This window comes from Vanellus vanellus (genome assembly GCF_965231255.1).
Source record: "Vanellus vanellus genome assembly, chromosome: 10".
In the NCBI taxonomy this organism is placed as follows: domain Eukaryota; kingdom Metazoa; phylum Chordata; class Aves; order Charadriiformes; family Charadriidae; genus Vanellus; species Vanellus vanellus.
In genome coordinates, this window is record NC_138915.1 from 9124116 (window position 1) to 9412473 (window position 288358).

At 44.9% G+C, this 288358-nt stretch overlaps 3 protein-coding genes across 5 annotated transcripts; 1 reads left to right on the top strand and 2 right to left on the bottom strand.

The window, feature by feature from the left end:
• Positions 1–20490: 20490 nt before the first annotated feature.
• CD99L2 (CD99 molecule like 2) lies at positions 20491–50655 on the top strand. The gene is made up of 11 exons (XM_082488120.1): positions 20491–20567; positions 38301–38366; positions 40677–40715; positions 42176–42271; positions 43120–43200; positions 44046–44138; positions 45366–45428; positions 46416–46451; positions 46711–46824; positions 49414–49479; positions 49936–50655. Exons 1-11 carry the CDS (start codon positions 20510–20512, stop codon positions 49998–50000), a joined length of 777 nt encoding a protein of 258 aa, XP_082344246.1. The 5' UTR covers positions 20491–20509; the 3' UTR covers positions 50001–50655.
• Positions 50656–56383: 5728 nt separating this feature from the next.
• On the bottom strand, positions 56384–95084 carry MTMR1 (myotubularin related protein 1). Its single transcript, XM_082488121.1, has 16 exons — positions 94956–95084; positions 91980–92085; positions 89288–89311; positions 85578–85653; positions 84597–84691; positions 84274–84381; positions 83753–83854; positions 82964–83047; positions 82165–82314; positions 81225–81413; positions 80548–80733; positions 77223–77429; positions 76326–76418; positions 71267–71380; positions 69706–69882; positions 56384–57646 (listed from the first exon to the last, which is right to left on the bottom strand). The coding sequence occupies exons 1-16, from the start codon at positions 95078–95080 to the stop codon at positions 57482–57484; spliced, it is 2001 nt and encodes a 666-aa protein (XP_082344247.1). The 5' UTR covers positions 95081–95084; the 3' UTR covers positions 56384–57481.
• A 1337-nt stretch (positions 95085–96421) lies between these two features.
• Positions 96422–142274, bottom strand: MTM1 (myotubularin 1). Of its 3 annotated transcripts, none has more exons than XM_082488304.1 (16): positions 142210–142274; positions 139894–140046; positions 129921–129992; positions 128870–128942; positions 125931–126025; positions 124791–124901; positions 122680–122781; positions 114648–114731; positions 113243–113392; positions 111228–111416; positions 107370–107555; positions 106130–106336; positions 102685–102777; positions 101617–101730; positions 101096–101272; positions 96422–98691 (listed from the first exon to the last, which is right to left on the bottom strand). In XM_082488304.1, exons 3-16 carry the CDS (start codon positions 129981–129983, stop codon positions 98527–98529), a joined length of 1809 nt encoding a protein of 602 aa, XP_082344430.1. In that variant the 5' UTR covers positions 129984–129992; positions 139894–140046; positions 142210–142274; the 3' UTR covers positions 96422–98526. The 3 variants fall into 3 exon arrangements, with proteins under 3 accessions (XP_082344430.1, XP_082344429.1, XP_082344431.1); XM_082488303.1 differs by having other exon boundaries at positions 96422–98694; XM_082488305.1 differs by lacking the exon at positions 96422–98691 and having other exon boundaries at positions 101147–101272; positions 101640–101730.
• Between the last annotated feature and the right edge of the window lie 146084 nt (positions 142275–288358).

Genomic DNA, 288358 nt, shown 5'->3' on the forward strand with positions numbered 1-288358 from the left:
GCACAAGGTGTTAATTGTTCCAAGTGCTGCTTGTGGTCAGGGATAAAAGCTAGGATGGGAGAGATCATGAGAAACATCTGGGAAGATAAAGTCAGCTGGTCTCCGCTTGGAGAAAGCCGAGACAACAGCAAGCAGGGAGACAAGGCGAGGAGAAGTAACGCTGCCACCGCAGAAGCGGAATGAGCTGAATCGTGGCCATGTGTGAAAGCGTCCCTGAGCGAAGCCTCCAAGAGCAAAATGCGCTTCTGGGAGCCCGACAGGTTTTTCCCAGGAGCGCTCAGAGTTCAGCACCTCCACCACCAGATGCAGCAGCTTCTCCTGCCACTGCTCATTCCCTCCTCCTGACCAGACCCGTCTCTGTTTCCCCTTCTGCTCCTTGTCCTGGGGTTTCCCTCTGCTGTGCTCCAGGAGGCTCCTTCCCATGCGCTATTCGGCATGAATTAAAGAGGGCTGTCCCGCAGAAGGTGCCACCATCCCTCTGCAGAGCATTTCCTCCAGCCGGGCAGGCCAGGACAGAACACCCTGCCTGTCACATACCTACCTGTGTCGCAACACAACTTCATTCCCCTGCCCAGCAGCTCTTGCTTGCAGGCTTCTTGCGCCGCACGGCACACCACATCTCCCCGCCTGCTCCTGCTGCGACCCAGCCGCGCCGGCTGCTGAGAAGCGGGAGCAGTTGAGTGCCCGGAGGGTGAGACTGAACTCCACAAAGCATCTGTGTTTCTGCCCCAACCTCCTACGAGGCAGAGCCCCGCGACTCCGGCAGGCTGCACGCCGGGGCTGGGAAAGCAGCACCAGAAGGGCTCCTTCTGCGAGAGGCCTCCAAGGGAGAAAAACTGCACGAGGGCTCCTCTCCCGCGTCTCTCCTCTCTCTAAGATGAGAGCAAGCTGGCGAGACAGCAGCCTCACGCTCTGCAGCATCTGCCACCTCTCCCTTCCCTCCTCCCCCCCCGCCCCGGCCCCGGCAAGCTGGAGAGCAGACGGGAACGCTGCTAGATCTGGAGGAAAGTTTTCTACTTTAGCCCTTTTCAGCCATTTACCTGCTCTGGATGCTCACTGAACCTGCCAGTCTATGCATTCCCTTAGGAAATAAAGGCAAGGAGCAGGGAAAAAGCAGCATGTTTATAAGCTAAGCCCCTCCCAGGGGCAGGGCTATGCGGATCCGGGAGCCTCTGTCCCAGCACGGGCCATGGATTACATATTCAGACAGTAACATATGGAGAGGAGGGTTGAGGTTCAGCCCTCCCCGGCGTGCGTGGCCGGAGGGTTTCGTGCCACGCGTTAGCCCACAGGCACCCAAGGACAGAGGAGCACGGCCAAGCTCCTGCTTTGACCCGAAGAGGAAAAGGATGGGACAGCGGGATCAGTGCCCCCTTGGACTCCAGTTTCCCCATCTGTATTCCTGATGTCCTGTTAACTTCTGGGGGGAGGTTTTCCCCCCCTGTTGTTTTTATTTACTAACCCTTGGTGTTTATACTTGGTAATAAAGCGATCTATTGCAGTGAGCCACAGCACAAAGCCCTGTATGCAATCTAATGACTCTTCAGCACACAGATGATGAAGACTACATCTAGCTACACAGCCTTCATATAAAATTAGCGGTTTATTTTCTTTCTCTTGCTCCCCCTGCTACAGTTGCCTGTGATAATGCAGCCATCTCCATCTCAGCACAGCCTAACGTAGACCTCTGCCACTGACCGGGACTGGGATTTCTGCCATGCAGCCTTTACACTAAGAAAACACAGTTTGAGCGAATAAAGCTGAGAAACCGTGAATTTTTTCCAAGTGGAGAGCGCCTGGGCAGCACTTCACATAGCAGAGCTGCGTTTAAACTGGGGTCTGTGGGTAAGACTGAAAAATAAAGATGAATGAGTTCGGTTGGGTAATTACATAATAAAATTGAAGGCTCTGGAGTTTAGCCCAGGAATATAATCCAGTATATGCGGCTGGTGAACCTGCTGCCTCTCCTGCTGCTAGCAGCACCGTCTTGACCTAGCAAGGAGCTCTGCCCAAAGACAGAGATGTTTTTGGGTCGCACAGCCCATGTACCGGCGCAGGATGAGTGCTGCCCCCCGTCGGCCCCCCAGCAGCTGGTTTCGTTCCCCCCGCGCGAGGCAGCGCTGCAGAGAGGTGCTGCAGGACTGGAGGTGGCCTTGCCTGTACCCATAACTCTGCAGAGGGGAACAAACCCCATCCCAGGGAGGGTTTGCAGGAGGCTCCGTGTTTGGGAGGAGCACAGGGCAGATGTTTAGGGGCCGGCAACCTGGCTGATAGCTTGGGGGCTTCACACAACTCGTCTGGGCACAGTGGAAGCCATCCCATGGGGGGGTGTGAGGGACACCTCTGCTCAGGACCCACCAGGGCAAAGCTGGCTCAGGCTCGGGGATATGTTTGGACAGAGCCGGAGCTAACTCTCACGCATACCCCACCGTGCCAGCAAACGCTAACGTGGCTATGTAGAGGGTGGCGTCTAAGGTGGGGAAAGGGCATCACAGCCCACCTGAAAGGAAAACTGAGGTTGGTTTTGCTCTCCGGAGCAACCGCTTTCCTACATTCAGCTTTCAAATTGCTGCAGAGCTGCAAAGCAAAGCAGAGGCAAGTTCTCTTTGACTTGGGAAATCCTTCAGAAATAAAGCAAACCCGTTTTGAAAGGCAGACTTTGTCAGCTGCCCTATTTTTAGGATTGACTCCTACAGGTCCTTCCTTCAGTGATAGCAGTTTTGCCTGAGCAATGGCTAGGGACTGCAGGATTTAGGCTTTTAATAAAGCAATTGTGTAATTAAAAATAAATGGGTCTCTAGTGTCACTATTTAAAAAAAAAGAAAACTTAGATCAAATAAGGAATTTCTTTCTTTTTGGTTTAGCCTGCTTGGATCATGCAGAGCTTTAATGACGCAGTCACAAATGTTGTATTTAAAAGGCCTCTTAGTTGCTGAGAGGAGCCCCAGGAGAGGGCTATTAACTGGCCAAATTAGGCTATTTATTTTTGTGAGTTTTGCAAGTTTGAAAAAGAGAGGCACATTTTCACTTAGGAGAGTGATATTTCAAATAGGTCACAGGAAACTCTGGCAGGCGGGGAGCAAAGCAGAGCGTCTGTAGGAAAACATTAACCAGAGACATTTTGCAAGTGCAGGTCGACATTTGGGTTCCTAATGGCTTCTGAAGTCCATTCAAAAATCTTTCAGTGGATGTAAAATAGGGGCAAGGCACGGCAGCTGTGCAGGAGCCCCGGCCTAATCCTGAAAGCCCTTAAAACGGCGGAGCCGTGCCTGCGGGTGCTGCTGCGGGAGAAGCCGGTGCTGTCAGCACAGCCGACAAGCTCGGCAGTGAGTGTTTGAAGGAGACGGACTCTGCCTGTCGGTTAGGAGGTAGCTGGTGCTTGCACAGATGGCCGGCCAGTCCCGAAACGTCGCCGCACCTTGCTCTCCTCCGGCTTTGATCTTGATTCTTCAGACACAAGAGTCCTTTTCCTCTCACATAATCACAGCCCAGAGCAAATCAGGAGTGGCGGCACCAGAGCCCTCAAAGCAAGCTGCGCGCACACCTTAAGAATCAGTCCTGATGCTTTTTACATGCATGGGCCTGGTTGGAAAAGGGCCCTCCACTCGACCTCGATGGGGATGGCCTGCGCTCGCCAACAGCACATCATTTCCTCCTTCCCGTATTTGCAAACAGAATCAATTCACTTAAAGTCCGCTCAGGAATGATTCACGTGAAGTTCCTTTGAAGGACTGGCCAATCTCCCGGTGACTTCAGCAGCTCAGGATGAAGCTGCTCAGAAGCTGACGAAGCCTCTGGGGCAACGCTGGGCTCTGCTGGGTCCTGTCCCTGCTCCAGCCGGGCCGGGGCCCTTGGAGCTGCCCCCACACAAGTGACAAGAGCACCGCTGCATCTACACCTGATGGAAAGGCTCTGCGGGATCAGGATGAGAAAATATATGATATAATAAGATAATAAAAAGCAGTGTTCCTAGAGAGTGATGTCTAATGGGTTCCTCAGGATGGATTGTAAATCCACCAGTCATGCAAGTCCTAAAACAAAACCAAAGTTAAAGGAAAAGTAACCACACACCTACTAGAGCAAGCTTTCTCTTCCTCACTTCCTCAAGTTTTTTTCCTGTATAAACCAGTTAACTGAGGACTCGGAGGACTGGTATGTGTGAGGCTGTGACTGTCACATCAGTGCTTTGGTCAGTGAATAACAAACCTCTACCAAACCACCTTTCCATGGCTGTGGCAGGCCGGGCTGTCCGTCCCGCGTTCTCCTCCTCGGGCTGGGTAACCGCGAGGAGCTGCAGGCGCTTTGTGCCCAGCAGTCCCACAGGACTGCAGGTTTTTATGGCACAGACAAACCAGGATGGGAACGAGGGAGCTGGCACTGGGGCGAAGGGAGCTGGAAGGGAAATACAGAGCATGGAAGATTCACTGAAAATCTCGTCAGTCGATACACAAAACGTCAAACGGACCTGACCCCTGGATTTATTCTCCCATAACTGTTGTATTCTGTCCTACTAACATAAAACAACCCATCCTACCCGGCACAAAATCCAGCCAAAACCAACAGGGATTTCTGGCATGGTGAGGCCGTGGGCCGGACTGTGACCACCACTGTACGCTCGGCAAGAGAAAACCACGGGAAGAGAGAGTCTCTCCAGCCCTGCCAGAGAAGAAACCGACCTGTGTCCCCGGTAGCGTGTGACAGAGCAGGCGTTAAAGTCCACACTTTCGCAGAGGTGAAGAGGGAATTGATAGGGACAGGGAACGGACAAACACATCATTTGATTCGGCATGAAAGGAGCTATAAATATTGTGATAATTGTCTCCAGGATCCCAGGACAACCTCTGCCCTGACTCGCAACCACACACTGTCCCTTTGGACTTTACTGAAGCTATTCAGGTTGCGAGCCACCGGCTCAGCTGACTCACTTGTCTGTTATTCCCATTAAGAATACCCCAGCGAAACCAGCCCTTTCCGAGGAGATACGGCGGCTGGTTCTCTGTCTCAGACAAACCTGCTGAAGCTCCAGTTTCGTTCATCGCCCAGTTGAACAGTGCTGTTCTCCAGCTGGACCTTCTGTCTGCTCCAGTGCGGTAATGCCTCCAGATCTACTCTGCATATTAACTTAGCCCGGCAATATTTATTTAGCAGATAAAACTTTGATGCTGCTCCTGTAGAAAGAGTTTGCAATATATTAACAAGGCCATAATATTAGTCAAAAGCATTTCTTGTGTGCCCTCGAATACCTGGCATAAAAGAGGCAGCAGATACCAAAGGTCACAGAGCAAATTGAGTCCTTATGAGAATTTAACCATTAGATAAAGAAAAAGGATGAGGACGATCTGGGGGTACCGTAAACCACTCTTTCCTCCAGGACCTTGCAGCTCACAGCGTGCCGTGTATAATATGTGCAAGGTTACCACTTAAAACAACTAAATGTGGGTCCAAGTCCATCCAGACCCACAGTCATGATTCATCCTTTTCCCATGGATGGGCACAAAGCAAACCACACCATCGTGCTATCCCGAGACAAATAAGTGTTTCTTGATTGATGCTCCTGCAAACACACCCCATGGCCCGCCTGGCCGAGATGGAGCTTTCAGGAAGACCTGCAGGGATTTGGGTCACTCTTGCTTTCCCTAAACCACCAGCTCCCTGCCAAGGCAGCGGGTCACCTCGTCCCACCGCTCCCCTCCCGCGCACGGCCATGGGCGGCAGCCCCCGGCCAACACCAGGCACAACGGCACCTCCCGGCTCTGCCGTTGTGCCGGGGGGGGAGAGGGGAGACCCCACCAGTGGCCGGGCTGCCTTCCCCAGCGAAGGGCAGAGATGTTCCTCACGGCGGCGGGGGGCTGGCAATGCCCACCGCAGAAACCTCTCCTTGGCCTGTTTTCTTTTTGTCTCTGTTTCCCCATTCAGGAAAAAGCTTCTGTCACAACAGCTGCTGATTCATTTTCTGACTTGGTGCCGAGCGTGCCAGACATAACATTCGTTTGCTGCCAAAGTGGTAAAAACAATGACTTACCAGCTCATTTTTCTTCAGTTGATTATGTTGGGGGGTGGGGGGGGTGGGGGGGAGGGGGGAGGAGAAAGGAGCTTTAATTAAAATAAGATAAGGAGGAGAATAAATCTACTGAGATGCAAAGAGCAACGCTCTGATGCTCTGCAAGGCAGGAAAGGGGAGAGCATCCGAGGCGGTGTGGGAATGCCCACCACCGAGCAAAGAAAGATAAACAAAGGGGTCCATGGGCAATGGTGAGAGACTCTGTGGTCACTTGCTGCCCTTCACCAACTTCTCCTACTCTCTACGCTTTCCACCTTTCAGATGTCAACAGCTTCCCAGACCAGGAACTCTCAGATCCGACACAATGCCTTCCGGACTGAGAGGAGAGAAGCCGCCCGATGATGGCTCTGATGAGGGTAGAGAACTACACTGGTCTTTGATCCTTCCCATCTTTCTTTCCTGACTTCTTCCTGGGATGAAGGAGTCCCACCGTCAACATTTGTTTGCTTCTTAAAACACTGACCAACGATTTGCCCAGGAGACAGAATCCATGTCCAACACATCTTCTGGAGGTGCTGAGGACAGCGGGAATTGGACTGAGATTTTGGTTTGTCTGTTAGACGTTAGAGACAAAAGAGCCGAGTCTGGACCTGATGAGTGAAGTCTGACCTGTTAGACTCTCCGATATTTTTCTTAGTATTTGACAGGGTGCTTTGGACACATGGGAATTAAGCTGATCCATATTCCCTGACCTCAATCATATGCCACAGGTCATATTTGGAAATAGCTCACCAGGTCACTAACTCCCATGGCTAGCATCCAAGTGAAGCTTAGATGCCAAGAAAACAATGGCACACACAGCCTCACCACAGTATTGTCCTACTGATGTTTAGCAACAAATTCATTTCCTAACAGACTGGCCCATCTGCAACCAACACAGAGGAAACAGTGCCCTGGCCCAGTTCTGCTGCCCAAAATGGATGGAGAACCATATTAACTCACATATTTAAGTTCTCTAATCTTTCTATTAGGAGTTAGCGTAGAACGTAGCACAGTGAAGTGCTGATCCCCTACCTGTAGGCGTTGGCTCCGCTGTCTTCAAATAACAGCCAAATCAAGCTGCTGCCCTCCTCCAAGTGATTCATTCCCATGGGGGTTGTTTCAGTTCTTATTTGGAAAGGAATGGGAGTCAATCAGTGCCAGGAAATGCAGAAGAGTCATGGTAACCAGCACCAGGGTAAGGACCAGCTACGGAAGAACCACGGTTGTTATTCTGACACTACCGTTATCAGCGAGTCCGACGATAAAGAAGAGGCCGAGTCGTTCAGAGCACCAGAGGCTACAGGAGAGATTTTTAAGGCAGCTGAAGAACAGTCATTCCACAGGTCTCTGGCTAACTCTGTGGTGAGATAATATGATTGAAACCAAGGACTCATCAAGGACTACTTATGTAATGCCCAGTAACCACTTCAAACATATGAGGAAGAAAAGCCTTACCTTTATACTTAGGAAGCTCTTGCGTTCTTTGCTTTAAATGGTTGTTTGTTCGCTTTACTTGAGGGGAATACGAAGAATGGCTATTGGGAATGCAAAACCCAAGATCAAGAAGTCATTCTTGTTCACCAGAGAAAATTAAATAGACACTAGGGAACCTCTTAAGCAGGGATGAAGGATTTTCAAGAATACCAAATGTGGCACCTAGTTACCACCAACAAGCCACCGAAAAAGCTGTCCACCTTCTTGGAATATTTTTGGAAATCCACCTCATTATGTCAACTTCTATTCAGAACCTGAAGGGAATATTTTCACCACCATCCTCGCACAGAACAGGGAAGAAGCGATTTCAGAGATCTCTTACGTTCTCCGCTCTTCTCTCTGCTACACAACGAAACTCCCTTGTGCTTGACTCGATCACCTGCATCATTTCACGAGGGCTTGTACACGCTGTCCCTTGGATGACATTGCTAAATTACTTCGCTATAGCAAAATACAAGTATTTAAGAAAATCTCCAGCTCAATCGAGCGTGCTGTGAGAACACCCACCCAGAAAGATTTCTCCCTCCCGTTACCTTTTGCTGATTCAGATCCTACAGAGCAATGCTCACGCTCTGGATCAACATATCTGACCGTCCGGAGACGCCCTGCTCTTCTTGGCTTCAGTTGGACCTGTAGTTCCTCAGCACCTTTGCAAATTAAGCCTAGAAACTAACACATTAAATTGTATTGCTGCATAAGGACCTTCATTTCCAGGCTTTTATCTGCAGGAATGATATTGCCATTCTACACACTAGACCTGTTTTTGTAATACTATGGTTCATCAGAAGTTTTTATGTTAATACCGAATCAGAAATAATACACATGTGATTCATAATAATCTAACTGAATGGCTGCACCGAATGCATTGTAAGAAATTCTGGTTAGGAAAGAAACTCATTAAAGAAATAGTGACTACTATTATCCCACTGCATATATTGTTCTACTGGAAAGTTTCCTTGAGTAGTTTCTTTAATTAGCAATTTGATATTTTGAAATAGTGTGATCTCCACCACACACAATTTGTAGAACAGACTTGGCTGGCAATACAGAGGAAAACAAGCAGTCTTTTCAGAGTTTGCATCTCTAGGGCATATCTTGTCGTTTGCTAGCTATTCAGCTGCTGTATATATGTGTATAACACGGTGACACAGTTCTTGTGGGATTTGGATTCTTAAAAGTTACATAGATAAAGAGCTTTTTTATTGGAACAGAATATATTGTCTTTTTTTTTTTTTTGAGAAAAACCACATAAAAATATTTGCATAACTTTGGGCTATTCAAATAGAAGGCATTGACCCCAGCTGTGTTCTAGTGAATGAATCATTTATGTACGTGCTCATTGCACAGAACGTATGGTATTTTATCTTTGCTGGTTTTCTGCCAAATACAGTCTGCAACAATTTTTCCCCTTTGCCACATTTGCCGCTTGATATCCTTTAAAGTATACCAGCTCCAAGTGTGAGAAAGCAAAACAGATTCTGGGCTCGCTCTGGCTGAGACCTCTTTGTCCGGAGCCTCCTGTGCTGGCACCAAGGCGCCCTTGCTTCTGGAGAACATCCCTTCCAGAGCTGGGACCTCCTTGCACTGAACGCTTTGAATCAACGTTGACTTAAAGTGCATTTAAATCTGCCGGCAACCGCAAAAGCCCAGGAGCGAGCGCAGAAGCAGGAATCCTCTTCATTTCCAAAATAGGAGCTGCCCCGAAGCAGAAGGACAAACTTCCACCACCTCGAACATCCTACGCTCTGCACCTGCAGGGAAAGCCTGGAGGAAGCGAGAACGCTTCTGCCATAGCTCTACTCCACCACGACTATCCTTCAGGTATCACCTAAGTGGCATTTTGGCAAGACATATTTCTACCCGCAAGGGCAGGGAACAAGATTATTTCGTTAAGTGACTGAGGCACTGCGTGGCCAAAGCCCTATTACAGCAGGTCTGATTTGAAACGGGAAGCGAGAGCTCAAACTCTCTCAACACTGATCTCCCGGGGGAAAAGAGATAAGGTGGAGCGCGAAGATTTCCACGCTCCCACATGAGCAGATAAGGTCTGAATGAGCAGCCTCATCCGTAGGCTGCTTCCCAAAGTGTTTTTTTATAGCTTAGCCTGGGAACCCTCATCCCTCTCTACACTGAATCACATAATTATGGTTTCCACAAGAAATTCAAAGCAGGATCTCCTCCCACAAAATTTCCTCTCACCTGCACTCCTTTCATCACGGAAGATGACTGTTTGTCAGCACTACCTCTACTGCTGAGAGAGTTCGCATGCAGCTCAATTTAGCAGCTGACGGAGGCGAGAATATTCCCCCACGTGCAAGCTTCTAAAATGTTCGCCCGTGATTGTGTGTGACACGAACATCTCCACGAGGAGCCGTTCGTTCAGGACACACTTGGAGTCTTGGTGTGTTCTCCCTGCTAAGCAAGGAACCGCTTTTACAACAGACAACCTCCGTCATCGGCAGGTTACCTCCCAGTTTCCCGGGAAAGCCTTGCTCAGATGGAGATATTGCAGACGGGATGCTGCCCCATTAATCTCCGCCACCCCAGCTTCCTCATGCCTGAGCTCTTCTCCGTCACAGGAGGCTCCCTCTTCATTACGTCCTTCCTCCCACGTGCAACGGAAACGTAATAGCCCAGCTAAACCTCACCCTGGGTAAACACCGCACACAGGCAAGACACCGCTCTCAAAGTCACCAGTTAATTCATCTTTCTGGAGCAGATCATTTCTGATGTGAAACGTTTGCTCCCATCCCCTCACATCAGCAAGTCGGGGTTTATACACAGCTCTGCAAAAAGGCTCTTCCCGCGAGAGCCACCCAAGAACTTACACTGACACATGTGCCGATGTTATAGGCAGAGTTGAAAGCACCACGGTAATTACAGTTGACTATTGTATAACTCCAGTTTGGGTTGCTCATAACTCCATCTATAATTAATTGTTTGGGCTGAAAATTTCTCCAGCTGGGTCTGGCCTCAGGCTAAACTTTTTCATTTCAGTTGAAACAGCTCAAGTCTTTTCCAAGAATATGTTTAAGGAAAAAGATTCTCTTTCGCCCCTGTTAAAAGGATCTTTTTGTCATTTACTGAAATGCTCTCACACCTCCATGCTTCTGAAAGCGGTACCTTGAAATAATGGCGACTTGACTGCTGTGAAATACATGTCTTTTCATATACTTGGGGGGGGGAAGGATCATTATTTGGCTGTTTTCAGCCTCAGACTTCATATATATATATATATTTACTGTTTACACATGTGCAGCAGAGATCCAGCAGCCACTTTGACTACCCTCAGCGCTGAGCAAGCTCAGCACCCCGCTGTGCCAGACACACACAGCATCCCACCGTGAGCACGGATGCTTCTGCGGCTGCAGGGTTCGGTAGGGCTTTCATTGCAAATGTGCCCTTTGGTTGCGGGGCCTCTGTGGTCCCAGGCCAGAAGAGAGCTGGGAGCCAGTTCAGGCTGAGCGAGGATACGGACACTACATCTCGGTCAACACCAGTAGCTACTGGCAAGAGCCTGTGATCAGCCTACCTCCAGAGCAAGGTCTGACCTGCGGACAACGAAGACGAACCTGAGTGCACATGGAAGACGAGGCAAAATGCTCAAGAGGTGTTTGGCAACGAGCTGCTCTCTGTTCTGGTTACCCAAAGAGACGGGGGTGGAAAAAATGAGTACTTGATCGCTCATTAAAAAGAGCACAGCCCAACTCAACGGGCCTGAACGCGATCTGCATGAACAACCTCAACCTAACGTTTCCTTCTTCCAGAATAGCTGAACGTGAAACCTGACGACAGACGAAAGGTGTTGTACCCACTTTCAGCGGGGGCACACACCCAGTGACTTCTGGTCATGCAGAAAACAGGCAGAGAGCGCATCTCACCACAGAGAACAAACCCCAGAAACACGGGAAGGGAAGTCTTGAAAAATCTGAACGGAAAAATGCAAACTACTTCATTACAATCTATACCAACCCGATAGAGTTCGGAGATGTCATTCAGAAAAAAGAAAACCCGGCTCTCGGCTGCCTAGGAGCTAACTGGCAAAGCAAAATGGGCCCACTCTGACGCAGAAATTAAAACACTTAGAGACGGTTCTTACTACTCTGCGAACATGAGTCAGTACAAGTGAAAATGGTGCACAGATGGGCCAGCACAGAAGCAACAGAAGTGCCGTGATATTTACAAGGGGAAAAAAAAAAATAATCTTCCCTTACAAGTGTAAATATACCAGAGAAATCATCCGCTCGCAGCGCAAACCAGGGCTTTGATGTAGCAAACACTCCCACCAGGGACAGCGCTGGCTCCGCCGGGAGGAGTAGGGATGGTAGACGTTGCATCTGGAAAACAGTAGGCTCCCAGCACTGAGCCTTCCCAAGGAGGCACAACACGCAGAAACACGCCAGATGACACGGACCATTTTATAGTCTTTATGCAACCAGCAGCGGGGGGGGGGGGGAAGTGCCGTCCCAGGCCACGGAGGGACGCCAAGGAGGGAAGAACGGTGGTGAGCGTTGGCTCTGACACCCGGCAGCGGCAGGGTGAGAGCCCCACCAGCCTGGGCTCCAGATGCACACCGCCTGCGCGCCGCGGCTCGGGGCACGCCACAGCTGCCCGTGCCACCACCGCCGCCACGGCTTAAAGACACTCCAGTCAAAGCCGGTGGTGTTCCATACGGAGCTAAGCAGGTGGTATTTTGGGCTCTCCCGGCCTCTCCCGGAGCAGCGATAACACATGGGGTCTCTTTCTCCAGGTCGCCCCACCAGGGCAAGCTGCTCAGTGCGCAGCGCGGCCACGGGGCTGAGCTCTCTGGGAAAAATCACATTTCTCCCCACTCGTCTTCCCCTCACCTGTGAAACAGCAGCAACATTCTTACACTTCTGCAGTTGGCTCAAAACGGGGGAACGAAAACTTAATTATAATCAGCTCTATTCGCCGAGGAACAGCTCATGGCCTGACCGTGGCAGGAACGGCAACGGAGTCCCAAAAGCAGGCTGAGCTCCCAGAGCAGAGCTGCAGGAGATAGCACAAACCTCACCCCAGCGGTAAAAAGTTCCGACAGCCGCGAATGGGCAAGAAACAGCTTCACTGTCACTTAAAATCTTGCTCCGGTGAATTATCACAGAATTTCATAAGGGGTTTCCGAGCGGGTCAACCAAACTCCCTCCCGTTCAGCTGCTCTGACCGCTGACGCTGCAGTGGCACACGCGCTTGTGTTCTACAGGAAAACCGCTTTTCAACAATAAAACCAACTTTCAGAACCTCTCGCCTCCCCCGGGTCCCTCTAACAACTTTTGTGGGCTCACACCACGTTGTCTCACTCTCAAAGACTTTTTTCCCCACTGTGTTGTGTGAAAAACCAGAGCACAGGAGGAGAAATTAATTAACTGAGCAGACAGCAATTCTGCCATCAAATGAACAAAATGAAAGAGTAACAGAGACTTACACTTACAGTCACCCCTAAGTGTTTCACATGACAACAGCAGGGAAAACACAGTCCAGACTGTTGTTTTAATGTTGATAATATTCCAAAATCTGCAGCGCTTACTAATTTCTCCGTGGAAATAAAACCTTTGACATCAGTGGGAATTCTGTCTGGGCATGGAAGCTGGTTGTTACATTACGGTCTAGCAAGAAGAAGTCTAGTTTGACGGTAAGATCTTGAGCGCAGAGACAGTTCCTCGCTCCGCCTGCCCAGAGCACCTGGACTGACGAGCTGAGGACAAAACTTCCGTCGAGTCACGTTAGACCTGAATACATCCACGCGCACACGCGCTTTCTGCCGACGCCTGTGCTGGCGGAGAGTCTCTTCCGCTCCTCGCTACGGGCAGGGTTTATACTTTGCCATCGCCCGCCGGCAGCCGGAGGTCTGCCCGCTCCGCTGGACAGTGTTCGCTCTTTTACGTCTCAGCGGGTCTGTTATTGCCGCAGGCATCCCGCTGGGACGCAGAGCGGGACGGGACGGGACGAGGCTCTTCAATTCCCCCCAAATCAAGAGGATGTTAAAGAATGCGGGGCGGGGGGGGGGGGGGGGGGGAGAGGGGAAGGAAAGCGTTACGATCACAGCGATAGGAAGAGGGAAAGGAAGAGAGTTAAAATTAAGACGGGAAAAAAAAATTCAAAGCCGTACGAGCGTAAAACGGAATCACTTCAGGCATATGTCAAAATAGTGTCAGATCTTTTTCTGTAAATTAGCTCAGCAGTTAAACACCCACCAGCTCCGCTTTTTGCTAGCCCTGGGGTTTTACTGTACCTGGAGATCCACTGTATGGCATCAGCGGTAGAAACAATTGGGTTTGCAGGCAAATAAGAGCACGTGGAGTGAACCCGTCCACACTGACTCGTGTTACCAGTAGGGGTCAGGTCCCATACTCCGCACGGCGGAGCCCGGGCCAAGAGCTGGGATCAGAGCACAACAGAAACAATGGAAAAACGCCCTGAATTTTATAGATTTTTTTTTCCTATTTTTAAGTCACACATAATAGCACTTAATACGTGTCCCCAGGGCTTGATAAAAGGAAAATTACCCCGTAATACTAAGTTAAAAACATCAAATTCATACCTATCCAGTTAACGCGGCAGAGACTACCAGCCTGTAGCACGCCTGAACAGTCCCAACGAGGGAAAAACTATGTGCTGGTCCGAGAAGAACCTGTCCATCTCCAACACTTGGGCTTTTTCACTCTCTCTCACACTGACGGAAGTCACACAGAAAGTACCAGACGCGTGAGCACTTTTCGACAGGGCTTTGAACCTGTAACAAAATTTAATATAAAATCGCTGCCCAATTACAAAATTTTACAGTAGGGTTAAAAAAAGCCTAACTCACAATAACTTGAGAACAACCCCAAACTTTTTGGATTTTATAAGCTTTAGTTTCCTTTTTCGTACATCTATTATGTATATATGATCCAAGTGGTTCCTATAAAAAAAAAAATGTCCTGTTTGGACGTAACTTCTGTTACACTTGAGGAAACTCAACTCATCGTTACAGGTAGAATGAGGAGTTAACAAGCAAACCCTTACTTACAAAAGAGGGATAACATCATACAAGACAGAGTGCATATTAGATTGAGACCACGGTAATTTCCTAGGAGTGTATCTAGATGAAAGGGTCTGGGTTTTTTAGTGGTTTTGGCCTCAAAACCCTTCCCAAGGGACACGTACAATTTAGCTGTGCTAAAAGTCTCCTTTAGGTTCAGGAGCCAAGAAGATAGAGTCTTCTCTCTTCTCCAAGGGTCAGCATCCAGGATTTGGCAACAAAACCACTTTTCAACAAAACCAGTATCAGCCCTGAGCCACACCTGCTCTTTGCCCGTGCCCACCCCACCGCTATACTAACCCGGCCACGTAGATCACGCCTGGCCAGTGCAAGGGAAAAAAACCCAAATCTTCATTGCCTGACACTACCCGTTCTGCACTCAAATTTCCACACTTCTCAGTCTGAATAAGGTTGCTTTATGCACCGTGTTATTACTGCAGGTAACACTGCACGCTCTCAGCAACGGGAATAAAGATTTTGGTGAAAGCAAGTTTGTTTGTTTGAGGGTTTGGGGTATTTTTCCTCTTAAAAAAAAAAAAAAAGAAAAAAAATATCTCCGTTCGTAACGATGAACATTCCTCGCCAGTCGTCACTCAGCCAAAAAACACATGAGGTCTTTCTGAAAAACTAAGTTCTGCGCAACAAAGTTATTAACTGCTGGGAAAGGCAGGAAAGCTCTTTTACAGCTGTTCATTGATCCACTGAACGTCACCTTACACTCTGTAGCCCCTTTTGGATTCTGCAGACTTCTGGAGCAGGCAGAGAAAAAAAAAAAAAAAATACTTGGCCAGAACAGTTATGCTGCTTCTTGAGACATGTTTTCTTTGGGTTCAGGCCTCAGATTCTCAGCCAGCGATTTCTGTCCCTAGTGGAAAAAATGGAAAAAAAAAGAAAAAAAAAAAAAAAAAAAAGAAAACACCAAGTTTTCCTGCTTTTCAGGAATCTAGAGAACAAACATGAGTTTCTAATGCATTTGCAAAAGATGTGAAGTGACCCCTATGGCTCAGTGTCCTTCCATTTGAGGTCACAGCTACTCTGAGAAAATAAAGTCCCAAATGTCTCTGCCCACAAGTACTGCCCTCAGAAGAGCTCTCACTCCAGTGTGGCCAGTGCTGCACCAGCACGCCCGGCGACACGATGCTGGGAAGAGGGATAGGAGGCAGCCCTGCGGCGCCAGCTCCCATTCAGCACTGGGGACATCCCGACACCCTGCAAGGGACATCCCCGTGCACGCTCGGGTCGTGCTCCCACGGAAGGGGAGAACCTGGCCCACCCAATCCCGAAGTCCCCATCGCCGACACTTGACCATGTCCACACGACGGCTTTAACGACTCTCAGAAACCTTTTCGTAGGCACTGTGGCTTGTGTCGGTTACTCCGGTTTCAAACAGGTGCATGTAAGCCTTGTTTTAAGCAATTGGCTATCGTCCCGGAGTAGACGAGGCCAGAATTAATTTTCTCTATTTAATTTACGATTCAACAATTTTATTCTAAAACTGCACACTGATGCTCGGGGACTGGCAGGTGCATTTAATCAGTACATAAACCATACCCAAGCGGTCCCGTTTCTTCTCATTCCTGCGCGCTCTCGCACGAGCACACCATTCCTCACACCCAATCTGCCGCTTGGCGTTCTGTCCCCTTTCCCTTTTAAACGGCACAGAGAGCTGATGAAGAGCCAGGCACTCACCTTGACCCAGACTCGAAGCTCCATCAGACTTTCTCAGCAGGAACAGCCAGCCTTGAAATGAGAGGTGATGCTTGGCAGGCGCTCCCGGGGGGCTGGCCAAAAATAAATGCACTCTCCTGTTAATTTCCATCCGAGTGCTACTAACATTTCTCCTTTAAGAGCACAGCTAAAGCTTTTGATTTACGCAAGGCGAGGAGGTCCTGTGTTTGTCTGCAGTAGCAGTGGCGGACCCAGCACACAACTGGGAATATTGAGACCCATTCCAAGCACCGACGTAAGGCGCCCGTGCTCCCCATACAGACGAGGGATCTTCTGGGTGTGATTCCGAGCACTGTAATTAGGAACCTGCCTCTCACCTTTGATTATAGCTGGAGTCTAGACATCTAATTTAGGCAGAGAAATGACATATTTAAAATTAGCTTGTACAAATACCCCCCGATGCATCAGTTCTGCAAGGGACCAGACTGGAGGCTCTCTGGGAAGATGGTTACGGAGTGCAGCACTCGGCACTTGGCAGGCGGTGAGAAGCGGAGTAAGTGTGTTTATGGGGAGCTCTACTCAGCCGTGACTCCCACCAGGCGAGCCACCGCAGCCAGCCACAGCACACCGCAGGCCGGGGGGGAACCGAGCCCTGGAGACCCCCAGCCGCATCCCTCAGCTCAGCTGCTGGCGTTGAAGGAGGAGAAAGTCTTTTGGATCTCAGCTCTGGCGCAGGACCAGAGCCGACAGCACGGCGACCCGCCAGCCCATTGCCCAGGGAAACCTACGCCGTCCTCCTCCACGGTGATGCAGCTGTGGCGGAAGAGACCGGGAATATCCCCGAGTCCTTTAACCTCAGGGCTGCTGGGGCGGTGCGGGCTAAGGGCTCTTTGTAGCCTTGCCATCTCATACTACTGCTTGCTTTGCTTTTTTTTTCCTCTTTTTTTTTTTTTTTTTAAAGGAACCACTTGGATCATAATTTTAATCAAAACTTTAGAAAACGAGGCATTTAGAAAATTTGACCAGATGCGTTCCAGCTTCATAAGGGAATTTAAAAGACCCCCAAATTAGCAAATTTTTTACTTAAAAAAGAATTGTTGTATTTGGAAACAGGGCCATAAAACAACAATACCTCAGGCAGGAGACGGGCACAGGTGGAAATGTAATTCAGCCTCTGAAATTGCTCATTTTAAATTGTGTATAGTATTTTCATTTTCCATCACAGATAACTGTGTGGCAAGGCTATGCATTGCTACATGACAGCTCATTCTGCTTTTAAAACAGCAGCACTTCAGCAGCAGCTAAATTGATGCTTTTTATGTGTCCATCACGTATCAAGGGTAATTGATTAGTGCCTGCGAGGGGCTCTGAGATCTAACAGATTACGTGTTCTGAGCCTGCTAAATTATTTGAATAGATTTAGGAAGAAAAAGATTCTAAATCAGATTTTTGTCTGACCCAGCATTACCTTTCCTGACCAGCGTCTCCCCTTCCCTTGAAACATCTTACTGCTCCGAGAGACAAGAGCACGCTAAGCCCAGCGAGCGGATTTTCCAAGGCAGCAAGAAGAGTTCAGCGTGATACCTGCCAAAACATAATGGGAAGCAAGTATATTTTCCCACTGAAAGTTCCTCCGATGGCTGTTCAGTCCGCTATTTAAAGATTACACCTTTAATCTAGCTCCAGAGAAGAAAATGAAAAGGTCGTAGCCCCTTCAAGCTTGGAGGAAAGCGGTCCGCCGGGAAGACGGCGCTGCGCTCCTGCACGACACAACGCGTGTGAGGCTCCAGTCTCGGCACTGGCACATCCTCTGCCGAGCAACTGGAATAGCATCCGAGCCTGGGCTGCCTGCCTTAAACACACCCCGAACCAAGAATAGCCTGGGCACGGGTCAGGCGGCGCTGAGTCACTCGCTGGCCGGTCCCCAGGCTCTCCAGCTGCCTCGGGCTCGGCCTCCCTTAAAGACACGACTTGTGCCCGCGTCGCACGGCCCCGGCGCTGGCTGGGCACCGCGGCCCTGGCACGGCTCCCTCGCCTGTCGGCGGGTTTCGCCGGATGCGTGGTCCCCATTCTCGCTTCGTACCGCCCCGCTTGCCTCCAGCTTCGGAGCGCAGCACCGCTGCTGCCTTCCTGCCAATTAAATGCTACATTCATACATTTCTTTGTAATTATGAATCAACTCACAAGCATTGGTGCGCACCCCAGGCTCACACACAACGGCAAACAATATACTGTCACGGGTTGCATCAGCTGCTGCGATGCTCTCTCATGCCTTCAGGCTCGCTAAAGCTGATCTAACTCTGATATAATAGCCTTTCCGCCCGCCTCCTCCCCCAGCAATTACCAGAGGCTTGGAAAGCCATTGAAATGCAAATAGCTGATGGAGAGGTTATTGGGGAACCAGGCCGGGAAGGTACAAATGTTGTCCTGCTAGTTTCCTTTAGTTTGACTCGAACGGGACCGTAATCCTGATTTTCTCTTTGTATAAATAGGACGAGGGGCAATATTGTGAATGCACATTGCACAGCAGCTGAACCGCATCTTCTCCAGCTTCGCTTCTCCAGAACCTGGGCCCCCTGTCACTCCCGTTAGTTGCTGCAGCAGCAGAGAGAATTGCACAGTACAGAAGCATCTGCAGCTCCGATGGCGTGACACAAGCGCGCTGAACTACGCTAACTTACTGAAACCCGCTCTGGTGCGCCTTTTGGAGACCTTCCCCCCAGCAGGTTTGTGGAAGGCAAGGCACTGGGACCCGCAGAGCCTGCAATCTTCTGCGTGGCCATAGGTGAAATTCAGCAATGGAGCATCCCTGCTATCCCACGGCATCCTTCAACCCGGGCACTTCTAAAGAGGACTGTAACTCCTCCACGGTCTGTTTGCTCAGTATCTTTTCAAGTGATGTTCTCACCAAGTACAAAACGCACCATCTGGACCCGAGGCTGTCCTGACACTCTGCTGGAGCAGCAGTATCCCCCAACTGCTGTAAGGTGGGGTGCAACTAGGACTACCCAGACACTTCTTCAGGCTTTCAGTCCCCACAAAGGCTTTAGGAATTCTTCCTAAATGTAGGCTGCTTCCTCACCCCTTTTTCTGTAGCGAAAGAACCTATAAATATCAACAAAGATGACTGTATTACTAACAATTCTCTCCCCCCATTTAAAAGAGATGTAGAGAAGAGGGTCCAGCACCAGGTGCAGACGAACGACAAGGGGCAACTTGTTCGCTTTGGCAAGGAGGTGGCTGACGGCAGAGCTAATCGCAGCTTACAGGTACTTAAGAGCAGTTATTAAGATGATGGAGCCAAACTCCTCTTGGCAGTGGCAGGCAACACAACAGGGGGTGGTGGCCAAAGAAGCAGTCGGGGTCAGTGAGAGGGTCAGACTGGACTCAGGAGAATCTCCTTCAATGGACAGTAGGGCAGCACTGCCCCGGGTCACCCAGCGGGGAGCATCCAGCCCTGGAAGTTTTCAACTCCCCACCAGTCAAAGCCACGGCTGATGGGACCTGCTGCCCGTGGGTCCCACTCCGAGGGGGCGTTTGGGCTAGAGACCTCCAGAGGTCGCTTCCAGCCAACATTTCCATGGCTCCGTAACCTCCCCATTAAAAACTTGGCGTGAAAGGGTGAAATTGCAGCAGCTCCCGCCCCTGCACTTCTGCGGAGCCCCTGCCCACGAGTGGGGCACAACACCCGCGCCCGCCTCCATCGCCCCATCCCGGCACCCCTGCTGCCCCCCCGCCGCCACAGCCGGCTCCCACAGCCCCCGGGGGTCCTGCCCACCTCCCCACAAGGCTCCCACAGCCCCCGGGCGTCCTGCCCGCCGCCCCACAAGGCTCCCACAGCCCCCGGGGGTGCTGCCCGCCGGTCCCTCCCCACCTCACCCCCCCTCCCCCCGCGGCTACAGCAGCATCGCATCCAGGCAGCGGCAATCCCCGCATTTGCAGCGCAGATCATCCCCAATTCGGCGAGGAAATACGGGGCTGGCCGAGCCCAGCGCACACGCCCGGCGGGAGGATGAGCGCCGGGGCCGGGCGGGGGCTCGCCGATCCCCCGGGGACCGCAGCTCCCGCCGGGCGGGGGCTCCGCCGCTTGCCGGGCTCGTCCCCACCCCGCCGGGGAGGGGGTGGACGGGGCGGGGAGCGCAGCCCGGAGGTGCGGGAGCGGGGGGCGGCGGCGGCGGCACCGTGCGCCCGCCCCGTCCCGCCCCGTCCCGCCCCGTCGGAGGCAGGCGGCCGTGCCCACGGCAGACGCGCAGCCCCGCCGCGACATGGCCGGCCGCCGCCTCCTGGGGCTCCTCCTCGCCGTGGCCGCGCTGCTGGGCGCAGGTAGGGCGGCCCGGCCGCCGGCACCGCGGGAGGGGGCGGCCCGGGGAAGGGGGGTGGGTGGGTGGGGGGTGTCGGTCCCCGCGGGGCGCGGCGGGGGGGCGCGGCGCGGTTTGCGCATGATCGCGGCGCCGGGCCCGGCCCAGGCACGGCGGAACCCCCCCGCCCCCCCTTTCCCTCCCTTCCCTGGGGGTCACCTCGCAGCGTGCACCCCCGAGGGGAAGCTCCGGGTTGCAGTCCCCCCCATCTCCATCCGCCGTGGGGGCTCCCCGGGTTGGATGCATCCCCCCCGCCCCGCCGGTAGCATGCAGCCTTCCCCGGGGGGGTCTCACGGTGAGATGCATCCCCGAGAGGGTCCCTCGCAGGGGCTCCCAGGAGGATGCACCGCCCGGGGGATCGCCCTTGGAGGGGGGTGACGGAGGGGGGTGGGGGCTGCACCCCCCCCCGGGGCCCCACCCTGCGCAGAGCACCCCGACACCGCAGCAGATGGCGGGGCGCCAGCCTGTGCGCCAGGGCCAGCCCCGGCCAAAGCCATCCCCTTGTCACCCCCCGACACCCCCACCCCCCCCGGGCTCTCACCGACCCCCCGACGGCGCCTGTCCCTTCTCCCCCCGCTCGGCGGCGGGGGATGCTCCCGCGCAGGTACCTGACAGATATGACGGCTCCGAACCCGTCATTAGATGACAATAGTGGTGATTAGAGCATCTCGGAGCGCAGCGCGTGCCTCGCTGGGGAGAAAGTGTCACAGCGATGTTTAAACAAAATGCGGGGGGCTGCGGGTACGGGGCGCGGTGGGAGCCCTGGGGGGGGGGGAGGGGGGAGGGATAATCCCGAACAGAGGGGCTCATGGAGTCGTCGTGAGAGGAGTTTGGTTTTGTCTCTCCGCTTACTGAGCTGTTGGATTAGCAGATTCTCTGGGTGACCCAAATTTCTCAGGCTGCTGGTTGTATTCTCACTCTTTTGGAGTCCCGCTGCTATTTCTGCAGATCAGAATGGTCTGACCCAGAAATCAGTCCCAGCTGGACCGTAGCAGGGAAGATAGGGAAAAAAACCCATGCTTTTTCTTTTTCATTTTCTTTTTTTTTTTTCGGGGGGGGGGGGGGGGGCAGGGGGGCGGGGAGGGGATTAAAATCAATGCAAACCCTACCACAACTCTGTTTGTTTCTTTTAAAAGAAGAAAAAAAAGCAACTCTTACAAAGCTGTTTGTTTGTTTGAATAGGAAAAAAAACGTCCTCTTAAAGGTTGCACAGAGGGAATAGACAGCAATTATGTAAAAGGCCTTGGGAAAGTTTTCCTAAAAAAAATCTGCTGTTAGCTAGGAGGCACCGGGCAAGCGCAGGTTGGGTAGGGGATATTCGCAGCAAAACGAAGACTGAACTGGGCTGCCGGCAGCTTTTGCTGTTGGAAGAGATTAGGTTTGCCGTGAGTCAGCCTGGAATGAGTCCCGTTTGCGTTAGGTCCTTACGCGCTCGTGCAGGTGGGAGGGTAACAGCACGCTGCAGAGTTGCTTATGCTCACCAGTTTAGCGACCGCATTTTTAATTGGTGGGCATCAGTTTGACAGGCTGAGTTAAGAGACTGTGCATAAAGTCCTGATTTTAGATTAAAATAATAATTATAAAAAAAAACTGATTACTCAGCAGTAAAGCTATTTGCATTCTGTCTTGTTTGCAACGTGGGCAGAGAAAAATGCTGTTCTGTTGTTTCTTTTTGGAGCGCTGGGCTGCGGGGTCCAGCTCTTAAATATCCTTGGCTGTGTTTGTATCAAAATGAATTTCGCTGAAACCTTCATAAATCATTCCTGCCAGTGCCCGGGCTTCACAGGTAATTGAACAACATTAAGTTCAGCTCCTGTCTGAACTGCTCTAAATTGCCTCTCCGTGGAAATAACTGTTATAAAGGTAAGCGGGCTCTGCACTGGCAACGTCTCCTGGGCAGAGCCCTGCCCGCAGCGGACGCGTACGGACGAGGGACTGGTGTGCGGCTTCAGCCTTTCCACGTGCCCTCTGGTTCCTCACCCGGCGTTTGTTTCGGTAGTGGCTCTCCCGACCCGGGGGGGGGGTGCCTGCTCCTCCCTCTGTCTCCCTCCCAAACGTTTCGGAGGGGCTTTGCAGCGCCCTGACGGAGGCTCTGAGAGCCCTTCCCCACCTGAGCACCAAACTGGCTTTTCGGGTACCCTGGCGGCCTCCCCGCCATCATCCCGTGCCCACAGGGAAATACCAGGTGGTGGTAAGGACGTGGGTTTCCCAGGCAGGGCTTTCTGCCCCGGCTCCTCAATACAGCAGCAACAGAAATCAAATTTCTTCATTGCCTCTATTCGCTTTTTTTTTTTTTTTTTTTCTTTTGGCTCCTTCTTCTGAAAGAGTCTTTCCAGCGCTGCGGACGGTGGGGGCAGACAGCCCGGTCTCTTGCAAGCTCAGATGTTTACAAATCACCAAGAACCAAGGAAAGTGAACTAGACAACAAAATCGGTCCTTAGCGTGATTCCTGCAGCTGAGCTCCGGCTCCACCGCTGACACAAGAGCGATGTGTGTCTTGGCTGAGGCTGTCCGGGAAAGTAGGAACAAACCCCCACTTTTTAATTGAAAAAATATGGTGGGTTTTGGGTTTCTCCTTGGTCAAATTCCACTGCGTTTCCCTTCGTATGTGACTGTGCGCTTCAGCGCCTGGCGGGCTGTCGGACACAGCCGTGCCGCGGCCATCCAGGCATCCGGAGCTGCCGCGCTCCCTCCGCCCCCACCACCCATCCGGCTGCGGGTGCAGTGCTGGAAACAGGAATTCCTCGCAGGGCAGCACGCCGTTTTCCAGCGCTCCTAAACTCCGGCATGTTCCCACAGTGCAGTGGGGGGGGCAGAAGCATTATGGTATTTTGAGGCGGTGGAAGATACCAAATGCCCTGGAAAGCCTTCCCGCTGCCGCCCGAGCAGCGGCCAGGGGCAAGCGTTCCCTGTGCTTGCGCGTCGCATGAGGTTTTAAATGCGCGGATCCGTGGCTTTTCCAGAAAGTAGTTATGCCGGAGTCATTCAGGGTTAGGCACACGTTTGTGCAAAACGATAAGTGAAAGAGTCAAACAAGGAGCTTTCCACAGCTGGTTTTTTTTTTTTCCCCCCTCTTCTGTCCCCGCTCCCGTGGTAAGCCAGCACAGCAACGCACTGATGTGTTTTCATGGAAAGATGGCAAATTTGACGCTGAGGCCACTGTTCTCGCCGGGAGGGAAGGTTACCTCTTGCAGGCCAGGCAGAAGGGGCATGTCCAGACTTTATGCTTTACATCGTGTAAGAAAAGCTTGAAGAAAAACTTTGCGACGACAAACCGTCAATGAGACGAGTTGGGCACGTCCTCAGGAGCCGCGGTATCAGCAGCGACGGGCGACTCTTCGTGCTGTCGTCCCGTGTCTTAACAGACAGCGTCTCACAGATCACCTCTCCTCTCAAGTGTGACTACAATATCCCACCAGCAATTACAATAATTACTTAAATGTGAAAGTAATATTAGACAGTATAATTAGCTATTTATAACTGTTGCACAGATGGCTGCAGTCACTGCAGGCGGCCCCTCTGCACAGTCTCTGCACAACGGTGCCCGACCGAGAGCGCAGAGAAAGCAGAAAGGAGACGGCTCTTTTCCAGATGTTTTTCCAGGTGTCCGGGCCCCGCTTTGCCACGGGCAGCGCTGGACGCAGCTGGCAGAAAAGGGGGATGCCGGTGCCGGGTGACCCACCGGCTCGGCGCCCGCGGCTTGCCGGGGTCCGCTCGCCGCGGTTGTGGCGGGAGAGTCGCAGGGAGGAATTATTTGGAGTAGAAGCGAACGCCTTGGTTTGGCATTGCTGTCGAAGCTGAAGGAGGCAGCGGCGTTGCGTAAAGCGCTAAAAATCTTTGTTATAATACATTATTATGTTATTATATTTATAATTACTAGGTATCAGCAGCGAGTCAAAGTAATACATTTAAAGAATAATTTTTACTTTGATAGTGTCTTTAGCGCCTATGACAAAGTGGGAGAAGCTAAATTGGTTTTCTTACAAATTATCTCTGATCTTTGAACAAATATGCATTAATTAAATGTGCCATGCCCAGATATTTATGTACAGAGCTTTGGAAATAATTAATTTCCATACTTCTGCTTGTATTTCGGAACTTTTTCTTCTACCAGCTCACTGATATTTATGCTTGGAAACGGCCATTTGACTCTCGGGCTTTTTTTCCTCTCTACAAAAATGTAATTTTTTTCCTTACATCTGTTGCAACCGTTTCAGCCCTTAAAGCACATAAACCAGAAGAGTTTATTGATCTCCAGTGTTGACTAGAATAAACTTTTAGGACTGCTCAGTTTAAAAACAAATTTGTTTCTCCCTGGAAAAAATATCTCCTGGAGGTTTAAGGCATTGACTTTACAATTAACTAAAGGAAAAAACAGGGTTTTATTAGACAGTGCTTCTGAAGCCACTCTGATAACAAAACATATGTTTAATAAACTACATAGCACTGATGGCGAAGAGAAAACCTTTGCAATAATTCCTTTGTAATCTGATTGACTGATACAATTCATGACTGCTGGAAGAACTTGAACAGAGGGAAATGGGAGAAGATGAGCGTGGCACATCAAAACGCAGCACATGAAAGGACTTTTTTTTTTTTGAAAAGGAAACTTCAAAGTTGGGGACGCAGATGCTGGAGTCGCGAGCTGTGATTTGGGATGCGAGCACAAGAACGCGTTTGCCGAGTGAACGACGCTTTTGAGAAGAAAACAGAGAGCCCCAATACCAACCCATTAGGCGCCGCCGAGCGAGAGGCGACTGCTTTCTCTACACTTGCGGGGATTCCAGTGGAGCTGCAGAGTCAGGTTGGGTTTTGATCTTCTGAAAGCTCAGCCTACCGGTGCGATGTGGATAAAGTTAATGCTACTACATATTTATGAAACTCTCTTGTAGTCACTCCAAAAGCCTTTTCCATTGCTTTCCAACCTTGTCTGGGGGAAGCACAGAAAATTATTGCGGTAGGAGTACCGAGGCCGCAGGCGGAAAGCTGATGCTGAGTGGAAGCTCCTCATCCCCGAGATACCCAACCACGTGAGCAGTGTCTTCAGGGAAGGAGCAGGGCAGATCTGCTGTAGGGATTCGGTGCTGGCATGGCATGGATGTGCAGAAAAGCCAAAGAAAACCAAACCAGAGGCATTGGCAAGATTTCGGAGGTGGCGGCTCAGAGAGGGAGGAGGGATGCTCTGAACAGCTTGGTTGTGCTGTGGGCAGGCTCCGCAGGCGAGGGGCGGTGCGGCTGCCACGGGGCCGTCTCCGGCAAACAAGGTGCTGGGGAAAGGGAATCGCTCAGCGTTTTGTTGCCCCTTGAAACGCGCCCTTTGCCCGTGCACAAAGACATCTGGGTAGAAAGAACTTGTGAAAGTTGGAAGACTCTTACTGAAATCGCGCTGCAGAAGGACGAGCTCCTGGTGGGGTGTTTAGGGGTAACTGCAGTGCGGGCTCCGGGAGGGCAGGAGGCGAAAGCTGAATAAGCAGAAGAGGTTTCCAGCCCCAGCTGGGGGGGACAAAGGAGGTGCTTATGCTGCAGAGGGACATCAGAGATGCGATAAGATTGTGAACAGGACATGGATCTGTGACCATGAAGCGTTGTCTGCTGACAAATGTGTGCTTTTAGGGGTAGGAGCGTAGGAAGAAGTCTCTATATCAGATCTCTGGATGACCTATACGAGATGAAAGCAAGCAGCTTGGTGGAGCATGCGTCTTCATGATGAGCGGCCACCTCCATTCAGGCGTCCCGCCTACTGCAGGACTCGGGTCATCCTTCCAGACAACAGTATCTGAGCGAAGCTAATGCCAGACCCCCTCTACCTCGTTGGGGTTAAAACCTCCCTGGATCCCCTCCTGCCATCCGGTATGTAGCGTTCCTCTTGGAAATTTGCACAATTTCCACTACAGAGCCTGAGCGTACCCCAGGGTACACTCTCATGCGGTGAAGAGGTAGAAAGACCAAGAATTGGCGAAACTTGCCCCACGCCCAGCACCCTTTCCCACCCTGGAAGTTCTTCTGGCCAGAGAAACCCCCATGCAACTCGACCTGGCCCCAGCACAGAGCTGGGCTGAGTGAGGGGGCAGCAGCCCCCAAAAGCTGAAGCATCCGGGGCGATGCTTCCAGCTGGTGCAAGCCTGCCCTGAGCATCTGCCTCACCCCCAGCCAAACTCCCGCTTTCTGAGCCAGAAACAGGCTGGTTTCTCGCCCGGGTGCTTCGGCTGGGGTGGGCGTTCAGCCCGGCCCCGCTCGCCGGGCGTCAGCCACCGCTGCTGGTGACAGACTGTCTCACGCACTGTCAAGAGCCACTGAGCGGGTGCCATGCAGTTTGCGTTGTAAAACTATTTGCCAGGAAAACGGAATTTGTTGTTTCCAAAAATCCACAGGACGGCACTAAGCTTTGAGGCGGTGTGTGTGTTTAAAAAAAAAAAAAAAAAGGCACACGGATCCCAATCCATGTCTTTGGCCTCATGCAGAAAATAGGGCATTTCATTTTAAAGTCAGGTTAAACACATTTGAAAAAAAGGTATATTTCTTCGTTCTCGTTTGTAATGATGGTCTTAACCGAGTGAATGGTTTAGATACTTTTGCAGAGGAAATCTCAGAGCCGTAACACTTGAATTAAAGTAACAGTTTACCAACAGTTGGTTTTGTAAACGTTGGTGCTGTTTCCTCCATAAGTAGGGCCAGAGGGAGCGAGAGACCTGTTGGTGGATTTCTCTTTGAGCTCAGTGAGCTCCTGTTTTTATGTTTAAGTTATTCCATGCCACATCAACAGCAAATGGTGCTCTGGATATAAGGCAACTGTTCCCCTGGTGATGGGTGGCAAAAGCAGGTGGCTATGCACCTCCATCTAGAAAAGTGTTTTATCTCAGGATTAAACAGCTATCTTTCATGACTTAAAAAATGACATTTAATATAATAGCCATTAAATATTTTTTTTTAAAAAATCTATGAAATTCTGTAACAAAAACTTTCAGAATTTGTCCTAATAAGTTGTCATTGACTTAACAGAAACACTTTTTTGCCCTGGCAGAAGTATTTCAAGAGATCTTTCCAACCTGCGTAACAGAGGACTTTGCTTTTGCCTCCCAGTAGCGCATTTGGGAGGCGATGGGGACGCGGCAGGCTCAGGGTGAAGCGGGCTCTACCTCCCCAGTAGCAGACACAGCCCATGCTGGGCGCGGGGCGCAGCAGAGGCTGCATGCACACCCCAAACTCTGCTTCCCAGGGACTCCTCCCAACTCCTCTGTGAAAGCAAAGAGCCAAACCCACCTTAGTGAAAATGAGCCGGTGCAAAAGGGACGAAGGATGCGGCACAGCTTCCCACTGCAGGCTCCACCGGCAGCTCCCCGCTGGCCCGAGAGGGGTTGGTCTCAGAGCCGCCGGGCTGGCCGGGGATGGCCTGACCCAGCTGGCCATGCTTAAAAATCACCACCAGTTCCTGCACCACCTGCTCAAAATTACCTCCAGCAGATCTCTGCTCCCGCTTCCCCCGTGGGAGGGGTGCGGCCCCCCCCCCACCCTGTTGTCTCTCCGTGCTGGAAGCCCCTTCCCACGGTGGGACAGCGGTCCCTCGGCAGCAGCGCCCGGGTCGGCGATGCTCCGGGGAGCAGCGGAGCCACCTCACCCAAAGCATGGGGGCGCGGGAGCGGGGCCGGGCCAGCCCTGCGCACCCCAGCACGCCTGACGCCCGGAGGGGGCAGCCAGCGAGCAGCAGAGCCCAAATCCTAAACAACTCCCCACCCCGATCCGGATACCCGGCATTTGCGCGGTGAGGTGCCGCGGACAAGCCAGCAGGCGGTCGCGGTCGCGGGCGCTGCGCCGCAGCAGCCGGGCAGGAGCCCCGCATTGCAGGCTGCGGTGACAGGGACAGACAAATGCCTTCAGCCAGCGGAGAGGGCTGTGACCCCCCACGCTCGCCCAGGGCCCCGCTCCATCTGTCAGCATCGCCCAAGTCTCCACCGCTCCGCTTCTGGTTTTAAATAGCGCAGTACGACAGGAGCCGCACATCCCAAGTGATGAACCAGCATTTTTACCGTGTAATTCCCTATTTACCTACTTTTAACTACAGCATCTTCTCTTGATCTTTATCTGATGAGAGCGATCTCTTTCCATCGGGAATCAGGTGATAAGCATTTAATCTCCCGCTTCGGTTTTCTTTGGGCTCCTGCGTCGCTGGCTTTGTCATCACTTGTTCCGCGCTGGGTTATGAACAAAATGCTTTCGTGCCGCAATTTGTTGTCTGGTTGATGAAGAGGCGTCTTTGGCCCCAGGCAAACTCGTAGGCATTACGGGATGTGGAAGCAGAAATCAAGCGGCTAACGCGAACGTACCTCGTAACGTTCCTGGGTGGACAGCATGCGGGAAAACACGAAAGCACCCCAATTTTCAGCCCCGCAGCCACAGTCACAGGAGGAAAAGGAACTTGCTGTGATTTTCTGACCTTCGCTGGGGATCGCGAGCCAAGTGAGTTGGGGTCCGCGTTTCCCACCCTGCGCCTGGCGAGGCCGGGCTGGGCGAAGGCTGGGGCAGCGCACGGGGACGCGGGTGGTGCCAAGGCTGCCTCCAGAGGGCTTGGATCCAGCTCAGATCCAGCCTCCTGCTCCCGCCTGCCTTTCCCTGGCAGGGCTGGCTCTGGGCATCACCGCACCGGGCCGTGGCCGTCTGCCCTCCGCGGCGGGGAGACCTGTTCGGGAGCGGGGTCACAGCACCCCCACTCTCCCCTTCCCTGGCCGCGGGAGCTGGAATCCACTTCTCCGGCGGAGCCCTGCACACTGCATCTGGAGGGGGACAAACCCGAGTCCCGGATGACAGTGTTGGTTCTGCAGTGACCTGAGAAGATCACCTTTAACCATTTCCTAATGTGTGCAGCAGGGTCAGTGCTAATCTCCCCTCTGCAAAGAGGTTGGGGTCTGGGAATAAAAAAATTATGCCATCCACACCCTTTCCCCCTTTAGGAATAATAAATTGTTCTTCCTTAAAAAAAAAACCCAAACCAAACAAGCAGCAAAAGAGTGAAAAGAGCTGTTTCTTAACAGCTCCCTTTCCCATCAGATGCACCTTTGAATTATCGAGGGTTGCCGGGGGCATTTTCCCAGAGTCCCAGAGAGGGTCAGAGATTTGCTTTCTAGGCTCAGTGGCAGAGCCGAGGAGGGCTGGGGCTGGCTCAGCTCCCCCTGCCCTCGGTAGCCCTTGGCCACAATGTCCCTGTACCCAACCCAGGCACGGAAAGCTGGGCATCATCCCATCCTCATCGTGGGTACGGGGAGGAACCTTAAATACTTGTGCTCAAAACCTTCCAGCCTTTTGCTCCCAACGCAATTCATTTGGGACTAATTGAAAGCAGGTTTTGGCAACGCTGCGGCAGAGACCTCTTTGACACAAACCTCAAAGGACGACTGTCTTATTAAAGTCGCTTAGAAAACGGCACCCACTCTATGCGCAGAGATGTCAGCATTGGAAACCTTGAAAGCTCTGAGTGCTGATACTGAAGAAAACCGTTTCGATTGGCATCTTTATTGCCTGAACGGGGCGACCCACTTTCCAGCCACACTGGGGTGGAAGACCACCCGGTGAAATGTTTGTTTCGCGTGGGGTCAGAGAGAGGATGATGCTGTGGAGCCGGAGCTGGGGGGCGCCGGGCAGCGGCCCCTGGTCCAGTGCATCCTATGGGAAACCCTGGTGCAAAGCCTTCCCTAGCGCCGGTAGCGCTGCCCTTGGCGGGGCTTTGCTTTGCACCCCGAGCTGTTGAGGGCTGCTGCCAGCACCCGGAGGTGCTCGTCTCTCCGTGGTGGGGGGTACTGCTCTGGCCGGTGCTTTTGGGGAGCCTGGGGTGCACGCGCCTGTTGGGGAGCTGCTGGTCTCCTGTGGAGCCGCGGGCTCAGCCTGGGGCTTTGCGGCTTCCCAGGGACCAGACACATCCATTCAGCAGATCCAGCCCTCGGTGGTCCCTCTGCAGAGCTTGCTGCTGGGGGGGATGGAGGTCATGGTGCAATGCGGCCACACTCCTTGGGGCTGTGCCCAAAGAGTGGGGTGGGAGTCGCGTGAAAGGACACGCAAGGGCACTCGGCTGTGCCGCGAGCACCGGGGCGGTGGCGGGCGCTCCGCCAGCCTGCAGGGACAGGGTGGTCCCCTGGGCTCCGGGGCTCCTCCACGGCCTCACTGCTGACTTCTGTCACATCGCGTGGCAGCGGCTGATGCGACGTGGCGCGAGCCCCTCGCTCCCCCCTCCCGCACCTTGCACGCGTCCCTGGCCTGGGCACCCCCAAAAGAGATGCTGTGTGGCTGCCCACGGCCGCTCGGTACGTCACCCCCGGGATTAGACCGTCTCCGGCAGAGCCGCGGTGTCTCGTGGCCAGCTGGCACAGCAGCCCCCTCCCGCTCACGGCTTTAACACGGTGACGGGCTGACACCAACACCGGCAGAGCAGGCAAACACGCCGAAACGCTTTGTTTCCCTCCGACGGCAAATTGGCTCCCTCGCGTCTCAATCCCCAAGCGAGCGGAGAGAGACCGCTTTGCCACGCTCCTGCAGCCTCCAAGCTGGCAGCCCTGCACTGGTTCGAAAAGCAAAATCAACTGGCAGGGACCAAACCGCTCCGCTAATAGCCTTTCTCATCTCAGTTTTTAAATAAAACGTAGAAATACAGTAATCGCCACTGGTTTGAGTCGGTGAGACTGAGAGCAGGTGAAAGAGAAACGCTGGGAAGGAGGAGAAAGTTAGGATGAGAGGTCAGCATGAAGAAATGCCTCTGGATTTGAGGGTGCTTTCTGCCCCTTCGGAAGTTGGCTGGGTGGTCATGGAGGCTGCTGGGTTTGGCGATCGAGGCTGGTAGATTTGGTGATGGAGGCTGGTAGATTTGGCGATGGAGGCTGGTAGATTTGGTGATGGAGGCTGCTGGGTTTGGCAATAGAGACTGGTAGATTTGGTGATGGAGGCTGGTGGGTTTGGTGATGGAGGCTGGTGGGTTTGATGGTGGAGGCTGGTGGGTTTGATGGTGAGAGCTGCCATAGCTCCAAGAAGGGCAGCGCTTGGGGAAGAGCAACCTGGTGGTAAAGCTCATCCTCCTGCAGACAGGTCTGGAGCTCTTCTCACATGCCAAAATTCAGGAGAAAGAGGCCACCACCTGTCCTCCACCCTCAGCTTACAGGGTTTCCTTGCAGCCTCCGTGCAGGCACACCTGGTGAACACCGCAGACTCTGTGAGCCACTTACCACATGCGGCTGTTGGGAAAGAGGAGAGGAGGGCGCTTCCCTCTGGCATTTGAAATACTGCTGTGGAGGAGTGAGAAGGCTGCGTGAGATGGCAGCGGATGAGAAACTCCTCCCCACCATGTTTTTTGTCTGGTCTCTGCAGAGTGACCTCCCGGCAGGTCCCGGTGTGGCTGTGGTGGCAGAGGCTGAGCCTCCGGCTGCTCCCGGGGGCTGTGGGACACTGTGGGGTGTGCGATGCAACACTGCTTCTTCAGGCGCTTTGGGAGCAACTTGGAGGTCTGTCCTTCCACCTGAAGTGGGGACAAGCTGCGTTGGGACCTTCAGGCAGCCCTCAGCTTGCCACAGGGCAGATGGACACCGGCGTCCCTCGGGTGTGCAGTGCCTGGCCGGGGAGCTCCCAGTGAGGGCTCCTTCTCCTGCCTGCTGGAATGGTGACCTTTCTGGCCCGGCCCCTCATCGTGGTGCTGATGGTGTCTGCTGAGAAGGATCCTGGAGCCCACCAGATGCAGGCTGGTTTTGCTGGTCGCATTTTCCTCGCCACCTCCATCCCTCTTGCTGGGTGCCGAGCGTACCGGGTGCTGCCACCCACCCCAGGTGTGTCACCCGGAGCTGCCCACAGCAGTGCTGCCCCGGGGACCACGCTGCCCGTCCTGCCCCGGGGGCCACGCTGCCCATCCTGCCCCAGCCGCGGAGAGGGCAGAACCGGGGTTGTTGTGGAGCGGAGGTTCCCAGCAGGACCCGGCGGTGCGGGGGGACAGCAGGGGTGACGGAGCCTACGGGGGTCACGGTGGCTCGGCAGCAACGCGCTGACTTTTGTGGAAGCTTTTAGGCATTTCCGTTAATAGGTTTCAAACATAACCACCATTAGTCCCTCCACAAAGAGAAGGTCTTCATTATGCAAATTCTCATCTTACAGCTTTATTCATGTGCTTCCTGGCAGGCTTTCCTTTAATCTCAAGAGCAAGATTGCTTGGAATTACCATATACCCTTGTTAATTGCATAAAAAAAAAATATATAAATTCAGCAGAGGTTGTTTTTGCCATAATCAAGAGTGATTTTGATTAGTACTTGTGGAAATCAAAACGTTTCTCTGGGAATGGAGAATGAGGACGGCAGCGTTGCCTCGTCCCCGGCGAGGAGCAGGGGCTGTCCCAGCCGGGGAGCTGTGTCCCACCGCTCTCGCCTGGCCGTGCCCCGGGCCGGGGTGATGTACCTCCGGCGTTGGCCATCAGTCCCACCGCCATGGTGGGTGCAGGGGGCTGAGTTTGTCATTTGTCCCCCATGTCACTTTCTGGCTGAGCCCTGCTTCTCCTGGCCCCGGCGGGCTGCCGGCAGGGATGTTTGAGCAGGAGCACGTCCCCGGGCGGTGTGTCTTCCCTGGCAGCGGCTGAGGAGCTGGAGGAAGGTCAGGGTCTGCTTTTCAGAGCAGGGCTAACTCCAGGAGGAGGTCTGTTCAGGAGACAGCCTGGGCACGTCTCCGGAGAGAAGGGCAGCTGCTCCCAGGCTGTCCGTGCCCCGCCAGTGCTGCTCCCAGAGACCATCCGTGACGCCCCAGCTCCAGGGAGCTCCGCTCTCCCTACGTGCGTAGGACTGCGCTTTGGTCTTAGTAGTCAGCCAGAGCTCGAGGGTTGCAGGCAGCTTGGCACTTGGAGGCGAACTTGCCGCGTGTCTGGCAGGCGGTGGGGGCCGGCGCCCAGGCAGTGGTGGCGGAGAGCATCCGCGAGTCTGGAGCTCGGGGCTGCGCTGCCCGGGGTCGCTGCTCTGGCCGGCGGTGTGGTGCCGTCCCCCGCTCCAGGAGAGGTCCCCGGAGACCCCCGGGTGCTGCTGGAGGCACCCCAGCTGCTGCGGAGCAGACCTGCACCCGCCGAGGAGCGGCCCTTCGCTCCCTGCAGACCTTTGGGGCTGTGTCTTTGCCGAGACGTCGGGAGATGCCGCTGCGAGGATGCAGTCCAGCACCGGCAGCCCAACACGCCTCCATCCCCGGCGCCCTGCAGAGGTGCCAGCGCGGCTGTGGGTGCTCTGCAGAGGGAACCGCCTGCGCGTCCCGACACCGTAACTCACAGCCAAAACGACGAGGTCAGTCGCTGGGGAGACCCCGGTGCCTTCGGTTACCTCGGCGCGCTTTCCTCCTGCCCTCCCACCCGCTGCCCGCCGCGTCACTCCTAAGGTAGGTGCATAAAAGTCAGGCGGTTTGAATTACTTTCCGCTGCCCTTGTACCTGTTTTGCATTCTCCCGTACTCTCCCGGGCTGTCAATCTCGTACCGTGGCGGGCGCTCAATTCCCAGGGAAGCTAAACACATATATATTGCACAAAGAGATCCGTGGGCTGGCACTAAAAATGGAACACACCGCGCTCGGAGTGCTGCAGACGGCCCAGCAATATACTGGGTGTGAATTATGATACTGTAATTCAAGCTTTGTCAAACAGTGGGGCTTAATTAGAATATATATATAATTGTAAAAACTAAAAAGCTGACGAATACAATTGCGCGTTCGAGCTGCCTGCTACAGAAAATAATGAGGAGAGAATACATTAAGGCACAAAACCCTTCTACCTTCAAAGAGCAGCTAGCTCTGATTAAAAATACCCCCGGCAAGGCGAGGGGACTCGGCGAGAGGCGGGAGAGCCTGCGGCACCGGCTCGGCCGTAACTCTCACCTCTGTTTTACAGCCTCCGCCCGGCACAGCTGCAGCCTTGGGGTCCCCCCACCTCCCCACTCTGGCACTGGGGGGGTCATATTAGGCACCACGAGATGTCCTGTCTCGGTTTCTTTTGATTGTTGTATTAAAGAAAAATACGGAGAACACATCTCGTTTGCCCATTTCCCCCACCCCCCCCGCCGTAGACCTGCAGTCCTGCGGGTGCCCCGGTGCTCTTGGCCAGCTGGCACACAGGGCTCCAGTCGCCTCCCAGCCTCCCCTGGGGATGCGCGTTTGCTCCCAGCAGCCAGAGACGAGAGTTCTGCCAAGGACCCAGAGCAAGGGTGGGCAAAAAAAAACCCCAAACTAGTCTAGTCATCAACCCCAGTGAAGATCCCATACTGCTCCCCGGCACCGAGCAACCAGCGGAGGGTGACTTTGCGTGTCGGTGGTTCTGTAGCCCTGTACCAGGTCGCAGGCAGCGTGGGTGCGTCCTACAGGGGAGGTGAAGCGTCGGGGTGTGCGGGACCCCGACCGCTGAGCCCGAGCTGCACACGAACACCTCGGCAGCTGCCCAGCGGGCTGCTTGAGAGCTCTGGTACGTAGCAACGTGCCCCAGCTTCTCCTGGAGAATACAAACCCTTAATATAAGGACACTCTGTGCTGTGCTTGGGCTCCCATCAGAGGATGGGCTTTGGGAGCCCGGCAGCCCCACTTCGGTGATGGCAGAGCGGGACCGGCGTCCCAGGAGCAATGGGATTTGCAGGAGACGGTGCAGGGAGCAGCAGCGCTGCCTCCCGAAAAACTGCATTTGCAAGGTAAACGTGCGTACGGAGCGCTGGGTGGGGTCTGCGCGTCTGGCTGTGACGTGCCGGGTTTGTTACCGCTTAAAAACTGAATAAAAGAATAAGGAGGAGAGCGCTCAGCGCTTATGTGTCGGAGCGAGCAGGCAAGTCTGCGTGCCTTTGACGGCAGCGCTCGGTTATTGATCCGTAAAAGGTGTAATACGTCCCTGTAACACCCTTTGCACGGAATAAAGATGCTGTCAACTGCAATTAACCGGCAATCTATTATTAATCCTTGCCAACGCCTGGGGGACTCCTGGATTTCAATTGCCCTGGAAAAGGACCTCGGTTTGCTGTGGGCAGCGGCGGGGGAGCGCCGGCGGAAGGGCTGTGCCAAGCGCCGCAGCTCCCAGGGAAGGTTGTGGCGGGCGATTCGGTGCCTCGACGCTTCTCGCAGCCACGCCGCCGGCTGCGTGCGCGCCTCCCCCGCTGCGGGCCGTTCCCCTGCACGCAGCTGCAGCCCAGGATGGGTTAGCGGTTGCCCTTTGGCATCCGCCCCGCGAGGATGGAGGGCCCTGAGCCACTTTCAGTGCCCCCGGACGCGCTGGTGTGCCAGCTGGCTCTCTGGAGGGGGATTTTTGGAAGGGGAGAGGTGCCGATGGGAGCCGTCACCGAACCCCCGGAGGTGTAAGTGCTGCTCAGCCGGCGGGTCCGGTGAGCCCCCCCCCAAAGCCAGCCAGGGGGGAGCCTGTTTTTTGGGGCACTCACATTCCCTACAGGGCCCATCGCCCCGCCGGGGGCGTCTCTGTGCAGCCCCACGACCCCCGTAGCCCTTCAGCCGAAGATGGGGTGAGCTGCACACCCTCCCTGGGACCACCCGCTCCCCCTCACTTGGTATTTGGGCTCGTACACCGCAGGTGAAGCACAGGGAGGATGCGCTAACAGCAGGGCTCGGCGTGCTGCAAATCAGCGCCCTTAACATTTACTTAATCACAGGGAGCAGAGGGAGCGGGGAGAGGGAAGGGATGGCTCCCAGCATACCAATGCGAGTCCCGGTGCCGCCACCGTATCCCTCCTGCCAGCTCGCCCTGCCCACCGCAGAGATGGGGAACCGAAATGAAACACAGCGACGGCGCTTTTTCCCCTGATCAGGTTTGTAGCGCTTCTCATCCCGCCAGAGACGCGCCGCGGTTTTCCCCTTCCACCTTTTTTTAAACACAGTTTAAAATAGAAAGAGAAGAATGACGGAGCCCTGCCGGTTCCTCAGAACCCAGTAGAGGCTGGGGAAAAAGCCTTGCTGGGAAAAGGACCCTGCATAAACCTGCTGGAGTAGCGAGCTGGGGACGGTCAGCCACTGCAGTAATGAGCTTGCGGGGTCTCAGCGGGACGTGCTGGTGGTGCGGCAGCACCCCGTGCTAGTGCTGTAGCTGGGCGGGTGTTTTCCCAGCATCGCAGACGATCCTGCATGTTCCTTCCTTTGCTCCTTCCCCGCGACAGACCACTTAATAACCCTGTGGCTTCGTCCAGGCTGTCGGAGCGGGAGAACGTCGCCTGTCTGACGGTGCCAATATCCCACCGGCAGTAAGGCCCAGGAGGCAAATATTTTGGCGAGGGAGCCGCGGGGCGAGCGGGGGGAGGCTGAGGGTGCCCGGCACAGCCCTGCCGTGCTGAGCCAGGGGTTCGCCCGCACGCCTCGCTCGGCGGCTTTCGCACGGCGGGATCGGGGCTTCGCCCGCTGCCGGCCGTCCCTGCGGGCGCACGGGGGAGGCGTTGGCATCCCTCATCCCCATGAGGAACACAGCCGTGGGGATGGGACATCTATTACTTACACCCACCCCCCCTCTGCCCCCCCCGTCCCCGGCAGCAGCTTAACGCCGAGCGCTCGGCCAGGGGAGAGAAGCCCCTAGCAAGTTCCCAGCCACAGACCCTGCATTTTAATCACCCTCAGGTTTGCTGAGTGTACATTTAAATAGATGGCAAATGAAACGAGATGTGATGCGCGAGTAAGTGAAACCGGAGCTGGAGGTGTTGCAGTACTTAGTGACCACTCTCGGTAGAAGTTTTTCACCGAAACGCTGATACCTGCTTTCTGATGGACTGGTACCTTCCCGTTGTTATTGTCCTTGTCAGTAAAGCTTTAAATTTATTCATGAAGCACGCTGGAGCTCAGGTGGCAATAGCTAAATCCATTTAGCAGTAGGAATAAGAGGAAAGCCATTTTAATGTTCTCTTGCAGCGCTGCACTACTTAGCAAACCCAAAGGATATTAATTACTCAGCATGCTCCGAGATGTAAAAGCATGAATTTATCAAGACAAATACATCCAGAACTAGGGTAAGTCAACAGTAATTAACGCGATGCAAAAAAAAAAAGACAGAGAAAGGAAGGATTAGCTGGCCCTATCGCAGTAGAACACCGTGTAGCACGGAGTTATCCCCAGGATACTATAAAGTGACCGGGGTTGTGGGGAGGCGTCTCTAACAAAAAAATCCGCGTGTGCCCGTCAGGTGTATCCCTGGGCTGGGGGTTTGGTCCTGGTTCGCATTCCCAAGGCGGAATGATGCAGGAGGTCTCTGAAATGCTAAGTTGTGCTTGGCAGCCGGCGGCAGCAACGTTTTCGTACGGAGCCTTTGATGTTGGAAGGCACTTGCGAAGAAGAGGTGCACAGGGCTTTTTTTGTTTTTCACTGAATTCGTCTGCGCTGTCCCAATGTTTTCACGGTGTTTAGCAAATGTATAATGGTGAGCACAGCCACAGATGAGTGGCAGCTCGAGAGATGAATTGGTGGGCGCTCCTTGACAAATTTAAGCATAGTGTGTGTTTTTATCCCACATCCATTAGGGCAGACAAATGGAAAATCCAGAGATGACTGCTCTGCAATTTAGCAGTCACAGCATTTGGAGAAGGCTGATGTCTTCCTCATCACCGATGATGGGTCAGGCTTGGAAAAAAAACAGAAAGCTCTTTAAAAACTGAAGCAATTTGAGCAAATGAGTCTAGCCACACCGTATTTAAAGGCGGTTTACTTTGTGTGGAGCAAGAACAACCAGCGCTGATTCTTTGTCTCCAGGTCATGGGGACGACCCAGGTGACTTCAGCCTAGAAGATGCCCTGTATGACCTCACCACCAAGCGGCGTAAGTCACATTTATTTATTCTTTTAAAGAGGAGAAAACAAGTAGTCATTAATGGAGGCAATTCGTTCTTTGGGGCCTGATGCTGGTGGGCGGGTGGTGGAGGATACGGGCTACCTCCTCGTCCCTGCCCGGGGAGATGCGCTGTCCGGGCTTGCCAACAGGTGGGACTGGGGTAGTCCTGGAGAAACTGGTTGCTGACCGTGTGCTTTCTGATTCCCGTGAGCAAACCGCAGGGGCACACCGGTGCTTTGACGTAGCAGTGGCACTGAGCGTGTCCTTTTGGGCTTCCTCGCGCTCGTTGGTAACACCTACCGTGGAACATGCTCCTGTTTGCCTGGAAGCCAACGCGTTAACTGCTCTCCTTCTCCAGCCGGTGAGGGCAACCCCCGGAGCCCGGCCGGGCAGGGGCAGCGCCGCGTCCTTCCCTCGTCCCGCTGCGAGGCGGCGCCGGGGGGAAAGCAAACGGCGCGTTGGGTGGCTGCTCTGCTTCACTTAATTTCAGTCGCCACCCATCAGTTAAGGGAAGCTCATTTCTGAAGGCGGTGCCTTGCTGCTGCCGTGCTGATATTTAATATTTGGCTTTGAAATAGGTAATTTTTATGTACGTTGAGGCCGGGCCGTGTCGCTGAGGGGACAGCGGTGCCTGGCAGAAACAGCGGGGAGGGCAGGAGGCCGGCGGGGGGGGGGTCGCACCCCACCGGCAGCGGGAGATCCAGCGGAACAGCTCTCATTTTACACCCAAAAGAGAGAAGCTGACGGCCAGCACGGCAGCTCCTCTGCCCCCAGGGGCACGTCGCACACCTCCCCCCCAGCGCCGAGGGCTGAGCCCAAGAGCGGTCCGCACCCAGAGACGTCCCCGGCTCCCCTTTGCTGCCCGGCCACGGAGACGCCATGGCAGAGCTGCAAACGCCGGTAGCCAGGACCCCTCGCTGCCCATCCCTCCCCGTGCGGTTCCTGGTGGCCGTCCCCAAGGCCAGCGCCCGGCCGGAGGGTAGCGGGGAGCACTCTGCGAGCGACGCCGGCCTCTGTGATCACACAAAATACACCTACAGGTATTGAAGTGAAAGCTACGGCAGGGTTTGAAACCTCTTACTTTATAGTCTAACACCACACAGACACTTGTGCTGTGTTACGTTGGAGATTACGTGTAGTAAAGAGTCAGGATGCTCCGTGCATCCCTCCCGCGGCACGCCGGGTTCAGCAGGAGGGGGAGAGGGTCGACCACGGGGTATCAACCTCAGTCACGGGTCTGAGGGATCTCATCTAGGATTCTGCAAGTCCTTTAATACAGTATGCGGGGAGACCTGGTTAGAAACGCCTAACGGCCCCCCCGGTGCAGAGGGAAAGCAGCGTTTCCCCAGGCTGGAGTGCCAGCCGAGAGCAGGGGGGAAGAGGCAGCGCTGTCCCCGCAGCCTGCCCGGCTGCTGCGTCCCGCTCTGGACTTCATCGCATCAGCCCCGGAATAAAAGCAAACAAAGAGTCTGGGGTCGGGTCACAGCAAACCGCACTGGCACAGGGGAAATGAAGCTCAGCAGAAGCACTCCGGTATTCAGAGGCGCAAGTGGAAATTAATGGGAATAGAGCAGCCACAACTCTCGCTCATAATTTATTCATTTACTTGGTAATGCTAGCCCCTATTAATAGATAGTGGTTTGCAGGAGGTGAAAAAAATAAATAATCAAAGCCCCCAAAGGCTGACTGGAGCTTGTTTTACCCCAGAAGCAGCCAGGGGAGCTGGTATCCGAGCATCAGAGCATCACCAAAATTCCTCCAGCCGACGGGGAACGTCCCACACACAACAGAGCACTGGAAATTATCTGTCGTTTAACTAACCGACTGGGCAGGGGATGGCAAAACACTGGCAGCTCGCTCTTGTTTTGCCGGCTGTTCTGTGCGGTATCTGTCCTTGCTCTGTTTGCTGCTGTCTCCAGGAGTCTCGATTGGGCGCAGTTGGTGAGGGGGCTCTGTGGTGCAGCGTGGCAGGATGCTGCCCTGCGCGGTGGGATGCTGCCCTGCACGGTGGGATGCTGCTCTGCACGACGGGATGCTGCCCTGCGCAGCGGGATGCTGCCCTGCACGGTGGGATGCTGCTCTGCACGGCGGGATGCTGCCCTGCATGGCGGGAGTGTGCGGCCCCGGAGCCAGCGGTGCCCGGCAGAGCTCTGGGCCCCATCCTGCGCGGGGCGGCAGCGCAGACAGTCAGCTGGAAAGCCCGTGGTGAAATCTCTGCCATTTATTCTCAAAGCAGGAGTGACACGTGTTCGGTGATGCCCACGACTGACACTTTCCTCCCTGTCTGTTTTGTCACAGCCACTCCCAAGGGCCCCAGAAAGCCGGCCGGTGGGACAGGTGAGACCTTCTTGCGTGCATATAAGTTTGCGTATCATTTGGGTTCGCTTCCCACGGGGGTTTGAAGCGTGCGAGCCCCCCCGTGGGCTCGGCTGGCTGCTGCTGCCTTGGCAGAGGCTTTGGCGTGGAGACTTTTGCTCGCCCGTAAGCAAGCTGGGGCCAGTGTGCGTGTGTGCACTCCTCCCGTACGGCCAAAGGAAACGCAATATTGATATTTCCGTCCATGCTGAAGGCGAGTGGCATTGGAGCATTTACAGCCAGGGCTGAATTTCGCACACTTTGCAGTATCCGAATGGAAAAGACACAAATCACCGCTCAGCTGCGCGAGGGCTTTTGTTTCTGGCTGTGTGGCACCTGCGAGCTTTGCCTCCAGAAGGGAGCCCAGAGGATATTTTCCTTCCTTTTTTTTTTTTTTTTTTTTTTCTCCAAGATATCCCCAACCTCCACAGAAAGGCCCCAATCTGGTGACATTTCCCCATCCAGGGAAAAAATGTTTGTGCCCATCAGATGTCCTGGCTTGGCCGGCTCCACAGCATCTGCCCCGGTTGAGGAAGGTCCCTTAAATTCCCCCGAGTTTCATGGCTGGCAGCTCCTCTGGCCAAACATACCTACTTAAATATAGCGTGGTCACAAGAGCCGCGGGTTGCTCAACCCCGCCAGGGGAGCCTGAAATAAACTGCAGCGGGGCAGCGCTCAGAAGCGAACCCGCTCGCCCCTGCCTGAGGACCTTGGCACAAATTTAAGCAAATCCGACGGTCCAGCTCCTTGGCCGCCGTGGTCTTCGCTAGGGACAAGAAAAGCCAAATGCCAGAAGCACACGCGGGGCGCCATCGTTTGGATCGCAGCCCGACCGAGAGCTTGTTTGATCCAATAAACCCTCCCCGGGAAATGGATGCATGCCGAGGCCGAGGCTGCGTCTCGGCGAGTTTCTTCTTCCCCGAGGACTACTTTTTGGATGAGTGGTGGCACTGAAGGTCTCCTGCAGCAGGTCCCCGTGCCCCGGCCCCGTCTCCTGTGCACGCTCCGCTCTGCCCAAGGTCACTCGTGGGCGGCTGTGCCGGGAGCAGAGCGGGTCCCGGCCGCCGGCTCGATCCCCATAGCACCTTCTCGCCCGCAGCTTCCGCCTCTCGGGAGATGCTGCAGGACACCGGCAGGTCTCCCCCGTAAACGCATTATTTTGGGGTCGCTCAGGCTGGGGGTGGGCAGCAGCCACAGCTCGGGCGGGGAGAGTTAAACGATGGCCAGGCTGACCTGAAGGCTCTGCGGCAGGGTTGCGATGGAGCAGCTGGACACCCTTTTCAGCCCCAGGCTGACGCGGGCGCTGGTGGCCTCCGGCAGTGGTGAAACATCACTCGCACAGCACCCGCAGAGCTGCCGCCCGGGGGCTGCGTGCCGAAAGCCTCGCACCGTCCCCACAAAGGATTGGGGGGGGTTTAACGATCCCTTCTCTCCTGCACCAGGCTTTGATTTGGCTGATTACTTTGACCCCCCTCTGGAGCCTACCACCAAACCAGCCAAGCCGACACCGAAGCCCTTCCCCAGGCCGGGCAAGCCAGGTACTGCGCAGCTCCCTGTGCTCTCCTTCGGGGCTCCAGGCGGGGGGAAACGCTCCCCGAGGTAACCGGGAGCCATCCCGGCAGCGGGATGCTGGGATTGGGGGCTGACAGAGGAGCTCCGACAAGTTTTGGTGACCACCTCCTCCTGCTCCTCTACCACCGTGGTAGCGGAGCCGGCAGAGGAGACGCTCCGGGCTCTCGCTGACATGCCAGGAGGGTCGGCACCAGCATTTAGCCATCTTCCCTCCCTCCCTCCCTCGCTGCCCAGGTGCCCCCTTCATGAGCCATAGCGGGGGGCTTCGCCGAGCAGCATTTCTAAAAGGTTTTAACCCGAACGGAGCCGTTTGCTGCTATTAGGTGGGAGATTCCATCACCAAATCAGCACATCCTTAAGTATCATTTCAGCGGCGCCCGGTCCTGCTGCTGCGTGCCGCGGGTGACCGGCGGGGGTGGCCCGGGGCTGCTCGTGGTGGCACAGCACCCATCAGCGGGCGGCGGCGGGCGTCCCCCCGGCAGCGTGTTTGGGGGGGATTTTCCCGGCCGTCCTGCTTGCCCCTTTCTCAAATTCAAGCCCCACTGACGTGTGCCCCGGCACAGGGGATCCCTACGAAGTTGCCTACCACCCACACCGAGGGTTCGAACACCCCCGGGGCACCGACGGGCCGGGGGTGCCCCCGGTGTGAGGGGCAGCTGAGGCTGTGGAGAGACCACAGCACCGAACTGCCCCAGCGGGTGTCCCTGTGGGGAGGGGGTTCGCCTCCCAGCGCTCCTCCAAATGGGGGGTGTCCCCCCATTGAGAGGGTGACAGCATTTTGGTGTCTTTTTTTTTTTTTTTTTTTTCCCTTCAGACAACAGCTTTTGGGATGTCATCCGCACCACCACGACCAAGCAGCCAAAAACTACAAGGGCCCCCCCCAGGCATAACCCAGGTGAGGGTGAGCTCCCCAGACCCCGCGCCGGCGCCCTGGCTCCGCTGCCGGCGCAGGCAGAGGCCTGGGGACGCGCGGTGGTGGCGGCACTGCCCCTCGCCCCGGTACGTCCAGCCTCCGGTTTGTTTGTTCACGTGAGACATCTAGGAAAAAAAAAAAATTAAATAGAAAACTAGAGGGCAGACAGGGTATCTCGGCACCCTGTCAGCCGGGCACTTTGCTGCCGGTTCGGATGGAGTTTTGGCAAAAGGCGCTCACAGGCTTCAAAAATAAATGATCAGTTTTGGGATCGGAATAAACTCGGGTGCGAGCTGGCGGGAGGGCTGAGGAGCTCAGGTTGGCTCCGTGCCGCGGTTTTCGCTGCCGTTTAGCGAAGGCAATAGCTGCTCTGTCAGAGCCGGGCTGCCCGGGGCACCGGCGGGGCGGTTCGCGGAGGAAAATAACACCGAGCAGCCGGCACGGCACGGCATCCTCCATCCCCTCCCGGGCATCCACCCCCGGCACTGCCGCTGGCCGGGCCCTCGGCAGCGCCCCTTCGGCTCCGACCTTTTCTATCTGGCTTGATTTATCCGACCGCCTGGCGCTCGAGCCGCGGCGCGAGACCCTCTCTGCGGGAAGAACGCGACAGTTCTCAGCACAGCGGCGCGGGGGCAGGAAACGGGATGGGTTGGGAAGATCTGCCACGACGCTGCCTAGCAAAACCGGGAGATGCTTGTGGTGGGAGCTTCATCTCTTTCACCAATACTTTCCCTAGCAAAGCTGAGCATTTCCTTGATTAATTAATTAATTGCAGAGTTCCCCATCCTGTGGCCAGCGCTGCTAACCCCCGTGCTGTTTTTTTTTAGCAAAGGATCCTATGGATTTTGACTTGGCTGATGCCCTTGATGATAAGAACGATGGGAAAGGTGCTGGGAGGCCGGACATAAGGCCGGGTGAAGGTACGTTGACTTCCCCTCTCTGTCCTGCTTGCCACCAGCCGGGTACCGGCTCTCGCTGCCGGACACCATCCCCGCTAAGCGACGGGGTGTGGAGAAACAACGGCACTGCCTTGTCGAGAGGCCCCTGCCTGCAGCCAGCGCCCCGCTGCCCCTGCCGAGGACGCGGATGCCCCTGGCGAGGAGGGGGACGCTCCTTCCTCTGGGACTGCGGGGATGGAGGGAGCCCCCGCCTCGGCGGCCCTTGGCAGAGAGCAGCTCTGCCTAACGACCTGTTGCCTGTCTGCAGGGTTCTTTCCCGGGGTCTCTCCTGACCCATTAGATTGCGGCGATTGTGTTAAGTTCCCCCTCGTCCCCGAACCTGACAGCTATTTAACCGAGGGCATGTGCTGTTGGGGTTCGCGCTCGTTGCCAAGACGTAAATCTGGAGCAGGCTTAAGTCCTGGCATAACATACGCTATGGGCTGGGAGATTATTTTTTTTTTTTTTCCATCTCTAAAATACTCCGGTGAATGAATCATTTGTCTACGAGGATTGTTCCCTTGAGCACTTGAGCTAGAAAACAGACTTTGCACGGCTAGTTTATTGATGTCGAGATGGCCGTATACCCTGCTCGCACGTGTAATTAATAGTCAGATATTTTATTAGATTGTATTAACTAGGTGACTTGTCTGCACTTTGATATTCTGGGCTTGTTGAGGTTTCAGACCCCTGCAGGAAAGGTCGGGGCGTTGAACCCCTGGAACGTGGCACCGGTCACAAACCAGCGCAGGCGTTCCCCCGGCATCGCCGCACCCCTGCCTGCCTGGGACCGCTCCAGGCTCCGGCGTAGGCACGGCTTTTTTCTCTTTTTACACTCATTACGAAGACCACAAACCTGTTTTTTGGGGTAGGGTGGTGAATCAGGCAGTGTCTTCCAGGCTGTTGAGGTGAAGGTAGCCCTTCCCAAGGCGCAGCATCAAGAGAAGGAGCCTTTTGCGGGCTCGGCGTTGGGTCCCTTCTGCCATCGCACGCCTTGCTGTGCCCCGAGGCTCCCGCTGGCACCGGGGGTTCAACACCTCCGCTCACGCATCTGCTGATGCCCAGACCATGTTTCTCTGTGCTCATCCTACACAAATTAAACATTCCCACTACAAACGCATCCAAGATAACTTTTTCACCTGTACCGAGATGTGCTGGTCACGTCTCCTTTCGTGTGTCAACCACCATTTGTTCCTGTTATTTTTTAAGCATTTTCAGATGACGACCTGGCCGGCATTGTGGATGGTGGCTACAGCCCGGACGAGAAGAAGGGTAAGCGGTGATCTACATATGTTCATTTGCTGTCGCGGTCGCAGCTCAGGCAATAAGCACGGTACCAGCCAACCTTGCCTTCTGACGGGGGCACACGCGCGGGGAAGGGGCTGTCAGCCGTGGGGATAGGGGAATACACAGTTTTTGGCCACCGTGGTCACACCTTGTGCCAGTGGTTGGAGGGTCGCAGCTCCAGCCACCACCAGGGCAGATGGGACCCACATCTCCCCATCCACCTCGAAAGCAGACGCCCACCCCTGTGCCGCCAGAGGGTTTTCCTTCCACCACGCGACCGCCGATGGTTGAAACGAGGAGGAAAACCAGCAACAATCGGATAAGCCTGCGCGTTCGCGTGGATCCACAGCATTAAATATTAAAAGCAGTCGAGTAAAGAGATGAACACCGCAAGCCCAATCAACATTTAATGAATCCCCATGCCAAGGACAAACCGCAACAGAGGCATTAATACACCGCTGACCTGCTTCCATAAATTCAGGATGTAAGTGACTCGGTAAGGACTGCAGCTTCCAGCGGGAGCGGCTTCTCCTCCCAACCCAGCGTCTCCAGGGAAGGCGATTTTACACTAGACTTCAAGCCAAGTGAGGATTCCCTGACATTACAGAGTTTGGCCGGTCACCTCCCTGCGGCAGCCCAAGTGCACGGCGTAACTACCTGACGAAGTGTCATTTATCCGCTCGTTACGCGGAGGTGACGTTAACCGTGGTGCAGGCGGGGGTGTCCCCCGCGGAGGCTCCCCCCAAGCACACGCGGTGGGAGAGCAGAGCGGCTTCAGAACCCTCGGAGAAACGGCGACGAGCCGCCCCGGGCGGAGGTGTGGGGCCGCAGGGACTCGGTGCCCCATGGGGCACAGACTCACCCCCAGCCCAGGGCTGCCCCTGGGGCCACGCTGCCACCCCTCCCCCGCGTGCCCGCTCCCTCCCGGAACAGAGGGGCACGGGGCCGCTGACGGGCTTGTGTCTCTTGCAGGTGCCGGCGGCAACACCGATAACAACTACAGCGGAGGTGGGTACCACCGCGGGTGCAGGCGCAGTGGCAGGGATGGGATGGGATGGGGTGGGATGGGGTGGGATGGGGTGGGATGGGGTAGGATGGGATGGGATGGGATGGGATGGGATGGGGTGGGATGGGATGGGATGGGGTGGGATGGGATGGGGTGGGGTGGGATGGGATGGGATGGGATGGGGTGGGATGGGGTGGGGTGGGATGGGAGGTGCGTGTGCCCCCGCCGCACAGCACCCTGCTCTCTCTCTGTGCCCTGCAGTGGCGGAGACGGGGACGATCGCCGGCATCGCCAGCGCCCTGGCCATGGCACTCATCGGGGCCGTCTCCAGCTACATCTCCTACCAGCAGAAGAAGTTCTGCTTCAGCATCCAGCGTAAGTCTAACCCTAAAAACCTTGGGGGGCACAGAACAAGCACCCACCTATTTACCCCCTGAACCATACTGCCCTTTTCCAGCCCAGAGGCAGGAGGGGGTGTCAGGCATCCAGTGGCCCGGAGCTGGCACAGCAGAGCCCCAACGGCGGGTTATTGAGCCCCAACGGCGGGTTATTGAGCCCCCAGGTCCCCTCCGGCACCCAGCAGCGGCGATGGCCCCAGGACCCGCTGCCAGCCCGGAGGCTGCGCGCAGCCCCTCGCACGCACCCACTGACAGTCACAGCCAAAGACCAAACCACCCCCACCAAACAGGGTAAATACAGAAAAAAAAAAAACAACACCCACAAACCAAAAAAAACCACCCCAAAATCTCAGCAAGAGGTAAGAACTCACCAGGCAGCAGCAGCGGAGGGAGCACAACGAGCGTCTGCAACGAGGGCAGCGGTGGGGGGTAGGACCCACCCCACCCTCCTGCAGGTGTGCAGCAATCACTGTGATTAAGTGCAAATTAAGCAGCAAAGCTTCCTCTTCCCAGAAAGTGCCTTTTTCATGAGCTGCCCCGTAAAGTTGCTCTGTGTAAGCGTCGTGGGAGGTGTCGCGACAGCCTCACCCACGGCACCACCCAGGACATGGAGGGCTCCTGAGCCCCTCCGGGGGGGGGGGGGGGGGGTTGCAAACAGCTGGAAAAAGCTCTTCTTAAATTAATCAAATGAAATCTCCTGCGAGTCTCCTTTGCTCTGGGGGAAGGGTGTTTGGGGTTGGAAACTTCTGCTGGAATTGTGCTATTTTCCCAGTTGTGCCTGAAACAAACAGGAGCATTTTGGTAAATTAGATCAGCAGGAAAAGTCAAATGAATGTGATGGAATGAAACACCCTTGCATATTCCCCCCACTTAAATGATATTTTGGCAAGAATAAATAATTAAAAAAAAAAAGAGTAAAGGCTTTGATGAGGGGGAAGCTGAGAGACACAAAGCCCCAGAAAGGCGGCAGGAAATTAAAGTTAATTATAAAGGAGGATTAATTTAAGCCATCAGACATGGCATGCTGGGCTAATGTCAGGCCTTAGACGCGTTGCAATGCATGACAGAAATCTAAGGGCCGTCAGCCACTGCAAAAGTGCCTTTTTGTTGAAAAACATAAATTGCGTTTGGTGTTATCCCAGCAAAACACACGTCCTGGGGGGAGGCGGCGGTGGTGTGTGATGACCACTCGCTCGAAGCACAGAGGAGCGGGCCCGGCTCCCTCCTTTCCTTGCCCGGCCCTCCTCCTGCGGCGGCGAGGCTGCGGCTCCGTTTCTCCTGTTTGAGTCTCATCTGACGAGGACGTGTACAGCGCTGCCTAATATCCCACTTCTTTCCTGGCAGCGCGTCTCCCGCCGGCCGGCCGTGCCCTGGGCTGGGGCTCAGCCTCTCCGTGTCCCTCTGTCCCCACAGCGCCCGCTGTGCCCGGGCGGGACGGGGGCTGTCGGTGCTGCTCCGGCACCTCCTCGCCCGCCTCCGCCGCTTGGCCGGCCGCAGACTGCGCTCTCTCTGCTGGCATGGGGTTTTATGGTGGGTTTGGGATTTTTTTTTTAGCCAGTTGCAGAAACTTTTCCCAATGGCTGCCCCATTGCTGCGGCAGCGCTGCCATCGTGCTGCTTTGCCCGGGCCCCGGCACCCTTCCCGGCCTCCCTCCTTCCCCGAGCGGTAGGAGCGAGCCCCGTGAGAGCCCGGCGGTGAGGCACGGCGGGTCCCTGCCACGCCGCGCGCGGCGTTTAGAGGTGTAGTGAGTTTAGATGCCGAAAACGCGCGCGGTGCATGGCCGTGGCGTGGGCTGCCCCAGCCTTGCTCCCCAAACCAGCACCGCCGTCTCCCCTCCCCGGTCCCTCCCTAACGGGGTGAAACAGTTAGCACAGCGCTCCCACCTCTGCCTCTCTCCAAAGAGGTCCTTTAGAGGAGCTGGAGAGGATGGGGGAGGTCCATGGCACCCCCCAGACAGTCTTAACTCCATCTTCTGCAGCTCTGAGCCGGACCAGGGCGAGCGGTGGCCCCCCCTCCCCCGTGCGCACCCCCTCGCAGCGCCCAGCCTTGGCCCTGGCCGCTTGCTGCAAACATCGGAAACTTCTTTTTGCGTTTAAATCAGGGACGTGTTTGGGATCTGACACCCCACCAGGATCCCCCCTCATCACCACAGCCCCGCTCTGAACTGCCTCTCGCAGCTCCGCAAAAGTCGGTGTCTCGCGGGGCCGATACCATCTCTCCGCGCTGCTGCGCCGCCGTCCCCTCCGTCCGCGAGACCGAGCGGAGTAATTAGCCCCGCTGCCTCGCCTGACAGAGGTGAAGCAAGAGATTTGGATAAAAAGGGGCGCTGCGAGCAGCTGTGCCTTCTAGACAAGCCTCTGCGGTCACTTCAAAATCCAGCAGCGCGTTCTCGGCACTGCCTGTGGTTCACTGGTGCTTCCGTGGGGCCGGTGGCGCAGGGGGGGCTGCACAGGGGCACCTTCGCTGTTGCAGCACAAAGGCCCATTAGCAGAGTTTTTAGGGCATCAAAGCAGATCATTTTTACTTTCTACCCCCCCGTCTCACTCTCTTTATTCTTACTTCTCAGAGGGACTTAACGCGGAATACGTGAAAGGAGAAAACATGGAGGCTGTCGTAAGCGAGGAGCCCCAAGGTGAGACCCGTCGCTCCTCGCCCCGTCTGCGTCGGGCCACAAAAGCGGCTTTACGGAGGGACTTTCCTCAACCCCCCCCCCCGCCACCGCGCCGTACGGGGCTGCCCTGGCTCTTTGGTGAAGACACCGCTTCGGCGATGCTGCAGCTTCTTGTGAGACACCCCCCGGGTGTTTTTCCCCCTTTATTGCACACAGAGGAAAGCCAGGCGCAGAGACCCGGCAGCTCACGCTGCAAACGGGGGCGGTTAATATTTAGCTTTCGTGTTTTCAGCCCTCGAGAGCGTCTTAGGCAAGAAAAGCATGAAAGCATGGTCCTTCCTTCGGTGACAGACAACCGAGGCTGCTGCAAAGGCTCTTCCAACGTCGCGTACAACCATCCAGCACCGGGCAGCCATTGCGTGCGCTCTGCTTCCATCGTGTGCTGTTGTACTCACGATTTTTTCTCTTTCTCCCCAGTTAAATATTCGGTACTGGAAACGCAGTCAGCAGAACCACCAAAACAAGACAGCGCGAAGATGTAAAGCATGACCCGGGGCTCCAAAAGGATCAGTCCGCTGCAAACAGAGATCTTACATGCTTGTAATTTAGCTTTTTATTTAATTTGACTCCGAAGCTATTTAATGTATACTTAGGCTTGAACTGGCTTCTCGTGGCTCTCGGCTTTCGGGTTAGAGTGGTTCTATGTGTTTATTTTTTGTAAAGAGGTATATGTTTACACTGAAGTAACACTGTAGGTTTGATGTCCAGCTGTACGCGAACCAACCGAAGGTGTGTCAGCAGTGGTCGATTTGCAATTACGGGACGAGATGTTTTTTCAAGGAGCGGAAGAGCTCACGGGTGCGAGGACAGCGAAGTGCCTGTAAATAGCCATCCAAAGCAAACCATCCAAAGCACCTCCAGCCAAACTTCTGCCGGCGGCTGTGGGCACGTCGCTTCCGACGGTGGCGATGCGAACTGCGCGTTTCCCGAGGGCAGGTGGCGGTCCTTGGCGTAGCTACACCTAAATGTGAAGTGCCTATGGGTACGGCCTCAGGAGGGGCCCCGGGCTGAGGCAGGTGACTCCCTGCTCCGGCGCCAGGAGTTGAGGATGCTTCGCCGCCGCGCAGCGCTGGGCTTCTAACCGCGTTAAAGGACCTGATTTTCACGCCAGGTCATAAATACCGGTAAGAGCGGGGTGCGCAGCGTTCCCTTCTAGCAATACCATTTGAACGCCTGGCTGGGCTGGAGATGGGAGCGGAGCTGGAGGTGCCGAGCGATACAGTTTGTGTGACGTGAGATTGTCACCGAAATGAGAACTGTGTGTGTTTGGGTGCTCTCAAGGACAGGTTCAGATCTCATTCACAGTAGAACAAATTTGACCCAAAAGAAAACAAAGCAGGTACGTATCCGTTAAGACCTGTCCCGCTCCCTGCCACAAGAGAGGTCGGGCTTAGCAAGAGGCAGCGTCGTCCCCCTTCTCCTTTTATCATTAACGCAACTATTGCGAGCGCTCCCCGGCCCCCGAGGCAGAAAAAGGATATAAAGCTTCGTCCTTTGCGTCACCGACTAACCTTGAAACAAGACAGAACCTCCCGAGAGGATGGGTCCTCCATCGCTGTCTGTGGGGTTCCTGCGGCTCTCTGGGTGGCACGGGGCCACCAGCGGTGCTCAGCAGGACGCGGGGATGGGGGGGGGCGGCCGCCACCACGGCACCGCCGCCCCACAGCGGGCTCAGGCAGCCCTCTTCAACCGCCCGGTACCTTTGCTGCCTTGCAAGAGTTTGTGTTTCTATTTCCAATCCCTCCCCAACCCTTGTTGATCGCTGCTAAGATGTGGGGGCTGCCGCTTTCTGATATATTTATCCAAATCAACGAGCGCTTAAAAAGCGCGCTTGCAAGTGAAGGAAAATGCACGCGGTGTAAGAGGTACTCGCTATTTATACGTAAACCTCAAACGTGTGCATTGTGTACTGTTCCGCAAGGCCCGTATTTTGTGAATGCATGTAGAAACCCAGCCCGTCAGCCTGGGGTACAAATCCGCAGCTTTCAGGTAGACGGGAGTTGGCGAAGGCGTTGGCAGGAGGTGAAGGAGCGCCGGAGCGTTGCTGCCCGCCGGCTCCCCGTGAAAGGAAATGGCCGAGTAACACGGCCGAGTGTTTTGCAGTAGCTGCACCATCCCTTATGCTCTTTTTAACGCTTGCGTTTTTGAAGCCTTACACGAGCCGGAGCAGAACAGCCGCGGTGCTTTATAAGGGAGACGAGTTCTAGGGGTATATGGCGCCTCGCGCGCATTGGGAATACTCGGGCTACAACAATACTGCTACCAACTACTGCCGCTTTGTTCTATGAATGTGTTCGGATGAAGAAACAAAATATTTAATTACCGGCTGCTCAGAGACTGGGAGCGGAGGAACCAGAGGCGGGATGCACGCTGCCTGCTTGCTCCCCGAGAAGGCTACTGAGGGAGGAGACGTGCCGCGCGGGCTGCGCGTCATCGCGTGCAGCAGCCCGGACGCCGACAAGCCCCACGGCCGAGTGCGCGCGTCTCCGTTCCCAAACACCAGCGCCTCTTTTTCTTTCTTAGCCCAACACGCGGGAAAGCTGTAGCAGGAAAAACGTTTTCAGAAAGTGATTGTAGATGAGGTGTTCCCGCACGGCACTGGCGAACACGAGGAGCCGCTTCCCCAGCTTACATCAATTCCCTAATTCCATGTCTCCTCCTGCGGATGATGGGGGTTTCCGTAGGTGCGGATCCCCGGGATTATTGCGCTTCTGTTACCGTGCCCGCCCCGTTTGTCCAGCGGACAGTGCAATGGAGCGTCCAGCATCGCTTAAAGAATATGGCACCAACCCCTCCTTTGGGGAACTCTCACACTAGAACTTACGAGAAACACGCGTTTCATCCACAAATACCACAGGTTAAAAAAGGCCAAAAAAAAAAAAAAAGCCAAAAAACCCCACCACTGTTTCACTGAAAAAAAAACCACCCAGTTTTTGGAACTCAGAAGTTGCTCCATTCCCCAAGGCCTTTCCTATGCCTTTGGTGAATACTTATCCCGTAGCGTAACTCCAAGGTACGTAGAAAACCATAAATGCACAGCAGTGAAAGGGAGCGCTTTTTCACAGATTTACAGTAACAGAATTGAAGATCTCTTTCTCCAGGAGTTCAAATAGGAAAACATCGACAAGTAAATTTTGACAAGTAGATTGACACAGTAAAGAAACTAAACTTGGTTTTCTCTTCAAAACCGGACACGAGTCAAAGTCTCAATGTGCTAAATGTCAGTAAAGGCTCAAATTGCTGTTTATTGCAGTCTGTCTCCTTCTCCACCTGAACTCTCAGACCCCTCTCTGAGAAAGAGGGAGTTTATACATCATCTATATTTTAGGCATTATAGCAACTGAGAGGATTCCTGTGTATTTTCCTAGTAGCGATCCAAGTTCTGAAACAACTGACCCGGCACTGACCTTCTAACTGCTTTCATTTAATTAGTATCTATTCTCTTTAAATCTGGACATGGAATTTTAAAAAAATCCTGCACTTTAGGCTTTGTATACATGGTGTGAACTTTCTCATCCTTTATAAAAAAAGGCCATTAAAAATGGGATTTTTTTTCACATAGTCCAAAACCTATATAGACAGCTGCCCTGAGAGTTTACGCTACCTGTGCTGTGAGCCCTTTTTCTTACCACGCTTCACTTCTTCAGCTTAACTAAAGCTATTTTTAATAAAATGATTCAGAAAAGGTTTCTCAATTACAGAGAAAACAGAGAACTGAAAGAATTTAACTAGCTCTTTTCCTGTTGTTTATCAATTACTTGCATTTTCCTTTGGCAATGCTGTAGTAGTTTCTTCAGTTTAGATTCTTCAGTTGAGTATACTCTGACCTGAATTTCAGATATTTTGGTACTCTAAATTCCATCATTTTCATGCAACCCCCCTAAGGAACCCTTACAAGTGCTATATTGTCATTCTTAACTACTCATTTGTTGTGATAAAAATGGAATTAGTCCGTAACACCATTTCAAATTCTGAGAAAGATGAGTCAACAAGCTAAGGCTTTACAAATTTGCTTCTGCAACAAAGGAGGTTCAGGAACAAATGAAGTTCAGAAACAATAGTACTGTGAAATTAGAGAATCCTTTCTTTTGAGTGAAGGTCTTACTTAAAAGCACCGTTTGCTGATGCAGAAGCGGTCTATACCAAATGAGGGTTGAATGTTATGCTATGAAAAGAGAAGACTCATTTTGCTAATGTGCATGTAAACATCATGGGGGTAAAAATCAGAATTTGACTGCCATCGGGAAACACCAAATAAAACCAGTTGTCTAGTAAGACATTTTAGACTTGGTTTTTTGTGTTTTTTGTTCCATGTTAGAATTAAAGTGAAAACGGTGGGCTATAGCCTTATTGCACATCACCTCTTCTATAACTACACTAAAAATTTCATTTAAAAAATCAAACCAAACTGGAGTTTGTGAAAAAACAAGTATCATTATGAAAACTTTAATTTAATGGTAAAAGTGAAGTATGTGTACGCGCACACATGCTCTCCTCGGGTCACCCAGCACCTAAACTGGAGGTAGCGCGCTGTGTCCCTGCCTGCGCTCAGCACGGCTGGGTTTCGGTCCTTTTGGCTGCCCTACGTTTCCTGCAGTTTTCTTTGGAATTTCACATCCCGTAGATGAATCTCCCGTGCAGCGCGAACTAAGCTTGTGACCTTTGTATAACGATGCAGTGCTTAGTCTCACAGTCAAGAAAGGTGGTTTGTATTTCAAACTAGCTGCTTCTGACTCATACTTCTTGTAGAAATAAAATTCTTTCTTGCCAACTGCACGAGATCTGGCAGTCAAAAGATCTCTAATAGGATACCCACTTAGTTCAGCAGATGTGATCTCCCAGCAAACAGACGTTCCTTTTTGCTTTTTGACATAAGTGCTTTACGTGGGGAATACTCTAAATTGTCCGTTTTACTTTGTCCTCTGCTGTGGGGCTCAGTGAATAGGGGCTGTTGATCCCAACAACCGTTCTGTGTTACAGAACCAGCCATTCTTGGGGTTACTACATACAGCATATGAATTAGTGCAGCTTTGCTTGGAAAAGAAGAGAAAAATCAAATGCTTCCTGTTTAAAGCTTTAACTCCTTGAGAGCAAGGCTGCCTGTGCAGGGGACAAAACCGGGCAGATAGGACTGTTTACCAGCTTTAAAAGCCACCTACCATTTTAATGAAACAACACAACAAAAAAATTACTTTTATCTACAAAGGAGGAAAAAGTATAATTCAGCTCTGAAACAGGACTAAAATGGCAAAGTGTCTGATGCCGATGATTCACTTAACTTACGTTACAAACAAAAACGTTTCAGTTGGTTACCAAGGCGTCAGCCCGTTCTGGGACACCAAATTCTGTTTGTCCCACTTCTCACATGTCACTGACAATAGGAAAATCCTACAGGTCGAATTTAACTGCTTGCTGTCTTTGCATGTCCTCTTTATACTCAGCAGAGTCAAACCCCCAAACCAAAGCCACAGATCTAGCTTTTGAATAAGTTAATAGTTCTGTCCAAGGTGCATCAGACAGGAAACAGGGTTCTGCTCTTTCCTCAACCAGTTCAATACTGCTTTATTAAAAAATAAAACATAATGACAGAATTAGTTGTTAAATCAATAGGAAAAAATCTGATAATCGAGAGTCAGACTGAGTACAAAGACAGTCACCTCTTAAATATAAAACTATGCTTTAACGAGCACATATGAGCTATATAATACCTTTGAAACTTTCCATGCTAAGTACGTACAAGGACATCCGTTGTGCCTACACGTATTGCAGCAGGACCCCTCCCCCTTCAGATCAGAGACGACTCCCTGAGCTATGTTGGAACTTGTGGATAAACAGCCAGTCGGCTGAAATAACTGGTATTCTTCTCTGCAAAACCGAATTCTCAGATTTTAGCTCTAGGAATCTAAGCTTTAAAAATCTCAGAATGCCCAAGCTAATCCAGTCATCACTTTTACAATAATTACAGGGAAAATATTGTGATTATTAGCAGCAATGAAGAGGAAAACTTCAAAAGATTTTCTTTAGCACTGCATTTTAGAGATAACGTGCTTTGCTTTAATATACAGTTAAAATGTCAAGGAAATCCGAAGTATGGAAGAGTTTAATTCAATACCAGCTCAACATATTTTGGCAATGTAAAATTCACTGCTGGCATACTGTTCAGCAGAACCATTTTTACAAGAAAACATCTTTCATCTATTCATAAAAAGCCCGAGGTTGATTAAGAGAGGCAACATTGCAGGCCTTCCTAAACTTTGTTCTTGAAGGTGAGTACCTATTATAAAAAGCATTCACTATAATAAAAAGGACATGTTGAAACAGCCTGCACTGCACAGCAAATTTGTAAGACTGGGCACAGCGCATCTGCCTTTCCAGTTGAAGTTGCAAAAGTGCTCAGCGGCTCACCTTGTGCATGAACTATACGTTCCATATACGAATGCAGAGAAACAGGAAAGCGCCCTCGCATATTAAGAACAAATGCGCAGTAATAAATGAATACTCACAGGCAATAAAAACCACAATCAGCATATAGAATCAATTGGCTCTTAAGAACGAGGCTTAATTTGCACTAGCAGAACTTGGACAATACAAGCACGAGTCAAAAAGCAGAGCTGCAGTATTTAAGTGCCCTAAGGAGAAGAACCAGATTCTCATGAAACACAGCAAAGAAAACAATCCAGGGAAAATTTTCAGCATGCACCATTTCTGGGCCGTCCAAGAAAGCCACATTTTTTAAAGGGTTGAATGTTATAGTAATCAAATCTCTGATATGAATATTTTAGGGGGAAGACGAAAGACAGTTGGAAACGTATATTTTATATGAAAACACCACTAAATTATTTACTTTACAGAAAAAACTGCTAGCAGCAATTTAAAAAACAAAAAGCCAAGAGGCTTTATTTCAAGAAAACCAATTAAGATCATATTATTTAAAAACTTTGTCAAACAAAGTCGTTACAAGTTAAGGTCTTCAAAGAGTCTGGACAGGCAGGATCCATTTTCTGAACTTACAGCTTAAAACCACGGGAGTATGCATGTGTTTAACATCACATACACATGTGTATAAATGGACACAGCTTTGCATTTTGTGTGTACACTTTAAAACAAAACACGCTTAACAAAATGTGGAGCTATACAGACTATACAATTTACACAGCTGGGTGTCATTCCAACCCCAAATATTACCATTTGCTAGAAAACAAACTTTTACTTTGTACAAGACTTTGACATGTATAAGTTTACCCCTTGCTCAGGAGGCTGAAGCTGAACAATAAGCTAAACAGTCAAAAGACTTTATTTCAACTTGTACAAAAGGCATTAAAAAAACTAAAATACATGCTTTAACAAATATATTACATCATACAAGTCAGTGTGGTGTACTTGATAAATCCAGCTTAACTTCATCCACTTTTAATGGCATATTTAGTCAAAATGTAAAACTGACTACACTGGAAAACATTTATTTTAAAATCAATTTCCAAGTGCATTAATTATCTAAAAAAAAATAAAATGCTCTAGCAAAAAAAAAAAATATTACTGAGTGAAATAAGGAGCTCCCATTCAGAAAAACGTTCTGTGTTCTGTGTAAGCATCATGTGGCATTTAATCTGATTCTCTCAACCAGGCATGGTACCCTAGGCAGCGTGAGAGGCATTTTTCTGTCTGCTTGGCAGATGGATTCCTTTTTAGGATGGTTAAATTGTTAGTTGCTCAAAACAAAGTTTAATTTCACAATTGGTGATTTAGCTAGAGATGTCAAAACACATGTGGGTACTGCCAACAAGAAAATACATCACATCTATTGAAGCTCTTTTTGGCCCCATCATGATAATATCAGACACAGAGTAAGGCATGTAGATCATAGCAATTACAAGTCACTCACAACCCTTTTGTGATGGGAAAAGCACTTCACCCTCCTCTCTGTATTACCTGACAAATTTTCCCACATGGCTTTTGTTACACATCACACAGAGGTGTGCACTGGTGTGGCTGAATGGGAAGGAGATGAACCTCTATCAGAGGAGGAAGAAATGGATCGTGTAGCAGCTTCCCGCTGCAAATCTTCAACCTTCTTCTGAAGCTCTGTCCGGATGGCGAGGAGCTCTTTAAGATTTTGATGGATTGGAACCTGACGGGTGAAGAAACAAAAGGCTTATTTTGAATCTCATAGGGAGTTATCTTCTCAAGCAATGCTTCCACTGTTTCCTTCAGTAACACAATGAATCCAACACCTATGAATTTCAGTATATCAATATTTAGGGAAAGCGCTTCTTTAGTCATTTGAAATGAAACATTTCAGCAAACTGTCCCTTTCTAACACCACGGGTGACAGGAATCCTATTCAAAAGACTGTTTGCAAATGGTCTTGATGGGCTACCAAACCTATTCCAATAAACGTACCCCTATCCTTTATCAATACCGCTTTCAGTTGAACTTAAAATGCCTTTCCCGGGAACTAGTTCCCCTGCCTGTTGGGACAGAAATTATTTTGTAAAGAGAGTAGAGTTCACAGAGCTGGCTCCATACAGAGCATCTTGTTACTCTTCTAACCAGGCATCTTTCCAAAAGTCTGGCCCCTTCCAGCTTGTCAGGGAGGAAAGCGCAGCAGCCAAGTGAATTGTGCTTGTAGTGGACCTCCCAGAGTCACGCTCAGATAAACCTTTTGTATAAGTGGATCAGGTTTCTGCCTCTACTTCTGACAGTGCCCGAAAAACACCAGAGATGCACCTCTCTGCATCAGACTTTTCACGCTCGCCTGGAACGTTCATCTATACAATGGCCGATGGAAGATGCAAGCCACACTGATTTTTGCAGCTGGATCTGTTATCTCAGACAAGCACAAAGAGACCTCCCCTCCTTCCAAATGCTACAGAAATGCCAAAAAAGTTTGACTCTAAATTGCTTTTAATTTGTTTTATCCTGTATAAACTCTAATTGTTTACAGCTTTTGGAAAGAGCAAGATGGGAAAATAATTTAATTGGGCTTGCGAGACAATCATAGGGAAATGCAGCAATGGGAAACCTTTGGATTGCTAGACATTGTAAGTAATTTATACCCTGGGATTCTGGAATGCCAGGCTCCAGGGAACTGCATTCACCCATGATCACTTCCTACTGCCTAAAAGTGATTACAGGGCTAGGATGCACACCTGAGTGTGAAATTCTCACACAGTGCTATGTGAAGAAGATATAAAAAACCAGAAAGGGTTTCTCTCCTTGCCATCAACACACAACTCAGTCACAATTTATGTTTTTGTGAATTCAGGCTTTTGAAAGAAGGTTCATCAAAAATGCACGCATTTGATTTTGACATTTTCAAAATCTAACACTCATGTTTGCGAAACAGGAAAATAACATTTCATTTCTAACTCTATTCTAACTTGAAAGAATAAAATAGCACCAAACAGTCTGGCTTAGGTCAACATCTTTTTGGCGATATGCTTTTTTCTTGTTTGTGACTTAGCCTATAAACAGAAACTTGTATTCACAAAGTGCTTCTCCGCGGGAGTCATCAATTCATCCAACATGCCATCTACAGCAATTTTAAAAGCATAGCTTTTTGAGCCTTCAGCAGAACAATTGCTGCACACCATCAAGCTCCCAGTGGTGCGGAGTCCTGCCTTCACTGTGCAATGAATTCCTTCTCTTCTTGCAATCTTCTCCTGCACCCACCATACAAACTCTTTAGCAAGCGAGGCCACAAGTCTACAGACAACAGCCTCCTTCGCTAATCAAACATGAAGCAGAAAGCCAATCGCATTTTTCTGAGGCGGTCTACAGAAAATGTATACACCTAAAATCGTGGCAAACTGAGTCCGGTGATAAAGTTTGTGCAGAATGCTGTACTACACACTATGGAAAATTCAAATTTCACTGAAGACCAAGACTTTCCAGGACTAGCATTCCCTTTCTATTTTTTTTTTCTTTCCTCAAGTAAAAGATCCCTTCCTCATACACTCCCACTTCAGAGTTCTTCTTTATGAAGATGTTTTCCTGAAAGACTTAGGTCTGTAACAGAGTGATTTACCGTTGGTATCATTAGTCACGCAAGCCCTGGGTCACAGGAGATTTGTACACCTGATTTCTGCACAGCTTTATCATTATTCAGTGTAACAGGCCAATTTCTCCTAGACACCTTTCACACGGGCATTAGCCGGTGTGTTCCACTGCACAATGCTCAAACGCTCATAAAAAGCAGTTCCACAGAACTGACTTTTGGGGGATACACTACACAAAAGCTGCTGCAGAATTTGGCACACTGAGTAAAGTGATTCGAAGAGGAAAAGCGTGGCTGCACATCTCAGTCCTTCTTCTGCATTCCCCCAGAACCTAATTCAACAAGACACATGCTCAAACTTTGACAGAAGTGCTGTTCTCCCCACGCATCCATCTCAAAGAACAGGACTGTCTTTAAAAAAATTAGCTAAATAACAATAATGACATTTAAAAAGTCTGTTTATATTCAAGTCACACAAAAAACTCTTCAACATTAAGGTTGCAAAATTACGCCCTCAAGAAATTAGGAGGTGTCAGAATGCAGATTACTCCTCTAAACTCAATTCAGCCTTCCTGTACATCTGTATAAAATAATTGGTTAAATAAACATTAAAATACTACCTTTCCCCTTGTATTCTTCATTTATTCAGTGAACAGTTTGATTCTGTGAGCAGTTATTCAATATTTAGTTTTCTTTGCAGTGTCTGACCCCATCCTTTATTCATTCTTCTGAACTTAAAAAGTGCTTAAATTTCCTTTTCTGTACTTTCATCTCATGTGAAGAAACAAATTTATTTCTGCAGCACCCTAATGAGGTATGGGAGTACTAACATTCCACTTTTACAGACAAGGATCTGAAGCAAGCACCTCCTAATTTTGCATACCCTCAATCTCAAATTGCTTTAACAGAGAACTTAGGAATTCTGCAATTCAGCCTTCTGGGTATCAAGCAGGACACCCAGTAAATAAGGAGCACACACGTGGTGACCATTCTGCTCCAGGTACTTCCCTTACAACAGAGGAATCCTGTGGCAAAGGCAGGGAGAAACTTCATTTCTCCGGAGCAGCATCCTGCTCCCTCACCCATGGGACAATTTTTCTTTTAGTCTGCAGCTGTGCCCCCTCCAGCCTACTTTTGCAGATTGTATTCCATGGATTGAACAGAAAGCAAAGACCTCCAGCACTTGCAGCATTATTCACTCCTAGTTCCTATTCCCAGTTCGTCACAACTCTCCTATAGAGTCTGTATCAAATCCATCTGTCAGTCCTCTTACTCTCATTTTGTCTCGGTCCTTGAGAATTCACTGAGATTGTTCCAGCCTCAGACCTCCAAATTGGATGAATTTCCTCCCAAATATGAGCAGGCACATTTCTGAAACATAATCTCTAACTAAAATCTCACGTTTGCCCTAGGGATGGAATATTTACAGAAAACCAGCCCCTTGCCCTGACAAAAGAAGTCTACAATACCAATATTTTCATATGGGAAAACATTTTTCTTAGTCACATTCTCATAAGCAACTGAGCCTTCTTGGATGGAGTTTTACAAACAATTCAGTCAGACACACATAATTTGGTGACTCAATCATTAGACTCCAGCAAAGCTGTAAGCAAGGCAGCGTAGGGTCTTACAATGGGGGAAAAAAAAGGGTCACCTTTAAAATGTTAGCCATCTTTTAATAAGTGCATCTTAGATGTAAACACCGCAAGATAGTTCTGCATAAATATCATCGTGCCATTTCATATGGTAGTGTAAACATGAATGGTTTTCTAATGTCAAGTCTTTCCCAGGAAAAGATTCTCGTTACTTGCCATTTAACGCAGCATCATGTAGATGCACATTGATGTGATAATACAATTCCAAAAATAGATTTCACACGTTAAACTTCTGGTACATTCTTTAATTTCATGAAATAACATGTCAAATTCAGTCTAGGGAAATCTTTAGCACTTTCAGAGAATTTTCAAGCAGCTGACAATAACTGATTTATTAGTTATATCTTCATATTATATCTTCATATTAGAATAACATACTCATGGGCTAAGAAAAAGGTGGTATAGGCAGCTGAGAGATATAAAAAAATATTATATAAGTTCTTACAAAAACACCCGAAAAGCAGCCTGGCACAAGGAGCAGTGTTTTCCCCCAGATGTCTTCAATTCTGCTACTGTAACTTCCCTTTTTTGAAAAAAGCAGCAAATTCAAATGTGCTAGAGGGAAAAAGGGGGGAAATGCCCAAAACAAAGCCTCAACCTCAAGTCGTGTATTTATGTTTAATGAAACCATTCAGAGAACCAAATAGAACTGGGATTATGCAGCTTTCTGGAAGCCTCTTTCCATCTTGGAAGGAAGAGTAAGAGGGTGAAGCATCTTCCCAAAAAACATTACGTTAATAATAATAAAAAGAAGTTTAGTTCATTTCCACATTTCCTAAAGACTTACTCCCAGGCAGACCTGTTGCTGCCAGTGTTCCCTCATACCACCCTGTGCAAATTCTTACAGATAACTACCTCCATTTTTGTCACTTCACACCATTATATTTCAGCGTGTGATTCCTCTCTCAAATAAAGCCTTCTTCAGAAAGGAATGGGTCCAACAGCCTTCACAATAACACCTGTAATGGCTTGCTGTGACCGAGGTTCTCCTTTCCTTTGCCACTGTTTAGAATAAAAGGAAGTGGAAGAGTGACAGATTCTGTAAGGAACAAGAAGTTTGGAGAAGATCCTTTATTAAAAGATCTTGTTACCACCTTAACCCTTGAAGTGTATATTTGCACAGCACAAGTAGTGTCTCCATGGCAAGCTTTTATTACGGTCTTGTTAAGAAATCGTATAATTGATTTGACTGAGATGAATTTGTTGGGAGTCTGACAGCAGTTATACGGCATTCCACTTTCTCATCCTGCCTCTCAAATTAGGAGTGGAAGCTCAAAAAGATGACTCTGGACCCACCACCCAGCTGCATTCAAGTTATTTTTTGCTGCTTTACTCCACTGTGTCGATACCAGATTTTCAGGAAAGTGTGCATCCTTTCCTTTGTAACACCATCTTCCCAGAGTGTTGCTGCAGTAATGCTGCTAGGCAACACCCGGCCACGACAGCCAGGTCCCCATCATCTCTGCCCATACTCTGGGGAAAGCAAAGACCTACTTCTGCTGCACAAGAGGAGCCTACACAGATGAAACCTAACCCACCAGTGCATCTGCAGTTTTGTTGGGCCGGAAAATTGGCTAGGCCATTGCTTATTAGGTATTCAGGATGTTTTTCGCATGTTACTTAAACTATTAGCTCAGTGTGCTGTAAACCAATACATTTCATTTCAGTTATTTAACAAAATATTCCATTAAAAAATAAAGTAGAAGCATAAAGGTGAATGTACCACATTTTAACAGATTTTGGTGGGTTTTGGTGGGTAGCCAATTCTGCCATTTGGCTATTTATAAGAAATAAAATTAGATTTCTCTAATTACATAAAATTTACTAAAAGCAGAATAGAAGTTCATCAATCCAAAAACAAAATTGGCATTTACAACTACTATAGCTAGCAATACAATCCAAGCAGGGACTTGGTAAATATTTGATAATCCAAGTAAGGAATGTGTCAGCAGCACTAAGTGGTGGGGATAAATCCGTGCCCGAATCCTTGGGAAGTCTGACCTTGCTCCAGGCATTGACCAAAAGCTGGCCCTGTAAAAGCTGGAGAAGAATTTACCTGCAACATCTCAAGCAGATTTTTCACTGTTGTTTTTTTTTCTTTTAATTGCTACTGTAATATTGACTCAGAAACTAAGAAGAATAACAATTCACATTTTTGCCCATTTCAATATTATTTTAAGTTTCCAGCCCAACTTGTCTGCATCAAGCCACGATTAAACTTAGGATCTCATCCCCCTCCTCATACAATCTATTTACCTATTTCTACCTTCCCTTGCACTTCTTCCCTGCTCCTTGCTTCCTCTCCCTTCCCTTCCTTACCTATGATATTGCCCGTTGCCCTGTCTCTCCAGAGAGTTTCCTCTCTCTGGTACGAGCAGCCTCTTTTCCCTGTAAGACTTGATACGATTCCCCCACTGCTAGTGATACTTGCAATATTTGAAAGCCTGCCCCCAACCAGTAAAATACAGCAAACTAATCAGTTAAAATGGATGGCGTTTTATTTTCCCTATTAGGTAGCTTTGCTGCCTATTTGATTCAAAAGCAGATACTTTTCCTACACTTTAAAGATAAGGTACCTGCTCCCTATAATGAGCTGAAAAATACTTAGAACACTGCTAAAGAATCATTCTTTATTGCTTAAAATACCATTGATATGAAACCATTTTTTAAACTGAATTATCCATATGTACATCAAAAGCAGAACCTGGTGTACTGTAACTCTCAGAACACGCCACTTCACAGCTATAATAAATTATTCCTGCTGGGTGAGGACTTGAGGAAAGATAAGGTTTTTTAATTATATCCACACAGAAACTACAATTATGCTATACAATATACATACTACAACACATAAAAACATCTAGACATAAGACAGCTTCATTTCCTAAAAAATTCAAACCTTCCTCTTCACAGAATTAGTACAGTTCACTTTCAGTATTGATTTTCAGGTTTTCATTCCCAAGTAATCCTTCAGAATTCTGGAGTGCTTTTGGATAGCAAAATTTGTCAACACAAGGATAGGTATAAAAGAAATTATAATAGCTACTCACTTATAGTACCGCCAAGTCTTAATTGGATGGATATCTACGGTGTATTACTGTACTAGCTCAAGGACAGTCATTCACATGAAAATCGTTCAACAGTGAATGCATTTTGTCTTGTTCAGCGAGTATACTTTATCTATTTTAGCAACAGGGAAGAAAGGCTGCAGAGGAAAAGGGTTATTTTAAATTCATTGCTTGACTTAAGACACTAGGTTTTTCAAAAACCTACTCTGGGCATTGAAAAGACAACAATATCTTTCACTTGAGCTTTTTGTTCCTCCTCATGAAGAGCTGGAACTCACAGACTTGCTTTTAAAACCTAGTTAACGGTATACTCGGAGAAAAAGGAAATCTCAAATGATGAAAACACCAGTTTTCAATAATAATCAATACTTCCACACTTATTGTAGTGGTATGCCCCTGGGAAACCAAGTAGAAGCCCCTGGCCTTCTGGAAAAGCAATGACTAGCAAACAGAAATTACGAATTACTATGATGGTGGAACTGGAACAGAGATTTTTGCAAACAACTGCACAGATTTCCAGACTCGGGAGACTCTACACTCTACAAGCTGATGCCATTGCTTTGTAAAACCTACAGCCCGTTTACATTTAGACATCTGATAGAGCAATGCTTTGAGTGCTTGCTCTTCAAAATATGTTGGCAACTCCAAAAATGAAGATTATTTGTACATTACTAGTTTCTCCCTTTATGTGCATGTTCTGATGCTATGCTCATTACAGTATAACAGTCTTGGTTTTTTCTTAAATAAATACAGATTCTTTCAGCACACAGGATAAGCAGTTAGTCTTTATTTTCTTCTGTATCAATTGAATGCTGAGTTTTATCTGCAGATAAAAGTTACCAGCAGTAAATCGGACTGGAAATCTTGACTCAGACACCCAGACAGAGAGAAACTATCAGGTACTGTAAGAAACTTGCCTTGTCTCACAAGAAACTCTGAGGTAAACGCAGGGATGAAATCTCCTTAGCTATGGCAACACTCAGCTACCTAACCCACAAGGCGATTTGTTCTCCTGACATCTCCTGACATCTCATTCTTTCATGCAAAAGGATGGACCCAAGACCATGGATCGTGGACCAGCGATGCCAGGCATTTCCATAGCTGTATGATGGCTTTGTCCTGCCACAAAATGGTCTTAAATCATCTGTATGAACTTTGAAAATAGTACAACCAATGCCAACGTGCTCAGAGAGGAAAATGCCAGGCAACTTGACTGAAGTATAAATCATACGAACACCCCATGTGCCAGACGGTAAGGCCTATCCTACTATGTGCAGGATAAAGCATCTCAGAAACGTTTTCCAGTTTATTCTCAACAATTTTTCCAGTGATGCTTAGCGTCTTATTTGTTCTTTAAATATGCAATATTTTGCATTTATTGACACTGAAGTTCAGCTGACATCTAATCACTCAACTGTTCAACACATCAAATCCTTCTACAATTCTATATTCAGCATATAAAAAGCAGCAATCATTGTAACCTATTTATATGCTTTCCAGATCATTTCTGTATCTACTGAACAAGCAGTTATTTATTCCTACCTTTTCCTTTCTTTTTTTTTTTTTAAGACAGCTGTTAACCTATGAACAGACTTTCCCTGGCTTTTCATGGAAGCCCAGAAGACTGCCTTTAACAGATGATCCCATTCCAGTAGCTGAGTTGAATTTCTAGGTTATAGATGGTGCCAGCCTTATATTCTGGATGAAAGTCCGTACACGCAAAGAAAAGAATGGATTTGAAAAACTTATGGGGATTCCTATGATATTATCTCTAGCACAGCGGCCACATTTCCAGAACACAGCTTGAAGAAAAATTTAAAAAAACACAATAAAAATAAAACCAGTTTAAGCCCTATACTCCAAGGGTTAAAATGTTGTTACCCAGAAGGCACAAAACCAACTAAACATATCATAATGGACTATGTAAATGTTATGACTAAAATACATTCTTTTCCTTGCCTCTCACATAGGAAGGCACAGCTTGAATTGAAAGACCAGAACTTTTACTCATGCTCCACACATATGAATGATAAGAGTATATATTTCAAAAATACTGCAGAAGTCGTATTCAGGAAAATCATTTGTTATGTTCTCCCCACCTTCCAAAGTTGCCCAAGCAGATAACTAACTAACAGCCAGATAACTAACAGCCAGAACTCCTCAAGCCAGTGTAAAGAAGAGGTCTGAATGACTACACAGGAAAGCAAAGAGAAATATATGACATTAAATGAAAAAATTCAAAGGCATCATACAATCTTATCTATTCCAGACTAGCAGGGTCTAGTCCAGCGGTAGGTACTCAAAGTGCACACACCTCTGTATGAGAGAATGAAAAGAGCTTATCTTCCACATGCCACATACAAATACACATTTCTCAACCCAAGGAAAGGGCAAATCTGAAAAAACCCTCGTCTCAGTCAATGAACTCAAATAAGATAGGACTAAAATCTATCTAATTTTCTTGGGACAAGAAGTCAATAATGATGTAACACCTCCAAACTGAAACTGAGGAACGTTTTATTTCACTTAAGAATTAGAATGACATTGCTGAAGCACAGTTTAGCAAAAAGAGAATCTACAAGAGATGTCCATGTTTAACCTAGAATTTTCCACAATGTTCACTTCTCGGACACTCGAGCTTTGAACCCTGTGAAGGAGACTGTGTGTCACCTAATTGCACAGAATCCATTGCAATACAGCTGTAACCCTAAATCAAGGCTCTTGATGCAAATAAACACCATCAAAACCACCAATTCAGCCATCCACAAAACTTAGGTAGAACTTAAGATGTATAATTGTAAGCAATCTTCTCTTTACAGAACATAAGAATAACTCTGAACTCTGTATTTCCTAGTGCCATGACGAATATGATCAGACCTTACTGTATTGTTAGAGGTCTGATGAGACAGACATTTGAAGACAGAGCACAACAAAGCAAAAATAAATGCTTATATCCAGGTAGCATTCAGTAATTTTCAAATTAAAAAAAATTAAAGGTGATGTATGCACGTTCCCAAAAGAAAAGTCAATGAAGTGCAATGACTAACTCCTCAGTCCATTTAAAAATTCAACCCTCACTCACTAATAAAGGTGAAATTAGAAAACCTAAAATATTGCCTCAAACCAAAAATTACGCTTTCATTCCTCTCCCATAATATAAAGATGGTTGATAAAGGGTATCAAACATCCATTCTGATTATATTAAAGGACTATTCTTCATCTTCCCTTAAACTCATGCAATCAGGCTTTTCTCCTTTTTGCTGAGCTCCTAGAAAACAATAAACATTTTCTAGTTTCCTAAAGAAGTTTTTGAAGCTGATAAAACAGTAGGTGAGGCTCCCTTGAATTGCTGTTCATCAGAAAGCCCTTCATTAACATTAAATATTTAACTTTCTCTTATTCCAGTTGAAAAACAAAAGAACCACATTAAAAGTTATTAAACAAAACCACCTTTTCTCAGTAGGCGGAGATGCCCATTCTTTTAATAAATCCACTGATTGTTTAAGAAATCTTTTCACTAAAGATAAGTGAAGACCTGCTGGGCGTAGCAATGGTGATTGTTTTTTTTGCTGTTACTGAAAGAGTCTGAATGTTAGTGAATTGGCTAACGGGGTGTGAAACTAGACAATACAAATACAGAAGAGAGCAAACTCAGTATATTGTGATTACAAGGACTGTTATTTACTTGTTTGCATGAGTTTGTGCTTTCATAATTAGATTGGAGAACACAATTCTGCAACAAAAAACTGTAATTTCTGCAGCAAATTTATCCAAGTAGATGTGAAACACTTCTGAATATTTCTCACAAATACCACGCAGATTCAGGACAGAGACCAGAAGAAAGGCATGATATATCTTCGCAAGACAAAGCTAATGTGGTAGTTCTAAAAAGTCAAAACAGTTGCATTGGTTCTTCAAGAAAAAAAGGTGGTAGTAAAGTTAAAGCAGTTACCAGGATCATCAAATTTTGTTACCTTCAAGCTGCTGATTTGAGGGACCTGTTCTGAAAGACCAGTGAAGATCAATGATCCACACGGGCCAGAGGCCTGAGTGCTCTCCAACAGAGAGGCAGGGAGCAGAGCTTCCCACTAAGTATACGGCAGTTCTGGTATTTTCTCATTATGTCATCTCTTCCTCACCCTCACCTCTTTTGGACCAGGACTAGCTTCCATGTGTATTCACAAAGCCTGCTTGCTTTCAGGGCCTATAGATCTCAAAACTGACACTGCAGCAGGTCGATTATACTAGAATGTGCATAAAGCACACGAGTGTTTTTTGGCAAACAGGCTAGGGGAAAGATGATATTTTGGTAAAAAGCAGTTGACAATTTTACTTTAAAACCATAAAGATTAAAATACACCACCTTTCAAGTTTTAACACATGGCTAACACCTAACAGGTACCTAACAGTCACTGAACTACCTCAACCAAAACAGAAGTAGCAAGGGAAACAAAGCGGCTCAGAGGAAGCCCCTCAGTGAGAAAGCAAGCAATCCAGACTACCAGGACCTTAAAAGGTATTTCTCAGATGCCTGGACTTCTACCAGTGCACTGTCCTTGAAACTTGCCTTGGAACACCGTCTTTTACAACAGCCTCTGACTTGTGGGTGTCTAATAAATTTGAAACTCATGTCTCATTCTAACTGCTAGAAGATGAAAGCAGCTTTCGAGCACTCACTTAATACAGGTAATTTATCATAATATGCTTGGGGGTACCTTGGAAAGTTACCTTAATAGAGAGATGGTTTAGCACCCTCAGATATATTATAGTTGTGACACAAACTGAATGTTCTTTCTTCAGACTTCTAAGCACGAGAGCATATGGAGTATTTGTCTGACGAATTTAGAGATTTATCTGAATAGCAGACATTACTTATAAGAACAAATACTGGATGAATCAAGTAGCATGTATAGGGAGCTTTTAATCTTTAACATGCCAGCTTGAAACCGTAAAGGTCAATTGAAAACAAGCATCTATGTGATGCTAAGTTTAGAGCGCCTACAAAATGAGTCAGCACGTAGTCCGATTCTTTCAAAAAAATGCTGCTATATTTTATATCATTGTTGGTAAAGGGCAAAACACAATTAAAAACAAAGGTATCCTAAACTCTACAAGAACGGTAAGACAACAAAAGTATTAAAAAGTATTACAGAGTATTCTAGAAGTGTTATAAAAATAATCTTCTGACAACAAAGCCTACTAATCTGTTCCCCTATACAAGCCAATAAAGCGACACTGTAACTCCCTATTCTACTGGTGACTTTAATGAAAACATCATTTTACCAAGTTTGAACACATCCCGCATCTTCGTCAAGAAAATCACCTTTTCCCCATTCAGCTGAAATACATGCAAATGACGAGTACTTTTGAAATTAAATGCTGCATTTGACACTATAAAAAAAAACAACATTTTTTTTAAATCTCTGTGCTCTTCATTAAAACAAAAAAGTCTTGTGAAAGCTCATACCTGTGGCCGCATCCTTGGGTTCCACCTGACGTAGTAGTTCACCCATAGTTCCAAATGGTTCAGACTGGCGACAGGATACAGGACATGGTTTTCGTAGTTTACATAGAAAGGATTTGTGAACTCATCTAACTGGCTGTTTATGTAGGACCACAGCGATATAGTCTTTGTGCTTACCTCCTGATTGAAAAAAAAAAAAAAAATTAGTTGTATGGACTGCAAAACCTTAAAACATAAGGTTAATATCTACATACCAGTAATTTTCTCTGTGAAATTTACCTTATTTACTACAAAATTGCAAGCACTCTGAGAACACTGCCAGTAGCTGATCATTAAACAGCCTTAAAACTTTACCAAGACATTTGAATGCTTGTTCTGGTCCAAGGCTGAGAAAGGACATTCAGGCATATTATTTTCAGAGACACTAAGGTCTAGTTGAGTAAAAGCAAGCTGTACTGCTCGTCATTTACAGCAACGTTAACAGCTACTTAAATACATGGTTACACACTGACCAACCAAAAAAAAATAAAATAAAATTAGCTTTGACAAGAAAAACAGTGAAGAGATACGTAGTTTGGAAGATCCAAAAAAGCATCTGTGAAAAATAATTATTCAATTCTTCCACTCACACTATTTGTTCCTATCAATTGATACTATGATTTAAAATGCCTATTTTATCTTTATTTGCACTTCTGAAAGTTGTATTATTCTAAATGTAATCAGCATAATCATGGTTAGATCAAAGATTGGAAATCTGAACTTACATCAGATTCATCTTGCAATTTTACACTCCCTCAGTGTTGTAAAGCATGTGTTTCTACTACCGCTGTGTCTTAAATTGCATTTCTTTATTGAGAATCGGCTCTGACTATTCATTTATGAAAGCAAGCTGTCTGGAAACCCTGCATTTGCTGAGAACATGTTATTCAGCTCCATCTTGTGGTATTTACATGCAAGTTTTTCCCTACAGAAGCAGAAGAGACAAACCAAAAAAATAGCAAAGCTAAATATAGCAAGGAATTGTTACTTGATTTAAAAAATATGAAGTATTAAAACCAACAAAGCCAAAAGTAAGCAAAAGTGCACTTGGAATATTAACAAACTTTAATTTTTTTTTCCAAACTCAAAGTATTTCATTGAGTCCTAGCTTCATTCATTTAGATATTTTAAATTTCCATATGTTTCAACCATAAGTTCCATCTAATTATGTCCTCAAGTGACCTGCAAAGCTATTCATAGGAGTTCCTCTGGAAACAGAGCAAGAAATGCCAATATAATTTGATAATGATTATTCAAAATTGTCTATGCTGGCTAGAAATATCTGAAAGAGGACTTTCTAAAACCCTCAAATCCCTGAACAGATAATAATTAAAGAAAAATCAGTGCCACCTCATTTAATAGCAGGGCATTCCATACATATTTCTCATACCATGAAATTTCATGTCCACATTGTCTTTTAAGACTATGTGACAAATATATCCAAAACCACAACTTAGATGTTCTTAGGTCTTGTATTCTAAGCCTTTTCAACAAATTAAGTATGTGTATTACACTTACTATTTACCTCTTTTAATCTCTCTTTTTCACAGTTGCATAAGAAAGTTCCAAAGAGACAACTATAAAGGTGATCCAGAATAGTGATCAAGAATAACTCATTGAATTCAAAGGCGGCGGGAAACTGAAATAAAAAATTGATAAAATTACTTTAAAATTTATTTTAAGGAAGAAACTCAGACATAAGAAATAACCAAAAGATTCAGGTAAGATTTTTTTTCTCATTTAGTGATTATTTTCAGCAAAACTCAGCAATTTCAGTAACTCCCACTGCAATAATACATTTCACCTACAGACTTCTTTATAAATACTCTTCAGAGACAACCCTTACATCCATTATGCAAGTATATTACAATACAAACATAGAAACGTTCGCTCATGACAAATTGGTGACACAAAGCAAGCCATTTTAAGGACGTCTAACAGTATTGTGTTCTAACCCACCCCAAACCACCTTCAACATATGCTTTATTTCTCTTGTTACAGGACAATAAATCATTTGGGGGGAAAGGAAGATTCTGACATTTAAGAGTTTTATTTCCTATTTTAACATGTAATAAATTGGATAATAAAGACTAGTGCACGTAAATGTGCTTAACATATATTTAAAATGTTTCTTTGACCTTCTATCCAAGTAAGTTACTTTTCTCCATTTCACCCCTTGAGTTTACCACCAGCCTTTAATCCCTCTTCTTTTATATTGGAAAGTAAATACTGTACACTGAAATGAAAGAACCGTTATTCCACTGAGCACCACTAGGTATTTTATTCACAAGTAGAGGTTACCTGATACATTCTGGGAAAAAGAGTTAGAAATTTGAAAACACTCAAAATGTTTAAGATATATCTTAATCTGTAGTGCTCTAAAACCATAAAGGAAGAAATTAATGCAAACCGCATGGGCTGCTACCTATTCAGATGGAAAAGGTCCTTCTTCAATCAAATTTTATGATAGGACTAGACATGGCAACTGCTTGATGTGTCAAAATAACTTTGCATTCAGTATGACAAGGGTCTCAAACACAGATACAGAATGGTAAACATTTAGGAGAAAAAAAAAAATTAGAAGACTGAAGGAAAATTTAAGAAGTAGCATTTATCTCATTACCATGAAAGAGATGTTATAAGAGACTAATTTTCAGGACAAATGAAACAAATTTTGTTCATTCCCACTAAAGGAGTAAATCTTTACAGAAAGCCAAAATGCAAAGTTACAGATCTATAAGGAAGAATTTCCTGGTGTGTGGAGAAATCTCAAGCAAAGATTTCAGATCTGAAGAAAGCAGCAGACTGGTTTCTGTTATGTGCCACTGAAGAATAGTGAACACCTTGGCACAAGTGATTCAAGAGCTACTTTAAATAAATAAAAAAAAAGACGACAAGCATAGCTAGGAGGAATAACACAGCAGTTGGGACTGCGGATGAACTAGCTGATCCAGAAATTCCTCTTCAGTGTCATCTGTGATTTACGAAGGGCAAATGTTTATTCATGTTGAAAGTAAAGAGTTGAGTAACACACAATGGGTGTGCTGATATTAAATCCAGAAAGATCTAAGTTTTAATGTTCTTTTAAAAGAAAATTGATTTAAGTCAAACACTGCAAACACATCCTCTTTCCAGACTTCTCAAGCTAAGATATTCCAACTTTCGACTGAAAATTTTGAGTAAGAAAATTATCAATATCGTGGCTCACAGACTGAAAAGGAGCCTTTCTTCTTCTGACTCTGCTATGGATTACGCACTGTTCACCAGCACGGTGTGCTCACACCAGAACTGCTCTCTCAAATCCCTGGTTTGTTTTCAATCACCTAGCCATTTGTTTTCATAAAACATATAGGAACTTAAGATTATCAAATTCTCTTTTTCAGTCATGTTCAAAAGTTATCACTTACAGCACTTCCTTCTCTCTAGGAAATCATGACAAAACTCAATTACAATACAATGCTGTTAACAACACAGCTATGATTTTACAAAAGTACGAATGGAACTCGAGAAGCAGGTGTGCTAAACCAAGTCAGGAGAAAATTCAGTGGGTCCCAGACCTCAATCTCCTGCATCTAGCCCAAAGCAGCAATCAGATACAGAGAGCAAAAATAATTTACAAAGGATAAAAATGATATTTGGAAATAACTTTGAAGACAAAGCCTCTCCTAAAGGGACTCTCTTTAACTGAAAGCACTTAATGGGCCTTGTCACATTAGGGTTCTGTGTTGTGACGGGTCCATACTAATCAGATGGATGCTGACATGGCCCCTATTCCAATCCAGTGAAGCATATTCAAAATTCCATACATCAGTGGTTGCACTCCAACTAATTTATTAATAAGTGATAGCACTTTATTGAAACCCTGTCTTTGGATACAAGAGTTGTACTGTTGGAGCTGATGTATCAAGACTGTAAAGCTTCTATTACTGCTGCTGAAAAAGCACTGACCTAAAAATGCTTTCCTCTGTAGTTCCAAGCCCATTAGCGTCTGTTTGAAGATTCAGGTGGAAAAATTCCCCAAATGAAAATTTACTTCTTGTCAAACCCACTAATTGTGAGAGGACACATGGGTCATTAAAATCTCCTACTTGATGCTGCTGGAGTTGTTGGGGATTTTTGTAAAGGAGGTATTTAAAAGAATTCTCTTGTTTAAAAGTGACGATGCCAAGTGGCATCTGATTCAGATGCAAAATAAACTTGCTGTTTAATCAAGGAACTTGTTCTGTACTACAGTAACATTTAAAGCTGAAACATTTTGTGTAACAGCTTTACGATTGTGGAAATGGACTGAATCAGGGTGACTGAACACGAGATATCATAACAGAGTACACTACTGAAACTATTGAAAAACGCCTCTGGCAACAGATGAGATTGCAAAGATGCAACTTTCTACCAACTTTAAACATACCTTCCTCTTCTGTGGGTACTGTGCATGAAAGGCAGAAAGCTACTATTTGAGCTGCAATGCTGCATGCAAATTTTAGTTTTGTTTCATTTTTAACAGGGCATCAGTATTTCATCAGATCACGTGTGGCCTTTCCAATTTTACATCTGCTATTCAAAATCACCAGAATTTACCAACAGAGGAGGGAAATCACTTCACCATACGTTTTTTATTAAAATCTGATATCAATGTACTTCTCTCAAGTTCTCTTTTACTGAATTTTTGTGTCATGAAGACCATAAAAAAACAAGGGAAAATACAAGGCTGTCAAGGGTTAAGTTTCATTGTCTGATGCTATCTGGAAATTTGTATCTTAGTGGGAAGTTAGAGATTCTCTCACGGTATTAAGCTGACTGTTTTAAGAATGTAATTCTCAGAACCCAAAAGAGAAAATTGGCTTGCTTTGAGCCCATGCCCAAACGCGAGCCCTGACACCCTTCCACAGTCATTAACACTTATTTGAGCTTTGGAACATTTCACATAAGTTTACCATGGATTCTAAAACATGAAACTAGCACCGTTTTATGAGCAAGTGATCTATAGAAGGATAAAACAGACTCCTGATTTTCATATAGCCATGTCAAGCAATTTTCTTCAAACCTATTTTCTAGGTGTTGAAGTCAACTAAAAAATAAAAATAAGAGGGCAAGAACCCTCCAAGAATGACGCTTTCAACTTTTTTCCTGATGAAACATTAATGATTTTTCAATGTCACTGCTGTTCGTGAATTTCAGAACAGTTTCTGGATCCAGGTTTTGAACAGATGTGGTATTGGCAAAATGTTTCACAGTTTCCCCCCAGCCCCTCGTCCCTTTTTTTTTTTTTAAACTAGAGGGAACTAAACTGTTTATAGCAAGAAATAGGAGGCAGCAAGGGAGATCACAAAAATAGAAGAGGCTGCTCTCAATTAAGGATCTCCCCAGAGGACTTTTGTTCCTACCAGGTGTTTAGAACTGCTTCTCTTTGCTATTGTTATTAGCTTTCCTCTGAGAAAGGGGCAGAATTTTTCATTTATTTTCTCCAGCCATACTAAACAGCACATTAATGCTGAAATGTAGATACACGGAAAGAGAAAGTCTTCAAAGGACTCTGGAGAAGGGCCCAGTATTACAGCAGGGAACTTTCATAAAGCACCAACGACAACTGTTTTGAATACAAGTTTTGGAAACTATGACGTAAGTTTTTAAGAACCACGTTCAGAACAAGAAGACTAAGGTAAGAGATCTGGGAGTGCTAGCCTCATGTGGAACCAGACTGTTACCCTCCTCTCTTCAAAACAAATCACATACTATACAGACTTCAGTACAATAGCTTTTACTGTAAAAGCACAAATCTATGTTAGGCTTCAAGGAGGCAAAAATAAGAGAGAAAAAAAAAATAAAGAAGGAGCCAAGCACTTCTAATTTACTTGGAAATAAAGCCTTCATGTGGACCACCTATTTCAGTAACCCCACTGAAGAACAGCAATATAAAAGCTCAGAAAAATCTTAAGTTTACGTTCGTGGAGGGACAAATAAGGAAAATGAAGGTTAAAGCCATCCTATAATTTAACGTATTAAGAGGAAAAAAAAGATAATTTTAGTATTTTGATAGATTAAATATCACTGGTTTCAAAGATCTCCCCTGATCCAGAGGTAAAAGCAGTGCTGGAAGTAAGAAAATTTATCTGAGAATAGGCTTTTATGTTAGAAATGCTGTCCTGTATGCATAATGATGTCAACAGTAACTTGCATTTCACATTTGAGACACATATAGAAGAACCCTCTCCTCCCCTCTGTTCACAATCAGCCTGGATTTTTGCCATTTCTTAAGGACAATATAAATCCATATGGACATTTACTCCACCAGTGAATATGCAATGCAAATAATGTATCTCATCAATAACCCTCATTTATGTAATCAGAGAATCCTTTGAAAAGCTTGTTTTAAAAAAAAAAAAATTTGGTTTCAAGTCAATACTTCTACTCTAGCTCCCTGTTCCTCACTTTGAGCAAAAAGTTTCCCTGTGTATGCACGGTGCAGCCATAGCCCGACCAACCTCAGGAAAACATGCTCTGCAAAGGAATGTGTTCTCCTATATGAATTACGTTTCCAAGATAAAGACTGAGACCTCATAGAAATATACTCATAAGCGTCTTACCTGCTTTGTCATTTGCCAAACACAGTCGATGAACTGAAGGAAAATGGGAGATCTGTCTGCATCAGCGTGATCATCATCTCCGTGTCCTACTCGCTGAAAGTCAAAACAAACTTTTAATTTCGGTCTAGTGTATTTACAGTACCATCTCAACACTTTAAACCTGAGTAACTCTTAAATATGTTCCAGTGGTGGACAAGACAAGCAAATCTTTCATAACGCTAACCTGCATTTTTCAACTACTAAAAATGCATCCCGATATTCACTTACGGACATGCCTTTGCTGGAAAGACACTTGGTCACCAAAGCTGTGCCAGTTGTTTCCCCATCTTTCAGTGCACAGCCATTTATTTCTACCAGTGGGTCAAACCGGTATGTATTTACTAAGACTGTACTGAAACACCGATTATTCCATATGCACCTGCCGTAATTATATGTCATTTCTCCTAAACCATCTTGAGTCAGAGCCCACAAAATGTCGTAATAATTTATGTCCTAATTCCCCACTAGCCCATGTGTTAAATAAACACTTCAACCTTAAATCAGAGTAATGGTTCCAGCAATTTTACCTTCTAGACACCTTAATTGTTTTCCTTGTTTTTCCATTCATAAGATTGTTAAAGATGAAGCAATATGTTACAATCCCTCTTCCTCATAAAAAAGTCATGTGATTTTTTTTGACCATTATGTTCAAGCCACTTAATTCTTATTTATTTTATATTATACCTCACACACATATTTCCTGTTAAAAATGAACAGGTCACAATTCTCTGACACACACTGTTAAAAGAAGGACACCCGAGAAAATAACTAAAACGCAGCAGAGTACTGTGAGAAAAAATGCTATTTAAAATAAAAGTCTTGAAGGTGAAAAACTGTACACTAAATCTTTCAGCTTACCATTGCAAATCGGTGTCCAAAACTTATCCATTCTTTCTCTATAAGAACTTCAAACCCCTTGATAGTTCTGTAATAGCTGTCCAGCATAAGCATAGCTAACGCAGTGAGCTGTGCAGTTCGATCCCAACCATCGCTGCAATGTACCACCACAGATGTTTTACCAGATTCAATTTTATCAGCAATTCTTACTGCTCCAGCAAGAAGCATCTTAAATAAACAAAAATAAATAAACAAGCATATTAAATACTACCCAAAACTCTACCAAAAAAAAAGTTATAATTTTATACTCTTAAGGTTTTTAAACTTTACATTCTAAAATTTCAGATTAATTACATAATCATCTCGACAGCATTGCTTTAAATTAGAGCCTTCCAAATGGTGGTATGCATACTCCTAGGGGTACAAAAACCGCGTGCACTCTGTTATCCAGGAGAGAGTTCTTACCAGTTCTCTATTATTAGTAGCAAGTAGCAAAAGAACCTGGGAATCCCTCCTCTAAATTAAATCAGAAATTCTGTATCATGATGAAAAGACACAAATACTGTAACCTATTCCAAAGGCTGAAGGTTCTATGTTTTCAAAGTTCATTTTAACAGTAATCAATCACTCTCTGTTCCTCAGCTTTCAGTTCTCAACTACTAAGTTTAGAGAAAGGGACAAACTATCCAGCTAATCTAAATCAAAACACAACCCCCCAAAACCCAGAAAGCCCTGGTTGAGAGTCTGTGCTGATTTGTTGGTGCATGACGTATACATTGTATTCAACCCATAAGCAGACCTTTAATAGAGTGGATTCAGAAGCATGCTGGAGAGCAAAGGATAGAAATGGTACAGGACTAAGATCACCTGTGTGAACTTGTTACTCTTCTCCCCCACAAGAAAACCCTCTCTTGTTCTCTTACGCCGCTCTGTAGTTTTTTAAAAACTTGAATAATCTCTCTCCTGTGAAGATTTGTCTCTCTAACATGACCTATCATGGCACTGAAAAATATGTGAAAAAAACCAACCACTAGAATAGAACCACAGATGAAATTCCTATTCTGCATTCCAACATCAGAAAATGGAATCTTGCAAAATACTTGCATTTTTCCCTTCCCAGGCATGTAAAAACATCTTCTGGGAAGTAGGAAAGCCAGCATCCACTGGAGAAGCTGTGCACAAGACCAGTCTTCAAAGCTATTTCAAGAATCACGCATTAGAGACAATTTTCATTGATTATATCTTTCACTGATCATATCTTTTATGGTAAAACTGAAGGATGACAGGATGCAAATATCAGGAAACAACACAAAAGCTTCTATGGGAGAATAGAGCTTCTGGTCTCAACTAGTTAATTGCTAATTACTTCAGTTACAAAGCTCTACTGCACTAAGAAAGTGCAAATATTAAAACAGTTTGGTCTTCAATAAGAAGAGAAACTAACCTATATAACGTACAGGTATGCAATAGCTTGCTCTAAACTGTCCTAAAGAGAACACAGGTGACAGAGGAGTACAGCTGAAATTAAAAGGACAGAACAGATACAGGCAATAAGCAGAGAACGGGAGACAGAAAATAGAGCTACTACTAATTCAGTAAGTATCTGTGAAGTAGGTGAAGCATTTTATTCTACTTCAGACAAAAGCCTTTAGAAAACAGCTTCCTCCACAAACTATTATTATTGTTTATAGAAGTTTCAAAACGTAGCAACTATCACAGTATTTCAGTTGGGGTTCCTCATGCATAACTGGCTTTGGATTGGTTTAGAAAATGAGAATTGGTTTAAAAATAATTAATAGCACAAGTTCTACCCTGAAAGACAGAAAATATCCCAGAGGGGATGAGGAAACGTCCTGGCTGTGCAAAAAGCAACGAATGACTCTACTCCTGTTGTTACTACTGTCTTCACACAGACAGAACGCTACTGGTGCCTCCCCAGACGCTCCTGGACCATCTTCAAAGTGTTGTGGGTGCCCAGTGCTAGGAAGGTGAACTTCCAGTAATGCATCGCATTAAACTGGGACATAATCATGCTGGTCTGAACCCAGAAAACATAAGATGTATTAGCGTAAAGCTGTGGATTTGTTAATTGCTATTACAAGCCAAATCAAACAGGCAAGGAAGGCAAGCAATTCTTGGATAAAAGCACAGGGAGAACTACCAACACTTAACACAGTAATAGCAGCTTTTAAGAAATCAGGCCGCAGCTTGTGCTGTCAATACCATAATGTGAAGTATCACGTAAGGAGGGACAGATTCGTGAAGAAAGTTACATGTGTATCAACTCTTTAAAATAATTTACATGAAATTTCAAATTGCTGTGCTATTGTCATCTGTGCAACAGTGGTATCAAGGTCCACTTCTGACACTGTCTGAGCCCAGGAACCCCACTTAAGTCAATCTCCATCAAAGGTGACAGCTGGTCTAAACACTTTTTAAAGGTCCACTTTTAAACACAGACTATTTTTATTAAGGCCAGGCTAATAAGAAAAGGTTTCCAGATACTCAAATTCCAAAAGCTGTTTGAAATAGTCCAACTTCAAGAGAACAAGAAAATTACACTGTTCCCAAAAGATCATTAAATTTGTTTAATTCTTAATTTAAGTGTTTGCTCCCTCTACTGGTTCTCCTGCAGCATTTAGCAAACACTAGTTAATAGAAGAGTAAAACTAATGAACAATCCCAAACGTGTTTTGCATGAGTGACATTTGAGCCAGTTGCTAATAAAACAAATTCCACTCCATCCATATTCATCATAAACAGGGGAGTGAATGTGGTAATGAAATAATCTATTCAAAAAGCATTTCAGAGGTTAGTGAAACAGACTGTAAAACTGAGTATGGTAGTGATTTATTTTAATATTATGTTAAATAATGGAGCAGATTATAACCCAGTAGAGCACTGACTATAAACAGCCCATGAAAATGTAGGTGCCCGACACATGATCACTGACATTGCACTAAAGGAGGGAAGGATGAGAAAGACTGCAGAATTTACAGTCAAGTCCTTTTGGCAGTTGTTCAAATATAATCTGAAGTTCCCAGGGCATTCTTCCAAAAAGCAGGGATAACCCTGGACTGCTCACAAACATTCCCTCTCAAGAAAGCAAAACAATGTCCAACGCTCACTACGATACTGTGCTATCAGGAATTAACTCATTACCTACCAATACATAAAACTGGAAATACAAAGTTATTATGGAATGCTTAAAAAGCTTTTTTACAAGATTATCCTGATCAAAACAACATGCTTAAATCTAGACATTATTTTAATAATATTTTCAGACATGCAAGTTAAAAACATGGCTTAAAAAAACAATCGATTATTCTAATCAAAAGTATTTTACCCTTATATATTCCAGCCAATGTGTGGAGTCCACATTTGATAACCACCGAGTCTCATCAATCGTAGGATAAACTATTTCTTTAAGTTTACGCAGGGATTCTCTCATTACGTGTATATTATGAATTTCCAGAAAGACCAGCTCTGCATTTGGGTAGGCACTTTCACTTTCATATCCTCCACCTTTTGCCTGTCAATCAAAAAGTAAAAACAGACGAAGAAAGAACATGTACAGGACTTCAGTATAAGGTCAAGAGAGTTATTTTGGTCAGGTTTCAGGATTTTCAGAGAGAAAAGGGTTATTTTAGCACTAATAAAAACACATTTTTGACTTTTACTTTTCTAAGAAGCACTAGGGTATTTTTTTTACATGAAAGAAATTCTAATTGTAATAGGCTATGTTTGATAATGCATCCATATACCTTCCCCTTTTTACTACTGAAACCTTTAATCTTCTGTGGGCTTTACTGCATCATTTCTCACCTATGTCTTCATGCTGCCTTCAATTCCTGTTGGCCTTTCCATAATGATAGAAGCAACTTACCTTCCTTACCATGCCCTCGTTAGCGAACCTTTCTTATCTATTTTTAACATCAAATTCTCCTCATCCTCATCTCTTACTCAATCTTCAGCCTGGTAATAAAGATAGAACTACTAACGCTAGTTATGATACCAACCTACCTTGTTTGTATCTGCAACACTATTCTGTCTGGCATCAAAGATGATAAGTTTATGTGACTGAGCATTGGCATCCATTATTGTCTGCAAATATTTTTCATCTTCTTTGCAACGCTTATCATTTGGGCCTACCGATGGCTGACTGCATCGTGTTATTGTTGCTTGGCTCTCAGGATGAATCCAGGACAACACCTGGAATAAAAGAAAATTATTTCAGTTTATTACACTACTATAAAAGCAGCAGGCCAGAGTGCAATTAGGTAAACACACTGCCCACATGACATTACTTCCTGGCAAATCAACAAATGCAAATTTAAGTACAAGCTGATGCAAAACCATATCAACAGCACACTAGCACTGCTCATCCCAAATCTGAGCTTGAAACACAGAGTGATTCTAAACATCTTAGCTTTTATTTCTAATAAAAATTATGCCTGCTACTGCATCATACTAATTAGAAAACAAAAAGAACAATGGAGGAAGAAAAACTGCTTCCATATGGAAGTCTATAGACCTGTACACTACCTTGCTAAGCGGATCAAAAGCATGAAAACTGTCATCATATTTAAAGGGATTCTTATACTACCTGAAAAATCTGTCTGTTCTCAAGAAAATCACTATGGCTGTAACACATTCCACATCAAATCAGAACATAAGCTAATATGTAAATTAGCATCAGATGAAGTATTAACTCTGAACAAAAATGTACTACATGGCACAATAACCAAGCAAATAGACTCGCAGTTGTGTTGCTCTCCTCAGTTCTAAACCCATCAAGCCTATGTCTTCTTTTTTTGCTCCGACACCCGCCCCCCCCCCCGCTTTCAGGAAGGAAGCCAGCCCACTGTTATTTTAAAAAAAAAAGCCGAAAAAGAACTCTGATAATTGCTTATAAGCTGCAGATTTGAAGAGCGCTTATATCTCCTTGTAAACTTTCACTTACTGGAACTCTGCCTTTTGCTCTAAATGCTGCCACTTTTGAGAGGTCATCATCCTTTACACTGGTTGGCACAACAAGAATAGCAGGATATGTATCACAAAGCTCATAGGTGCTGTTAATTTTGGATATTTTCCAACTCTCATTGGGCAAGCCCTGTATGAAAGCAAAACATTTTTATATTTTTCAGGTTAGAGCTTTACGTATCTGAGTTTGGGGTGACAAAAATTTTTATATGCTACGTACTTTTTTGAGAAAAGTGTGCCCACATTTTTCTTTTAAATAAGCTATAAACTTTAGGTCTTCGTATTGAACCATAAACCAAACCACTGAAAGTCTTTCCTATTTATTACCTTTAAAAATGATGTGCAAAATAACTATCTGAATAGGTTGCACACTCAGGTAAAAAGTGATCATACAGTGAAATAAAAATACTTTTGCAACTAGGAAACTGTATATTTACACTAACAAACCATAGTTACTCTTCTGTTTAATGCTGTTTATTCAAATCCAAATTTTTATAAAGCCTATATTTCCTAGAAACAGCACTTGGAAAAGTGGATTTAAGAATGCATGTTAAGACAGACCAATCTGGTCAAGTACTCAGCACCTGTTATCTCAACTTTAGCAAGCACTCAACACTCTCAAAGACAGGCATTTTATTACCTAAACACGAGATCTAGACAGTGTCTGTATGTAGCTAGAGATGAAAATTTTGAGTTTTCTTTAATATTTTTTTTCTTGTTTAAATGGCTGTGGGGGAGATGGAGAAAAAAATAATACACCAAGTACTTATATAACTTACCTGCCTCTTATATTCTGCCATTGGATCATACACTTTCCAGCCATTAACAGCAAACTTTTCTTTATAACTGAATGCAAAAAGAGGCTAAAGAAAACAAAGCGAAGGCATAAATTACCATCTGATGGTTTATATGCACAATAAGCTCCAAAACAGTGAGCCTTGTAATACTTCAAATGTAGCATTTCTAAAACTCTTTAACAGCAGCCATAAAACCTTCAGTCAAGACTGGACAATGCTGTGCTAGAAAGAAAATGCAAGACAGTTTCCTCCTTCGAGTATAATTAACAAAACAAGATAGGAAACAGCCAGAGAGAGTTAAGTTACTTGCTTGTGATCATAGAACACATCCATGGCAAAGTGAGGACAGAACAGTGGTGTCCTACCTCCCAACCAGTTCCTTACCCGTACAAGCAAATCAAATAGCATTCTGCACCTAACTAGTAATAAGACTAATTGTACCTATTTGTTATTTTAGACAGCACTTCTAGACTGAATTACCTACTGCAGAAAATAAGAGTCAATACATACATATTTTTAATCAGTAACATTAGGCAAATCCAGATCTCAAGGGTTATGTACAAATTGACTAACTTCACTGATAGCAGGACAGAGCATAATGTTTTATAAATTAATGCAAAAAGGTAACAGGGTCAGAGTAGTTTGCGTGCTCTGTAACAGATTCTATGAATCTACATTACAATGTTTGTTATACAGCCCTTGTACTTCCCCGACTATACTTTCCAAAAAGAGAAGAGCTGGTGACAGCCTTCTCTACATCTTATGACTTACCAGCCCGTTAGAAACAGGAAATGCGCGTGTTACAAGGTTTTCAAAAATCTCCAATCTGTTTTGCTCTTCCTGTTTATAGGCCAGCCGCAAGTTTCTCATATCCTGTCAGAAATAAGTCACACTATTTTACTCTATGATAAATTAAAAAAAAAAAAAGCAATTATAAGAAATTTGATTGAAGGAAGGCATATATGTAACACTAAGTCACTGACATAATCTAACCCACATTAGAACAGAGTTCTGTAAGTGTTCATATCAGATGACTAGGATCTTCATCAGAGTTGCTAGACATCATAAAAATAGCTAATTTTCCTTTGAATTTACTCTTGGGACAAAAGGCAGAAGTTTTTAAGACTGCAAGTATTGTAAGAGGAATTGAAATACATTATCTAAATGAAGCAGGGTTCAAATACGGGGAACTGATGAGACAGAAAACCAGCACATTTGCAGCATGCAGATTCCTCTTCCAGGAAAATAAAATGAAAATACTTTACTATGAATAAATCTCTACCATGCCATACCTTGCAAACTATTTCTATACCACATGAGTTGTCTCCGTGGCTCTGTACTCCAATTTTTTCAACTCTACTTATGACTCCAAGGGGAACATCAACAACAAAAGGTGGATCCTGAAATTTGTATATAAAACAAATGAACTTCGTTACATTAGGAGGAACACAAACTAATATTATTCATGTATGTTTCACTAAAGTCAGCTATAATTCCTGTTTAAGAGATTGCTGTGGAACATGACACTTCACTTACACCAAATTTGTCACTTTCTGAAATCTACTTCAGCAACATTCCTACCTGAAACAGTATGCAGATAAATGGGAAGTCTTACCCTCTCAACACTTTTGATATACATTCTGAAGTCCGTCACTGTTAGCGTACCACTGACTGCTCCCATAAATGGACAGATATACATAACATCTTTAGCTGGAAAACAGACCAATTAAAGCTTTGGTTTACTATTATAGACATTTGTTCCATAAAAATCTATTTCTATTTTAAAATAGCAAGATTTTTGCAGTTCCATAAGATTTGGATGCTTGACCTCTATAGGAAAGCCTACTCTTCAAATGCTGTCAGGACTGAGAGAGCTGTCTTTATGTCAACAATGAAACCAACCACATTTCTCAGTCCCACTGCTGCTCAGCAACTACTGAGCAACCGGGGCTGGGCTCAGCTAGCATGTGCTGCAGTAAGGGCCGGCAGGTAATCAAGCTCCCTGCTGGTACTCTCAGCTGCAGGCGGCTCCGGTCCCTGCCCTGAGGTGTAACGCACCCACACTCACCTCAGGGAGAGAGCATCCAAGTGGGCAATTACTGACGTGTACGCAACTGACCTCCAACTGATTCAGTTACACGCCCACATCTTCGTTTTCACTTTTCTTTGAAAGAGCTAGTATTCTTTCCTAGCCAAGTACTGTACTGCTCACGCAGAGCTTGTCGTCACAGGCCAAAGTGAAATAAATCTCATTAAGCACTGTTCCATAACTTCATCTTCTTTGCTATCACAATTTTTAAGCTTTTGAGTCTACAAAGTATCCTTAGCATCTCCAAGCAGAAATACAACCCACGCACCTATATAGAACAAACTAGTCTTTGAAAAAAAAAGATTTATCTATATGGAGCAAGTCATCCTCTGGAACTGATTTCTCCTTCCTACATTTGGATTTAAAAGACAAAAGAAATCCACATCAAATCAGCTAATCTAAAGTGGCATTGAATTAAAATAATGAAAGTCAAAAGGGAATAATATTCTGTTTTTAAATAGATAAACTAGTGATTTAATAGTATTCAGTACTCAATAGTATGCTTACCAATAACTTTGATTGATTCCCCAGGAAAAAGTGGAGCCTCTTCCATCTGTGCTAGTTTGTTTCCATCCCGCAGTGCCTGGCAGAAATCCAAAACCATGAGTAAATCTCACTTTCCATCTGTACTACATCGATACATTTTGATGCAAAGTGCTTTTACTACCAGACTACTGGAACACAAGAAGTGTATCTTTTTTTACAAGGCACAACTGTATTCAACAGTACCATATTAAAAAAACAAACACACACAAAACTCAGTATTATAAATATTACACAGACATACATGTTAGTAACATATCAGTAATAAAGCATTTATGCAACAATTAGTTTCACATGCTAGCTACACACAGCATACAAAAATATGAACAATAAGATCAGCCAAAATTTGTAATTAATAATTTGTTAGTCTTTTGCTAAATGCAGGTGTTATTTTGGGTATTTTATCTACTTGAGAACATTTTAGAGCTCTTATTATTTTTTTTCTATTCTTAATGTTGTTTATTTAATATCTGAGTATTTTAATCTGAGAGAATTATATGGCAGATGCTTTATTTATTTAACATTTTAACTTTGTATTTTTGATAGCAAGAAGCCAGAAGCACCCCACGATGCTCTATTTCAATCAATACCCTACTGAGAGCGCCCACAGGTTATGGAAGAGGTCCATTACAGGAATTTCGGATCCAGGTCAGATTAAGAATGAAGTAATAATGAAACACAGAAGAACAAAAAGCAATTTAAAAATAAGGGCTAGTTCCATAAATTTGCATTTAGGTAAACGGCTTCATTCCTGAATGATACAAGGTTGATCCTTTGGGTCCTTCCTTGGCGGCTAAGATTTACAATGTATGAAAGATTTTAATGAAGAATAAAAGGGTTCATGGGACTTTTAAGGACCATGTGAGAAAGTGATCTCTCTCAGATAAACATGATGGGATATTAAGGTTTTAATTTTTTACATCCTGAAGTGAGAATAAATATAATGAGCTATGTTACAGTAAACAAATAACTCTTCCCTTGTATTACAGCTCTGATCCGCATACAAATAATTGGTAGGATCCGTCTGCCTCCAAACAAATTACCCTAAGCCCTCATTAATAAATAACTTCTAAAGATATTTAAATTAATCTCTGGCTTTAGATTTTCTTGGAAACTAACATAACATAATAATATTCAGCACCAAATTGCAAAAGAAGATGATGTGTCAAGAATTAGCCAATACTTACAAACTTGAAAGGATGGATGGATGCGCTCTGTCAGATAGGGGCTTATGCGCAGTATTACATTCTAGACTACATGACATTACATGAAAACCCTACCTAGCACATAACCAGTTACCACACTAAATGCTTTCTATGGATTCTCTTGCATGAGAAATATAAGATTTCTATGTACTGTACAAGTACAGTACCTTGCTACACAGTTAAATGAATGAAAGATGCGTAAAACTTGCCACCTGATCAGGTTCTGCTTCAGAATGATAGCCATTGTGTCCATCCTGAATCTCCTGCATTGCATGAGGCAGCAGTAGGGCAAGAGAGAAGTAACAGGAAAAAACATGCAGACAACAGGTGAAAGGACAGAATCTTTTCTTTTCTGTTTGCCTTTTTCTTTCTTTCCTTAAAAAGACAGCATATACTTTAACTCCAGTTTAGCTATTCAAAATCTCCCACTCCTTGCACAAACTACTTCCCACAGAAAGGAATCCAAGGCATTAGCACTATCCTTTTAATGTTCTTTGGCACAACACTAAATGAAAAATTTACTCCCTTTTTCACAAAAGAGTCAGTGCTGGTAGATAAGAACATAAAAGTATGCACTGTCTTTTTAAGACAAACAATCTTATAGTGAAGAAAATTAATTCCAAGTACGCCACATGCTTATCAATAGAAGAAACTGAGTACAGCTTGCAATGGTAGCATTAGGGGAAAACTCATGCAGTCTTTCAAGGAAATAATAGGTTGACATCAAATAGAAGTATCTAGACAATTTAAAAAATGCTTTACTGTGTAAATCACGTATTAATTGAACTTTCAGTTTTATGGTTTCACATATTTTTCCAGCAACTTCTGTGTTGTTGCTGGAAACCTAGTCAGTAACTTTACAGAACCTAAACTACTCCTCGTAGCATAATATGCAAACAAATCACATTTTTATGTTAATTTATTTTTGCATCATATTGGCAGCAAATCCTGAATATTAATTAAATCTCTTTAATAAGCATAAGGTCCCTCTGCACTCCAGAGAGAAGCACAAATGTCATAGGATCATATGAAGTAATAATTTTAATACGTTCAGCCAAATTTGTTCTTCCATCTTCTTTCTTTATTAACTGGAGAGAAGTTCTGTTCATGATAGTCTATTATTCCCACTTCACACGCAAAGAACTTCTCACTTGACAGACTGTAAAACTAGTCTCAGTCTAAATTTACAAATGTTTGCTAAAGTCAATTTTTCTTTTTACAGTATTTCTACAGAACTCTCAAAAAAGAAAAACTTAGAAGAAGGACTTCAGATATCTTCAGATAACTTGAGCTCGACAAAGAGTTTAAGAAGTTATAATTAATTAAAAAACCCTTTCAAATTATAAAGGACTCTTAACATTTATGTATGGGTGGAATTCTTTTAAATAGAAATTACTTAAATTTCAGACCATAAAAATGTTGTTTCTGAAATTAAAGCAAAATAAATATTGTGATATCTAGAAGAAAACAAGAAGGACAACGAGCAAATACACCAAAAGATTTTAAGTAACTGAAAGAGAGAGAAGCACAGCAGATCATTCAAAGATCAAAGACTTTACAAAGAACTATGAAAAACTGAAAAAAAACAGTCAATTTTCGTTATTCAACCCAGACCAACTATTTGAAGAGCTATCTATTTTAAAAAAAAAAAGATCAACTTGTGGATTTGTATGGTTGGACTAAACACATCGTTTTCAAATATGTAAACAAGGGATAAGAAAAAGAAATCATTCAGACTTCATCTCTTGGTTTGAGACTAACAAGAACTCTTTGTTTGAATAAAAGCATTGGACACATTTCATGAACAATGTCAACACACTATCCAGATCATTTCTCACTCCATAAATGTTACTAAGAGAGAGGGACAAGAAAACAAGGCATGCTCTTTTTATATCTCCAATGAACAATTGGCAAGACCTAGTCTCAAAATTATCATTAAAAAGATGCAGGTCATTGCACTAGTGTCTAACTTCAAACCAAACTCTCAGTCCTACTACAGGGCGGTAACAATTAAGGTAAAACATGTACAAAGGCAAGCATGAATCGGTACCTTATTTAAACAGCATAGACAAAGACATAACGCTTTTACCGCTAATATTCTTTAGCATAGATAACACATTAGAGCTGCTAATACGGTAGTCTGTAGTCCGAAGCATGTAAGCCTCAGTTGCAAGCATCCATTTTGTCAAAATTAATGTAATAAAACTGAAGTTAGTATTGCACATTCATAACATAATTTAAAAATACTGCTCTCTTACACATTGACTTTTATTGCTCATGAAAACATCGTAATGTATATAAAGCATTTCTATGGCAAAAAAGCTGTTGCGCTGCATAGCAAAATGGTCTGACTGGTCCATAAAAACCATTAATGAAGTAAAGAAGAACGCTTGACACACCAAGATCTCACACAGCACAAAAGACAAACAGGTAGGAGGCCGTTTTACTGCTAGCCAAAGGTAATCTTACCCGTATAACAGGCCTCCTGTACACCTGTTAGTTAAAATATAAAATGTTATCCAACAAAACACAGAGATTTGATTTCTTAAAGATATTATATCTTACTTCATCAGATTTTCAGAAAACTTTACTTCCAAACATTTTAATTATAGCTAGATTTTCAAAGAATAAAACAAAACTATGCAGACCTAGCAGCTCTCATTTGCAAAATTGTTTTTGGTCTAAAAACAATCTAGCCACTTCATTTTAGCGATGAAACAAATGCCAAGCTCTTTTGAAACATTCATTCCTAATCACCCTTTTATCCAGTTACAATGTGCTATTGTCAAAAGAGAAGAAAGAGCCTGGTAATCCTTCTAGGTGGAAGACAATAAGCCTGCAATAACAGCCACAAAGTATAACCACCATATCTTTTAGATTCAAATGGCAAAACAAGAATAGTGACAACTCAACTTATTTCCGAAGGTGTCTCTATTCAGCTACTATAATCTAAGCAGTTTACATTTATATGAACCCCTCATTCAAGAATACTCTCCAGGCACAGAGTATGTCATACACAGCAGAGTTCAAACCCAGAGTGAGATCATGTTGCTGCAGGGTTTAGCGAGCAAGAGCTCACTCAGTGCTCCCCAGTTTTGATGATGTCACTTGCAGCTCCTTTGCTTCCCTTTGATTCCCCCCTCCCCTAAATTATATTCTGGTAAAGTAAATTACACAGAGTAACAGGAGTAATACCATTAGATACAAGAATCGATACATTTACCTGGTTTTGCAAACATACTGATTGAAACATTACAGAAAGAATGAAAGAAAGAATAAAGCAGCAAATTCCTGGTAAATCCAGCAGAAACCAACAGAACTGCCTCATCTGTTCTAGCAGCAAACTCACACATTTGGCCCTGCCTGAAGTTTCTGAGTTGTTGTAAGATAGTCTCTAAATACAGCAATTTGAGGTAACCAAAGGTAACGAAGAACCAGAAAACCGATCAGTGTACATCAAAAGGTAAAGATGTCTCAAAGGAAAACTGAATTATAAATGGACATTATCTTTTTACATGTGAATTCCATGGTAATAATGAAAAAACCCAGCCTGGTACCGACTACGCAACTAACTGAACTTCTGCAGCAGCTCAGTGGAAGGAAAACCCTCTCCTACAGCACAGACACCAATTCCCAAGATACTGGTCCTGAATGTAACTAAAGATATTCTAGGACAAAAAATTCCATGATGTTATACAAAAATATGGGATTTCAAATCACAGCAATGCAATGATGCCAAACACAGTTTATACACAAAAATTCTGAATACCACCAGGCTTAAATTCTTTCCTTTCATTTCTAAAAAACAGAGAAAGAAGGCCTTAAAAGACTTATCCCTGTTAAATAATATCCAAGACAAGTTTGGTATGGAGAAAGAGGTTATTTAGAATTAAAAAGTGCTCTTCATTCCAGAAAAATGCATTCCAACTCAGAGACAAACTGAACACCAAGCCTACACACTTGGATTTTACTAAAATGAAGTCCTTGACCTACAGGGCAAATACAACATCGACAGCTGTACTGCAAGCTTTCCCTCAATGTTTTATCAAAGATGTTAGCCTTGACCTGAAGTAAGCATTTGGAATTCAGCTGCCATAGTACAGAAGAGCTACACTTTTTTATGAGTACAAGCTGCTGACTGTGCCAATAGTGTGAAACTCTGTGAGGTGAATTTTTAAGTAGATTACAGTCAAAAACATTTTGTGTATTCATCTTCAGGCTTGGGCTGAATCTGACCTGCTGCCACGGAATCTAAAATATGCTGGTTCTGGACAACAAACTTTTTAATCACAGAGCATATTAGAAAATCATTTAAAATCTAGTTAAAAACAAAAAAAAAGATAAAATCTTCATTTGGCCATGTTGCATGGAGACTGTGAAACCGTTCCAAATCTAGGAAAAAAAATGGATCTAGACAGCAGCAGCCTTGGTTTCTTAAAGGGACCTGAAGCACAGGTGACTTTTGTCAATTTGTAAGAGAAGGAAAACTGCATATGCTCCACTCTTGACAGTTCAGTTGGCTGGATGCATATAGGAAACAGCAAATGAGCATGAAAGAATAGGGGTAAAAAAGTATAATGGACAAGTAAACAAATCTGTGCAATCATTACCTTAGTGAAAAAAACGTTGCCAGGAGGGAACGAAAAAGGTGATTTTTTTGTTTGTTTGTTTGATGTTAAATTCTCTGTCTCTGGTGAAACCCCATGAAAAACGATAGTCATTTATGTTCTTTGCACAGTAACAAAAACATAGGCATTTATTTTTTGTGAAATCTGGAGAGCTCAATTCTCTGCATGACACACACTAGAAAGAATTTCAACCTGGAACTATTAATCTACTTTACCAAAATTTTTTATGTAGTAATCAAAAGAAAATACAACTCACTTTTGGCATTTTGGCATTTTATTCAAAACATTTGACTTAATTTTCCTTTCACCTCTCTCTTAATTTTTATTCTCTAGACTTCAATGCCACTATTCGAGATATGGAGGAAAACACAAAGCAGACTCAGGAGACTCCTGCGCGTAATGAGATGTTTCTGGTTCTGAAACATTCAGCGGTTACTTAAGTACTTACCACCTGATAGTCAAGGTAGTAAGGACTTTCCTGACTATTCCCTCTTTTACCTTAAATAAATCAATACATTCCTCAAGTCACTTACCCTGTAGTCTCTGGACACACCTTCCGATGGGACAGACCCTGAAATCTGACTAGAAATGGTTGCAGCTATCAGCTGTTTACACCATTCCACATGGGATCCAGTTGGACTACAAAAACAGAATATTTCAAATTATTGAACAGCAATTCAAAATGTATACTGAGAAGAGCATAGCAACTGAGCACATCCAGAAAACAAAACCATAAATGATCACTAACACCATAAAAATTAGCTTGCTTTGTGGGCAAAATGGAATTATTTTGCTGATCAAATTCAGGGAAAGAATTTTACTAGATATTATCAGAGATGCAGAGCTGTCAGCAGGTCAGTAGTAGTTAGGGTCCTAGGAACTTACAAAAATGTTGGTTTCCTTATCCAATGTAATTTTTTTCACTATTCACACTTTTTTTTTTTTGTTATTAAAGCCATCCATGGAATGAATTTGGTCAAGTAACAGGAAACTCCTTACACTTTCCATATTATTATTTCCTGATTATTCAGTAAATCCTCAAAATTTAATTACTTTATGTTAGTAAACCTAACCATGAGACTAGTATTTAAAAATTTAAACTACACCAGTGTTGTATTCTATATTTATATTAAATATAAAAAAATACATGTTTTCTAAAGGGTAAGTTCTAGTTTGCCATATTTTTTTCTATTCATAAAATAATCTCTGAATAATCTTGAGGATGGGCCTTCCCATGCCACAACAAGGAATCCTGCACTGTGGGGTGTTTATAAGATCCCTAAAGACAAAGCATCTGAACAGCAGAATCGCACTAAATCCCAGACGATGTGTTTTGAGAACAGTCACCTGAAATAGAGCTGCTTACAAATAATGCAGAATTGAGAGCGAGAAGCAACTACACCACTTTTTGCCAGCCACTCTGAAGTGCGGTAGGGCTGCTTCAAAACATGCCAGTATCTGATGAGAAACTGGGAATGCCAGAGGGAACTGTTCCCGGAGTGCCACAGCAGCCTCAGCTGATGCCTTAGATAACTGCCATTTCTTCAAACAGTTTAGTTGGGCTCTTCTACAGATCTAATGCTTATTCGGAAGTCAAATACTGAAAGAAAAATTTAATTCATTTTTAGAATTCATTCATAAACAATCTTTGGATTCTACGAGGATTCTGTGACATTGAAGCGAGTAACATACCCAGCACCTGATAGGTGCACCACAACTTGGACATTAAGAGGGTGGGATAATGGCTTACGATGACCAATTACTACTTAACTAAAGGTCTTTTCTTATGTTAACTCTGCTAGGATAGGTAGATAGGAGGTGAAGATGCATGCAACAACTTCATCCCTGAAACTAAAGCTCTTTAAGAACTTCTAGTAGCTTTCTCCCCACCTGCAAAATTCTACACAGGACTAGATCACAAAATTTTTTACAACTAAAACTCATCTATTATATTCCTGCTTAAATAATGAAGATACTCTCTCAAGTTAGGGCTGAACTTGAGCCCAGATTCACTCAGAGTAACTTTTCACCTAAGTTTTGCAGAAGAGTGCATGAGCTGAAATCCACAGTAATCCTTTTCTGATCTCGTTTATTTCTCCTTCCCTCGCACGTCTTAATTCCAAGTGTATCTCTTCAGGGTTAGCCTAAGTTTGCTTCCAAATAAGCATTTATTTGTTAATTAAGAAAATGAATTATTTTTCTATGGCTTATCTTCACCAGGAATCACTACATCAACAAAGTTAACACCAGTAGGGAAACAAATGTGAATGCAGGCCCTATGACCCATGTCTCAGGATGTATCAGTGTACCACAGGATGCTGATCATACTGATGTGACTTATTGCCAACTGTCAAGTGGGACACATACCAGTACACGTCTCTTCACTCTGTCTCATCTGAGGTCACGCACACTAGTGTAGCCTGGCACAAATGTACTGGCAAATAAATAATGTATACGACAAATGGACATTGTGACTTTTCCAGGGTAGAATAAGATTAGAAGAAAGAAATATGAAAATTAAGGTAAGAAAGTACATTAATAAGGAATACGAAGTTGTAAGTTTTGGTGACAGAAAATGGACATTTGATTTCCTCCTTCGCTAGAATGATGCAAAACTCCAGCAGGTTGCTCCTAACAGAAAAGAGAGAGAATATAGAGACTGGAACCTGTCACTGATTCTTAAGTACAGTCTTTTTTCTGTATTTTTCATCTGGGTGAAATTTCAGTCAGCTTCTACTCCTTGTTTAAGAGTTTTTAAATTCAGCTCTGAAGCCTGCCTCCAGCTGGAGGCTTCTGAAGGATGGAACGGCACTGCCAGCGATGGCTGAACCAGGCGCCGTGAGGGCCGGCGTGAGGCTGCCGCGCACCCAGCCCGGCCTGGGGACACCCGCTGACCCACGGCCGGCCGGACGCCTCGCCACCGCACCCACAGACCCACGGAGGGGCCGGGGGACACCACCTGTGCCGCCCTGGGGCAGGGACACCTCTGCAGGTGAAACACACTTGCGTGGAAAAAAAAAATAACAAAACAAAAAACCCAAACCAAAACCGGGAACGAATACTTAAAATCTAAGAACGGTCTCACTTGAGTTGGCGAAGATGAGGAGCTACGCACTACCCCCAAAAAAAAAACCCGGGCCAAAATCCTGCAGGCAGCCTCAGCCTTGGCGAAGCGGTGACGTTAACGACGAAAAACACACAACCGCAAGCAGGAAACTTTGACAACAGCCGGCTCTTCCCTCCCCGAGGGAAATCTGCCTCTGCCCTGCGCAGATACGCAGAAATAAACCCCCAGATTTCACTCCTCACCGGGCGGCCTCCGGGGCTGCCGGGCCTCGCCGGCGGCACCGCCTCCCTTTCCCCGCCGCAGTCGGGGCGCGGGGCGGCGGCGGGAAGGCCGCCCCAAGGCCGGGGGTTCGCGCCCGCCGCCGCCTCCCGCCGCCCGGCCCCGCCAGGACGGCAAGGCCGCGCCCCCCCCCCCCCCCCCCCTTCCCGCCGACTCCGCTCACCTGTCCAGCGTCTCCGTGCTGGCCTGCCGCGACCCTGCCCCCGCCGCCGCGCCGCCCGCCGCCCTCACGGCTCGCCGGCTCACGCCGCCGCCCTCCACCGCCGGCCCAGCCGCCGCCCGCTCCATGTTTCCGGCCGCCGGCGGGACTCGCTGCCCCGCCGGGATGGCGGACTCGCGCCCCTCCGCGGCGCGCCCCCCCCCACCCCCTCCCCCGGCCCTGCCGCCTCAGCCCGGCCCGCTGGGGCCCCACCGGCGGCCGAGAGCTGTCACCTGGCGGCGGGGCTTACCCACAGGCCTCCGCGCCGCCGGGAGCGCGGGCAGCGGCCCCGCGCGGCGGGGGAAGGCCTGGCTGCCGGCGGGCCGGGGGCTGATGGCGGCGCGGCCTGCAGGGCCCGCAGGCACCCCCTCACGGCCGGCCCCCCTCTCCGAGGGACGGCCTCAGCAGACATGGAAATACGCATTAAAACGTCTGGCAGAGGCAAAGGGTTTAAAACCGACATCTTTATTTTTTTCTTCCCTCCTTCCCCCCCCCCTTCACACACATACTCGGCGGGCGGATGGTAAGCGCTGCCCACCCACCCCACCCCACCCCCCGCCCCCGCCAAGTACCACCCGGCTCCTGAGCAGCCCTGCGGCAGCCAACGCTGTTATTTAAGGAGCAGCAAGGAGTACATGAGGAGAGTGGCGGTCAGTTATAAAAACCTGTTTTCTCAAGTGTGACACAAAACGCTCACTGCGAGACCAAAAAAAACCCAACAACTGAACTCAAGGCAGAGTTCAAAAATACATCAAAAGGAGGTAGTATGCAAATCACACCTAGGGTATACCCATGACAGTGCTGGGGTGGGTAAGGCATAAGCAAATAAAGAAGGCATTCAACAAATAAACTTTCTAAATATGTGACTGAAGCCCAGCACGGAAACTGGGTTATCTTCTGGGGTCTGTGGAGGTAAGAATACAGAAAGGAAAAAAACTAAAATAGCGTTCCAAGAGGGCCATTTCGTACTGGATATTGTGCATTTATAGCTGTTGATGTTCGCGTCGCAGCCCTGCTCCTTCACCCCTCCTGGAGAAGGCACTCAGGGCCTGGAACCCCCTCCTTCGCCACCTCAAAAGCTTCCCCCGGTTGGCAGCTCCAGCAGGGACGGGGCTGCACAGGGGACGGGGGTGCCCCGCAGCCAGCGCCTGTGCGCCCAGTGTGCTGCAGAGGACAGCCCAGATCACCCATTTAACTAGAGAGGACAGAAGTTTTCTGTTAACGTTGATCAGTTTGTACGCCTACCTTCACAACAACTTTAAAGAAGCATTTTGCAGAAAGTAGTGGATTAAAAACACCCCTAAGTTTGCCCAATACTGCCATGTATAGATAGAATTAAAACAAGTATCTTATCTGTTGACCTGAAAAAAATCCAAGCCCGCACAGAGCTATGTTAGAGAGCTTCAAAGACTGCAATTCAACTGAACCAGTAATATGAAGAATGGCATTTATGTAATGAAGTAAGTGCAAAAAGATCTTTTCCATTATATTACACTTTCCCAAATGCAATAGGTTATCATGTAGTGTTTACACAGTAAAAACTATTAGATTTTCTGAACTTCTCCACACTGCTTAGAGATATCACCAATACGTTCAACTCAAACACAGAAACCTTAAATATTCTAATAAAAATAGCTTTTTTATAAACCACAAGTAAGTAGAAGGCAAATATACCAGAGTATGCATAGCTGTCAAAGTGTAAAGTATATCATGAGCAATTGAGTATCCTTCTTCATTTATCCAATGCAATGCAACTTATTTACCATAACAAGTCAAGATTTTGGGACAAAGTTGTTATTTTGGAAACACATACTGAAGAATGTTGATGGGAGAATGACATTTAGAGGACAAAAATAAGTCATATAAATCACGTGTATTTAGAACACACAAGCCGTATGCTCTGAGCTTCCCTGAAAAAAAATAGTGCAATTCAGTGTATATACTGAATTAAACCACGATGCGGTATACTTTTATTCTTTTGAAAAAATACTGTTCTAAAAATATTCAGATGTCCTCTAAGCTTTGACTTACTTTATGGAAGTATAGCTTTAAATTTAGTTTTCATATGCAAAATATTTACACTTTATAAACTTGCAGAATTTCTAATAAACTATATTATATATATATACTTACACAAAACTCAATTTATATATAATCCTATTATATCTTGCAGATCAAAACTCACCACATGTACAATAATTTACAGTGACAGAAGCCTCAAGCATCAAAACATCTTCTTTAAAATAACAATATTACATAGAGTCCTCTACAGATTCTGAATTGCGATATTTCCTGGATTGCCTGAACATCATTAAACTTCTGAGAATATGCAAAACTTTAATTAAATATCAAATAGCAAGGTTTGTGCTGTCATTAAGAAATGCTTGCAACTATTTAAAAAAATACCTGACGGAACAAATTAAAGGTTTACAAGAAGCCTTGAAACTAGAATTCACTGGAAGGTTCGATATAAGTGCACACACTATATGCGTATACTTGTACACTAATGTCCCTTAAATACTAAAGAATAAATTTGATGAACAAAAGTTAAATTAAACAGTAAGCTATAAATGTACAAGTTTTTAAGCAGTATTTGTAACTGAAAAAGTTTGCCTACTTTGGTATAAAAGCTCCTTTAAACAGGCACATTTACTTTCAGAAGACAAACACAAGCTTTAATACTATGGCTACTGCTGGATATTTAAGCAATGCCTCTGTGGGTCTATTTTTAATTATATAAACCTTCTTTAGAACCATTTTATTCTGTATTAATCCAAAGAACCAATATTGCCAACAGTTATAATCTGTAATATACTTCAGTGCTGAACAGTTAGCCAAAACACGACTTTTCAGAATCCAGTACAATTGTCATTTGTTAAAAAAAAAAAAAAAAAAGAAAAATATCAATTTACAATTAAAAAAATAGATTTTTCTTTTATTTTGATACCTACTGAGCTATTAGAACTTTCAAGTTAGAAGCATATTGTTTACTTTGAAAAAGCAAAATTTGGAATTCTCAGGTAACCATAAAATTTCAACACTTCTCTCTGAAATCTTACAATAGAATTTATTTTTATCTCATGAACTCCACAAATGTATTCCTAACAGGAATACACACATACCTAATTTTACACAATGTGAATATTCCTATTGCCATTAATGTGTGTATTCATGACAATGTGAGACTGAGCATGAATTTCCTTACAGGAACACGACCTATAATGTAATAAATTAAAGCATTCTTATGAAAACAATAAATCAATTTAATTTCAATTGTACCAGACTTTCCAAAATAACTCTTAAAGCCCTCCATAACTAGAAGTTGATTAATAATGTTCCTAGTCCACAGGTTCTGAAAGGCACATAATTGAAGAGTTGGTTTTGTTTGTTTTGAAGTCCTCCTCAAATGAAGACAGTCTAAAATAATTTGTGTTAGGACAGTCTAATGTAAGGCATTAAAATATTCTTCTTTACGCTATAGATCTATGTTAAGCACCACTTGCTATTACAGTATAAAAAGAAGCCAACATTTTCTTCAAAAATGTGTTTGTACTTGGGACATCATTTGTGAGGGAGATGCTGATGAGGCTGATGAATTGGATATCTTAGAATTATTTGTGATCTGTAGTTCTTCAAGTCTCCTCATATAATCATCACGTAATGCAAGGAGCTCCATGTAACGCTGCTCCACTGGATTTGGCTGCTAGAAAGAGATCCATGTTAGTCTTATCACTTCAGTCCAACTACTTCTACACCATCAGGCTGCTGTAGTATGTGTGTTTTCCTGGCATTACTCAGTATTTGTGGTTTCCAACATACATAACAAGTTGTAGCTAAACAGAAATATTTATTTCTATAATGCAAGAGCCCTCTGGCTTCCAATTGTTCTCATCCAAAGAAAAACCTTTACACAAAACAGTTCTTCCTACCTCAATAAAATCAGCCAGCACTCCCTGGAGCATATGGATTTTATTTTCTTATTATCTACTATTGTGTGGAAGATAGGTGCAAATACCTTGTCTGAAGCTTTTCTCCTCTTGACTTATTAAAAGGTTTTAGATTCCAGGTCAGTAGTCTCATCATCTTCCCTAAAAACAGCGTTTAGCCAGACTGACTATTTTAGCTACACTGATCAGATTAAGATGAAATCCATGTCTTCAGATTAAATAACTTCCCTTACTTCAGTTTTTAACAGTAGATTTGCAACTTTGTGTAACTAAACAAGTGAAATAAACGCAAAACTTTATTAGTGAATTCTGTAAGTTAACTTGAATGTGTTTAAAATCAACTGCCCTAGCTTTCAGGAGATTACTCACAGAAAGAGCATCTTAACTGTTTCCATTTTAAGCTTAGCTTCCTTTTTCAGAGAGAGTAATGAAACAAGTGGAGAAGAAGTATTACAAATATCCAAGGCAGATACAAAGCCTAAAATTACCTTCAGCTGCATATACCTGTCAAGAAGTTGCTGCTGTTTCACAGTTAACTGCCGGTAATTAAAAGCTATTAGCAGCAGTAGAGTTTCAGGAGCAAAATGTAAATGCCTCACCAGTTCAAAACCAGCTGAACCAGCACTCTTATGCGCACCACTCACTATGCACCCCAGATGAGGACAGCGATGAATGTTGAGGCAGCTGTGGAAGTTGGATCAATGACTGAATGTAGTTACTAAGATGATTAGAGACATAGGGTTAATGATGTTGCTAGTGACAGACCAGACTCATTAGACTGAAGTCTGCTGCGGAACGTGCTTCTAAGCAATGACACCAAGAGAGGTCATCAAAAAACTGGTTCAGGCCACGTGTCCATTATTCAGTTGCTTAAGTGAAGATGAAGCATAAATTTTGTGCGCAGCAAAAAAAAAAGTTGCATTTTCTATATAAAAACGGTGAAAATGAGGGACAAGTAGCAGCAGTGTAGAAATGCAAACCCAGGTGATAATCTTCTAATAAGAAACTCCTGCCCAAAACCTTTCCTGAATAATGGTAAAGCGCATTTTTAAGTACATTTACAGCTAATATGCATGCCCTATAATCCTTCACTTTCTAAAATAAATCTTTAGATTCACCTTTTGCAAAATGCCCTCATCTTTCACAGCAAGCAACAAAAGCTTTAAAACTAGAACTTCAAATTAAAACTAGCAACATACTTGTAAGAAAATATAGCAAACCATCTGGCTTTCTTGCAGCCTCTAAAGTGGTGTAAATAAAACAGGAGATCAGCTGCGGAAAAGGAAGTGCATTGCTTGAAAGCTCCTGATTCATTCCAGGGAATGGATTGTGAAGACTGCTTCTGTCAAAGAAATTGCTCCTCTACCTTCTCCTACTCAAAACTTCACAACTTGTTAAGAACAAAAAATAAATCACTGTACACTACCTTTACATGCTACATTGCTGAGATTTCTAGCAAGACTGTAACAAACATAGTGTCCATATATAAAAAACATTAAAAGCACAGAATTGAACTATGTGTAATTTGATAAAAAAACTTTTCTGGGCTTCCAATCTGATCCATTTGTATAGTTTTCAATAACTTTCATCAAACAGTTTCAGGGTGTAAACACTGTTGGGTCAAAGTTACATAAAAATAAAATCTTACCACAATCCAGCAATACGTATAGCAGTTTTGAAAAAGAAAGGACTGAATAGGTTATCTTAGTTTGTAAGACGACTTCATACACTCTCTCAGAAAAAGGAGAAAGACTAAGCATATGCAGCTAAACGTGTTTGTGATGCTAATGCCCTAACTCTTCAGGGATCACTAAGCCCTATTTCTAAGGGTTGCCATTCATCCTTTAGTAGCATCAAATGCCCTTAAAAAAATGTTCCCCCAGTGCCGTCCCCAAGAAAAGGGACTAGAAAGAGCTTGAGGATGACTTGATACTAAGCAGTGAAATAAGCTCAGTGTTCTGAGAAGAGCTGAGTAGGTAAAAAAAAAAAAACAAAACACAACAAAACCACCTGAATAATATTTTTCACCTTTTTTCTTCATCTTTACAAATACAATATTCAAAACTTGAACAGACACTATTCTACAAGTCAGTTATGACACAAAATCCTGTTTTTGAAGCCTAAAAGCATTTTGTACATTGTAGAGAATTTACTTACTTGTTGCCGAATTCTTGGGTTCCATCTAATGTAGTAATTGACCCAGAGCTCTAAATGACGCATACTGGCTACCGGATAGAGTGCTCGATTTAGTTCTTTAGTATAAAAAGGATTGGTGTATTTAGATTTTTCACTGTTTACCAAAGACCATAATGATAATGTTTTCTCAGTCACTTTCTGAAATCAAATTGAAATAAGAACAGTAAGTATCTGCACAAAATCAGAAAATCCATCACAGAAGCCATGGTTACATTCTAGAATTAATATACTTCTGATTTACTTAGAAACATAATAAGTTACTGTATTATAAATATTCCAAAACCAGTACTTGACAATTATGTTAGTGACTGCATAGTCTTTAAGCTACCAAACCCAAGGAATTTACCATGCAACTATTCTACAAACACAAAGCCAGTTCAAAACCACTATCATACAAGGCATATAACCAAATACAATATAACCAAAACTTTTTGTAGTGATCAAGACAGCAATACAATTAAACAATCAGCAGTTTGACTAACCTCCTTTTCTCTAAGAGACTCACTGTTGTATAAGAAAGTACCAAACCGGCAACTGTACAAGTGATCCAGGATTGTAATCAAGAACTGCTCGTTGAATTCAAAGGCTGTGGGAAACTAACAACAGAAAATAGAAATTAGTTTTAAACGTCATCAAAAAAGCAGGGAGATGCATGTGCCCTGGCTAAGAGGTTAAAGGCAGCACTTAAAAGCCTGAATACATCTACAAATAATTTTTAAGATAATAATTTCATATACTTTAGAGCAGAGTAAGTGTTCAGATGACACGAGGTGTTCAACTTTCTCAAACTAGTCACTGAAATGAACTCTCCTCCAAATGTTTAAATTGCCTTTAATTTCTAAAAAGAAGAATAGAACACCAAATAGTTACAGTTACATTTTTACTAGCAAGACAGAATGAGATATATATCCATAGTGCACTCTTTATAGCACAGCACCATACAAGAAAATAAGGGTTTAGCTCCTAATCCTTGACCTTAAATGTACTGTTTGCTGCTTTGTTTCATTACTTATTGAAAACACAACATTTAAATCACAGCACTCAACAGCTCCCAAGCTTCCTTTTCAAGCTTGGACAAAACACCATTTGTCCCCGTAGTTCAAGGGACAGCTTCACAAAAATGGTAAAATGAAACAACAGACCCTATTAAGCCCGTTGGACACAATTCCTGTAAAAGTGTTCTTCTGGGTAACATCTCTCAATATGTTTCTGAGAAGCCTATATATAAGACGCACCAGCCTTGCACGCATAGCCAATGCCATATTAACCAACATAACTGCAGTTGGAATACCACTTTTTGAAATAGGGTAGAGAGATGGTATGGTTTAAAACTAAATACACTCTTTGAATAGACCATCAGAGCAGAGGGATATGCTGTCCTCTCAAATGCCTTTTTTTTTTTTTTAATAAAGATCTAGATTCAGTAATAAAGATCTAGATATTTAAAGACTTTAAATAAAGATCTAGATATTCAGTAATATCTTAACAACAATATCTTAAGATCATTGTTAAGATATTATTGTTACCTTCTGAACAATGATATAACATACCTGTTTAGACATCTGCCATACGCAATCAATAAACTGGAGGAAGATAGGCGATCTGTCTGCATCAGCATGATTTTTATCACCATGGCCTATTCTCTGAAATGAAGCAATACAGCCTCCTGTTAACCAAAACAGTCTATTTTATGGCCAATAGACATTGTTTCTTACTTTGCACTAGAATATTAATGCTTCTGTAACAGAGCAACCTGTTCTTATGATTTCAAAATTAGTTACTGCACCAAGGAGGAGAGATGCAGATCTACAGAAATACTGCAAAAGTGTTTCCAAAGATGTCTGAGAAAAATTCCAGAGATAATTAGTCCTGTTATAAAAACCTGCTAGTTACTGGAAAAGCAGAATTGTTAAAGCATCCATTAATTTGCAAATAAGCAAGACATATCTTCAACTATGTTTACATAATAAGTTTGTCAAAAGCCAAGTTATATACTTTGTCTTCTTTTGTAATTTAAGCCACGGGAGAACCTGGATCAAACTATCCACACGGGTTCTCCTCTTCCCCCTCCACACTTCAACCTGAAGGTTGACCCTGAGGTAGACAGTGAACATGAATGAGCTCAAAGAAACGTTCGTGTTCTTGACAGAAAATTACTGCACATTTTTAAAATTTGGGTGAGCTGCTTATTCTGAGGAGTCCAAAGTAACAATCAACGGAATTCTCCCCACAAGCCTACAAAGGTAGGCTTGATAAAAGCTGTCTCCTTCCTTTTCATATTTGATAGTTGAGAACAGATAAGATATTCAGGGAAAAGAGATTCTATTAACTTTGTAATTCTGCTTGAATATACTTCCTGAAGACAAAAGAACAGCATGTATGTTGAACTAAGATGTTGTCTATCTGCCTGTAAAGTAACAGGCTTAATGTCTTAAGGACATGAAAAAAAATCATTAAACCAGTACACTACTCTGTACAATGATATGCAAGATAGTTTAAAGTAAGAGAACTGAGTAGCAGGAAACAGAGGGAGATGAGGGATTGCAGCTGAACTCCATAAACAGTAGCAAATGACGAGAAAAGCATTACAGGGAAGACAAATTGGGCTCCTTGTTTTCCAGTCTTCATGTTTTAAAATATGTGGTATCCTTTAACAGAGTCATACCTGTATTCAGTAAGGAGTGAAAGTCCTTCCACTTTCACTATGGTTAGCAGTTTTAGGATGTCTGAGTATCTTCCATCTATAGTTATGTTTATGTCTCATATTTCTTATATTAGAATGCAATATTAGAACGACATTCCACATAGCAAGCTATTTCATCATCTGGATTGTGCACTAAGTTCACTGTACATGGAAAAGTTGGGGTAGGGAATTCATTTTCAACAAGGAAACTTATGTGCTTCATTAGATAGAAAATATAGAGAGGAACTATTAAGTAGTCTACTATTTAGTTATTTGTTATTAAAACATCCAAATTGCAACCCTGGTAACATGAAAACGTGAAGCTTGCTCTAAGGCAGACAATATAAGAAACACCCTACTCTTCTCCAATTCCCCACTTGGGGGAAGGCATAACAACAATAGTTTCAGAGATGAGGTTCAGGAAATGCTAACTGCACTGAAGTGTCTAGATCCCGCTATTAAAACTCACAGTTCTATCAAATAACTACCACACTAAAACAAAGCGATCAAAATATTTTCGGCTTCTGTTATCAGTTTTTATTCTATAGAACATTCCAGAAAAGGACCATCCTAATTAAAAGGTAAACAACCCATCAAATCAAAATATACGGTACTCTCAGAAAACAGCAGATGGCTAAAGGAGAGTGGCTTCAACCATTTCCAAAGATTATTACTTGAGTGAGCAAGTTAGGAAAATCAAATAGCGGTTTAAGCAAGAGCAGACTATTTAAAACACTGTTATTGCTGCTACATCGTCGGAGACGAGCCAGTGGACTGAGCTAGTCATCTGGAAGGGGTGTAAAAGTCCTACCTCCCTAACAGGAGAAAAACATTATCTGTTGAGAGAAAACAAACTCCTTTGATTACTCCAAAATTGATGTTTTAATAAAAAGAATCATAGATTATTCAAATTTATTCATAATGGTAAAGGGCACACAGATCTCTAAGCTTTGTGTTAAACCATAACATATGTGCTAGCCTACACGTCTCCTAGTGACATAATCTAATTTTATCTGCATCACGACTATAATGTTCTTTTAAAAACACAACAAGAATAAAAAGGCAAGCCAATGTTTTCCTGTGGCTGTACCGAGACAGAATACTTCAAAGGTTTAGAAAACACATCACTACTAGAAGACTATAGGTAAGTACACAAAAACCTGGACTACAGCAGACATCATTACACCAATCAAAATGCAAATCTCCTAAGCCTCAAAGCACCTTTAGAATATCAGATCAAAGACCACCGCAGCTCACAAGCCTACTTAAATGGTGAAGTGATTCATGCTGAGTAGCTATACATGAATTTCCAAATGACTGAGGCACTCTTGCAAACGAAAATGGGTATGAAATACACACATAGGTATATTTTTCCATTTCTTGATTTTTCCAGATTACCTATTTCCCCAATTTTAGCAATATTAAGTAATATCTTTAGAATATTCCACTACAGATGAATTGTCTGTGCAAATAACTTTTACTGAAGATGTGGAAGCTTCTTACTGTGAATTAGAAGGTTCAGAATCAACAAGTAACACTGCTGCACAGCTCCCAGTTTACATTTTATAATTACATATCCCAACACACTCTCCTTGGCAACCTATTCTGCTTCTCAAGGTTCTTCATACAGATTTCCTGGTTAAATGATTAGCTGCCAAATTTAAGAGAAGTTCCACTAAAACTCCGAAGTTTCCTAACACAAACACCCTTGACTTTGCATTACACGCAGCCAGGATATTAAGGACTTGCTATAGACAATTTCTACTTAACCTTCTAGGCATCCAGAAGACAACTGAACAGAACTAGAGCCAGCACTACCAGTGACAACCTCCTGAGAGCTATTATGACAAGTTTAGATCATTTGGGAAGATGCAATCAAAACATCAATTAAAAGACATTGGCCAGACTTGTATACCAGCCTCTTATGACATTCAAAATAGTCCAAAGGGAGGGTGAGGGAGAAGCCTTACGTACCAACCTTATTTGATCATAATCTGAAAGGTTTGGGAGGACATCATTTTTCTGCCTTCTCACTTTCTTTGCTCAGTAACCACAGTAACCCTAGCAATTCCACATTTTTAAAAGGGTGTAAAGGACAAAAAATGAGTTCTCAGAGAAGAATAGCAAAAAAATATTAACCAAACGGATCCAAAACCAAAAGCTCTGCTCAGATTTACCTGGAAGTGTTTTAAATCAGAATTCTAAAATAATGAAAAGAATTATCAAACCTTGACACAAAGAGTAGTTTAACATTAAAACCTCCTTAGAATGTTAATGTTGCGCGGTCCTCGCAGTTATCTTCTAATTCTTACCGAGGCAAATTTGTGTCCAAAGCTTATCCACTCTTTTTGCACCAGAACTTCAAAGCCTTCAATCGTTCTGTAGTAGCTGTCTAGCATCAACATGGCCAGCGACGTCAGCTGTGCTGTCCGGTCCCAGCCATCGCTGCAGTGAACCAACACAGAGCTCCTTCCTGAGGATACCTTGTCTGCCACTTGAATAGCTCCTGTCAAGACAAGCTAGCAAAGAGGAACAGACACCAAACAACACAGAAGATTAGTGTTATCATTCTAACAAAAATAAATTGATTTCTTTCTATCTACACAATATCTAAATTGATACTGTTTCCATTAGAAGACCTAAAGAGCATGGTGTAGTTAACTGGAAAAGAATTTGCTAGGAGATCAAGTAAATTTCATGTATAAAAATAGAGAAACAGATTGGTTCCCTAATCTCTTAGTAAGATCTAATTCATCTCACAGCAAATTCTTAAAAAATGGGGCAGAAAACAGTAACCTTGACAAACCGAAGAAGATAAGCAGCTTTTTTAAAGGAAGAGAGGATTTACCATAGGAAATACTCTCTAAAAATTCTGTATTTTATTTGGCTCTTTTCTTTGAACTAAATTACTGAAATATCTCAGTTGTTGGGAAAAGGAACTTGTACCCTTCTAATATGCTTATTTTCCAAATAGTAACTTAAAATGAAAATTTTATTAAGTAGGATTTATTACATAATACTCTAAATACTCTTGCACAGCTGTACTTAAGACAAAAGGTTCAAAGGTCAACTAGTAAGAACACTGGTGAATTACCAGTTTTTTTATTTGTGCTACAAAATGAAAATTACAAAATTTACAAGTAAATTTACAAGATTTATTTACAAAACCATAATTCATAGACAACTGATGTAATAACTGTCCTTGTGAAAGATTAGTAATCTGTAGTCCTGTATTGCTAGAAACCAAAATAAATCAGTTCTCATACATGTAAAGACAATCAGACTAACAATGCACTCCTCTATTAAAGACTGACATTTGACTTGAGGCAGACAATAAACATTGAATTTCACCTACTGCTGCTTAGTAATGATGTATCTTATGAGATACTCTACAACTAATTGGCAAAAAGCCAACATTCAGTGATGCTGGTTTTGTAGCCCAAGTAGTTTGATGTGTTCCATATCACGACTACATCAAAATCTAGCAGAGAAAGCAAGTCTGATACAACAGATTTGGACAAACGTAATTTCAAACAAACAGCAAAAAGTTACCTTTATATGTTCTAACCAATGGGTTGATTCCAGACTTGACAACCAGTGAGATTCTTCCACATTAGGATAAACAATGTCCTTCAACTTCTTCAAAGATTCCCGCATGACATGAATGTTATGAATGTCCAAGAAGAAAAGTTCTGCATTAGGATACGCATCTTCACCTTCATATCCTCCCCCAGTTGCCTACAAACAGGAGATCTAAAATTAACTTCATAGTCATACACACACTATTGTAGAAGCTTTTCGAGAGCGCAAGAAGGACTGAATTTTATTTATACTTTTTTTTGTAGTTGGGCAATATATAATTTCAGTTGCTTGTTTAAAACATCAGTCTCAGATACAAGCTTTCGAGGGGCGAATGCTGGAGAATAATACTCAAGGAGACTTTCCTTTGTCTAAAAGGACAAAGTATATTAAGTACAGCATATGGCCAGAAAGACATTCACGTGGCTCCAGCTAGCCTAGTTCCTTTCAAAACCTCAAGAGAGCAAACCTAAAAGGGAAAATGTGTTATTTTACATTAAACACTGAAAGCTTGTTTATACTGTTGGGCCTGGAGTCCTTCAAATAGGATTGAACGAGCCAGGTAAGAGACAGCGGGCCAGCATCACATCAGTCAGGACTCAGACTGCTTTGAGAATAAAACATCATTTGTACTTTCCCCATTACTTTTGAGATTCATGATGGAAATAGCTTTTCCTTGACCAACTGACATTACAATGTCAATATTTTTTCTTCATTTATGTTCACTTTTCCCACCAAGGATTAAACAAACTCATGATTCCAAATACAAGAGAAATCAACTTACTTCCCAGACAGATTATAAAGGTTAAATTAAAATGTAAAGTACATCACACAAGACAGCAGTTACTCATAACATACTAGATCAACTCTTCCAGAGAATAAAATTGCTCATTTCTTTGTTTCTGTATCAAGTAGGAAGAAATTCAGTCAAAAGGATTGGTCTGTTTCTTTATACCACTAATTCAAAAGAGAGCAAGTATTTTTACCAGTGCAAATCTGCTACCAAAACAAACACCACCAAACCCCACTTTCCTGTGTTTGAACTGCCTAATTATTTACTGCTAATATTGAACTGATATTTAAGCAGATAAATTTAATTTTACTTAACCAAACATTTTATCATTTTTAAGAGTTCAGTTAAGAATAACCTACATTTCATTTAAGAATTAAGTTCAAGAATCTTAGATTCTGCCTCTAAGAAGTAAATTACTAATAACATTAAAATTTACTTCAAAGTAACTCTTCTAACATTAAATTTTATTGCTGAAGACTAAACGTATATTTAGATCATTAAGAAATTAGAGATCCACAAAAGTAGAAAGTCTATCGTACTGCTGCTCTCTCAAAACATTTAATCACCACCACAGCAGAGGATGTCCCTGGTCACAAAAGGAAGTGGAAAAACCACACGTATTTTAGGACACGGTACCACTGATGAGGTTTTCCGAAGATAGCTGCAAAATCACAGCATTTCCTGCAGACAGCAAAAACATGCTATGCCATGAATTGAGATAAATAAATTTTGCCTTTAGAAGCCATTACAGCCACCAACTACACATCAGACAACAACCTAAAGTACGGTATAGCCTTTCCCTACTAGTACCACCTACATTTCTGTATAGTAGCGCATTATCTCTATTCTATGCTCTCTATCTTCTTCCTCAGATGTGGGGGTATTCCCAGAGCTGCCAGGCTCTGTGTTAAATGAAGTAATGATTGTATTTTTCTCTTTCCTTTGAGTATTATGAAGTCCTGGTGAGGAACGATTGTAATTTTAGCATCAGGGCTGCTGCAACTCCTACTGACTGTGTGGTCTTGACCTATGTACAAAGAACACAGGAATGCATGAGTAGCATAGCCCAAGATTTTGCTTATACTAATCTTCACAGCTGTTCAAGAAAATTTTTTTCAGTGCTGATCCACACTGGCTTGTGCTCTTTATGTTACTGTCCCTCAGACCCAGAAATGCACCCTACTCCTTTTACTACTATGACTGTCCATTAACCTTGTCCATTAAGACACATGGGTGACATACACTGGCCATTTAAAAAAGCTGAAAACTGTGCTTCATACTTCAATAAGTTTGTGTGTATGAAGTTTGGCCACAATACATCTTTGAAACAAACAGAGTAAAAAATTTGAGTTTGTCCAAGAACTGGGGACAAATTTCAGTTAATGTAAGAATTTACATCCCTCCACAAAGCAAACAGAAGGATTACATGTTTTGTTCACCCATAAACATTCAGCACGCAGACGATAATGCAATTTGTAGAGTAAAATGCAAGCAATTGAGGCAGACCTTCAAAATACAAAACATCAGATTAAAACCTAGCCAAACAGCCCCTAGGATAGCGTCTGAAAGAATGTGTGTTATACACAGAAAAGCACCTTGTTACCTTGTTTCTCGCTTAATAAATTACATTCTCTGTTACAGAGAAGAGGGCTGTAAAGGTACAGATGTGCATGTTTAAATTGCACACAGCAAAACACTAACATTATTGTCCTTCTTGAATGATGAAGCAACTTAATATTTGTTACATATAAACCTCCTAGAGGCAAACAAGTTTTACCATTTCATATTCCTTTCAGCACAAATATCAAAGAGGATTCATCCCGCTAGATTAGTGTTCATTTTGTGCCAAAAATACTATTCAGAAGCTAGAATTCCTTCTCTCCCAGGCAAGCATGCTCGTCATTTCACTACGATCTCAAACCCTCTTGAACTCGTATCTCTCATGCTCTTTGCTGTGCAGACACACAACTTCACTATGAAGGACTGAAGAGCACGTCCACTTCATTTGTGCTTGAAACTCAGTGAGTAAGGGACTATCCTAGACATGGAGGGAGTGAAGTTGCTACATTCTCATACGAAGAAAGCATTAAACTTGTGTCCTTCACCGCCTCTCCCTAACTAGGCTTTTCATATAAACATGGAGCACATCCTGTCTGCTATGCTCTATGCCAAACGCAATGCTGACACACTGTGACTGGCATCATCTGAGTATGCCTGAACAATCTGGTCCTCACCAGGTTGAGGGAGGATAGAGGGGAAAATCAAGGGACAGGGATACCATTTCATCTTGAAAAGCTGGACCAGATGATCTTTCAAGGTCCCGTCCAGTCTAGGCTGTTCTATGATTCTGATCCCATTTAGGCTTTGATCACAGAAGAAATGGTCACTTTGTCAGATGGAAACACTACGTCTTGTTACTGCATTTAACCAACTACAGGCAACTAGGGAAGAATAGGTATGTAGGTATCCAAGATCCTACTCATGCTGCTGTTCAGAGTGGAAAGCCCCAAATTAACTTATTCATCACTTTCTCCGTATTTACTGGATGCCTGGATAGGTCTGAAGTAGTTAATGTAATGGTTTGGAAGAACCAAAAGATGCCTGTCAGTGGGCTTGGCTTTCTGTGCACAGCCTTTCCTGGACAGAATTTTCACAGAGGATATGAAGCAGAGCTGTGGCTTGCACAGAGGTGGCATGTCATTCCAACAGAGGACACGCTCTACAGCTCAGCCTACACCTACCTCACAGTGCAGAGTGTAGTCATATCTGATTTCAGTCCCATGCTAAGATCTGTGCTTGACTGATAACAGACAGGGTAAAACGTGTCTGGAAATCCACATATGGTCCTGAAACCCTGCTTATTACCTACTTTAGGCACTCATGTCCTTTCATGGCCTTGAGCCTCAGTATTTGATTATGTAAATATATATATTATGTGAATTTATCTATATTAAGGTTAACTACTGTTCCCAAAAACATCCTCACAGAAAACTTCAAGCTAAGCCTCCTCCCCATCCCTGTATTAGGCATCTGTTTACCTTGTTTGCAACTGCATTGACATTGGGCCTAGCATCATAGATGGTCAGTTTTGAGATTTGCCCGTTAGCCTCCCTGATGATGTCAAGATATCTTTCATCATCTTTATTCCTCTTGCCACTCATTCCAACAAGGGGTTGACTGCAGCGCATAATAACAGCTTGAGTCTCTGGATGAATCCATGACAGAACCTAATCACATGTCAAAAACACATTAGAAGAAATACCTTTTATTAAAAAGACAGAACTTAAAGTTGCATTCTTTAAAATAGACAATATGAATATTAACACTTTTTATTTTATTTCTTCAAACGACTATCACCAGACATATCAATTGCTTCACTTTAGTCTCATAAAATTTAATAATAATAATCTTTAAGAGTTCATTCTCTTACATACTTAACTCTTACTGAAATGATACTTACATAATCCAGTGTATTTTAATATTTTCCTACAAGTCTTAGGTTGCACAAATAATTCTGAAAAGCAAACTGGAAACAAACAAAGCAATGCCTGCTGAAACTAAGAAACAATTCAGAAGAATGAACTCATTGTAGAAATGGTGACTAAGATGCTCCAATTCTACAAGAACAGCTTTTCCCTTCTTTCGGATAAAGAAGGAAAGTTGAACCTTTCTGCAGTATCCTGAATGTTTCCCCTTCTCTTTAAAGTACATTTTGTTTCTCAGCCCTCTTTACAAAGAGGCAGCACTGGAGCAGACTGCATGCTGCCTTTGTTGTTGTTCTGAGCCAGAGGGGACTTATCACAAACAAGAGACAGTGAGCTGCCTAGGGAACAGACTGCAGTGCAAGAGATTAAAGATAAGCACCCCGAGAAGCAGGTAAAAACTCCAGCTTCATCACTGAAGAATATTAGGAAACAGTATTCTCACCCAGTCTGAAAGTTGTGGGTTACAGAATAAAAAAAACATTAGAGTTAAAAAAAAAAAAATCCTCAGAAAGTATTCACTCCTGAAATACAACCCTTAGTTTTATATGTAGAAACAAGACCTGTCAGTGTGTGTGTGGGTGAGTATGATTGGTTATTTCCTGACAAGAATAAAGTTACTATTACCAAGGAAATAACTCTTACTGTACAGGCATACAAAAGCCCTGTCACGAATTTTGAGATGACAGAGAAGATACAGCTAGGTTATAAGAACTATATGCACACGCTACATATTTAACATCTATATTTTATATGCGTTATATATAATACATATACAATATGTGTATATATAGTAAATTTATGATAGGCCTAGCCTGACAGTAAATACCATATCTAATAAATATTTATCATATTGAGCTTTGCATCTGTTTGAAATTAACTGAGATACAAAGCTGCTTTCTGATGCTAAGAATCTAACACCTCTTCCGAGTTTGCCAAATTATTAGTTAAAACAGATTGTATTGTGATATAAATTAGTATTTTTTATAGTGATGTGAAGAGCTGATACATAAAAATTCTCTTACCTCAAAGAATTTTAGTTACAGAAATAGAGTCAAAAAGTCAAATGGGTTTATCTTAAATTCCACAGCCCAATTTAAAGGGCTAAAAAGCCCAAGAATTCACTACAGAAACTATGCACGAGGTCTTATTTTAGGACTGACCATTGGAACTATGTTTAAATGCCCTGCAGTTTGCTTATAGGAGGATGACATTTGCTATCACTTTTTATGTGCATCCAAAAGTAGTCACAAACTAGTACAGATGGCAGTCCAAGGCTCGTACTTCATTAAGAAAAGGGAATCTGCAATGCTAGCAGTTGTTGCTAGAAAAATCAAGTCCAAACCAAGAAAGCTGGAATGGGTGATTGTTGGGGGGGGGGGGGGGGGGAGGAAATGTGGCTTGGCGAAGACACTAGTTTCAAGCAGTAAAAACCACCAGCCAATCAAATCTATTTTGCTGTAACCATTTCCAAAAAAAGCATCTTCTGTGTTGTGTTCAGCAAAAAGTTGTTTGGATGCATACTTAAAACTAGCTACACTATAAGGTAACTTTCATCACACAATACTCACCGGGATTCTGTTTCTGGACCTAAAGGCAGCAACTCTCTTGAGGTCATCATCTGTTGCATTATATGGCACTACTAAGAGCGATGGATATGTGTCACACAGTCCGTAATGTTCATTAATAAAAGTTACTCGCCACCGTTCATTAGGCAGTCCCTAAAATGTAACACAAAGATTTTCAATGTATTTCTGGCCATACAAATAGTAATTCTGCTCTTGAATTTTACATGACATTATGGCCACATGGTGGCAACAACCTACCAATTTAACCTAACTATAATACTGTTTCAAAACAATAGAAGAAAAAAGATTACAAAACCACACAAAACAACCCATTGCTGGCAGATTCACAGCCTTAAACAACTGCACAGCTATCTCATACTCTTACATACACAATTCTATTCTCCTAACAACTTTCAAAACAATGATTAAAACTAGTAGATGTATTTCTTTAACTGTGGGATTAAGGAAAAAAAAAATTGTCTTCTCCTTCAAAGCTCCGCCTTGCCACTTTGCCTGCTGAAGAGAGACTATGGTCCTGAGAAGACAGGGAGAAGTCTCATCTTAACCTTTCTTCCTTGTAGCCTGATACTACCTTCTGGTTAAAAATAAGATTCAGGGTAGCTTTCTTACTGAGAAACAACAACTTTTAGTTGCAGTCTGCTCAGTAAGGCATTTCACAAAGAGCAGCCAGGAAATTGAGAAAGACTGATAAGCCCTCCGCACATGCACAGTAGGGTTCGTGTGGGTGTTTGTATTTTACCTTTTTTGGGTCTTGGGCCTCTAAACCTTGAACCAAAAAATATGGAGGGTAAAAAAAAAAAAAAAAAACAACTAAGGAAGTCCTTATTGTTTGGTTTTTTTTATTTTTTTAAGTCATATTTAAAGCAAAAATAAATCGTCTGAAAGACATTTAAAAATCAAAATATATCATCCTCTTTCATTGTCATTTTCCCAAAATCACCTAAAAAGAAAGCAGAATACTGATAGACATATAAATAAATCCTGTAAAGCAATGCTGCTTCTAAAATAAGATGCTTTTTCTTTTCCCCCTTCAATTCAGGAAGGATACCAAATCAAAGACCAAATCAAGTCTATATTTAGGACACTATAGTTACATATTTGGCATGTTCTCACCACCCCCTGCTCACTTAACAGTGGCACATTGTAAGAAGTATCAATCACTTCCCTCAAAGAGCAAAGACTACCTTCCTGCGACATTCTAAATTGTTTTAAAGGTTCCAGTGTTTTATTTCTTTCCTTCACTTTTTTCAAGTTTTATTTCCATCTTCCCTCATTCTCCCCCCCCCCCCCCCCAAAAGAGCTGATAAGAGAAATGTACAAACAATAATTCCTCTACGTAAGTTGTCAGATACAAAAGTATCAGGCAACTGCAACTTTAATTACTCACTTGTCTCCTGTATTCAGACATCGGATTGTACACCATCCATCCATTTTCAGAAAACTTTTCTTCATTTGCAAATGCAAAAAAAAGCTGTAGGATGTAGAAGCATCTTATTACTCCAAACTCACTGAAAGTGGCGAATATGAGAGCTCATCATCAGTTACACCCCTAATGCCCACCACAAAACAGGACTGACTTTTCCATGCCAATCCCCTTCTCTCCATTTAAATCTGATACTTGTAAGACCATAAAGCAAAGAGCAATAAGTAATAAAAAATACAGATCTGCTAATGAAATAAATGAAAATGTGACAATAGTTAAAACGAGAAGTGACAAAGTAATAAAAATTACAAAGCTTAAACTGTTGGATTTTTTTTTTTTTACTGTCAGGCGGTTGAAATGTTTTAAAATAGTTTATATTGGTTTATTTCCTATATTTCATATTGTCACCAAATAATCCACCATCTTCTTACCAAAATTTCTCCAAAAGGTACAGCTGCAATCACTACATAAAATAGTACACATAAAATGGAAAGCATAAAAAGGTTTTCAAGGCTATTCATTACCATTAGGAACCAGTCTTCTTTCTGCATCCCCTCCCCTTTACTAACAGAAATCAGGTTTTCTGTAAAACTCTGAAAATTAAAAGTTGCCATTAAAAATGAAACAAAAATTGTTGTTAGCAGGTAACACTACCTACTTTTCTATTGCTTTGTTGCTCCTCTCAAGACTCATTTATACAACACAGCATCCTCACCCAGGATTCTGACAACTTCCTCATACCTTTTAAGCTTCCTTTTCCTTTCAACCAATTCCAAGTGGGCTGTATTACCTAACTAACCCCTTTTTTCCTTGGGTTGTTTTTACAGTTTACGATGAAAGCAAAAGTAATGTTTATTTTAGGAATCTCCTTCATTGAGAAAATTGATTTTGGTGGCTTACGAATTCTTTGGATGCCAACTGGAGCATGAAACTGAGCTGTTTCAAAAAAAAAAAAAAAAAAAAAACAAAAAAACACCCAACCAAACTAAAAACCAAAAACCACACCAGAGAAGAGAATGCGTTGTCTTGAGCTAACTGAGCAACAGCAGCCAGAGCAGAAAGCATTCAAGAGCCACAGCTCATTTGTAACAAAAAAGCTGAAAGTCTCCTAGCTATTCAAAGACATTAAAAGAACAAATTGAATGCCAAACTGAGCTTCACAAATCTACATCATTTTCACAGACGTAGACCCGAACTAAGCAGAAATGCAGAGAACCCGGCAAGCAAGAAAACAACAATAATCATGGTTCTAAGGTGCCATGATTATGCCTACGGAGGTAAGGCAATGCTTCATAAGTGTACTAGAGGCCCAGATGGAGGTTTCCTTACATCTTATGAAGGCAGACTCTAATGGCTCAAGGCAATTCTGTTTAGCCTAACATGTTATAATGGTTTAAACAGTAAACAGCTCTAATCAAAACACAAAATTGAATCCCTCCAAAAGGAGGTTTTTTTCCCTCATGCATTTCAAATCAACAAGTATTTTAAAAGGACGTTACTGCTCACACAAGACACTTTTCCCACCAGTTTTAGACACTGAAATTTTAAATTAAAATCATTATTTTAGAGCAAGCACATTCATTAGCAGTTTTGCAGAAGTAAACAATGCATTCCCAAGTTGTGTGTTCTGAATGTCTTCACCATTTTTAAAAGGGTAGGCCTTCAGTGTAAGTAAACATTACAGATTCTTTTGACTAAGTAAGAGGCTATCGAGTGGGATGGAGAGAGAGATGAAGAAGGAAAGAGGTGGATGTCAACTGCATCAGAAAAAATTATTCTATCAGAAGCTAAGCAGAAAGACTGAAAAAGGTTGGTTATTTAACTGAAACAAATTATTATTATATTTTAGTGAAAGAGAAATATCACTATCTAAAGCAGTAGATGCAACTGATTTGCTGAAATATTAATAAACAGCTACACACAAGAACCCACCCCTCCTCCCCAAAGGAATTTGCCATATCCTGAAGAGCAACTATGCTAAGAATTCACCAAGGAACCAAAGAGACAAAGGAGAATCTTATAACAGGAGGAAACAGAAAGACTGGAATCCTAACAGATCACCTAAAAGATGTCTCAAAGGCAGGAATACATTATTTAAGTTGCTACTTACTGCAAGTTTCCTGGTGAGAACTTAAAAATTACTCAACTTAAGTTTAAGTGAAATACATAAGTTTATTACACTGCACTGTCATAGCTGTTATTATAGTGTATTTTATTTTCACATTTAAAGAAAAAAAAAACAGGGTTAAATTTACTGTGCATGAGGAGGGGATGGACAGAATGCTTTCCAAAAGAACAGTGTCCTACTGTGTACAGCGCGTTCCATTTAAAATGCTTAGCTACGGCAGCTTTACCACATCTGCTACAAAAGCTTTCAAGTCACACAACCCACAACTATTAAAGATGACAATTCAGCTTTATCAGTTCTGTTGACATTGCAGGTAGTACAAATTCTTCCTACATCACTGAAGAATCATTAATAGCATGGATTAACCAGCAAAAATCTGAAGACTAGCAAATAACAGAACACTACAATGAATGTGCAAGCGTACGGAGCAAAGTTTGGGTTTAGATCTTTACATGAACTATTCAGATAAAACTCCGACAAGAACAGTATTTAAAGTTGAACGGTATCTAAAAAACTGAAGACAAACATTATTTTTCTTCTGCAAACGTTAACTAAATTATAACAAAAACTTATACACACATATTTATATGTGCACATGGCGTACAGACTGTATACTTAATCTGATCACTACTGAAAGTCTTACTCATTGTACAAAAGAGATTAAAGATCCGAATCCTGCCCCCACCACCTCCAACAGCTTTTCACTCAAGAGCTAAAATATCAAGTCCTGAAATATTCTGCGAAGACGGTGTGAACTTTAGTTCAGGCTAAATGCTAATCTGAAATACAGCAACATCCCCAACCTACCTTAGGCCCGTCTCACCACAAAATATATAGAGCAATATACAAAGCAGGTTCAAAGAGCATAAAATGCTTTCTTTTCCACTCTGACAATTGTAGTAGCATGGTTCCATTTAACAATATACAGTTAAAATCTTAAATTGAGAAATTACTTTAAATACATTCACTTCCCCTTAAGCAGCTCATTAGACGAAAGAAAAATTTGTATCCCTCTTTGAATTCCAACATGACACAGCAGAAAAGTCAGAGTAGGAGAACATCCATTTATACCCATTTCATACAGTTCTATTTAATTTCAATCTACAGTTTAACTTTAGTGTAACAAGCAACCCACATTTATAATCATTTTAATACTGAGAACCATATACGTAAGCAAACATAAGAGATGCTTGGATACAATTGTATTTTCTTGCTTGTGTCAGTACAAGCTACATTTGGCACACATTTGTACATCGCCCATTATCACATTTTGTTACTAATAAATAGAAGTAATGTGAAGTAATTTCTATTGAATAACATATTTGTTGTTGAATTGGACCTTTTACTATTCTGATGCACCAAATTGATAAACCCCATTATAGTGAACAAATCAATGTGATAAATACGTATTTAGATCCCAGAAGAGTTTGTTACAGTTCAGGTAAGCTTCAAATCTGCACTACTGACCCGTGTATTTCCACTTTTGTCCTAAATAACCCAAGCTTACAAATTAAAAGCAGTGTGTTTGTATCTGTGTGTCTTAATTAACTTAACACTGCCAAAGCTTTCACGTCACAGTGCACATAATCTGAATGCAATTCTACAGTGCAGCAGGCAAATGGGACAGAAGAAATTATGCCATTTACAGTACATTCTGCATAGGTTTTCATATCACTCAAAGTAAGATTTAAGAGGTGCTTTCTTAGTAAAAATACATGACTTGGCTTTTTGTGGGTACAGGTTCCTTCATATGAGTGCCCCTCACATACACACACCTCTGGTGGCAGGATGAAAACAGGGAAGTCACTTCACTGCCCATAAGCATTTAGTACTGTCCAGCTAGGTGTACTAGGTGTTCATATCCTTCAGAGCACAGAGGGCAGAAGAAGGTTGGAGAAGCAAACTGCATACCCAGCTATGGGAATTGCATGACTCCACAAAACAGAAAAGCCCTGCCAACCTCACTCAGTGCATCATTACGCACAAAGGCAAGCCTTTCAAATACCAGAATATAATAAAAAGTTGGCCAGTTCTGTTCCATGCCTTCTTCACACATCTTTCCTTCCCTCCACATCTATCATACATTTAAATTATACTGATTACTGGGTTTATCTCACATCTTGGATTCAAAGCGGGATAGTTTGCAATCAATGTACTGACCGTATCTCTCCTACGTTTGATGGAGATAAGCGCTCCATGTCTGATGGAAGCCCATCAATTTCTGTTAGTCTATCAACTAATTAAAAATCAGTTTCAAGTACTTTTCAGCTGCCATAGGAAACAGAAAGAAGAAATCAAGGAAAATATTAAAGAGGTAAGAAATAAAAAAATTATAGTAAATCACCACTCAAATCTTATGGGATGCAAGGCTTGTGACTTATCAATACCTGTAGCTGGTAAAAACAAGACTTATAACACATTAGTTAAGATTTTTGCAGAAGCAAATTAAAGCCTCTTTGCATTGAACGGAAGTAGGGATTTCACTGCAGATCCATAGTCTAAAAGCAGAAGACTACTGCTCCACTTGAAGCAGAAAGCTACTACGTCACTTTAAAAAAGGCTCTCAAGTTTTGTAACATTTTTGGTAAGCTACTTTTTATGTTTCACTATGCAAATAATTCTGTTTACTTCCTTGCAGGTGCTAAGCCACAATTTCAACACAGTCTGTTTCAGTACTCCTACAGACTAAATACTTGCCTTCAATATTCAATTTATCATTACTATTTTGAACACAAAAATAACATGCGATTCACTGGTTGCTCACAACAAAATGTAGTTCTGCAAGATAAAGGAGAGAGCAGCTGCAATCTGACAATACAGTTTGGCAAGCAGTCTATTTATAAATAGTTATATATTTGCTCTATTTACCAAATCACAGTACATAAATATATACTCGTGTACAAGTAGAATATGTAACGTACACACAAGTTATTAAATATTTGACCAATCTTTATGCATTACAAAAGAAGAAAGCAGAAAAACTAGAACAAGGTGTTACACACATGCAAAGAAAGTAAATTGTTTTTTCTATTTCTAACTTACCGGTTTATGCTTTTCATATATTATAAATCACTAAGCTTCTACTCAGTGAAAAGGCTGTCAGCTTCTCAGTGTGTTTAAAAATAAAGATATAATTACCCTTGCCTTTAATATGCCATTACTACAATTCAGACATTTGTCTCACCTGTTCATCTACAAACTAAGATCAGACACTGTAGTATTTACATAATTAACTTCTAATCATTTGCAAATATGGTAACCTGACACCATTACTGCACTGAGACTGACATAAGTCATTCAGAACGAAGCCTCAAGTCAAGATGTTTTTTGCAAAATGAAGAGCTCCATCAGACAGGCACCTATGCCAGGCCTCACTGCCACGTAAATCCCCTTTGTAGATCCAATAGCAACACTGGCATGATCTGGCTCTCAGACATTTTAAATGACCAGGATAACTGGCCACATTGGGAGTGGAAGAGGTCAAAGTCAGACAGCATGACTACCAGCGTCTCCCGTCAAAACTGGCATTCCCACAGAGCTATCATAGTTAGAAATAAATACATATCATGCAGGTATTATGGTGGTGAATAATCTTATAAAAATGATGATGTATAGTTTCAAGATAAGATCAGGAAGTAAAGCAGCTGCTGTGCAGAAACTAAACAACAGAGACTAAATATATCTCATCTTTTGTGGGGTACTACACACATCTAATCTTGGGGGTTTGGTTTTTTGGTTGATTGTTTGTTTTTTGTTTGTTTGGTTGTTTTTTTGACTTTTTTAAAAACACTGTCAGCAACAATTTTCTTTCAATTAGCACAAGTTTGCAAATTCAACAGAGGATTATGGATAGCAGCTGTATATTCCATATTAACTAAGCTATCAATCAGATGAGCTATCAGATTTTACATTATGTTATTTATTCAAGGAGATCTGAACCCAACCTATGCTCAAACTGGAGAGAGACAAGAATTAGCTTCTGGAAGTAAGCACAAGAACAATATTGAGACACTGACAGACAGTTGCAAACAGACCTGTGATTTATTATAGGCTCTCAAAACTGCTGTTGGAATGGTGATCGAGAGAAGTCTTGAAAACAATAAGTACACTCCACTCAGTAGTAATGTTTTGGGCTGTATTTACCATCCATTTGTTGAGAATAGTATAGCACGAAGAAAATGGAAGCAAGGCATCTCTAAAAGTTTTTATTTAGGATCAGCTCTAAGGATATGGTTCCACTACGGATAAAAATCTGACATAAAATATAAAAAAATAGATAAAAATCAGTAAAGGTCTAAACCTTTACTGTCCCAACGTTGCCTGCTTTCCACTGCAGAGCTGCACAAGCATCAATGTTGCTGAAGCAGCTGAAGATCAAGCATGCATTTCCACAAGGTGGTCTTAGCAAAATTACCAGTTTAACACTGCTAAAAATAGGATATCACTTTCTTTTCTGCAGTCCTGCCTGCTCCCTGTTCCACTCACATGCCCTCTCTTGCCCTGGTTCTGGTGCATACTGATTTCAAACCAGGTCTCCTCAAATTATTAAAAGCGGCACAAGACTAACTCAGAAAACAGAATATTTTGTGTTGGATAAATGAGCTACATTGGCTTACTTGGTGATTATACAACTGTCAGTTTGATACAAGAGGAATAATAAACCACATGGTTGGAAGGTAGAGACAAGGAGACCAGAGAAAAGCAAGACCTCAGCATTTTAGTAGAAGAGAGCTGCCATCTTCACAGCTGTCATATGAAGCCACAGCACATTTATAAAAGATCTCCCTGATCGAGCTGGCTGCATAATCAGAGTATTAGCATACTCTCAAAGGAGAAGGCAGGCATGTACAGCCCAGACATACTGTCATATTCAGACAGTGAAACCTTGTTCGAAACCAGCCACTTGAAGAGGCAGTCCCTTCATTCTTCTTCATTCACATCCACCCATAGATGTCCTGACCCACCCTCACACTGGGCTAACAAGATTGAGGAAATACTCAGGGTAAAGCTTTTATTTTTTTCTCCTTGTTTAGCTTTAGTCCCTTTCGGTTCACTATCTGGTTCATCATGCAGCCTCAAACTCATGCAGGGAAAACCAAGGCAGAAATGAACAACCAGGCAGAAAGGCCCACCTTTGGCAGGATCAATTTAAACTGCTTGCTGAAATATGGTGAAAGCACACTAAAAATATCACATACTTGCTTAGTTCATTTTAAAGTTAAGGGCTCATCCACATCGTGACATTAGAAAATAAGGACAGGTGCAACTATATAACATATATACAACAGTACACAGATTTCAGCAAATAAATGGAAGAGAATGAATAGTAAACATCAATGTCACTCAATTCCTTCCATAAGATGTTTTTTACCTGAAATAAATCTGTGTAAATTCATTACCGTATTAGCTGCCTGTTATACTTTTCATCAGTTTCATCAATAAAACAAGTGTCTTACCATGACATCTTTTCCTCAAGTAAAACTTTTGGTGATTCATATTTATCATTGCCTTGGAGACTGCCCAACAGTTTAACATTTTCAAGAAATCAAGTAAGGCATGTACTACTATCTCTCCTAATTAGGGAGGATAACTTGCAGTCTCTAAGCAATGAAATCTGTATGGAACAGAGACACTTAGTAGTTTACCTGAAGTATAGCATATAGCATACATAATTTTACAAATACATAGATGTAAGTGTTGTAAATGTACAAAATAAAAACATTAATTCTCTCTAGTTTATGCTGACATCAGATTCTGTGGCTATTCTTTTTAAGCAGCCATGATGTCCATTAGTAGGTCAGACAGTTAAAGCTAATTGGCAAGCACTCTGCATTAAGATGACTCAATAGTATATATGATGTAACTTACCAAGTTATGTGACTGAGGAAAAGCGTATTTTGTGAGGACTTCAAATATATCCCTTCTACTGTGCCCTTCTTGTTTTAAGGCAAACCGTAAATTTCTCATATCCTAAAACAAAGGCATTATCTTTTAAGTGAACCAAAGCAGTGAGATACTTTTATCTGATGTACAAATGCTATATTATACACTCAATATGATTTAGAATCTGCTTGCAACATGCCTCAAACCATTGTGAATGTTCAGTTTTATTTCTTATCCCATAAAATAGAACAGAGCATAAGAATTCTACAAATAAAGCATTCTGTGTGATGCAAACACTGCTTTGGCATAAAGCAATCAGAAATGACTATCTGATTCACTAAAAAGTCTGATGGGTTATTGAATGCTTGCGGGATGGGAGTTACTCTATGTTTTCAAAATTAAAATTTGCCAATAATCTGTCTAGACTACATTGTCCCTAGCTATTTTCTCATCACTAACATCAAAAATAAGCAGTCTGCACATTAGCTACTAAGAATCAAACGTGTATACATACTCCATTAATGAGTCAAGGAAAGGATCCTGAACTATCCAGTGAAAACTCCCCTATGACTGTATTTTTTCATTGCAACATAATTTTTTTGTGAGATGAAGGAAATAAGTGATAGCTGTTACATAAGCTTTTCACTGCTTTTACAGCTTACAAAGCCCCCGTTTGAGGTCTGCTTCAAAAATTTTAGGATTATAGAAAAATTACTTTCAGAACAAATGAAATAATGAAGCAATGCAGGAATAACGCCCTAAAAAAAAAAAAAAAAAAAAAGACTACTGTGCAAAGCTCTTGTCAATTAGTGGTTCGGAAAGAAAAACCTTTCCCCATCCTCACTTGCAGAGAGGATAGTTAAATAGCCCTTGTATTGGGTTTGTGTGGCAAGGTTTTGGTAGCAGGGAGGGGCTGCAGGGGTGGCTTCAGTGAGAAGCTGCTAAAAGCGTCCCCTGTGACCGACAGAGCCAATACCACCCATCTCCAAGACAGACCCACTGCTGGCTAAAGCTGAGCACCATGGTATCACCTCTGGAATAACATATTCAAGAAGGGGAAAAAGTTACTGTCCAACAGCAGCTGGGAGAAAGGAGTGAGAATACGTGAGAGGAACAGCTCTGCAGCCACCCAGGTCAGTGAAGAAGGAGGGGGAGGAGGTGCTCCAGGTGCCAGAGCAGAGATTCCCCTGCAGCCCGTGGTGAAGACCATGGTGAGGCAGGCTGTCTCCCTGCAGCCCATGGAGGTCCATGGTGGAACAGATATCCACCTGCAGCCCGTGAAGGACCTCACACCAGAGCAGCTGGATGCCCAAAGGAAGCTGTGACCCTGTGGGAGACCCGTGTCGGAGCAGGCTCCTGGCAGGACTTGTGACCCCATGCGGGACCCACACTGGAGCCGTCTGTTCCTGAAGGACAGAAGCCCATGGAAAGGCCCCACGGTAGAGCAGTTCGTGAAGAGCAGCCCATGGGAAGGACTCACATTGGACAAGTTTGTGGAGGACTGCCTCCTGCAGGAGGGACCCCACGCTGAAGCAGGGAAAGAGTGTGAGGAGTCCTCCCACTGAGGACGAAGGAGCAGCATAAACAAGTGATGAACTGACCACACCCCCACTCCCTGAACCCCTGCACCACCCGGGGTAGAAGGTAGAGAATTGGGAGTGAAGTTGAGACTGAGAAGAAGAGAGGAGTGGGGGGAAGGTATTTTAAGGTTTGGTTTTATTTCTCATTACCCTACTCTGACTGGATTGGTAATAAATTAAACTAATTTCACCAAGTCGAGTCTGTTTTGCCTGTGATGGTAATTGGTGGGTGATCCCTCCCTGTCTTTATCTTGACCAACGAGCCTTTCATTATACTTTCTCTCCCCTGTCCAGCTGAGGAAGGGAACGATAGAGCAGCTTGGTGGGTACCTGGCATCAGCCAGGGTCAACCCACCACAGGCTTTTATACAAAAGGCATTTCCTTGTCCAGTTCCAAAAAGCTCTTTTTAAATTCATTTGTGAGGAACACGTGTTTTTTCATTCCTATAAATAGGTAAGCGGCGAGAAAAGGAACCTCTAGATTTTATTTCTTACTGAATTATTGGAAAGTCTTACTTTACAGGTTATATCTAATCCATAAGAGTTCTCTCCTCTGCTTGAAGCTCCTCCCATTTTTTCAATCCTTGAAATTACGCCCAGTGGAACATTTAATATCACAACTGGATCCTGCAAGGGAAGTTTAAAGAAAAGATTAAACTGAGAAGACTCAAGCAAAATGTTCTTATGCGTTCTAGAATAGAAAGCAGACATGAAATACATACAGGAAGCAAAAGTGTGTTTCTGAATTTGATTGAGTCTCCCCTCCCAACATGTTCTGAAGTCTGTACAGTCACTCTACAGCCTTGAACTCCAATTTAACATGCAGCAAAAGTACTTCATGCCTAATACAGTATGCAGGGAAAAAAGGTGGCAACGCCCTAAAAGATATCTTCTGCTACATAGCAAGCAGAGACAATCAGAAATAAGACTGCTTTATTGCTATACAGAATAAAGTAGAACAAAATGAAAAAGATATTACTAGCAGAGTTAGCTGCAACCAGGAAGACCTCCATTCAATAGTCCTAAAACCTTATTTTTTAAAAAAAAATATTATGAAACATATAACAAGCACATTTTATTCTATTTCATGTTGTTGCTTATCGAACACACTACTACTCCCTCCACCTACGCGAGGTTCTATTGATCAAAGTATTTTTCTTTTCCTACAGCGAGGACAATCAGAATCTTGGTTTACCGAGAGCCATTTTAAGAACTATTGCACATCATTAGTTGCTGCCCTTGATCTATTACAGAACAAGTATAAAGGGAACAACTATCTATAAAGCTCCAACAGGCAAAAGGTAAAGGTATCAGTTCAGTGTAAGTAAACTGTAATTTTACCAGGAAAAAAAAATAAAACAAACAAACAAAATCATACTTTTACAACACATTTAACTTTAAAGAACTTCAATTTTTATACAGACTTCTCAGAGGCACAAAGGCAATTACTATTCAGTCATTACACAATTAAGATACAGTTATTACAAACATCAGACCATTTCAAGTAAAAAGCCTCCCATGCAATTCCACAAGCAAATGTGTGCCAAAACTAAACCAAATGAACTGGCCACAAAATAAATCAAAGGCAGTGGGGGTGAAGGGAAGGGGGTTTAAAGCCAACTCATCCCACAGAAGTAATCGTGGCATATTACTCACATTCTCCACACTTCTTAGGTACAGCCTGTAGTTTGTGATGTACACTCTTCCTTTAACAGGGCCGTTAAATGGACATATATAAATAACATCCTTGTCTGTAAGAAATGCAGCATTTCTTAAAGATTGTGAAAAGAAAAAAATCAGAGCTAAAGACAGCATTGGTTAAGTAGCAGTAAAATAAAGACAGCTGCACTCAGAGCATTCAGAGATGAATGAATTTTAAAAGTCTGAATTTTGTCCACTTGAATCATTCAGAAAGTGTGAAAGTTTGCCAAATTTGCCCAAATGAAATCAGATTATTTCAGTAGCCTTCCCTAGTTATATTTGTGTTCTCTTTCTCAGCACTACATGGGAGAGGGCAGGACATAGAACAGCAAGTAGATTTAAGTCTTCTCTGTGATTACTGAACCAGTGTATTCACTATCCTAGAACAAATACTGTTGATACTATTACATCTTTCAGTGCTCTGCAACCAATTCTGCATTCAAGTACATAGTTCAAGTTGTAAAGTGTTTAGGGAACTCACCTGAAGAGAAACATTACATTTCAATTTAAGGCAATCACATACAGCATGGCTATCAGCAATGTTTCAGCAAGGACAGTAACAAAATGAGTATTAACACATACTACTCAAAAAAGAAAGACTTCATTGAAGCAATGCCAATAAAGACTTAAACGAAGCACTACAAGCCACCTATTTCTCCCTGTCCACTCATTTCTTTATCCCATCCTATTCATCTGCCTTCCACAGCAAGCACCCTCCTTCCAGTGTGCTGCCCCAAAGCACAGACAATTTTCATAAGAATCATATCAAACATTCATCTTAGTCCCACACCCTCTCCCTCATGCCTTCCCCACAACTTTCCTCATTGAAAACATAACTACTTCCTCTGAATCACCACTTCAGTTCCGTCTCAGCCAATCTTGTTTACAAACCCACCTAACAAATCTTAGTTAGAGGTTAGTCTAACCTCTGTCCCTGGGAAGGTATTGGAGCGACTCATTCTGGATGTCATCTCCAAACACGTTGAGGAACAGGAAGTTATTGGAAGTGGTCAACATGGATTTACCAAGGGTAAATCGTGCTTGACCAATCTGATAGCATTCTATGATGTTATAACTGGTTGGCTGGATGAGGGGAAAGTCGTGGATGTCATCTACCTTGACTTTAGCAAGACTTTTGACACTGTCTCCCATGACATCCTCATTAGGAAGCTGAGGAAGTATGGGCTAGATGAGGTGACAGTGAGGTGGATTGAGAGTTGGCTGCGGGACAGAACTCAGAGGGTTGTGATCAGCAGCACAGAGTCTAGTTGGAGGCCTGTAACCAGTGGGGTCCCCCAGGGCTCAATACTTGGTCCTATTTTGTTTAATATATTCATTAATGACCTGGATGAGGGGACAGAGTGTATCCTCAGCAAGTTTGCTGATGATACCAAACTGGGTGGGGTGGCTGACACCCCAGAGGGCCGTGCTGCCATCCAGCGTGACCTGGACAGGCTGGAGAGCTGGGCAGAGAAGAACCTAATGAGGTTCAACAAAACCAAGTGCAAGGTCCTGCACCTGGGGAGGAAGAATGCTAGGCACCAGTACAGGTTAGGGGCTGACCTGCTGGGAAGTAGCTTGGAGGAGAAGGATCTGGGGGTCGTGGTAGACAGTAAATTATCCATGGCCCAGCAATGTGCCCTTGTCGCCAAAAAGGCCAATGGAATCCTGGGCTGCATAGAGAAGAGTGTGGCCAGTAGGTCGAGGGAGGTCATTCTCCCCCTCTACTCGGCACTGGTGAGGCCACAACTGGAATACTGTGTCCAGTTTTGGGCTCCCCAGTTCAAGAGGGACAGGGAACTGCTGGAGCGAGATTAAGGGCTTGGAGCATCTCCCTTATGAGGAAAGGCTGAGAGAGCTGGGACTCTTTAGCCTGGAGAAGAGAAGGCTGAGGGGAGACCTTATTATGGCATACAAGTATCTAAAGGGTGGGCTGAAGGAGGATGGAGCCAGGCTCTTTTCATTGGTTCCAAGTGACAGGACGAGGGGCAATGGGCACAAGTTAGAACACAGGAAGTTCCGTTCAAATACACGGAAACAGTTCTTTACGGTTCGGGTGACAGAGCACTGGCACAGGCTGCCCAGGGAGGTTGTGGAGTCCCCTTCCCTGGAGATTTTCAAAACCCGCCTGGATGCAGTCCTGAGTAATGTGCTCTAGGCAATCCTGCTTTAGCAGGAGAGTTGGACTAGATGATTTCTAGAGGTCCCTTCCAACTCTGATAATTCTGTGATTCTGTGAAATCCTTGGGCAGGGGGGAAGAAGAGTCTTCACAAATACAAGACAGACCACTTTCAGTTCCATTCTGATACCTCAACACAAACTTCCATGAGTGGAAGGGTCCATCCATTCCAGGAAGATCCTTCATCAAGTAAGAAACCACTGTACACAATACATTAATCTTCCTTATGCTACAACATCACTGCATGTAAAGTCTAATAAGCACATAGTAGCTATGTGCATGCCATGTTGTGTCAAGGAAGCATAAGATTGCACTTAGGGTAGTCACAGTTTGGGCTAAGATTCCACACTACTGTACAAGATATCAATACTTGGTGGGTGGCATGTAGAACTCTCTTGACTTTGGAAAGCCTGGAGGAGCTCTCATCACTAGACACGTGCTACTTAGTCTGTAGATACAATTATGACACATCTTGACTTGCATCGGAGAATCAGCCATATGTGAAAATCAAGATTTTTAAAGACTTAAAAAGTTATCTGTGGTAAGTGATAAAGTTTCTATCACAACTACTTTAAAAAATTAATGACATCTTAGCATGACCTACCCCTGCCCCCAGCCCAAACCAGTCCAAATTATGAAACAATGCAGTAAGATAACATGTATATGCCAGACTCCTAAACACACACAGCATTAGGCAGCTATATACCTTCATACCTGTAACTCTAGTCTCTCCTGGCAGACGAGGTATTTCTTCATTTTGTTCCCAGTTAGTTCCATCTTTTAGAGTCTAAAAAAAGACATGCACATTGTATTTTCTTTATAATTCCTTCAAGTTCCAGATTCAAAAAAAAAATTGCAAAGGTAATTTCTGCATGGGAAAGAACAAGTTTTCCCACAGTAGAAATTGACAGACTGAACCAAAACAGGAATATACACCACTATCCTAAACTGCAACTATTAAACATTTAAAGGTTGAACAGATCTGAAACAAAAGCATGTTTAATCTTTCTCCTTCTAAAATAATAGTTAACTATATTTGCATTAAATTGGAATTAAATTTCTATACTGTAAGTTCTCTGAAAGTTTTGTGCATTTAATTTTCTAAGTATGCTGGGCTTGGAAGAACAAATCATCTGAAATCACTTAGGCAACGTACAAGTACTACACATAATCTACTAATTTGTGACTTTCCAATGTTCAGTAGTTTTTAAGAATGATTAATAGAAAAATAATCTTTGTTTTTGAAGAAATATTTAAAAAGCTAACTAAAACCTTAGTTTCTGTTTTCTTGCACACAGGTTATGTTTTCTTCAGCCCCACAGCTTCAAAAAGAAGAGGGGAATGCTATTTAGATTATTTTAATGTATTTCCGACAACAGATTAATATTTTTAAAACTGAGCCAGCAAAACATAACTAGGTACAGCTTATCAACTGCAGTACAGAATCTTTCTACAGCATCAAAGTGCCAAAAGTTTTCAGGAATGTCACAGTAGAATGCCACAGTTTCAATGCAGAAAGCAAGAATAAGAGTAATATTTAGATTTGATTTTAAGGAGGCTCTCATAACTTGTGATACAGAGAATATTTCACCCATCTGAAAGACATTTAAATCACTTCAGTTAACTGCCTTAGAATTTTAGCAATAAAAATAAGTATATACATTCAAGAAAAGAGTCATTCAAATACTCATTTATCTACCCAAATATGGAGGATAATAATCTCTGGGACATCCGATGTAAAAAACGTGAAAAAAGTTACACTTACCCTTTTACTTGAGGAACTCTCCAAGGAGTTTGAATTATATTTAGGTGTTGACGACGAGGCCATACCGGCTATCTGATGAGAAAGCACAAATTGGAGATTTAAACTTCCTCCTAGACTACATACTATTTACAGGAGAGATTTTAGAATTTGGAGGTCCACAGGTAGATATTAAGAGCTTCCAAGAATGTTTTGCAAGTTACTATTAATTTAAAAAAATTACACAGCGCCTTATAATTGAAGGTCACTAAAAGCATCTGAATCTAACAAGAAATTCATTACTAGCTCTGGGATTGGTTCTTATTATAAGGAATATTCTGACTCAAGCTGTATTTTGGAATTCAGTTGTTTGAATACTATTATTAGCTCAGTCAACAGACATTGGAGTGCTTGTTTTAAGCAACAGGATACACACGCTGTGAAATGCAAACTATTTGGAGCATTAGTATTAAGACTTTTCATTTAGGAAAACAGGAACAAACTACGAAATTGTTACACAGCTCTTGAAATCACAAGCATGTAAGTGTTTCAAGTTTAAAAAAGAGAAGGAAAAAGCAGGAGTTTCACAGTACTTCTACATTTAAAAAAAATCCCCCATTTCCTAAACTGAAACTTCAGTTAGCACACCAGAAGGGGGAGTGTCCAGCCTTCTGGTCTGAATACCCTTGATATGTTTAAAGGAAAAGGACTTTTTTTTTTTTTTAATGGCATTGATTAAAGACAGAATCGCATGATACAGGATGCATCTTCTTAATCATTTCCTGACATTGCACAGGGGATCTCTAGAACAGACACTGCGAAAACGCTCATACTTGAAGTTACTCCAAACAGTAACTTCATACCAAATTATACTTCCCTTTCACTAGTCCCACACCCTTTATCAAGCTGATGTGACACTGTACAGCAATCCTGAAGAGGTTTCTTTTGTTTGTGATTACAAACCACACAATCTTTGTTTCTATTCCATAAATTAAACATTGTAGCCTTAAATAAGCACTTTCTCTCCCCCCTCAACACTGAAAAAAGTTTGCACAGACCTCTCTGCACCATGACATGTCAGCCCATGCTCCTGCATGACTGCGGGCTCACAGTGACACTGCAACAGTCCTACACGAGCCATAGTGACACATTAAACTGCAAAATCCTAAATGCTTTGAAGTTACTATAACAATACAGGAATGTGTCTGTGCAGGAAGAAGGTGGAAAACCACGACTCAAAGTTCTACAGGTTACCTCCTTACAGTGCACAAGTCTTCCATAACAAAGAAAACATAGGAAACCTGACATTGTGTTTAAAACAGTAATATTCAGTGATACAGCTTATCAGCATAAAAATCACACCCCTCCATAAAAAAAAAAAAAGCCCACATTAATCCAACCCTGACCATTCTGTGATTAAGTTGCAAAATGACAAAAAATGCTTTTGAATGCCGCAGAGCCTGTGTGACCCTGTCACAGGGAGGTATTGCTTCCCTTCTGGGTCTCCGGCAGTCTCGGCTTTCTTCAAACACTGAAACAGAGGGGTCTTGAACTATTTTTAGTGCACCACTAACAATTTAAATGAAAATAAATTAGCAATCAACAGTTTTTCCTTCCTTGCCATATCTTACATACTATAAAACTTAAGGTAGAGTTAACTTTTTCTAGATTGCTATGTTAACTTGTGAACATCCAATATTTGTTCAGATGACTTTCCTTAATTTATAGAATCTTAAGTTTTCTGATAACCACATAGTTATAACAGTAAACGGTATATTTACTCAGAAGCTGGTTTTAAAATGTTTTCCATATGAAGTAGGTTTTGTTCATATTTTAAGTGAGAAATACCAGGCGAGACAAAGAGACAAAAGCACAGTTTTTCTATGTCAGCATAGAAAGTGGTTTTAACTAGAGCTCACGTAAATTTAAATTAAGGATGCACCAACCATGTGAGACAAGTGAGCATAAACAAGCCCCAGAAAAGTGACTTTTAAAAGATGTGGCAACCCTGAATAGATCTGCACTGCAAAATGGAAATTTTGACTGCAGCAGGTACAGGCACACCCAAGCTAGCTGTTGATCTTGCATCCGCAGCTACTCCACCAGCGAAGCCACAGAAAGACGAGCTTCACCCGAGCCCACCCAGGATCCTGGACACTCACCTCAGTGCCAACCCACTGCCTAAGCGCGTTAGAACAAAAGCTCCTTTGGACATTCCTTATGCATTTCAATACTACCTCCAATCATAGCTGCTCACACAGTGAACAGTACGAAGTGTTTTAAAAGCCTTCTGTTTCCTCCTTTACTTTCTATATTATTTCCTCCCTGACTGCACATTCACTAAGTTTTGGCTGAACTGTAGCATTACATGAGGTGAGTCACCATTCCAAAATTAATCATCTCGCTCCAGAACACTGACTATAACTTTTCCAAACCTCAGTGTAAATTTGAAGGAATAAGCAAAGATCCTTGCAGATTCTCAGAAAAATTTCTCTTTGCAGAATCTGACGATACAACAGGACAGAGCTCGCCTCCCCTCCACGCTGCCACCCCACTAAGCCACTCCAGGTGTCTGTGCAGCTCACCTCTGTACGCAAGTTCACTCCATGTAAAATTCCACCAACTCTCCAGGAAACCGGTTTCTTTAAACATAATTTACAGTGAGAATAAATTCACTCACTGACTTCGATTTCTATAGAATATCTCATTATAGAATTACAACCAACTACTCTGTTTCATTTCCAATACTTCAATTATGCAAATTAGAATTATTCAGAGCTAATTAAGTTGAATAAATATGTATTAAAGGTAAGGTGTTATCTGTCAGATTATTTTTTTTTTTAAATCCACGAAACATTTCACTAACGTTAACGCAAGTTACTTCATCAGTATATAAGTGGAAGAATTCTTTTAAAGCTACCTAAATTTTGCTTTGAAATCCAATCACATTTGAAAAAGCCAAGTACTAACAGGCACATTTATAACCACCCACATTTCCCTGATTTCTATAAGTAAACTATGGTCAAGTAATTAAACTTCATGTTATAGAACACCCATTAGACAGCATTTGGAACAGTGTTCACTTTTGGACCTCAGTACAAGACAGGCATTGATAAACTGCAGTGAGTTCAGCAGAGGGTCACCAGGAGGACCAGGACCTGAAGTGCCTGCCGTATAATGAGAGGCTGAGGGACCTGGGAATCCTTCAGCCTGAAGAAGAGACAGCTTCAATGGGACCTCACAGCTCCCCATCAGTACTTTTGATGTGGTTACTGAGAAGACAGAGCCAGGGTCCTCAAAGCGGTGAGCGATGAGAGGACAAGACACAACGGAAACCAAAGCAAACCAGGTTCCAGCTTGAGTTAAGGAAAAACAACCCTAACAACCTACTTTTGCACTGTAAGGGCAGTCAAGCAGTGAAAAGAGGGCCCAGGGAGGTTGCAGTCTCCATCCCCAGAGGTTTTAAAGACCCAACTGAACAAAGCTTTGAGCAACTGGATTTGATCCTGCTTTGAGCAAGGAGTTGAACTACAGACCTCCTGAAGTCCCTTCCAACCTGAATTACCCTATGCTTCTGTGATGTTCAGGCAACAGACAAGGTTGAGTTCTCATCCCACAAACAAGGACACACCCTTAAAGAAGTGGACTCCACTATATCAAAAGAGCAAACAAGTTTTCAAACACATTTAAAATTAACATGAAATATTTCCTTTTATAATATTATTTCTTTTTCTCTCAAATTGTAGAAGCAGCTTCTGGCATCTTCCCCAAGTATTATTGCCATGAACAATTCAAAAACACTCTCCATCACAGTCCTAAAATAGCTACAACTTTCTCATTATCACAGAGCAGCAGTAGTCCTTCCACACAGGGAAAAATCTTGCAAGTAGTTTTCCACTGCAAACACATTTTATTCCCCAGTATCACCCATATGTACTTCCATACAAACTTCACGCTTGTCAGCAGCTGAACACAAGTACAATTACTCTGCAAATTTAAAACAAATCAAGACAACTTTGTTTATGATATTCTGCAGTTACAAACAGTTGAACATTCTTCCCTGAATCAAGAATAGCAAGCAGACAAAGCAATTTTACTGGATTTAACTTGAACTAATAAACAAAGCTTTGTTAAAGTTACCAGAACTTAATATAGTAACACTACCAAGAAATGTAGGCTCCAATGATCTTACAATAACAATTAAACTACTTGGAATCTGTATTTTCATTAAAGATGGTATTTATACTTGTGCTTCCTAGGATTCATAGGAACGGAGGCACAACAACATTTGAAAGGGTAGGCACTAAGGCCCAGATTTTAAGAAATCAATTCGAGGATCCTATCTGGTCTTTATGAATAAATGCTGACGGACATGAGCACGAGCCCACACAGAAAATCTAAAACTTTAAAACATGTAAATAAGCTTTTGAGGGCTAAGAAACCTGAAATGACCAGCTATTCTTTCCTCAAGGTTAGAGGATGTGTACAGTGCAGCTTGGAAAGACCACCAAGACTCTTATAAGCCATGTTTAGATTGACAACAGCCTGGTGAAAGTAGTCCTGATCTTTTATGATCCAGGAATCAATTAAAGCTCATTTGACATTTTGCTGGTTCTTTTAAAGCTTCATCTTCACATCAGAATCACACTAAATAATTTGTAACTATTCTATAACTAAGCCATGCTTGGGCCAACGTAAAATCTTTACAAGTATAAACTAGTTCTTTATGCCCAAACACAACATAATCTGCATCTGCCAAAGGATTACTACCACAAGCATCTGAGATCAAGTAAACTTCATCAAGTAACTTGTGAGCACCACTTTCCAGATATTAAATATTTTTTACTCTCCATCACTGGACTAAAACCTTTTGAAAAAAAAAAAAAAAAAAAACCACTTTCAAATTTGTACCTATATCAGTCATTTGGAGCAACAACAATTTTGACAACACTCAATGTAAAATGAAGTTTTTAATTTTGTATAGTCTACAATGTTCAATATGCTAATCTGGAAAAACTGAGGAAATTAAAATGCTCAATCACCATACACAGACATTTACAGAATATACTGAGTAAAAGGTAAACGTGATGAAAAGACATTAGTGGCACATATTACTACCGTTGAAACGGTTATATTGTGTGTGTGTATATATTTTTATACATACATAAAAGAATGTAAGGGCAACTGGACAAGCACAAGAATTGCTTTTACTAGATCTACCAATGCGTGAAAATGAACAACAAAAAGTTCAACAACATTTTCTAGAAGCGTTCCCATTTCTGTCACATTACAATAATCACGACACAGGATAACACCAAAGTTCTCATAATCCTGCTCCAGATAACAATTTGTGTAAGAATGAAAAATGTCTGTGCATCTCCAAGGCCTCTTCAAAAACTTTAGTTACAAAATTTACTAAGCCACTTCACTTGCTGTCATAGTAAATCAGAAAGCAATTAGAACACTTCTAAAAAGAGTTACAATTGGACAATTATATGACACTTGAAAGCGATCAGTACACTGGGTTCATCATTTAAGATCTGCAAGGCATTTGCCAGTCTAGATTAAAATTAGTTACATAGTTAGACCTGATACCATATAAGGCATTATTTCAAAGAGAAGAAAAAATAGTATTATATTAGTGAACAATTTTTTACTGTGTTTGAGAGGTAAGCGCACGTTAGTTCAGGTATACAGAAAAAGCTGCTTGCACCCTCATTTAAACAGAAGATGCAAAAAATGAAAAAGCAGGTTTATAATGACAATGTATACTGGTGCTACACAAAGACTGGAGAGTTTTATTTGGTACAGTAACAACCTACAGAGCCAGTGTAACTATACTGCCTTGTGTTTCCCATAGTAAAATTAGAAACATAAAATGCAAAGTCCTAAAAACAAAACTACATCTGTCATCACCACAACTGTACAGAAGAGATAACACATAATACATAGATTTTCAGAAATAACACATAGAACAGAGCAGAACTCTAGGAATTTCTAAGACAGTAGCAATATTAAGCTAAGACTACCATGAAGGCAGGGGAAAGAAAAAAAAAAAAAAAAAAAGTACTTCATTCTAAGTATTAAGAAGAAATGAACATAAATCCGAAAAAAAAAAAAAAAAAAAAATATGGCAAAGCAACAGTCCTGAAGGGTCAGGCCAACAACAGCATCTAAGTTACCATATCAGAGTATCACTGAAATAAGTATCAGCATCTTTAACACTAGTAAACAAGCATCTACTATAATTAATGCAAGAGTAGTCATTCATCTCATTAAAAGTGAAAAAAAATTAGAATTAGATATAAGGATACAAAGGCATACAAAACAAGTCACAAGAAAGATCTACAGCAATGAAGGCAGTTTTCCAGGCATCATCTGTCCCTACCCAAATAACAACAATCAACCAAAAAGAACCACTGTGGGACCAAAGTGCCACAACCAACTAAGCAAGCCCATAGAAATAAATACCTCTCTTTCAAACTCATTTAAACAGTAATATTTTGGCACAAAGGAACTATACTCAATAATGGAAACAAAAATAAGGTAGCAGAAGTCTCCAAAGTTTAACAAAGCTACAAAAAAGAAATAGCATAAGGCAGAGCATTCCAGTTACAGATAAAATTAAAAAAACAACAAACAACAAAACACCACACCAAAAAATTTACAGAAAATCCACATGATAGAAATATTTTTTATTTCCTTTGGAAATAAATAAATAACATACCACAAAACCTTCCTGCAACCCTGAAAGATACCAATGCAGGAGGTTTTTAGAAGCAAATTTTTTTTTTTTTAAATGATGTCGCTCATGCTCTCTGACCTGATACATTTAGACTACTTAACTAAAAACCAGATTTTAACATTTTAAAGTCATACTGTACTGACACCAAAAACATGCCTAGAGCAATGCCAATTCAGACACCATAGTTACACATATTTAATTGTGGCAAATAGCAATTACCTGTCACTTGTTATGCAACTGATGGCACACCGAAGGAAAGGAAAACTGACTTATCTGTGAGATGTAAGTATCATTTAAACAGGAAAAGGTAGAGGCTCTATTAAACCACTTAAGAGAGCATTTATGATGTCTTACCATCAGAGTTCAAGGGCAAATAATACCTATGAGGTACACCAACACATCACCTTTGCATATCAAGTCATAAACTTCCATCTGCATTTACTCCAGAGCTGATCTTTGGAGTCAACATGTATTGCTAGATCACGGAATCTCCTATTTCTTCTTTACCATCACAGCTACAGGGTGTATAATCCTTTCAAGTGTAACCTCTTAGCAATGGACCCTGCAGCCCTTACCTTCCTTCAAGTGGATCATCATGACCTGAGAGTGGATTATGCCACCAGTGGGTCTTCTCCCTTAATGTCTAAATGGTATCCCCCACTCGCATGTAATTACTAAATCTACATTTTTCCAGTGAAATCATATGAGCTTTCGAGCCTCTTTGAAAACCTTCGCAATTCAAGTCATAACTACAACACGAAACACACGCCAGCAGTACAAGCCTCAACGGGATACTGTGCATGTAGAATGCATTCTAGCATTAGAAACTTTACTGCAGAAGGGCAAAGACAGTTAATCAAATTCATCAGTAATGCATTATGAAAAATTTCCTGTCTCCTCCAAGAAAAAGTATCATTTAGAAAAAAACCTTGCAATCTGGAGCTACCTGTTTGCTAAGTGTCAATTCTCCATCTCTCTAAGAAAAACGCACTCCAGAATCCCTCACGTTGCCAAATCTGTGCTAGACTGAATGGCAAGCTGTACAACTCCACACGGACTGCTGAAGTTGTTTGTGAAGAATCAGAAATGGTCCCTCCCCCAGAAAAAGCATTCTCTTGTTCCCTAATGTGCCCTGTATTTGAAAGGGCAAGTCATTGTCCCCAAAGGACTCAATATGAACAAGTGCAAATGACAAAAGTTCACAACAGTCAAGTGACTGCTAATTCAGCAAACAAATTACAAGTGCGCCAGCTGCCTGCCCACTCCTGTTTTATAGGCTCACTATACCAGGTAGTTTTGAAGATATTAGAAGGGAGACCTTGCACCACCAAAAAAAAAAAAAAAAATCCCAACAATGAAGTGCTACAAACGGCAGCAAGTAGCAACAGCTTGGCTGAAAGTCTGGCAAATATTTTCTCAGCACCACCAGATCCTATGCACTTTTGTGTACATGCTTCTTTAAAAAAAGAAATTGTGTATGTTGGACATGGAAGCCAGGTATTGAATAAACAATAGCTGGAGGGAGTAAAAAAAAAAAATAATCTTCGCTTCTGTCTTGATTGATGTGTCTACTGTCTTCATTTGAAGGTTTTCTTTTATTGTCTTAACTTCTCGTGGAATTTGACTCCCACCCTATTTTCAAAGTAAATCACAACTTCCAACAAGACCTAACAAAAATTTCACAGAATCACAGAATTTTCAGAGTTGGAAGGGAATTTGTAACATTACTTTTTCTAATTATCAACCTCATTGCTTCCTCCTTTCAAATTGTATTGAAAAATGTAGCTTAGGGTGATATCCCTGGCTTTTACCCTGGCTAGCTTTCTTGCAAGAGATTTATAAGCTCTCTCACAAAGAGAGATGATACAGTAGGACGTGTGCCATCATGGATGCTAAGTAACTTATTTGCTGATGGACTCTGATCTGTTAGTTAGGTATTTCTCATGCTTTATATCACAGTAACAAGGAAAAGCAGTACCTACCTCAGTAGTAATAAATGTAATTATTTGCTAAGGCCTGTTTTCCAGCAATTGTCAGAGGTCTATTCCTTGAAGTTTATGGTAACAATTATTTCTGTCCACTTGTACTTGCTTATTGCTTCTCCTATATTTATTCTATGCATAGTATCTTTCTCTTGCCACTATTATCTTTTTTCCTGACTGTTTCTTAATATTTGCTCAGGTAACTGACTTCTAAAGTAGAAGTTCAGTCATGTGAGTGGATCAAATAAAGTAGTAGTTTTCCCTCTATGCATGTAGCCCTGTACAGCAAGTAGCAGTTAAATCTAGCTAGATTAGGTGGCACGACAGAAGTGAGTTTAGGAACCATTTGTCACCTTACCTCTAGAATCAGCACTACATCTGTAGGAAACCCATGCCTGCAGGCTGATACGTGGCTTTCTAAACCCACCCAGTCTATTTTCTCTACTCTGCATCCCCTGCAGGGAACGTGTACCTCCCACATTGTCAAAAGCTGATGTGGTTGACAGGAAAGCCTATGGGATAGCAAATACAGCTTCAAAGTTTTCTATTAAGAAAGCCTTCAGTTGCTCTCTGCTCATTCTTCTTGAAAGATATCCCCTTAGGCCACTGTAGTTCTATTGCTAAAGATTTAACTGATGATTCCACAAGAGAAATGGAAATTTTATCTATTATACAATGATATACTGTATAAAAAAATGACACTGTAACGGTTAAAATGACATCCCCTGCTCAGGCTTTCCTCCAGCTTTCCTTTGAGAACATGTACAACCGATGCATTAGATGACAACTCTCATCTACTGTGTTTAGTTCCTTCTTCCACGACATGAATTGCTTCTCTGAATACACATAACACCATGGAGAAAGTACCATTCTGAGTTTGTCTCTGTTTAGAAAGAAATAGGCTAAGGACCATGATGAAGTCATCCACAAACCATTCTTTGCTTCAGTCCCTAAGAAAGAGGAGATTGGGACTATCCTGCCTAACTCATTCATGGAGCAGCACCATACCTCTGGCTGTTCTCTCCTTCAAGTAACAGGCAGGTACTTTGCCAAGCACAGAAAGTTTGATACTTCTGTATTCCACATCTGCCTATGTATGTTACGCATTAATGGGTCCAGTCACATCACAGTGTCTCAGGCACACAGCTTTTCCATTCGTTATACACAACAACCCAGCAAAGACGTTGCACGCCAATTACTTAGATTTTGTTGAAAAACACACATCCCATTTTACACAAAACTGTACCCCAGTCTACTCAAAAACACTTACTTTTGTTTTCTCTTGTTCAGAAGCCTCCAGGTTTAATATGTCATTTCAGTTGTAGACAATATAGAGACGCCCACTTCAGCGTGAGATGAGAGGACAACAGTGTATTCATTCCTTCAACTTTCAAACATTTGACTTTTGTGCTGTAGCTGGCCCCTGACAGGAATGGAACAGGTAGGAAGACATTGTTAGCACTGCTAGCATATTTCAGTTGACATTACTTTTTAGGAAACTTCAGAAAGGAAACAAAACCCCAGAATAGTTGCTACTAAAAACATTCTGGAGAAAGGAAACAAACAGTACTTGTTCTTTTTATGCTTTATCTTGTGTCAGGAGGTTTGGCATCAAGTAGTTGGAACTGAGAACTTTTCCTTTTAAAACTTTAAGATACAGTTCTGAAATGTTTCCAACGTGTAAAACTTACGCAGACTTTTAACAATGTTTTTGTTCCCCATACATATTTGGGCATCTTACTGCACACAGTTCAGCACTTCCTCTCTCACCCCTTCCCAAAGAATACTGCCATGTATTTGTTTCTTCTCCAAAATACATCCAGGAGCGACTTTCATACGAAAGCTGCTATGTAACTTCATGAAGTCAGAAGGAACAGAGCATGAAAAAAAACTTATTTCACCTGATTCAGGTTCTTAGAAAAATTAGTACGTTGTCCCCTTTAAAACAACACACACAATATTAAAGACTTACCATTACTTCTCATGAAATTAGTCTTGCATTCTAAATTAACTATTGTTAGTTAACGCTGTAACTCTACCTATCAGGGATACATTAACACTAGAGTTTGCTCAACCTTAACGATGCTAACAGCTCGACTCTTTGGCAAGTGCATCTTTTGGAAGTTTCCTTCTGACCAAGCACAGAACAATAAACAGAGCAAAAAGGGAAAAATTTTCACTTTATTTAAAAAACTTCTATACCTCATCTCTTGTGACGTTGGCCACATAACAAAGCTACATATAGCCCCAAAAGTTTTGTGTATTAAGGCTCGTTGCACTTACCAGCTTTGTTAGTAACTGTACAGCCTACCTTTTTTAATCACTTAAACCACAAAGTAATATTAAAAAGAAAACTACAGTATAGTGCTAATCCTGTACCATGAGATATCTGCCCTTCAAATCTGGTTAATGACGAACAAATATATGACTACTAGCAACCAATGGGCACAATACTGCCCCAAAACAGGTATTATGCAGTAAAGCTAAGGTACTTTTTAAACATATATAGTTTTGATTAGTACCTGTCATGGCAAGTCAGTCTACAGACCAACTGAAAAACACTTAACACATCTATACAATTTTAAAACCACATTTGCCTATGTTGCTTTCTATAGCACCAAGAAAAATGGGCCTTTCTGTGAAAAGAAAAAAGCTAATACCCTTCCTATGCTCTTAATTACATGTACATCTGAAAAAAACAAACCAACCAACCAACCAAAACCCACCAATAGTAGCAATTATGCTTTTTGACTACCACAGCACAAAGACCACCAAGGAGAAGCAGACTCTCATCTTCAAGAGTTATTTCTTGCTCTAAATATACTAAAAACATTTGCTCGAAACAGAAGGTTTCAGCTTTTCAGCCGTGAACACTGAAAGAAGTCACATGCTTCAGAGCAAAATTTAAGCCAGTCAGAAATGAATACTACAGTGGCTTAAAAGTCTGAAAGCAAATAAAGAGCACTCCGAACATTTTCATATCGCAGGAGAGAATTTCTTTTCACAGGAAAGGTAAAAATTACAGTTCAAAGGTGTCTTTGCTAAGCCATGACGCTGGGCTATGCACTTCAGCAATGTCTCGCCTCCAAATTGATTCAGCACATCAGGGCGTGAGTCAGGAGAAGCCGGAGCCCAACAACAACACAGAGCCTCCGCAGCCCAGCCCAGCCCAGCCCGGTCCCCGCCGGCCGCAGGGCCCCGCCGGCCGCTCGGCGACGGCGGCCGCCACAGGTGACTGCCGGAGATGGGGCGCGGCGGCCCGCCGGAGATGCGGGGCTCCCAGAGCGCTCGGGGCGGCAAGGAGAAGCCCCTCACAAAAGCCTCCAGCAACCCCCAGACCACCCCGGGGGGCGAAGAGGCAAGCGACGGGGGAGGCGAGGTGCGCCGTGCCCTGAGGGAGAGGGGCTGGGCCGGAGGGAAGGCCCGGGCCGGCAGCAGCCCCACGCCGGGGCATACGGGGGGGGGGGGGGGAGGTGGTCGGGAGGAGCGGATCCCCCGGGGCGGGGTGGGGCCGGGGGTGCGGAGACAGGAGCGGAGCCCGCCGGGGCAGTCCCCGCTACCCAGCCCGGGCCCCGCGGACACTCACCGCGGCGCGGCCGCCGTCACCGTCGCGGGCCCGAGTGCGGCGCCCTGCGCTCCCCGCCCCGCGCGGGCCCACCTCGCCCGCTCACGTGACGGGCCGGCGCCCGCTCCACCCCTTGGGGCGGTGCCCCGGTGGCTGCCGGGAGGTGTAGTCCGCGGGGCCTGACGGGAGCTGTAGTCCTGGGGGCGGTGCGGGCGGGAAAGGGCCGACCGAGGCGGTGAGGGGAGGCGGGCCGCCCCGTCGGTCGCCTCCCCCGCCGTTACCGGCAGCGTCCCCTGCCAAGCAGAGCACTCCTAAACGAAACAGCCGGGAAAAAGGGAAGGGAAGAGAAGGAATTGCACGGGATGCGTGTCCAGCATAAAGCAGATCGAGTTGATCGGTCGATGGCCGTTAGCGACCAGAGGCACTGCAGTGGCTCAGGCCTTTGGGATGCTCCCTGACTACAAGTAAAAACTGATACGAAATAAAAGAATTGGTGATGCAGACGCCAGGAGGATTATTTATGTAAGATTTTACAAAAAAAAAAAAAACAAAAACCAACAAACTTATAAAATGGCCCTTCGCTGTTGCGCAAGGAGCAGCTGTGTACATCCAGAGGGCAAGGTGTCCATTTGCTGTCCAATGCTGTGTGCTCTCAGGAAAAGGGGATTTGTGATATTATAAAACATTTTTCATGTTAGAAAACATATTTTTAAGTTACAAAACAACTGTGTCCAGCTTTTCCGGTGGTGTGCTCAGCCATAACTTGTTCCCCTGCTGACGGAGGGCCAATGCCTCTCCCTGCTCTCAGGACTGGATACCACACAAGACCTGATCAAAGGAAAAAATAAAACAAACCAAAAGTAACCTTGGGCTTCTTCATGATCCCAAGCCATTGGGAGCTTCGTACTTGGTTTAACCCAGGTCTCTCAGCTCCAGCCATGCTGCCTCACACCAGCACGGTGCTGGAGCTCACTCCTTCGGGAGGAAGAGCATCACTTGCCAGTTTGCAAGCATCATACCAACAACCATCGCCTCTGCTTCCCAAAAATCACTTTCTCCAATTTAATTTTGCCAGCATTCGCTGTCTATGAACAAAGAGTTATACCATCTGAAGAGCCAACTCTGAGCTAAAGGCACTTTGAGGTGAACTATGCATTTGTACCAGACAAGATGTACTTTCAGAAGGAGCCACAAGACAATCATTTTAAAATTCATTACTCTTAGGTGTCTCCTTTGCTATCAACAATTTGCATATGGAATTCCAAAAACTTTAGAAAATCAAAACAAAAATAAAAAATAAGGGAATTGGGCTGGTGTCTCTTACGACAGAAAAAAATGTTTATGGAGTAAAAAATATTTTTCTGCAATAAGCACGGAACTGTGTGTTTTGCATTAATCACAGCAGAAGCAAGCAGTGAGGAAAAGGAGATGAATGTTAGTTCACCATCCTCACACAGGCAAACTTGTCTGTGGTCTTCTGGTGTGATATGCCTTTGCTCCTGACATCATCCTTTCGCTAAAGACTAGCTAGAAAAGTCACTGATGCAATTTTGAAGTCTTGCTTTGATTGATTTCAGTGTGGTATTTCCAGCTGAAACTCATAAATCAATATATTGGTTCACATCCATACTTCTATATGTATAGGTATACATTTATTGGTCTAAATATATGTGTGTGTGTATATATACACATAGAGGATCCTTCTTATTTGATCATTCATTTAAGGTTTTATTCAGATCACATATTAAAGCTTTTCTCTGACATCATGAACACTAGAAGGATTTTTTTTTCCTTACTCATTTCTGACGCTTTGTGTCTCAGATCACTAAAAGTGCTCTCTGCAAATTCTCTCATAAATTTCTTTCCATCACTTTTGTTCTGGATCTGTTCCAGCCTGGCTTATGCCCCTTGCATTTCTTTAGAATCTCAAACAGCCTCTTGCTCATATGACCTTTAATGCTTGCAACTATTATTCCACCCTAATCTGTCAAGCGAAATATTCTCCGCCCTTGTTCAGTGACTCTGTCCTCTCCTTTTTTTCCCTCCTACATTCCTAACCCACCTACTGGCACATTTTTGAGAGGTTTTTTCTTACATGCCTTCCAGCATCCGGTAGATATTAACCAGGCCTTTCCCCTTGGGTCGCTTCTCTAGTCACTCTGTGGTTTATCCCTGGATAATGTGTACTGAAATCACAGTTCAAACAACAGTTTCCACTCATATTTTTCACAGCTATGCCTCTTCGCTGCAGATTGGCAGGCTTTCCTAGCTAAACTCTTGGCTTGCCTCTCTGTTACCTTCTTATGGCTTCTCAGTGGGACTTCACCTTCTGCTGCACGCGGTCACAGACGCCCCGTGAGTCCCACACCTGCATGGTCAGACGCCCGAAGATGATGTGAACTGGAAGAAATGTGCTTTGAGTCACCTGACTGATGATTCACCTGATGGCTATTTGGATCTGCAAGAGCATACATTATTAAAGTTTTGTGTATGAGTGGTTCTGAGATGTTTAGGCTGTCCCTGTATTTCTGAGCCTGGTCTTCATTCTTTTGTATTGCAGCATATGGTGCCTGGGTCGTAATCAGCCCAGACGGCACACAAATACTCCAGCCTCCAATCTCTGGACCATCTGGATAAAAACTGGTTAATTGACAACCCTAATGTCATTTTAAGCTCAGTGTAGTTAAAAAAGTGTCGAGTCTTCTCCCACAAGTACTCTCAGCTTTATCTGCCTGTATGTAATCATCTTTGACTCAGACCTTTGCTTGGTCCTTTATGTTCAGACTATATCTAATTCTGTCCATACAGCTAAAACTCCCATCTTCTCAAATCTCAATTACTGCAACATCCTTTCCTTTGGCCTTGGAAAATATAACCTTGTCTTGCTCATAGTTATTGAGAATGCTGCTACAAAGGCCATTTTTCTTAGTCTGTCATTTTCACCATGCTATTCCTCTCTTTTCATCCCTGTGCTGGCTCAGCCTACTCTATCGTGTTGATCCTGACCTACATGTCTTTATTTTGGAAGGCCTCAGTAGCCTGTCTTCACCTTACTTGCTATTTCCATTCGCTGTTGGGATCTAACTGCAGCTCCAGTCAGCTCACAGAGACAGTTTTCACACCCCAGTTGTAATACATTTAAACAGCTGCTTTTGTTCATTCTTTTGGCTGCCTTTTATTTCCAAGGGTCCTATAAAGACCCCAAAAGTCACTGATAATTTCTCTTCAAAACTATCCTTAAAACTTTTCTTTCCTGTAATGTCTACAACACAGCGTCACGCTTTATGTTATGCTGCCTCTCCTGCCTGTATTCCTCAGTTCTCCCATTTCATACTCGTAAAACTCTCAGGGCAGGACCAACCTTTGTGTTGTAGCACTACGGTAATGCCAATAATAAATACACGTGTGGAACTGAGGAATAAATACACTGTGGAACTGAGATGCCAGGGAAAACCTAGGTATTATGAGATTGAAGAAAACAAAGTGCAATTTGGAAGCATAACCATACCTGATAATAATATTAACTTCTTTTTCTACTATTCTGGAGAGTAGATGGGCAAACCTAAGTGGAGGTGGCAAGTCTGCAAATCAAGGCCATGGATCAAGTTAAAGATGATTTATATCCAGCTACCTCACAAATATTTTCACTTGGTTAAAGTTGCTGTTGTGACAGATAAAATGGAAAAGACATTGTAGTGTTAAACGTATATATCATACATATATAGGTATGTCTGCATATTCACATGTGTACATATTTTTTTCTTTTTATGAGTTAGATATTAGAAAAGATATGGTACATCAGCGATTCTTTTACTTTTCTAGTACTGTGCCACTCACACCCTTTGTTTCCTGTTATTGTCCTTTGTTTGCTAACTTGATGTTTATTTTTGTCTCGGCTAAATAAAGGCTGCCAGATTTAATTATTTTAAGCTGTACTTTAAGACCTCTTTAACCTATTTCTATCTAGCTTTTCCCTCAATTAGCCTAATCATTTCTTTATCAAGTAACTTGTTACCAAATAAAACACCTATAGCACCCTAAAAAAATATAATCTGCCCCTTGTTGCTTGACTCACAATAGCAATAAGGTGAGTTATATAAGAGGCTAGTTGTATTTCTGGATCCTGCAACTCCCAAGGGCTGGAAATAGCGATTGTATTTTGGGAACCATTTTCAGAAACACCGACTGAATGTACATACTTGTTACTGTGCACTCCGGCAGATGCCAGCTTCCAGATACTTAGGTTTTGCATGCACATTACTGCTGTCACCAGGACCTGGCACATGGCAGCTGAAGCAAACATATACATACCTATGTTTATATATACATATGTGACTAGTAGACAGAGAGCTCCTATTAGATGCTGATTCTTTGTCTTCAAAGGCAGAGAAAATTAATATCAGGTACTTGTTTCTGTATTTAGGTAGGAAAAAAAACCCAAACATTATTTTCTCCATGCAAGTATTAGAAGGAGTCAGTATGTTTTATTTGAGAAATAGCTGCGTTCCACAGGAAGGCAAGCTCATGCTCACATGTATCATACCTAATTTGCATAGTAAGTAAAAGGTTTTAAGAGAACTGGAATGAATTTGGATGAAAAGAACCAAACAAATGGAAGTTAGTAAAATCTACTGAATCACCAGAACTCTTAGTGGAATTAATTTTTGTACCATCAGAACAATGCCCCAAATTAAGAGAAATAGAATAAAACCCTCTTAAATTAAATAGCACACAAAGGAATATGCTTCCAGTGCACTTAAATGTAAATTGCAACAGAAAGTGACCTGTTAAATGTGTAAAATCCTAAAAGAACTCTAGTGACACAGGGCAGCTGAGACTGCAGCAGTGAAGTGGGTGAAGTTAAAATACCCTGTAAAAGCATAGCAACTTGGCATCAAACAGTTTTATTACCGTAAAAAAAAAGGCGTAAGATGGACCTCTCCAACACTCTCCTTCTATTGTCAGGGTCCACACATGTACAACTTAAACTACACTAGTGTCTGAATCACTTAAAATGCAGCATGTAAGAGTTATTTTAAGCGCTGTAAGTATCCCAATGAGCACAACAGAGATGGGCTGACAGAACAGAGTTAATATGTGCTCTGTTGAGAAGTACTCTTTGGTTTATAAGTACAAGAGTCACTGCAGCTGATAGGGCAGGAAGGGAAACATTTTCACCAGCATTTCCTACTCATAGTGGAATATTTGTGTGCTTTGAAAACACAGCACAGCCCCTCTCAGCTCTGATCCCTCAACGAAGATGAGTTACCTTTAAAATTCAGACAAGCTCCAGGCAGCAGACTGCAGTTGCTGAACACCGAAGAATCCCAAGGTCACAGGACCAGCCAGAGATCCTGCAGAAAGATCATCACAGGGAAAGCCTTTCCTCTTTCAAAACATACATCTGTTTAGATCACAACATATTTTTGCTTGATTTCCGTGATAGTATTTGGTGTCATATTGTCAACAGAAGTGAATGCTTATGCAGGATAGACAATCAATGAGTTGGCAAGCTGTTTCAGGCACCACCACCCACCGGAGCTTTACTGATTTCTCTCTCTAGAGCCCAGCTGATCCATTAATTTGGAAGAGATTCTGCATTCTCAGGTGTTGGTGATGAACTTCAGGTTGGATTTAAGCCTGTGTCAGCAGAGGTTGCCAGTGCATAGTTAGAGGAACTGAGAACGTGGTTTCTTTCGGGTTCTGCAAAACTCATGCTTTATTAATTTTGGTTTAATTCAAATTTCCCCTGACTAGGTTTGGTAGGGAAAACAGATAGTCAGCTTGCCTAAATATGTCGTAGTGGGGAGAAGAGAAACTGGGTTTCAGATGCAATTTTATTTCCCATTGTTAAAGAAAATTGGCAGGATTAAAAACAACTGGAACTCGTGGTGTTAGCAGGAATCTCCATTCCAGCAGTCAATGAAGGTTTTTTCTCTTAACTCCCGTGGGACCAAGGATCATTCCCATGGGACTGAAAGAGCCGTGCTGCTGTGAATCAGCTACCCTGGCTCATCTTTGCACTCTGGTGAGCAGGTGAAAATCATTTTATTATGAAGCAGAAATTCCTTAGTTGATCTAATGAGTGAAACAAAACCCTCTTAGCTCTGCAAAATCGCCGAGACAAGTGGGGTCTTCGGAAGCCCTGAATATCACGTCAGATGCTGATGTAGGTTTCTTCAGACAATTAGCAAAGCTTCAAGCAGCCACCTGAAAGAAATAATGGCTTTTATTGGAGCTAATGCAGTCATTTCTTCCATGAAGCTTCTTGTGAATAATTCTTGCTGGAAAAATTGTACATGATTTCTTTTCATTTATATTTTAATGCAATTTATTATACAACAGCGACCTCCATTCAGGGTTCAGAAGATCAGAGTACTTACAGTAATCTTCACAGCACTTTGTATCTCCAGCTACAGCTTACATTCACAGCATGAAAAGAATAAGAAGTTAATGTACCAAATCAGAAAGTCTCTGTGTGGCAGTGTTAATCTCTGTGTTGAGTTATTATTTATTAGCAGTATTATGGTAGCGTCTAGAGACCAGGGCCTCGTTGTGTTGGGCACTGCATAAAATACGCAAAGAATATATTTGCTCACTAGAATAGCTCAGTTTAAGTTTGAGGATGGTTTGAGGATGTGGACAAGAGGTACTGCAGCTATCATTACTGCCACAGCCAGAGGCAAAACTCTTTTCATGCTTATTGTGGGTGCTGGCACCAGGAATAAAATTACCTGCTGACAGACAATTAAAATGCAAAGATTATTCTGGGATTGGATCTCAAGGTACAAGACGACGAAAAGAGCCTCCCCGTCTGATTTCATGCCAGGCCGAGCACGGTTGCAGGTGGTGTCTTGCTACACTCTTGGGTAGGTTAGCCATCCATAAGAAGCTCAAGAGGTGTCAGGCGTTTGAGTTGCTAAACCAGTCGATCACGGAGATGTCTGCAAGATGAAACAGTGGGTAAAATGGTGAAGCGGTTACCCAGCCCCATGAGTTACAGAGTGCTGGAAAAGCGTGCGCCTGGGATGGTAGAGCTGGACATGGCTTAGCATGTTAGCTTTTGGCATGGCAGCTGGAAATGTGGGCATGTTTTCTGGCTTACACACTGGTAACCTTTCCAGGAGGCAATCACCTTTTTTTGCTACCTCTAGTAAATAACACTTGGCTCCTCTCTGTTGAATGCTTTATTCATATCACAACTCACTTCTAGTCAGTTTCCTTCAAGAATGAGTCTGATGCAATCGTTTCTCTGTGTGCCTGGGCACCCCCTACTAGATGATTTTGAACTGTTGCTTAATTGTACCAAATTCGGAATACACTAGGGGTCTCAAGATAATTAAGTTTCACAGAGTAGACAGCCAGGGAAAAGGGGGTCACTTCCCAAATACTCCCCAATTCACCTCTTAGAGTCTTCAATTCCCGTCAGCCATTCTTTGCAGCCGGACCTGAGTCCACAGGTTATCGTCATGTGTGTGAAGGACTACGTGAAGAAAAAAAAGGAAACATACAGGTGTGTGAGGAGATATAAAAAAAAAACACGCACACACACCCCAAAGCCCCCAAAAAACTCCAAAGAAGCATACCTTAGTTGAAAAGTCAGAACAGCTAAAAATACCAGATCTGTAAGAAACTACTTTCACTGTTTGGGGAAAAAACTGGTCAAGTAACACATTAAAGCAGAATTGCGAATCCAAGAGCAGATACCCTCTTGGAGCACTCATGTAGCTGAGCAGCATGAACTCAGCCTCGGAGCGGCTGCAAATACCTACAAATGCACAATTGCCCGCACAAACTGTGAGACACCAACAAAACACTAATTTTCCTGGTAGATTCAGAGCGTGGCCTGAGATTCACTGGTGTAAAAACTCATTTCCCTTTTCAACGAGGGATTGGGTTCTCAGTCACTCAAGCAGCAAAACTCAGCCTCTTGCAGCCAAGCATTTACAAGTATTTAGTTTAAATTTTCCTTTGGATGCTCGGTCACCCGCCGCAGGCACCGGGAACTGCTGCTTTTGCCCCGCGAAGGCCGGCTGGAGGCTAATCTGCTTTGCGTGGCCTGTGCCGTGCGGGGAGCGGGCGCTGCAGGAGGCTGCTGCGGTACCAGGAGGCTCTTTGATCTGGTTGACACAGTAAAGCAAAGATATGGGACTAATAATAATACTTGGCACTTTTACAGTGCTAGCTGCTCAAAGCACTTTATCAGTGTTAACCAATTACCCCTCAAACTATCTCTGTGGAAGAGGGACTATCTCAATTTTATGGGTAGGTAAACTGAGGTGCGGAGCTTGGCTGGGACACTAGCAGCCTCTGATTCACGGTTACGAGCACACCACTGGGCTAGAAAGCCTCCCCGAATGAAGGAAAGGGCTCTGCGGAGCAGCAACGGAGTATCCCATGGCAATCAGCTTGCAAACCCACCCAGCCACACTCCCAGCTCTCCGCTGACAAAGAGACACCATTACATTTCTGCTCTCGTGAGACCCCACCTGGAGTCCTGCATCCAGCTCTGGGGTCCCCAACAGAAGAAGGACGTGGACCTGTTGGAGGAGGTCCAGAGGAGGTCCAGAAAGGTGATCAGAGGGCTGGAGCACCTCTGCTATGAGGACAGGCTGAGAGAGTTGGGGTTTTTCAGCCTGAAGAAGAGAAAGCTCTGGGAAGACCTTATAGCCCCTTCCAGCACTTAAAGGGGGCCTACAGGAAAGCTGGGGAGGGACTCCTTGTCAGGCAGTGTAGCGACAGGATGAGGGGTAACGGTTTTAAACTGAAAGAGGGTAGATATAGATTAGATATTTGGAAGAAATCCTTTACTGTGAGGGTGGTGAGACCTGGAACAGGTTGCCCAGAGAAGCTGTGGATGCCCCATCCCTGGAGGTGTTCAAGTCCGGGTTGGATGGGGCTTTTAGCAGCCTGGTCTGGTGGGAGGTGTCCCTGCCTATGGCAGGGGGGTGGAACTAGATGTGATCTTCAATGTCCCTTCCAACCTAAACCATTCTATGATTCTATGCGACAGGATTTGGGGAAAGGTCATCCCTGTGCAGAGGGGTCGCTTGAGGCTGTAAGTGAAGTCCCAGGCATGAAATCTGTCTCCCTCCGTCCTTCATTTCACGTTCGCCTCAGGCGATGTTACATCCACAGCAGTTCCACTTTGACAGCGCGGCCCCAGCCAGCCCGGCGTTGGAGTGGTACCACTGCTCCCTGATACCCAGGGCAGCCGTGGTCCCCAGCCCGGGCAGGAGGAGCTGGGCTGCACTGGGGTGAAAGGCGGGTTGCTCCCCATCTCAATGTGTGCCCATTGTCCCTGCTGTGAGCGGGAACATCCTGCTTCCTCTGGAGATGGATCAGAAGTCAGATCTGTCCCTTTTCTCCTGCTGTCTCCCCACAGATCTTCTTTCTGGGCACTTGCTGCATTAGCATTAGTAATACACTGCTACATTATTTCGACCACAGGTCATAAGCCAAAAACCTGAGCAAAGATCTGCAGTTTTGAAGCAGAAGCAGGACTCCAACTGCTCTTCAAGATGCATAGGTGGCACTTTCAAAGAGTTTGTTGGCAAGAATATGGGCCAAGAAGAGTGAGCCCCTCACGTTTTCCCATTGAGCCCGAGCCCTCTGGCAGGGTGAGGTGTGCCACATCCCGGAGGTGGGAACACGGCGCTGAGGGGAGCGGAGAGCTTGCACAGAAGATAGGTGAAATGGATGGCTCATCCTCCGCTGCCTACCTGCCGGGCTGCATGCTCTCTCCGGCCGGGATGAGCCAGAGCTGGCTCTTGAGGTTGGAAAATTAAGACAGCAAGGGGCCTGACTCACCGTCCCGTTTTGCCCACATCAGGCCATACAGAACATCCAACTTATCCTCCCAGCTCTGTAGAACAAAGGCCAAACTTGTGCACAGCAACCGACGGTAATACACAACCCACTGGCCGCGAGACGCGGCTGCCGGTCCTGCTTAACTACACTTAAAAAAATCCGACTGGTGTCTGCCTGCCTCATTAGGCACTTAAATATCTTTGGGATTCGAGTCCCGAGCCTGTTGCGCCTCACGGTTCCCCCGCTGCTAATGGACATCATCAACCATCCTGAAAGGCCGCGGGAAAAAATATATATATTTATTAAAGATTGTGTGGCTCAAACAGGGGGTTAATGGGAACTGCTTAGGCAAATAGTGTTGCCAGCTAATAGGTGAAAGAGAATAATAATTTATGGGCTGAGAAGAGGAAAGGAGCGCAGGGCCCGGCCCGCCAGGTAATTCTGTTTCCCGTACAAAGCCGGCAGGGCTGACAAGGGGCAGTCTGTAAACTTGAAACAAAGCATGTTTCTGCAGCTGGATGGAGTCAAGCACAGCTCTATATTAGCAAGTTAAAAAAGAGATTTCACAGCTTTATAGCTTCAGGCCGGTTTCCCCTCGGGCAGCGAGAATAGGCCGGTCTCGCCACCTCCTGCCACTGCCCCGGGTCTCGTCTGTCCCAGCCGCTCATCAAACACGGCACCGCCCCGGGACGTGAAACCAAGCAGGGTCAACACGCGGGTCCTTTCGCTCCTTGAAAAGGCATTAAGACAACATCAGAACAATTAAAATGCCCCCTTTTCGATACAAATCCGACTTTGAGCTTAAAATGGCATTTATTTTTTCTTCTCCAACCGAATTGGTCAAATCTCAGACATCAAATTGCAGCATCGTAAACCTTAATAAGGACAAAACCAACATGAAGCACAAAAGCCGGGAGCTTCTCACTGGTTTCTGGCTGTGACACAGGAGAGACCGGCAGCAGGGTTCAGCCGTGCAGCGAAGGGCCCTTTGGGCCGTGGGGACAAATCTTTGCTGTAGCTGCGGGTTGTTTCCATTGATGCATAGCCGTGATGCAGCCCAGATCTCTGCCGTGCCAACCTCCAGAAAAAGACAAAAAATCCAACAGCCTCTACTGCCTGAGCTCAGGAGAGAAAAGACATTGGGCTCTGCATCCCCACCACCTCCATGGTCACGCGTGCTTGGCTGCACAGAGGGCACACAGCCCAGCGCAGGCAGCCCGACACACACAGCCCAACACCGGCACACACAGCCCAACGCCAACACACAGCCCAACGCCAACACACAGCCCAACACGGGCACACACAGCCCAACACCGGCACACACAGCCCACCGCAGACAGCGTTGCCCTTGTTAGGCAAATGGCTGCCTCGGGCAGAGCGCGGGTGAAAGCCAAGTCCCAGACCTGCCGCGTAATGGGAAATGGATCAAGACGTCTGTAAAGCAGCATATTTGTTCTGCGCAGTGCTACGAACCCATCGAGTGAGCGGGGAGGGAGCACAGAAAATGGCTGTGATTAACTACAGCTCTACTGGTTTCAGCCTGGCTGCTTTAATAAGGCGCCTTTCCCCGGTTTTATGCAGGATTGTACACAGGAGGCCTCTTGACCAGCCGGAGTCTTAAGTTCTCAGTAACTCCTGCAGCTGCCAACCAGTACTTGTGTTTTAGCTTGCCCAGGAGAGACCCTTATTGGTATTTAAAACACTTCACTCTCTTCCAGACTCTTTTCTTTTTTTTTTTTTTTTTTTAATTTGCTATATATACAGCGGGGAGTAGAAGGTGAAACAGGCATTCATTTGGCATTAGGCACCAAAACCTGAGCTCAGCCGGCGAAGATGGCTGGGCAGGTGTGCCAGGGCCAAGTTTCCCCCCGGGAGCGTGTGCCACCTGCCCTTCAGTGCAGAAACGCGGCAGGAGAGGCGGCAGAGCTGGCGCAGCGGCCGGCCGCTCGTCCTTATGCCTTGTGTCGTCCTTGCCTGCCCTGCAGCCAGGTGCCGGGGTCCTCTCCCGGGGCCACCTTGCACATCTGCGGCGCCGCTCCCGCAGCACGGGGCCATCAGGGCAGGACCACAAGGCAAGTGCCAGCCCCTCGCCAGGTGCTCGCTCCGGCTCCCAGGCTGGTGTAAATCAGGGGTTACCCTGCTGCAGGCAGTGGTATAGCTCCTGATTTACAACATCCTACACAAGAGGACAACTTGACCTTACACTTCAACATCAGTGCAGCTGCCTTTGTTGAAAGCTTCTTAAGAAAGACATGTAATCAATCCTGGAGAGCCACCGAGCAGCAGAGCTCAGGTTCTGCATAAGTCAGGGCTAGGCTTCCCGGGGAAATTGCCTGGTCCAGGCTCCCATGACATCTATTCCTAGGCGCTCCCTGTGTGCTTTTTGGTAGGAAAGAGTGTGTTTTTCTGTTTTGCCTTCGTAAAAAATGGGCTGCTTTAGTTTAATACAGTCCACAAAGAGAATTTTTCCGTAATAAGGCCGACTTACCTATGCTGCTAACCTTTCAGACAGACAGGCTTTTAGTGAGCTCAGGTCTTTGGAAATTCTGGCCTTTATAAGCATTTGATGTTATTTTAGAATCCAAGAGGAAAAAGCTTACTGCCTTGCCTCTGTTTTCATGGCCATAATTATGAGGGCAGTCTGGTGACGTAACTTGTTTGGGAAATAAATGATAGCTTTCAACAGCGAGTGCTGTCAGACACCTCATTCCTTGTAACTATTTTAGAAATCCAAATTCATTTTGCACTTCCATAGCACCAGATGCTGCTCTTATTTATGCTTGTGTAAGTCCCGTGCCACACCACAGCCTTCAGGAGACCTATTCCGTGTTCACACTGCCCGCAAGGCAGCAGAATTTGGCTCATGGCATCAGTCTGCGTATGCCCTGTGGTGTGATCTGCTCCTCCAGTAAACGCAATGGGAGAACTGTGCAGACGTATTTAGTCTTACTGCCTCACTCGCTGTGACTATTCACCTTGGGGATATGGACCATGAGAGCAAAGGCAGGATCATGCTTTGGGCATTTTCACACTTTAAACAGAGAGGAGAAAAGGGGAAGGTGAAGCGTAGACAAAGGTATTGTTTGCAGAACAAACCAGACGACTTATTGTGATCGAGGCGTTACCTGTTACAGCCTGGCACCAACCAGGACTGCAGGGCTGGTGCTCCAGTTGCTCAAACGTCACCCTGTGGTCATCGCGCCTTCACCCTGCACACGGTCATCGCGCCTTCACCCTGCACGGCCCCGCGCTCTGTGCTCCAGCCCGAGCTGCCCGCTGACCGCCGGGAGAGGCAGCAGCCCAGCTCGCGGGCTGCAGCCCACGCGGAGCACTGGCCATGCGTGCCAGATATGTGCCACCCCCCGCAAAAGATATGCTTAAGTATCAGCAGTTACAAGTACAACCGGAGACAGCAAGATAATAATACCGCTTAGCCCTGTTCTTCTTCCAATCTTGATACAGTCCTGACTCCTCACAGCACCTCTGTGGCATGGAAGGATCTTCATTCCCTCTTGAGACGTGAGGAACTGGGATACGGAGGGGTGAAAAGCTCTACCAGCTCAAAAGCTAGCAAAAAAACCAGAGTGAGAACAAGTGGGTACACAACTCAGGTACGAGATAAACTGTTTTCCATAAATTCTGTAGGAAACAGTCGGCTTTTGAAGACGTGTCACACCCCCCACCCCCCACCCTGAGTGTTTGTAACCCAAATCCTGCAGAACTCAAAAGCTGAAAGGTGCATTGATGCAAACAAAATGAAGAATGAAAAGAGGGCATTTTTAAATGTTTATTAATATCCTAAAGAAAAGCATGTGGGCAATAGCCTTCTCTGCCATCTGTGACTGCCGTGCTGCTAGCCCGGAGGGGGTCCGGCATTGCTGGCTCCCGGAGCTGTGGTCAGAGCTGCCGCTCCACGGAGCAGCGAAGGGCCGGCCGCAGCCAGCCCCGCTCCCCGGCAGGACACAGCTCGCGACAGAAAAGCTGCTGAAACGGTGCCAGTTTTCAGAGCCAAACAAACTCACCTTTGTCCTCGCCACAGACGCACTCACAGGCATTTCTCCCCCTCTCCGCGTCTGGAGGCGAGGCGGCGTTTCTGTCTCATTCAGCCACTTGCCGAGTTTTACAGCCCGTTTTGGGCAATTGTTTGGTGGGGCTGATTTCCTTTGCTGGGAAAAGTGGCTGCTTTCCTCCTCGCCCTGGTTTCACGCAAGTACGTGGCATCCTCGAGGTGGAGCCGGTTGGGGGTCATTCCCCTCGGAGCCTCCTGCACCGCGAGGACCTGCCTTTGCCATCACGAAGCCACACGGATCTGTGACAAGCCCTGGGGTGGCTGCGCTTGGCAGAGGTCTCCTGCCCACCTGAGCACCGGCAGCAGAGCTCGTACCCAACTGCTTTACACCCTGACGGTTCCTTCACATTTTTGACTTCAGGAGATGTTTTCTGCCATCTGGCTCTGGAGAAAAGGCTTCTAGAAGGACCTGCTCCAGCGTGGGGACAACCTTGCCAAACCCTCCCCCCAGCATGGACCACTTTGAGGGATACCTCTCCCCAGGAGATTTCCTCAGGCTGTCCCCACAGCGTGCCCAGGACAAAAGCCAGCACCCACGCGTCTTCTCCACCCCCGCTAGGAAGTGGGGGCGGCGTTTGGCCCTATTTAAACAAGGCAATTTTAGCTACAGATTCTATTTGTGCATTTATCTGAGATTGCTAAAATTCTCCCCTTTCTTTGTACCCCTGCTGCCAGCCTGGGCAGGCACCAGCTCTCTGTGACACGCCGGACCCACCATCACCCACGCAGGCGCTGCTGACCGAGCAAGGTGGGACTGCGCCGCAGACCCCCACCCCTCCTCACCACTTTATTTTCTGATGGGCCAACCGATAACGGGCATTTAGAAACAAGAACCGTCACTTAAATAAACATGGTGCTATGTGAAAAAAAAACACAAACCAACAAAACAACAGAGATTAATTTCATGTTCACCTATAATTACACTGGAAAAGGAGAGCGGACCTAAGAACTCCCATCTTAAAATAAAATTAAAGCCTGCTTCAATTCTTCGTCTAGCCCATTTCTTCTACTAACGGCACACGCACATTTGTACATGTTATTATATTGACGTTGTACCATCTTGGACAAATCAAATTAATTCAAATATCTGCAGGTACAAAATGGTGTAGCTGAGAAATGAGCACATAAAGTATACGCAATTTTCCCCTGGCAGTTTATTATGGTATGAAGAAAAAAACATTCTGTGCTTGAAGCTGACGTTATATTACAAATGTATTGCGAAGTATGACGTGACTATTAAAATATGATTACACAAAGTATGAACATTTTAAGAAGTTTACAGTACAGTGAATCTTTTATAAACAGACTCTTAAATATACATAGGACAACAGTAGCTGACAGAAAAACATCAAAAATTAACTATTCATGTTTATAGACTTTTCCCCTGAAAAAAGTCTCACATTAAAACAGAAATTATGAAAAGCCTTAAAACCAGGAACAAATCACCTGTACACTACAAACATACATGGCAGAGGTGCGCAAACCAGAGCTGCCTTTTCGGGGCCGGGCTGGGCAGCGCCTCCGGGCCAGCGTGACCCGCGGCGGGCGGCAGTGCCTCGCCTGCCTGCGCTGCCCGCGCACGCGCGCCGCGCCGCAGCCGCAACAGCACGAGCACGCGCTCACTGCGGCACAACGGACGACGCCTTGTCCCTGTCGAATCGACCGACCGACCGACGGGAGCGTATCAAGCTGAGAACTTGCCCGGGATGTTGCAAAATGGATCTCTGTGGGCAGATCCCTGAATGCCCCGGGAGCCCGGGTGGGACCCCCGTACCGGAATCGGGCTGCAAGACTGAGCTACGAGGGAATCGGCAGCTCCTTTTATGGACGTCATTTTTCTTTCGAACGCAACTTTTCCATCTTTCCTCTTGATATGAGAGAACAGATGCCACATCTGATTTCTGCGTAGTCTGGTTGCAACGACACCCCTAGTTCATGTGTTAAGTTATGTCAAAAACATAAGTATTTTATGCTGTAATACACAGTATTACTGAGACTAACAATATTATTTGCATATTTATAACAAGGTATAATGAAATCCCTATAATAAAACCAAAAGTTATGCTATAGATTTATTTACAAACAGTCCAGCAAAGAAGTATAAATACTTCTACATTTAAGGTTTAGGAAAACATAATTTACAAAATATTCAAATATATACAGTCATCTGAAAAACTGCCAATATTAAACTTTGATGCAGGCAAAGAATTGGCTGAGTCTATTCATTCCGTATTGAAAGAGGCAGCGGCTTTCACGGCCTGTCTGTTATTTTCAAAAGTCGTACGTATGTTATTTACAACGAGACTGCTTCTCTCCGAGCTAAACGTGTCCGGAGCTTTGAGCGTGCTGTCCCAAAATGTCGTCTATCATTGTCAGATTGTTCAACCACTCCTCGTCGTTGCTGCCGCTGTTCTTCATGAGGGAGTCGAGGAAGTCCGTGTCGCTGCAGTTGGCGGGCATGATCGCGTTGCCGTGCTGGGACACAAAGTCGTACTGCGGCAGCTCGGCGGCGGCGCTCATCCTGCCGAAGGCGTCGGGCGGCTGGCCCGCGGAGGGGTAGCTCGGCGGGCCGAGGCCGGAGGCAGGATTGAGCTGGTTGAAACTGGACACTCCTTGCGGCACGGATTTCATAACATTCATAGCTGGCAACGGTCCTCTGGTTAAACTGTGTCTCAAGTTCTGATTACTCATTGAGCTCAAGCCCTGGCCGGACTGCCCCATGCTCAGTTTTTGCATCTGTCTGACCTGGACGCCGGGAGCGATCTGGTTAGGCGGCACTACGGCCGGCTGGGAGAACTGCTGGCCCGGCGCGCTCGGTCTCGCGTTCTGTTTGGAGAAGAGAGCGTTACCGGAGAACTGCTGCATGCTGGTATCCATTTGGCCTTGACTGGGCATTCTTGGCACAGCAGTCGGCGTCCACATCTGGGCAGATGAGTTGGGGTAGACGTTAGGGATTCTTGGCATACTCGGCTGCCTCAAGTGTTGCTGAGTCGCAGAGTGGTTTGCTAAGGAACCAGAAGTGAAGCCCGCCATCGGCATTCCCGGCCGCACAGCCGAGTGGCTGTGTACTGTTTGGCACCCCGAGTTCATGCCCAGCGAGTTCTGGCTCGGCCGCAGCGGGATGTTAAAGTCAGAATTAGGTGGAAAAATCCCCTGCTGCTTGCCGGGGTTGTGTGGAATCATCACCATCGTCCCGCTGCTCTGGCTGGCGGTGGCTGGGGCCATGCCAGAGCCCAGGCTGCTCTGGAGCATGGCTGGGTTAGACGGCAGCATGCGGTGGTTGGGCGGAGGAGCCGGCATCACCTGGCTGCAGTCAGCGGGAACGGGCTGCTGCACGCCTGCGTACAGAGAGGAGCGTTAGCCGGTGAGCGCACATTCACCCGGGAATCGTGGCAGAGCCTTGAAAGGCTGCCGCTCCGTCTTTTCCTTTCACGACACGGGGCTCTCCTCTGTGTTCTTTGTAACAGAGTTATTACTGGAGCAATAAGGAAATGGGCGAATCCCATGATATGGGATGAAATGTGAAATGCTTTTATTCCAGGGCAGAGAATCATTAAGCGCCCCGTGTTTAATCAGACCCCGGGCCCTGGCTCCTCGAGGCTTTTCACAACACGCCCCTTCTCTCCTTACCTTGAAACTGATTAATTTGCTGAGTCGCAAACAAACTCCTCTGCTCAGATGTTACTCCCAGCATGTTTTGCCTCTGCTTTTCCTGGAAAACAAGGGATATAATAGTCAAGTTGCAGTCTCTTGACAAACAAGAATAGCAGCAGATGCCTGAAGTGTGGCCACTGTCATCATTAACGACCCCTCCCATACACCCCCCCCCCCCCCCGATGAGACTCAGCCCCGACAGTTCATTGCAGACCGGATCTTAATTGCTCCCATGCCCCTTCCTGCAAAGGTGTCCTGACAACAGCTCAGCATTGGGAAGCGCAGCCTTCGGCAGGCACTGTGCAGGTGGCCCAAGGGGACCTGGATGAACACGGAGACCCTCGTGTTCACCAGCTTGAGTGCAGTGCAGCACGGCCAGAGGCTGCAGAAATCCTGGTGTCTCCCCAGCGCCTCTCATGCTGACAATTTGGACGCGTTCTCTGAAGTACCAGATCCGGGGACTAAAAGTGGCCAAAAGTCTATTAGAGAACAGAATCTGCGGCAGGATTGCTGGGACACACTGACAAACGGGAGACTGCTGGTGGCCATCACCCTGTTTGGAGGATGGCTCGGCTCGTGTGTACCATCACCTTTTGGGCTGGTTGCCACTTTTAACCAGAACATAGCAATGAACCACAGAAGCCCGGGATCCCTGGCAGGTGCTCTCTGAGCAAGACATTGCTGGCTTCTTCCAAGTGACCTGATTTGTGTCTCCTACCATTTCACCCCCAAACCCACCACCACACTCGTATCCCTGCCGTGGACAGCAGCGGTGACCTGGGGAACTCTCCGTGGACAGGGGAAGCTGAGGCCTGGCTGAACTCCCACTGTCTTAGAGCAGCACAGATAAGCTTGAAGCTAACTGATGACAAGGAGGCAGATCTGGTTTTGAAAGGCAGTTTGATCAAGGAGCAGGACAGTACTCAGCTGAGGATTTTACCGAGCTGCTTCTCATCTCATTTCCCATCGAAAGAAATGAGCCTCCTTGACCCAAATCCAGCAGTGTGCTCAGAAAGTCAGAGGCACATGTTCAGTGCTGCCTCACCCAACTTCTCTGTGGGATTCCCCCATCCCTGCTCCTTCACACAGCATGTTACAGCCAAGTCCAGGACAAACTGGAGTCTAACATCTGCTCTGCTAAATCCCCAGGGAGCCAGAGAGAAAGGCAAGCACGGAGGACATCTCTCCTGGGGCTGACTCACTCTCCAAGCCTCCCTTCTCTGTATCTTCCCTCCCAGCTTCGTGGCTGACCAAGGATGACGGCAATGATACAGAGGTGACTGAATCCTTCCCGTGCATACGAGTGGGCAGATCTGCACTCAGACTTGCTGAGCTGCCCTTGGCCCTGGCCTCTCTTGGGCATGATATCCTGGACTCGCCACAGCCCTAGTGTGACTCAACCGAGCAATTCCAGGGTCACTCCTTAGTGCTTGCTGACTGGTGATTTCCTCATTCCGGTTAGTCCTGTCCTTCCCAGTGAGGTGGACAGCACAGGAACCCACAGAGGCACTCGGCATCGTACCTGCATCAACTGTCGTTTCATTATTTGCTGCTTCAGTAAATGGTTCCTCATCGTGTACCCATTCACCGTGGCTGGTGCCGGCACAGAGCCTCCGCTTGGGATGGAGCCCGGCTCCTGAAGTCTGGCAACAATTCCAGCATTTTGATCCTGCCAAGAAAGATGAAAAAAGAAAATTAATCTCATCAGGGAGATAACAACAGAAGCCTTTATCCTCTCTGCTGATGCCCTCTCCCCTGTCTTTGGCTGTCCCAAGGCCAAACACCTTGTGGATTCGTGTGGACCCACGTGTCACGGTGAGGACAGCGAGGGGCAGGGGACGGCTCTGATTTCTGAGGATCAGCACAAGGAGAAGTGAGAAAAGCAAAAGGTTAATCCAAAATTCTTTGTGACTAGCCCAAGGCTACCGGACTGATTCACTACTGTTACTGGAGTCACATGGCTGCCCGGCTGGCAGAAGGGATGTGAGTAAAGCGTCACATTTCCCACCAGTTCCCCAACTGTTACACTGAAAGACACATGGAAAGGAAAGTTGCATCAGGGTAGGATTTGGCAATTGGATATAAAGGAGAAGCCTACAGTAAAAGAAAACAGAAAACTAAAGGCAGAAGAGGGGAAAAGGTGCCATCAGACCAGGGACCTGGGAAGATGGGGAAGATGTAGGCCTGGGATTGAAGCGGTTCTTGTGGATTCCATGATTGGACAAACAAGGACAGCTAATTGTGAAAGGAGAGGAGAACATGCAAAAAGGCAGGGTCAGTTCATGGCCAGGCACAAATCCGTAATGCAGTGGGTCTGATTCCTCACTGGTGCAAACTGTCCTGGCTTTATGTCCTCAACGAAAGATCTGAGTTGACTTGCACCAGCTGAGGACTTGCCTCCAAAGAAAGAGCACTGGGGGGAGAAGAGAAAAAAAAATCCACAAGAACATGATGAAGACACAACCCAAAAGGGAAAAAGAATTAAAAAAATACTGACGTCTACAGCTTAGGAGCTGGCAGGTAGTCAGGGAAATACAAGAGAAAAACGAGGGAGGAAGTCGAGGCCTCAATGAGGACAGGATTCTGTAAGTGCCGTACCCAGGCGCAGCAGTACCAGTGTATTCCCCTTTCTCCATTTTCACATCTAGCTTCTACATTATTTATGATGTTTTGTTATTATTGGCAGGAGAAGTATGTATATTATATCCAGCATCCTTAGCTGGGCCATGCTTCCTTTGTTTTCAGAATGGAAGCCCACATCCTTTGTTTGAGAATCAATGTTATCAGGAGATAAGCAAGAAGAAAATGGTTGTTGCCTTTTGACATCTGACAATTAGCAGCATGCTCAGACGGAGAAAACAGGATACGAGCCATGTTTCAGCATGGCCAGAAGAAAGCCTTGGAAGGCATTTGTCACCAAGGAAGCTCCTGGGGCCTGGGGCGCCTTTCCACAGCAGCTTCACCATGAGGAATCACCCAAGTCCTTCCAAGATATTCTCTGTAAGAGCGATTACCAAGAAGGTCACTGAAATTACTCATTTTTATGGTGCCTCCTTTTGTTGTAGCACTTCGGTCTATTATGCAAAAGCACAATTGATGAAATGTAAATGCCTGCTAGATAATTTACTAAAAGACACAAACCTGCAGCTCATCACTGCTCTCATTATCATTCCTATTCATGGGCAGTCTCATAAGACTAGGCTTTATTACTGGTCCTTTGCTTACAATTCTGCTGGACGTCTCTCCTCCTCCCCCTTCCCTCCCACCCATTTTACTCCCTCTCACCCCCAGAAAAAGAGGGAGGGGAGGAAAAAAGTAAATATGATTTACTACAGATGTAAATATGAAAGTTCGTGTAAAGCTAGCACTCTGCTTTCATGTCAGACAGGATTCTGCAGCCGTGGTTAAGCTTTGAATAATGCAGATTGCCTCTAGGGGAATATTTGAAAGTGCAGGGATTCAGTTTGTGTACTCTGCACATGAAAGACACTGAAATGTTCATGCCACCAAAATCCCTGCCATCTACCCAATTTCCTCCAAACTTGTCTTGTTGCGTGCAGAGGGTCTGTGCTTACTGAAGCAAATGAGTTTAGTGCGAGGACAATCATTCTGATGTCTTGCTCAAGGCTATTGCATTAACAAGTCATAACATTAAAGTCTCTTTTCCTAATCATGTCCACCTCATTCTAATTTCTCCTAAGCATCATCAAGAAAATAATGTTGATTTTTTTCCATATTATTAATGGTAAAGAAGTGTAAATCACATTTCTAATTGTGGCTCTTGTGCTGTGGCAGTACAACAGCTTAATTATATGGGACTTTCTGCAGGCACCCTATAGCAATAATGAGAATCAGCAAAGTTCATTTGCAAATACATAGAATGGGTTGCTGAGTTTTTCAGAGCAAAGTTGTATAACACTTAATTAGCCGGTAAAGAAACAATCTATAGATATAAATTTTGCTTTTGGGGAAATTAGGACAAAATAGCATAGATGGGAAGACAAGGAATGAATTCAAAATCTCGCTGTCTACAGTTCACATTTAGGTTAAGGCAAAAAAGAAAAAAAAAAAAAAGAAAAGAGAAAGGGAAAAGTTCTCTCTTTTCACCACTAGTGGGAACTACTGTATTCCCTTACAATAAAAAACAACCACCTAAACGTCGTGACTAAGAATAGCTCTGGTGTAGTCTAAAGGACACTGCAATCTGTACCAAAGGTTAATGAACTTTAAACATTTTTCCTTTTCATCACTCCCCAAGAAAAATCATTTTCCTTCCCATAGTAAGGCCAAGCCAAACAAGCCATAATCTTAACTTGTCTATAGTTTGCACTATCCCATCTTAAAATCCAGAAAGACGGCAAAGAGAGGATTCTAGCGTCGAAGCTGGGAACGCTGGAAGCGGGTGCTGACACCCGAAGGGTGGTGCGGCTGCGCCAGCTGTAAGCTACACTGGAGGATACAGATGGCTACAGGGGATTCCTGTTCTTCAACTTTCACGAAAATGTGTCGGCATGGAGGTATCGGGGGGTTTGCCATTTTCCCCTGCAGAAACTCGTATTAAACCATCAAATGGGCAGAATCCCTAAGCCAACGGCACGCCAGGCGGAGCTGGGATTGGAGAGCATGTGTTTGAGAGCGCGTTTCTGTCGCTAGGCGAACTGCGGCACAGCGGGTCCGGAGCTCCTGCGGCCCTCCCTGCGCTGCCCAGCGTGGCACTTTCCGTGCAGAAAGGCACTGGGACCAGCTTCACGGTTTAGACTTAGTCTCTCACACACTCGTTTCGAGAGAGAGGAGGAAAGAATCAGGTTCCAGGTTTACAGGAATGTTTACTGTCTGTGTCAGGACTCAGCCGCTGACGGTAACTGTAAAAGGCGTTGCACAGCCCAGTGAAACCAGTCCCTCCCAGCCTGTGCACAAGGGCTGGCTGTTCAGGCTGGGCAAACGCATCTGCAGGTTACCGCGTCCGCCTGTCGTGAGCGTGGGTCTGGTCCAACAAAACATCGGGGCACACGCTTAACGCAAAGTGTGCAAACAGTCCCACTGAGACCTACCACAATTGTATAGTTATGATTCTGCATCCTTCTCAAAATCCACCGACGAGCTCGGCCTGCCCGGCCCCATCATCTGACTACGTACGAGATGCACAACTGCAGTAAATAAGCGCAGAGATGAATTGTTCTGTGTGAATGCCGTCGATAAACTCCAGTCCTCAGCACTCAGTTATATATCCAGTAATCACTTTGTGGCTTCACTTAAGTGAGAATGAAGAAATTTATGGCCCCTAATTCCTCTGAATCCTCATTAACAAACAGTCCAAAAAGAATTTAAAAGCAAGACTTTCTGAGGATCTGAGCTAGAGCTTTAATCGCTCTCTGGCAAATATGTAAAAATCCCTCTAATCTTTAATAAAGAGCATTCATTGTTTTTTAGGACTATGTGAAAACACTAAACTCGTTTATCATTATTAAACTTTCCCATCTGCTCTTACGGTGTAACTCCAAAGAATATAACAAAGAAACGTACGTGTTAAATTTTATTGACTTAGGCCCAGAGCTATTGGAGATGTACAATTTATTTCAGGGAGGGCACGAAGGGGACTGCAGGCTGCTAGACAGAGTCATTTGTCCAGTGCTGAAAAGACAGTTATCTGCACCAAAATGGCTCTCGGAAAGGCACATTTGCTTTATAAGAAATAAGCTGCCAGGTGAGACCGTTCAGCATTATGTTACAGACCCAGACAATAAAACTAAGCCATGAATTTCAATAGTTAACAGATGGACTAATTAGAGACCGAATTCTTTGTGGTTCTAACAGATAACCAGGTCACGGCAAGGTTACTGAGAGAGAGACCGGCAGCTTTGCAAATTTCGGTAGATATTTGCAGAGCCGGTGAAGAACTGCACTTCCTAACTGAAAGCATCAGCAGCAGTGGAAGAACAGAAGACGTGTCTAATGAAAAATGCACGCAGTACCCGCATTTTAAAAGTTTCTTCCATTTCAAAAGACACCGCTGATTTGAAAAATACTCCCTCCACTTCCAATGGGGCATCCAGCTGAATCCAGCAATTGCAGAGCTTAAAACAGAAGGGTTGTTGAGCTGAGCCACAGCACCCCAAGAAGAAAAGGAAAAGACCAAAGGAAACGGGTCGCTCAGAGAAGATCTTTGATGTATGTACAAGAAAGGGACAAACTGCTTTTTCCACCAGTATTGTTTTTTAATTTTGTAACCAAAGATAACTTAGCTGGACCTATTTACCAAGACATTGCACAGTAAAAAAAAAAAAAAAAGAAACAAAACCCAGAGAGGAAAGACACGGCTATGGGACTCACCAAGAGCCTGTGCTACTGGTCCGCTCCGAGGCCCCGGCTGCCCGGCGGGGACTGTAGGTGGATCCGTATTCACAGCAGGGACAGCTATTCTCTAGGGGTGGGGTGAAGTTTCATTAACCGAGTTTTGTTCTGTATTTTAAGAACATCGGTTACGTATGGGGAGTTCTGTACTCTGCTGAGGAAATGCAAATTCTAGTTTCAAACTAATGCCTCTGCGTTTCCCTGTGCTCCCGCCTGCCTGCCGGCGCATCCTCTCCCGCCGTCTAGGTGTGCTCCAGCTCCTTGGTGGGGCTTTCATGCTGGGACAGCACTTTGCTCTGAAGTCCGGGACTAAGACTCCTAGGCAACGACGACTCTACAAATACTACTAACTAAGCACTTAAAACACTAATACTACTGAAGTTGGCTCGCCCATAAAATCGCATGGTTGTAAGAATTCTGTGTTTAGATCTACAGAAAAGCCACACGTAGACTCCTTGTGCAGCCCCATAGAAAACCTCGATGCCACTTTGAAAAAGGAGGATCGTGGCCTCCACAGCTGTTAATCCAAGTAGATATTAAGATAGTCAATCTGTTTGGCCAATGCATACAAATGATGCAAACAAAATCTAGGGTCACGGTTTGGCAGAAGGATCATGTCGGCCCACTGCAGAGTGTGATGTCTTTGAAATGCCATCATCATTTGCTTCACGCAGAAGCCAGGGATTACGTATGCTTCTTGCCTCTGCTTCTCGCCTTTAACAAAACTCTCCATTTGCTCTTTGGAACTTCTCTTTTTTCTCTCCTCTATTCTGCTCCCAATTCAGAGATGCTCTTCAAGATAAAACAGCCTTTCAGCTCAGAAACGCTCCAAAGCTTTTTGTTTGTTTGCTTGTTTGTTTTAACACAATGTATGAACATTGATAAAACAAACTGTGCAGCTCAGTGGATCTTTTTTTTTACCCATCTTTCACCCGTTTACTTGATATAGAAGCATGTGAAATACTACGAGACTCAAGTTTCTAAGCTTATCTTGGGGGCTGTCAGTCAGAAAAAGGCTTTGTTTGAAGACTGTAAGTGATCCGTGGGTATACGGTTTTGTTTAAAAAAAAAAAGTTCTTTTAAGTTTTTCTTTCTTTTCATAAGGCACGAGCATGCACAGCTTCCTTCAAAGGTAGTCCTCCTTCTTTGCTAGGAGCAATGACAAGATCACCACACCTGGCTAGCAATTTTATCAGGATGTCCCAGCTTCAAGCAAAGCAGATGAAACACTGATTTCCCTATAGCTGCTCTTACACCGCATGCTGCTCAAAACAAAACAAAATCCCATCAAAGTATCCAAAGTGCTTTTAAAAATGCACCCAGAATTTTAATAAGATGGAAACGGAGTCCACTTCCCCTCTTAAAAAAAAAATTAATCGAATTAGTTAAAGCTTTTGTGCAAAGACTCTACCAATATTTTCAGAGCTGATTTTATCCATCAAAACATGCCGTCGAAGAGCAGCAGCAATCAGACCAAAAGAAAGACCGAAAATCCAGAGTGAATTATTGCAACAGTGATTTTTCTCTTAGATGAAAATGCATCCTTTAGCAGGCAAGTCGAAATCAAGCTGTGATGCTGTTACCAGCACCATGTTGTTAGAAAGAGCATGGGAAACGGCTTTGGGAGCAGCCAAGAGCCTGAGGCACAACACGGATGGGAGAGTTGGTCTATCACAGACGCACACAACCTCCCAGGGACTGCGGTGCCTGTAAGGAGGCCCGATCAAGACTCCAGCAACAGCAGCTCCCCTGCAAATAGGTCCTTTGGCCCACACGAACTGCCACCCTTCACGGGTGAAGGCAGCCCAGAGAACAGCTTTGCTCCACCATCCCCAGTGAAAAGCAAACCCTTCAGCAGGACGAGACCCACGGAGGCTCTGCCAGAGCCCTGATGGCAGCAGGGCCTTGGCACCAGCAGCATTAACACACCTCTCTTCAACCTGAGAGCAATGCTCTAGGGCTGGACTCATCCCCACCAGCCTTTGTACCACGGCACTTTAGCATAAGCTGTACCTGTTACTGTTTTTACGTGTATACACCCAGGGATGCAGAGATGGGTGTTTTGTACCTGTCTATATAACATATAGTCAAGATCCAAAATTGAATTCTCTGCAAAGAACAAAATATTTATATTTGGTTTGTACAGCTATCATGATTCTCCAACCCTTGACACCCCGCTCTTGTTCCCGTGGAGGGCAGCTTGCCTATAAATTCAATGAGATAATCTAAAACTGTATTTATCTCACCCAATTTCAGCTGGTAGTCCTTCTGCCTGTCTCTACAAGGTTGCGCGAGCCGTGATGACAAACTACAACATCTCATATCTATAAAGCGGTTTGACTCAAGTAATCCTTGTGTTATGTCAAGGCACGCTCTCGGAGGTGTCGATGAGATTCAAAAGGAGCCGGGTTAGCTCAGCACCCGGCGGAAGCTGCTACAGAGAAACACAATGACTAGTTCGTGAATTTATGTATTAAGGACAGCAGAAAATATCTGATAAAAAAAAATAAATATGAAGATTTCACTCTAACAAAGCAAAAGTCGGGAAATCTTGAGCTAATGAGAGAAATCAGTTCTCTACCTGCCCAGTTCTGAAAAGCTCTGTGAACTGCAGTGAGGTGGTCTGGATCACAGAGATTTGTGAATCCCTTGATTTCTCTAAGTTAATATTTCCATGAATTTCTTTTTCCTTTTCATGCAAAGGTTCGATCTGCAGGGGCAGATGCCCAAGTCTTGTTAACTTTCAACAGCAGTTGGCTGCCTAACCGCTTCTGAGAAGCCCTTTGCATGAAAACCTGCCCACATGCAAAACCCAACAGTAGACACTCCTGATTTCTCATGTAAGTGCACAAACAAAGCACGCTCTGGCACAAAGTATCACATCACTTTTTCAGTATTAAACCTCTCACAAGCTTACTCCTTCCTGACAGATGAAACTATTCAAACACCCAAAATGGTTGTATCAGATAGTCCACCCAATCAGGTGCCCAAAATCACCTCCACAACTTACAAAACAAAATCCAGTGATAAATAATATGCTAAAATAATGGATCAAATTTTTAAAACCAAGATACTGACATGTTAAAAAAGAAGAATTTATTAGGGTGACCTTGAGTATGGGGAACAAGGAGCTACTCCATTATTTTTTTTAAATGGAAATTATTATTAAAACACCCGAAGCTGAACTGCTGTAACCAAGTCAACTCAATCTCCCCTTAAAAATTCCTTTTCTCCCCTTCCATTCAGATTGTATTTACAAACTGTAGATGTCTCATTTTTTTCTTGTGTCATTTCATTATTACAGAGTTGAGATCACTAGCCATCTGCAGCTTCATTTCATCAAGCTCTGATTTGTCCTTGGAGCAAGGTCATCCGGGACAAGAACATAAAATGCTGCTTTCCTCAACTGACAGTTCTTTATGCCTTCCTGTAAATATTCCCCACTAATTTTAAATAATTTTACCACTTCATACTCCCCCTCACACACACTGAAAAGGCTGATATACACGCATATTAATAAGGATCTTGTCATTTAACCACTGCATGACATATTAGAAGCAATTAATGGTGTTTATTTGCTGATAACATAGGCATTTCCAGCGCCAGCTCAAGAATCCTTGGTAGCTTCATGTGACTTGTAGGATATTAGCTATGGGTCAGAAGTTGGGACCCCCCCATTCAGCATTAGCATACGCTTGGAGCGACTTTGTTTTCCATTAAGCAGAAAAAAAATGCAGTCAATGCACAAAAATTACCAGCTGCTATATACCCTATGGTGGGTGACTGATAATAAAACATCACTAGGTGTATGTGGGTTCATTCATCGAAATCAATAGACCGGTAAGCAAAGATTTTCAGGCGCATCACGCGATGTTCCAAGATAAAAACAAAGAAAACTGAACACGGATTTTCTACTTGGATCAGATTTGACTTGCCATACATTCTGGAGCATCTTCTCCAATGCAGACATTGCTGCTCTGGGTTACGGTGAAACCAAACCAAACCAAACAAAACAACCAAACCCCCCCACCCCAAAACCAGGGTAAATTTATTTGAGAGTCTTTATTAGCACAATCATAAAGCAACAGGGAATAACTGAGTGATTGAGAATAATCAGGAGTAGCTCTGGGCATCAGTCTCTCCCTGGGCTCAGGCTGCAGATGCTGGCAATGGCAGACTGAAGGTCCCTGTTCCAATCTCCAACTCAAGGTGCATATCTTTTGGCACCTGGAAAATTCACTACTGGGCTGATGTAGCGGATCCTGAGATACGCTCTGCTGTACGCAGCCACCTGGCTCACAAATAACCCTGTGAGTTTTCACCTGTGTGCTTTTAATAGCTCCAATCGTCCTAGACATGAAGACGTGGACATAGAATCATAGAATCATAGAATCATAGAATCAGTGAGGTTGGAAGGGACCTTTAAGATCATCAAGTCCAACCATTAACCTACCCTGATAAAAACTCCACCACTCCTAAACCATGTCCCTAAGCACCTCATCTACCCTTTTCTTAAACACCTCCAGGGATGGTGAATCCACCACCTCTCTGGGCAGCTTATTCCAATGTTTAATAACCCTTTCAGTGAAAAAATGCTTCCTAACATCTAATCTAAACCTGCCCTGACATAACTTGAACCCATTTCCTCTTGTCCTATCACTTGTCGCCAGACATCATAGAGGTCTGTTTGCAAACACACCGAGATACGTGCAGCGCAGACAGGCGCCTCCGACGGGTTCACCTGCACAAGCAAGTGTCCCTTTAGACACACACTGGAGGGTTAGCTCATGAGACTGTGAGCATGCAATCTATCAGAAGGAGCCACAGAAAATGGGATCATTAAAGGTGAACTCCCAAGCCACCCCTAAAGGAGGCGATCTTGAAAGGTGAGTTTGCTTCACGACCGAGTCACAGGATAAAAGCCAGTCACGTGGACTCAGGCTCACATGGAAAGGTTCGCCATCCAGTTCCATCACATATAGTTTCTTCAGGTGACTACGGACAAGTCGCTTCATTTCTCTCTCTGTCTTAGTTTCCCCCAAAAAGGAATTAAAGCTTCTTGCTGAATAGGAGGATGAGGGTCAATTCCTGGGGCACCGTGGGGATTATGTCTTCACGCTCCTGAAACGGTGCTTCTCCCATGCCCTCGGGTTACGACCCCAAAGACCTGCAGCAGAACTGTGCTCTACACCGCTCACCGGTGAGAGGTGGAAAGGCTTTTTCCGGTTCACTCCGCATACGAGATTTCGCCCTGTCCTCCTCTCTGCATCTCTCCTCTGGGTCCGGCCACAGCTGGTTGCATCTCACAACACCACTAAACTACACCGACTCATAATGGTCCCCTGGGGCCTCTAACCTGGCTGCGCAGACCAGTGGAGCGCAGCATGTCCCGGCCACACGCCCCGTGATCCCATGACTCGCCCCTTACGTGCCAGCAAAAGCAGCCGCTGCGACAACTACGGCCACCGCCGCGCCTGGACAATCCCTCGGTGCCCAGCTGGGAGCTGTGTAACGAGGGCTGCGCGCTCGGAGAAGTCAGCCCTGTGTTTTGCCTTGTACGAAAAGAAGAGGCTGGCTGGGTGAGAATCCTAGGATTTTCCTGCCAGTCCTGCTTGATGCTTTCTTGTGCGAGTTTTTACTGCGGTGAGAACAGTCCTGCTTCGCTCCCCATCCTCTCCCGCATCCCCGGCTCCTGCCCCCTTCCATCCCCGCTGTATGCCCTTCTCTGTCCTCTACACGGCAGGAGGAGATACTTTTCATTCAAAATCTATCCACGATGAAAAAAACCATCCAAGCGCCTCTGAATACCATCTTCTCAAGTCAGCCAACATTTCCCTGAAATTCTGTGGGATTTTGGTGCCTCTGTCACTTAAGATAATAGGAGCCTAGGAAACACGTGCCTTTGAACATTTGGCCAGCCACACTTTTGCCGTAAGGGAAGAGGGAGGCGTACGAAAGAAGCAGGGATGCTGGAGCGAGTCCACGTTCCCTGCGAGGGAGGCAGAGATGTTGCAGAGGACTCGCAAGCGCGTCTTCCGCGGAGACACCGCATGTCAACAGTTAACTTCCCTTTGTTCCCATCCAAATGATTAAGGTTAGAAGCTTGCCTGGTGACATCACCAGAGTTTAAACATGCTGGATATGGTCCAGGGAGCCAAAGTTATTGCTGACCCCATGGTTACTGATCCGCTCCGCAAGTAGCTGATGTCTGCTCTCACTTTATGAATTATTTAATGGGTTAAAGATTGGTCAGATCTTCTTTATGCAATGTACAGCTATACAGTGGGCAGGAGGACATAAACATGCATTAACAAGGTTAAAGTCATATACTGTAACTACACTGTCTGTTTTCAGCTTGCAGCTTTATTGACTTAATCATGCCGGCACCGCAGCCAACAAATCATTAAATCCATTCCATTCTTTTGCTGGTTACCAACCACAAAAACAGAGGCAGGCAAACACGGAGCAAATCTCGGAGGGGGTGGGGAGCGGCGGCGGGGTGCGGGGCAGAGGGAGAACAGTGGGATCACTATGGAACGCCGCGCTGGCCTGTCACTGCCAGCACAAAGACGCCAAATCTGTCTTTACGGACTAAGTGGTTTCATGGTTTAAAGTGACACACTCATTTGTTCCTGTTTTGCAATGATTATAGAAAAGAAGAAGGCGGGGGGAGGAATAAAAAGCAAACTGAGCTTCTTCATACCGTAACAGCATGTGTGTGCGTGTGTGCGTGCGTGTGTGTGTGTGCATCCTCGCAGAGCCACACAGCTCCTCGGTGAGCACCCCGGGGCCGGGCATCAGATCTGGGCACTGGCTGCACGCCGGGGGTCTCGGGCTGCGCGCCGCACTCCCTGCTCACCGGCAGTGCAACGCAGGCATAATTAAGAGTTTGGCATAAAAGAAAAAAGACATGAAGCATAAAATCAGTGCTCCCAAGGCCCTCCAGGAGCAGCTCTGACCACAGCGAGCAATGGGAGAAGTCCCCGTTTTCAGACTGAAGTAACAACTTCACTTTCAGACAAAGGCTTTAATTTTTGACCTGGCGCTTACTGTAACTTTTCATACCCATGTCCGGCCCCCCTCCCCCCAGAAACACCCCGATTGTCAGCAGTGCAGAGAACGCCGGTGCCCACTGCAGTCAGCAGATTGCCAAAATACTGTTTCTAGGTGGTTAGTTCAAGACATCCAGGTTTGAAAACGGAGCTGTCAGCTTATCGGTTTTGAACCCGTAAGATCTTTATTTGTCACTGCTGTCATCCCCACTCGTTTCTTGATGGAAATCATCTTCTCTATCACCATAAAATACAAGGGGCTTGTTCCACGCTAGGGGAGCATCACGTCAGGACGCGGCCCCTCTGTGTTACAAAGCAGGCTATGGAGGAAGAATTCAGCGTGAACTCTTGGAAACCTTCAGACATCAGGGTGTTTTGCTCCTTTTAGAGCTGCTAGACACAGCCTATGTGCAAGCTTTCCTCCACTGAGAGAACGTGAAATAAGCTCCCCCTTCCTGGGGAAGACTCAGCTACACCAGGAGAGATTCCTGGCCCATTTCTAACTATCACGAAAAGAAGGAGCGGCCAACAAGCTCCCTTTTCTTCACCTGCTGGGTACAGGCTGCTCAGAGTTCCCTGTAAGAATAACCCGGATTTTGGAATCCTACCAGTGCAAGGGCTCGGCAGATACATTTGCACCTCATCCCGAGACAGACCACTGCAGACCTTTTTGAACACCCTCATTATTTGGTTTTATGGTTGTTTTCTTTAGACCCAAACAAGCCTTCTTACAGTTTGAGTTCCAACCTTGCCTTCTTTTGTTTACTAGTCTCCAGATCCCTATCATCCCAGAGACGTCTCCTGGCTCCATATATTGCAAATAAACACATCATTACTTGGTGCAGGAGTCAGCCAGAATTCCTCTCAGAAAGAGCCGCCGGAGAAGAGCCTGTCCCCCAGCCGCTCACCCGCAGTACCATCAAAGGTACTTCTTTCCAGCCACCACACTGGAAAAACACAGAAACAAAAATGCCTTCTGAGGCAGAAGTCATCTATTTAAGGTGCCTATATGACTTCCAACTTCACAGACTTGTATATTGGATCACCACAGCTGCTGCTGCTTCCAAAGACGGAGGATAAAGGTACCTCCGGCAGACAAGGGCCAAGCCTAAGCGTGTTGTCCAGGCTTTCCTCACCACAGACCATCATCACCCCTTGGAGGTGCACATTAGGGTGAGGTGAAATTACCCTCTGAATATCTTTTCCTCCACTGGCCACAGGAGGAGCGTAAATGATGGGCGCAGGAAGATGAATCCCAACCAGCCACAGAAGGAGGCTGACATCGGAGAGCGCCAAACCCACATCTCACAAGTCCCAAACCCATGCTCGGCCACGCAACTATTTTGCCTTTAGTCTGGGGTTCAGCAGCCCCAGCCCCACGGCTTGTGCTCAGCAGAGCGAGCTCCGCTTTGCCCTGCGAACGCTCTCTCCCACCCCCAAATCCCGGCCCCGCGGCGCTCCCCGCCAGCGTCCACCCACCTTCCCCTTGGTGGCTGCTCGCACAGCCAGGGCTCGTGTGACAGGCACGTCAGCCTGGAGAGCATCTTATCATCGACCTGTGCTTATCAAGAGAACATGGAAAGGCAGAGGAGGCTCCACTGCCGCCGTCATTAGCCGACAAGCTGCTTCAAAGGGACGTGACAGTTGTGGTGATGTTGTAGGACCGACACACCCAGCCAGGAGTAACACACCAGTCGGGCTATTTATAAACCCTGATTCTAGAGTCTTAAAATAGCACTGCTTTTATTTTTACATTTTTAGACACGCTTGTATATTTAAGCAACTCCAGTTGCAGGCTCTACATCAAACACATCACAGCCAGTCTCCGAAATGAGAGACAACGCTCCGTGCCTCCCCAGTGAAAGCAGAGGCGAATTCCCCTCTCCCCTTGCCCCTATCTCCATGGCCAATGCGATTAGATTCCCCCGGCCCATTTCCACGTATTTTTACATATAGACTGGCTCTTCCAAATGCATAAAGCAAAGGATGTGCAAACATCCCGATGCAGCAGAGCAGCAGAGGTGTTTCGCAGGCTGCGGCACACGGCCACACGCGTGCGACGCTTATCGCCAGACACCGCAGAGTCTCAGAAGGAGTTAATGGGTTCCTACAATAAAGCAATCCTGATTGTTTGTGTTTTTCTTAAAAAAACAAAGGTCAATATACAGAAGTCGTCAAACAAACCATGGATGCACATCAGAAAGGAGAGCCCTCTACGGCCTCGGCACAGGCGTAGCTATTTGTTCTCCGCTCCCTGGTGCCACAATGTACCTTGGTTGGCATTTCTTAATGACTGGAGCATCCATGTGCTCTTTGTAAAACAATTATAAAATATTCAGGGCAGGAGAAAAAATTCCTTGCACAGCCAAGGCTCCGGCAGACTGCATAGGTGTCAAATGGTAAATCATGAGGCATTTTGGTTTAATTGCAGAGTTATTTATACCCTGGAACTGGTTATTAACATAGGAAAAAACAGAACCTATTGTTACCCGTAATTAAAGGGACTATTATGGGAGTGCAAAAGCACGGATGGCCCCAGCCAGACCACCCCTCCTTTGGCAGCGGCGACTGGCATGGGGAGGAACATTAAATAGAGGCCCCGTCTTCAGATGCTTCAGCCGAGAGCTTCAGAGGGGGCGGTCCCAACATGCGAACCCCAGTTCCTCAGCCCCCGGCACCCCTCCTCCTGCCCCCGGCCACCGACGTGGCACACAGCAGGGCGCTGCGGGGAGAGGGTACCGCGGGGCCGCCCTCCCACCCCTCCCATCAGCACGGCCCTCCTGACCCAGGGGCACACGGGGAGGACACATCCGGGATTTGGCCTGGAGTTGCATAACCATCCTTGTTAAAATTCAGGATTAACAGGTTATATTTTCATTTGCGAGATTGTTATCTGCCCCGAGAAAGGTTTCCGATTTCACCAGCACTAATCAGGACGCCACAATGGGTTTCCGGTCCCGGCAATGAGGCTCGAGAGCCTTTGTAGCTTGTGGAGCCGGTTTTAATGCAAATCTAACTGGCAGAGCTATTGTAGGCTGCAAAAAAAAGTCACTTACATGCTACCGTACTTTATTTCTAAATTCATTTCTTACACACGCAAATCCCTCTGTCCCCCAAAGCACCTGGTGGCTGCGCTACCCTTCCCAGCACGACACCCGCACTGGTGCCCACCTCAGGTTCTGGTTTATGTTGTTAAGGATATCATACAAAGCCAGCAGCAAGTATGTCCCGTAGGAAGCGATGAGCGTGCCCCGACAGCCCGTGCTCCCCCGCAACGTGGGGCTCCCACCCCGCGTCGCGCTCTCGGCTCACCGGGCAGAGGAGACGCAGTCGGCCTCGGAGGACAGTCAAGTACAAAACTACTGACGCCGTAATTGTAACCGGGAGGCCAAACAGGCTCCTGAGAGGGGACTGTCTTTGCGGACAGAGAGGGGAAAGGCTCACTGACGCCTGGCTCTACCAGATGAGTAAATCAGACCCGGGTTACAGCCTTCTTGTTCTCCCCCTGCCTCCGCCCCCGAGGGCCGCGTGAGTCAGTGGAACTGGAGGGAAAATATACACTAAATTCTACAAGTGCAGGAATTAAAGAGACATCTACAAAGCTTGCCTCTGGCGCTCGATACCAGCTGCAAAACTGGGTTAGCTTGACATTGCTGCTGGAGGTGAAGAGAGGCGGGGAGGCCGGCTGAGCGGCCGACGAGCAGAGCCCCTCTCCGCAAACCAGGTGAGCTGAAAGCCCGCTGCGGTCTCATTGCTAAGGCACGGAAACGCGTTCTTCAATGTTTAAATCCGGGAGCGGAGCGAGAGCAACTAAGAAAACAAACTCTGTTTCCTGCACAAACATGAGGTTCAGGCAGTTTGGGATTATGACATACACACGAATCCGCAAGTCTGGTCTGAGCCGGTTTCTGAGGGCTGGAGACCCCTCCAAGTCCCCCGAGGTTCAAAAAAGCTTTTCCATTAATAGTCAGGTGAAGAACCATTTTGGTGTTGAGGCTCTTTTGCCCACGAAGGCACCACCAAGTCAACCCCAACCAACATTCACACCAGCAGGCACCACTCTGGGAGCCCTCCGTAAGCGGTGTCCCATCTCCGGAGAGGAAATCTCCCATGTCTCGTAAATCCCGCTGCCGGCATCGCCGGGGGCTCGTTTGAAGGCTCTCCCGGTTTGTCCGCTCCCTGGAGAGGATGCCAGGACCCGCCAGCGATGACACGCAGCTGCCTCTCCCCAAAGGATGCCACCCGAGACGTCTGCCTGTCCCCTGTCCCCTGTCCCAGCCTGCCCCTTGCCACGAGCAGCGTTCAGAAACCGCTGGACAAACCAACCCAGGAAAAAGCGACAAAGGTTACGCCAAAGAGCCTTTTCTGTCCTTAATACTTCCCTTCCTCTCCCCATTTGCTGCTGGAGTTGAGGGAAGGGTGTAACGGCTGATAAAAACGAGTCCGGGACCCTTCGGTGCTTCTCCCCCGGCTGGCAGGGCTTCCCCGGGGCCAGAGCCGCGGCCGCCGCCGGGGTCAGGCGGGAGGAGGGAGAGGAGGGCAGGGGAGGGAGAAGGGGAAAAAATGAACAGCTGCAAAGCAATTAAGCCTGCCTCTCTGCCTTACTGTCCAAAGCAGGAGGCAATCTAATTCAGCCTGGTGCCTCTCTTCCTTCAGCCGTCTGGTGCCTGCCTGGGATTCAGGAAAGGGGCTGTCTGCCTGCCCACTTTGTCTGCCGAGCCAAAGGGGCCCTTCCCAGCCACAATTTCCAAAGGAAAGAGATCTTGGCTGGCGGTGTCTCTTCTTTTCTGAGAAAAACACGCGCTGAATGTAGTGGCAGCAGCTTTATAACCCTCTCCTGCCCTTCCTCAGCAAACAACCAAAGTGGAGTTGGAGCAGGAAAATGACCCCGCCGGCTCCTCGGCTCAGCACTTGTCTCCCAGCACAATGAATCAATTAGCGGCCGATCATTATTGTGGTAACTGTATCTTTCACAAGCAAGATTTTATATAGAGATAGAATAGGATGTTTTCTGCTCGTTTCCTTCCTGTCATTCCAATCACGAACTACTGTTAAAAATACAATGCGTTTAAAGTCTGCGATATTTGCAAGCCTGTGTTCCAGCTTCCCAGCCCAAGGGCTGCCCTTTTGTTTCCCGCACAGTATAGGTATGGAGGAACAGCGATAAAGGGGAACCTATAGCGCAACTGGGTTAGGAACTCACACAGGGCATATACGGGTCATCTCATTTTCATGCTCCTAATGTCAGGGATTACTTTAATTCCTTATTCTGGCCAACTGTTCCAGTCTACAGTCTATGGCGCGGGACTCCTCCCAGCATGTCTAAGGTGGTACTTGTTCTGGTATTTCTGCAGAAACTGGCAAAACCGTTTCATTCGGAAAATGTTAGTGCAGCAGTAAAAGCCTTTTAGCACCCAGTCAGAAGGAGAAAATAGACTCTGTTGGGAGAACGGAGTACAATTCAGCTTTACCCTCAGTTAAGTTTGACCGTGATCTAGACAGCAGGTAGGTGCCCTCCCTCTGGCTTAATCAAGACATAGGCAAAAATGTGTATTTTAAATGCAGCTAGATGGCATTTCAGCTTATGAAAAGCCTCAATACTCTTATCATAAGCAGAACAAATAAGAAATCACAGAGAGAGCAAGATTTTGGCTCACCATACTGACAATTGCTTTATAAAGTATGAAATTTGAGGAAACCTCTAAACCACAGTAGTTTTATGTATTGTGTCAACCTAGAATGGAGCAGCACACCCAAGTCAGGAGTCCCTTTCTAATCTTATTCCACATAGGGTCCCTGATGCAGGTCACAGGTCTTTTCAAAATTAAAATTTATAGACATATAGATATATGCCATCTATGTATGCAAAAGGTGAGACTCTGGACTGGGCACAAAATGGATTTGTCCATTTCTGCCCTCACTGCCAATATTTTTTCTTAATAAAAAAAGTTCTTATTAAAAGGTCAGGATTTCTTTTTTCGGTGTTTTTTTCTTTGTTTGTTTGATTTTTTTTTTTTTAAGGAAAATACAACATAAATAAATATTGGGGATTTTAAACGAGGTCCTAAGCTATGGGAAAACCCAATATGTCTCGCAGAACTTTTTTCAGTTAAAGATTCACTCACATTTCAGGACCATCACACAGTCTATGGTGATGTTATCAGCCTTTCTCTGTTCTTGCTGACCTTAAGCACTCTTAAACCATTAAATACATAATATTTACTCATCATAGAATGCCATTCACATTTCAGTAACAATAATTCACTTTAATGAGATAAGAACTTACACATCAAATTATTCTATCTCTGTTTGAGAAACATTAGCACACTTTGGGGAACTGTAGACTCACAAATAATGACATCAAGAGTCCAACACTATTCCTGGAGAACTTGTAACTCCTGGTTACATCAATAGGAATTTGAGATGTGTAAGGATTGCAAAATCAGATGTTAATCTGCAGTGAACAACACAGGTATGGGCAGTCTGCATTTTTGCCTTAAGCAAACAAGAACCAACAAGACTATTAATGAGAGAAAACAGCACCAGTTTCTAACTGCACGTATAAACAGGCATTAAAAACAACTGTATTCCTTAAGTGAGTCATTACATCGTAAAGAAAACTTTTACAAGAAACTTTATGTTGTTTACAAATTTCCCGTTTACTTTTTTTTTTTTAGTTCTTCCCACTCATAACACGCGCACCAACCTCAGCAAAGAGAGCTGCAAGAGATGGAAACCTGATGCTTAAATTAATAAAAAAAACCAACCCACAGAATCACCGATATCGACTCCGGCACCTTCAGTTAACAGCTCCTCCACTTTTTCTGCAGCCGAAAAAGCTAATGCAATCGAAACGCAGACCTTCTTATCAAACTAAGGCGAGATTACTCAGCTCTCTCCTGGCACTGGGAGACTCAGCTCTGCGCATCCCGGCGGCTGCTCCCTGGGCCAGGCTGGGTCCGGGCGCTGGGAATGGCCGCGCTGCCTTCAGCGCTCCCCCGGCGCTATCGCCGAGCCAAGGACGAAAAATACAGCAGGAATAGCTTAATTCCAGCTCTAAATGAGCTCAGCGGGGAATCTAAACAGTCAAGTCAATTGCCAGAATCTGCACTTTTCAACCTCGTTCTGCTCCTTTGATCAGACTGAATTTTGAGCTACGGCGATTAATGGACTAATAGAGGAAGTCACAGTGTATCTCTGGGGAGAAGAGGGAAAGGAGAAAAAAAGTCTCTCATCCTTGGTATGCCTCTGTTCTGCTAAACGCCACGTTTCCACCCAGAAAACTAAAATGCCGCTGCAGAAGGTGTGCTGACTGAGCTGGAAAGGAGGAGAAAAAGGGGGTTGTACGCAACACAAAAATAGTGCTCATACAATCATTCATTCATTGCTTAAACACACCCTTCGGAGCAAGGGCAAAAGAAAACAGACTATCCAAATACAAGTGCTGTGTAAACTACCCTTCAATCCAGTACAGTAACAGTTTATACTTAATAACGAGGCAGAGTAAAGGAAATATTAAACACATTTATTATGCAAAGAGAAGCTTCCAAAAGCCCTGAGTATTTAAGTACTGAGAGAAACAGATTTGTTTGTGACAGGGGTACAGACTACTGGTATCCCAGGATAGTATGTCCTCATCTTTCTGGAAAGGGAAGAAGCACATTAGCAGCCTGCAATCGCCCCAAAAAATTGGGGGGGGGGGGGGGGTAGTTTTTGTTAAGAATTTTTTTCCCTTCCTCATTTGCCTTTGCTATTGCTGTGCCTGAGAGGAGGGGGCAGCTTTTCTTCCTGCAAGGGGCAAATTTTGCTGCTGCAATTCATGAGTGTACAAAACAAACCCCAGAGGACTGCAAATAATCACTGGATTGATTAAAACGTAAACTTATTCAAAGTCTGGCACGTTTACAAAATGCTGGTACTAACCCCCAGAAAATAAAAACAGAAAAGCCAAAAATAATTCAAACGTAGACTTGAGCCGAGGTAGGAACAAGCGCATCAAAGCTTCCAACTCGCTCTTTTTTTGTCATAGCACTTATATGCCATTGCCGATGATTACCGTGCCCTTTGCTGCATCCCTCTCCTCCACCTTTGGTCTTTCTTGAGCATACAAAGACATACATACATGATTCACCCTGCTCTCAGAAATAATCCTGCAGTTGTCCTGGGATGACCTCCCACTGTGTAAATTTAGGTGTGTGTGTTTGAATCTTTACAAGATCAAGCTGTTAATGTAATGTCTTACACCAGGATATCACCCTATTCCGTCTACACGACAGGGCTTACCCTGCTTGTGTGGGTCTCTCATCAATTCTGTAATGGGGACAAATAGCTCCGCATAGCTTGTCCGTAGCCCGCATTCACATCCGCACCTGTCTGACACTGACCTAAGGTATCGCGTTTTCATTGCCACAATGAGAAATATTAAATTGTTTTGCTGGTCATATAGAGAATATTATTTATGCTCAAGTAATGTATGTCCTGTCTTCTTCTTTTAACGTTCCCACATGCAAAGGGTTAAGTTGTAATACAGCATTGCTTTTTGTTAACAGGGGAGCTTTTAAGAATTACATACTGATAATGAGAATATTTGCCTTTATATATGCCATAAAATTTGTAACTTAAAAACGTACATGTAATGGAGTGATTAGCCTTCGAAGCCCTAAGAAGAGCTGCTACATTCTGATTGTGGATTTCTCTCCATTATTAGTGCCGGCTGCTCGAAATAGTCCAAAGTGCTCGAGACAGAAATATTGCCCGGCCAACACGGCAGACTGATACGCTCCCTAAATGGACAGAGTTTTTGAAGACAGCTCATAATAGTGTTTGGCTTTCAAACCTTAATGTTAACAGCTTTGACGGGACTGCTTCTAATTTGTATTTAAGACCCATTACCTCTTCCTCTAAGCAATCTTCGTGAGACATCATTTGTTCTAGGGGGATATTTGCCATCCAGCGCAGCTCTGTAATGGCCGTTAATTCACACCATTTTGCTCGCTCCCGTATTAATCAGCAAACCGTGAATCATCCCAGTGTTTCCAGACTCGCAGATGTACGAGAGAACCACTGAGGCCAGTTCAGTTTCTCTCCCCATTCAGGCGCGGAGACAATATCAGTTCCTGTTTACAGCCGCGGCTTTGTTTTCCCCCACCCACACGCTGAAATTTCTCCAAAATGCCCAGAGAAAAAGAAGAAAAAAGAGACTGAGTTCATTTTACCAGGAAAGTTATTTCTAGGTATCCCATCTGAAACAAAACATGTTTGTACTTTTATTTTGCGTGCAGCGTTTACTGCAGCGAGGCAGAAATGACAGAGGAGCGGAGCAGAAGGCCAAAGTAGGCTGCTCCAGTCCCCCCACCCTGCCCAACCGCCCGCCGGCGCCAGGCGCAGCATTTAACAGCATCTGAGGCGCTCTCGTACTTCTTTGTTTGCTTTTTTATTCTGATCGTTAAATTAAACTTCGGTGCTGTAAGTATTTCTGCCTTGTGGAATACAGATGTAATTTTAGAGTACTGCAAGACAATATCGGGTAGAAACCACCCCAAAAATCCAGGGTACGAACCGTGCTCGCACAGTACCCCTGCCAACAGCATTAAAATTAATTATTAATTTAGGCATCGAATTTGAGGTAGTAAGAAGGGCATGGTTTTAGGGAAGTGAGCACATTTTCTGAAAGCCAGGCTGGTTTTAGTTCAAAATAAGCTCCCCGAACTGCCATTTACTAAGAAAGGTACAGAAAATGCAGGCAACGAACAAATCTGTCTTCCACAAACGTGGGAAAAAATGGAATTAAGGCGTTCTGATATTAATGAGACTATACAGCACAGCTGAAACGAGTTGGGTGCACAATAGGGTCATGGAAACCATTTCCTCGTTGCCATTCATCAGCGCGCCGGGCCGCGAACGCACCTTTGCTATGTAAGAATTACGGGCGCACTGACTTGTGAGGGTGCAAGTAGCGTGTCTTACCCACCACTAACCACTATTCGCGTTGTTGTTTTTACGACTGATACACAGAAGGAAGTTACGGCATTCGTTACGAAGTGAGAAAGTCCCCGAGTCTTCCCCTGGATTCCTGGGATGTTTTTAACTTCATTGCAGCTGAGGGCACAGTTGAGAAAAAATAGGCGTTCAAAACCTTTTGCTCGACTGCTTATAAATTAAAGATTTCTGCATATGGATGGGTGGGGGTTTGTTGTTTGTTTGTTTTTTGTGGTAATAAAGCAAGCAAAATGGGTTACTTAAAAAAGCAAGCAAGCAAACCTGCAGTTGGGGCCCGATTCAGCTGATGTTTAGCCCAGGAAAACTTGTGAATGCTGCTACCAAACTGCCTAGGAAACCCGAGAGAAACTGCCAACCTAGGCTGGCAGCATCAGAGGGGTTTTGGTACAAATGGGTGTCAGAATATGGTTTCACATCAAATGAATCTGCCACTTTTTGCATGATACCACCACTTGCCCATCACCTCAGAGAGAGGAGATGCTCTTCCACCCCCCACTGCAGAGCAGAAGGAAACAACTGTCTGTTGCTTAAAGCTCAAAACCACAAAAGCAAGAGGTGGTGGGTTTTGTTTTTTTGGTTTTTTTTTTTTTTTTTAGAATTAATGAGAACCTCGGTGCGATGGCACACTCTCCTCCGCTCAGCCCGCGGCTGTGCGGCCCTGGCAGGAGTGGAGCGGGGAGGACGCAGCACTGACACCCAGCCCGTGTCCTGGGCACCAGGAAAGTCATGAAAAGCAGCCTGTCGGGCTGAAATTCAGCGCCTTGTCCTCAATCCCTCTGGGCTAAGTCACATTTCCACCTACACGTTCGCAGTACATAAGTACTACTTCCTCTTGTCTTTCTCCACCGAAAACCTGGACAATACCGTGTCAGCCCGCACACACATCGCTTCATCGTCCTGCAGGTAACGAAGAGAAAGGCTTCCCTGACCGCCTCCCAGCACCCCTGACCGCCTCCCAGCACCCCTGACCGCCTCCCAGTACACCATGTACTGGTTTACAGTACCACCCGAGTCTCTTTTTCCTGTCCAAGTGGATTTTAATTTGTCCGGCGTGAGATTGCCATAGAGTTGTCTGTGTCCTGAGTGCTAAACTGCTGGTAGAACATCTTCCATTTTATTAAACAGGCAATAACTAAGGGAAAGACCCGGCTGGATCGAGGCAAGTGCTGCAGCTTTGATTTCCACATGATAACCACATTAATTTCAGGTCCAAAAGGAGGGTGATGGGGAGGGTGGGGGAGGATGCTCCCTATATGGTGTTCAGAAGGATTTGGTCTATTTACAAGCTTCTCCTCTGCAGATTGCTTCCCCTAATGATGTGCTATGTGGTGTCCAAAAGTGCTTTCAGCACAACAGAGAGCTGAGCGGGAAGGAATGATGAGCGCATTAGGCAGAGCTGCTAGAAATATCAATGCCTGTAAACATCTTAAAATACAAGCCAAAGAACTGGGAAGGTAAAGACATGGCTACAAGGGCTCCACTACAACAGGGAAATGCTTTGAAATACCTGTAATCTAACCGAAAACGACAACATGGGCAATTTAAAAAAACACTGCAAAAGAGCAATGGGCTGAGAAGATCAGATGTGAACTAAGTTTTTTATCTTGATTACTGCACTTCTGAAAATGTGGTATTACTGTTGGCACGTTGAGGCCAAACATCCCATGTCTTTCCACAAGTTTACTCCTTACTTTGCAAAACTTATCTTACATTATTTATTCGCAGGGGAGGGAGCGGAAGGGAGACAATGGCAGGCTGATGGTTCCAGTCAAGCTCCTTTCAGACTCTCTTGAAATAAGGAGGGGAGAATCTCCAAGTTTGAAAAAAAATATCAACTCAGTTGCAAGTGCACGGATAAATATAAATTCAGAAATGACCATTCAAGAAGATGTTTTTACATCTGTGGAGAGGTCAAACTCCAGGCTCAGCCTTATTGCTCTCTGTAATCCAGATTCATCACCAGCTTCCTTTATTTGCCTATTCAAAGGCACTTAATTAGCTGAAGGGCTTGTTGCTTTGTCTTCAAAAGCTCTCCACTCCCTCAAAGGCTTTGCTTCCGTATTGTGCTACCATTGCCCTTTGAAATCAAATCTGTTTTTCTTCTCCACAGCATTAGTAAAAGAAAAAAAAAAAGTAATATTTTTAAAACTTTTTCCAGAAGAAGGAAAAAGAAAAAGAAAAAGAAAAAGAAAAAGAAAAAGAAAAAGAAAAAGAAAAAGAAAAAGAAAAAGAAAAAGAAAAAGAAAAAGAAAAAGAAAAAGAAAAAGAAAAAGAAAAAGAAAAAGAAAAAGAAAAAGAAAAAGAAAAAGAAAAAGAAAAAGAAAAAGAAAAAGAAAAAGAAAAAGAAGAAAAAGAAAAAGAGAAAAAAGAAAAAAGAAAAAGAAGATGAGGGGGAAATACCAGCGGAACTTCATTCAAAGTGGCTTTAAAGTTTGACACTTTAAAAAGGAAAGAAGAAAAAGGGGGGGGGGGGGGTTGAAACTGCAGATGAAGTCTGGCCAGTACTTTTGGTCTCATTAATAATACACGATACCATAGTTGTTTTATGTGTTAGGAAGACTACTTAAGACATCTCGGAAATCCCAACTAAAACATGATTTTTCCCTGTACTTATAAGAGGACTGTATGTACGCAGATGCTGTGGCCTGCGTTTTCTGCTCTTCCAAATTCTTAATCAATCTGCACCAGAGTTTATAAACATAAAGTGCTGCTCAATCAGAACAGTCACCTAACAGTCACGGTGCGCTGACTTTTCACGGGCAGAAATAACTTCACATAACATAGGATGCCCAGGAATCAGTCTGTGGTATTAACATTTCTGTTTATATTAATAAAAGCTGTATTTTTTATTCCATTATATTTATTTAACCTTTGACATCTAAGCTCTGGGTCAGTTTGCTCTTTATAACAGTGCATTTCTTCTTCAGTTTTGTTTCTATATTTAGAGAACTCATGCTCAGAAATGAGATTTTTTGTTTAATTTTTTTCCCCCTAGTATATTTAATCTAGCTCAGGGGTTTCGGTGTTTCTCTGCAACCTATAATTTACTCTGCTAACTCAGATACTGTATTGCTGCTTTTACCACAGTTAAAGAAACACTGTCAAGTCCTTTTCAAAGGTGTTTTTAGTCTTCAGCACCTTCTTCACTATCTCATATGCAGTCCACATGTAGTAAAATATAGCCATTTTTACTGCAAATGATATGATTTTTCTCTCTGTCTTTTCTCTATCATTTTTCCTCTACCATCATTTTTGGCAATGGAGCCGAAACAAATATATCCTTCGCTGACCATCCAGCATACGACTCTCTGGATGTCAGCAGGAATGCGGAGAGCTCTAAGAATAGCGCGTTTGGTTCCTACAGCGCACGCGGAGCTCAGAAATGCACAGCGCGTCCCACCCAGACAATGGCTATTTATTAGCTGCATCCCCCAACAAAACAACCTTTTAAGTTGTGGTTTTGGTTTTCCACGTTTGGCACGCCGAGCGGTGGGCAATGCTGCCCTCCTCCCCGAGAAGCTCAAATTTTACCTCAGCCAAACTTGGGCTTGGAACAGTAATGGCCACCCAAAGGGTTTCCTTTACTCCTGACTCAAACCGCGAAGATCGCCGGCTCATTTTCCTGCCTTCGGGGGAACCCTCCTTTCCCCGCGCCCAGACCGACCTCTCTGTTCCTATATTGGAGGGAGTAAACGCAGAGCTCTTCCGGAAGAGGTGATGTTGTACCCGCGCTGCTGAAGGCAGCATTGGGCCCAATGTATCTGACATGCCAGAATAGGAGATCTGCAAGTACAAACTGTATTTAGACATGAAAACTGGGGAGATGCCCAACTCTTCATCCTGCCTGGGCAAAGGCAGCCTTTCACGCACCCAGAAACAGCCAATAAAGTCAAGTGGCTGAGCTTAAGCCCAGAAAACAGCGTGTGATAGTTTTGTAGACTATCTTCGACTCTCTGGCATTTACTACCACCTTTATATTGTGGATTTATGAGTCCAGACCTTTGAGTATAATTTCACTCGGCAAGTATCAGTCCTACACGAGTCAAATGAAAACCTGCACGTATCCACAAGAGCCAACGTTCGCACCGCCAGGCTTTGTAATAACGCACAATGCAAACTGCCAGTGCCTCAATCGATATCCGTCAGTGCTCGACAATAAAGACATAGCGCTTCAGATGGGAAAAGATAAGCCCTTATCAGATTTACCCGTCGTCCAGGCAATACAGGATCTGGGACGCAGACTGATTACGCTGAAGAGATGTATCATTAAGTAAAAAAAAAAAAATGGTAGAGCTGTGAGGCGCCAGTAGTCACCCAGCTTTTGGAATGCGGAGTCTTTGCTTTAATACGCATTAAAACACCAGCAAAACGCGCACCCTGGGTCCGCGTCCCGCCGCTGCCGCTCTCCTCCCCGTGTTGCTCTGCCTGCTACAAGGATCAAATTTCATGGTTTATTGTTCTCCCTCCAACTGGCCACCATCCACATTCTTCTTCTGTACAAAGCTGCACCTCTTGCTCAAAAGAAGAGAGCACTATGCCTTCTTTTTATAAATTTTAGTCACATTTGCAAACAGGCACACGCACAGGGTAAGGGGGTGACTTTGAAACACTAAACGGCATTCCAGGGAACGCCGTTATTTTTCTTTGAGCAAATTTCTTTGAGTGAGGCTAAAAAAGGCAATTTTCCACCAGAAGGTCACTAATTTTTGAAGATGCAGAAGTTGTCTCCCCCGTCTTCTGAATCTTTAACGTTTATTTGCCTTTTAATGAAATAACTGCTCTATGCTTGAAAAGTCCTATTCATCACCCGCCTCGGGAGAGAATTGGCACCGAGATTCTGCAAAGCGCAAATTCAGCTCTCAGGGACGCTGCTGGAAATCAAAACCACAGTCACTGGAGCTACTTCGCTATAATGCCGTAAAATTGGTACACAGCAGGTCGGGTCCAAAATTTCAGTATCAATGTCTCAATGTAAATAAGAAATCTATTACAGACAAATAACAGATCTACACGCTAGATTAGTAGCAAGTATCCCAGAATTTTAAGGTTTCCTACCTAGAATATTTTTTCCGTGTCATTTTTCTTTTAATTCAGCACGCAAGATCCATTTTCTTCTATGAGATTTGCAGTAAAGTTATCAAAACCTAACAAAATGTTCCACTCCTGAACATCCACCATCTTTCTTCAGCAGCTCAACAGACTGTAAAACTGAAGCACCGTCATCTGGTGTATAATTATTGTAATAAGTCTTACTTGTAAAATGAGGGAGGCACCATAGGCTTACCTAACTAGTCTGAAAATGTAAAATGCTCATCACCTGTAATCATTGTCTTAACTGTCCTTGATCTTTACTGATAGCCGCCAAATTATAATAACTCTCTCTCTGACAGTGAGAATCAACTGAAAATGCAGCACAGGCAGAGCACCGGGAAAGCTGCTGGAAGAGGGGCTATTTTGGCCAATTAAAGAGACTCACTGCAGGAATTTTTCTCTTTTTTTTTGGCTAATCAATGATGTAGGGGGTTCAGAGGTGTAAGACAAAAATGCAAAGCAGGGAAGAGTAGGGCACAGGAAGCCAACAGGAACGTGGCAATTCCACACCCTCGGTGGGGGAGTCAATAAAAAAAAAAAAATAATGCTCAAGGGTTATGGACATGCGATCAAAAGCGATCATGTTACTGCAGTTTAACGACTTACCGGCCATCATCCGAAATGCAGCAAAACACCGTGAATGTATATTCTTCACCCACACTGCCTCCAGAGTAAAACGTCTGATGGGCAGTAATTCGTGAAGCTGCAGCAACTTTCTCACTTCCAATCGTGTGTCCATCCCCGCTCCCAGATCCCACGCCACCAAGACCCTCTACTTTGTGTTTAATTTGGACCCCACTGAGCACAACCAGGGTCCTCATGTGTTTAAAGCAACATGTCTGCTTCAGGCCTTTGCCGAATTAGGGGCCTTATATTGATAGCCCTTTAAAGAGAACTATATATGCCATATCATTCCATGTTATGTATTTGCATAAGCAAATTCAGCAGGTCACCAGTCCTACTCAGCTGTCTTTTTTAAGCTGCTGTGTGGAAGCAAGGGAGTACCGAGCGTCCACAACTTGGAAAAGAATGAGTTGATCCTAAAGTGGCACTGTGGAAATGCACCTCATTGATTTACCACTAAGAAGTTGACATTTATTAACTATCCCCTTATTTCTCATTGCCATCATAGGAAAAGGTTACGCCAAGCCACCTCCACTGAAGAAATCCACCTCTACAAGAACCAGTCACTTAGCCGGGAAGAAGAGCAAAGAAGCCCAGGCTCTGGAGTGCATTCCCCGGGTAAGCGCCACGCTCTGGAGCAGATCCTAGCGGAGCTTCAGAGATCCCTCTCTGGTTCGTGGGGTGAGAAGTGTTTCCACCCGGAGCTGATGCAGTGCCTGTGCACACAGCCAAGCAGCTTGAAGGGTTCTGCTTCCAGAGTGTTGGTTCAGCCTAACGAGGTACTCGCCTTTGGTGGTGAGGTTCAATGTTTCCTACTGTTCTTCCTAACAAAAAGATAGCTGTTTATTCCTCGCACCCAGGCTGCTCTCCGACGGAGTCCCCAAACCCTCCCTTGCTCTGAAGTCCCCGTTCACAGTAAATCTCTCTGATCCGGAGCGGCAGCGGATAGCGCTCTGCACAGCTCCTCGAGTCTCAGGGAGAAGGTTGCTGGAGAGAAATCAGGGCTGTGTCTCGCTCCTGCCAGCTGCGTTTTTGCGTTCGCCAGCTCGGCGGTATCGCAGATCAACAAAGGGTGGGGAATGGCCCTCATCCAAAGCAGGGCACTGCTTCTGGCAAATGCTGGCAACAGGTATTTCAAGTCTGCCTCTTTGCTATTCGGGAGCTGTACTGTTTGACCTGCTGTCCATGAAGGAGTCATATTTTACCTTCGCTTCTCACCCCACCCGATCTTTTCTAGCCTCAGAAGCATAACACAGAGATGAATTTGTTGAAGGGCAAAGAAAAAAAAAATATATTCCCACTAAAAAGATGATAGGAAACAAGTTACGGGAACAACTCTTCAGCTTACAATATAAGCTAAATAAGAATACCACCTATACATGTAAAAATGATTTATTTTAGTGGTATGAAATGCGTTTTGCCTAATAGCACAAAGTGCTCCACTGGCCTAGAAGAGACAATGCATGGTGGAATTACAGTGCACTTCAACTGAAGAAATAAATAAAGTTACTCTGATAACGCCAGAATGCTCTTATTGCCTTGTCCACCTGCGCACTGTGCACACCCCAGAAGTTTAGCGACGTCGCATTTGAAACACAAAGGAAAGTAAAAACGAGAAAATAAATGACTCAATATTTTCACATAAGCCCTATAAGACAGAAGAGATGTTCTCACCTGTCTGCTTTGAGATGGCAACGTGGCCGGCTGCATGTGTCTCTGCATCCGATGCGGCTGTATCAGCTGTCGAAACTGCTGCTGGAGAAACTGGCTGTTGTTGGCCTGCGGGGACTGCTGCGCGGCTGGGGACTGCTGCTGCTGCTGCTGCTGCTGCTGCTGCTGGAGATAGTGAATGAGGGACTGCTGCCCTTGTCCTGCTGTCAGAGGCGACATCTTTTGAGTAGCTGACTCTGAGGCAAAGTGAGACAGTGGTTTGGTGTTATTGAAAGAAAACTGGTCTTGGCTAACGGGGCTCTCGCTCACCAGACCTGGCTGTAAGCTACCGGATGGCTGTTGCATAATTATGTTCATATTTTTGGACTGGTTTGTAGTCATTGATTTAAAAAGTGAGCTCTGCATACTTGTGGGATTGCTGGTGGGAGTGATGTTAGAGATTAATGTACCTTGAGGACTGAAGGGCTGCTGATGCAGAGCTGGGCTCGACAGCTTTTCTGGCCTGTACGGTGGAGAAGGTCCAGTATTTGTGGAGGCCATGTTGGCAACCAAGTTGTTCTGTGGACTTTTAATGTTGTTGGCTGGTAAGCTGGCTGCCGTCAGGGTGGGCAGCATGGAGCTCTGCGGGCTGAAGGGCTGCTGGTTCAGAGCCGGGCTGGAGAGCTTCTCAGACCCGTAAGGAGGAGAGGGCCCATTGGATGGGGTGCTGCTGGAAGTCATGCTTGAAAGCAGGGTGTTTTGAGGACTCTGAATGTTGTTTCCTGGTAAATTATTAGCAGGCATGCCAGACACCATAACGTTTTGAGGACTGAAAGGTTGATGGTGTGGGGATGATCCTGCCCTGTAAGGCGGAGAGAGACCAGGAGGAGACATAGTTGGCCAGCTGGGAGCCTGTACTTGTTGCTTAGTAGAAGACACTTGCTTGCTAGCTGCCAGCTGCTTTAGCTGCTGCGCGTGCCAGTTGGAGCCAGGTATGTTGGGTAGGGGTACTGGAAGCATAGGTGGTGGCTGGTTCTTGCTCTGAGCTGCTGTGGAGATGGGCGATGCAGCAGGTTTGTTTGAGGGAGGAACTTGGAAGTTAGCTCCAGCAGATGACGGTCTCATCTGAGGAGATCCTCCGCTCGTTGGATTGCAGCCTGGAGAAAAATCTTTGTTAGCAACGTGGTTCTCCAAGTGGGAAGTCTGTGGGGAGGACTTTGGAGTGGTACTTATGCTCGGTTGAGAGTGACTCAGCCCAAGTGGCTCTTCAGCCTTGCTGCACAAAATCTTCTCCAGGTCCAGGTCATTGGGAGAAGGATCGGGCATTTTCGTCAGCTCTTCCAAGAGATCTTGCAGCTCTTGGTCCACAGACTGTAAGCTGTTTCCTTTCTCATCATAGTGGACAATGCTATTGTTTTGTCCTCCTATTGACCCCTTCTGATTTATTTCCGCGTTGGGTGGCACTGAAAACGGGGAACCAATGCCACCGCCATTCATGTGATTGTTTTCAAGGAGCACTGGATGACCTGCGACGCCCAGGGAAGAAGCGCTGTGACTGGTGGAGAATGGGGAACTTTGCATTTCTGGACACGCCACATTGGGATTGGCACCTTGGCCCATGGCAAGGTTTACGTCATCAAGACAAAGTCTTTTACTGTCATTTGGGAAAATGACATCAGGCACGCCACTGGAGGCAGGAGAGCTATCATCTTCCAGTTTTCTTTTAATTGATCCCTGTAACTGGGAAAATAAAAAAGGAAGAAGAAAGGATCCGTTATTGACCTTATTCTAACATGCTCTGAAGCCCCATACTGTAACACTGGGTTGGAGATAAAGAAAATTAAATCATACAATTAAAAAAACCAATCATGCGAGGCAAATTCAATCAGGATTTAAGTGGGTGCAACTTCACTGAAATCAAAAGAGTTATAGTCAGACAAAGGCTAAATCTCACATGTTGACCTTAAAACAGATGTTAAAGCTATAAAAGACTGTCTGTCATGTGAACTGTAATAGAAGTTTTTTAAATAGTTTCTGGTACCATTTCAATTAAGACATTATACTCCCCGAATAACAAACATGCCAGCATTTTTATGGTAACATTTTTTAGGTCTCAACAATGGCAGAACTGAACGAAACCCTGGACTGAATCTAGTGACCTTCTGCCAGTGGCTCGGATTAAATTCAGACCTGAGACAACTAAATTGTTTTACATCCTTTATAGGCAGAACTTCTGAAATAACTGGCATACTTTCTAAACAAACCAAAACAAAACAAATTCTCAACTATCTACCTAAACAGACTTTCAAGCTTCCTAATCACAGTTGTTTCAGATTTCAGAAACCAGTAAATAACAGCTAAACCTCTTATTTTTTGTTTATTCTTCTAAGTCTAAGGCAGTATGGGCTTTGTTCTTTTGAAGGATTGCAACTCATTCATAAAAACTGAAGTGTTTACAAAATACAATTATATAAATATCTTGATCTACAAGAAATGGTAGCGTTGTAAATCCACGAATCTTCGGGAAAAAAACCTGCCTTATAGATATAAAGAAAGTGAAACTGAAAACAATGCTTCTAATACTAATTCAGCATGATCCGGCAATCTCTTCCAAATATAATCATCTGTGGCTTTCAATTTTAACAAGCATGACCTGTATGTCATAGGATTAATCAGACATTAACATTGCTGCTTCAAGTTAAGGGAAATAAGCGTTATGGCCCTGTTTATGAATAGAGGGAGGCAGCATTTAGAAAAGGATCTAATCAGCAGTGGGAAAACCATAGAAAGTCACTGTTCCTCTAAGCCGGCTCACAGTAAAGCCTCCCCCAGCCCTGGCCTACAGCTGCCAGTCATCTACTACCACGGAAAAAAAATCACATCTAATAACAGGTCGTATCACCAGAAAAGCCCCACCACCCAACCCCAGTGTAACCAGACCCGCTCTAGGGCCGTGACGGGTATGACCAACTTCTAAATTTTACACTAATTATTAAGCACATCACAGTTTTGCCTGAGAGTCGCAAACACAATGGCCAGCCACCTTGGTGCTCTCACACAACAGCGTCACAGGACGATCACCATAGGGTGTGAGGAGGGGAGGCCGCAGGGCACAAGGTGGGCACACCTTGTGTGGCTCCTTCTGCCATGTGCACATGAAGGTCACTGTGGAAACGGCCAATGCCCAGCCCTAAATTCAGCCTACCTTCAGGCAATTGACCACAAACACGCATGTTCTGACCTGGGAACATGGGAGAGCTGCCCCGTGGCTCACTCAGCTGGAGGCAGACGAGTGTTCTCTCACCACTTATTTCTAAATTGGTGGGCAGAGAGAAGATTGCAGATTTGTGCCTACAGTTGCTTAGGCTATACATGCAGTTTAGGATTAGTATCGGACATTGCCACGCTCATATCCAGCTCACACAGACATTTGGAGGAGAGTGAGAAGATACAAGTCAATTGCACGCGATCATCAATGGCAGATGGCAAAGCAGGTCTGCGTACCGTGGAGAGCTGCTGATCAGGTTTTAGGAGGAGTTCACCTACCTCCGTCAGCAGACACAGCAGTTTCGAATGGCATTGTGGCAAAGAGACCTTTTTACATGGATATTTTCCCCTTACCCTCTAAGGGTCACCCCTCACTCCAGCAGTCAGTGCTTCTCTCCTGCGACCTCCGGTTGCATTGCTTTAACGTGGGTTGCACTCGAAAACCTCCGGCAAGTGAGAACCGACGCTGAACGGGGAGAGTCGCTTTCAGAGCACCATTCATGGGTTACGTGACAGCCCTCTTCGGTCAGCAGTGCTACACGTGGTTTGGGTCGTTGCTCTGCGAGAGACCGCCTTCACATCACAGCCAGAGACAGCTGAAGCATCAGCGATTTGATTATTCCTCTGGGCTGATGAGGCCAAAATTCGCTTCGCTTTAGGAAATGGAACAAGGCCTAAATCTTCTCCCAAGTGTTGGTCTAATGATGGATGAAATTGTTTTCCTTCATTTTCTTTGCTAAAACTAAGCCAGAGTTGCATGTTTCAACAGATGTTGCTCTGTGTAGGCTGAAACATGTTGGTAGAGCATAACTACATATATTTAAACCCAGACATGTACAGAGAATCTTTACAGGGGCTTCACACATCCAAAATAAACACGGCGTGTTCCCAAGTTGCACCCTGGGAACCTTCAGGCAGGAAGTGGTGGGGGATCTCCCATCCTTGGCCAGCTGACATGCTGGCATGCATGTCCTTGCCAGTGCTTCTTTTGCCATAGGACATTCCTATGCGCTGAGTTACTGGGGAAAAATTTGGGCTTTCTACACACTTTGAAAAACAGTTTTTTAACTGTTGCACTGGGGAGTAAATGTGATGGGAAAACAAAACTCCTTTTCCCCAAGACTATTACTAGAGATAAGCAGATAAAATAAGGCCATAGCTTTCAGATGGCATGGGCATTCCAAAACTGGGACAGGATTTTTAAATAGGATGCTGTTGCTTAGCCCTGGTGAGAAGCCTGGCTGTAAGACAGGCAGTGAAATTAGCTGGGTGTCACGTTCTCTTGAAAAGCAAGACTCCTGTTTCCCAGGTGAATATTTGCACAAGGACCACAAAATCTGAAAGACCAGTTTCCCCCAGTGCAGGCAGGTATAGCTCCACACAATTTAGTAGCATTGCTTTTGCTTAAAATAGATTTGAGTTCAGCCCCAAATTTGAGAAAGAAAGATACCGTCCTTAAAGCAACTAAACAAATCATAGGATAATTTCGGTTAGAAGGGACGCCTGGGGATCATCAGCCCTCTGCTTCAAGCACATCACAAATGAAAAAAATAGACGACAGTATTTCACCAGGGACTTAGGTACGAAGTATCAGGCACGCACAGGAATGCCTCCTTGGGCTAGCTGAGAGGTTTGCTCCAGTATTCCCCACTGAAGCACAGGCGGCTGTTGCTCCCACGCAGCACGCGCTGTGCTGGTGCTGTCTGCGAGGAGCCGGCGTTTATCTCCCCAGCTCCCAGCGACTGCTCTCCACGAACGTGCCACTGTGGCAGCCCCGACCGCTGCAGGGGACAGTAATGCAGTTCTGTTTTACGGGGACGCTGGCTGGTTCGGACATGCCAACAACAACTGCAGCGGGAGATCATCACCGGGGGACTACAACTTTCAGGACCAGGAGCTCCTGACCTCCCTAATTCAAGAAGCTGCTTGTCGCAGATCATTCATCCAGTACTCTCAGATGCCTCAAGACCATCTCTTTAAAGCCCATCTGTCCTTTTCTAGACTCTTCCCTTACTAAAAACATTTTTACTGCCTATTTCCTCCATCTGACCCTGGATTCCCCAGGAAGGAGTTGATTTATTCCAACTCTCCTCTTCTTCGAGAGGGCTCATGCTATTTGACAAAATCAAGAGAAACGAGGAAAGCATCAAAATATGTTCTTACCCTTTCTCTGCTGATTAGTATATATATATTAGTGTATATATATTTATTAGTATAGTATACCTGAGAAGCAAATAGAAATATTTTAGAAACACATAATCACCCACAGACACACGTAAGCTGGCTGGAGGCTCTCTGTGGCTAAGTATGGGAAAGCTCCACTCGTATGTGCAAGCAAGGATGAAGCAGACAAGCAGCAAAGGGGCTCTGGCGACCTTGTCAAAATTCCTTAAAATGCAGTAGCATGCACAGGGTAACTTCTGTTTGGGAATAACTGGGAAACAAAGGCAGGCCCTCCGATTCGGGGAATATCCGATTATGAGTTCTGCGTTACCTCAGGATTGCTTTTAGAAGTGGGAGTGCAATGATCCCAGCGCTACTGTCCTCTCAAAACCAACCGGCTGTCTTTCTGGGAAGGACCCAAGTTACAAACAAGCAGCGCTGCTTGCTCGCAATGGCAGTACAACAAGAATAAATAATAACTGTTTACCCTGCTCCGTCCGAGGAAGCTATTCAGCTGTGGTGACAAACATCTAATTTGTCACACGCTACCTCTTCGCACAGAACCGATTCCCTCCGTGTGGGCAGAGTGCTCCGCAGGCTCCTCTTGTGCAAGGCAGAAAAGGCGGACTCGGGAAGCAAAACCAGTCCCGGGCTGCGCCCTCTGCTAGACGGAGCTCTCTGAAGTCGCCCGCTCGGGTGACTTTTGGTGTCAGGCACTTTCCAGACTCAGGAGGTGGTGCTGGCCTGGAGTAACTCACTGTTTCCCAACAAAGGGAGAAAGGAAGGATGGAAGTGGCAGAAACTGAAGCAGAGAGATCAAATTGTCAATAAACGTACACCGTGGTGGTTCCGTTGGATTTCAATAACCGACCGAACGGGCATCTCTGGAGTGGCTCCCCGCCTCGCTGTCACTCAGCCTTCCTCCTTTCGTTAACACATCGGCTGTCCTCAGCTGCCACCCCGGCTCTCTGCGTGAGCCAGGCTGCCCCACGGCCCTGCCGCCAGCCCCCCTTAGTTCTGCCCCCGTCACTTGCTCCTTGGCCTGCACTGTCTCTGAGGAGAAAGAGCCACCGCGGCCCGCTCGGGACAGCCTCCTTTCTCCAGCCTTGCAACGATGCCCCTTCCTCCAGAAAGAAGCCCGGTCTAACCAGAGATTCCTATTTAGGTCAACGTAACGCAGAAATGAGAGAGAGGAAAAACGTTAGGCGAGGTATTTCTGTGCCTCTTCCTGGCTTCTGCAGCCTGTCAGAGATTCAAGCCTTGATTTACAGCAACCGCAGGGTGCTGATTATTGATCTGCAACCACCCCACCCCACTCACTGCCATTGAGAGATGCGACCTACAGCAGCGATTCCCACACCTACGCAGCTTCGTCAAGCGAGAACCCAGCCCGACGGGACACTGCCGTTTTGAACCCGTGTCTGTAGAGGCTGCGCCGCCTTCTCCTTCGGCGGCTAGTCCACCTCCCCCTGCCTCCAGCACGCACCACCATTGCTGGAGACTCTCTTGATTTAACAGCATGAAGTCGATGGATCCATGACTGGGATGTCCAGAACGGGAGTCAGATAACCTTCTCTCACTGGGAATCTCAAAACCCTTGTAACTCTTGGGAAAGCCCAGGCTTTTCTGTTTGTTTAACTGAAGAAAAGAGAGGAATGATGGCAAAAGGAAGATAGGGCAAGTGAGGAATATTTTAGTCTCACCACAGATACTGGGATTTGTGCGGTGGCAGCTTTGCGCAAAGCCTTTCAGAGCAAGAAAGCGGGTGCCTCAGAAACCTGGGGAACCCAGGTCACCAACAGGCTGCTAAGATCTGGCGTATCTGAATTATTTTGACAGAGAGCATGTTAAATATTTTGGTGGAAGGGCTGAGCATCGTAGCAGCCTAAGTCTTTTTTCCCGTTATTTTTCAAAGTATATTGCAAACTGTTTTTTTCCCCTCTGCAAAGTATAAAACCTGAGTCTAAGGTTTGCTCCGCTGAACTGGCCAGAGAATCTATCACTCTCTGTCTCTTTCAAACACTAGGCACTGCCAAAACTGGAAGCATGTATTTGCCAGAGGCAAACTCTTTGCAGCATTCAGTGATCAAGACTTCAGTCTCTGTGGCTTCAACAAGCTTCAGCGAGAGCTATCTGCCCATCAGCCCAAAATGTTTCTATCTGTTCTGACAAAAACAGTCATGTAATGAGAAAATGGAACTGGCAATTTTCCATATAAAACAAGAAAACTTCACAAGTTTTTCTCCTGCGCCTTAAATACACAATTTGGAAAGGTTTGTGCTCTCTGTCACTCATTTATCCACACTCTAGATAGATTTTAATGACCCACTAATCTTTGAGGACACTTAATGAAGAAAGTTGAGAATTCGACTGTGTGTTTGAAGGCTGGAAAGTGGATCTGATATAACAGTACCTTTTAAACGGCAGCAGTTACTTGCAACCCTGCTTAAACTATCAGACGGGCTGCCCTCGGTAGCAGGCTGGCTTGCACACGAGCAACAAAACCCAAATGCTCACGGGCAAAGATCCCATTTAACTCCAGCAGAACCTGGCACCGCATTAACTGCGTTCAGCACATCTGCAAGTTTCCATTTGTGCATGCTGGCTGCAGTTGGGTACCAGAAACTCACATTGTACATCTGACTCCAAGAAAAAATGCCTCCTGCTGACCAGTGAGTGAGTAGCCAAAGCAGTCCATGACTAGAAGGATCATAAACTACACTTTAGCAATGTCACATCTCAGGCTACAAGGAGAACTCAAGGAGGCTCAAGCAATTAAAACTACGATCCACTTTCTCCATATTAAGATTAAACATAAGCTAAAATCACATTCTTCCTACAGCTTTAGGCTGTTTGACCCTTCTGATTTCAAGCGATTTCAGCATGGATGGACGCAAAGTTGTCATTTCACATTGTCGGGAAAGAGATCACATTGTGATTCCAAGCTACCAGAGATGTGCTTCGCTATGCTTAAAAATAGCAATACCCTAACTTCTCAGCTAAGGAGTACCAGAATAAAGTCTGCTTTTTGGGTCTGTTGGGTATTTGTAGGCTGGAAATGTGGCAGATCAGTTCGTAATGAGGTGTGGTAGAGGAGAAAGGATTACGACGAGGGAAAATTCACAGGGTGGATTTCCTTCTATTCATCACAGTCATGGAAATAGGCAACTGGAAGGGAGGATGTAGGAAGAGGAACCGGGCATGTAAGCAGTCATTTTAACCACGAAAGGACATTGGTCATTAGCTAGCTTGCATGCATTATGTGGATTACGTTTACCTGGAACTACAGCTTTTCCCAATTTATAATTTACAGTGGAAATATGAAATCTGCCATCTTTAAAACAAGCATATTAACACAGATTGGAAGTTGTTATTTAGACTATGCACATGTAAAACACCTCCTAAAAACCGCTGCTACATTTGTAGGATTTGCTCTCCCCTCAGTACAGCAAACATCAGTTGGCTGTGATCCTTTGCCCCATTACTGTCACCACTCATTGAGATCTTCTCCAGTTATTCCCTTGGCAAATCAGGAACCTCAAGCTGCGTTAAAAGCGAAAGAAGAAAACAAAGTGTGTGCTTTCCCTTAAAAAGGTGGCAACGCTCCCTGTTGTGAATGCTAAAATATAGATAGGAACTAACAGGGCAGTTGCTCCATCAGCTAGAGCTGGGCTGGCCATCACACCTCCTGTACCTCACCAGAGCCCACCACAAGAGGTTTCGCTGGCGTGCACTCTCGCTCCAGAGCTACGATCAATTCCCCTTCCCTGTTGCATCGCCGCAGTACAACAGGTCTCTTGTCTGACTGTTGAATATATGTGAACTTTTAAATGGTGACTGCCGACCTGGCCCTTTCTTTTGTCTACGTGGCCTTCTTCCCCAAGTCACCATGCAGCATAGGAAGTAATCCTGCCTGCAAATACGCAGAACGGCATCGTTTTGCTGGTAAGCACAAAAATCCAAAACATCATTACTGTACAAAACCGGAAAGATGTGATCTTACAATAAGCTTAAACCACAGAAACTAACAGGAAATTCAGCCTGGACTACCAAGAGCCTAAGGTTTTAGCTTTTCTTCTTTTCTCTAAACCTTAACCAAAACTTAAAGGGAAGGAAATACTACGATTATGATTTTCCCATACCGATTTGTGTGAATGCAGTTACGGTCTTAATGACAGAAATATATCTGATGCACATCCTGCATTAAACCGGAACACCTTACAGACTACACAGCAGCAAGTTTGTGAACAAGGTTTTCCTGACTACCCTTCTGTGAAATTACAGGCTACATCACTAATATCTGTGTGAAGATAACAACATAGGATCAGTTCCAAGGAGAAAGAAAACATAGCCAAGAATATACCTATTTTACTCTCCTGCACAAGCCAGCCACAGGTAAGAGACCAAGTAACATTCATTGTAAAGAAAAGAAAAAAGAAAAAAAAACCCTAAACCAGTAGCTTTGCTCCTTTTCAGGTCAGACAGAATTACCAATCTCACTTAAAAGGCACCAACAGAGATCTGCCCTATCAAAACAAATGTTCAGAGCCTTCCCATCTTGTCTTTCCTTAGTAATTCATCTGCTTTCGGTATTAACGGCACTGTTAAAATGGAAATTTTTCCAGGGGAAAGATTGCTGTTGACAAATGGATCTGGAGGAACAGGACTACTGCTTGCTCCTGCGTTGTACTGCTAGCAGGAGATCTCGGTACAGATGCCTCTTAATTAGTCATCTGAAGACTTGCAGCAATCACGTCACGCATATTGTTTGGCTGTAACTTCCACATTCCATTTAATGACAAGTGTTATTAACTAGACAGCTGAAGACAGAACAAGTTCTCTGCCTCTCGGTTTTTAGGCTGTAGTACAGGAGCAGTTCTTTCATATCTGGCTGTAAATCAAGATCAGCCTTAGACTCAACGCCTTTCCATCAGTATTACCTCATCTTACCTCAGTTTTAATACCAGCAGTATTGTTTTATATCTTTTTTTATAGTCCATTAATTTCAAAGTCCTATGGAACACTTTGCAGTAATTTTGTAGACTACATTAATTTCTCACGGCAACAGCTAGGCTGGAGAATTGCAGATCCTCTCCACTGAGCAAAAAGTGATGTTTTTCCTACTTCGGTCTACCGGGATTTGAAAGATCCTTTTCGCTCTTCTGTTTCAGCCCCTACCACCGGCACAGTTCTGCAATGCCCACAAGGTAACGGGAGCTAAGAATAAGAAACAGGCTGTATGCGTTCCTAAATTGTGAAGTAGGTTTACCATTTACTAGGTAACCAGATAAAACCCAGTCTGACACTTTTTTTGCTGCTACGTATTGCGTTATTTTTTTAAATCCCAGAAGACTTACTCCCACGGTTTTATCAAACTACAGGTTCCCTTTTGTCAAAAGGTACAGTTGAGGAGCGAACAGCCCGGAGGCAAAGCCTTCAATTAGGTCAAACCTGGGGCTAAAAAGTTCTCAAATTCTCAGAGCGGCAAGAAACAATGGGATTTCGATCTGAAGAAGAGGCATTTATGTTTCAACAGCTGAGGTACTCACCCTTACTCTCCCAATGAATAAATAGGTGCAACCTCACCTGCGGGGCCGCTCCGGCACGCTAACGCGCTGTGGCTTCCGGCTGGCTGCCCCGTGGCCGCCTGCTCACCTTCTGCATTGGAAAGCGAGGCGTTGCTGCACCCACAGCTCTTCCCTGGGCTCAGCGGGGGAGAAAACATTTCAAAGAGTGGTTTGAAGTTTCTCCTAAGTGATATCAGAAACTGGAGCACAACTCTAGAAAAGATGGAACAAGCGGGCAAGGAAAGAAGACGTCCCGAACGGCTCCTCTCCTGCCCATTCACGACGGCCTTTGATAGCCTCCTGGGCGGCCCTCTGCCTTCCCCAAAATGAAACAATAAACAGGGTATGGATTGATACAGAACCATAAACCCAAGCCTCACTTAGAGTAGAAAGATCACGAAATCTAGTGAGTCTCTCACTGAACCTGGGTGTAGAGAGAGGTCTTTATACAGCCAGGAGCAGGGATATTTTGTAAAGCAGGAGAGTCTGATGGTGAATACTTATTTTGTTTCTGCCTACTTCATTTTTATCCTACTGCTTTCATCTTTCCCTACCCGGCAACTCCACTATTCTCAGCATGCATTAACTGGGATAGGAACACGGTTCACTGGCAACATGTTATTCGCAGGCTCCCTCCCTGGACCAGCGAGACGACCGGACCAGCACGCAGCTCCGGCTCCTGCAACGCACACTCTTTGAACAGCGTCTGTGGCTTACCCAGCGACCCCTAAAGGCATTCTGCACAACAGTGGTACCCACACCCCCAAACCAAGCACAGACCGTCACCCCGCCCTTGAAGCCCTCACCCTGTACAAAGCCCTTGAAATTCAATGAAATAAATATTTGGGGACACTGACTTCAGCAGGGATGGGATTTCACTCTTTGCTCTTTCATTATTATTAACTAAAGGAGTGGATTAAAAATACACAGGATTCGGAGAAATTCTCTCCAGCAGAAAGCACAATTCTTAAGTTACTCGTGTTTTAACCAGAGAACCTCTTGACTTGCTATAGATACCAGTTCCCCTCTGTCGCAGAAGCAATGTTAATCACACATTCATCACTGCAAATTGACAACATAAATGCTGACTTGTGCAAACAATGTTAGAGAAAATGGTGTTCTTGCTTCAGAAGTGAATTACACAGCCTTTCAAGCTTTCTACACTTCTCAGTTTTATGTAAACTCTAATTTCTAAGCCTTTGTTCTGCCTTTAAAGGTCACACAGTTGAAAGCTATGAAGCATAGCACGTGTTCCCACTGATATTAAAATACTGTTTACTAAATCATGCATATAAATGTAAAGAAGAAACTGTTTGCAACCTACTGTGTTAATACGAGATGATTTATCAGACAACACGGGTCCACGTATCAACATGTGGAATGTAAAAATGTGATCTTAATCACGCAAGGCAATTTTTTTTTGTTGTTTTTGGAAGGAAAGTCTCCACATTGCCACGCAATCACACTGACTTCTGATGACACCGTATTTGACTGATTAAACTCTTAATCTTGCCAATGCTCAACTTCAGGAATACAAGCGGTCTTTTTAGATTCGAGCATATGATTGCACATTTGCAAGATCGGGATTTCATTTGCATATTCAAATTGCAAAACTGCATCTTCCCTTTGTCTGCGTAAGGCCAACTATAGCACTCCAAATGCTAAACAACCACCGTAGAGTTGGACAGTATTTTTAGCATCTCTGTGGTGCACTTCTATCTTTAGCTGCTGTGTTCACAAACAATCCCACAGGACACTGCATAGCTAACATAGCTCGGGCTCTTCACCACATTCAATTTTCCGCCCAAAACACGCTGGAAGCAGCCTATCCAACAGGCCAGTTCAGGACCTGCCAAAGTTTCCTTAGATGCAGTGCCTTGAGCAGAGCAGAACTATATCAAAGTACTAAAACGTTAAAATATTAGAACATTCTGCTCTGGAGAGGGGATGGAGGTTGCCGTGACTTCCTCCAGGGAAAATACAGCTCTACGCTCCAAGTTCGCAGTGTGCAGATAAATCAAGGAGGACAGTGAAGGATTTCTGCCCGTTGTTTCCTAGCAGGATGTGCCCATGGGTTCATGGCAAATTTCTGGTCAAAGCTTAACCCTGCAAGAGAAGTTAATAATTGAAGTTGCCAGATCATCAAAATTTCTAAATCCAACTGCGTCTTGTTTTTACAAAGAGGCATCTTAAAGCAGTGAGCCATTTTATTAGACTCATGCTCATGTAACAAAAACATGTGTTAGCTCCTGAGTGCCAAGTATCATCCTGGAGGGTTACCAATCCCTGTTACAGATTTTGTAGCCAGACTGCAGTTATCTGTCACAACAGAGGAGGTAGTTTTGAATACACAGAATGAAGCGTGCTGCTCGGTTCGGGAATACTTTACGTGGTCCTGGTCTCTTTGTAAAACTCTAAGAAGGAGATGCACTGTAGAGGGGGAAAGAAAAAAAGCTTGACATTTACTGCTGACTATCGTGGGACTATCTCATGGAAGTCTCCCGGATGGCTGGGGCATGGCCCCAAGCTTGCTCCTTCATTCCCTAGAGGAACTTTTGAAAATGGCTGCAGCACCACCAGTTCCAACACCCAACCATAGCAGCTGAGTCAGGTCTGAGTGCGTAGGAAACGTTTTTGGAGTCATCTGTATGAGGTGTTTCAAAACTACAGGTTTACCACAAAGAGAGAGAAAACTCATCGTGGGAATGGCAGTATTAATCAGATGATTGACCTTTGAAGCTTCAATCTGAAATGCTTTGCACACCGAGCTGGAGCTGCATATGAAGACAATAGCCTCCGATACCTTGATTTACAGAGGAAGCACTGATGGAATCCCATATATCCTGTTAATGGTGAAGGGAAGGGAATTATGTAAAGGAACTACTTTTTTCATTAAGTGCCTTAGCTGAGGTTTGCAGATGAGCCTAGACATTTGGCTCCAATTTAACTTCAAGGGGACAAGATAACCTGAAAACCCTTAGAAAACCTTAGACCTTGTGAGTGCTTCACAAATGGGCTCCTCATTTCCCCATTTACACTAATCTCCTCTCCCATTACTATGTGCTGTCAAACACTCTTATTAAAATCCTTTAAATGATAGTGGGACTTTCCAAACAAACTGTGTTCATTAGCTTCCTCTACCCTAGCACAGGTACGGCCGTATGTCTGGGCGCTGCGAGAACTGGGGAAAGAGCATCAGGGCTCGAAGGGTGTCCCTTGGCTCTGCGGCAGCACCAGCGCAAGGCTGAGACGCACAGGAGGCAGCGGCCAGGCAGCAGCACGCACTGTGCACCAGCTCTACGATACACAGCTGCGGTTTTTCTTCTTCTTTTTTTTTTTTTTTTTTTCGGTCAGACTTATTTTTTCCTTTTATGCATAGCACGTGTTCAATCAAGAATATCACAGTTATTCATTCGAAGTGTGCATTATGTAACATGAGCATCAGGTTAAGGAGAACAGGAAAAAAAAGAAAACCACAGGTACTTTTTTTTTTCTGAGCCTTTTCTTACAGGACTGAGTTTTAAAATGAGTAGAGGCTTCCCCTCCACCCAGGATGCGAGGTTGACATCCCAGGGTACGGTCCTCATCCTGCTAAGGGCTTCTCAACTGAAAACCGTGGGTTGCAAGACTTGGCCTTTACTAAGAAACAACGATATTACAGGAAGACTCACTGCATACTTTCGAACATCAACAGTAAATTACCCTTCCATTTTCTAATACATACATGATGTCTGGAGTTGAGCAAACACATTCTTGAAAGGTCAGAACACTTAAACTGTAGGTACCTAGTTTAGGATGAAAAAAACCCTGTTGTTGCCTTTTAGTGCTGACATTTCAGTTTACCCACAAGAATTACACTACTTCCCCTAAAAGTTTTCAAGCCCCAGAACATGCTTTTCTCCTAGTGTTGGAGAGTGAAGGTAAAACTCTTTTTCCTGTGTTAACTTATCACAGGCATCACCAAATCACTGGATTTGTCAAGAATACAGCCATTCCTCCCCTAAGGGCTTCAGCCGCCAGCAGACGTGTGTGGGGACGCCCCTCTCCACCTTCGAGGAGAAGGGGCTGAAGGAACCTGAGTTGCCCAGACAGCAGCCGATGGCGAGTTGCTGCCCAGGTGAGCCACACGTGACCATTCCACCAAACTTTGCAAACTTGAAAGAACATGAAATCTCCCAAAATACAGAGCTGGAGGGTGGGTAGCTCTTCATTTTTTTTCGGAAAGAATGGGAGGAACTTCCCCTTTCAGTTACACGGTCTAGTGAGGATATAACTGCTGTAACGATCAGGAAACAACTGTCATGTCGGATGGCACTACGGAGCGTTACTGGGGAGCTGTGAGGACCTTGCAAACTGGGGAAAAAACTTTGGATTTGCTGGAATTGCTCTGATCTGTCACTAAGCACAGTGTTGTGTCCACCTTCAAGTTTCAGGGGGTTAAGGGAACTGAAGGAGCACCAGTTTAACCCTAGTCCAAAGAGGTGAGGTTCACTTCTTTTCAACAGAGCTGCTTGAGGTCACTTCATCACTTCAGAGCGTATTCCTTCCCTGGGGCTCAGACACCCCCAAGCCAAGGCTGCGCTGAGCTAGCTCAGGGACTAATTAGCACGGGTGAGCGCTGTGTTAATGGGACCCACCATGCTGGGCCACGCTGGGACCTCAGCAGGACATTGTGCGCGTTGTGCCCAGGCAGTCTCAGCAATCTCAAGCTGAATGGCACCAAGACAAACTCCCCTTCGCTTATTCGGTGCTGGTGAACAGGGCAGTCTTAGGCACGGTGAGATGACTGTCCTCTGTATTACGCAGTGACAGCCCTGCAGGCGGGAGCTGCTGACCTCCAGCAGAGAAGCACTGACTGACGGCAAATGCAATGGCGATTGAGACAAGTTAGCCACTAAAACGTGGTTGAGGGTAACCATTTTACTTCGTATTGGCACAGAGGCTGTCAGGTTCTGCTTTGTAGAAAGGGACGCAGCTTCTTCAGCTGGACTAGCTCGAGCCCTTCCAAGCGCTTACCATGGCTCCAACCCCTCACCTCCATCTTTACCGCTATGCAAAGCTCCTGCCAGCTCAGCTTTGGCCCTTGACAGTATTTCCAGCGTGCATCGTGGGCACCGACATGCATTTCATGAGTCTCCCATTCCCAAGTTCCTAACAGAGAGCTAATGCCACTTCTGAACCACATTTTCAGTAGAGTCCCTCCTAGCGCCCACCAGCGCCACTGGCACACGCCGTGGCACAGCGCATACCCAGCCCCGTACACCTCATCCCACCGCTGTGGTTGCTTTGGAAGAAGAAAGCTCCAGTTCTTCAAAACGAACCTATTTCCTATTGAAGTAGCTTGCGGGGGCTGCTAAGAAACTGTACCTGGTTTCCTGTGCTTCAGTCACTAGATTTGCCAGACATGACATAGGAAATGGGCAGGAAACGTCAACCTTGCGTATGGTGGCGATTCTTCCCCTTCCCTCCTTGCCACAACTGAGCAGCACACCAAGACCTGACCTTGCACTTTTTCGTGCAGACTTTGTTACACAAACATTTGAGTCAGATCTGGAGTCAAAACCAAATAAAAAGCCAAACACATTGCCTAATTATTATTTTTTTTTTAGTGAAAAAGGGTGACACCCTGTTTCGTACCTATGGGTACTCAAATCTAAAACCAACTGCGCATTTTGAACTGCATGAATTTTGTAAGATGAACAAAAATTAAAAAACTCAGCCCGATTTTTACTCCTCCTGGTACCAGTGTAAAGCCAGTTACAGAACTGATATTCCTGGAGCTCTGTACAGACGTGAGAGGTGCTGATGCACAAAAAAGGTGTACGAAGATTAAGCACATGAGTTAGGAGGTTTCAGCTGTTATATTTCTCCCTCTCCCTTTTACAGTCATCTTAATTTTGCTTCCACTAACAAAATCCAAGGCAGAAAACCAACAAAGACCTAGTCCTTCACCTTGCTTCTTTGCGCAATCATTTGGACAATGGATCTAAAAGAGTACTTTTCTAATCTGGCAGCATTTTATATTTATTTTATCCAGGTGGAAATGACAACATAAGGAGTAAGGAAGTGGAATCAGATATGCATGTATTTCTCTCATAAAACTACCCCTCTTTTCCTCTTAAACACCTTAAATTGAAATACAATTTTCCCCTTTTGTTTCCCCATTAATTATATATGAACAGGGAAAGGTAAATGTCAAGTGTATCACTAAAGGAAAAATGTACCACAATTTATCAGTCCTCCAATATAAAAAAAAAAAAATAAATCTTCTCCTTTCTGGATTAGCCCTTTCTTTTTACAATAGTTGTCTTACCTTTTTGTAGTTTCTATCTACTGCCAAGAATATATGCCTCATCGTATCACTGGAGAATCTACAGGCCGTAATCGATCACGCAGCATCTTCCAGATCGTGCCATTTGTACTGCTGATCATTTTTGAAAAATCAAGTCTGTCTCATATTTGGTCACAACCAATTAAGAATTAACTCACAATAATGAACCCAATGTGAAGTACTTTGTGTAATTCAAGGCAGGACGCCAAACACAACGCATGGGAGAAGCGGGGTGACGCTGGGGTAGACTTTTGATTTAAGGAAGTTTCTTCTGCAGCAGCAGATTGTGTCTTCCCTTACACAGTGTTTCCTGACCTTTGCAAGAGAAATCTGTTCTGGAACAAGACAGACACTCAGTCAGAAGTGTCAATATGAGTAACTCCCTGAAAATAAACTTTGCTCATGTACAATACAGCGTTTCTAATGTGGGACCTGAAACCCAACTGCGGGGAAGGAGCTTGTCGAGCTGCCTGCAAGCGAGCTGCCGTGACAGCAAAGCGCAAGGCCTGACTCCTCAACCCAGCGAAGAAAATGGGATTCCTGGCAAGAACTGCAGCACGAGCCCATCAGATCCCACGTCACCGTGTTTGCTCACCGAGCGGTTGTGCCAGACGAGATTTTGCCCATCGATACGTATCTCCCGCTTGCGGGGCGGCCCGGGAACGCACCTCTGGCACCTCTTGCACAACGACCCTGAAAGCCACCAGCTCATGGGGACTGCCTATTTAATTATGACAAAAATAGAGCTGCGATGGGATTCCTAGACAGCTCTCGCATCACCACGGTCTGGCTCTCTCATTGCCACACATTAGTTTTGGGTTTCTGAAAGAGGTTGAACTTCCCCCCCCCCCCCCCCAAAATGTGTAGAAGCTCATGGATTGAATGGGAGGGAAGGAGAATTAACCTCAGGTACATTTCCTTTACTTGTTAATGGTTTGTGCTTAACTCTAAGGGTAATCCAAGAACAAGGAGGAATTTTTGTTACCCCTTAAAAATGTGTTTATGTTTATCCTCATAGGAGAAAGCAGCAGCGGCCTTCACCGGCACGTAATATGTTCCCAGCTTCTGAAGCACACGGCTGTCAAACAACTAAAGACTTTTAATAGCAACCTGGTCCATTAACGAGCTGAACCATCAAGTAATCACATAGGAACAGCAAACAATCCCAGGAAAAGCTGCTGTCTTTCTATGCTGTACAAAAAGCTACTTACCGTAAGAGAAATAATGCAACCTCTAATGCTTCTTTGCCTCCCTCTTTTGCCCACAATTTTCCCTGGGTTCCCGACACAAATTTGAAGAAGCAAAACTTGCCTTTTTCTATGCTCACTAGTTCCTGGGTGCTCCTTTGTGCAGATGTTCTCCCAGGACCCATTTTGCCACATTCCAGTGCCAGCTGCAGATCTCATGGGGGCTCTCCACTGCCTCATGCATCAAACACTGTTCGATCAAAAACTGTTTGGGTATCTCAGTTATTTTTTAAAATAAAAGCAAACTTGGTCTTTTCCTCTCTGAAATCTGCCTGTGTGATATTCTAATTGCAGAATAACCCCTATTCTGCTTTATAACCCCACCTGGGCTGCTGAAACAACTGGGAACTTTTCAGCTGATTTCAGTGGGCACTTCTCTGCGTGCCTACTCACAGTTGGCTCTTTTGAGAATGAAATGATCGGCACATCTTTTATCACAATACCAGTGCTTATTCTTGCCTTCCGCATACCTGTGCATATAAAGAGATTTTATTGTTTCTGCACTCACCACACTTGACTTGTTTCAAACCCCATGTGCAATACAAAGAACTGGGCTACACAAAGAGAAAGTACGTGTCTAACACAAACATTTATAATTCCAAGGCTTTAGACAACAATCGAGGTAAACCGAGCATCAACTGCAGTGCAAGCTGCGCCCTGCGATTCAAAGGGGGCCCTGAAGGTGCAATTTGCATTTAATGTTTTTGCTGTTAGCTCAAGCTTTAGGTGAATCAGAAAAACCCTCGTTAGACAGGTGGAATAAAGTGAAGGTGAAGTCTGTGGCACTCCTGCTCGGTGCGGGAAGAACCACGCTCACTTGGCAAGCGAGGGGATGCTACATCCTGGGATAAAGATTTATTTTCTATAATTTTTATTTCTGAAGAAGGATCGATCCTCCACCTTTTAAGTACGTTCATCAAGGAATTCCTAACCACAGTAAATCTGCGTGCAATGCTTTCCTCAAATCTTTTGCCTTCCACCTACAGGACAGCTGCTTTCCAGCCAAAGCGCCGGGCTATAGAAATGGGCCGCTCTGATTTATAACTGGAGTGTTTAAAATCAGGCAATCTAATTATCGACTTGATAGTCCACAACGTCTGCAGTCAGCAAAATTTACAAATGCAAAATATTGACAAGATCAGACAAATACATAATGAGGGAGTTATTAAAATGCAAATTGCCTGCCTTCTGGTACTGCTGCGGTGTACGGCGCAGGACCCCAGAGCCTGCATCCAGCCCCAGCATCCCTCTAACTCTCTGCTGGTCGTGAGGGGGGAGAGAAACAGAGCTGGGGAAAATGAACGGGCAGAGCTGCCACAGGCCAGCCGCATGGGCCCCCGCACCACGGGAGCCCCAGGGAGAGACAGCGAGTGCATGGGAACAGGAGGCATTGCCACGTATAAGGAACGGGCGGCCCCGCACACACAGCATCCCAGGCGTTCGCGGGGTTTCAGAAAGGCCCTGGCCACAGAGGAAGCCCAACAGCAGCAGCTCAGGGCCGCGTCTTTTTTGGGAGAACAGCCAGAAGGGGAAACCTTTTGCAAGTTGGTGAAACTTGACAGCAAAATTCATGAAAGCAGCTGCATTAATATTTAGGGGAAAAAAAAAAACAAAAACAAAAGGCCAAAGAGAGGATGTGATGGAAATCGTCTCCATCCAACCTGCTCCAGACTACTTGGACCAGGCTTTAAGATGAGAAAGCCCAGTGCCCTGATCCAGTTTGAGAAGTCCTAGCTGGAAGGTGAAAGAGGGTATCGTTACAAGCCATATATTTCCCTCCTTTCTCATCTCTGCCCCCAACTTTTTCTTCCCATTTAAATAGCCTTAGAATCCTGTGGACTGTCTAGTATATGCTTATTATTTCGCTTTGCAGACACATTCTTGTAAGTCTGAGGGCTGCGTATGTGTCTGGATGTCTAGAATAGAACAAGTAAAGTAATACCATTCCCAGCTGTGGGCTGGATGATCTAAGCCCCCACCAGGAGAAAACTTTGATGGATATTATAATTTCATGCAACGCATTTCAATCACGTTAATATTGCTGTAACAACCTCTAAACACTATACCAATATAAACGGTGACACCCAATTAACAGGCAAATACTAACGGAGAGCTTAAATGCTAATTGTACATTGGCATTTAGCCTGAGAACTTCATTATGCCATCTTCTATTTTAGACTGTAGCCATCCCACCTTGTGCTGTGCTGCCGTCCGTTCCTAGTCAGTATTACGTGAATCGCAGTAATTCCTTGAAAGACAGGCAGGGTCACAACCCTCGGTGCTAGACACCTGCCCAAAACCAGAAGAAAAGATGGGCTCTGCCCCCAAGAGCTTGCAGTAGCTCTGAAGCTATGCTTTACCGGCGCTTGGAAGGGAGATCTGGTGCAGGGCCTTAAAGTGATGGTTCAGACAGACGGACGGAGCTCCGCGGTGCTCCTGAAAATGCATCCAGAGGAAAAGGACACTGCAGCGATACAATCTCCACTGAATATTGGCCTTTTTCAGCACCCGGTTAGGAGCGTACACGGGCAGTGCGGAGTCAGGCAGTCAAAAGGTTGCTGAGCCTCCCTGGCCGTGAGCGAGCAGCCCTGATACAAAGCCAGTTCTTTATCTCATCTTTCAGATAAATAAAATCCGAAATAGATGGAGCTTAACACACACAGATAACAGCAAAGGTACAGAAACAAATTGAAAAATACTACAGCATACTTGAAGCTACAGCCAGGACTGTGGTAAAGCTGTATTGAATTTGCAGAGAAATTAGATGCCTCGTTAACTGTGGATAGATGCACAACTGCCCAAATTTAAACTTCCTCCTTTCCCCAGCTCACCACAGTCATTACAAATCATGCAGCTGAATGAAAGCTGAAAAAGCACTTGGAGCTCGGCAATTTTGCTGCGGTGAGTCCAATAATAGATGAGGGAAGAGGGGTGGCAGCACTGATAATCTTTATATCAAAAACGCGTTTTCTGCAAAGCGACCTACTATTGTTCATATGTAAAATACATCATGCTGCCAGTAGGGAACGAACTGTCCTGCGTTTTATAGACAGTCATTTTATTACAGATTCCCCCGATTGTAACTCAGAAAACAAACGCTTCGTGCATCCTTTCTTTTTAATAAATGCACAAGGTACACAACATGGCTGGATTATGTTGTGCTGCTCTAGACACTGCTTTAAAATGCAGCGTTGGAGGGAAATTTCTGCTGTGCAGTATCACACATAAATTATTAACAAAAGTTAAGGAATGAAAGCAGAGCAAAGCTTCATCGGTCCAACTAAAGTCAGCTCCTGAAACACGCTGAGCATCATCCCCCTCTTCCCAAGGCAAAGGGGCTGGAGGCAGCACGGTACCCCGGAGCCCCGGTCCCTATGGTATCTCTTCCCCGGTCTTCCCATCTTTCTCCCTGAAGCAATTAAAAAATCCTGGAGGCTTCTCGGCAAGCCTATTTCTTCTCTCCTCTCACTCCCTCCAAAGCGACAATATTTAGGTGGGGTTTCGTTTTTTAAGTGCTAGGTCTTTTTCCTAAAGCTAAAAGTGTTTGGATAGATGTAAGCAGCCTTAACCACGTGCAGGAAAATCTAGTCCATTGCTTATCAGTCGATTTGGCTTCACACCAAGAGTAACACACTGCTATAAAGGGCCAACACAGTGTGAAAAAGGAGCTGTTCTACTAGAATACACTCCGTTAATTCTGGTTGAACTGACGTTCTCCTAGGAACACGGCTCAAAATGCATTTAGACTATTGTATTAAGCGTGGCAGGGAACGGAGCAGCAGGCTGGTTTCTCTCTGATGTCACTAAACAAGAGGCAGACAAAAAAAAATAAATATATATATATAAAATCTCTTGAAAATCAAATGTGGGACAAACTCGCACAGCATCATCTTGCACCAAAACAATATGTCAGGTTTTAAACAAAAATCCCCACCACCGTAGCAGAAAAAAACACTGAAAAGTCAAAAATTCCAGACTCGCTACACTTACTGTAATCGTCCTTTATAAGAAGAGCCCTCTAGTTATGTGAAATGACATTACCTCACAGCCCCAGGCTGCCCGTGCTAGGCACAGGAAGGAAGCAGACACACATCTCTTTAAGAGCCGTTTCCTCTCTGCTCTATTAATTTCGGAGATTAAGCAAGCCACTCCTTTGTGGCATAATAGAGCGAGATAGAGCCATTGTGTTTGGGGAGAGTCCTGCTCACTGTTTTTCTACCTTTGAGCAGGGGGACGCCTTAGCACTTGATTCTCAGATGAAAAGCCAGAAAACTTCTGGCAGCCAGAAAGCCCCCCCTTACTCTTAAATTACGGTTTCAGCCCAGAAGCAGCCAGCAGCCCCATTCCTCTCCCCCACCGCTGACGAGGATTTCAGTGTCTCACTGACACAGTTTAGGATGGGGAAAAAACAAATACAAGAGTCGCATCAGATGAGGAATTCTCCTTTCACAGGCCCTGAATCAACAGGACTTATTTCATCAGGATTTTTTTTGCCTGGACACACACATCCCCCCTTCCTGTCCCTCCCCGCAGTGTTGAAGCTGAGGCACTAAATTTTCTTCTTTTAAAAATGTATACGTCCTTTTTGCTCTTTGGCCTTCGCAGCACAAAGTCCCTTCAGCTCGTACCAGATGCCCGATGACCTTTAACAATACAGATGCCACCGCCTCTCTGTTTCAAAGACTACCAACACATCTGATGTTGGAGCCTGGGATTACACGGGCTACCGAAGCGACCACCAGAGCCTCAGCTATTCCGAAAGTTTTTTCGAGGGAAGAAGAGAAGCAGGAGAAGATTCAGAGCAAGTCGGGACCCCCGCTCCGAGCCTGGGCTTTCAACTGTCCTTCTAAAGCTCACGCAGATGATTTATCCTCAACTTTGCAGTTTTCTTTCCGGACTGTTAAGCAAATGAAGTTGGAAACACTGGATCTTTTTGGAGACAACTGCCATAGGAAATACCACTTTGCGGGGGCGCACAGAGCTGCAGAATCCCTGAGACTAGTTCGCATTTTTTACAGTGTGTAAACAGGGCCGTTACTAACTAGAAATGCCATCGGCAGTGAATGGATTTCTTTAGGGGGAGGAGGAAAAAGATAACACCCGCTCAGAGTTTTTGAGCGCCGGGAGAAAGAGGGATCTCCTGGCTGGAGCAGGAGCGCGTGAGCCAGAACACTGTTTCCACTGTACCTTCCCTTGCAACACGGAGTCGGGAACACAAACCCCATCCAGATAAAACAATTTGCCTATTCAGCAGCTTTCTTTGCATGAGCTGCTTCATCTTCCCAGGCTGCTCCCCCCTCGCCCTCCGCCTTCCTAGTCGCCAACTGAAAACTTCAGAAAGAAAAGGAAAGGAGAAAGGCGTTGTGGAGACAAAGGGCCGATTCTCTGCAAGAGGAGGGCACGCACACCAGAAAACACGGTCGCGGTGTTTCGGGCACGGTGCTGGCAAGTCGCTCTGCCGGTAGTTGTAGGAGTCCGCTCCCCGGGCTCCGCTTCAGGTTTCGGCACCACGCAACAGCAAAAAAGGAGGGAGCTGCAGCTCCCGCGCCTCCAGCGCCGGGCTCCTGCCCGCGTGTCTGCCCACCGCTGCCAGCGGGAATTTGTGACCGCCGCACCTTCTCCCAGCACCTACGTGGGGCAGGTTCCTCACAAACTCTTCCCTGCCTGTTGCCAATGGAAATCTTAACCCCGGCCCAGAGATTTTTCTTCTGGGGCGGTCCCATGCAAAAGTGTTATTTTTAATGACTCTTATTTTATTATTAAACAGAGATACTTTTCCGATGGATGAATGTAAATCACCGGTTCATATTGCAGAGGTGACTCAACAGCACTTAGATGCCAATAAGTAGTTACTTCTGGATAGAGCAGGATGTGATTCAGCAACTACAGGCAAGTAGCAGTGTATGCCTTGCGTCCTCTAGACTCCTTTTTTTCTTAATAAATTAAACTAAAATTCAGTTTAGTCATTTTTGCTTTGGTCTTTTTTTTTATTGCAGTCAGTATTGATCTAACATAATACACGCTCTTACCCCTCTCCTCCGCTATTCAGAAGACCTATGAGGAACCATAGTATTGCCGCACATCAGTATTGCCACACTAAATAAATCCTGTGCTCGGTGCCACATCATCAGTCTTAGCCTCTGAAACGCTTTTTTCCCCATATTATCAAAATTTCACCCAAAACGCAACCCCCACCACAGCTGTCCTACACCAACAGCTGGAAGCAGCTTCTGTGTTGCTCTGTCCTGCTCCGGGCACACCAGCCGCCTCCGCGTGACGGACCCTGCTCCGTGGGCAGAGCCGGGAAGAATACTATCATCTTCCAGCCACACACATGGGCTGCCGGGGAGGAGCAGAGATAAGGCGATTGCAAAACGCAGGTGAAACATTTTTTTACTGTGTTCCCCGTGAGGAACATTACTGACTGCACTTGGAAATATCGGCCGGTAAAGTTGAGCAAGCAGAAGCCCCAGTTGGCAGTGCTGATGCAGAGGGTGCACAGGGATGCTGGTGGGGACGTGGCCGGTGCCTGGACGTGCTCCTTAGCAGCATCTTCTCTAGAGCAGTTTTGAGTGTCTTCATGGAACCGCATGAAAGCAGAAGGGTTTATCTTTACATAGTGTTTTGCATCAAGGCTGGGGGGGGGGGGGGAGCAAACTACCTGAGCAGTCTTGGAAGATCTAACAGGCAGGATTTATTAGTTTTAATATTAAAATATTAAAAAATCTACCCTGATCATAAACTCAGGGGCTTTGAGTCACTGGAGAAAGAGACATGGATTTTTTTAAAAATGTAATTCTGGAGTTTAGAAGCCCAGAATAAGTGGCAATATTAAAATCATCAGTCAAAGCAACCCTGTCTCCAACATACCAACCTTTTCTCATATTTTCTATAAAAAGGCAAATCTTATTCTCATATCACCTTTATGCCAAACCCGACAAAGGAAACAAGCGTGTTCTTTGCCTCCCACTTCGCCAAGGGATTGCCAGAGGTGTCTCTCCCCGAGGTTATCCTTGTGTCTGGGTGTACTTCCCTGTGCTGAAGAGACTCTGCACTACTTCCAGGGATGAAGCGGAATGTAGTGACAGGGCAGGTCTCGACCAGGACTGTGTATTAGAGAAAATACCGTGCTTATTGGAAGGCGTTTTGGCTCCCAACTCCGGAAAACAGCTAGCCATCAGCTTACACCCTACCTGCACAACAAACCTGCATCGGACTAGTTAGAAGTGTGAATTTCAGCTGTTTGTATAAAAACACTTTTTCTGAAGTATAATGATGGCCTATTAGCTTTCATTTCAAGTGGTTCCTACTGGAGGTAAATAAAATGAAAAGGAGTGGTTTTACCCAAACTGCCTAAACCACAGCACGCCCCAGCTGATTGATAATCAGCGTAACGACCTTGTTCAGACAAGACCTGAGTCCTCCCGATTTAAATTCTGTCCCGAATATAAACAGTTTACCTTTCAGATGCGTTAAATCTCAGCGCTGCCATGCAATAGTTACCTTCAAATAGGGTAAACGCAAAACACAATAGAAATAAACTGCATAAAGAGTGCTCAGCGCTTTACAGGCACTTTGAGGAAAAAAAGGGAAAAAAATATTTAAATTAACCAGAGCATAATTGCTTCAAAATTTGGTAGTTCAGAAAAAATTACCAGCCTTTCTTTACACAAAGAAATACCCTTCTAATGCTTTGCAAGAAACAAAAGCAGGCACAAGGAATTACAGTGATAAGCTAAAAATTGTTCAACTCTAAAAACGGATTGTAAAGTGAAGGGGAAAAACCTCCCAGGGAAAGCTGAGAATAAGGTTTCTTAATCTTACACTGAAGGGTTGTAACTGTGCGAGCTCAATACCTCACAACCCTTTTTGAGTAAATAAAGCTTTAAAATGTTCTTTCTTTAGCGTGACTGAATTCCTTTCCAATGTGACCTCAACATGCCATTCCTCTATCTTTATCTGCCGACACAGCAGAGCTGTTGACCTTTCACCGATGACCTGCGCAATCGATACACAGCCGACAAACTATCTCAACAGAAATGCTCCACGGACAAGTTCCTCCCTCCCTCTCTACGCCGTCAAGCTCCGCCGTTCCCGAACTTTTCCTCGGGCCCTCGGTTGTGTGTCAGCCTGACTTAACAAACAACGCGGGGCTCAGAAATACATGTTCTTGGGCATTCCCTATCCAAACATATTAAACCTGTAAGCGGTTTTGCTGTTGTTTGCAGTCCCGCGAACTGCTTTCATGTTACGCGTAGGATCTACAAGATCTCTCCCTCACGCTAAGCACTTCATGTTGACTTCCAAGGACGGACTCCAAACTCACATAACTCAAATATGCACAAACTGTTGGAGAGTAAGATAATAAGCTTAGAAAAGAAAAAATATTATTAAAGACTTGCCCAAACACCAATTGGCAAAGTCTCATCTTAAAGAAATTCATTAAACGACAACAAAAAAAATTAACACAATTAGAGATGCCTGGAACAAGGAAAGAAATGAAGGCAGGTCAGAAAATACTGGTGTTATTATGGATGTCTTTCAGGTGACTTCCAATGCTATAAATTCTGTTATACTGTTACACTACATGAAAAAGGATCTAATGCAACGTTTCTATCAATATGATTTAAGAAATCACTGTATGCATTTTGACTCAAAGAGATCCGTATTGTAAAAGTGTTACAAAACGGGGAACAAGTAAAGTGCTGCAAGGTGTTTTACTGGGGTACCGAAAAGAGAACAATCATTCCCCGCAGTGGTTACAGCAAACATACCGGAGCATCGATCAAGATCTGAGAAGCCAAAAGAATGAAAACCACGAGAGGCCGGCCGTAAGCAGAAATGAAACTAATTACTCCATAGAGCCTTTATCAAACCGAGTGAACACAAAGGTAAAGCAGAGGTGCAAGTACTGAAAAGGAACTTCAGATTACTGAAACTGAAAGAGCAACAGCTTAAAGAGCTTATTCCTCTGACATCTAAAATGCTTAACAGAGTCGGAGTTTCTCTCTCTCTCTATATATATATATACATTCATGCATCTATATTAACTTTTCCGTGTGTGTATATATATTTATATATACAAAATCTGAGAGACACTTGCAATGGCTCTTAAAATGTTAATAATATTTGCTGATGTAAGATAGCTGAAACGCAATAATACTTTCTCCTATGCTCCACATACTCCAGGAGACCGATTTATTGTTTCTACTGCTACCATTTAAAAAAAAAAAAAATGGTAGTGTGATTACAACTGTGTTTTGAATTGTTCTGTTAAATTAATAATGTAAATCAGTACTAAGCAGAGCATAACATGACATTCTTTTATACAGATTTTTTTTTCAGTCTCTCGAACTTGAAAGTATGTTCACTGTGCATTTTTAGGGCCCACTAATGACAGATTAGCTCTTTAAAGGGCAGTGGCAGCAAAATTTTAGTAAAAGTGATCAAGTGATTAACCTGCTCATTACAGAAGTGAGAGTGTTTGCATTATTACCTGTACAGCAGAGCTGAAGTGCATGTAGCAGCTCTGATTTATTTATTTATTCTTAATATAAGCAAGTAAGCACGGTTCAGATCGCAATATTTAACAGATTGCATTGACGGATCAATACAATATTCCACTGAACTTAAACTTCAAGCAGACAAGAGCTATCAAAGCCTTTGATTAAAACCCCTCGGTCTTTCTCATTTGAGTCCAGTTCTTACAGCCTGATCCTCCCAGCAGGATTTCATGGCAGGAGCCTCTGCATTTCACCGGCGCCCGGGCTGCTTTCAGCCATGGTCAGGGTGCCTGCACGAGCCGCCGGGGCCCTCTGCAAGCACAAGAGGGTCACCTTCACCGAGCCCCAGGTATTGCTGAGGCATCTGCTAACACCTCGGTGAAGGCAAAGAATACACACTGCAGATTTCCACGCGCTACAGATACTTCTCTCTGTGAGAGCGGGAGTCAAACCTGTTTGGGATTGCTTAAGTGAACTAGCACGGATTTCCAGCCACGGGCGTCTGCAGCCCAGCACCAGCGAACACAGCTTCCAGAAAAGCCGGGCATCCCTCTCGTCTGGGCTGTAAGCGCAGGACAGAGGCGGCACGGCAGGACGCTGGGTCAGGAAAGGAAGTGGTGTGGCTCCGCCGCACGAGGCAGAGGTGCAACCAGGAGCCCTTGGCTACCAGCCACAGTCCTCACCTGACTCACGCTGTGACCGAAGCCACCATACTGCGTGGTCACAGTCCTCTGATGAGGGAGGCGAGCTGTGGCTAATATAGGTAAAAAAAAAAAAAAATATGCAAGCCCACCTTCCCTTTTTTTACCTCCCAGAACTTGCAGAAAGCCCTTGAGATCCCAGCACTCTCCAGGTCAAAGCTATGTGGGAATGTTTGAGCTGAGCTGGGGTTTGGGGTTTGGCTTGTGTTTTTTTTTTTTTTTCTTTTCTTTTTTTTTTTTTCTTTTAATCTAGATGGAATGAATTGAAAGTGCTGCTTAAGAAGAAAAATAAGAATGCAAATCTGGAGAAGTGCCATAAGTAGGTATATTAATAAACAGACTCCTAATTTCTTATCTTTGATGGTATTCAGTACTATTTTAAATATTCTCAAAAGAATCACAAACATACAGAAGGTCATATATAAAATCCCTGATGAAGCAATTTAATGCTAAATTAAAGCTGAAACTAGGTAAGCCCAACTCTTGGGATCTCGGGTATTTTCAAAGACTAGAATAGAATCAATGTTACCCAAGAACACCGTGTGTTTTTCAGATTTTTAAATATTTATTTCCTAAATTAAATAGAGTCGGTTTAGCTGGTTCTTACAGCTTAGCAGGAAACAATTTAATTTCCAAGCCAATTGTATATTGACAGTTGGCAACAATGGTTTTACTTTATAAAAAGAGAACGGGAAAATAGTCGTGCATTTCTGAAATGCTTCCAGAAAATTTCCTTTGAGAACACATTCAGTGAAAAGTATACAAACAGGCATTAAACATGAATGTAATTTAATAAACATCCACTCAGCTATATGGTGTGATAAATAGGTAATAAGAATGTAATACAGGCATTTAGCTTTCAGCTTCCAAAGGAGCTGGAAGCTAAAACAATAATACTTTCATTAGACTCTCCTGCCTGGCATCAAGAGCCAATTTCCACCTATTAATATGGATTTCTATTACCTGCCTTGTGAATACTGTTAACCCATTTATCAAGCAAGAAGCCGTACTTTTGTCACTTATTACAAGCAGAAGGGGAGCAGAAGGATTGCTAAACCATGTAACGTTAGAGCATCGGATTAAATCATTTGACCTAGAAGATAAAAACATTCCACTTCCATTTAAAATGGAAAAAAAACCCACCCAGCCCTGCTCGTATTACAGCTAATAAGACCTCTTGCAGGATCAAATATTTCCTGGCTATGTCAGAAAGAAAAAAAAAAAAAAAGGAAAAAAAAAAAAAATCACTGTCTGCAGACTAATTGTAAACTCGGTGCATGTGTAATTAAACATGCCTCATTGGTTCTCTTGATATGTCAATAGTGGGTAGGAGGAGGTTGATTTAAGTTAAACGACTCAAGTCTTACTGAACATTTGCCCCTTTCTGTGTCCTCTAAGCAAAGCATCATTTAACAGAACAACCTCAGCCAAATACGAGGAGCTCGGAATTAAGTGTTTATTATTCAGATTACAGTGGTGCCCAGAACACGCCGGGCACTTTTCTAAGCGCAGAGTGGGGGCGCCGGGACAGATCCCATTCTCTGCTCCTGATTGACACCAAGAGGAAACGTGCCCCCCACGCACGGAGCCGCTCTCCCGCTCCCCTCCCCCAGCGGCCGGGGAGATGAATGGAGGGGCGATGGTGCTATCGCAGCCGTGACAGGCACGCAGCTATTAATCACGCGTTTGTCGCTAAACATACTAAATTCCCACTTTCCCACAGCGCTGAAGCCTCCTTGTCCTCACACCCGGTTCTCAGCCGCAGCGAGCACCGCTCAGCACCTAACGGGCCCAAACGAGCGTGGGGCTTTAGCCCCCTCTTACCTCCCTGCTGCCCCACGCACCTTCCTGCCAGGGGATTAAGACCATAAAATTTTTCTTGCTGTTGGCATTGGGTCAGATTATAAAACACGTCTGCTTCCATGTCTATGATAAAAGCTCCACGACATCCACCTCACCCACTTTCTCGGGAGCGATGACCCAGGAAAAGTACTTGTATTCCTCCCACTCCACACATCTCAGCTACAGATGCCAAAAATACTTAAGACCTCAATCCACAAGGGAGAGACAGGATGCGGTAAAGCAGCAGAATGCGAGCAAAGTTTCTGAAGTTATAACACTGCCATTTTTCTGCTCTCCGTTCAGTGGAGTCACTGACGGTATGTGAATTCTGGGCCGTCTCAGCTTTCCTTGCCTCGTTCCCCACTGCTGTAACTCAGCAAACCGACTTCGCCGGACTGCAACAGCTTAGTGCTGCTTTACCCCGCTCACCTGGCTGTTCTTATTTTGATTCAATTTTGTCAAACCGCCGAAGCCTCCCAATCTGTTTCTTTTGGTGGTAAGACTTCCATACGACCTCCACCTCCGGCACGGCAGAGAGCTTCCTGCCCCACGCGCCCCGGTGGAGCCAAGCGACCTCCGAAATTCCTCCTGAGGAAAGAACATTTCTCTTTTCCTTCTTTGAAATCTCACAGCGATGAGTAAGTTCGGGAGTTGCTCAGAAGTCATCGAGCAACCAGGCTGCTCATTATACTCCTCAATGAAATTATTACCAGGAGTAATTCTCCGTGCAGCACTACAGGTTGGCCAATCTGACACCCTTTTCAAAGGACTTGAAGAAGTACTGCAGCTTTGTGAAACAGATTTTGAATCCCTCTTATACCCTTGGGTAGTCATTTTATCCTGTATTTTACCTTTTTGCACACTGCAAGTTCATCCATACCCATTTCTTTCTCAGTGGTCCTTTAATCCTTTTCTGTTCACGCTGCAGCTGCAGCTCAGCACAAGGACGGCTGTATTTCTATGAGCCGGGTACTCGGGAGGCGCTATCAATATGCATGCATGGTGCAGGGAAGGAACGTATTTCTGCTGAAGAAGAATCAGAAGTTGGGGTCAGACGTTTTATATTTTAGCCTGATTTTGATAAGACATATTAGGAATTCATAGGGCTTTTATCATTTTCAACAGCGCGAGGATTAGACCCTACGCTGACGAGAGCAGGAACATCAATTGTTAAAAGAAATATGCGCCACACTGAAATACAGCAAAGCACCTGAAAGACGTAACATACTGTCTGATAAAAACACTATAAGCACTTTCAAATTCAGCCCGGGGATGACTTGCCCAGTCAGTGCTTCATTCGTCTGGCAGAGCCAAAATTACAATGACTTCTGTTCTAATGCTCAAAAATACACCAGAAGTGCAAAGGAAAGCCATGATTTAAACCACGGCCTCACGCAACAGCAGGGATTCAAACTATGGATAGTATACTGATGCTTAGGCCACAGGGCAGAAAGAAAGAGTAAAATTTTTATTTGGATTCAAAAATTGTATCCAGCAAGCTTGCAATATCGATGAAAAGACTCAAATCTTAATTAAAAGCGATTTTTTTTTTGCTTCAAATTCAAGGAAAGGTAAAGGTCTTGACTCATCAATAACAACAAGCTCCCCTCCCATCTGAAGAAAGACCCCCAAACCAAAAAGCATCTCAAATTCACGCTTCTTCCCTCTAAAATATTCAGAGCGCTGCAAACGCGTTACAAACTAAATGACTTTTTGTACTGAACTTCTAAACCCCTTGACTTTTAATAAGGTCGTGCATCATTTGATTTTAATTACAGATTTTTTTATCCCTTAAATTTGACTAAAAATGATGTGATTTACAAAGCAAACAAGCCAGTTAAACAAAGCTAATTAAATTCACTAGAGACAGCCTTGCTTTTCCCCTCAGTGAGTGTTTATTTCAGCTCCCAGTGCTCTGATAGCTCCTGACAGCTTGCTGGGACACAAGAAAGAAGTAGGTCAGGGTAAGCTGGAATCAGCAAGAGAGGATCCCATTAGACAGGCTTGTAGGGTAATACGGAGATCGAGGAAGTGTGTGATGTAGTGACAGTGTTAGAGACACATAACAAACAGCCTGAGGACAGCCTCCAGCAGAACCGGTACATTTATCTTCTCTGTGTTATAATGACCCCCTCGTACAGCTTATCCAGCTCGCGATTCCTCCTGCAAAAGGTGCTGTATAAACCTAATGACAAAACCGCGCTCAGGGTTTGCAAGACGCTGCCGAGGCAGAGGCTCGTCTCCCAACGGGCCGGGGCTGCGGGGGGCTGCGGGGGGCTGCGGGGGGCAGGCAGCTATTCACGCGGGCAGAATCCGTGTCGTCCCCCCCCCTCGCTCCAGCTGGGAACGCAGCAAGGGATCTCACTGCGCACGGAGATCAAAGGAGAATAAGACTGGTTTCTCCCAACCAGCTTCTGAAACATTATACGGATGATTATGGTTGAGGTGCCTGCAGTGGATCTGAAGATACCAAGCACCCCGTAAGGTGGGAGAGCCGCCGTGGCAGCTAGGGAGCGCAGCAAAACTGCGCTACGGGGCACAAAAGACGCCTGCTTCTCACTGAGCTGTTGTCTGGGGGCTCCCGGTGAAGCACCCCCCCAGGTTCCTCCGTGCCATCGGAAGCGGCTGGAGGGTTCGGGTAGGTCTTCTCATACCACAGCACCACCTTTGGGAGCAGCTACGGGCAGACAAGAGAGGCTGAGAAACCTGTGGTTTCTGCTGGCTTTCCCGGCCGGGATGGCTGTGTAATGAAGAAACACCAGCAGAACCAGAACAAAACCAAAAAGACCAAAGTGATCAATGCAGAATATAAAAATGCTTTATGTTTCTACCGCTGTATTAGACCTTTTAAGGAAAAGCGTGTTTTTCCTGGATATGCGTATATACCTGGACACTTGCTAATGCAACTCTTCCCTCCGGAAGAAAAGAATAAGAGTTTGGTTGGTTTTTTTAAGTGCCTTGGCAATAAGAGCAGAAAACACAGCGTCGTAAACTCTGCAGTGTAATATTAAGTCAGAGGCAAGCGGAAAAGCAGAGCTCTAACTCTCCCTGTTCTCATGACTACTGCTCACACCATTAAAAGTTCAAAGTCTCTCCCACCGTCTCCGGCAGCGCTGTACATGCCCCAAACATTTCAATTATGAGACTCAATTTCTCAGGCTTACACACACAGCCAGAGAGATTCTCCTCAATTCCGAACTGTGTAGCTTACATTAAAAAGAGAGCGCGAGCGTGTGCTATCTCAGAAAATAGGTACGTTTGACAGGAACAATTTAAACCGCCATGGGCATAAACAAACACAAATGGAGAACGTTGTTTTATTTTGTTCAGAGCTCACTACATTCGCTTTGCTTAGCGATGTCTCCAGCATCCACTTTCCTTGAAGTGCCCGAGTGACTCGGTTTTCAGAACCGACGGAGGCCGTACTGATAAAACAGCTCGCGTTATTTCAGGAGTTTAATTTTGGTCGCCCTGACTTCGTTTTCGTGTTTATTCAGTAAGAGTGCGTCACGTTCGGCATTTATCCCCTTCTTTGTTCCTAGTTACAAATCTTTCCGCAACACAATTCATCTCCCGCGCTAGCAGAGCTTCCTGCTCTTCAGGGGGTCACACTCTATGGTGACTCGCACCCACCCATTTTACGACACAACACATCCCTTTCCTGCAATTTTTACTCGAGCAGACAGTGCCACTGTGTTCACAGAGGTTTCGTCCGAGTGACGCCTATTTGCTCCAACCTTGAGCATGTAGGTAAAATCGCTACCCCGTTAAACGTCCTAAAGAGAAACATGCGTGTCCTAACAAAAATATGCATTAAGATAAAAGCATTAAAATAAAGGAAGACAATGAGAATGATCAGAAGAGCACTGCCTGCAAGGAAGGAAGGAAGCTTTTAACAGCACTAAAATATAAAATTGATTTGTACACATATTTGATAAAAATCAATACAATTAGCAAGTAACTGAATACTAGAAAGGGAAATTGATTGCTCGAGGGCCCAGAGGACTCAGGGCAATCAGTCCATTCTTCTAGCTCCTCCACTCTTAATAAAAATTTACTTTTTCATAATCCTGCCTGAACTCTTTGCCCATTAATAATGCTGCTAAATAGCTCTTCTTTTAGCACTATTATTGCAGACCTACTTGAATTACATTTAGAGGCAGCTTCGAGTGGCAAGTCCCGGCCGTTTTGCTATCTGCAGCACAAACGTCCACGCGATAGCATAAAAGAATACCGGCTAACGAACGGGAGCACAGGAACACTTGAGAAGAGCTTATAAAATTAAGTACCAAAGTTTAAATAAACAGATTACCATAGAATTGATTTGCTACATCAATTTGGTCAGCTTTTGCTGATACATCATTCCTTCCTCAGAGGAGAGGAGCCACCGTTTCGAAACAACTAATTAAACATTTTGAACCATGGCCTTACAAGGAGAGCGGGGCTGCACTGCTCTGCTCTCCTGTCTCCCTTCTCTTGCCGAGCGATTCCTCACTGCAGCGTAAAAATCGTTACTCCGCGTGAAAGAGGAGGCTGAATTCCCACTCAAATCTAGACTCAATGAAGTGGCTTCTACAGCCGCCACCTCTGAGCAGATTCCAGTCTCAGGCAAAGGCATCTTCTCTTCCTTCATTAAGGTGGGACTGGAGGAACCAAAACGCAAGTGCTCCCCCCCGCACAGCGGCAGGGAGACTCCCGGCTCGGCCGGCGCGGTGTCCCCAGGTGAGGATTTCCGTGCCAGTCAGGCGGCTCTACAGCCTGACAGAGGGTGCGCACAACTCCTACGCATCTACAAAGGAGGTTTCTCTTTCAAAAGTTCAGATGCCTTCTCAGATAAGAACTTTCTCAGATGTTAAACTTTGTCCACCGACTCATCTTGATAGGAAGCTCTTTAAACCAAAACCTACCTCTGGGCCCTTAACACCTCCTCTGCCAGTCTGCAGTTCAGCGTGACACAGCCTTTGCCGTTAACGAGGGCCCTGATTCAGCAATGCGCTTGAGCATGTCATTAAATAGAGCTCTATGAGCAGCTCTATCCAAACCAAAAGTAAAAAAATATTTTTCCGTATTCCACTCGCATGCTTAAAATTCGACAATATCATTTGAGCACTTTCTAGTGCACCTCCAAAGGAACATCTCAAGAAGTCACGGGGTTGGAAAAAATCACATATGCACCTCATCGTAGTCACTCCAGCAGAAACTCTCTTACCGCAGAAATCCCAACACATACTTATGTCTCCGATGGCCCAGGCAGTCCAGTGACTAAACTGAGCCATTATATCAGCCGAAGAAAAGGCCCACGGATGCTTTGCAACTCAGGCAGCGATCTGTGGCGATGGCTCCGTGAGGGTGGATGCGAGCCCGCAGCGCCGGGGGAGAACAGTGCGTCGCTCAGCAGGGCACCAGCGCAAGTGCCACAGGCGCAGCCGCAACATCTGCTAAGTTGCCTCACTCAATTCTTACGATGCTCTTACTCAAAAGTTTGTCCTGCTGCTTCTTCTTACAAAAGAGACACATTAGTCTTGACACAGAAGTAGAACCCAGAAATTACACAGTTTCAGTGCTGGCCTTCTTTGTAACCATGAGCAAACTACTTTTACCTCTTTGTTTCAGTTTCCCCGCCTTTATTAATAAAGCAGAGCCAGTAAAACTTATTTCACCTAACTCATACATCTTCTGTGAAGATGAAATGCTTGTTCTGTGTAAAGTACTTGGAAGATGAAAGCCATCAACTACATATTAATCATAGGCACCACACCTACCAACAGGATCCCCAGTACGCTGATTGGGATCCCTGTTTGAAGAGTCTGTCTCTGTGTGATTCAGGAACTATGCTTTCCTGGAGTAGCAGAGCTGAATTAAAGCTAATCAAGAATTCCCATGTTAATCGGCCTTCTAGCCTTCAGAAGATCACAAGAAGGATGATGCTTCCATTTCAAAAGACAGCACAGTGCCGCAGAATGAATTACATCAAACTGGCTGAAGCCCATTTGCAGCATGGTCATGGAGGAAACTATAGGAGTTCATCCACCGACATTCATCTTGGAGCATACACACTTGTAAATCGGCTCCTATCCAATAACGAAATGTCGAGTGACTCATTCTTTCTACGTGCGAAAAAGCTCTCAGAGAGAACCAAAGAATCTTTTACTTTCCCGTCTGCCTTTACAAGCACTGAATTACATCCGACTTCGGAGAAGCTCCAGCACTTCAGAGCCAGTTGTAAAAGAGAACACCACGGGCTTAGGTGGACAGAATCCAAGGCCACCTTAATATCCCAAATTTCTGTTGAAGGAGATTTGGGAAGCTGGTTCATGAGCAGCTCAGCTGATCTTCTGAACCAGCTTCCCGGGCACAGCGAGGCGCGGTGATGTCAGGCAGCCGTGCCCGCCAGGCTGGCCCGGGGACGGCGAGTGACGCTGCTCCACGCACTTTTGCTGTTCCATGTGGGTCAAGTGCCAGATTATTTACTTAACGTCTTAAGCAACTTCTGCAGCTCAAACGCAGCTCGTGCAGCCGCAGCTCTCCTGCTGGCAGGAACCAGCAGGTTAGCCAGGTGAAAGCCGCCGTGACCATTTCTGCCTGAACCGCTGAAATTGCACAACAAGGACAGCAGCGCAGCCATACCTTGACTTTTGTCCCAGCGTTAGCACCGGCTCAAAGCCGACCGGCACGTACCGCAGCCGCACACGGAACGGCAGTTGCTCGCTTTGGTCAGCTGTTCAGTAGCTGGGCTGCCCAAGCACTGCGTTCGCCCCGAGAAAAATCCTTCTAACAAAATAAACCGAGGCAAGGCAGGCCGGTGGGCGCAGGGCAAGCCACGGTGGGCGCAGGGCAAGCAAGCCACGGTGCGCAGCCCCAGCACTGCGCCCGCTGCCCGCAGCTCCGCCTGCCTCTGGAGAGGCAACACCGGGTCAGCTCCCCGGAGCGCCTCGTCACGGCTGCCAAGGGAATGCGATTGCTCCAGCAGAGCAATCACAACAGAGGTATGAAAGCAAGAATACAAGGGAAAAAAAAAACCAAGAGTCTCAAACTTAAAAAAGGCAGCGGAGGTAAAGCAGAGCACTGTCTGTAAGTCAGTGTTGAAGGAGCACAGGAGGAGAGCGCACACAGGAGACGCTTTCTGCTTGAGCAGAAGCAATAGGAGATGCTGGACCTGGCGCACCAGGCACACGGGGGATCCCAGCCCTCCCCAGGTGGACCTGGACCTGCTGTGCCTCCGTCCTCCCCCCGGATACCTGCCCTGCTTCCTCAGCTCTCCCTCTGTCTCCATGGCTTTGCCCTCCCTTGGGTCCCAGCCCGTCCCTGCTCTCTCTCCCCTACCATTGCCTCCTCGTACTTTGGACCTCTTCACCTCTACACCCCGCGGTCTCTGGCTCTCCATCGGCGGCTCGGGCAGCACCAGCCGGCGCAGCCGGGCCAGCCAGCGCCGCGGAGCAGCTCCGCTCGGCTCGCGCTGCGGTGCCGGGCCACCTCCTCGCTGGGATCCAGCACTGGGCACAAACAAACAAATTACCCTACCGACACAGAGCCCTACTCCAAAAGGAAATGACCACTGGATGTTATTGCTTAACCTTTCTTAATAATGAACGTGTATTTCTTGAAAATATACGCCACCTAATCCCCTCGGCATTGCAACCATGTACACCAGGATGGTAATTTAAGTTAATCAAGCCCTAAGCTCCACACGAAGTTTAACAGTTTGCTTCACTACGTGTTGGGTAGCAGACGGCAAAGCTCTCGGTGGTACATTCTCTGCAGCCCTCGTACAAAGGCCTCGACCTGTTTCTGTGCCGGCCGTGAACGCCAACGAAGGGACGTTCGCTGGACTAGCTGAAGGCCGCAAAGTGGGTGCCCATTTTAAACCCTGAAATAATAGGCGCGTAGTTACCAATAGAGATGCTCCTCCCAAGGGAGGACTCATGGGCAGGCAGAATCGGTCAGTTACCCACTAGTTCGCCACTACTGCCGTTCATAGCTATGATAAAAATAAAGCTACAGGCTGGCGTAATTAATCTGCGCCTTATCTGCGCAAGCACCAACATCCAAAAGCAGTTCCACGCAGGCGAGTAGTAAAGGTTTTCTTACACAACAGCTTGACGCTGTTGCTGTAGCTCACAATATTTCTATGCACGCTGTCCTTAGGAATGGCCCCGGGCCGTAGGTAGCCTGGCACGGGGGCATCAGAAACCAGCCCCAGTGGCTAATTTGGATTTCAAATTGCCTCTGTGGACAGTCACTCAAATGCTCTATATCTGGCCAGATTTGGGGGTACTGGGGTAGGGGGAGAGAAGAGCTGACAAGGGGAAAAGAAGAAATTGTAGGTGATGTGTGGAGCCAGAATGATTTGAAAGAAAGGTCAACTAAGGCTGCCCAAGTCGAGCTTTTTCCAGGTATGTTAGAGTGACTGGGAAGCAAAGGGGTGAGCAGTAAACAGTTCGGCCTGCAACATTCAAGATTTTCATACTTTATAACCAACAGAAGACACACACTTCTCCTTCAAAACACAGAGCGCACCCCCCAGCATCCAATTAATGGTGGTGCGTACAGTGAACATACTTACACTAATTGACTGGTCCGATAGTCACGGCTGCCCCCGAGCATTTCTGGAAGTAGCATTTCTGCAGCAGCACCGTGCAGAAATGCTTCACATTTATTAACTTGTTTGGGTTTGATTGTTGGATTGGTTCCCCATTCCCAAGGCGCTTCGATTTATTCTTTTAGCTTAACACTACAAAGTAATCAAATCACTCCGTTACAGCTGACAGACTGTAAGAGCCCTGAAGGGGAGGGGAGCGAGGCATCAGAAGAAACATCTACATTTTCTCTTCCATCCTTCACACTTGCCGTAAACTTTAGATTTGACTCATCTGTATCTCTGGAATTCAAGAATCCTGAACTTTAACTGACATGGGAAGTTATTTGAAGACGCGGGACTTTCACTTGAAATTAAGGCTGATCTACCTTCTGGGATCAGGGACCAAGATTCACTTCTCATAAAGACTGAAAAGCCCGAACGCACTCTCCTTCTGCTTCAAGTCAAACACAAGTGTTGCTGCAACCAAGCAAACAGCCTTCCAATGCTACGTAAAGTTCAAACCAACCAATCCATAAATAAGAAGAGGAGATGAGATGGAGGATTCAAACACGCCTTTGTGCCCTTCCGTCAAATGTGTAGAATAGGTAAGAATAGGAAGACAAAGGAGATGGCTCAGAGAGTCAAGATTAATATGGAAATCGAAAAAAAGGGCATGCCTTTGGTTGGATTTTGACTGCGTCTCTTCAGTACAATTTATTTTCAGCTTTATGCAATGCAATATTAGAAAATGCTTAGCACACAACCCTTGAAGTGGAAGACAAAGAGAATTTTTTGATTTAGACAAATTCCAATGCCCTTATCTAATGTTACCCAATGCAAAATTAGAAAGAAATTAGTGCATGCATGGTCCCATGTGTTCAAAAATAACTTGAATGACCCACAGCTTAAAGCATGGGAAGGGTCCTCTGTTATTAAAATCCAAACATATTTCATTTTAGACTGTACTCAGACAGGGTAAAGCTTGAAGAAAATCCCCCCACAGGTTTTTTTAATCGAGAAAAACAACAAAACAAAACCGTGATCAAATAATCTTACAGAGTTTGGACTGAATACGCCAACAATGTCAGGCATTTCAATGCAGTAGCATCAAAACTAGATATTTACTGCTTGGTAGTGAGTAACCCTTTGAAAAGGGAGGAACAAAAATTCCTTTATAATGAGTCACCATTTGGCAGTCAGAGATCAAAACCTTTTGTCTGTATTTCTGACTGCAAGATTGTATATATTTGGGGTTTTTTCGCTGTGTGTGACTTTGATTTAAATCAACACCATTAATTAAGAAAACAAGTAAGTTAAAGGAACAGGAAGAGTGAAGTCCTTGTAAGTAACTGACCATCAGCATGATCTACTGGGTTACTGAAACACCGGATGAATTTAGAAATGATTTCCGTATATAAATTTGGAATTGTGAAAATCCTAGTGAGTTTTAAAGTAACTCCTCAAAAGCAAACTGAAACTATGCTCAGTATCTATTCTGATAACCGTATGAAATGAGTGTTACATAATTATTCTTAAACTAGTGAAAATGTTTGCACGCTAAATGTTACATACTAATGTAAGGGGAAAAAGCTTCTCATGTGTGAGTGGAACTGCGTATGACAGATGTCTTTGTAAAATATTCATTTATTTACCTTTGCCCCAAACTGAACCTCTGAAGATCTGTGACTGAGAACGAAACATTAAATACGTGCCTGAGAGTAGATGCCATTTTTGTCTTTAAATATTTTCTTTCCCCCTATGTCAAATCCTGAAGTTTCAGCAAAAAGGAAGACACTATGATGTGATATCGGGGCAAAAAAAAAAAAAATAATTAAAAACCCCACTTGTGTTGGCATTCTAGCCAAGGCAAAGAAATAAAACTATCATTCACACTGGGGGGGCCTTGGAGTAAGATGCACCTGCCTGTATGTTGAATATAATTTCCAACTCTGTGAAAAGTCCCGAAAGACCTCAGCTAGAAACAAGCACTTACGATTTACAAAATATTTAACTAGTTAAGGATGCTTAGTGAAGCTTAAGGTGAAGCACCATTATTCCCGTTTTACAACAGGCAAGTAAGAACCCGGGAACTATTTACTCCAAAAATTGCTTCCACCTCTGGAGGCCTGTGGGGTTATACATATTCAGACCCTTTGAAAAAAAATCATGACAGTTTTGAAATGAGAACAGGCATTATTTGGGCTTGGCTTCTACCTTAGGAAGTCTCCAAATTGTTATCTGAAAACTCATATCCACAAAAATTAGAGCAGGGACTTCCACTCGCTCCACACAGCTACCGAACAGCCATCCCCTGTAACTACTGATCAGCAAACGCGTCCCCACACCTTACCGGCAGCTCACTGAACCCTCCCGTCCCTTACATCAGTTGATCTTAATTTATGTTCAATTTACTTGCAGATTGGAAGTTATTAGAGTAAATAATTACAGTAACTGGTTACAGTCTGGGAATTGAGAGAACTGAAGAAAGCGTTCAGAGGAATAACCTGATCTACTACTGTAAAGAGAATCAATCATCCATCTCCTTCCATTAGTCTTTTTGGCAATCCTGTGTCACTGTTGTCACAAGCCTGGATAACGATGCCACATTAATTCTCCTTTTGAGAAAGGGACTACAAGATTTGACTCCGTAACTGTGTCCTATCTGACCTTGGGGAATCTTTGGGGGAAGTTTCCCATCAAATGCAGCTACAGTTTCTACTGAAGGAGAATTCCCGAGCTGGGCCCATGCTTTATAACTCCAATGCACGACACAAAAATATACAAGCAATCTTCTGTTTCCACTAGAAATAAATCGTCAGCACATAACCAACGATTTTGCAGATCCAACACCACGTGAGAAACTGCATTTCCAAAGTCATTTCAACAAGCCTGCTCAGAGGTGAGGGACGCGGGGAAGAACGAAGAGACAGCTACTGCAAACCTCTTCTGTATCAATAATTTTTTTAACTACACTTACCTAAACTGGAGATAGGCTGCATTTCCCAATCCAAACCTTCCCAAAGGAAAAAAACCCACTTTATTATAAATATTACAGGACAGAGCACTGGAAAAGAAGAAAGTCATCCTGCATTTCATAAGAGAAACAGACTCACTCCCTTCCTTGAAGGCAACACACTGCTCTCAACGCAACGTGAGCTGCAGCATCGCTGATGTCAGTGTCAGCAGGCAGAAGAGGACATATGGCCTTTTGTACTGTTCCCAAGAAGCCGCATGTTAAAAAAAAAAAAAAAATTAAAAAAAAAAAAAATTCAAAACCCATTATCCAGGCTGGAAGAAACCCAAGCCATCGTAAGTGTTTATTGCAATTTGGAAGACCTTTTTAGAAAGAACAACAAACTACTCTTAGACATGTAATCCTAAACCCAAATGGTAGCTGGGAATCAAGCAGAAACCATGCATTATTTGGGGGAAACCATGAATTATTTTGGGGAAAGTTTTGCTGCCGCGCTTATTTGAGTATTTCTCTGTAACTAGATATCATTTCTATTACTGTGGCCATGACTAACGAGTTAACGACACTATTTACACTAGTACTGTTGTATCATTAGAAACAACAAGATTATGTACTTTAATTCTAATGCCAGCACAATTATTTTAACACCAAGTGTGTCAGATCTGACTCCGTACCCCCTAAATTAATTTCAGAGTAGTGGCTAAATAAAATGACATACTTCTTTGTGCTTTTGTTATAACACGCTCATGTGCAGCAAACTGTGAAGAAAATGTAGTAATTAGAGGTTAAATTAATCCCTGACAGACAGGCAGCTTAGTAAAGCTGGGCTCTCTTCAGAAAACAGAGCATAAAGCTTGCCAGTCTTTCAGAATTAGGCACAAAGCACAGGCAAGATTGGCAAGCCCCTCACCGCTGCAATCCAACCAAAGGGTAACAGGGAAAAGTCGGAGTAAGTCTTGGAGCAGCCAATACTACCAGGCAGATCTTGTGACAAATGTGATTTAGAGCTCCAAGCGATTGTTGCTGCCGCCGCTCCGACTGCCTGATCAGGATCAACCACTTGAAATCAAAGCCAGCCTTTCGCACAGCAGAACAGGCTCCTAACCGCCGTATAATCAACCTGGAGACGTTAATAAAAGCGAACAATGGCGTTATATTTCACAACATAACTAGAAAGTTACTTTGCTGCTTCTGATTTTAATGCAGGTAATGGATTTCATTGCCCACAACAGAGTCGATGCGCTGGGTAAGTCTGAAAAGGATACATGGGTATGGCTCGGGTAGGTGTAACTCCCCAACCTGCTCAGAGTTCCGAGGTACTTAATTCTAGAGAAAAAGAAACTTCCACAGAAATGCAAAAAGAAAAACAACGCAGGACAAAAGAAGCAGCCGGCTCATGTTGGTGATATCCAGTATTTCTTTCTTGTGCATCGGTAAGTATTTCTTTTTTGCGCGTGTCAACAGAAGTAAATGTTTTTTCCCCCATCTCCCCAGCTGCGGCACGACAAAAGCAGCCGGGTTTTCAACCCGTGCGAGTGCAGCCTGTAATCGGACGGGGAGAAACTCGCTCTGTGCTGTGCAAAAAGCGCCCGGGCTTCCCCGCGCTGACAAATCCTGGCGCAGGAATTGCAGAGGCTCCCCCGCGTCCGTCCCACTCGACTTACACCGCACCTCCACAGGTGGAAGGTGCAAAACACTGGCTTCCCCCTGGGCTAACGCTGATGCCACTCAATAGATTGCCTGACATGGGGTGAAACAATAACGTAGTTAACACCCTCCCCTGCAGAGGTAATCTATATCACGGCTGCGCCGGGCTGAGCCCCCGGCTGTCCCTGCCTGAACGGGAAGGCACAACAGGCAGCTGCGGATGGATCGCCAGGTGAATTCAAAAGGAAAAGGAGAAAAAAATAAAAATGAAAGGAAAAAGCCTGGATCACAAGTAAAGTAAAAGCAAACCAGGGGGCCTGGCGGAGATTGCAGATCAGTGTGGGAGTGCGTTAACACCACCGGTACTTCTGTACTACCCAGATCATCAATTATTAACAAATTAGGACATGCCTGATGGGGTACTTATGTAACACTTCTTTATCAATAAAACTGCCAAGTCCCTCGCAGGGCAAAGCAGAGCGGATTTCAACAAGTCCTAATACGATGCCTCCCTTTGGGCAGGGTACGAGGATGAATTCTGGTTTCCCCCTCCTCAGCCGGGCCACCCATTCCCAGAGAGCCATCCCGGTCCGTCCGGCAGCCCCCGCGCGAGCCCGGGGCCACCCCGGCCTCCGTCAGCAGCAGCCCTTTAATCAGGTCAGCGCTTATCAATGGCTCATTGTAGCCATGAGGCAGCGCCCGGAGTAAAGGGCCCTACGAAATCCCGCGTCCCCCTGCATCTCCCACACCTGGGCCCTACTGGCACTTCGCTGGCCCCACGGAAACAGCCACGGGCCACCGGCTCCCCGGGGCACAGCCTGTGTCCCCCCACCAGCCCTGCTGCCTGGGAGGGAGGGGAGGAAGGAAACCCACAACTCTTTCCCCTTCAGGCACAACTGTGCCTCCGCAGGAGCAAAGGGACAACTAAAATTGAGCCTGCACAGAGTATCCCTTGGCCCTGCTTCGTTTCCATTTCACTTCCTCCAACAGGCGAGAGTCAGCAGGGTGGGGGGCACATAGCAGTCCCCCTTCCCTACTCAAGGGCCTGATCCTTGAGCCCTTAATTCTAGGATGAAATCTGGAAAAGGAGGGCTGGGCTGGGCGCTGACAGGAGGCAGACCGGCGTGCTCTCCTCCCGCCCGGCCTGACAAACGCCTTTCAGTTCATGCGAGATGCACACCAAAGTAAACAGCCCTAAAACGAGCTACTGCAACTTTGCAAGTAAATGCTGCACAAAATAAGTATTTTCCTCTTGAAGGAAAGTAATGACTCAGTAATGCATTTTCTTCCATTTAAAACCCAAAGCAAGAAGGCTTCCCAAGAGGAATAAAGACTCTTCGTAGCTCATTTGCATTTGCTAGTTATCCCTCTCTGACTGCATCACTCTCTGGTAGCGCAACTGGTGACTTCAAAACCGATGGAGTCATACCCTCAGAGCCATGAGCCGTGCTTACGCTGTCACCCTGAGATACACTTTCATTTTGCCCAGAGCCAACAGCCCAGTCCACAGCAACCGCAATGAAAGATATCTACCAGAAGACAAGGACATAAAGTGAAACCTTTAACTGACAAAGACTTCAGTTTTCTGTGCAAAACGCTAGCAGTAATAATAAAGAAGACGGGAAGGAGACCGTGATGCAAGCACAGACTGCTTTGCAAAGTTTCCCTTCAGCTGCTGGCAGCTCTGCAATGGGTTACAGAAAGTTAAAACTGTGCTATCGATCGCTGCCTATTCTGTAGGGCTGGGGTTTTGTTGTTTGTTTGTGTTTTGTTTTGTTTTAAGTAAAACAGCATGATTCTTTTACTATTTTTATTTAAAACAATACTCCAGTATTGTCCCAAACCTGGTCCAATCTGAAGCAATAGTATTAGTGCTAAACGCCTAAACAGTTTCTTCAGATATCTGTTAAGCAACTGCCTTTTCGAGTGCACCCCTTTTTACGGGTGCACAAAACAAAACTTACTGTGAGTACACAACGGTATCACACGCGTTTGGCATTTTACAGCAATGCTCTAAAGTTCCCCTTCAAAATTACTGGCAAGGAAGGAAGTTCTGCATAATTTTAGCACTCAACATCTGAAAAAATTAGAACAGTCCCAACTGTTCTTTGAGATGTATAAAAGAACAGTTGAAAAACTTACAGTTGACTGGTGCTACCTAGGTTACCCGTCAATGGCATTGAAACTGGTATATTATTAAGAGAGGTGTATGATGGGAATTGGTTTATTGTGCTGATCCATAGTAACCAACTCCTGTTCGTCCATCATTTATCTCTCTCACCAGCGACATATGGGTTTGTCTATTCACACTCTCAGCATTCTCTCTGCTCCAACAAACAGTCAGCCTTTTCTGCTGGGATAAGGAGATTTTTTAGTTACATCCATTATGTGCGTATCAACATTTATGGCAGGAAGATAATTGCCAAAGAGCTCAGGGGGATAAAAGCTCCCTCTTTATAACACAAACCCCCTTAAAAAATCAATATTGATATAAAACAGTTCAGCGCAAAGCCTTGGTGTGTCTTCTCCTTCCTTCAGTTCAAAATACTTTTTTTTTTTTTTACATAGCAAGTCAAACTGGAACATCAGGTAGAAAGCCTTTGTAATGAGTTACGCTACTGCTCTTCCCATAGAGGAAAAAATAGCAGTGTACAATATCAATTGTTCCTTAAAGAAGTGAGTGGCAAATGTGTCAGATATAAAGAGGGTTCCTTGGAGAAGCGCCAGCATCATTTAAACTGATTTAGCTATCTTTATTTGGAGACCATACCAATTAATAATGAATCGTAACTTATAGTCACCTTTGCCGAAATGTTGAAAAACACCGACACTCAGAAACAGCCAGCACGAGGGAACAATGAAGACCTGGGGATCCTGCCTTGTCCCCTACTTAAGGAGCTCAGACAGCCTTCTACTACTCTATCCTCCAGTTTGGATAAATCCATGTGTCACAGCTTCTGCAAAATTTACTTCACTTTCCCATGGCTACGTACTCATAAAAGTTATTTTAAGGCGACTTTCATCAGAGTAGCAAGTAACATAGAACATTTATTGATTAAATGACTGGGAACCAATGAGTTGCACTGTACTTAACCTACAGGACGATTCAGGGATTTTACTTACTGTTATCCTTGCCCTTGGTGTTACCTCCTGCCTTCCTAACTTTTGTCTCTCAAAGCCAGTTCCTGGGTCAATCCTTGTCCTACGGTTGCATCCAGGCAGGTTAGTGACCATTTAAGTCAGGGCAAGAGCGTCAGCCTGACACCTTGGATCATGAACTCTCGCAGTAAATCTTCCTGTATGTTCAGAAAGCATCTAGCACAATAGCTCCCTAATCCCACGTTAAATCTCCGAATGGTACCACATTGTAACATTTGTAACAAGGTCAGTAAAAAAAATAAAAACAAACACACTGTATTTATAAAACACTTCTACCTGTGTAACAGGAAGCCATACAAAATAATTTAAAAAAAAATGTAACTGTCTCCTGTAATTACTAATCTCCCCTTAAACCCCTTTAACAACTACCTTAACTTTAAAAAAAATCCAAGAGACTTTGCAGGTTTGAACAACTTAGTTAGAAGGGACTAAAAGTGAAGCCCAGTCAATATTTGCTTTTCTGATTCTGAAGTATTAGCTAAAAGGATTAAAAATAGAGATGAAAAACCTCAAGTTAAAAAAAAAAAAAAACACCCTCTGAAAATAAAAAGCTAAATTAAATTTGAGCTGCTCAATTCTAAACATTAAACAGCTTTTCACTCACTCGAGAGGAGCTGTTAACTGCATGTTACCTGCCTTACAATACATACTATTTGTTTTTTATCCCTGCGCAACAGACTATTTCCTGGTTGAGTTTAAAAACTCAGTGACGTTCCAATTTCAACCCACACATGTGTGTCACTGTCAACGTCAGTGGCAGGAAAACATTAGAAGTCACCCCTTGCTAATGCTTTCCTAACATGGAATTTCCTTGTATCTCGCTCCCTCAGCCCACCTCCTCCCTTCAGCTGAGCGCATCTTTCCCAAATTGCCTTTTTTTTTTTTTTTCCTTTTTTTTTCCTCCCTTTCCAAACATATGGCAGGGAGAGAGAACTGAAAATGGTCAGTGCCAGAACTAGATCGGTGCTTTTTTAGGTGCTAGCGTGTAACTTACTCAAACTGCTCTCGCCCGCCTGTCACCGGGAGAGCGCGGCCGCAGCCCCCGGGCCGAGGGAGCTTCTCCCACCGGTGCCTGTGTCCCCCCCCAGCATCTGTCCCCTCCCCCGCACTATTACTGCCTCCCAACCCCAGTGCTATTCTACTTGCACTCAGCTTCTCGCACGGCAACACACAAAAATACGTTCCGGCGGGTAGAGCCCGGTTCGGGGGCGGCGGGGAAAAGCGGCTCCCGGCGCAAAGGCCCCCGTTTATCCGGGGGATGCCGGTGCGCCTGCCGCCGAGCCGGTGAGGTTTGGGGGGAGAGAGCAGAGCCGGGGTGGGGGGGCAGCACACAGCTGCTGGGTCCGGCAGGTTCAAGGCCGTTCGGGCTCCCTCTCTCCTGGAGGCACCATATGGTCCATCTCGCACATCAGCAGCTTTATTTCCCCATCAGCTCGGCCCAGAGGGGGAGCTCCGGGAGGGGCAGTCCCCCTCTGTCCCCCCCCCCAGCCCCCAGGGGCGCGGGCATTAGGCATTACCCGGGGATTACGGGGCTAAGCAGGGGAACACTCCCATTATATAACAGGGGGAGCATTCCCCCCCCCCCCCCGGACCTCCCAATCCCCCCGCTCTCCCCCCCCCCCTCCCAAAGCCGGGGCGGCCGCACGGCAGCGGGGGGAGCCCGGCGCCTCCGCCCCCGGCTCGGGGAAGGGGCCAGACGCAGTTAATCTCCCCGCTGGCGGGTCGGGGGAGGGACTGCGGGGTGTCCTCCACCCCCCCGGTGCCGAAGGAGGAGGGAGGAGGGAAGAGGAGGAGGAGGAGGAGGCGGCAGCAGGCTCTCCGTGCAGCGCCCGTGCCAGGAGGCTTCCGACAAGCGGCCGGTGCCCGAGAGGTTCATCTGCTTCCGACGGGGAGAGGCGTCCGCCCGCCGCCCCGGGGAAACCGCCCGGCGATCGCGGCGGGCAGCGGCCGCGGCTCCGCGGCGCCTCCCGGCCCCCGCTGCCCAGCCCCGGGCTCCGCCGCCTCTCCCCCCCCGGCCCCCCCCGCCGCCCTGCCGGGAGCACCGTGGAAAACAAAAGCGGCCTTTTAATTTATTGTTCCGTGTGTGTGTGTGAGAGAGAGAGCGAGAGAGAAAGGAAACCAAAGCCCGTTTTCTTCCAAGAAACGGCCGTTCTCCCCGGGATCCCTCCGAGTCACCCTGGTGACAACCCCCCGCCAGCCACAGCCGAACAAAAGCCGCGGTGCCCTCGGCCCCGGCGCTCCCCCGGACCGAGCAACAGGCCGGGGAAGGCGGCGGAGGAGGGACCGGCACCGGGACCGGGAGGAGGGGATCGCCTATTGACCGGGGGAGAGGGGCAGCCCCCGCCTGAGGAGGAGCCGGGGGACCGAGTCAGCGAGCGCCCTGTTTACCCGGCGATCGTTCTAACCCCCGATCTTAATCACAGGATGAGAAACCCAAACAGTTTAAATCGTGAGTCAGCACGCGTTTTATTTCAAATCCACGCACAGGCTGGGAGCGAGCGGCACCCGCTCCCGCACCTCGGGGCTCTTCCCCTTCCCGTTCCCGCACCGCGCACACGCACACGCGCGACCTCCGCGGCGGCGGCCGCACGCCGGGCTGCCCGCTCTTCTCGGGAACAACCGGGGGCTCCTCCTGGGCTCGGCGGAGCCTTTTGTTCAAAATCCTGCCTATATAACGTGCGCTTCAGACTCCCAAAATAACCAGGCGCGCCGCTGCCAACACAAATACCGGGAGTTATTATTATTAATAATAATAATAATAACGCTGCAGACCATTACTAGCCCCTCCGCGTGTGCCACCTTCCCGGAGGATCCCCTTGCGACGATGGGTTTATCCTTCCCCGCCTGTTTGATCTAAGTTTAAATGACACCCCCCCCCCCCAGCGCTGGGCTGTGTTTACGCGGGGACACCGGGCGCACCGGCAGTGCCCTCATCCCGCTCGCCCCCGGGCCGACACCGGCAGCATCCACCTCCTCGTCCCCGCGCGTCCCCACACGAGCAAAGACACGAAAAAACCCGCGGAGCGCCCCCCGCACCGGGCCGCGGCCGGGGCTGGCCGGCCTGGCCGCCCCCTCCCCGCCGCACCGGCCGTGCCGGGGACCGCACCGCCCCGGAGATCACCTTGTTCACCACCATTTTAAAGCCCCACGGACCCCCTCCCTCCCAACCGCCGCAAGCGAGAGCCTCCCCGTCCTCTCCCCGGACTGACACCGGCTCTCACCAGAACGGAGGGGGAAATCTTCCCCCCAAGTTTCGGGCTCCGGCTCTCTCGGAGCCCCCCCTCGGTGCCGAGCAGAGCCCGCACAAGGTGGGCACTTGCCCGGGCCCGCGCCTGCAAACTTTCCAGCCCCGCGCCGGGGCCGGGCCAGCAACTCTTCCCAGCGTGTTTTAAGTCCTTTGAAATCGACTCCTACTTTTCCAGTCCCTATCGATTTCGAATGGTACTTACTGGAATATGTGGCTCCATGCGTGGTGCTTCTACCCGCTGGGAAACCAGCAGCATCTTGGACTGGGGCTCAACCGGCTTTTAGATCCACTTTGGCTGTATTTAGCAAAACCCAGCACCGCCAAGGACTCGGAGACTGTTTTCTCCTTTTAGGTTCCAGACAAGTTCATCCTGGCGTTGCAGTTTGCTAATGATTCACTGTCTGTCTCAATCTGCTCACTACATTTCCATCAACCCACAGCTTCCTCACTTAGAAGGTGGAGTTTGTGGGGTTTAAGTTACTGATAGGCATATCTAAGTGCTGTGTCACTCAAAGAGGAGGAGACACACACACACACTCTCACACACACACACGAACGGCTCCAGGCTTAAAGGGGAAGTAGCACTTTCTTCTCTTCAGAAACTGGAAACCTCACAGATCCAAGGATTTTATTTTTTTTTTTTTCTTCTGTGCATGAAGGTGAATATCATGCAGCCTATGGACAGTATTTTAACACGCAAAAAGCTGCTTAGCACCACGTTTGCCACCTTTTTTGTAGAGCTCCAAGTTCTTTTAGTACAAAAGTAGAGGAGCTCAGCAACAGACTGGCAATTAATGATATTTTTTTTTCCAAATCAAAGTGTACAGATCACTGAAAGGATAGCCCGAGGCATGAAGTGTAAAGGTTTGAGTTATTCTTAAAAAGTGTAGTTTCCTGTCTTGATGCTGTTACGATATGATATTCTGCGCTCCTACCGCTCATGAAAGGGTTAAACTCATCTCTCACAGGTGAACCCAGGTTACCAAGAAGGAAACAGTGGAGTTGTTTCATTTTCCCCCTTTGTGCTATGTACATCTATTTTTGAAGACAGATACAATTCCAAATAGAGAGCTCCCATAAAACCACGCACTTATCATATGACTATAAATGTGCTTGTTACAAGCTGCAACCTCTGAATATTAATTTTGACAGACCATCAGCTGAAAGCTGAGAACCTGTTCAGACCTCCTCTTGGATTGTGCAGAAAGGACTGGGAAGAGCAAGCTGCAGGCAGCTAGGAGAGCATGCTGGGTCCACAAATAATTGCTGGTATAATTTCATTTCATTACTTTGCTAAATCAGTACCACTGTCACTCCTGTCCTGATACACCGGAGATGCCAGAGACTCTGTCCCAGTACACGGACTCAATGGATGAGAGCGCAAGACGTAGCACCATTTACAATAAAATGTCTAACTTTTTAAGCATTCATAAAATAGTAATATTAGTAATATGCTCTATAAAATTAAGAAGAAAGTTATTTGAATAAAACTCAATTACTGTGGCCAAATACACAGAGGTGAAGCCAGAATCTGGCCTCACTTTCCAGAAGGTTTCCCACACAGCAATCATCTTCAACTTGCAGTTAACTTACAGACCAAACCCATCTTTGTACCCCGAGTTAATAAATATCAGAAATACCAGTTCATCAACGGAAAAAAAAATTGTTTTCACCTTTGCTGAAACCTCTAGCTTTCCTGTGACTGCTGTATGAACAGGCCCATTCCCCTGAGCAGGATTTGTGCTACTTCAATTTACATGGTTTGGAATGTTACTGGTTTGCTTTTCTACTGATTTCACCTTCTATATTATTTAAAATTACTTCAATGTATTTTGTCTTTTGAAAAAAAGAAGCACAAACCCAAACTTATGCGGGTGCGAACACCCTCAATTCTACAGATTCTGAGCGCCGGATCTCAAAAGGTTTCGGTGTTTAAGGGAGGGCGTATCGACACCTGATGTTTGGGTTTGTGGGGCTGCCCAGATTGAATCTGTAACCCTGACTGAGGTGCTGGGGCTCAAACACAGCATTAGGGCATCAGCATGAGATCTCAACGACCCAACATGCTGAGCAGGAGTCACCTCAAATGAGCAAGCTCAGTGAAGACACGCGTTCATCATGCATGAATTAAGCTCCACCTGCTAGGAGGTGCCGCTGTCTGCCCAGTGTGCAATGTCTGGAACCCTCCCCTGAAGATATACGTGTGTGTGTAAGGGCTCCCATATTTCTGCCTGGAATATTTTGGACTAAAATACGCATGTATGAAACATAGGACACGCAGGGATTCCCACATTCTGTAGATAACTGGACCTACTGACAACACCGTGATCAGATGACGAGTGCATGGTAGGTCCACGTCAGTTTTTCTATACAGCACCTACACTACACACTAGTCATTTGTCCAGAAGTTTTGGACAAACCATGTCATTCATGACTCTTGGCAGACATCTGAAGTTCCCAACAAATGGCAATATTTCCTAAGGACTGTCATTTGCTTTGTTCACTTCATAAAACTAGACCAAAGGACTTCCCCAAAAGGAAGGTGACGTAGGTAGGGTGTACTGGAGTCCTGCCTGTACCTGCTCATGCAGTGGGAATGATGCTGCTGCCTTCAGTTGTCACGGGGACCTGCTTGCCAGAGGGTGGTTTGTGTTATCTCCTCTGTAAGGTGGAAATCAAATTGAGACAAGTACTTTTATCAGTTGGTTAGTCCACAGCAGAATTGTGGCAACGCTTTCTTTTTTGAAACTACTGGCTCAAGCTGCACAAAGTCTGGAGGTCTGGATTTCACTCTGGCAGCCCAGTGCCGAGTGTCTCCGTGCTGCCTCGGTGGGGCTCTGGACCAATCAGGCGAAGCTGTAAGGTACGTGTGGGGATGCTCACCAGTGTCACAACAAGGACAGGTTTGGGTGTACACAGAAGCCTAATTCCAGGCATGTGAGCATTTAACAGTAAAGTGACACCCTTGCAGAGATCACTCATTTTCAGCGATGGGTAATGGCTAAGCAGGGGATTTCAGGGTTGCAATTTTGGTCTTCGGTGATTAAATTATGAGCCCTTTCTTTAGGCATATTTACTAGACCTGACCTGGGGGAATCCCTGGCTGCTCTGGAATCAATGACAAAAGTTCCACTGACTTCTTCAGGGCAGCATTTTATCTTCCTAGGTTAGGCCGACCCTAAGCAAATTGCAGACTATCTTCTTATTGTGCTTCTGTCTTATTTTGAAAAGCAGAGCTGTGGGATTCTGCAGAAAAGAGGCAATTCAAATGGCAACAAGGCTGTTATGGTGTGGTGGGTTGACCCTGGCTGGACACCAGGTGCCCACCAAGCTGCTCTACCACTCCCCTCCTCAGCTGGACAGGGGAGAGAAAATATAATGAAAAGCTCGTTGGTCAAGATAAGGACAGGGAGGAATCACCCACCAATTACTGTCATGGGCAAAACAGACTCAACATGGAAAAACTAATTTAATTTATTACCAATCCAACCAGAGTAGGGTAATGAGAAATAAAACCGAATCTTAAAACACTTTCCTCCCCCCCTCCCTTCTTCCCTGGTTCATCTTCACTCCCAATTCTCCACCTCCTCCCCCTGGTGCAGGGGGATGGGGAATGGGGGTTGTGGTCAGTTCATCACTTGTTTTTGCTGCTCCTTCCTCCTCAGTGGGACGACTCCTCACACTCTTCCCCTGCTCCAGCCTGGGGTCTCTCCCGCAGGAGACAGTCCTCCACAAACATGTCCAATGTGAGTCCTTGCCACGGGCTGCAGTTCTTTATGAACTGCTCCAGCGTGGGTCCCCCGCGGGGTCACAAGTCCTGTCAGCAAACCTGCTCCAGCACGGGCTCCTCTCTCCATGGGACCACAGGTCCTTCCAGGAGACTGCTCCAGCATGGGTTTCCCACAGGGTCACAGCCTCCTTCAGGCATCTACCTGCTCTGGTGTGGGGTCCTCCATGGGCTGCAGGTGCACATCTGCTCCACCATGGACCTCCATGGGCTGCAGGGGGACAGCCTGCCTCACCATGGTCTTCACCACGGGCTGCAGGGGAATCTCTGCTCTGGCACCTGGAGCACCTCCTCCTTCTTCACTGACCTGGGTGGCTGCAGAGCTGTTCCTCTCACATGGTCTCACTCCTCTCTCCCGGCTGATGTTACGTAGCAGTTTTTTCCCCTTTTAAAATATGTTATGCCAGAGGTGCTACCACCGTCGCTGATGGGCTCAGCCTTGGCCAGCGGCGGGTCCGTCTTGGAGCCGGGTAGTATTGGTTCTATTGGACACAGGGGAAGCTTTTAGCAGCTTCTCACAGAAGCCACCCCTGCAGCCCCCCTGCTACCAAAATGTTGCCACGCAAACCCACTACACATGGCCACAGGCTGAGGCATGCCCGAATGCATCCTAGTATCAAACGCTCCCCCTCCCCAAGGCTGGGCATCAAACCTGGGACCGACTGGCTGGGATTAATCCTGTTCTTTATCAGTTTTACAGTAGTTTGCCATATTTACTTAGCATCTTTAATATCCATAGAAAATATAATTTACTTTGTTCACTTAATAAAACTAGCGTCATTTCTTTCCAAATAGAGCTGTCTTATTCAAAAGCCGGAGTCCGCGAGCTGAGCAGTTATAACTGTATCTAAGAAATAACAAACTGGTGAAAGGAGTGCACTGAACTGTATCGTTTCTGTAAAAAAACTCAAACAGGACCAATGCTTGCCCTGTACTCCATAGTTTTTGAAAAAGTGGTATCTTTTTACCTCTCTAAGGAGAACTCTGCTGGCTGGACAGCTGCAGTGTGCTAACTAACTGCCCAATGGTACATTCAGCAAGTGAAAGGAGCACGCGCTCGGAGACAATCCTGCCGAGTTGTGTGAGCAACAGGCACTGCCGATACGAGGTGGCCAAGGGCTAGAGAAAAGACTTGCATCTTTCAGGCTGGTGTGAACTAAACTTGCTAAAACTGAGCGTCCAGGTAACCTTAATGCTGGGACTGTTCTCCCAGGAGAACCGTGCCTGACTCCCAGCCAGAGTGGGGTGTTCCTGACATTAGCAAGGACAACGAGAGCCCCAGCAGACACGGGCTGCTCCACAGCACGTCTTGTACACCGAAGGGAAGCAGCAGCTGAGCAGGGCAAGGATTCACCACAGATTCACTGAAGGATTCACAAATTTGTCAGTGACCCAGAATCAGATGGATGGAAATCATGTGATGCTTGCTACTTGCATGTTTCTGACCCGAAATCAGGTGAAATCAATGGCTTTGGCTGAAATACACTTTAAGCGTATGTTTATTGGGAGCTAAAACGCAAAGCAAAGCTCCCAGGGAGTAAAATCACATGAACTGCAAGAGATATACACAAGTCTTCATAAGCCAAAACAAGAGTTTGTCCTAATTCTACCCAAAACGCAAACCCTTAGCATGTGAGAACGAGGTGCAAAATTCAAAGGAGCGATGTATTAACTGGGATGTGGGTAACTCCATCTCACAGCAAAGATAATTATTAGGCTGAACATAAACAGAGTGATAAGGAAGAATATAAAAAAAAGATGAAATTATTCCTCTGACAGAAAATTACAGAAAACCCACACAAATCCAGCTCTGTTTGCTTTCAAGGAATGAAGACAACTGTGGCATAATTGCAAGTCAGTGTAATATAAATAACATAAGAATTCCCATCAGATCAAAGCTGCACCTAACCAGTATTTTTCTTCAGGATATCAGTGATATCCACTTTCAAAAAGCACTTAATTAAACTGTGGGGATCATTACCACGGATGGACATTTTAGAATAAATGGGTTCAAAAGGGACTGGAAGTACTTGTGGAGGAGGGCAAATTCATCAGTGGCTATTTAAAGCGGAGGTTTGGATGTGACCTCTGGTTCTGACCCACTAAATGCTGGAAGGCGGCAGGTGATGGGAGGGGAGGAAGGGCTCTCTCTGTCTGTCCGTGCCTTGTGGACAAAGCAGGTTCGTTCCTAAAGGTCTCCTATCAGCCACTTTTAGGCACAGATATTGAGCCTGATGAACCTTTGGTTTGACTGGTCAGCGTTGCATTTCTCATGCTAGATCAGATCTGTGGTCTAGCTAATTTGGTATCTTGACTCTGACCGTGGGCTGATGATTCAGAAGATAGAATAGAAAAGAAACCTTTACTGAACAATTGCAGGACAAATTTCACATAGCGTTGCAAGTTTCTTAGCAAGTTTCTCTCTAAGCATAGACAATCTGTAACCGGCTGATGCTGGGAACCAGGAGGGCTCATGTCCTTTGTGCACTTCCCCCGTAGTACACCATAATATATTGGGGATGAGATTCCTAAGGCACGCAAAATTCCAATTCATTTCTGAAACCCATTATACTATTAGCATCAGTAACACCGTGTGTTGAGTAAAACAGCATCTCTGGTCATTTCTGAACGTGTTTCACGGGATGCCCTGTTTTTCCTATACATGGAAAATACCCCAAAATAGATAAATTGCATCAATAAACAATTTTAATTTCTTCAGTAATGCTTGCTACATTAAGTAATTTTACAAGTCATGTAGAAAAATACATAGAATTGTTAATGTATCAATTCTAACTTTTTAAAGAAACATTACTTTGAAGAAAATAGAAAGCTTCAAGGAAAAAGCTTTTGTTTGTGAGCCGTTAGCTAAAGGGTTTCAGCATGGCCTTCGTTGATTTGGACATGAAAGAAGAACACAGTTGGTCAACTTTTCCTTCAGTAAGTCATCATTTAAATGAGCGTCTATGGAAGAGTCTATAAGTAAAATCGTCAAAGGACTGCCACACTAACATTTCAGTGGGTACAGTTTAGGAAATGCTATAAATCAAAGTGAATGCTGATTTTGTCTTTTGTAAAGAAAAAAGACACAGATCTAACCACTATTTCAGTGCTTAGGAGTTAAGAGATGACAACGCTCTTAGTAATTTCTTCATATTTTCATGGAAAGGTACATAGCATAAAGTATGTCGCTTCTACTAAAGTATAGGTTAAAATCACATAGTTAGTGTCTGCTTGGTTGCCAAATGCTTGTTCCAAATTGATATGCTTTGAACTTATATTTTAAATACAGAAATCAATTATTTGCATAGCTCAGAGACACACTTAAGCACATGCTTAACATTACGTACGACTCTCAGAAACCGAAGGGATTACTTGAGTGCTTAGGTAAGCACACGTACATCTGCACCATCAGCACTGCTGTGATCAAGTCTTGCTTGCACGAGGCAAAACCCCAGCACTACTGACATCCCAAACTCAAGACCACTACTCCAAATCTTTTCAGGTAAACAAAAGTCTGTTGATCTCACCCAGGTGTTTCATTTTTACTTGAGTGAAACGTGGCCTGCAGGATTTAGCTTTGCGATATTTTACCTCACTTCATCTCCACTCGCAATCAGGCCATACAAAGCTGTCAAGCGCTCCGAGTACAGATCTTCACCACGACCGAGGCTAGGAAGCAGTGCTAGAAAAATGTCAAATACCCGACGCACCTTCATCAAGGCCAAAATATTCTACAGAAAGGCTGAACTATGACCAACATATTTAATTGTCTTTGTACAGGACTTAGGGTCATTTACATTCTGATCATCTTGCAGCTAATAAGATTTTCCGCTAAAAATATAGATGTTACAAGTGAACCTAATATCGCATTTAATAGCTATATTGTTAGCAACAATACATTGAAATAGTTTGCTAATTAATAGCATTTCTCCAGCTCTGACTTGTGCATAAACCCTTTTCCCTCCTGATGTACGTCGCGCGCTCCCTGCCTTGCCCCACGCGCTGGCCCTTCTCAGGGACGGCGTCGGGCTGCGGGGCCGCGGGATGGCAGGGCCGAGAGCTACATCTAAGAATCAAAACCATCATACGCTCAACCGGAAGCCTACATGCAAATGCACAGGCATCACCGAAACGAGCCTGCGTTTGCAACGCCTGTCACTACCCCGGAGATGCCTTTTCCCAAAGCCGTACATTTGGTCCCGCGCTCACACTTGCCAGTTGCTGCAGAGCTCCAGCAGCCAAGTGGGGGCAAAAGCAGCTTCCAGTCCGTGGGAGGGGTCTCAGATCAGGAGCAAGCAGTGACAGGTGTCACTTGCCAAATTTCCAAGCTTACAATAGGCCTGGGCAATGGGACACTCTTTTTTGACTCCTGTACCTGACTGCAGGTAAGGCGCCACTCAGAAGATATAACAATGCAGAAAAGGCTCAGTAATATTTCCAGCTTTGCTGTTTCCTCACTGCTGGATCACACGGTTCACACACACGTGCAACGACCAGGAACACACGGACCTGCCTCAACTCCTCTAGAAGTCAACAGGAAGGGAGATTCTGGCCCATACCTGGTACAAGAGATTACAAATGGCTTTAAATATCTAAGTCTGAACAAATAGTTCTATATTCATTGTTTTTAAGACAGGATCACGTAATTTTGCTTCCCTTAGAAAACACACACCTTTCTTCCTTAATTTTCCCTTTCGTTCCTAGAGTTGTTCTCTCTTTGCTGGAGCTGACACTGTTTTTTTAAGCATTCTCTATTTCATGACTGTCAAACTATTCCTTCCATGCCAGATACATGGCAAAGTTACATATTCTTCAACTCAAAACAATTTACATGAATATTCATAAACTACCTGATGGCAGAATTGGCCCTGAGATTTAAAACCACAAAGCCCACAGAAACAAATGTTACCCTCTTCCCTTTGTCAGAGATCCCTTGGATCAAGCATAGAAATTATACTTTTATGCAGTTGTCAAGAAAATGCAAAACCGATGCATGAAACATTGTATGTTCTCTTTATTAAAGAAGAGTGTCTGCGATAACACAGATATTTAGCCAGACTAGGGTGTTGCCAATGTCAGTTTGTGATTTACTAGAAATTATTGATTTCAAATCTTGGTTTCCCAGGGCTACTGAGCATACCCTGTCATATAAATATGCATCCATTTGCTAGCGGCTGCAGCCTTGTATAAAAATGTGTGTTGTCTCAACCAGTGTCAGATTTCTTGAGCCAAAAAATAAAGCTCCACTTCCCTTCAGTTCCCTTCAGTGCAGGAACGAATACCAGCTATTAAGGTACATTTCTATATCTGATACAGTATTGGCACGACTTGCACAACTATGGCATCATCCATTAATAAGAAGGTACTTTCCTATGAAATTGCATCACCACCCCCCCCCCCCCCCCCAAAAAAAAAAAAACAACCCAAAATTACTCAAAAGATTTCACAGAGCATCTTTAAATTACCAGACAGGGAAACAAGCACAGCCTCAGACTTCTCATATAGCTGAAGAAACAGCTTGAATTTAACTACTTGTAGGTACAGATCTGTCACGAGCACGTTACACAACACGCAAGAGCAAAAGGACAGTGGGGATAGTAACTCTCTGTTCATTAGGGCCAAGAGTGACAGTTGAGTTGCCAACACTTGTAAAGACCAAAAAGAAAGAAGAATACCACTGTGAGCCGTTGGGAGTTTGGGCAAGCGTGTCCTCCCAGCCTGTCCCCCTGGGTCCTGCTGCTCTCCTGCCCGTCTTCTGCTCCTGGCCACCTGCCACATTCCTGCACAGCGTTTGTTTTTTTTTTTTTTTTTTTTCATTTGGCCCTACTACTCCTTACAACTTTCTCTTGGTCCTTTTGCTGTGCTGACACTTCTAATCCCAGTACCCACTCTGCTGCCTTCCCTTCCCCGAGGGGAACGCTCCTGGCTGGAGACGGGTCTGTCTCTGAGCTACTCCGTGCCGAACGCTGCTGCCACCAGGACATGCCATACTGTACCGTACCACAGACTCAGCAGCAGGCTACCTGCCTGCTGGCAGTGGGCTTTACAGACCAACAAATGAGTCCATGAGGTTTTGGACCTCTGTGGTTCAGCCATTAGCTGCTTACGAAAGTGGCATTTGTGGGATTTGGTGAAAGAAGCTGACAATTCTGCTGCGCGCTCCCTTTGGTGTGTACCCATCTCAGTGTTCAGAGCATGTTTTTGTTTTTATATTTTTCTCCAAAAAAGCAAGCTCTGTTTTACCATCACTTTTCTCAAGTCACTTGCATGTCATAATGAGTTCTCTGTTTACTAAAATACAAAACCTTCAGGGCTGACAGCAGTGGCAGAAATGACAGAATCAACAGGATCGCATTTTCTTTTGTCTTGTCACTTCACCCTCACTTGTTTTTGTACAGTGCAGAATAGATTAACTTCGGGAACAGCAGCAAAGGGCGCAGCCCTCACACGACCAGCCAGCCTAACCTTTGCAGGTAAAGCCCGCGAGAGGCACCTGGCCCAGGTTCCTTCCCTACCTTCTGCCACGGCTAGTGCAGCTGGGGCTGGGACGAGGCAGGCATTGCCCCTGTCACAAAGGTGACGGCGACCACCCCACTCCGCAGCTCTTGGGCACCCATTGCTATTTGCAGCAGTATCAAGTGCAGCTTACATATATTCATAGAATGTTTTACGTTGGAAGGCACCTTAAAGATCATCTAGTTCCACCCCCCTGCCATGGGCAGGGACACCTCCCACCAGCCCAGGTTGCTCAAAGCCCCGTCCAACCTGGCCTCGAACACCTCCAGGGATGGGGCAGCCACAGCTTCCCTGGGCAATTCGTTCCAGTGCCTCACCACCCTCAGAGTGAAAAATCTTTTCCTGATATCTATTTATTTAATAGATAGAAGTGGCATTTATTTAATAGAAAGAAGTGGCATTTTGCCGTGGGAGGATGGAAAAGGCGGGTAGATGGCTTCCAGTTGTAGGGGATGTTGCCTGGCTGATGTCTACCTCGTGCAAAGGGTATAGCCCCACGGCAGCACGGCGATTTGCACCCGCGAAGGATCAGGCCTGCTCATTCCGAGATAACTTTCAGCTGGCTTGGCAATGAACCTCTAAATTCCTTTTGAGCACTCTGTCTCTTCCTAAAGTATTTGAAAACAACTTATTCCCAGATTACGGTGAGATCTTCTTGCTCTTGCAGGAAAGAAAAAGGGGGGAGTGAGAGGAAAGGAGGCGCTGCAACTTCCCGAGCCGCTGTGGCACTAACAGCGGTAGGATCCTGAATCACTGCGGAGGGGCTGACAGCAACAGTAGGCACTAACTGCTGCAGTGAAGGGCGCTATGTAGCCTGGCTATTAGAAGTTATTTCTGCCACAGCTATTTGAACAAAATATTTGGCAATTAAATTAATTCAAGCACATCCTCTCTTTTCATGGGAAAAATGCGGGAAAAATCCAGGCAGAGTCTGAATGGCATCTAGATTAATGAGGAACTGCACAAAAAGGGAAAAATAATGGTTTTCTAAAATATATTAGTATTACATTCTGCAGTATCACCATATGCTAGTTTCCTAGATGCTGGTAATCCTGATGTATTTTTATCTTGGCTAGTACCATGGAGGGAGCTGTACAAGGCCAAGTTCTTCCCACATATCTATGTTGAATGCAGTTTACCTTCGCTCCATGTTGTGAATCTGAACCAACAGACAGCCATGCAACTGCTTAAGATCACACCTTTATTTTCTGGCTGTATCTGACTTTGGCATTTAAATATCACAATACTCCATGTCTTGAGTGTTTGATGAAGCCTTTTTTCCAATGATAGAGCCTGAAAATGTTGGACTTAAAAATCGCCAGCCTCTACTGCTTCAATTTAAGGATCAGATCCACTAATTAGATGCAGCAGCAGACTATAAATTGCTCACGTTCCAGACAGAGGAGAACAAGAAAAAGCCATTCTGTGTTAGTGGGGTGTATTAACATATATGTAGGACTTCATTCTTCCCTACGTTGAACAAATACTCCTTAATCAGTCCGTAGAAATCACTTTTGAAGCTGGGGGCATTCTTCCATTATTAGACAGGGAAGAAGAGCTATGACTATTCTAGAAAAAAGAACCACTGCTAATTAACATTGTTTAATTGGATGAATTTGAAATACCTATAGCTCAGGTGACCCTAACCCTAGCCTGCTAGCCAAATTATTGTACTCCCTTCCCTGTGTGCAGTACTCGCACCACTCTGCTCTAGCTGCATTGCCCTCTGGACACTTACCACAGGTCTCGATAGAACTTATGGTGCAATGATTCTGAGGCATTTGGGGAGTCAACAGTCCCAGGATGAAAGCAATCACACATTCAAAATTCACCAGGATTCACACTGTTTTGAAGGCTTTTGTAAGATGCTGGTATGAGCAGGTATCACAGTTTCTGTAGGGGCTATGGGAAAGCGTTTTCAAGGCAGCTGAACTGAAGTCAATGGCAATGAAACAGAGCAGCGCACAACTAAGAGCAGTTTTCTCAGTTGGGGCTCACCTCTGATGCAGAGATGATGCCAACGAAGCTGTGATACAGACACGGTGGGTACAATGTTCAACTATCACATTTCTTTCCAAAAAGTTCTTCTGTCTTTGAATATGGTAGTCCACGTCTCCAGCATTAATGATCCCCGTTTGCTAGCCGTTTTGAACCTGGCCATGCAGTTTGGCCAACTCAGGCTCTGGCTCCCTCCACCCCAAGCTGGGACTGCCCGGGCTGTCTGAAGAGGGGTGGAAACAGGCACGTGCAACTTTGGGCATAACGCATACGAAGGAAGCAAAGCGTGACATGTCCCAGCAACGCAAGGAGAGCCAAACAGCGATTCACCCACAAAACCCAGAGATTTTCCTTTGTCAGTTAAGGATTCTGGGATGAGAATCCAAGTGTCCCTGACCGTCTAGTTAGCAATTCATCTTATGCTCACCACCACGGTATGCGGCTCCCTGTGACCACATTGCCTCTTGGTAACTTTTAGCCACTCTAAAGATAGGTGTGGTGGCACCTCAGAGTCACTCTGGAAACCAGGAATACACGTTTGGGAGGCATCTCTTATAATTGGCATGGCTGAGCTGCAGCTCTGCCTCAGGCAGAAGGTGAACTCTGCCTCGCTGAGTGAGGTGAAAGGAAATCTCTTAGCACAGAACGAACGCGGAGTTGCTCGGAAGCGTGCAGGAAGGGGCTGGCACCCGGGGCCGCACAGAACCTCCTTGCAAAGCAACCGGAGGGAATTGCTTTCCCCCAAGTGAGGAGCCTGTGCAAAGGATGTTGTTGCCCGAGTCACCAGTGAAGTTGTAGGGGAATTGAAATCATGGGCTACAGGAATGTTTTGGCGTTTTTGCAAGGTCTGAATCCACAGCTGTTTATAAAAAATGTAATTAGTGGCCTGTCAAGCACTTTGAAGCTGTTCTGAGCGCTAGAAAATTGTGATAAACTTATCTTTCAGTGCCTCTGTATCTTGTGAGCGATTATTCAATCAGTGGGTTGTTGACTGGAAGACTCAGCCAAACAAGTGATCGGGCTTCTAAACTATTCAATTACCTCTAATGAAGAAGGATCAGGGAAACAACCCTTAAACACCTTAAACAGAACAGCACTATAAACAGAGAAAATGACTCTCAAGAGAAACCCCCAGACACTTGCCAAGGTTGGCTTTGGAGCCAACTGTGATACAAATGCATAAAATATTAGTTGCTTAATGGTTGTGAAGTGTTGCTCTTTAAAGGTTACCGTCTTCCTGTCCAGACAGGGCGGAAGCTGAATGATGAATGAAGCGATCTATATATCCGAGCGGTTTTCAAGCACCTGCAACTCCCACTGGTGTCAACAGGAATTTTGGGTAACCAGGATTGGGCCAGTAAAACCCAACTCTGTGGGATATTAAGAATCCCCCGGGCTAGCGGCCTCCCTCGGCCCCAGCGTTTAGCTGATGGAGTACTTGGAGTGAGGGCTCCAAAAATGCTGGTTATTTGGGTGCACGTTTGTGATGGGTGACCTGGTCTCTAAATCACAGGGACCGGGTGCCTGTGCCAAAGGGTTAGGCTGCCTGGAAGCGGAATTGGGAAGCAGCATAGCGATCACTGCAAAAAGTGCGGCAAAGCAGGATTTTGCTTTTGAGCCAATTTCTCTTCTCCATTACAAGTCTCACCATATACAAATAGCTGACTTGTTATTGCAGCTCAAAGGAATGAATGAGCTCAAAAGAATGTGAAGAGGAGAGAATGCTACAATTCCACTGGGAAGAGCTGCTTCTTTTTATTTAACTTTTCTGTTCGGTTAATATTTTACCGTGGCTTCGAGAGCAGTCTCATCAGAACGCCTCCGTCCCGCGCTGTAAAACTGGACGGTCATCTGAAGCGTAAACTCTGCACCTGCCTGTCGCTGTCGAGAAGTGTTTTGTGTGTCTGCATTTTTGAAAGTATCTCACGGTTTTGTTTCCTGTGAATGTGCATTCAGCCCTGCACACTCACAAAACGCTCAGCTGAGTTTGGGAGCATGTCCGTAGTGGGCCATGGCTGGGGGATGGGGGCCGGGGAAAGAAAGAAGGGGCTGTGAGGCAGCTTGAGAACTGATACGATGCTGGTGTGAAACTTCTTTGTGAAGGGAACAACGTTGTCAGGTCTTGGCTTCAAGAGTCTCAAACACTCCGGCAGCTTTAGAAACTTGAACGTGTAGTAGCCTCAGCTGCGCGCAGATACAGCGCCCAAGAGGAGCCTCGGTTGAAAATGGTGCCGAGTGCTCCCACAGCTTCTGAAATCCCAGGATCGGGCCCTAAAAATAACACCACGTTTGACCCAACATAGGCAGCAGAGCCAGATAAGATCGTAGCCTGCGCAGCACAGTTCTGAGCCTGCTTTCCTAAACTGCAAAACCATTAAATATTTAGACGGCCATATGCAAATCATTTAAATTCTGTTTCTCAGAAGCACACCATGTCGTACAGACACGCTTTGTGCTGAGATCCTCTTCCTAAGCTTTCATCAACTATTTATTTTAAACCTGTAAAGGCCTTAATTAACGGCTAATTGTGGGCTACCTTTTTTGCAAGGGTATTTATATATGAGAGAGGAGGGGGGAGAAGCAGAAATGCAAAGACCCGGGTTTCCGTCGGAGAAAACTAACATAGAAGAAAACACATTTTTGTGACCGTACCAAAGAAAACCCCAGGACGGCTCGGGTATTTTCAACCCCCTCCACGGGTAACAATTTGACAATTCAACAAATAAACAGCCCTTTATGCAGGAGCTGTCTCGTGGACACTGTGAACACTTTAGAGACTAGGGCCCCAGATCTTCTTTTCTTAATGTCACTGTGAATTTGCTTGTGGAAGTGTATGACACCATGCACGGAGCCCGAACAGCTGAGCTCATGCTTCAGGCATTCTCCCAGGGCCGGAGGGGGAGGGGGCTCTCCGCCAGCTCTCGGCCGCCTCTCCCCTCGCATTTACACACACACAAATCATGTTATCATAGTGAAAATATGTAAGAATTCCAGGAAGCAGAGGAAGTTTGTGTGTTGACCTTAATTTTTTTTTTTTTTTTCCAGAGGAAGATCACTCCGAATGTTAAAAGGACGGTGGATGCTAGCTAAATTCATTTGCAGATATTTTAATTCTCATTGCAACTCTTTTTTTTGTAGGATTAGTGCTGTTTGGATTTTATCCCACAGGGGTACTTTGACTGAGAGAAGCAAAATCACTTGGTGAGAAGCTCTGTGGGACCTATTTGGACACCAAAAAAAAAAAAAAAAAAAAAAAAAAATCAGTGAAGGAGGCCCATGTGTGTTCTGGTTCCTATTTTCCATTACATTACAGTAAAATTGGGTGAGACTGTTTCTGGAGGGGAGGGAAGGAAAGGGTGGATGAAAGAGTGGGCCAATGCACGTGGAAGCCTGGGATTATTCTGCTTTATGCTTCTGGGCTCGAACTCTTAAAATGCTGATCAATTTGACCCCAAACACAATTGTGCTTTAAAAAAAAAGAAAAAAAAAAAAAACAAACAAAACCAAACAACAAACCAAAACAAAAACCCCCCACACTTAACTTTAAACCTAAATGCGTCTTTGTGAAGACTGCGGGACTTTACACGTTACCCGTGTACTTGAAAGCTGAGTCACCTGGCCCTGGCTGGGGTTCAGCACCTCGCGACACCAGACGGTGGCTTGCACAGCGGCTAAGCCCTGCCACCCTCCGCCACGCACCGTCCCCCTCCACCTCTCCTCAGTGCCAGTGAGGGTTTGCACACATTGAAGCACAGCCATTCCGCCACACCTCGCACACACCTGCGTGCGTACACACACAGCGCCGGGGAAATAGTACTCCAGTCCTTAAATACTCGTCTCTCCCTTAATCCCGTATACTGCGAACAACACGGTCACACATAGACTTAGACTTGTAAAATGGCAAGTAAAAATACCCCCACCACGCTTCTGGACTGGCCAACAAGAAATCCAATCAGTGAAAGCGTTTCCGTTTAATTGCCCGGGTGGGACCTCCCTCGCCTGGTAAGCTCTGTGAGCAGCCCCGGCTGTGCCTTGCGCCCCCCAGCACACCCGAGCCCGGGGGCCATCCAGCAGAGCCCCGCACCCGGCTGGGGCTCGCACAACAAGTCACGGGCGCTTTCGGGTTTGGTAAAATATGCTATGGCCAACATGCATGTAACTTGCAAGATGACTGGGCGTTAATCCTGGACAAATCTTGAAGGGTTTGGGTTGAGAATCTACCAGATTGCTTAAGATTTTTTTTTGCAAACCATTTCTTACGCTTCTCTGTTGCAAACATAAGCTCAAAGCCTGATTCAATTTTAAATGAGCAAGCCTGTTCTTCTAGCTAGCAGGCAGCCTGTGATGTGTATTAGGGCCAGGCATCCCCACCCAACAGCTACGCTCCAACAAGTCAGTCCGTCACCACAAAATAGCCTGAGCAGCTTACAGTGTCAGGGGCCTCACTGAACCCGGGGCATCTGTGACAGTAGCCATCAGTGCAGGACTTGTCCCATGGAATTTATTTTTCCGCTCAAGTTTTTCTTTATTCCTTTCTACAGATTTTCTGAATTCACTTGTTTCCCCCTCCCTCTGCTCGCCCCCCGTTTTATCCTTTTGTCCCGCATTTCGAATGCATACCTGCCTTCCCTGCCTCATCTCTCTTGGGCTCAGGCAGAAGGATGCAGGAAAAAGTAGTATTTGAATTACATTTTGGTTTTCGGGCTATTCAGACTTAGAAGTAGGCAACACAAGCTTGCTGCTCACAATGTTTTGGTGCCGAGACTTTTTTTTTTTTAAGCATGCAACCCCCTACCAGCTGCAGTCTAGATTTATACCACGGGGAAGAACGCTGTAGAACCAGATTGAAGATTAATCAAAGCAAATTCTGGCCCGCTGTTCCATGTGCCTCAAAGACTTAAAAAGTAAAAATGAAAAATGAGGGGGCTTTGCTTTGGTAATAAACATTACAACAAAAAGGCACAACTTTCCCAAATATGCTGTGAAGAGGAGACAGATGCCTCCTAAAGCTTCTCGGTGTCTCTGGCCGTTGCTGTGGGTTCCCGGCTGTAAGCTGACAAAACGGGCGCTGCTGGGTCTGTCCCAGCGCTGCCCACACCACGGGGACAGCATCCGACCTACCCAATTCGGCTGCCCCAGCAGGGCCCATCGCTCCTGGCTCCGGCACACGCCATAAACACGTAGCAAGTTCTGTGGCGTCTCCAAGACTGACTCCAGAGCCCGGTTCGCCCGCCTCCCTGGCCATCGAGCAAATTCATTATCCAGAGGTTTCGACGCAATATAACCACACCGCCCAGGAGAGCGCCAGAAAAACACCTGGGATCTTTTCTGCACAGAAACCCTTTCTATCCACCCATTTCTTATTCTAGATTATACAGCTTGTGAATTAAAAAAAGGAAATAATAAATTCATATACTATTATAAGTTATCCTGAAACATGATACATGCTTCAGCTTTTGGGGGTATTATTATTCTATAGGGATTAGAATAAGGTGAAAGCTTGTAGTTAGCAATCAGTAGGATAACCTACGTATTTTTCATTAAGAAAGTCTACTTTAATAAACTTTTGGGGTACAATCCTCAAATGGCATAAACTGACATAGCTCTAATTAAGTTAATGCAGCTATGCTTAGCTACATCTGCTGGGGAGGCAGCCTTTGCTCTCTCGCAGAAAGGGGAAAAAAAATAAAGCATTAGCAGGGTCAATATTTTTTAGAAAATTATACACACAGCTAACTCTTATTTAAATGTAAGAGCTGATAAAATGCCAGGACTAGTGAAAAACCCTCTACATCTAGGAGAAGGGCACGTTCCCATCTTTAACGGCCCGTATGAGATGTTTTAAAGACATCACTAATTCTTTTAAACATCTTTCTCAGTAAAACCATGGCTGAACTGAACAAAGTGTGTAATCAGGGCAGCGGTTGTACAGAGAGGCCCCGATTCAGCAAAGTGCTGAAGCACACCTTCGGCTTTTAGTGCATGAGTGGCCTCATTGAAGTCCTTAGTAATTATGTGTTTTGCTGAATCAGGACCTGAATTTATTTGGGGCAGGAGGACCTTAATATCTTCCAAGGAATTATACTTATTAAAGGGGACAGTCCATAAATTAGTGTTTAAGTTAAAATCAATTTCTAGATAATACATATCCCTAAAAGACAGATTGTTAGTTTGTATGAGCTTTGTAACAAAACTTTAATTAAACCCTTTTTAAATAAAACCTGTCGTACATTATACTGCTAATTGACTTGACCTGGTACAAAGAGGACTCTGCCAGCTAGAGGAGACTAAAGGAGATTATTCTGTCTGGTGCTGCAGTGATTGTGTGTTAATAAAATTTATTTCTGCAGTCTTGCCCAACTCCCTATTGTGTATTCAAGAAATGTGTGGGCTCAAAGCCAGTCATCACAAAGCAAAAAGTAATAAAACCTCAAAAGGCGACTTTTTCTACCTCGCATTCTGCTGCTTTGCTGTAGCAGAAGCTACGTGGTATAGTCTGCTTGCATGAATACCTCAGCTAGTTCTCTTTTTTTAAGTTTTTTAATTTATCTTCCCGATTATGTAAACCCCTGCACCTTATTAATGTGAGCACAGTAACAAGGGAAGGACAATTATAGGATCCAAGAAGCTCAGTGATGAAATATTCTGGGTGTGGCAATCGTTTTATTGCCACTACACTGATTACATACAATATAACACATCTAGCAATTAGAGAAACATGCTTAATCCTCCTGGGCTAGACCTGTTTCACACAGAATTCATTTCAGTGGGCCAAATTCTTCCTTTACCCTCATGCAAGTAAATCTGAAATAACTTCTTGCCAATCAGTAGAATCATTTGGATTGACACGCCTGTGCACGACAGCGAAACATGACCCGCTGAGTTCACAGAGTTACTCCTGATATACGCTGGGTGCAATCACAGAAAGCAATCACAAGAACTTATGCAAGAAATATGGGGAATAAACAGGAGGACTTGGAAGTTTTAATACGTGCTCAAAATTATGAATTAATTGGCATGAGAAACTTGTTGGGATAATTCACATGACTAGAATATTAATACAGCTAGTACAGTTTGTTCAGGGAGAAGAGGGATGAAACGCTGTCCATGGACACGTTCACTCCGCAGTGCAAAACGTGGAAAGAGATGAACCAGTTAAAAATCCCCAGCTAATAATAACAGAGGGGATGGACGCAGGTGCTGTCACGGTGGGGGGGTGTGGGGTGTCCAGAGTAAAGCCACAAAGAACAGATGGACGGAGCTACTTCTTTTTGAGGGCAGCAAGATGAATCATACATCCAGGGCGCCGGGCTCGCGGACGACAGAGGCACGTGGCGGGGAGGCTAATGGAGATACCTGCCGGGACACAGGGTACCACAGGCCACGAGCTCCATGCTGCCAATGCCTCGCTACCAAGGCTGGAGGAGCAACTGAAGGGAAGGCTCCTTACTCTTGATTTTAAGTGTCAGGAGAAACAGGTTTAGAAATATGAAAATAGAAGGCAATTTGGGTGCTAGTTATCACAGAATGAGAAAGCTCACTGCTCCTGGAAGGGAAAAAGAGCAGCAAAATACAAACAGCAGACTTGAAGAAAGCCAGCTTAAATAAACTCAGAGAATTGGCAAGTAATATCTCATGGGGAACAAGCTCAGAGTTCCTTAAAATAGTTTTATTAAGGGCACAAGTGCAAATTATCCCAAAGCAGCAAAACCATTAGAAGTGTTACAAGAAACCACCTTAGCTAAATCATGAACTCCTCGTTGACCTCAAACACCAGGAGCGCGTAGAAAGCTGAACCTAGGTTAGATTGCTGAAGACCAGGATGAAAGAAACGAGAGAGGGGGTGTAGGGCCCAAATCAGGAAGGTGAAGTGAGAACAGGGAACACAACGGTGCAGAAAAGATAACAAGAGAACAGGCTGCAAACATACTTCATAATAAGAGGAAGATGAGAAAAAAGTGTTGGCCTGCTGTTGAACAAGAGAGGGAAAGTTATTGACAGGTGATGCTGGAAAGGTTGAGTGCTTAAAGCTTTTTTGTTGCAGTCTTTACTAAAAAGGTCAAATGAGATCAGGCAGGAAAGAGCACTAGTGTTTCTACCCCTTTGTCACAAGTGAAAACAAGGAAAGAACAGATTAAGTAGTGCTTAGATAAATTAGATCTTTCGAATTGGCTGGGTCAGATACAATTTGTCCTAAGGTATCCTACTGGACTGTCCGAAGCAATCTCAGAGCCGTTAGTGATTTATCTTTGAGATTTTACATAAGATGGGTGAATATCCACAAGACAAAAATGGCACACAGTGCATTTTCTTACAGGGAGGGAAAAGATTGTAACGGGGAATTAAAGAGCAGTGAGTGAAGGTCAGTTTTTGGAAAAATACGGAAACAATCAAATTATTTGTATCCACTCAGGAAATAACAAGGAGATGAGTAACAGCTAGCATGGCTTTGTCAAAAACACTGATTTGTTAAACCAATTTAATTTCCTTCAGTGGGAATACGGGAGAAGCAGTAGATAAATCTCAGCTTTATTAAAGCTTTCCAGTATCAGCCTCCTCATGGTCATAAGTGAGCTAGGAAAAATATGGTCTCCGTCCACCTACAAAATTCTCTGTCAAACTGGAAGGATGTTGTTAAGTACATTTCTGCAGGCATCTGCCCTGGATTTGCTTCTGTGAAATACTTCTACCAGTCTTGTTTGTTAGAAGAGAGTGACTTACTTTCTGCATAGAGAAGGGCCGCACGGGCGATAGCAGGCTGGTCTGAGGATGTTTGCTTAGAATGCAACGTGATTTTGACAGCTGGAGCAGCATATCCAGTTTGGGGCAACACATTTCAGCTTCAAAAAAAGATAGCGAACAGCAGACAACTGGCAGAGAGCACCGAGAGCAGCCGGAGGTCTAGGAAACACAACGTGCAAGAAGAACTGGGAGGAATGTTCTCATATAGTCTGCAGAAAATACATATGTAATACATATGTGCATAAAGAGGAAAGGAGTAAGTAGCCTGCCTTACCCACTGTGGATAGGATAACGAGCATTGGGTTAAACAGGAGCACAGGAAATTTAGGTTAAACATTAGGGAACACTTGGTAATAATATGGCTAGTTAAGCACTGGAAAAGATCGCCTGGGGAGGGTGCAGAGCCCACCTCCTTGGAAGTTTTCAGGAGTATGCAAGACTTACACTTATCAGAAATTATGCTTTTAAAGCTGCAGGTGGACTTGGATGACATCTCAAAATCTCCTTCACTTCACTAGGACTATTTTTCCCCCAGTCTGAAAGGCTAATTCACTCTGGTAAAATGGAAGCCTTGCCTGGATGCTGGTGTATTGCCACAGCAACCCCCACGCCAGCCCTGTCACCGTGTCGCGGTCTCAGCGGGGCGCTTAAGCAGGTCCTTCACCTCAAGCAGAGCGGCGAGCCCTCCCGCGGGCATCTCTGTACTTGAACATACCTTTCAATACTGTATCGAACCGGGGGCTAAATCGGCAGCCTTTTCCCTGCTAATTTGCAGCACAACTGTCCAAGTTTTGACCGTCTACTGTTGGCACCTGTGGCAGCGTGCTCAGGCGGGACGCGCTGCTGAGGGCCACAGAGGGGCTTCACTCAGCACATAGTTCTGCGCCACTTTTCCAGAGGAGATTTAACTGCCGGGAGAAAACGTAACCTGCACGCTAAGAATTCATTTCAGAGGGAAACAAAAAGTACCGAACACTGTCATCAGAATCCAGAAATGCTGAAGCCCAAGTCAGAGTCTCACGTAGCAGATCGTGTCCTACCCACTCGCCTCCCGCCCTGCCTCGGAGCATCTGCGCGACCTGTAGGCAATGCAGAGGCAAAGTGGAGACGTTGCGCTGTTGGCCACCAGCCAAAAATTTATCCTGGTGACAAGTGCATTTAAACCCAGACCTAGCCACACACAGAACACACTGAACAACACGGCTGTTGAATCTTTCCATTAAAATTGCGTCTAGCATCTTGATCGCTTTTTCAGTCACAGAGATACTTCGGTTCCTGCCACCCGCAGAAGCCCCAGACAAACCTGACTCTGTCTCTGCCCGCTGAAGCCACAGTGCTGCAGAAAGCCCGTAAATGAGAAAGTTAACATATCTGAACTTGCACAGTGTGAGCTGACATTACTGCAACAATAATAAAATCGGGGGGGGAGGGGGATCAGAAGGCGGCAGAGCTTGTCCGCCGGTAAAAGAAAGGGAAAAGCGTACCAGAATTCTTGCATTCCCCCCATACAAGCACTGATACCTTTCTTAGGGTGGCAGTTGTAAAGGAAGCATGTTCTGTTACACAATGCATTTCATTCAATTAATAACTTGGTTACATGCTAATAAAACATGTATTAAGACTACGCTAAAGTAATTATTTAATCACAAATCCTTCCCCCGCTCTGCTCTAGCCCGGACTGGATTTAAGGCATAAAGAGGATGCGTTAAACATTTTGTTATTTCAGTAGGTGGTTTTCCTCACATATCCGGCCAAGTCTCTCAAACTCATAGCAGGAGAGAGAGAAGCCGCAACGCATGTGTGTGCTCACACAGACACACAGCCGGGAACGAGGAGCTGATGCAGCCGCTGGCGGGATGGCTCTGCTCTCGATTCACAGTGCCACCCAGCCCTGCGCTGGGTTACAGACCGGGGTTTTTTCCATGTTATTCTGCGTCTCAGCGCCAGCACTGATTGTGGTGATTGATTGACTGAGCTGGTGCTGCAGGATTCAAAACAACACCGCTGGCGGCAGCAGCCCAGGGAAATGCAGAGCGCACTGGCTGGGTTAATGCAAGGAGAGAAAAAACAACGTTGGTGATCTGCCAGCTCTGAGAATCCTACAATAAATTAGGAATAACTATATGCATTGTTTTAAAATGAAAGATGCGAGCAGAGCCTGGCAGAAGCATTTTAAACACCCTGAGCTGTGCTTCAGCCTGGGGGCCCAGAGCAAAAGCCCATTTTCCTTCGTGCTGAGCTGTGCCTCACACCCCTCATCTCCCCCGCTTCAGCACACAGGCTCACGAAAGCCATTCCTGTCTTTGGGGAAAAGGGGCGCTCTACCTGCCTGTCCCCACCATCAAAATCTACTATTCTTCGCCTACATTGAAATGTAAGAAGCATTCCTCACACAAAGCCTCTCCTCCCCTCCAACAGCCGTGTCCCTTTCCCCAGTGTCCCCCCTCTCAGACTTTCCTCCCACACCTCCCAGCAGCACGACTGCTGAAGTGTTGCACAGATTCTTTTCCAGAAGTAACGTTTCTCCTTGTCAAAAACCCCCAGCGAATAAGAAAGTGACCCGTGAGCTTTTTGACTTTGCTACTTTCCCCAACTCCTTCATCGGGTGGGATCTGCCCCCTTTCTCCTGCCCCTGCTCACTCCGCTGCTGCCGCCTTTAATTAAACATCCTCATTTTGACACCGACCCTATTTTCATGTTATCTAGCTCCCCTCTCGCTCCCCACAGAAGAGGAGGGAGCCAGCGACCCGCTCCCCGTTCTCTTCCTCCTTCCACTCAGCTCCTCGCCTCTTCTGCTGATAGTCATTCAGACTTCCCTTGGCTGCATTATGAAGATAAGCCGCTCCTTCTACTGACAAAGGAATAGCTAATGGACGTGCCTGCTTTCTCATCCCGGGGACAGCGGCTGCTTCTGTCGGGAACTTTTTCCCCAGCCCGAGTAGTTTTCCAGCACGGCCCATAAAACAGACCACAGTTATGACTGTTGGCATCCTCGCGGGGTTACTGGGCAGCTTTTTTCAGGACAGACTTAACAACTCGCATATAGATGGACCCAGACGTGGCTCCGGTTAGAGACAATGGGAGATTTACTATTGCATGTATTTGCACCAAGATTTGGTAGCTTTGTATGAACAAAATAGAAACAGAAAATAATTATTTGTTTGCCAACCCGCTGAATGTAGGGGAGAAGCACAAAGTTTTATTCATCTGCAAGCTCAGCAGATGTCAGTGTATGAATGGCCTGATTTCAGTCCCATTTTTGGACTAATGAAGATTTAATATAGCTAACAGAACCATGAGGTAATTCTGGTTTTGAACAAAAAGCGATTCCATATCATCCCGTAACTTGTCACAATTAAATATTAACTAACTCCATGAATTTTGTTGGTGGCGTTTTGTTAGAACAGCCTCTGAAGGAAGTGATAGTTCAGTCATTATTTGAATGTCTGCTATAGTGGAGTCTATCACCACTGAAAGCCTGGAATAATGGCCTGTGTTATTCTTTTGCATCTTTTTCTATACAGCTTTTGAGGGAGCTGTAATTGAAGAGAAATGAAAGGGCAGGGAACCAAGGGACAATGCTGCAAGGATCAGCGCTGGAATGTGAGACAACATACTTTAAAAGCTGAAACTTTAACACTCCTGCTATGTGCGTACTTTTGAAAAGGGTAACGTCAATAGCAAAAAAAGAAATCCCCAGCTATTTTTTCCCCCTGATTAAGAAATAATCAAACTCATTTTTTTCCAACTTCGTGTTTATAATCTGATGGCCTCCTATGAAGGCATGAAAAAAAGGATTAATGCCTTCATTGGATACCTATTTTTAACTGCTGTTTTCTTTAGAAAGTGTGATTAACTAAGAAGGCAAAGAAGAGCCCAGTGGAAGGGAGACATGAGAACACTGAGGCAGGGTGTTAAGAAGCGGGGACCCAACGGCAGTTTACAGAAAGGTTGCAAAATATGAACAGATATTTAGCATCAGGTCCTGTGTCAACTGTCTCTCCAGTTATGTCAGTGTTGTGCCTCCTCATTCCCAGCGTTTACAGGGAGCTGAAATGCCACAGACAGCGCTTTCCCTACTTAAGTTTCAAACTCCAATACTTACAGGATTGCCAGAGGCTTACTGTTGTGCACTGACTGATGCACAAGCTTAAAACGTCCTCCTGTTTCTGCAAATATTAACAAGTAGAAGCACTCTAAGGGCCCGATGTAAAGCTACTGAAGCCACTTTAAAGTCAGTGGGAATCTTTACATCGGTCTCCCGCACTCTCGGATTCTCCAAGTACTTACATGGGTACTTCATACTTGCATGAACAATCCCATTGAAGAAGCTGTTTGTCTCAACCACAAAAAATGGCTGAATTTAAGATGGGTTTGGCTAAACCTGGCCAGGCTAAGCCCAAACTCGAGCTTTTTCCCTATCTAAGACAATATAACAAGCCTATCCATTCCTGAAATTATCTGTGCCTGTGAAGATATCTGGGATATGTTTGTGATCAAGACTTAAAATGATGCAGTCAAAGACTGAGCTTATTCAAAATAAGCTGGATCCCAAACATAGGAGTCATTGGATCACAAACATAAGAATACTGTAGCTATTTCAGACTGCAATAGGCAATGTTTCCTCCACTGTAGACCCCAAAAAGAGTAAGTTTATGTTGCTTTTAATGGGGGAGAATTGAACAAAGCATAATTTGGAACCAGTTTTCAGTCCTCCTGCCAAACTCTGAGTAAAACATCATTTACCTCCTAAGTGAACATTTTTCTGGCAGTTTTGTATGAATTAAACATTTTGGTCATTTAAAGGAAAAATGTTAAAAATCTGGAGTGTTCTTAAAATAGCAGATCAGTATACTTGAAATAACTTTACTGAATTCAGGGAACTCCCCCTATGCATGTAACTTGCTATGAAAACCACAGCTATTTTGCACTAATTTCAGAGCAAGCTTATGAAAATAATATAATGAGGGAAAGCACTCAGCAACGCCAGAGCATGGGGACCACAATGCTGTAATAGATGATATCAAGATGATGGCAAAATAATGTCACTGCAGTCACTGGAGACTACATTACTATGTCAAGATGATGGCAAAATGATTTTGACGCAAGTCTATTGAAACTCTTAAAATATCCAGATGATTGCAACATATCAGGCAAATTCCCCAGAGGCAGCGACTGATAAATTTGTGTTAAAGTAGTTCAAATACACCACTCTAACCTACGTTACATGGGCAAGATCCTGGCTTGCTAATGCATTAGCCTGACCCCACCAACATCAGCCAAGGCTCTATAAGGGAAGCTTTGCCTTTTGGGTGGAAAGTCCTGATGATCAGGATATGGAGTTGATTTTTGTCTTCTGTGCACGTGCAGCTGTAGTTTGAGATCGCAGTGGCAAGAAGATACAGCCGAGAAAACAAGCTCATTAGCAAATATGGCCTCATCTGAGGCTGGGTAGTTCTAGGAACTTATGCCATGGAGAGGCAAACGGTGCCCTGGTGCTCCAGAAGTAGAAATATCAGGTTGTGACTGAGAATCCCAGCCAAAGGCAGGCATAAGTTTTCCCATCCTGGAGAATGGCAAACATGTCAAAGGGAATAGAGAGGTAAGGTAGCTTCAGCATCTTCTCCCGGCATGAAGCAGTGAGTTAATCAGCAAAGGGATGCCATCTTAGATGAACCCATCATTTCCCCAAGAGGGCTTATTTTTTTTTTGCAGTAGACTGCTCCTGAAAGTCACAGCTGAGCTCAGGAATATTGATAGAAGATAACTGTGGAGATCCCCATGGAAGCAAGCTTTTAACTGAGCAGATTACAGTGAAATGTATCAATAACAAGCAATAATGTCTTTTCTACCTCTTATGCAAGAAAAAAAACTTGCAGAACATCAGCCAGCACTGCTCCCTGTTCTTGCCTGGGCTGACAGTCCCTTAGTTTTAAGAGCAGCACGCTCAGCAGGAACTGTACGTACTAAGTGCAGGATTGAGCCCTCAGAAGATTGTTAGAGCAATTAGTGCAGAAGCAGCAACATTCCTGTTATCAGAACTAACAAGAAGCTGCAAGAGCTGTTTCAACAGAAAGAGTCAAGGCTGCTCTAATTATATGTTCTTTGCATAGGCTGGCGAGTACAATGATTTTAGAAACTGGGTTATTCAAGCTTCTGAGGTTACAAACGCTGCTGTGCCAGCTCCACCCACTAAGGAAAAGGTTGTGTGCTGCAGTCGGCTAGCTGGGTTCTTCCGTGCAGCCACAACTGTGGGCAACTTTGAAGGTAAAATAAGGCTGTTCAAACGATAGCCAGTCATATTTAGAAGGTGGCCTTGCGAGATGTTTGGTTGTACTACAGGTACGTTTCAACAGCAGTGAAAAGTGTTTTCTGCCATTTTCCAGAGAACACAGCCTTTACTGTCTTTTCTAATCTTGCTGCTCTGACCCACTTGTTCTTCACCTCCAGCTGACGACGCTGGGCTGGCCGTCGCGTTCGGCTGTGCCCCCGATCTTGGGCTCATCAAGTCTATTGTGAACAGATGGAGCTTGGGGTTCCTACAAATCCCATCTGCTCTTGCAGCAGCCAGTATTAGTACTCCTTTAGGAAGGAGCCTCGGTCCCTCCAGAAATCCCAGCCATCTTTGTTGCTTTGCATTGTCACTTATGAGGGCAGATGGACCCGTGGAAAATGGCGGGACGCGTCAGCCCCACGCCGGTCAGCAGCACCCCCACAACTGGGCACACCTCATCTCTCCAAAGGAATACAAATGACATCCTCCAGGCCTCACTCTGCCAATGTGGACTTGCGGCTACTTCTGCCAGAAAGCTACCTCACTGTGGTGGTGTAAGCTCAGCTCGAGAAGTCACTATCTTATTGGTTTGGTGTGCAGAGAAGGTTGATGAAAATACATAGATTTGCAAAAACGCCATTGACATCCTTAACTGGCTCCTGAATAATTTTAAGTCCTAACCCTAATTTACAAAACCCTTATTGGTCCAGGAGTAGGTTACATCAGGACTTACATTCAGGTACACCTCTCCACACAGCTACGCTCGCAAGAGAAGCTGCATTTAAGCAAGATGAATTCTGTCCAAAGTCCACAAAACAGAGGGCAGCACAATACCCTGTGGGAGATGCAACTAAGCTGGAACGCAGCCTGCTTCAGCTCAGCACTTCTGCTCAGAAAAGATAGGCGAGAAATGAATGGAGAGAACAGGAGTGGAGAGAGCGGGAGGTCGCTTTGCGTGCAGCTCTCCAGCTCAGATGTTATCCCATGCTTACGCCACAGGCTCAGGCTCAACTGGAAGATGCAGGAGCACGTTCCTATTTCAGATTCCTGCCTCAGGTGACTCGCTAGCCCGTGTCAAGGGGAGACCCAGCAACCCACCATCGCCCCTCCTGATTTCACAGGGAGGAGGGGGCCTGGCTGCCTGGGCAGAAGGGTACCAACCAGGGTGACTCGGACCCACTGGGAACTCTCCTGAACCATTCGGACTAGATGCAGCCCCCATACTTACAAATCCTACATTAGAAAGCCAAATCCTGTACAATTGGCACAAAGGAACAGGTTTTGCTTTAAGTGACCAGAAAAAAAACCCTCCCTCGGTATGGGGATAAAGCCAAGTGGAAGTGATTTCTGTGCCTCTTCAATCTCATTAAGGATTTTAACTGGGAACAAAGGGGTATTTGGGATGCTCTGCTCCAGTGATTCTCCATTTCATGTAAACTCCATTCCAGTAGACTGGAGTGATCTCATGATCATTTTTAAGTCATCTGGGGTCAGTCAGTATAGACTGATCAGCGTATAAGAGGTTATAGTTGCATCTTTGACATTTTCCCCATTCTCCAATGCTGAGCAGAATTGTGCTACTAGAGAGAATCTGGTAGAAATGTTGTGTTTTGTTTTGTTTTTTTTTTTTAATTTTATTTTGTTTCCTGTCAAGACAAAATTTTGCTTCCAGTAGCACTAGCTGAATACAGAGTAATGCCATTAAATTCAGCATTGATAGCTATTAAAATTATTTGGCCTTCAGAGCTCAAAGATGCAAATCAGTGTTTGAAATACAGGCATCTCTACTGTAGTCACCCTGACAGCCAGTAGCAGCAAGCAACTGGAACGTGAACACTGTTCTTTTAGCATGAAACTAGCTGTAGTAGCTCAATTATTCCCTTTATTTTTCTACTGTCGCTAATGTAAATCAATACTTTTCCATCTGTTGCCATTTCTAGACTTGAACTGTGAATTGGAACCATGTATCACCTTTCTAACCATTATGCAACCTCTTGACAGAAACCCATTATAAACCTTTCAATTTATTCTGCAGCGCAGCCTTGCTAGTGATATTTACATCTATAACATACACGTCTCAGGATCTTTTTTTTCTTGAAACCTCTTCTATTGCATCACACTTGCACACTGTACTCACTTCAGCCTTTAGCCAAGGAAAATACAGACAAAAGTACACTTCTTAAACATATTTCCGTTTTAACTGCAGACTTCAGTATTTCCAGTGAGAGGATCATAAAGATCTGTCAACAGAAAAAGGAGTTGATTTTAACTTTTAATGCCTTCACGGTACAGGATCATGTTACTGCTGTGGACGTTGAGCTCTTTCCATCAGCGGATGAAGCCGCTCCTTAGATGCGCAAGATGCAGGCACCCACACCAGCCGCTGACCCCTCACTACTTACTTATGTCAGACAACCCCACATTTTCCTACAAACGTATCCATACATTAGTTTCACAGCATAGAAGCAGCAGCCTGACAGGACCCCGCTCTTTCGTGGCAGGAGAGGACAGGTTTCATTGCTGATCTCACAGGACCATACCTCTTCAAAATCACACCTGCTTTCCTGCCAGTCCCACCTGCAGCCTCTGCTGGTCTTGAAGGCAGGTGACTACTACAGAAGCAAGACCCTGCTCAAATTAGACCATACTAAGTAATTTCCCACTACAGCCAAAAATTTTATTTTATTTTTTTTTCAGGCTAACTGGGAATTCCTCTTGAAATTCTATTCTGCATAGTCCACAGCCCAATCTTTAATAACAACATACGTTCCAACTCTAACCATTCTATGGTTCTGTGTACGCAAACACACCAGTCCCTGGCTAATTGACTGTAACATCAGCTCAACAATCAATCCACCCACTAATTGTGGAAGTTTTTCAATGAGGCTACCTGGGCAGGAGCTTAAAATAGGCAAAAAGAAATAAGTGGAGAAACCCATGTTGCCTGATGAAACCCCCAAATGGGCTCTACAGTAGCAGTAGGTATGTCTCCGAGAGAACAGGGATTGTCAGCCACAGACTTCACCTTGCAGGAAGATGGGAACTGCCACCCCGGATCACACCAGCTGTCCATGTAGTCTGGGATCGTGGACCAGAGGAATTGCGCCTGTAACGGTTGATTACGGAAAAGCCTGCCCTAAAGGGAAACATTTCCTTAAGTCTCCTCACTCAGTACTTACATACGCTGTGAATCATAAGCATTTAAATCTCTTAAGATTTTTATCCTAGTTAATATCACTGTAGATAAGCTCATGACCTGTTTCTGAGCATTTAATTGTCCTTTCTTGAATACTAGTAAGGTCTCAATGTTTTGTTCCACCCATTACACACGGGCTGGAAAAAAAATACTTTATGCTTGCAAGTATGAAGTCTGAGCAACTTTACTCGCTGGTAAAGTCTTGTGCAAGCAAGACCCAGGATTGCAGGCCGATGGAGGAGAGGCTCCTGCTCCTCTGACTAGGAACAACGTGCCAGAAAAGGAGAGGGAGTGGGGTAGAGAAGAAAAAAAATAAATCCATAGCTTGAAAGAAAGATATCTTTCCATATCTTGCATGGCTTTTGGCTTTGTCATGATGAAAGGTGTCTGAGAATTCCCTGATGCACCTTTTGTCTTACATTCATTATTTTACATATCACTATTCTGTCAGACCTAATTTGCCCATTTCCTAAAGTACTCTAAAAACCAGGTTTTCCTCAGATATTTCCACGTGTTCTTAACGAAAGAGGAAGATTCATTTTCAAACAGAATACAGCACCACTCACTGTACTCACTGCTGCTTCGTGGTTCAGCTACATCTTTAGCCAACTTGTCTATGTTCGTTAGGACATAGCTAAGAATAGCCTCCCCTCTTGTGTGCTCCGCAGCTAGTCATTTCAATTGTGATTACTGAGGGGCTTAAGAACTTGTTTTTCTCTTTCCCATTTGACCAGTTTATAAGAGGGAAGCTGGACTCACCAATTATTACTGTTTTATTTAGGGGGTTTTTTGCCTCTTTGATCTCCCTCAATGTTTTCGTCACAACATTTTCTTGAGCCAAAGAAATAAATATGACTTTATTTATGTAACAGTATGCTCATTGGCTTGGGATTTTTCTCTCTCGTGTGTTTATAGCATAGTTCAGTCCACACAAAAATGTAATCTGTACACAGACTCTTGGCTATAGTACTAGTTGCTGTGCTGACGAGCTCGTCTGCTCTTCATATGCACTTTATGCCTTGGCACCATGGCTTGGCACCTGGTCATATTTCAGTACCATGTCCAGAAAGGAAATAGGACTGTACATAAAAAGATACCAGAGCTACCCAAGGAATATTAGGGATGAGGTATCTAGTTGCAAGCAGGAACATGACTAAGAAATGAAATCATATAGTTTTGGTATGGATGCGACTGTGCTGATAATCATACTGAACTGCTGAGAGCATCCTGTGTCTACCAAGAAGGTGAAATCCAGGTTCTACTGAAGTAAAACTTCTGAAGCTAATTCTACTCTGGCATTTAGAAGAGCGAGCTGACTGCTTAATGCACTTAATAATAGGTAGTGGGCCTTCTCTCCGCAAAACCTGCTATTGAGTATTTATAAAACATTACATGGTGTCAGAAGTTATCCTGAGCCAAAGATGGAGCAGTTACTTCCTCCAAGTCTGCTGGATTTAAGGTTGAAGCTTGCAGAAAAATGGCATCAGGTGAGCAACATTTTGCAATAGTCTCCTGTGCCACGGGGGCTGCAGAGGAACCCCCCGAGGGGCAAACTGAGACACTGCTTGGGGTGGGGGTGCCCAGCCGCCTCCCACGTAAAGTATTTGGAAGGGAGAAGATAAAAAGAATTTGACCCGGTGGCGGGTGCTAAACAGAAGCCTTACAGCAATTAGGAAGGGCAGCCAGGTAAACTTGCATAGAAATCTCAAGACAGAAGAAAGTTAGCGGGAGATACTGGGGTGTGCCACCCGTACGAAAGCATCAGAGAAGTACACACAATGAAAGTAATCAGCATCACATATACAGCAATTTCCATCCCTCTGACAGCCCAAATAGAGTGCCAGAGCGGCACACAGGTTCTCGGTCACAATCTGGTTTCTTTGTACCTTTACACTAGGAAAAGGGGGCTACAGCAGCTGGTGCGACCCAATAAACAGCGATTTTACCTAGCTCTGCTTCGCAAAGAGCTGACACGTTTGGCTCTGCCTCCTTCTTTTAAGTTTTACTCGTCATATTTCGCCAGTCAAACGAGCCCCGTTAGCTGCTGCTGACAGCAACCCCGCAGAGACTCCTGGCTTGGCTGGAGCCACCGTGAACTTTCCTCGCTGGGTGTGCCCTGTCCTGCTCGGCATGAAACGGAGCATTCAGCTGGTGCTCACCACAAGGAATAAATAAACCCAGGAAGGAACTACAGGCTAGCAGAGGAGCAGTCAGCAACGGTGACGTCTGGAGCGTGCGTTTGACCCTGCTCGGTGCTGGCCCGGCGCCCGGCCTCGCTCGCTGCCCGCACCGCTGAAGCGTCAGCCCCGGCGCCCGCTGCGGCGGGAGGGAGCCCGATCGCACAGGCAGGCGCTGCTCTTCACCTCTGCCGCGGGGACACGCCGGTGGCCGCCCTCACCAGCCGGACGCGGTGCTCAGCAGGAGGAGGGCCCCCAGCTCCAGCCTTGCCCTGCCACACTCCTGCTGTGCCACGAGCTAATCCAGACCTGCGAAACCACCACAGGACAGCCCCAAAGTAGTTTATTTGTATTTTTTTGTTTGTTTGTTTTTGTTTTTTTTTTTTAAAAAAAAGAGGGAAAAACCCAAGAGAGTTTCACAGACCCAGGCAAGCATGCCCGCACCGTACTCCTGAATTAGCACCACTCGAGCAGGGCGATTCCCAGCATCAGCTGGGAGAGGGCAGGAGCAAGGGAGACAGAGAGCCCACCTCAGTGCCTTGTGCGGTGGCCGGGAGTCCCGGCTGCCAGCACCGCCTTTCACCTGAGGCCGCTGCCGCCCGGGCCAGCCGGGGGAAGATGTGCGTAGACAGTTTCTGATCACATTTGGGGAGCAGAAGACCATTAGCTGCTGTCTCCCACACAGTGCTCAGCGGCCGGGAGCCAACAGCTCCGCTGCTGGAGGCACGGTTCAATGCGGAAGGACGGGGCTGAGGGGGAAAGGTCCTGGTGGCAGAGATCTGCGTTGGCTTTCATGAGTGGTCCCCCACACGCATACTGCTTCACCTCCACTTACAGCTGAGCCCCTTGAGGTGTCACTTGGGGGAAGGGACAGCAGACACCCAGCTCAGCTTACTGGCCGCGGGTGCTTTTGGCAGTTCACAGCTGCCCACCCTCAGCCCAGCTGTGCCCTGGTGTGAGCACAGCCCATGGGTTCCTCAGGTTGCTGCATCAAAGCGCAACAGCACAGGCACAAAGCAGACACAGCCTATGAAACCACCCCAGCGAGGCAAATCTCTCTTGTTCCTTTGAAGTCAGACACATTTCAAAATGACTCAACAAAAGTTACGATTCACAGTATTGAAAAACCATGGTTTAAGGAAGGCACTTTCAGATAATCCAACCTGAGACCATACTGGTCTCCCCTGTGAAAAAAAAATAATAAATCACTGTTGGGTAAAATGGATATATTAAAAACATTGCAGAAGTGTTTTGCCAACCAGGTTGAGGAAGGAATTGATCGCTAATACCTGGATTCAGGACCTGATTTCATACTTGATAAATCCTAGATTTCATTATGTCCTTAAACAAGTGCCTAACTCTGATTCAATGTTCTAGTTTGTATTCCAAAAAAACCCCACAAAACCAGATATGATGTGAAACAACTTACGTTTATATGTACTTCCAAGCCTTAAAAAAAATTGGCACAGTTTTCTATGACATAGTTCAAACCAGTGTTTTATATAATCACTGTATTTCAAAGGCATATGAAACTGAAAACATGATAAGAAAATGAGAAATGAAGTGTTTAACTTCAAAGAGAAATAAAACCTCACTTCCTACTTCTGTCCCACTGTTCTACATTGCAATTAAATTACTAGTTTCATACACAATACTGTGATTTATCATTAGTCAGAATGTAAAAGCTAGCTTGTACTTTGGTAGAAAAGAAAAGTTCGTAAAATTGTGATGTCCAACTGTAAGTGTATTGGACTAATAAATTAAATTGCTCTAGAAAAAGATATGAAGGAAACTTCAAGATGAAAATAAGGACTGGGCATTAGGAAATAGCAGGCTAAGACAGCTCAAGACTGAATACATTAACTGAGGACTTACATAAAACTTTCATTTTTTAGTTAGTTTCTTATAATGCTAAGTTAAAGAGTGAAAGTAAAACTCCAAGTCCAGAGCAAAGGTACCAGCAGGGAAAACACATCAGTAATCAGCAATATAGGAACTACTCTACAGGGTTAAATTGTTATTTTCAAGAGTCAACATCCCTGTATGCTCCCCAGTTTCAAGTTACCAAAAAAAAAAAAAACCAACCACCCCAAACAAACAACAAAAACAACCCACCAAAAAAACCCCACGCCAGAAAAATCATCTTTTTTTGCCCCTGCTATTCCCAGCCTGTCCTGGTTTCAGATGGGACAGAATTAATTTTCTTTCTAGCAGTTGTGTTTCAGATTTGGTGGGAAAGGAATGTCAATAATACATATTGTTTTAGTAGTTGCCAGGCGATGTTTATACTTTTCAAGGACTTTTTTCAGCTTCCCATAGAAGCTGAGAAGAAGCCTAGACAGAAGGATGGAACGGCCAATGGAATATTCCATACCATAGACACCATGCCCAGTATGTAAGTGGGGTTAGCCAGGGGGGGATGGGTACTCACAATCACTGCTTGGGACGGTGCCGATTCACCGGTGGTGAGAGTGACTTGTCATTATTATTATTTTTGCTTTCTAATATTGTTCTATTAAACTGCCTTTATCTCAACCCACAAGTCTTTTTTCTTTTCCCCTCCTTTTCTCCCCACCCTTCTCAGGGAGGGGGGGTGGGTGGGGAGGGTGAGGTGTCAGCGAGCGAGGGGCTGCGCGGTCCTTGCCACCAGCTGGGGTTAAACCACGACAGAGCCCCAGCGAGGGCGGGAGGGAAGCCGGCAGGCGATGGGCCTCCCCTGCTCCGAGCGCCCAGCGGAGCTCAGCCGAGACGGAATGGGCGCACTGGGGTCTGGTACCCAGCCAGCGGGAATTACACCAAGGAGCAAGGGGGAGCAGGAACCCAGCTGTGATCTGGATTCCCCGGCTTCTTCAGTGCGTGCTGCCTTTTATCCAGGGCTTGTGGCAACTCCACAATTAAGAGCTTAACGCACGTAAGATATACTTTGCAAGCGAAACATTATTCATTAACAAATCTGATTAAACTGCTAATGCAGTGAGCACTAGCACAAGTTCAGAAAGACAAATAGTCTCAGTGGTGCAGTGTTTGTGAGGAACGTTACCCGTAAATGGATTTTAACTATTTAAATTGGCTTCTGTTCAGAAACGATGAAAGACACAATGGGGCACAGAACACTTCATTTAGCTTACTGTGCTTAATGTGAGGGGAAAAAGCCTACAGGTTAAGACTTTAGAACTGTAATATGCATAATTCTGCAAAGATATCTGTATCGTAATCCCAGATTTAAAATAAATAAATACCCCCCCCCCCCCCCCCCCCCAGCAGCGCTTTACTGATTATTAAAGATTTGTTGGTAACTGGTATTTCTTACTGTGTTTAGAGCACTTAAAACTCACTCCATATAGACTAAGTCATGTTCAAAACCTGGATTCCACAACTGTACGCTGTGGCTTTGCTGCTATACCGGTAAGCCTGTTATAAATGGATGAAAGTGTAAATGTGATATTTCAGATTGTGGAGGCAAGTTATTACAGGAGAATTTTGGCTTTTATCTTGTTACTAAAGCTATATTTTCACCACTTTGGCAGGACTAAAAAAAAGTTCCCACTGGCCACAACAGACCTCTGATGGCTCTCCCTCCTGGCACATGCCTACTTTTCACAGTTTGTCAGAAGCCCGGTATCACGTCCTGTAAGCAAGTACCTCTGAGGCCGATACACGCAAATAAACCAGTCTTCTCCAAGCTAATAGCTACTCCTGCTAGATCATACCCCTGCTAAATATAGGTCCTTTTTGAGCCCTTCGAGAGGAACCTATTTCTTTGCATTCGGACAACAAGCCCTTATCTCCGGCTCTTCCATTCCGCAGCCGGGGAAGGGTGCGGCAGCCCGTGGTGTGGGCTGTCTCGGAAAGATTGCCGGCGCTGTGTTTTACTGCCTTTCTTTGATCCCTGTTTGTGCGGTAGTAGGTGCACAGAACTGACCTCCTGAACTGAGCTATGCTAATATGGCCAGAACATTTCAGTAATTATTTCATTGTATGACCAAGAGGTTCTTTTTCGACTGAGAGCTCCGATTGCTTCTCTACAACATCAGCCCACTAAAATGCATATTCTTGCATAACCTGAAAAATGAATAGCTTAAACCCCCCCAGGTGGGTTTTTTTTTCTCTTCCCATAGATTTTTTTTTTTTTTTTTCATTCTCTAAAACTCAAGCTCCAAACCAGAAGTCCTGAGATCAATAGGAGTTTTGACTAAATCAGAGCTATAAGATTTGGCCCATGATTTCTGTAACTATTCTTGCAGCCTGAAAAATATTGCTGGTCAAATCTCCCAGTGATAATGAGCTGCGTAAACACACTGTTTACAGTGGCCCGATATAAACTTTCTGATATATAATCAGCATCTTTTCCACTTATAGAAGCCTATTTCATACATTGAAATCTTGTTTGATGGCAGCCACGGAACCAAGCCGTTTAGAATTTCTGAAAGATCTAGGGAGATAGAAATCAAATGGTGCTCAAGCTAGTTAATTAGAACATTTCAGAATCTTTCACCTGTGGTGTCAAGCTGTTTTGTTAAGTGAAGAATTGAGAGACTAACAGAGCAGGTGCTGCTGCAAGCACAGATTGCCATAGAAAATCACTTTATAGAAGCCTATCAGAAGTAGTCTGACTACAGGATCTAATAGAGAGGGCAGCGTATGCTCATTGCTTCTCATTACCTGATTGTGAAATCTTTAGTTAAGGAAAGCTCTCATTGAAGTCAATCGGGATTTTCCCAGAGTAAGACTGCAGGATTGGGACCACACTGTGCCATTATGGTAGATATCAAAGACCAGGCTGCTTATATTATGGTTTTCAATGGCAGCATCTGATCTGAAGCCAAATGATTTTAATAGAACACTTCCCATTGATTTCATTGCAGACCAGATCAGGAGAAGAGTCACCACATGGCTGGTTCAGGATGAAATAGTAGAATGAGGCATCCTTGAAATTGTTTAACAGGTTGTATATATAACACCCCACCCCCCCCCCCCCCCCAAAAAAAAAAAGTGTTTATTTAAGAAATATCAAATGATAGCATGGCAGTCAGCTAGAATAACAGGAATGGATTCCTGTTTGGTATTTCAGGGCATCAATTATTTATTTTTTATGGAAAAGAATGTTGGAAAGGTCAGAAGCAAACATCTGCACGCCACTGCACATCTGAGCAGTACCAATGAAGTCAATGATGCTCTGTCCATTTGTGCAGAAAGACTAAGGCCAATGCTTACGATACCAATTGTCCAAGACCTGTTATTCTGGAAGGTCTCGAGCCTTGACTCTGGAGGATCCCCTTGAAATCATTGCCAATGTATGCAAGCAAGAGTATTTGCCTCAGTCAGCAATTTCCAGGACAGAAGCCTTAGTCTGTACGATCCTTGGGGCAGAGAGTAACATTTATCTGTATTTATATGGGATGTGTATATATACACACAAGGATGCCCCAGTCCTATCTGGGATTAGAAGGAACAGCATAAAACCAAGCAATAGATATAAATTATCTCAAGGCTAATGAGTGGATTATTTAAATAATCACACATCACTCCTTTCCAGGTGAAGTAAGATGAGAGAAACTGGAGAACATCTTAAAGAACTTTTCTGAAAACTTTTACTGTAGGAAGAAACCTTCCTAAACATTTACTTTCTCACTGTGCTCTTAAAGTGCGATCCCACTTTCCTACTCACCCTAATAAAAGTGATAGCCAAGATAAAGCATTTTACTGTGTTGAACCTTGTTCTTCGCAGTGAAATAACCTTCTTCTGGAAGTTCATCTTCACTAGGATAGATGTGCTACCCCTTTCCCATTGGTGCAGCTTTGTGTTAGTAGTTATTTTTCATGTTGTCCCAGAAGACTCTAGTTTTACATGGGCAGAAGAGAGCGAGGTACTAAGAAAGAAGGAGTGGCAGAAAGATGGGTGTGCAACAACGAAGCTTCTTTTTCCAATGTATCTGTGTGTTACCATAAATGAACTAAAACCACATCTGATAAAGTGTACATCTAGTCTCAACTGTACTGATTGATATACATTTGTGAATCAAATGCAGATATAGCTATGATTTACAAGAATTGCTTTGTAATGTAGAGGATTTTTTTTTTCCTTAAAAATAACACAGAAAGATAATTCTATCTCCATACATATTCTATGTTTGCAAATGCACTATTGTTTGAGCTTCCCAGGCTCCCCAGTATGCATTACTGCCAGTTAGCATCTCTCTCAAACGAGCACACCAGTCAAGATGTGGCTTTATGGATGAACTTCTTTATTTTTCAGGGGCAATCTGTCCTTCTAGTTCCCCCTCCCCCCTCTCAGATGTTCTTCTGGAGATGAACAGAGCCTTTCTCAGAAGTTGTTTGCTTCCCATCTCAGTTCCTTTCCAACAGGAGATGGCCCAGTTGTAGAAGGAAATTGAACTAGAGTCAGAAACTTGAAATCCCTGTGCCTCTGTTTCCCCACTTACCAACTACTACAACACTGAACCATCTTCCAGGCTTAGTTCATTTAGTTCTGTTCATTATATGGAACTATTTTTATGAAGAGTGGTAGAGGCACAGATATTATTCTGTTATCACTGACATTTTAAGACAACTCTTGGTGCAAGTTTTTTTCCCTCTCCTGCAGAGGGAATGAATAAACAGAAGTGCCTTTCTAGATGGATTTTTCTCAGGCATTAAACCTAGAATTTCTAAACCGAAATATCTAAGCACCACTGTCTCATATGAAAGGACCAAAACTATTAGAAGCATGAGAAGCAATAGCAGATTCAAGCCTCCGCGCACATATAATTGGGACAAAGAGCCACACGAGTAAGGATTACACATGCATGCATAATAATATGTTCACCCAGCGATTACTGTGGAGGAAGCACGGCCCATCCAGGTCTGTTACAGCTACTGTGCATGCACACAAAGCATTTACACTCTGCCTTATTGATGAACAGGAATGGAAAAACCTTTTTTTTTAAAAAAAAAAAAAAAAAAAAAATCACTGAAGAGGACAAAAAAAGCATATGCTAAGGTATGATTGACAGCCGCCATAATGGACTGTCATGTCAAAAGAACTGCCTTGCTAATTCTCTTACATAATGAGCTAGATGCTCGGCTCTCCTTGCAAGTTTGATTGTGCACCCTTCCATCAATCTTACCGACATCTTGGCATCTAAAATACAGCAAAACCACTTAACAAGGGCTCTTTAAACAGGCAAGAGGAGGGATGTCTCTGTGTATTAAATGTGATGTGGAGGTTGCTATGGTAAATTTGAGCATGTGAACATTGCAGTCCAAAATTCCACACTGGTGGCTAGAGCAGAGACTAGCCATGCCTCCAGGTTCTTTAAGTGTACTTGGACTGCATTATTTAAAGAATGGAAAGAACATGGTTCCGGTGCCACTTTCACGGTAGTGAAAAAAAAAAAAAAAAGTGCCTTTGTCTAATCCTCTTTTTTGTGCGTGCAGATTCCCAGGGTGTTGATGAGGAGTATCCGAAATGGATCGTAGTATGCTCTCTGTGCAGCTTTCAAATATGGGGCTCCAACCCCCAGACTCCTTCAGTAACCAAGACTGGAAATATGTATGCATTTCTTTTTCCCCCCTCATTTTTTTTTTTTTTTTTTTCCGCTTCATCTGGTTGTCACAGTTACATAATGCTGCCAGTTGTAATCGCAGCTCAATGGTGTTGTTAGGCAACTCGGTTCGCTTTATTTATTGAATTGAAAATTGCCATATAGGTGTCGATTATCTGCCCTAGAGTTCTGACGATTATAGCTTTAACTATTGGCACTGCCTTTATTACCAGTGCTCTGACTTCCCGTTTTGCTCGCTGAATTTATAATCCACAGAGCCCCTTCAGCTGTGAACTGCTCCCTCCCAAGCAATTGTAGATTAATTGCCAGCTCCACCCCAGGGCCCTGTAGTGGAAGGGGATTGAACTGCACATCATCGAGTGAAGTTTAGTGTGTAAACATTTACTAGGATTTACTGTTCTCTGGGTTATTTCACATTTTCCTTTTAGAAAAAGTTCCATAGGAAACGTACCGGTTCCCCAGCTCCACAGTGACATTTCCTAGATCTATTTTGTTCCTGTTGTGTTGTTACCACTCACTTATGATTGCAAAAGCACCAAAACAAGTAATGTACTACAAGCTAACTGGTATCTCCACCGTGGCCCAGCACCTCAAGAGCAGATAGAAGCCACTACCATTACGCCTGCTATTTTATCCAGCGATTTTGGAGCTGTTTATTCAGGAATATTATTGTTTCGGCTTGTTCCGTTTCTCTATTTCTTCTTGTTCACATATATCAATTTTAAGCATCAGTTTAATCTATGCTCCCTACGTTCACCTTTTCTTTTTGGCTAAGGGACTACAACATTCCCCTCCACAAAGAATCATTTTTTGCATGCGTGATTCCATTGTTCTCACTTTGCAAAACCAAGCTCTCTGGCAGACAAGTCCTGCTCTGACTGAGCACAAATCCTTATCTGAGTGCTCAGTATGATCCCTACAATCAGAGATATTTTTAATCTACACCAAGCTTCCCTCTTTCTACCACTTGGTTGGTTTCCACTTCCAGAGTTTTTGTGCAATTGCCACCCAGCACTAGAGCCTTCTCTCTGTTTTCGTTCAAACACATTTAACAGGACTCTTAACTCCCTGCAACTCCAAACCATTTCCCTAAGGTGCCTCAGTGCCTCCAAAGATCACTCTCCTTCTATGTACAGCAGCTCTGGTAACAACAGCACCAACTCAGCCTCATCCAGCCAACCTCTACGTACTCACCATCAAACACCAGCCCACAGAGAAACCATTCGATACCTGAAGCATCGTTTCCCTTCTCAACAAACTTTCAGTACACCACTTGTTCTGCCAGGCTTTCTTGCTCACCTCACGCTCCCCGTCTCTCCTCTTTGCGGTTCTGGGCTCCTCCAGCGCTCTCCTTCAGCCTTTCTCTCACCATTGCAGACCTGCCACCTCTTTCCCAAGCAGCACCCAGAAGGCCTCAAAGGCTTTGCCTCCCTCCAGGACCCTCCCTTATTTGCCACAGGTGTTGCTCAGTTAGTGCCTTGATTGTTCAATTAGTAGAATCGCACCAAGGCATGTCAAAGCTTGTGGCTGCATCTTGCAAGTTTGTGGGGGTAGAGGTGACTTTCTGAAAGCGTGAACAGAGGTGGGGAAGTTATCAAGTGCATTTTTTAACATAAAACTGTATCAGCTGTCCATTGCTTCCTTGAGACCTCTGATAAACTTTTTCCCCAGTATTTCTATATGGGTTTTTCAGAGCTGTATGCCTGTTTTGGCCACACACCTGTTCAGTTCACTTATGAACACATTCACTTGACCAGTAAATTACCATCTTCTTTCGTAACAGATTCATCCTCTGGGATCCTGAATCCTGCTCCAGACAATCTAATGTACAACAGAAGGCTTGCCCATCCTGCACGTACCAGTTCAATATGGGTGAGATATTTGCATAGGCACTGGGAGTGGAATTCGGGGTGGGGAGAATATTTATGTGATGAAAGTGTGTGTCAATGACTCTGTTCAGCTCCTGATTCTATCTATCTGTCACAGGCTTTCTCGGCGATCTTGGACACCTTGCTTTATTCCTTTACGACTCAACTTCCCAGCTATAAAATAATGAGTATAATAATCCGTTTAGGATGACCAGTGCTCATGGGGTTGTGAGGAAAGAGCTATAGACAGGTAAGTAAGGAGAAAGATAAAAAGATTTTTGCTCTCGTAGGTTGGAGTAGCTTTTTTCCCACCTACCCCTCTTCAGAGTACTTGAAAGTGAGAAAAGGATTATGTTTCTCAGTAGGCCAGATAGTCTCAGAGAGAGCATTTTCCCCATTTTTTTAAAAGTATCTCTCATTTCAATTGTCATTCAGGGAATCCTTTTTTTTTTTTTTTTTTTTTTTTAAACTTGTGTATCTGTTCTACTTCTAGCTTTGTTATCCTAAGTTCAAAAACATTTTCACTCTCACTATTCAGATCGTTTTATGTTCCAGAACTCCAGACATCAGCAGTATATGACTTGTAACATGACATTTAATATATTTTTACATGCAAGTTTGCTCTGTGGGGCTTTTAAAATTGCTTCTAGTAAGGGCAATCTCTTAAGAGAAAAAAACTTTCATGGCTATCTTGCTTTGCATTAACATGTAAAACTACCTCTCTTCTTTCTTGCAATTCTGTGGTTTCTTCTACAACAGTACAGATAAATGGATGTATTTTTTTGTTTCTCGGAAAGATCTAATTGTAGCATGGGAAGAGAAGAGAAGCCAGTGCGAATCCTCTGATCAGCCAACTCTCCCTAGATCAAATGCTCTCTGTTTGGGAACATCTGCCTTAAAAGATACCACCTGTTCATAAAAAAATACCAATAATAAAGTGCTCATATGTCAAATATTGCAAAGAATCTTTAAAAGTTCATAGCAATTGTTCACTGTAAAGTAACTAGGTGATAAGTTGAAGCTGAAAATAACGTTCAAAAGCCAAAGCTAGTGCATCTGCTTCTGCGGTTGGTATGACAGGATGGTGCATGTACAGCCATAAGCACATTATAACATTTGATATTTTTAATCAAATCCCATTTTAAGGTGTGATGTGTTTTACTCTGCTAAAGGTCATTTTAGTTACAGTAGCATTAAGGGTTTTCAATAAAACATTTTAAATGCCAGTTATATAACTGCTTTTAAAACATTTAACAGCCACATTGGTTACATGACCTGAGACAAAGGATATTTTCTCAGCACTTTGATATATTGTGGCTAGATTATCCTTATGGGAACATTCAGTTCCATAATGGCCTCAGGTCATCCTATAATATGTGGTGTAGGATTTTTTTTTCACCAAAACAATAATTGCTAATGAAGCCAATGGTGATGGAAGTTCAATGACATGGCAGAGGATAGAGGCTGTAGTCAATAATAGCAGCAGACATTGGCCAGAACAAGAAGTTCATCTGCACTATTCAAGGGCAAGAAGGTGTAGCAATAAGGAACGAACACACACTGATCCCCGTCTTAGCACTGCGCTGTACGTTAAAGTAAAATAACTCAGGTAAACAGAGTTCTTTCCTCCCTTGAATCTCAAAGAGCATTGTGCCATTAAAATATGATCCATAATAGGATATAAGATACACAGAATATAATATAGGAGATAGTTTCAGGACCTCATACCCAGGTGTACCTGGGCACGTGTAGAGTTATACTATTCCATACCTCTCCTGTAATCTTGGGAAAAGGGGATGCTGTGAGATGAACAAGCTCCATTTGATGTACAAGAGTCTCACGCCAGATCTTATTATTGAGGGTAGACAGCTATTTCTTGTTAGGCTCTCTATCGAAAATACCACTGCAGCAGCATTTTCAGCTGTGCCATCTCCCCTGCCAGCACTCTCAGATTCTGGATCTCATTCCCAGACTCAGCAACCTTTTTGACTCAGAAGCGAGACTCCACAGGGCAGATCATCTCGAGCCAGTCAACAGGACACACTCCTCTCTGCTTCTCTAATTTTTTTCTTACTTATCTCTTCAGATTTTGTGTTCTTGTGGTTAAAGCCACCAATTCATGTGTGATCCTGGACTGCATAGTGTGGCTGGGGTTAGCCATGCAGCAGCCTCAAACCAAAGCAAGCGGCTCTTGTCTGGCAAACTATTACCGAAAGCAAAAACCAAATATATTTCAAAAGCAAGCTTTCTTAAGCCTCCTTTTTAAAAAATAAAAAAAAATAATTGTTCCAAAAATTAAATAAAAATGGTGCGTCATGTATTTTCTCTTACTTCGAGCAGGAGGTACTAGATGACCTTCCGAGGACCTGAATTATTCTAAGAAAATGTGTATATTTCTTGAAAAGCAATATAAGCAAAAGACACAGTGACAATCCTTTTTCACAGCTCCTGGGCATCATGTCTTTCTCAGTGACTTCAGGTCATAATGAAATTAAGAAGTCGCTGTGTTTCAGAATAATATATTCCACAGCCAATTTTATCATGAGCCAATGAAATAAATGTTTCCAAAGTGAACAGCTGGCATCTCTTTTCATAAAAGATTCTCTTTTAGAACACTATTTCCAAACAATATTACAGTGGCTCCATTCACATGGCTATAGTTAAGACTGTGTCAATACTTCTCTTATAAACCTTGTTTTTCAAGGGTTTATAACTTTACAGCTGAGCCATAATTAGCTGGGATTTGAGTCACAGCACAAGAGTTCAGTCTGTGAGGACATTTTTGCTAATATTAATAAAATCAGTTTGAAATCATAGAAGAGTAAAACAGTACTTTACATGCATAAAAAGGATTCTTGAACATTAAACAGCTTTGATTTTAAAAAAAGGAGTTTTGGCAAGTGATTATAATATGATCTCCATCTTTTTTTTGTCCTTTTAAAAGAAAAAGAGCAAAAAAATTGCTTCAGAAACTCAGTTTGACAAACATATGGAAATTCAAAATTAAAGTTGACGGTCTCTCCTTAATTTATGTTGTTATGAAGAACAGGCACGATGGTCTCATTAAAAGGCACAGAATCAACAAAAGCTCATAGTCTGTAGATTTTCTCAGTTCTTTCTTTAGTCTTGCTGCCATGTGAGCATAGTTTTTAGTACCCGATATCATTTTGTTTGTGTATTTTATGACAATACCAATTTGCACTCTTCCTGTGGTTTTATGGTCACTTCAGTCTTAGCTATCAGCCCATCTTTCTGCTCTCCTTGTTTCCAACTAACACCTCCTGTTTCCCGTTCCAGTCATACTAAACTGTACTCTGTTGTGAGCCCAACTCACCCTTTTAGCATGAGTCAGTTCTCGTTTCTGTTTCATGGAACTCTCCTGATTTCATGTCAAGGAGAGCCATATGTGGTTCACTCGTTGTATATCTTAATGGCAATGTCTACTGGATATCTCAAAAGAGCTAATGAAGTCCCATGAAATGAGGCCAAGTAGTTGATATCTTTATGCAGAACCTAATTTGTTTGCGAAAACTTGCCCTTTGTAGCATAAATTATTCTGAAAAAAATACATGCGATGAAAAAATGGAAAAGATATGTCAAAGTTGGTTACTCAGAAGGTCTTTTTTCTAGTAGGTATAAACTGTTACAAAGGAAATATGACAATGTGGAAAGCCAGTAGCTCAACAAAGCCCTAGGATGGTTGCTTTCCAGGAACCTTATTCCTTCACTTTACCCGTCCTCTGTGGTTTTGCTTTGGACTTCAGTCCAAACCTCTCTCCTGTGACAATTTCTGTGTCAGAGTCTCATGACCACCCTAAACCCTTGCTCTTCCTAACCTTAAGTTTCTAGATTTACCCCTCCCACGTTGATCATAGTTGAATCATTCCTTGTCATGAAGACCTTGGGCTCCCGGGCAAAACTGCTGCGTGCTCATTTCTCAACCAAACCAAAGAATCATCCAGAAGAGCTGGCAGGCACTGCGTGTGACACATTCACCTGAGACCCGCACACATTCGGAGAACCGTATATTGAGGTCAAAACCTTCATTGTCACCAGCAAAATGATGGTTCAAGAAAACCTGTGATCTGGTTCTCCACAGTGCAACTGGTTCTGTTCCTGTTGCTGCTCTCAGAGACTTCTCATGATAAGAAAGCCCAATTGGCTCACCAGATCTCAAGCTCAAAGGGAAGTCCAGCTCGTGTTTTTTACCATTTCTTCTGCCTTCCCTTTCTTCTCCCTGCCACTCAACTGAGCTAGTGTGCTTCCAAAGACTTCATGGTCCTAAAAGACCAAGAAAGAAACAGTGAGAGAAAAAACAGGGAGAAAATACTTCCAGTCACATACAGGATGTGTATAACCAAGGAGCTCATTCACAGACATTCAGAACTGACCCTCTGCATTAGTAAAACCACATCACGCTCCTTGCCCTTTCCGCCCTGTGCGCTAAAGGTACTGTCAGTGTTTTCCTCCTTCTTCCCTTACCAGTTAGTTCTTCATACACACTGAGTTTGGTAACGTAATCGTTGTTAAGCTAGGAGACTTTCCCTAAATAGAAGGATAACCGGGGTGATTTGGAAAGATGCCTATTTTAGCTTAATATGTTATCTCCAATGATGCTGAACAGAGCAAAAAGGATAGAATTTCACCTCGGCGTTACAACATTGTGGAAACAAACACAAATCTTGTTAGAGTGCAAACAGCAACCACAGAGCTCTCCGTTATCCTCGCTGACTGATCTGTATGATAATTGCAGGCTAGGATGACTGTATCCCTCTCAGGACAGAGTTAACCGTATTATACAGTCAGAAGCATTACTGAATTTTGTGGCCATCACCCTGCACAAAAACACGAAGTTAAAATTGTTTCTTCGAATTCAAATGGGATCAATACCTCTCAGGAGACAGATGGGGTTTTCTTTTCTACACTGAAAAAAGAATCAGTGTCTGGAGTTCTGGCTCGAAGTATTCATTCAGCTACAGAACAACACCAGGAAAAATCAGCAGAGAGTGGGCACCTGCTCTTTTCCTTGATCAGCCCCGGATCTTAGAATGTGATGTTTTATATAAAGGGAGCTTGCTGTTGCTCTTGCATGCTGCTTTTAAAACTACACAGTCTGGCTCAGGCAAGAAGGGCATGTTTATTCTTTTTTGGAGCTTTTTCATTTTTACTTGTAGCTGAATCCTCTAGGTCAATTGTATCTGCAGGGGTGGGAGAGGAATTTAATTGCTTTTACTTCCTACCTTCATCTCAGGGTGACCAGTCCATTAATAATGCACAGGAAGCAACTAGGAAATGCATGGTAGATTAGGGATTAATTGATATTTGGAAAGATTTCAATCCACATTTGAAGGAAAAGGTTATGCACTGTAGTCCAGCTCTAGTTACTATTTGCATTTGATTATTTTATTATTTCTTACAGCCTTGCTTCTTCTGGTTTTAGGTTTGTTTTCCCCTTTCCTTGGCCAACCGGGCTTTTACAAAAAATGCCTTGTTTGTTTCTTGCTAGAGATGTTTGTTACAT

Excerpts from the sequence above, each read along its gene's own strand:
- CD99L2 (XM_082488120.1), top strand. The coding sequence starts at position 20,510 with ATGGCCGGCCGCCGCCTCCTGGGGCTCCTCCTCGCCGTGGCCGCGCTG. Across the intron at positions 38,367-40,676 it reads TGACCTCACCACCAAGCGGC|CCACTCCCAAGGGCCCCAGA; the intron begins GTAAGTCACATT and ends GTTTTGTCACAG. Across the intron at positions 46,825-49,413 it reads GTTCTGCTTCAGCATCCAGC|AGGGACTTAACGCGGAATAC; the intron begins GTAAGTCTAACC and ends CTTACTTCTCAG.
- MTM1 (XM_082488303.1), bottom strand. The coding sequence starts at position 129,983 with ATGGCCTCGTCGTCAACACCTAAATATAATTCAAACTCCTTGGAGAGT. Across the intron at positions 111,417-113,242 it reads GGTCCAGAAACAGAATCCCG|GTTCTGTCATGGATTCATCC; the intron begins GTGAGTATTGTG and ends ACATGTGATTAG. Across the intron at positions 102,778-106,129 it reads TTGGACACAAATTTGCCTCG|AGAATAGGCCATGGTGATAA; the intron begins GTAAGAATTAGA and ends GCTTCATTTCAG.
- MTMR1 (XM_082488121.1), bottom strand. The coding sequence starts at position 95,080 with ATGGAGCGGGCGGCGGCTGGGCCGGCGGTGGAGGGCGGCGGCGTGAGC. Across the intron at positions 84,692-85,577 it reads GGAATCAATCAAAGTTATTG|CTAAAGATGTTATGTATATC; the intron begins GTAAGCATACTA and ends TCTGTTTTCCAG. Across the intron at positions 81,414-82,164 it reads GAGCAAAAGGCAGAGTTCCA|GTGTTGTCCTGGATTCATCC; the intron begins GTAAGTGAAAGT and ends CTTTTATTCCAG.